At 42.0% G+C, this 227,805-nt stretch overlaps 4 protein-coding genes, 3 long non-coding RNA genes, 2 other non-coding genes and 4 pseudogenes across 29 annotated transcripts, besides 13 other annotated features; 5 read left to right on the top strand and 8 right to left on the bottom strand.

Annotated features, from left to right (window-relative positions):
• On the bottom strand, window positions 16,688-18,603 carry LOC100130612 (TAF9 RNA polymerase II, TATA box binding protein (TBP)-associated factor, 32kDa pseudogene; annotated as a pseudogene).
• Window positions 18,994-19,043: an enhancer, noted in NCBI's record as "active region_27158". NCBI's record gives its function as "activates an Ori minimal core promoter by ATAC-STARR-seq in GM12878 lymphoblastoid cells {active_cell/tissue: GM12878}" and the evidence as "EXISTENCE:reporter gene assay evidence [ECO:0000049][PMID:35858748]".
• Window positions 19,114-19,173: an enhancer, noted in NCBI's record as "active region_27157". NCBI's record gives its function as "activates an Ori minimal core promoter by ATAC-STARR-seq in GM12878 lymphoblastoid cells {active_cell/tissue: GM12878}" and the evidence as "EXISTENCE:reporter gene assay evidence [ECO:0000049][PMID:35858748]".
• Window positions 19,283-47,476, top strand: PBK (PDZ binding kinase). 3 transcript variants are annotated; one of them, NM_001363040.2, is made up of 8 exons: window positions 19,283-19,390; window positions 23,967-24,044; window positions 28,902-28,995; window positions 33,895-34,037; window positions 34,612-34,781; window positions 36,406-36,535; window positions 45,966-46,142; window positions 46,599-47,476. In NM_001363040.2, the coding sequence occupies exons 2-8, from the start codon at window positions 23,987-23,989 to the stop codon at window positions 46,793-46,795; spliced, it is 969 nt and encodes a 322-aa protein (NP_001349969.1). In that variant the 5' UTR covers window positions 19,283-19,390; window positions 23,967-23,986; the 3' UTR covers window positions 46,796-47,476. The 3 variants fall into 3 exon arrangements, with proteins under 3 accessions (NP_001349969.1, NP_001265874.1, NP_060962.2); NM_001278945.2 differs by having other exon boundaries at window positions 45,933-46,142; NM_018492.4 differs by having other exon boundaries at window positions 19,283-19,448.
• Window positions 28,962-29,162: a silencer, noted in NCBI's record as "peak6971 fragment used in MPRA reporter construct". NCBI's record gives its function as "represses an SCP1 promoter by STARR-seq MPRAs in K562 erythroleukemia cells {active_cell/tissue: K562}" and the evidence as "EXISTENCE:reporter gene assay evidence [ECO:0000049][PMID:32103011]".
• Window positions 37,440-85,126, bottom strand: ESCO2 (establishment of sister chromatid cohesion N-acetyltransferase 2). Of its 5 annotated transcripts, none has more exons than XR_949378.4 (13): window positions 82,493-82,546; window positions 81,533-81,601; window positions 79,931-80,738; window positions 76,833-76,926; window positions 73,043-73,100; window positions 69,098-69,215; window positions 68,122-68,253; window positions 65,048-65,137; window positions 64,289-64,432; window positions 57,384-57,559; window positions 53,727-53,794; window positions 48,762-48,906; window positions 37,440-45,795 (listed from the first exon to the last, which is right to left on the bottom strand). XR_949378.4 is itself a non-coding variant. In XM_011544422.3 (12 exons), the coding sequence occupies exons 2-12, from the start codon at window positions 81,583-81,585 to the stop codon at window positions 48,872-48,874; spliced, it is 1,776 nt and encodes a 591-aa protein (XP_011542724.1). In that variant the 5' UTR covers window positions 81,586-81,601; window positions 82,493-82,546; the 3' UTR covers window positions 37,440-48,871. The 5 variants fall into 5 exon arrangements, 3 of the variants coding, with proteins under 3 accessions (XP_011542724.1, XP_011542723.1, NP_001017420.1); XR_007060703.1 differs by having other exon boundaries at window positions 37,440-45,123; XM_011544422.3 differs by having other exon boundaries at window positions 37,440-48,906.
• Window positions 82,489-82,658: a silencer, noted in NCBI's record as "silent region_19051". NCBI's record gives its function as "represses an Ori minimal core promoter by ATAC-STARR-seq in GM12878 lymphoblastoid cells {active_cell/tissue: GM12878}" and the evidence as "EXISTENCE:reporter gene assay evidence [ECO:0000049][PMID:35858748]".
• Window positions 82,769-82,918: an enhancer, noted in NCBI's record as "active region_27156". NCBI's record gives its function as "activates an Ori minimal core promoter by ATAC-STARR-seq in GM12878 lymphoblastoid cells {active_cell/tissue: GM12878}" and the evidence as "EXISTENCE:reporter gene assay evidence [ECO:0000049][PMID:35858748]".
• On the bottom strand, window positions 83,352-83,455 carry RNU6-1276P (RNA, U6 small nuclear 1276, pseudogene; annotated as a pseudogene).
• On the top strand, window positions 84,460-123,784 carry CCDC25 (coiled-coil domain containing 25). Of its 9 annotated transcripts, NM_018246.3 has the most exons (9): window positions 84,460-84,587; window positions 91,849-91,896; window positions 94,642-94,681; window positions 100,330-100,381; window positions 104,513-104,588; window positions 108,502-108,605; window positions 108,821-109,023; window positions 116,583-116,628; window positions 120,855-123,784. In NM_018246.3, the coding sequence occupies exons 1-9, from the start codon at window positions 84,560-84,562 to the stop codon at window positions 120,882-120,884; spliced, it is 627 nt and encodes a 208-aa protein (NP_060716.2). In that variant the 5' UTR covers window positions 84,460-84,559; the 3' UTR covers window positions 120,885-123,784. The 9 variants fall into 9 exon arrangements, 6 of the variants coding, with proteins under 6 accessions (NP_060716.2, NP_001291461.1, NP_001291459.1 ...); NR_156432.2 differs by lacking the exon at window positions 108,502-108,605; NM_001304532.2 differs by lacking the exon at window positions 100,330-100,381.
• Window positions 84,467-84,776: an enhancer, noted in NCBI's record as "active region_27155". NCBI's record gives its function as "activates an Ori minimal core promoter by ATAC-STARR-seq in GM12878 lymphoblastoid cells {active_cell/tissue: GM12878}" and the evidence as "EXISTENCE:reporter gene assay evidence [ECO:0000049][PMID:35858748]".
• On the bottom strand, window positions 99,011-104,240 carry LOC107986934 (uncharacterized). Its single transcript, XR_001745854.3, has 3 exons — window positions 104,068-104,240; window positions 102,461-102,584; window positions 99,011-100,797 (listed from the first exon to the last, which is right to left on the bottom strand). It is a non-coding gene; the product is annotated as an uncharacterized LOC107986934 (long non-coding RNA).
• On the top strand, window positions 101,978-102,068 carry LOC124902093 (uncharacterized; annotated as a pseudogene).
• SCARA3 (scavenger receptor class A member 3) lies at window positions 122,959-223,637 on the bottom strand. 7 transcript variants are annotated; one of them, XM_017013536.3, is made up of 7 exons: window positions 222,893-223,198; window positions 207,300-207,398; window positions 205,473-205,592; window positions 200,220-200,318; window positions 197,561-198,604; window positions 158,861-158,908; window positions 122,959-123,744 (listed from the first exon to the last, which is right to left on the bottom strand). In XM_017013536.3, exons 1-7 carry the CDS (start codon window positions 222,897-222,899, stop codon window positions 123,689-123,691), a joined length of 1,473 nt encoding a protein of 490 aa, XP_016869025.1. In that variant the 5' UTR covers window positions 222,900-223,198; the 3' UTR covers window positions 122,959-123,688. The 7 variants fall into 7 exon arrangements, 6 of the variants coding, with proteins under 6 accessions (XP_016869025.1, XP_016869026.1, NP_878185.1 ...); XM_017013537.2 differs by lacking the exon at window positions 122,959-123,744 and adding an exon at window positions 137,568-138,168; XR_949419.3 differs by lacking the exon at window positions 122,959-123,744 and adding an exon at window positions 180,427-180,531 and having other exon boundaries at window positions 158,812-158,908.
• Window positions 126,907-127,447: an enhancer, noted in NCBI's record as "H3K27ac-H3K4me1 hESC enhancer chr8:27587170-27587710 (GRCh37/hg19 assembly coordinates)". NCBI's record gives its function as "activates a minimal SCP1, AML or CMV promoter by ChIP-STARR-seq in naive H9 embryonic stem cells {active_cell/tissue: H9 hESC(naive)}" and the evidence as "EXISTENCE:reporter gene assay evidence [ECO:0000049][PMID:30033119]".
• Window positions 129,674-129,913: an enhancer, noted in NCBI's record as "active region_27154". NCBI's record gives its function as "activates an Ori minimal core promoter by ATAC-STARR-seq in GM12878 lymphoblastoid cells {active_cell/tissue: GM12878}" and the evidence as "EXISTENCE:reporter gene assay evidence [ECO:0000049][PMID:35858748]".
• Window positions 144,355-156,130, bottom strand: LOC124901920 (uncharacterized). The gene is made up of 2 exons (XR_007060869.1): window positions 150,419-156,130; window positions 144,355-144,473 (listed from the first exon to the last, which is right to left on the bottom strand). It is a non-coding gene; the product is annotated as an uncharacterized LOC124901920 (long non-coding RNA).
• Window positions 151,823-152,323: an enhancer, noted in NCBI's record as "H3K27ac hESC enhancer chr8:27562294-27562794 (GRCh37/hg19 assembly coordinates)". NCBI's record gives its function as "activates a minimal SCP1, AML or CMV promoter by ChIP-STARR-seq in primed H9 embryonic stem cells {active_cell/tissue: H9 hESC(primed)}" and the evidence as "EXISTENCE:reporter gene assay evidence [ECO:0000049][PMID:30033119]".
• Window positions 153,821-153,966: a silencer, noted in NCBI's record as "fragment chr8:27560651-27560796 (GRCh37/hg19 assembly coordinates)". NCBI's record gives its function as "represses an EF-1alpha promoter that drives an FKBP-Casp9 reporter gene in an ReSE screen in HepG2 liver carcinoma cells {active_cell/tissue: HepG2}" and the evidence as "EXISTENCE:reporter gene assay evidence [ECO:0000049][PMID:32094911]".
• MIR3622B (microRNA 3622b) lies at window positions 155,333-155,427 on the top strand. Its single transcript, NR_037418.1, has one exon. It is a non-coding gene; the product is annotated as a microRNA 3622b (primary transcript).
• Window positions 155,341-155,423, bottom strand: MIR3622A (microRNA 3622a). Its single transcript, NR_037417.1, has one exon. It is a non-coding gene; the product is annotated as a microRNA 3622a (primary transcript).
• On the top strand, window positions 162,911-167,844 carry LOC124901921 (uncharacterized). The gene is made up of 3 exons (XR_007060870.1): window positions 162,911-162,967; window positions 166,635-166,942; window positions 167,778-167,844. It is a non-coding gene; the product is annotated as an uncharacterized LOC124901921 (long non-coding RNA).
• On the bottom strand, window positions 177,165-177,264 carry RNU6-1086P (RNA, U6 small nuclear 1086, pseudogene; annotated as a pseudogene).
• Window positions 205,537-206,037: an enhancer, noted in NCBI's record as "H3K4me1 hESC enhancer chr8:27508580-27509080 (GRCh37/hg19 assembly coordinates)". NCBI's record gives its function as "activates a minimal SCP1, AML or CMV promoter by ChIP-STARR-seq in primed H9 embryonic stem cells {active_cell/tissue: H9 hESC(primed)}" and the evidence as "EXISTENCE:reporter gene assay evidence [ECO:0000049][PMID:30033119]".
• Window positions 221,906-222,734: an enhancer, noted in NCBI's record as "H3K27ac-H3K4me1 hESC enhancer chr8:27491883-27492711 (GRCh37/hg19 assembly coordinates)". NCBI's record gives its function as "activates a minimal SCP1, AML or CMV promoter by ChIP-STARR-seq in naive H9 embryonic stem cells {active_cell/tissue: H9 hESC(naive)}" and the evidence as "EXISTENCE:reporter gene assay evidence [ECO:0000049][PMID:30033119]".
• Window positions 222,735-223,564: an enhancer, noted in NCBI's record as "H3K27ac-H3K4me1 hESC enhancer chr8:27491053-27491882 (GRCh37/hg19 assembly coordinates)". NCBI's record gives its function as "activates a minimal SCP1, AML or CMV promoter by ChIP-STARR-seq in primed H9 embryonic stem cells {active_cell/tissue: H9 hESC(primed)}" and the evidence as "EXISTENCE:reporter gene assay evidence [ECO:0000049][PMID:30033119]".

Raw genomic sequence — 227,805 nt, 5'->3', positions numbered from 1 at the left:
TGTAATGAAAAAAATGACCCACCGGAGGTTAGGTAAATTGTCTCAAGTCACACAGCTGGTAAATGACAAAATTAAGGTAAAAGATATCCAACCTCTAGTCTAGCACCCTATCTGTTGCACCAAGCTTTCAACATGTGTAAGCAATCATTACTGTAGAAGTCAGCTTCATGGATCTTATAGCAGTGTGCAATAAAAGTAATTTAGAACTGACCTCCTTTTAGCAGAAATGTAAAACCTTTTCACCTCCCACATTAACCCGTTTTGTTATCCCCCACTCCACACTTAGTGATAGTAAAGGATGGCATCATCCATCCCTCTGAGCGTGGAGCCTCCACCCTGCAAATAAGGATGAGCACAGCCTCTCTGTTCTCAGTGTGATGCGCCTGGTGAAGAACCTTCACCTGCCAGTGGGGGCTGGGTGGAAGAAGAGAACATCAGGCCTCTTGGCTGGACTCACCTGGAATTTAGCCCTGGAATTTACAACACACAGCTGATGAAAAATTCTGTGGCCTGCCCCTCCCAGGAACATACCATACCCGAAAGTGGGAGCCGACGGGAGAGGGAGCCTTGCGTTCTTGGCTTTACCTGCCTAGGCTGGAGTTTCTGCCACAGTCAACCCTGGGTAAGGAAGGAGTTACGGTTCAAATGCCATGGACTCTCAATGTTCTTACCAAATTTTACTCCATTTTCTTGAATAAATGTTTATTTATTTGCTATATACTCTTAGGACAATTTCCAGAGACTTTAAATACTGAGGTTTGAAATATATTTTTCACCAGTTATGCTGGCTTTGCTGGAGACTGTGGAGCACCTCGTGTGGCCATTCTGGAAGTGGAAATGTAAATGTTTGTTGTTTTTAAGCTGCTAAGATTGTGGTAATTTCTTATGCGGCATAGGAAAGTACTGTGTGGGGAACTAGTGCTCTACAAAATTTACTTTAAGAAACACTGATATAAGCTAATTAAGCATTGAAATAAGTTGAGAATTAAATTAATTTGAAATGATCATATTGAATGATTAATGGAAAATATACTGATTGTACTTATTTCAACAGTGAAGTATTTTTAGATATGATTTTGTTTTTGTTTTTTTTAGACGGAGTTTTCGCTCTTGTCGCCCAGGCTGGAGTTCAGTGGCACTATCTTGGCTCACTGCTACCTCCACCTCCCCGGGTTCAAGCAATTCTCCTGCCTCAGCCTCCCCAGTAGCTGGGATTACAGGCACGCACCCACCACACCCGGCTAATTTTGAATTTTTAATAGAGAGGGGGTTTCACCATGTTGGCCAGGCTGGTCTTGAACTCCTGACCTCAGGTGATCCACCCACCTCGGCCTCCCAAAGTGCTGGGATTACATGCATGGGCCGCCACACCAGGCCCTATGTATTATTTTGCAAGAGCATACTAATCTCATTCAGTGGCCAAAGCACCACCACCACCTAGTGGCAGCAGGTATTAATTACAAGCAAATATATTTTGGAAAGTTAAGCCAGGTTAAGTGAGCCAGACTGCACATTTTGGATGAAGCAGAGACTTAATTCCTATTAATATATAAAAATCAAAATAATCAAATACTCATTACCAAAATATTTAATAAACATTCCTTTAAATAGATAGCTATACTAGTATATTTACTCTTTTTATATTTAAGTACTTGTCAAAGAAACTTGGAGAAGTAGAATTGAAAGTAAAAGTACGTACATTGAGTCAGCCGGGTGTGGTGGCTCATGCCTGTAATCTCAACACTTTGGGAGGCTGACAAGGGCAGATAACTTGAGCCCAGGAGTTTAAGATCAGTCCGGGCAACATGGCAAAACCCTGTCTCTACAAAAAATATGCATATATAAATTAGCCAGGCATGGTGGTGTGTGCCTGTAGCCCCAGCTACTTTGGAGGCAGAGGAGGAAGAATTGTTTGAGCCTGGCTGGTCAAGGCTGCAGTGAGCCATAATCATGCCACTGCACTCCAGCCTAGGTAAGAGAGTGAGACCCTGTCTCAAAAAAAAAAAAAAAAAAGGTACATACATTGAGGTTGGGTGCAATGGCTCACACCTATAATCCCACCACTTTGGGAGGCCAAGTTGGGAGGATCACTTGAGCCTGGGAGTTTGAGACCAGCCTGGGCAACATAGTGAGACCCCGTCTCTACAAAAAAATTTTTAAAAATTAGCTGGGAAAGCTGGGCATGGTGGTGCACACTTGTGGTCCTAGCTACTTGAGAAGCTGAGGTGGGAGGATTGCTTGAGCCCAGGAGTTGAAGGCTGCAGTGAGCTACAGTCGTACCACTGCACTTCAGACTGGGTGACAGAGTGAGAACTTATCTCTGAAAAGAAAAAATTAAAAAACAAAAAAGTATATATATACATTGACATTTAGCCATAAATGAAGATTAAACACTTTCAAAATATATGAATGGGGAAGTAGGATTGGGTATTAGAAGCCAGATTAACACAACAGTTTTCAGGAATACAGCTACTTTGTAAAATAAAGAATACCTATGTTCAGTATTAACATAATTTAGGATTAAAATCCCAGGATACTTTTCTGTTAGCATAATATATCTCTTAGAAATTCTCTGGTACTTGAAGAGCAGTACAGCTGCTCTGGACTTCATCCAACTTAAGCTAATATCTCTATAATTCTTTATACAGCTAATAAAGTCTCTGGAGTTTTCTCACTGTGATTAAATGCTAGCAAAGACCTTGCCAGAGCCACTTAGCAAAGAACTGGCATGGTAGGCTTCTAGTAACTGAGTGGCCACAGGCAGTCATAGCAAAGATGAGAATCAAGTTCTGTGGAAAATATGTCACATCTGAAAAGAGTCGGTGCTGATTTCTGGCATTGCAGATTCTGCAGCCAAGGCGTCCCCTGTGCAGTGTTTGCTGAAGGTAAATGGAATGTATCACTGCTGCCTCGTTTTCCAGTTTTAATTTATGCTGCTCCTCTAGAGAACTATAAGAGTTTTTATTTTTCTCCCTTTACAAGAAAAATCAAGTAACTCACTCACCCCACAAATTATTTGGAATATGAAGAATCAGTGATGCAAAGCAAAACGTTTTCCATACAAATACTGTCAATGTCCCCTTTCCCTTTAGAATAGAACATGTTTTGATAAATTATAATTCTGGCAAAGTCTTCTCCTCTGGACTTTAGAGTGGGGAGTAGGAAGTCAGATTCCATCAAGCCAAAAGGAGATCTGGGTTGCTGCTATTCCATGTCTGATATTCACAGACGGTTGGGAATGGTCATTTCCTAAGGTTTTCTTCCGTTTGAGAAGGCCCGCTGGCCTCAGCAGTCAGCACGTTCAGGGCTGGATCAGCTGTGAGGGTTTCTGTTGCAGCTGACACCTGACTGTTAACTTCACCTGAGAACCAGAGCTCTGGGTGTCGTTTTGGCAACTAGTCAGTCCATAGCAAGGTTAATAACCAAGAACGGAGTCAGAAAGCCCAGATCAGCCAGACACCTGCTGAATCTACAGCTCTTCATGGGAGCATAGCCTTGGGATCTCAGACCTAAGTGACAAAGTGATTGCCAGGGAATATGCAAGGCGAAGTCAGAAGTGAAAAGAAACATGTCTTGGAACAGCTTATCCCAGCATCTCCTGGTCTGACCCATCTTGTCACAAGCAAGGTCAAGAGAGGGTAACCCTCTTGATACACTCTCTCTTTACATTTCAAAAATATTTACTATGGACTAACAAAACCTATAAGTATACCAGGAATACAAAGATAAATGAGAGACTTTCAAAGCTAAAAATTGTAGATTGGACATAAATACCTTCTTTCACTCCCTCCTAAGACCTTAGTAAAACAAGAATAAAACAATTTTGTCTCTTATGGACATAAACCTACAACAATGGGCTATCAGAAGCAGAGACAAAAGTAAACTTTTTTTTTTTTTCTTTTTAGAGACCAGGTCTAGTTCTGTTGCCCAGGCTGGAGTGCAGTGGTGCAATCATAGCTCACTGCCAACTCAACCTCCCAGACTCAAGCAATCCTCCCACCTCAGCCTCCTGAGTAGCTGGGACTACAGGCATGTACCACCAGTCCTGGCTAATTTTTAAATTTTTTGTAGAGAAGGAGTCTTGTTATGTTACCCAGGCTGGTTTCAAAATTCTGGGCTCAACCAAGTTTCTCACCTCAGCCTCCCAAAGGGCTGGGATCACAGGCGTGAGCCACCGTGCCCGGCCCAACAGCCTTTTTGAAACTGGAAAGCTGACGCACAGCAGTGAACGACTTAGCAGACAAGAGAAGGCTGAGTGTTAAGCAGGAAGCAGGAAGGCCACAGGATTCCCAAAAAGCTTAGAACTCAGTGACAGGAGCTACTTTTGGAAGTGGAGGTGAACGTGTGGTTAAAACTAGGCAATTGGTTAAAAATCAATTTAAAAAACAGGCCTAGAAACAGTGACCACACCTCAAGCAATGATTATCCCTAGCACTCAGATTATGTTCTTGAAATACCATTTTCTGCTTTCAAAAGAAAGACATGAGGGCTTCTTGAAGAAATGGCTGATACCAAGCCTGCAGTGAAAAATGCACATGATGAGCCTGGAACATGTTGTCATATGAGTTAAAAAGGAAGCTATGAAAAACTATGAAGGCCATGTGAACAAGATCAGGGGCCAGCTTGGAAAGGTTCCCATGGCCAAACACATTACAGCGAATGTCAGTGAGGATGAGAGTTGCAATGAATTAAAATCCATCAAATCTATTGAAATCCATGTATTCAAAATGATGCCATTTTTAAAACCTAAGTGATCTCCTTTGGAGGATGATTTGGAACTAATTCATTATTTTGAAAACTAGTAAATACATGGAAAAAAATTGAAGCATTAGCTAAGTGTGGTGGCACGTGCCTGTAGTTCCAGCTACTCCAGAGACTGAGGCACGAGAATTGCTTGAACCCAGGAGATGGAGGCTGCAGTGAGCCAGGATCATGCCACTGCACTCTAGCCTGAGCGACAGTGAGACCCTGTCTCAACAACAAAAACAAAAGCATATAAATGGCATAACTCTGTCACAAAATAGTAGTGGAAAGGAAATGAATCAAGAAAGAACTGACAGAATTAAAATATCATTTTGTAGCCTTCAATAAATTAATGGATCTAGTAAATTTAAGCATCAATAACTACTAATTTAAAAAGGCAGACAACCAGACATTCTGTACACCTTGATGATAAAAAGTGTACTATCATCTATTGTTTAATTCATGAATCCAGGTGGAATATATATATATATCTCTAAAGTGTTCACTGTATATTCTTTCAACTTTTCTAATTTTTTAATTTAAAAAATGTTTAATTTACTCTTTATATTATTATGTCAATACTATTCACAGGTGAACTATGTAGTGAATATAATTATTTTTCATTTCTTGTACATTTACTCACCATTGAGTTAATAGTCATCAATTTTTTGTTTTGTTTTCTGCACGCTTACTTAATTCAACCCAAAATGCTTTACCATTATCTAAATCTTCATTCAAGCATTCAGATACATCAAGTACCTTATCTATTTCATCTCCTATGGTTATATACTGATTTTTTAGTTTTAGGTATTATCTATTGAAACTTCCCACTAAGGAAGAGAAGGAGTTATTACTTTCCTCCATCACCCTAATATACATATGCACCCTTCCAGAACTCCATTTTCCAAATATTTTTAGTTAGGAAAATAGCAATGACCAAGAGTACAGGCAATGCTCAGAACCAAACAGGCCTGCCCTAACAAAGCATCACTCCAAGCCTAATAGTATGATCTCTGGCCAAATGAGATTAAATTATAAATCACTAATTCTAAGATACTGAAAAAATGCCCTCAAATATTTGGAAATTAAAAATTATATTTATGTTCTAGCAAACCTACTCTGAGTATGTATCCAAAGGAATTAAAGTCAATGAAGCGATATCTGCACTCTGATGTTGATTGCAGCATTATTCATAATAGCCAAGATATGGAATCAACCTAAGGGTCCACTGATGAATGAATGGATAAAGAAAAGGTGGTAATATATACACAATTGAATACTATTCAGCCATAGAAAAGAAGGAAATCCTGTCATTTGCAACAAGATAGATGAACGTGGAAGATGTTATGCTGAGTGAAATGAGCCAGGTGAAAAAAGACAAATACTGCATGATGTCACTTATATGTTGAAGCTAAAAAAGTTGAACTCCTAGAAGTAGAGAGTAGAATGATGGTTATGAGAGGCTGAGAGGGTGGGGGTGGGAGAGAAGGAAAGCGAAGTAGTTGGCCAAAAGGTATAAAGTTTCAGTTAGACAAGAGAAATACATTTTGAGATCTATTGCACAGCAGGGTGACTGTAGTCAATATTAATGTATTGTATCCTCTAAAAGAGTAAACTTCAGATGTTTTGCCACAAAAAATGATAAGTAAATGAGGTGCTGCCTATGTTTATTAATTTATTCCATGTTGTATAATACATATATCAAAATATCACTTTGTATCCCATACATGTATACAATTATGACAATTAAACCTATTAATTTTAAAATTATATTTATAAGTAACTCTGCATCAAAAAATCACAAGAGAAATTAGAAAATAGTTTGAACTAAAATATAATGAAAATGCAATATGCCAAAATTTGTAAAGCCACTAAAGCAATACTTCAAAGGAATCTATAGCTTTAAATGCTCATATTATAAAAGAAAAGAGGTTTAAATCAATTATCCAAATCTCCACTGTAAGAAGCTGGTGACAGAGGGAAGGGAAGCAAATTAAATCCAAAACAAATAGAAGGAAGAAAATAACAAGGATAAAACTATCTTTCGTCACAGATGACATAGTTGTCTATGTAGAAAATCTGTAAAAATCTTAAAAAAAAAAAAAAAAAAAAGGCCAGGTGCAGTGGCTCACGCCTGTAATCCCAGCACTTTGGGAGGCCGAGGCGGGCGGATCACCTGAGGCCGGGAGTTCGAGACCAACCTGACCAACATGGAGAAACTGTCTCTACTAAAAATACAAAATTAGCTGGGCATGGTGGTGGGTGCCTGTAATCCCAGCTACTCAGGAGGCTGAGGCAGGAGAATTGCTTGAACCCAGAAGGTGGTGGTTGCGGTGAGCTGAGATAGTGCCACTGTACTCCAGCCTGGGCAAAAAGAGTGAAACTCCGTCTCAAAAAAAAAAAAAAAACAACCAAACTCCTGGAACCAAGAAGGAATTATAGCAAGATTTCAAGACACAAGGTTAATATACAAAAATCAATTGCTTTCCTATATACCAGCAATGAACAAGTGGAATTTGAAGTTAAAAACACAGTATCATTTACATTAGCACTCTCCCAAATGAAATAAATTCTGTATAAGTCTAAAAAATATATACAAGATCTATATAGGGAAAACTACAACACACATGAAATAAAGAACTAAATAAATGGAGAGATATTCCATGTTCATGGAAAGGAAGACTCAATATTGCCAAGATGTCAGTTCTTCCCAACTTTATAAATTCAATACAATCTCAATCACAATTTTAGCAAGTTATGTTGTAGATCTCAACAAACTTATTCTAAAATTTACATGGAGAGGCAAAAGACCAGAACAGTCAACATAATAGACTGAAAAGACAAAATTGGAAGACTGACAATACCTAACTTTTTTTTTTTTTTTTTTTTTTTTGAGACAGAGTCTCACTCTGTCACCCAGGCTGGAGTGCAGTGGTGCAATTTCGGCTCACTGCAACCACCACCTCCCAGGTTCAAGCAATTCTCCTGCCTCAGTCTCCTGAGTGGCTGGAACTACAGGCACGTGCCACCACACCCAGCTAATTTTTATATTTTTAGTAGAGACGGGGTTTCGCCATGTTGGCTAGGCTGGTCTCGAACTCCTGACTTCAGATGATCTGCCTGCCTTGGCCTCCCAAAATGCTGGGATTACAGGAGTGAGCCAGCATGCCTGGCCAACACCACCTAACTTCGATACTTACTATAAAGCTACAATAATCAAGACAGTGTGCTATTGGTGAAATAATAGACAAATTGATCAACAGAACAAAATAGAAAGCCCAGATGTAGAACCACACAGATATAGTCAACTGATTTTTTTCCAAAGGAGCAAAGGTGATACAATGGAGCAAGGACAGTCTTTTCAGTAAGTGGTGCTGGAATAACTGGACACTCATATGCAAAAAAATATGAATCTAGACACAGGCCTTACACCCTTCACAAAAATTATCTCAAAATGGATCACAAACCTAAATGTAAGATGTAAAACTAAAACTCGTAGAAGATAACACAGGAGAAAACTTAGATGACCTTGGGTATAACGTTAACCTTTTAGATCCTTGATACTTACCCGAAAGAGTTGAAAACTTATGACAACACACAAACCTACACATGAACGTTTATACCAGCTTCATTCATTCATAACTACCAAAACTTGAAAGCACTTAAGATGTCCTTCAGTAGGTGAATGTTACATCCAGACAATGGAATATTATCCAGTGCTAAAAAGAAATTAGTTATTGAGCCTTGAAAAGACATGGAAGAAACTTAAATGTATAGCACTAAGTGAAAAAGGCTAAAAAAGGGTACATAATATATGACTGCAACTATATGACACTCTGGAAAAGGGAAAACTATGGAGACCGTAAAAAGGTCAGTAGTTGCCAGGGGTTTCTGGGGAGAGAGAGATGAATAGGTAGAGCACAGAGGATTTTTAGGGCAGTGAAACTACTCTGTGTGATATCATAATGTTGAATACATGCTATTATACATTTATTTAAATGCACAGAATGTACAACACCAAGAGTGAACCCTAAGGTAAACTATAGACTTTGGGTAATACTAATATATCAGTGTAGGTTTATCAGTTGTAACAAATGCACCACTCTGGTGGGGGATGTTGATAATGGGGAAGGCTGTGCATGTGGAGGGCAGAAAGTATATAGAAATACCATCTTTTCTGCTCAATCTTGCTATAAAGTTAAAACTGCTCTAAGAAAATAAAGTGTTAGAAACTAACCATTAAAAATGTTAAATTGGATTTCATTAAAATTAAATCTTTTAGTGCAGTGGCCCAGCACTTTGGGAGGGCAAGGCAGGCAGATCAACTGAGGTCAGGAGTTCAAGACCAGCCTAGCCAACATGGCAAAACCCCATCTCTACTAAAAATATAAAAATTAGCCAGGGATGGTGGTGCATGCCTGTAATCTTGGCTACTCAGGAGGCTGAGGCAAAAGAATTGCATGAACCCTGGAGGCGGAGGATGGAGTGAGCTGAGATCATGCCATTGCACTCCAGACTCCAGCCTAGGTGACAGAGCAAGACTCTATCTCAAATTAAAAAAAAAAAAAAGTCTTCTGTTGGTCAAAAGATGTCAAGAAAATCAAAAGGCAAGCTACAGACTGGGAGAAAATATTTCCAATCACATACAAAGGAGTTGTGTACACAGTCATGTATTGTGTGTGTACTTATCAATTATACACATAAAATCTATGCGTTTCATTGCATGTGAATTTTGACTCAATACAAATTAAATATATTACATTTTTCAAAATAGATTTTTTTTTTTTTGACGGAGTCTTGCTCTTGTTACCCAGGCTGTAGTGCAGTGTCGTGATCTCGGCTCACTGCAACCTCCGCCTCCCAGTTCTAGCGATTCTCCTGCCTCAGCCTCCCGAGTAGCTGGGACTACAGTTGTGTGCCACTATGCACACACACTAATTTTTTGTATTTTTAATAGAGACAGGGTTTCACCATGTTAGCCAGGATGATCTCGATTTCTTGACCTCATGATCCGCCCGCCTCAGCCTCCCAAAGTGCTGGGATTACAGGTGTGAGCCACCGCACCTGGCCCCAGATAGGATTTTTTTTTAAAGGAACTTATAGCAGGTGCAAAATGATATGCCTTGAGTCTTGATCCAACCTGGAATTTTCAACTATATTCTATTATTCTCTTAGAGTTTTAGCCTAACCACAGTGTGAACTCAGAGGCATGGTATAGCTTGGTAGATACTCTTCCTAGCTTCCTTTCTTTTTGGTTCTCTGCCTGTTCCTGCCACAGAGGAGCAATATCTAGGAAAGCACTTTTGGCCTTTCTCTTTTGACCATATTGCAGTACCCTTCTTGAGGGACCAAACTTTTGTTTTGGCAAGAGGCTTCTAATGACTTCACAAACTCTGCTACTGATTCTACCCCATAAATGCTGGGGTAGAATTGGTTTTGTTCTTTACAGTCCACTTCGACTGGCCAGTGTCATCCTTCTTGATCTATCACCGGGATTACCACAATTTCCCATTACCTGCTCCCACCAATAATCACAGGGAGATTTCTCCATCTAACATGATTCTGATCATGTCACTGTCTTGCTTTAAATCCTTCTGTGACTCCCTAAGACCTACAAAATGAAGTTCAAATTTCTACACCAGAAAAGGCCATGGTCTGGCCTCTTCCTATTTCCCCAGTTACTTTTCCTTGCCTTATTATTGTCTTCCTTGAGACAGGAACTTTCTCTGCAACCCAGGCTGGAGTGCAGTGGCATGGTCACAGCTCACTGCAGCCTCAACCTCATCAGCCCAAGTGATCCTCCTACCTCAGCTTCCTGAGGAGTAGCTGAGACTAAAGGTGTGTGCTCCCATGCCCACCTAATTTCTTAAATATTTTTTATAGAGATGGGGTCTCCCCATGTTGCCCAGGCTGATCTTGAACTTCTGAGCTCAAGTGATCCTCCCATTTCAGCCTCTCAAAGGGCTGAGATTACAGCAGTGAGCCACCGCACCCAGCCTTCCTTGCTCTTTACTGTTCAAAGATTGTGCATCTTTTGTCATGCCTCTACCCATCCTATCCTCTTGCCTGGTGAGCCCTGCCCTGCCCTTGTGCCCATGAAACAGGATCATCATGCAAACTTGTCATACTTCAAGACCCAAGTCAATGAAATCTTGCAGGACACCCCCAGCACAGTCAGGCTCACTATCATCCATTATCTCTTTGACACATTGTATTGCATCCATTTGCTAAGTAGTCTGAATGCTCCCTGAAAGCAAGTTTTTTTTTTATCTTTTCATTTTTTTTAACATCCAGCACTTAGCTCAGGTTCATTTTTTCAAGAGATAAATAAGAGAATGAGGGAGGGAATTGAATGAGTTTTCCCACTTTTGGAGTTTTCTTGAGCAATCCATAAAATGCAAATGCAATCTCTCCTCCCACACACAGGGAACAGACTCATCAAAGTCTTCCTAGTTCAGGCTTACAATTTAAAAATACAAACATATGTCTCATTCACCATAGCAGCCATCTAATGAGCTCTATGCCTAGCTTGGGACTGTTCTTTGATTGAGGGCTGCTAAATTTATGCTGAGAATATTAATAGGTGCATGAAGGGGCATAGGTATTAGGGCCTTAGGAGGCCCTTCCCTTCTGATATCCACCTACCCCTTATGCCTGAGGAACAAGTTTCTTTTGGTTTGCTTTTTCGTTTTTCACAGGGTCTCGTTCTATTACCCAAGCTGGAGTGCAATGGTACAATCACAGCTCACGATAGCCTCAAACTCCCTGGCTCAAACAGTCCTCCCACCTCAGCCTCCCAAGCAGCCAGCGCTACAGGCATACGCCGTCATGCCTGGCTTTTTTTTTTTTTTTTTTTTTTGTAGAGATAGGGTCTCACCATGTTGCCCAGGCTGATCTTGAACTCCTGGCCTCAAGTGATCCTCCTGCCTTGGCCTCCCAAGGCTCTGGGACTGCAGGCATGAGTCACCATGCTCAGCTAATTTTTTTTCTAATTTTTTTTTTTTTTTTTTTGGAGAGACAGGGTCTAGCTATGTTGCCCAGGCTCATCTCTAATTTCTGGCCTCAAGCAATCCTCCCACCTCACCCTCCCAAACTGCTGGGATTACAGTCATGAGCCATTCTGCCTGGCCAATTATTTTTTTTAATTAAAAAACAAACAAACAAACTGAGTGTGTCACGTTGCTGAAAAAGCTCTGGGCTTGTTCTCATGCCTCAGCTTCATGGGTTCTAAAGTGACCAACTTCTCCATTTAACTATCTTCCCTAAGGAAAGGGTCTGAACCAATGATTTTCAGATGTCCTGAGAACATCCGGCTTATTTTTCTTCACCCAGTATGTTTATGCTGCTGTTGTCTTAGTGGCAGGATAATTTCAAACCGCATCCAGTGTGCAGGAGGATTTCCATTCCCTCTAAGTTCCTGACCACCCTATACATTCTAGATGGGTACTTAGTACTTAAAATATAAACCACCAAAAATTATTTCCTATTAATCACTGTATTGATTCACCCTAACATGTTGAGAATCAAGACAGTTTTTTTTTTTTTCTGATGGAGTTAAAAAGCAAAGAATATTGTGGAACAAAAACAATGACTGGGTGCTGAGATTGTGGCCAGATGTCAGGGCTGGCCCGGAAATCTTACACAATCACAGAGGATGGAAAACTCATCTTCCTTAGGCATTAAGTAGGCGTCTTCCCTTAGGGAGGGTTTGAGTTCCCTGCCACATCTTCCCAGTTCACTGGACCACAATGGAGGCAGGAACTCATCAATTACAGGCGACTCAGATCCCAGCACATTTTCCAAAGCACTTCTTGTTTTTCAAGCCCCGTATTCCCAGAACCAGCTAATTTCGCTTCTTATTGGGAGGTAGGAAAAGTCAGAAAACTGCAAATGGAAACCTTTAGCCATTGAGGATGAACAAAGCTGGTGGAGACCAGCCCTCCCTAGGTGGATGTGCAAAGGGTTCCTCCCCGCAAACCCCCACCCACCTTGCTCCACAGCTGCAGCTGCACCTCTCCCAGATGCCAGGGTCTGGACTCAGAGCTCCTCATCCCTTGGAATGACCTGGGTGATAGGAGCATCTGTTATACTGTCTGTAGGTGACTTTTGCTGGGCTGCTGAATGAGAGCTTGTCACCAGAACGACCAAGCCATGATCAGAAGCCTAGAACTTTCACCCCTACCCCTCATTCTCCAGGGAGGAGAGAGGGTCTAGCGATTGGGTTAATAATCAATCATGCCTTTGTGATGAAGCCTCCATTAACATCCCTAAAAGATGGAGTTCAGGGAGATTCCAGGTTGGTGAATGCATCCACGTGCCAGGAGGCTAGTGCACTCTAACTCTATGGGGACCTGTGCTGGGGACCCTTCTAGACCTTGCCCTATGCTGTACCTTTTCATCTGGCTGAAATATCCTCAGTAATAAATTGACAATAGTAAGTAAACTGTCTTCCTGGGTTCTGGGAGCTGCTCTAGCAAAATATTGAACCCAAAGAGGGGTTCATGGGAAGCTCCAATTTGTAGCCAAATCAGACAGAAGTTGTGGGTGTCCTGGGGACTTACTACTTGTGATTGGCATCTGAATTGGGGGCTGGTGTTGTGGGACTGAGCCCTTAACCTGTGAGGTCTGTGCTAACTCTGGTCTGTGTCAGAACTGAATTGAATTGTACGACACCCAGCTGGTGTGGGAAAAGTGGCTGGCATGGGAAAAAGTGTGCACATCTGGTCACAGAAGTGTTGAGTGTGAGTATAGAGAAAAACTGTTTTTCCACTATACACCTGCCCATTGCCAGGCAGGAGACTGGGACTGGGGGTGTTGGGTTCATGTTAGATTCAAGGACACCCATCATAGCTGTGATCCACGGATTGGGAGACCACCACTGCCACTGCAGGTGTCTTTCAAGACCCACAAAGTAAGTGACTAGACACAAGAATGTGGTTGCTGAAACCCTAAAAAAAAAACCCAAACCCCCAAACCCCCCCGCCCCCCCCCCGCCATCCCCCACCGAGCTGTGCTTGCCAGGGGAAACAGGCAAAGGGGCAGGAAAGGGATTCCATCTCATTTCTGCCTTCCAGGTTGCACCAAGTGCATCTCATTGAGAAGATCATAACGGAACCCTTTCGCTGTGTCCCTATGTGGGTGACAGACCTTCCCGGGCTCACTTTCCATCACATTTTTTTTTCTTCTCCCTTTGCTTTTTTTTAAATTTAAATTTTTAACTTTTTAGGGGTACACAGTAGGTGTATATATTTATGGAGTACATGTCCCTTTGCTTTTAAAAAGCTCTTCCCCTGTGGACTTAACACTACAGAAAAGTACCCAAAACAGAATGTCCAGCACAATGATTTATCAAAGCAAACCCTTGTGTAGCATCACTCAGGTGGGGAGCTAGAATGTTAGCACCCCAGGAGCCCCTCTCATTCTTCTCCTGATCCTTCCTACTTTCTTCCTCCAAAGTGATCATGAACCTGATTTTGATGGTAGTCACTTTGGTGGTGTTACCTTGTAATGTTTTTGTCAGTTAAGCATGAACTCCTAAATACTATGGCTTTGTTTTGCCTGTTTTGAGATTTATATGAATAGCATTATGCAATAGTGTATTCTTTTGCATGTAGCTTCTTTGCTGAACATTTTGAGGTTGATCCAAGTCTGTTGCTCGATGGCCTCATCTGAAGACCTAATGGCTTTGGGACACCTGAGAAGCACCCTAGGGATGTGTCAAGTTGATTGGTTGGATATACAGATGTAACAAGATAAAACCTTAACATTTTGATATTTTTCCTCTTCTTTCCTAAAAGTTCCCACCTAACCAATTGAAGTGGTGTCATTTTCTGGGGTAAATACCCGAGGCTCCTCATTTTACACAAGGAAATCGAATATGTGGACACACAAGAAGTGGCTTTAGGGGCAGAGATTTAATAGGCAAAAGAAAGAGAAAGGAGAACTGCTCTCTCTCCTGCAAGAGACAGGGGTGCCCTAGTGGGACTTCTGTCCCGTGGTGGAGTGCACAGGGTTTTATAGACAGGCTTGAGGAGGCAGTGTCTGATTTACATAGGGCCCAAGATTGGTTGGACCAGGTGGGACGTTTACATAGCTGGCCACCCACCCTAATCTTTTATAATGCAAATGGGGTTTCTACTTGGCCAATGCATGTTGCCTTCTCCTTACTGTGCACATGGTTGACAGGGAAAGGGATAGATGGAACCACCATGTTGGACATGCCTAGCCCCAGGCAGCCTTTTCCTACTGGCACAGCTGCCAGCATTCATCCAGGCAAGCTTCCAGTTTGCTTGTCTATGTCCGCAGCTCGATTTTACAGGCTGCTCTTTGTTAGAAAAGAAGATGATTTGGGGGCTGCTTTTCAAGAAAAGGAAAACCTTACTGAGGACTTCCTTACCCTCACTATCTGCCTAATTTCTTCTTAACTCCTATATCACAATTGGCAGCATTTACCTAGCTTCAAAGAGAATTAAAATGCAATAGCAGTAAAAAAGAGAGAAAAAAAGTTAATTTTCTTTTTCATTTTCAAACTAGGCCCTTGAAAATCAAAAGGTGAGGTCCTGCATGGACCAGAAGTTAGAGTTTATGCCGTAAAAAGATGACAGTGCCGATGTTTCTTTGGGCTCAGGCAGCCAAGAGTCAGAATTGTGGGCTCTTTTGCTAAACCAAGGAAACCAGGCCATTTATACACTGAAATAAATAATGATCTAGGTTGCAAGCTATTTTCCATGACAACTGACTAGTATGCAAGATTTTGAGTTCATGGTTGCATTTCACAAATGATAACACTGCACTTGTGAAGTTCAGATGTTTCTGTGGCTAATCTCTGGAGGCAGTTTTATGATTAGAAGATGGGGAACAGGATGGTTATGAGTAAGGCTTTACACCAGTGCCTTCTCTCTCATGCATGCTTTTGGCCTCATCTTATACCTGCATCGATAACCTCATCTCCCTGGAGTTTCTTTTCACTAGCAATGGTTAATTATGAAGCTTTCAGGCTCTGGCTTTAGGCAGGATTTTATTAGCCAGTAAGAGTAGAAAATAGGCTTGTAAAAATGTAGGACTTCATAAAAAGTATAGAACACTATAGATCTTTAAAGAAAAGGTGGTGAGGTCTATAATATAATGCCTGCAGAAGAAAATTAGAATGAGAGTTGAGAGAGAGAGAGGTGAGACACTGTGCTTCTATGCTTGAAAGAGGGTGACCAAAAATGGAAAGGCCCCAGAGGTGGAGGGGTGTGCGTGTGTGTGCACACATGTGTAATGTGGAAGAGATTTTAAGCACATTTGTTAAAGAGGAAGTCTAAGGGCAACATGGTTTCGAATTGCGGCTCTACCAATTGTTAAATCCTGTGACTTTAGGCAAATTACTTAACATTTCTGTGCCTCAGTTTCCTCATTTGAAAAATGGAGTTTATAATCATAGTAACCTACATCATAGAGTTATGAAGATTAAATGAGCTAATACATGAAACAAGACCTGACATACAATAAATACTAAATAAGTATTTGCTATTATTGTTATTGTTTGATTTGGAAGAAAAATGACTATTAAAGGGGGTGAAGGTAAAGACTTAGGAGAGGAGGAGTGATTTGGTTAAGTTTCCTTAGCCCCCATCCCCTGCCTCCTCCTGAGACGGGCTAAGGAAGCTTAGGGATGCTGAAAGATTGGACTTTGAAGGGTAGAAGTAGGTGCTCTATAAATGTGTTTTTTTTTAATTGATGAAGGACAACTTTATTATTTTACACTTAAAAGCTGATGAAAAACCATTACTTATCCTATTAAAGAAAATCTAATATTTCAATTGAAAATAGAGTATACTCATGAAATATTATTTAAGTTTTCTAAAACACAACTTGAAAGCATCCAGCATGCATGATTAATTTCAGTACAGTGAATTCAAGGTCAAGTATACATGTTACATACATCAAAGCTAGATTACAAATTATCGTCCTCATCATCATCATTATCATCTTCTTCATGTTTTTTTTTCCATTGGCAGTAGTTTGTGATGACACCATATTAGTGTAATAAGAATGCCTCTGGACCATTCGTGATGGATTAACCAGAACATTCTGAATTGCTGATGTTACAGGAATTCACGCTTCACAGGGCAATGTGAAGCAGACATCTACACTGTAAACCTTTGCCTTGTGAGGGACATTTGAGTCCTTACTTTAGTTGCCACAAACATGGTTTGGGGGGTGGTGTGCCTAGTGTGTGAACACCTGGTCGGCTAGTAACTGAACCAACATTTAATCTGGGTGAGACAGAAATAATGCAGGGTGTTCACAGGAGAATAAAAACTCCAGACAGCAGTTTCCCATGAGTAGGGGTTATGGGCTGATGAACCCCTGAAAAACAGGGTGTGCACCAAGCTGGCTAAGACCAACTAGACCCAAAGTGGTGCTGGATTTGACCTAGGTTTCACCTAGGACCTCATTATATGCTCATTAACACACTAAATCACACCCACCAGCGCAATGACAGTTCTGGGAACACCCATATTTGGTGTAAAAACGAGTGGCACCACAGTTCCAAGAAATCTCCATCTTTTTCCAAGAATTGTCATAAATATTCCACCCCTTGGTTGAAGAAACCCATACAGAGAGAAACCGCACACCCCACTGTGTGACTCTCTTGAGTACGCCCGCAATCCCCTTTCTTAAGTGTGTACTTTTTCCCTTTGCAACAAATCTCCATACTTTCACTATTTTCCAACTCATCCTTGAATCCATTCTCAAGACGGTGTCAAGAGTCTGGACACCTGCGGGGGTCCAGGACCCACCGGCATTTGAGGACCTCCCCTGGCCCACTGATATCATGGGGACTGTTATTCTTCCCTCAGACGTAGATGCCTTTTTCTGTAAAGACTTAAGCCTGTATGTATGAGACAGAAGTTTGGCAGGACTGATTTCACAAGATAGAGGTCACAAAGACCCCCACTGATAAAACAGATGCAGTAAAGAGGGTGGCCCAAACCCACCAAAACCAAGAGGGCACCCCATAGGGGGCCACTCAGCGTTCCCTTTCCTGGCACACCAGGGTTGGAAAAACCACTCCAGGCAAAGAACCCGGATCAAGATTGAGACTGAAATCCACTAGTGGATGACCTCTGGTCATCCTCACTGCTCATTACAGGCTAATTATAATGATTTAGCTGCCGAAAGACACTCCCCCTGAGTGCCATGACGGTTTACAAATGCTATGGCAACCCGGGGAACTTATTACCCTACATGGTCTAAAAGGAGGAGGAACCCTCAGTTCCAGAAAATCCCCAGGGCCTTCTTGTAAAACTCATGAATAATCCATCCTCTATCTAGCATATGATCAAGAAATAACGGTAAAAATAGCCCATCTGCAGCCCTCCAGGCTGCTCTGCCTGTGGAGTAGCCACTCTTATTCCTTTACTTTCTTAATAAACTTGCTCTCATTTTACTCTATGGGGCTGCTCTCGAATTCCTTCCTGCTCCAAGCCAGGTGGCCTCTGTGGCTGTACCCTAGTTTTGGGGTTTTCCCTGCAACATATAGTTTGGAGCTGTTAAGCAATATCTATTGGGTGGCATTCTAGGACTTGAATACGGCTTGATCAAAGGCGAAGGGGTTTGATTTCTTTGCCTTGCAATATCTAATAAAAATCTCTTGGGGCGGAGAGGTAAAAAAAAACTGGTCGGCGCACACTGGATTGCAATTGCACACCAGTAGCTTTCTTAGCATGGCTTGAGTAAATTTTTGCATCATCCAGAACTGTGGTCACATAGGGGAAGGCAAACTCCAACATGTGATTTATACGTCTTGGCTCATATTCTTTGATCCCCACGACCCTCAGGACCTGCGCCATCCTCGGGGGATGCCTCAGGGCACATCTTCCTGGGGAGAAGCCCTGATCAGAGTTGCGGGGCTTTGTCACCTACATTAATGGATTCCAGTCCCGATCTTGATGCAAGTTCTTTGCTTACTGTGGTTTTTCTAACCCTTGGTGTACCTCGAAACAGAAATGAGCGGCCCCACAAGCGGTACCCCCTGCCCTGAGCTCTGGGCCCCTGGTCTGCCCCACGGCCCATCCCCTCCTGGGGAGCAGATGTTCCTAAATAATCGTTGAATAAATTAAAGAATGTTGAATTGAATGTGGCAATTACATGAGTTAGCAACATTTCTAAATATCTTTTTTTTCCCTCGGCTAAAGATGATTGTTCCTTAAGCTACGCATTTGTCTTTACAGTGTTTCAAGGCCTCATAAACCTATAATAAAATTGACGTCATAATCACGACACATTCAACACAGATGTGAGCGTTTGGAGAGAGCTTCAGCCTTCAGCACAGGCAACTGTGTTCTATTCACCGGGCTGTGCTCCTCGGAAGGGCTGGTGGTTCCTGTAAAAGTTTGTGCTCCCCGCGCCTTTCCTTCCTTCCCTCGTCTTTGGCGCCTGCGGGCACCGGGAGTCCTGGGAGAGGGAGGAGGAACGGCGAATCGGCGGGGCGTGTCCTTCACGCCGCCCCGTAGCTCGGGGCCGAAGCTGGCGCAGCGCGCGACTTTTTGAAAGCCAGGAGGGTTCGAATTGCAACGGCAGCTGCCGGGCGTATGTGTTGGTGCTAGAGGCAGCTGCAGGGTCTCGCTGGGGGCCGCTCGGGACCAATTTTGAAGAGGTACTTGGCCACGACTTATTTTCACCTCCGACCTTTCCTTCCAGGCGGTGAGACTCTGGTAAGAGGAGCTTTTTTTTTGCGAGCCCTGGCGGGGGCCGAGCCCGGAGCCGAGGCCTCTGCGGGGGCTTTCGTGACAGGGGAGGATCTGGTTACAGCCAAAGAAGGATTTTGGCAGCCAGCCCCTTGTGAGCCCCTGGATTGGGGTAAACAGTCTGACCTCCACCCCCGAACCCTGCTGAGCGTGTGAGATGCAGAGGACCTGAGAGTCATGCGGCCCACACTTTCTCTTTGCTTCCCCTTGGAGTTTCTACATCTACTTTGTTTCTCTTTTCTCCTTTACTTTTTCTCTCATTCTTTTAATTTTCCGTTTTCTGCTGCCCGTCCGCGTCGTAGCTTTGTCAGTAGTGTCCAGGTATTTGTTGAGTCCCAGGGTCCCAGGCTTAGGGCCCAAAGGTCACTGACGTTTGACCCGGTAAATCTGTAGATTAGCTTGCTTGAGCGCTGCTCACTTTAATGCTGCCTCTTAAACAGTACTTGATTGTTAAAAATATCTTACGTATTCCACAGAGTATGAAATTCTGCTCACGGTCATCCTACTGCCATTTCTAATTTATCTTCATCTAAATATTCACTGTTTTTTTTGCTGTCATCTTCATGAGAACCTTGTGATTTAGAATTAGTATGGTTATTTAACAATTAATGTTAAGAATGCATATACAATACATAACATAATCTGAAGCAGAGTCTGGGCTACTGGCCAAAAGCTATCTGTCAGCAGTTAATGCCTAAACCTGAGTGTGCAGTCTGGAAAAAAGTGGCCCTCAGACAACTGTGAAATGGATAGGACATGGTACATTGAGGTGCAAATAGCTTAGAGTAGAAGGTGGGACTCAGTCGTAAGAGAACATAATGAAATGTTACGACTTCTGTTTAAACCTAGTTGTTTTTAGAGATAGGTTTTCTTTTTTAAAACGTGCTGCTTCTGAATATCAAATCCTCCGTAGAGTGAGCGGGAAAAGGCAGTGAGACTCATAAGGCTCATCATAAGATTTCCAGGACACTCTACGCGCCAGGGTTTTCTGCATCCTACTTTGTTGGCACCTCCTTGGTTGCTTTGTTTTTCATTTCTCATGCTTGGATGCCCTAGGGCTCACCCCTCTTCTCTCTACAGTTACTCCCTAGATGATCTTACCTAGTCTCTTGGCTTTAATAACGTCTGCGTGCTGCCATCCCACAAACTTAAATCTTCAGCTTGCATTCTAGATCCGTATCCACCCACCTATTTGACTCCTCCACAAAACTCTCCAACAGCTTTCTGTTTCTCAGTACAAGCTGAAATCTTGACTGTGACTACAGTTGAGTAGAAGTCACAGTCCTGTGGCTACAATGCTCTACTTGACTTGCCAGTCCCTACCCTCAGCCTCCCTGACTTTGTCTCATTCTCCCCCTTGCTAGCTCGCCTCTTCGTGAAGATTTCTGCCTCAGGTCTTTGTATTTCTTGTCCTCTCTCTGGAAGACTTTCACTAGATACTTGCTTGGGCCTGCTCCCTCACTTCCTTCAAATGAGTTTCTCAAGGAGACCTTTCTTGACCACTTTAAACTCAAATATTAAGCCCCTTCCCAAGGCCTTCTGCTCCCTTCACTGATATATATTTCCCCTGAAATAGTATATGTTTATCTTCATACTTGTTTGGGTCTTGTTTGCTGCTCTATTTCCAGAGTGTAGAACAGTGCACTGTTAGAGCACATGGTATGTGCTCGAACAGTGCACTGTTAGAGCACATTGTATGTGCTCAGTGTGTGCATATTGACTGAGTGAATGAAGAGTAGCTTCACATAGGTAGATAGAAATCTTAGAAGAAGCTGGATGTGGTGGCTCACGCCTGTAATCCCAGCACTCTGGGAGGCCAAGGCGGGTGGATCACCTAAGGTCACGTTTGAGGCCAGCCTGACCAATATGGTGAAACCCCATCTCTACTAAATACAAAAAATTAGCCGGGCATGGTGGCACATGCCTATAATCCCAGCTACTTGGGAGGCTGAGGCAGGAGAATTGCTTGAACCTGGGAGGCAGAGGTTGCAGTGAGCCGAGATTGCACCATTGCACCCCAGCCTGGGCAACAAGAGCAAAACTCTGTCTCAAAAAAAAAAAAAAATCTTAGAAGATCTCTGAGGTGCCACATCACAGCATCCCATGGGGAAAGATAACACAGATGGAAGAAGGGGAGTCAGAATGACATGGGGAAATTATTTCCGAAGTAGAAATACCTCCTGCAACCCACTCTGCTAAATAGTTTATCCTTTCCCAAAGTTCTGAAACTGGTTTCAGAAATTCTGCTGTTCCTACCGTCAAGTTAAATGGGTCACTTCATAAAATTATTATACTCTTGACAAACACATGTAAAGGGGCTCTTCGGTGTTCTCAGGACAGGTAAATCTGAAGACAATAGTGATTGTAGCTACATTTTAAACAAGATGAACAAGCTTGTCATTAATAGTTAAAGCTGGGCCTTTGAGATGATTTTCTTCCCCTTAGTACAGTTTTTAAAGATGCTATTATTAAGGGCTCTATAAAAAATTTAAGCAAATCTGTCTGCCTCCCAACTTTTTATAGACAAATGAGCTTATAGACATGTAGGAACAGTTTTGCTTTATAATAAATAAATCTAATAGGAAACCTAATTTTTTAAAAAGAAATATAATTTTTAAAATAAAAAAATTCTTAAATATGTTACGAAGAAGTAAACACATTGAGTTGCTTTGTTTATATATGTGGTATGTACATTTTCTTTTCTTCCGTTCTTTTTTTTTTTTGAGATGGAATCTTGCTCTTTTGCCCAGGCTGGAGTGCAGTGGCACGATCTCTGCTCACTGCAACCTCCGCCTCCCAGGTTCAAGCGATTCTTCTGCCTCAGCCTCCTGAGTAGCTGGAATGACAGGTACACGCCACCACACCTGGCTAATTTTTTTGTATTTTTAGTAGAGACGAGGTTTCGCCATGTTGGCCAGGCTGGTCTTGAACTCCTGATGTCAACTGATCCGCCTGCCTTGGCCTCCCAAAGTGCTGAGATTACAGGCGTGAGCCACCATACCCGGCCTCATTTTATTTTCATAGACAATTTTTATAACCATTTATTGAGATAATTAATGTATCATAAAAATCCACCTTTTGAAAGTGTAAAATTCAATAGTTTCTAGTATACTCAGAGATGAATATATTAAACCATTATCTGGTTTTAGAACCTTTTCTTCACCCCAGAAAGAAATCCCATACCCACTGGCAGTCATTCTGCATTCTTTGTCTCCCAGTCCTTAGTAACTATTCAGCTATTTTTGTCTCCATGATTTGCCTATTCTGGACATTTCCTAAAAATGGGATCATTGGACGGGCACGGTGGCTTATGCCTGTAATCCCAGCACTTTGGGAGGCCCAGGCGGGCATTATCACAAGGTCGGGAGTTCGTGACCAGCCTGGCCAATATGGTGAAACACCGTCTCTACCAAAAATATAAAAATTAGCCAGGTGTGGTGGTGGGCGCTGGTAGTCCCAGCTACTCAGGAGGCTAAGGCAGGAGAATTGCTTGAACCTGGGAGGCAGAGGTTGCAGTGAGTCGAGATCATGCCACTGCACTCCAGCCTGGGCGACAGAGTGAGACTCCATCTAAAAAAAAAAAAAAAAAAGGATCATCATATATGTAGCCTTTATGTGTCTGGCTTCTTTCATTTAGTATAATGTTTTCAAGGTTCATTCTTGTATATATCAGCACTTTATTCCTTTTTATGACTGAATAATATTCCATTGTATAGATATGCCACATTTTGTTTATCCATTCATCATCTGATGCAGAGTTCTGTTGTTTCTGCCTTTTGGCTGTTATGAATAATGCTGCTTGAACAGTTTCCTTAAAGGATATAAGAGAGCTGTTAACAACTGCTCCTGGGAAGTATAACAGGGAGACATACTGTTTACTTTTTTGTACTAGGTGATTTTTTTTTTAGCTAAGTGCATATATTACTTTATAATGAAAACAAAAATACCCAATCACTAATATTATGATGGGGGTAAGTAATTGTACTTTTTGGTTTTAGTTTCCTCATTTTAAGTAAAATTGGGCTAAATGTTTGTTGAGGTCCTTTTTAGCTCTCAAATTTTGTTTGTGATAACGTGAACGATAATGTTATAGGCTTTTTTTTTTTTTTGAGACGGAGTTTTGCTCTTGTTGCCCAGGCTGGAGTGCAATGGCACGATCTCGGCTCACCGCAACCTCTGCCTCCCAGGTTCAAGCGATTCTCCTGCCTCAGCCTCCCAAGCAGCTGGGATTACACGCATGCGCCACCACGCCTGGCTGATTTTGTATTTTTAGTAGAGACGGGGTTTCTCCATATTGGTCGGGCTGGTCTCGAACTCCCGACCTCAGGTGATCCACCGACCTCAGGTGATCCACCCACCTCAGCCTCCCAAAGTGCTGGGATTACAGGCATGATCCACTGCGCCTGGCTATTGGCATTTTTCTTCATGAATGAGAGTTGTATTCTTTATATCTGCTGTGTAACTTGCAATTTGTTTTCATCGTAGGACTGAGAGTGGCTTTCACAATGGAAGGGATCAGTAATTTCAAGACACCAAGCAAATTATCAGAAAAAAAGAAATCTGGTAAGATAGCAGATGTAAGATTTTTTTTTTTACTATTGTTGTTTCTCTTAGAAATGTCCTAGTATTATTTAGTTTGATCCTTTATTATCGGTCACTTAGAAACTTTAATGTAACTCCCCTTTATGATGTTAATCTTAACAAATAAGACTTATTTTATAGGCCACGGTTTGATCATCTCTGGACTAATTTTATTGACAATCTAACAGGTTTGGAGGCTCTCCCTGCCCAAGAATCAACTTAGCTTGACCCATTAAGGAACTGCTTTACCTTTCTCCCTCTCATCCATACATTGCTCTTGTGAGGGAAAGATATTTTCCAAGGCAACTCAATGGACAAAGGAAAATCTTTTCAACAAACACCTAGATATCCACGTGCAAAAAATAAGCCTTGACCCTTAACTCCTATTATATAAAAAATAGCTACAATTAAATTTCTAGAAAATAACATGAGAAAATATTCTGTTGTCCATTTCTAGTGACAGATTTTTCATATTGACCTTGTATCCTGCAACCGTCCTAAACTCACTTATTCTATTAGCTTTTTAATAGATTGCTTGGGATGTTGTATATGGTTGGTCATTTGTGGATGAAGAAAGACAGTTTTACTTTGTTCCCCAGTCTGTATGGCTTTGTTTCTTTTACTTTTTTTAATTGCACTGGCTCCAGTATGTTTTTGAATAGAAATGTTAGTGGATATACTTGCCTTGTTCCCAATGTATTATGTTAGATGTAGGTTTTTCACAAATACCCTTTATTAGTTTGAGGAATTTTTCTTCTATTTCTAGTTATTATCGTGAGTGGGTATTGAACTTTGTAGAGAGCTTTTTCTGAATCTATTAAATTTTCTTTTAAAATCTCTCAATGTGGTAAATTATGTTAATTTTCAAGTGTTAAACTGAACTTCCTTGTGTAAAGCCAGTTTGGTCATGATATATTTTATATATTGCTTGATTTGCTGATATTGTCTATATTCATGAGGGATATTGGACTGCAGTTGTCTTTTTGGGATATCTGTCTAGTTTTAATATTAGGTTATTCTGTATTCATAAAGATGAGAAATGTTTCTCTTTTTTTAATAGAAATATCTTTTTCTTTAACTTTGTGTAGAATTGGTATTATTCCTCCTTAAATTGGTGGAATTCACTAGTAAAGCTATCTGGGCCTGGAGTTTTCTTAGTAGGAAGAGTTTAACTGTGATTTCACAGTTAATAGATATAGGGCTATTCAAGTGATCTCTTATTTTCTTTGTGAATTTTGTTAGTGTTTTTTAAGGAATTTGTCCATCACTTCTAAATTTTCAAATGTACTGGTGTGAAGTTATTCTTGATACACCCTTATTAACCTTCTAGTGTCCTTTTTCATATCTGGTACTAGTATTGTATATTTTCTTAATTTTTTTCCTTAATCAGTCTGACTTGAGGTTTATGTATGTTGGTGAATGTTGCATGCACTTGAAAAGGGCATTTTTTTCTACTCTTACTGGGTACGGTGTTCTACAAATGTCAATGTTCTACAAATGTCAATGATATTCTGTATACTTTTTATATTAATTATGAGAGAAGAGAGTTGAAGTTTCCAACTACAATGTGGATTTGTCTGCTTCCCCCCACCCCCAATTTCTATCAGTTGTTGCTTCATGTATTTTGAAGCTTTGTTATTAGGTACATACACATTTAGGATGGTTATTTCTTTTCTTTTTCTTGTTTTTTTGAGTTTCCTTTTGTCACCCGTAATGGAGTACAACAGTGTGATCTCGGCTCACTGCAACCTCTACCTCCTGGGCTCAAGTGATTCTGGTGCCTTGGCCTCTGGAGTAGCTGGGATTACAGGCGTGCACCACCATGGCCGGCTAATTTTTGTATTTTCAGTAGAGACAGGTTTTCGCCATGTTGGGCAGGCTGGTCTCAAACTCCTGGCCTCAAGTGATCCACTCTCCTTGGCCTCCCTTTCAAGTGCATGCAACATTCACCAAGACACATAAACCACAAGTCAGATCCCAAAGTGTTGGGATTACCATGCCTGGCCTAGGATGGTTATTTCTTTTGATGAATTTATACCTTAACTGTTACGAAATACCCTTCTTAATCCTCAGTGGTACTCTTTGTTCTGGAGTCCACTTTATGTGATAGTAATGGAGCCACTCCAGATTTATTTTGATTTGTGTTTTAATGATGTTTTTCAACCCTTTACTCTTGCCCTATTTGCGTCTTTATATTTAAATTGAGTTTATTATAAATGGCATGTCTCGTCTTGTTTTTATCCGTTCTGACAACTTTAATTTCCTTTAACTGGACTGTTTTGCCATTAGCTACATGTGGCTATTTAAATTTGGTTATTTAAATTTGGATTATTAAATGTGGTTATTTAAATTTGGATACAAATTAATTAGAATTAAATAAAATTACAAATTGAGTTCCTCAGTTGTATTAGTCACATTTTAAGTGCTCAGCGCTCAGACAGCACAGATATAGACATTTCCACATGGCAGCATGATGTATTGGACAGCTCTGTTTAGACCATTTATACTCAATGTAATTGTCTATTGTTGGATGTAAATCGGCTGTTTTGCTATTGTCCCATAGCTCATTGATGATTTTTTTCTAACCTTTTTCTCTCTTTGCTTCATTTTTGATAGTTTTTGTTGCTCTGTCTTAAGATTTAGTTATTCTTCTGCTCTAAGATGATGTTATTCTTATCCATTGTATTTTTCATTCCTAAGCTTCTATTTTGTCTTTTTTTTTCCGTTATGCTCAGATTTTCCTTTGTATCATTGAGCACATTTTTAAGATTTGTCTTAAGGTTCTTATCTGCTAATTTTGCCATTCCTGTCATTTTTTTTTTTTTTTTTTTTCTTGAGACAGAATCTTGCTCTGTCACCCAGGCCGGAGTGCAATGGTGCGATCTCAGCTCACTGCAACCTCCACCTCCTGGGTTCAAGCAATTATCCTGCCTCAGCCTCCCGAGTAGTCGGGATTACAGGCACGTGCTACCACGCCCAGCTAATTTTTGTATTTTTAGTAGAGACAGGGTTTCGCCATGTTGGCCAGGCTGGTCTTGAACTCCTGGCCTCAAGTGATCCACCTGCCTCAGCCTCCCAAAGTGCTGGGATTACAGGCGTGAGCCACCACTCTTGGCCTCCTGTCATCTTATGGTATGTTTCTATTGATTGATTGATTTTTTAATTTTTTGAGATGGAGTCTTGTGCCCTGTCGCCCAGGCTGGAGTGCAATGGCGCTATCTCAGCTCACTGTAACCTCCGCCTCCTGGGTTCACGCCATTCTCCTGCCTCAGCCTCCCGAGTAGCTGGGATTACAGGCACGTGCCACCACACCTGGCTAATTTTTTGCCTCTTTAGTAGAGACGGGGTTTCACCATGTTGGCCAGGCTGGTCTCGAACTCCTGACCTAGTGATCTGCCTGCCTCGGCCTCCCAAAGTGCTGGGATTACAGGCGTGAGCCACCGCGCTAGGCCTCTATTGATTTATTTTTCTCCTATATTGGTCATATTTTCTTGCTGCTTTCATGCCTGGTACTTTTTGATTGGGCAGTAGATATTTTGCATTGTCTAGTACTGGATTTTGTTATTCCTTTAAAGAGTGTTTGATTTAGTTATGGTCTGAGGTTAAGTTACCTGCACATTAGCCTGTTCCTTTTGAGACTGGCTTTTAAGCTTTGTTTTGAATGTTTATCTGGGGCTAAACTTTAGCTGTACTATCTAGTTGTGACCCTTTAGAGGACTTTACTATGTGTTACAGGGTTACCATCCTCTAGCTCATGGTGATATGAAGTGTTCCTAGACTTGTATGATCTCTGGTAATTGTTGAGCCAATTGCTTTCCTCTGGTGCTTTCCCAGCTTTGGGGCATCTACACATTGTTATGTGCGGATAAGTACTTGGCCAAACACTCAAAGAGAAACTGTTCAGATCTTTGGAGTGCTCTCTTTGGAGCTCTCTAGTTCTCTGCTCCACAAATTCTAGCCGCCTAGTCCTTCTTGACCTCTGATCTCTGTCTCTTCAATGTGACAGGACTTCTGGATTATGTGACCTCTGTCCTGCAGTCTGGAAACTGCCTTCAAGCAGTAAGTTAGGGCAGTGATAGGGCCCACCTCATTTGTTTCTCTTCTCTCAGGCATCACAACACTGCTCTGCCTGTTGTCAAGTGTCTGAAAACAATTATATTTTGTCTAGTTTTCTAGTTAATGGCGAGATGGTAACTCTAGGAGCAGTTAATTGTCCAGGAGTAGTTAATTATTTTTCATGAGCAGAAGCAGAACTCCATCTTTTCATCTTTTTTTTTTTTTTTTTTTTTTTTTGAGACTGTGTCTTGCTCTGTCACCCAGGCTGAACACAGCTCACTGCACCTGCACCCTTAACCTCCTGGGCTCAAGTGTTTCTCCCAAGTAGCTGAGACCACAGGTGTGTGCCATCATTCCTGGCTAATTAAAAAAATTTTTTCGTGTGTAGAGATGGAGTCTCTTTATGTTGCCCAAGCTGGTCTCTACTGGGCTCAAGTGACCCTCCTGCCCCGGACTCCAAAAGCGTTGAGATTATAGGCATGAGCCACCACATCCAACCCCTTTATCTTTTAACAATGTTTTAAAAATGTGAAAACAGTTCTTAGCTTGTAGGCCATACAAAAACAGGCCATTTCCCAATCTCTGCTTCAGAGTTACTGTAGGATAAAACTCCAAAAGTAGGCTTGGTCAAAAGATACCCATTTAAAATTAGGATATATGTTGTCAAATTGCTCTCCAAAAAGACTGTGCCAATTAATACTCTTGGCAGTAGTATATTGAGAATGTTAAGATGCTTTATTTTTATTTTTTATTAATTTTATTTTTTATTTCTCTGACATTTAGTATTATGTTCAACTCCAACTATAAATATCCCGGCCTCTCCGTTTATGCAGAAGCTTGGCTTTGGTACTGGGGTAAATGTGTACCTAATGAAAAGGTAAGTATAAGATTTCAGATTAACCTTTTTTCATGCAACTATAATTCTACTGTACTTGGAGACAAAGAAGTAGTCTGAAAATTCCAGTATTTAGATTCGGTTGTCTGCTCCTGATCCTGGCTGATGGCTGTATTCCGGTCCCTAGACCCTTTTGTAACTTTGCCTGTAGCTCTGCCTCTGCTTTTCTCCTAGCTTCCTCCTGATGGGTTATTAAAGGGGAAGTCATTTACTTTTTAATTTTTCCTTGGCTTCCATAAGAAGGGGAAGTGGCAGGGGAAAGGGTTCCTTTGTGGTAATTAAACCAGATTCTTCATGAGAAAACCTCAAAGAGGAAGCCAGTATTGGGTGATGTCAGTGACTGCTGTCTTTTCTGCAGCGTTGCCCTCCTAAGATATGCTCTTCTAAAAGAAGTAAAAGATTTTCATTTCTTATGGCATTGTTATTAAGAAGGGTAAATACATGATTTTAAAGTAGGAATATTGTGTTAAGAAAAATGAAATAATCGAACAAGTATGGTGCCAATATAGCTGTCAACAAAGTGTTTTTTTAAATTACTTTTTTATTATTCATATATTTTTTTGAAACAGAGTCTCACTCTGTTGACCAGGCTGGAGTGCAGTGGCACGACCTCCCAGGTTCAAGCGCTTCTCCTGCCTCAGCCTCCTGAATAGCTGGGATTACAGGCGTGTACCATCACACCCAGCTAATTTTTGTATTTTTAGTAGAGACAGGGTTTTGCCATGTTGGCCAGGCTGGTCTCGAACTCTGGCCTCAAGCGATCTGCCCGCCTTCGCCTCCCAAAATGCTGGGATTACAGGTGTAAGCCACCATGCCCAGCCCAAAATTACTTCTTTTAATCATTACTCTGTACCTAGTTTCATGTTTATTAAGTGGCAAACAACTACATCAATATATATTCCTTAATGCATTCTTGGAATCAGTCTAACTAGTCCAACCCTCCGTATCTTAGCTTCATCTAGGTTTACATTGTTTCCAGATAGAAATGCTTTCTTTAATAAGAGGCTAATTAAGAATAATTTAGTAATTATATACAATGGGTATTCCTGAAGCATTTTTGCAGTTTAAACATTTTTTTTGTATGTTTGTATGGTATTGTTTTCTAATTTGTTTTTTAGTGTTAACTCCTATTTTGAAAGAAAAAAATTCTCACAGGTTTATGGCTAGTTTCATTTTTTTCCCCCTTTTTAAAAAAAGTTTTTAAATGTAAAGTGTTTTTAACAAAGTTACACTGTATGTGGTTTAGTCAAAAAGCTTCAAATAGCTGATCTTTTTTTTTTTTTTTTTTTTTGAGACGGAGTCTCGCTCTGTCGCCCAGGCTGGAGTGCAGTGGCGCGATCTCGGCTCACTGCAAGCTCCGCCTCCCTGGTTCACGCCATTCTCCTGCCTCAGCCTCCCGAGTAGCTGGGACTACAGGCGCCCGCCACCACGCCCGGCTAATTTTTTGTATTTTTAGTAGAGACGGGGTTTCACCGTGTTAGCCAGGATGGTCTCGATCTCCTGACCTCGTGATCCGCCCGCCTCGGCCTCCCAAAGTGCTGGGCAAATAGCTGATCTTGAAGAACAGCAGTGCCTGCCTGACCCTACACTCCTCCTGATTCAGCCCTGTCAACCTGGGATTTCTTTTATCCATAACCTGCAAATTTCCTATGCTTCTCTGCTGAATTATATCCTGTGTTTTTAGGTATCTTGTGTCTTATTATTTCTTGATTTACATCCCGTTTTCATTTAGGACATCTGGTAGCTCCCCATGAATCGGTGCACAGAAGATATATTTTTTTGAGAATTTGCATTTCCAAAAATGTTTTCATTTTACTCATACTTGAATGGCCCTTTTTGGTTTTCTGGGTTACAATTCTCATTTGGAAACAATTTCCCTCCAGAATTTTGAGAATATCAGTCACTGACATTGTTTTTTTTCTAGCTTACACTGTTGCTGTTGAGAATTATGAAGCCTTTTTGACTGCTAATTCTTCATATGTAATCCGTTTTATGTTATCTGTCCCCCCCACTGTCCTGGATCCTGGTATGATCTTCTGTATGTCGGTAGCATTCTGAAATTTCACAATGACATGAGTGGATGTGGGGATCTTGGAATCTGAATAGTTCCTGTTCTTAAATTTCTGAGACATTATTTTAAAAATTACTTTGTTGATGATTTTCACCTCTTTTTCTCTGTTCTCCATCTGGAATCCAATTATTTGAATGTTGAACTTACTGATTTCTCATCTACCTCTTTTTTGCTTGGTTTTCTTATTCGCTATCTTTTTTCTGAGATTTCCCCAGCTTTATCTTTCAACAATTCTATTGAGTTTTTATCTTGTTTTTAATTAATTATCTTTTTAAAAATAGCATCTTTAGTCTCTTGGAGTGCTAGAAATGTTCGGTATCTAGGTGTTGATAACACAGGTATATGCACATGTAAAAACTCATTGAGCATTTAGTATGCATATGGTGATTAATTATTAACCTGCTTCTGTATTACAGGTTCTCAACTGACAGTAAACCTCAGGCTAAAGACTTGTTTTATACCTTCCAAAGCTAGTCTACCATCTTTAGAAGCTGGGGAAGGGGGGTGGGCAGCTGCCAGTTGGTACAGAATTAAGGAGGGTATCTACGAGTCCACCTGTTTTTTACCATTATTATTTAGAGACAGGGTCTCATTTTGTTGCCCAGGCTGGAGTGCAATGGTGCCATCATAACTCACTGCAGCCTCAAACTCCTTGGTTTGAGCAATCCTCCTGCCTCAGCCTCCCAAGTAGCTGGGACTACAGGCGTGGGCCACCACATGTGACTTTTAAAAGTTTTTTGTAGAGAAGGGGTCTCACTATATTGCCCAGGCTGGTCTCAAACTCCTGGTCTCAAGTCATCCTCCTGACTTGGCCTCCCAAAGTGTTGTGATTATAGTTGTGTGCTAACCCTTCCAGGCCTACGTGCTTTTTAAATAACTTGCAAGCAGTTCATTGGGGCTAAGTCAGTTACTTTCTTCTGCTTTCCAGCTTCTGAAATTTTGTTGCTGTTGTCTCTTCTGCTGTTATTTCCATTCTTGCTGGCTTGTATGTCTAAAAAATATCCATTTGCTATTATGTTAGTGGGCTTGGAAAGGATAAAAACAATGTGTATGTTTAAGCTACAATTTTAACCCAGAAGTCTATATTTTTTTTGTTAAATCAAGTTTGCATTTCTTGGTTAAATCCAACATAGTTTTGATGTAGTATTTTTAAATAAACTGATGGATTCAGTTTGCTAATATTAAAGTTTATTTCAATTTTTGCATCTGATATAAGTGAAGTTGGCTTGTGGTTTTCCTTTTTCTACTGTCCCTTTTGATTTTTTAAAATTAAAGTTATATGAGACTCATAGTACCTTTTCTGTTCCCTGGGGAAACAGTTTGTATAAGATTGAATGGTAAATTCTTTGAAAGCTTAGTAAACTCACCTGTAAAATCATCTGCACTTTGTATTTCTAGTAGGAACATTTTAAACTGGTGATTAAATTTCTTCATTCATCAGTTTTCTTAGATTTTTCTAAGTCTTTGACCATTTTGTCTTAAATGATTGCATAAAGATTTTATTTACTTACATATTTTTTCTCTTGTATCTGTAGTTTTGTTTCCATTTTTATTTGTGATATTGTCTTTATTTTTTCTTGTGTAATCTCATCAGAAATTTGCCTTTTTTCTATTAGTCTTTTTAATGAACCAGCTTTTTGCATGGTTGAGTATTCAGATTTCATAAATCTATTCTTATTCGATAGATTAGAATATGTTATGGAAAAGGTGAAGATTGACTTGTTTACTAAATTCTAAACTTTCAAGAGCTAAACTTTCAACCCTTGAAATTTGAAAAATATATTTTTCATAATAAAATGATATGCAGGTGCTCATCATTATCCTCAAATGCTGCTGTTATTTAAAACTGGAGGTTTAAGAATAGTTTAGATCAACTTACGGATGATAGATGTACATGAATTAAGAAATCTTGTGATCCTTTTAGTATAGGCTTTTTGATTAAACAAAAAAGGTTCTGCAGTCTTAGAGCTATACCTGTGAGGGAGTCCAAAGCTAAACAGATCTTTGATTCAATCTCTTGTTTTGTGTTCTTACCATTAAACTTTCTGTCTTAAACTTCTGAGGCTCTTTCACTAGGTTTTGTGCTGTTATGCTGCATATACTTAAGTATTTTGTGATTTGCTCTACTCATAAATATCTACCACCTCAGGTAAACCTTTCCCTGACTTTATTTTACCTATTTAGGCCTTAAAACATTTATACCTTAAATATTTGTAAAATGGCTGAATCTTCCTAGAAAATAGAAAGTTTAAAATTTTCTCATTTGTATGTTCATCATTATCTCCTTAAGCACATATCTTTGAGCATGTGGTAAAAGGTATAAGGTGAATTGGTCAGTGTAGGGGAGCAATAAGAACAGCATGCTGTTCTTTGGATGATGATATATGGGTAAAATGTTCTTGATTATCTCTTCTTTAAATTTCCTAATGTTTTTTTCTTCAGGATCCTATAACTCATCTCTGATACATATAATTAAATATTTAATAAGTTGTAGTCCAACATGCTCAAATGGAAAAATTGGAAAGTTACAATTTTCAGGTTTAAAGTTTGTAACATTCCATCTTTACCCTTCAAATTCTTTTCATCCTCTCCCTTCCACAGTATAGATAGTAAGACTTGTTTTAGTATATTAGATCTTACCTCCCAATTGAAATGGAAATGTAGCAGAGGTGTTCATAGTCCAAACTATTTTAAATTCTGTTTTTAAAAGCAAATTTCTTTCAAGCTTTTTCCCAAAAATTTGGAAGTCATTTTAAAAAGTATTGTGGTTTTATTGTTTTCTATCCTTTTTAAATGAATTTTTTTCTTAGATCTCCAAGAGGTTTGTCTCATTCTCCTTGGGCTGTAAAAAAGATTAATCCTATATGTAATGATCATTATCGAAGTGTGTATCAAAAGAGACTAATGGATGAAGCTAAGATTTTGAAAAGCCTTCATCATCCAAACATTGTTGGTACGTTTAAATTTGGTAGCAGTATCTGGTATATTATTTTGTTTATTCAGAAACAGCTTATATGCTCTCTTAACTGGTTTCACTAATAGAAATGAAGAGGATGGGGCTGGATATTTAATGGGTATCAAATTAATGTGATTGGTCTAAAATAAAAATTTGCATATAGTATTTTTTGATGCCTAAGTATATAAACTTCATGAGAACAGATATAATAATTATGTTGCTAGTTCTATGAAGATTTTAAGAATATAAAATGATCTTCATTTAGATAATTTAAATCCATTTAGGTAATTTCCTGGATTTCATTTTTCATTTTTAATACAAGTAGGGCTGGTGAAACTATTATATTTAGGGAAGCAAAGGAAAATAAAAGTATTTTAATTTGTGGTACTACTGGCAAACACTGAAGGCATTTTAAATGAGATCTACTGAATTAGTCTTGTAAATAGTAGCTGTTTCATTGTATATTTGTCAGCGTTAGTCCAGATCCATATTTTCAATCACGTTACTATAAAGGACTTAAATATTATTGTTCTTCTCTATATTAGTGAAGAAATGTCATGTTTTCTTTAAGGTTATCGTGCTTTTACTGAAGCCAATGATGGCAGTCTGTGTCTTGCTATGGAATATGGAGGTGAAAAGTCTCTAAATGACTTAATAGAAGAACGATATAAAGCCAGCCAAGATCCTTTTCCAGCAGCCATAATTTTAAAAGTTGCTTTGAATATGGCAAGAGGGTTAAAGGTAACTATGTCATTATATTTTAAATGACTTCTGTTTTTGTTCATATTTTAAATGAACAAATAATCACTTTGCAGGACATCTTTGAATGTGGATGGATATTGTTACTTGTCAGTTCCAAAAAGGGGTTAGCGGAAAACAAAATAGAGGCTTACATTTCTGCTTCCAAATTACATTCATGTGTAGCTTAATATGTTCTGAGAAATGTGTCATTTGGCAGTTTCATCACTGTGCGTGCGGACATCATAGAGTGTACTTACACACACCTAGATGGTAGAGCCAACTACACACCTGGGCTATGTGGTATATATAGCCCAGTTCTCCTAGGCCACAAACCTGTATAGAATGTTACTGTACTGAATACTATAGGCAGTTGTAACACAGTGGTAAGTACTGTGTGACTAAACATATCAAAACATAGAAAAGGTAAAATCAAAATATGATATTATAATCTTATGGGACCACCGTCGTATATGTTGTCCATCATTGACCAAAACATCCTTATACGTACATGTGGCCCTAGTCATTCATTGTCCCACATGGTCTCAACAATTTATGTATGCTTCACTGAAGATTCCAAAATTATTTCTAAAAATTACTAGACTAGCCTCAAAATTGTGGTATCTTTTGAAATCTGCAGTTGTATCTTCTGATATAAAGTATGTAGGATTAGTTAACTTACCAAGTTAACCAATTTATAAGTATAGTTAACTTATAAGCTGTCGGTATATATACATACTTATATATAAAAATAGTTAACTTGGCTGGGTGTGGTGGCTCACGCCTGTAATCCCAGCACTTTGGGAGGCCAAGGCAGGCAGATCACGAGGGCAGGAATTTGAGATCAGCCTGGCCAACATAGTGAAACCCCATCTCTACTAAAAATACAAAAATGAGCCGGGCATGGTGGCGGCACCTGTAATCCCAGCTACTCGGGAGGCTGAGGCAGGAGAATCGCTTGAACTTGGAAGGCAGATGTTGCAGTGAGCCAAGATCGCGCCACTGCACTCCAGCCTGGGCAACAAGAGCAAGACTCTGTCTTGGAAAAAAATAGTTAACTTATAATTATTTATTTTATAAGTATAAAAGGTTAGCAGAAGTATCTATTTCTAAATAAACTTTTAGACTTCTGGTCAGTATGGCAGACTGAGATAACATGGGATGTTCCCTTCTCTTGTTTCAAATACTTTGAAATGCTGGGCACAGTGGCTCATACCTGTAATCCCAGCACTTTGGGAGACTGAGGCAGGCGGATCACTTGAAGCCAGGAGTTCGAGACAGACCAGCCTGGTCAACATGGTGAAACCTCGTCTTTACTAAAAATACAAAAATTAGCCAGGTGTGGTGGTGCCCGCCTGTAGTCCCAGCTACTTGGGAGGCTGAGGCAGGAAAATCACTTGAACCCAGGAGGCGGAGGTTGCAGTGAGCCGAGATCGTGCCACTGCATGCCAGCCTGGGCAACAGAGTGAGACTCCGTTTTAAAAAAAAAAAAAAAAATTTTGAAACGCTGGACAAATGTAAACCTAGAGTTTAGGAAGGGAGTTCAAGTTGTTATATTTGGAGGTTATCACATTTTTTTATTAGTTTGTGTTTCTGCACATATGTGTTAAATTTTTTACTATTTTAGTATCTGCACCAAGAAAAGAAACTGCTTCATGGAGACATAAAGTCTTCAAATGTTGTAATTAAAGGCGATTTTGAAACAATTAAAATCTGTGATGTAGGAGTCTCTCTACCACTGGATGAAAATATGACTGGTAAGTTGTACTCTTAAGTTTTAAAATTTTGTTTTTAATACAGTGTTTACATTTTTAAATACGTAAGTCCACATGGATCAAAAATCAAAAACTATTTTTAAAAAGTATATGGTAAAAAGTCCCCTTTTTTTCTCTCTCTCCCAGTCAGCCTGCAGTCTTCTCCCTTGCCACATGTACAGTATAAATTACTGTATTATTATTAGTAGTAGTATTAGTATATATTTTAACTGGAGTTATCTTTGGGAAATATTTCTAACTGGATTGGGATCTTTAAGCAGTAAAGCATCTGGGAATAGAAAGTAAAATTTAGTAAGGTTGTGTAAAGCGGTTTATTTAGCATGAGTAAAGTGACAAGATTTAGGAAACTGGTAGAAGAAACTGGAATGAAGCAGAAAAGAGGGGTGCTAATGAAGGCTGGTCTTTGGCTCTTTGCCCTTTCTTCTCTATTGCATAGCTTCTCAGGGAATTTAAGATATGTTCTTGGTGAGAAACAAGAGCCAGCCTCAAGAGAAAGCCTCTGCTTGCAACATATTATTTAGTAAATAATACTTAAATTTGTCTCTTTATATCAACAGAAGTTAAACAAATGGTTAATAAATGCTGTTTAGAACATATAAATGCCTGAATTTCTAGCTGAAGTAAAAGTTTACAAGTTGAGTTGAAGGCAAGAGTCAGAATGAATGGACAGACTTTATAAATAAATGATGTCTGTAATCATTAATAAAAATAGAACTGTTGTGAAACCTTATGCTAAATAACTTACAAAATGGGAACTTTAGAAAGTAAAAGGATAAATTGTCAAACATAATAAAAATGAGGGTTTTTAAAGTATTTTTCTCAATGCTTAATAGAGCAAACAGACAAATGTAAGGATGTTAAAGATCTGAGTAAATAGTAAGGCAAGTACCTCTGCACCATAATATTTATTAAAATTGACCATATTCTTAGATCACACAAAAAAACTTCGAATTATAAAAAGTATGAATAGTCTAATAGGTGATATTCCTTAACATCAATGCTGTAAATCTAGAAATTTGTAATAAAATAGGAAACAAAAACTCCAAACTTTTTAGGAATTTAAAACACTTCCGAATAATTTTTGGCTAAAAAGAGAAATCAAATTCCATTTATAAAATATTTAGAAAATATAAGAATATAACAAGTCAAACCCTATTTGATATGTTCAAAACTACTCAAAGGAAACATTTTCATTATTTAACTTTTATGAAGTTAAGTTGAATATTCAACTGAAATTGAAAAAAATGACGCCCTAAGAACAGAAAGCAGAAATGAATGAATTTGATAGCCTATAAATTCTACATAATCTTAATGTGATCTATTCTAGAACATGTCAGAATTAATCTGAAGTTCCTCTTTGAGGATACATGTTCAATCAAACATGGCTGGGAAAACTCGATGAAAGGAGGAGGAATCTTCCTGAGCAGATAAAAAGTTTTATAAAGCTACAGTAATTAAAGCGATGATACTCATGCCAAAATAGGCAGAAAAATAGAACATGAGAGTCAGGAAATAGTTCCCAAATAGAGGAATTTGTTGTGTGATAAAGGTGACATTTTTGTATTAGTGAGAAAAGAGGTAGTTTAGTCAGTAAATGATGTTATCTGGACATTTTAGAAAAAAACACAGCTGTTTTCTATCCTTACACTTGAATCCCCATATATTGAAGATTGGGGGAAAAAGTAACAGTAGAAAAAATTGTAGATAAATAGTTCTTTAATGTTGGCTGTGGAGAGGACTTTAAAGAAGACACCAAAGCTAGAAACCATCATTAAAAAGCCATGGGTACCTCCATTTAAAAAAAAAGAATTCTATATCACAGTGGGTTGGAGAGGGGCAGGGAGCTTAAGACATTAGAAACTGAGATAAATGTATAAGATATTTAATATTTCTAATGCATTAAGAGTTATTAGTAATCAATGAGAAACAGATAAAAGCTCTATTATGAAGAGACTGTTGAGAAATGAAAAAAATGGCAATTAGGAAAATATATATGTAATGTTCTTACTAATGTTTTAAAAGCTAAATAACAATGAGATAATCTGCTATCAACACTCATCACACTGTGTAAATTATCTGTTAAACGTTTCTCCATTCCTCCATTAGGCTTGTAAGCTCTAAGAAGGGAACCTTGTATATCTTGTCCACTGAAATATCCTCAACTCTAGAATAGTGCCTGACTTGTAAATATATTATTGAAGGAGTAACAAGATTGCTAGTAAATAAAAAGATTGCTAGTATGAGCAACAATGTAGGTTAACATGTCCTCTCATACACTAAGTAGAACTTGTAACTGCTGTTTTACTGAGGTTAGAATAGGTTTTGCTGTGGTAACACAGACCTCAAAAACTTCAGTGACTTACAACAACCAAGGCTTATTACTCAAGCTGCATGGCCATTAGCACCTTGTTCTGTGTCATTCTCCCTTTAGGACTTATACTGATGGAACAGCCACTATATGGAACATGGCCACCATTATGGGGAGGGTGAAAAAGCATTGGAGTGGTACTGTCCAATACAGTAGTTATGAGCTGCATGTTGCTATTTACATTAATATTAAAACATTGAAATTATTTTCTCAGCCACCCTAGCCACAATTCAAGTGCTCAGAAGCTACATGTGGTTAATGGTTACCACATTGGACAATGCAGATTTAGGAGATTTAATCATCATAGAAAGTTTCATTGAACAATACTGCTCTAGAAAGTCTTGCAGTGATAGTTAAATGCTCAAGCTCAGAAATGACACAAGTCATTTCTTGTGGTAGAACCTTTCAGGTGACAGTTTGGAAAGCTGTATTTAAAATAAGAAAAACCTTTAAAAATGTTTATGCCCTTTGACCCTATAGTTTCATTCTTAAGAACACAGTCCAAAGAAGTAATTGAGTAATTAGGCAGTACAGGCATTTTTTTTATAATAACCTGATATATTATTTCCTGCAAAACTTCATTGCGCAAAAGTTTCAAGATATAACTAGGTTTATAGAAAAAAAAAACAGGGTTAAAACCTATGCAACTTTGAAAACTAAAGCAGTAACAAAAACAGTTAATAATCCTAATAAAAGATACTAACACATTAAATCTGCAAGGGCATAAACATTTTAAAATATTTTTCTTATTTTAAATGCAGATTTCCAAACTGTCGTCTGAAAGGTTCTACCAGAAGAAATGACTTGTGTCATTTCTGAGCCGGAGCAAGACTTTCTAGAGCAGTGCTGTTCAGTGAAACTTTCTATGATGATAAAATGTTCCTTTGTAGCCATAAACCCTGGGTTTATGCTGAAGGTTACATATGAGAGTATTTTCAATAGATACTTTTCATCAAGATGAAAAATTTGATCTGGCTTTCTCACTAAAAATATATATATATTTTTAAGCGTGTGGGAAATGTGTTGGCAGCTCCTTTACCTGGACTCACTCACAGCTTTTGTAGTTAGCAATAGCAATTCTTAAAGCTACTACACCAGGCATATGCTCAGGGAAGGCATTTCTGTAGGCAAAGGCTTTCTATTTGTGAGATTTGCCTCTGATCACTTCAAAAATAACATTTATGTACTGGGAAAAATATCAATCTTTTTACTGTTTCAAAAATACACATTGTAGCAGAACAGACTATGCAACAATGTGTGAGAATGTCCACCAATAAGGGGTGGTTTAATTTATACTACCACACAATAGAATACCATATATCCATAAATTATACGGGTTTATATTTATAGGCATAAATATATCCAGTGAGATAAACAGAGTATAAAATAGCACTTATATGTATTTACATATATGAAGAAAAGTTTGAAAAAAAATACCCAAATCTTAAAATTTTTTTTAAACAGGTAATATATTAACATTTCACAACTAAAATATAGTATTCTGGCTGGGCGCAGTGGCTGACACCTGTAATCCCAGCACTTTGGGAGGCCGAGGCGGGCAAATCATGAGGTCAGGAGATTGAGACCATCCTGGCTAACACAGTGAAACCCCGTCTCTACTAAAAATACAAAAAATTAACCAGGCGTGGTGGCGGGCAGCTGTAGTCCCAGCTACTCAGGAGGCTGAGGCAGGGGAATGGCGTGAACCCAGGAGGCAGAGCTTGCAGTGAGCTGAGATCAAGCCACTGTACTCCAGTCTGGGCGACAGCGAGATTCCATCTCAAAAAAAAATAAATTAAAATAAATAAATAAATAAATAAATATATATATATATAGTATTCGATGAAAAGCCAAAATCTTAAGTGTTTATCTCAAGATAAATTTGCAAATATTAATACTATATACATGTCAGGCACCATGAATATAGAGTACATGAGACAGACACAGTCTTACCCTGTTGCAGCTCCTAATCTAGGATGGAAAGCAGCTTTTGAATACTAATGAGACAAGATGACAGTTATGATACAAGGAATTATAAACACAGCAGTGGCCCTTAACCTAGTCTAGATGTTGAGGAAGGCCTCGCTAAATGATGTTTAATAAGCTGAGAATTGAAGGATAAGTAGGAGCTCCAGTTTCATCATTTTTCAGTTTGGGATAGTAACTAAAGCATGTCTGCTTAAACTCTTTGAATGTAGTAAAGGGAAATAAAGTATAAACTGTTTCTGTATCAACCAAAAGAAATGACTGAACCATTAGTTTATGATCTCATCAAACTTTTGTTGTCAGAACAATCCATCTTCACAGGGAGCAAACCCAATCACTAACATAGGTGGCAGGGGGCCCAATCCATTATGTTTAAATACTATGTTAAATTCACTATGTCACATGCTATTATGTTTACAGACTTGGAGAACTGTAAACATACATACAGGAAATGCACTTGTGGTTCGAGTCTCAAATTGGAGCCGTTATTTTAGACCCAGAGTTCTAGAAAACTACTTTTTAGCCTGATGGATCCTTGTAGGAATCTGACCTACTTAGAATGTATGTGTACACACACATATACGTGTATATACTGAACGGTGTAAGTATCCTTCCTTATTGCCACAGAGTCACTGCCCATGTGGGCCATGTCTATAGGCTTTTCTCTTGTCATGAATTCCATGAAGTACCTCTAATATATAAGGTACAGTATAGGGGAAAACCTTTAAGGAGCTTATAATGTCCATGGCTACCTTCTAAACTGTAATGCCCAAAGCAGAACTAAGTACAAAGGCTACCATAGAGACACCACTCATCTTTCCTTCTTGCCTGCTGGTACTGGGTACCCTCCTAGTCTGGTATTTTTGTTCTCACTTAACAGAGCCTGCTCATTTATCAGGCATACCTCTCAAAATGTTAACGGAATAAATGAGTGCTTGTTAACTGGAATCTTCAATTTCCTGGCTTATGGATTCTCACTTTTCCTTCTTTTACCCCTCCCTTTTGTTCTTTAAATGTTAGTTTCATCCTCTTTTCCTTGTAAAGTTCTTGAGACTCTCAGGGCAGAACTTTCCTTCAGTTCTGGAGAAATTTCTTTCAGTAAACAGCCCCACTGTGTCTTCTTTCTATTGTTTCAAAATGAATTATATTGTTTTCACTCTAACCTTATTTGTGAGGAAATGCAGATTATAGTAATCAAATACTGAAAATTTTCATTTTTTAGTATAATACACTCTAACACTGCCTAGTGAATATTCTGTCTGTAAGAGTTTGAGTTTATCCTAGTTATAGCAGAAGTAAAGGTTTGTATGACACTATGGGAGGAATCATAGAGTATATTTGTTGGCCACAATGGAATTAAGTTAGAAATCACTAACAAGATATCTAAGGAAACCCCAAGTATTTGGAAATTCAGTAACACAAATTTAAATAACCTATGGGTCAAATAAAATGACAAGGGAAATTGGAAAATGTTTTGAATAATTAAGGAAAATACAGCATATCAAAATGTGCAAGCAATAGCTAAAGCAGGGCTCAGAGGGAAATCTATAGTTGTAAATTATATTGGAAAAAAGGAAAGTTCTAAATCAATGACCTATGTTCATTGATTTAATCTAGAAAAAGAAAAGCAGAGCAAATCCAAAGGAAGGGAATAAAGCTATGAGCAGAAATCAATGAAATAAAAAACAAATACTATAAAATATTAACAAAGCCAAAAGCTGGTTATTTGAAAAGATAATGAAATATATAAAGCTTTATCTAGACTGATCAAGAAAAAAGAGAACACAAGTCACCAACAACAGGAATGAGAAAAGGGTTATTGTAAATTCTACACACATTTAAAGAATAATTAGGCTATTATAAACGGCTTTATGGCAATGAATTTGACAACTTAGATGAAAAGGACAATTTCTTTGAAAAATACAATTTACCAAAATTAATATAGGAAGAAAAGGAAATCCACATAGCCCTATGTCTACTAAGAAACATTCCCACAAAGAAAACTCAAGACCCAGATGTTTTACTGTTGATTTCTACCAAATATCCAAGGAAGAAATGATATGGATTTTACACAAACTTTTTCAGAAAATAGAGGAATAAGGACCTCTGCCCAGTCTGTTTTTGTGGTCAGCATAACTCTAATATGAAAACCTGACACATTGTAGGACATCCTATCGGTCCTGATGTGATTATTATACACTGCATGCCTGCATCAAAATATCACATTAACACATAAACATGTACACCTGCTATGTACACAGAAAAATAAACTGATAAGAAAAAAAAATCATAGTCCAATATCCTTCACAAACACAGGTATCAAAATCCTTAACAAAATATTAGCCAATTCAGTCTAATACTACATGAGAACACTACATCTTGACCAACTAGGACTTATTCCAGGAAGGAAAAGTTGTAACATTCAAGAATCAATGTCCTCACTATGCTGTACGTTAGGTCACCAGAACTTACTCATCCTGCATAATGGAAGCTTCGTGCCCTTTGTTAATACTGTACACTTGAGATTTGCTGAGAGTAGATCTTGAGTATTCTCACACACACAAAAAAATGGTAACTATATGAGGTGATAGATATGTTAATTAGCTTGACTGTGGCTATGAGGTCAGTGTTTACATATATCAAACATCAAGTTGTATACCTTAAACATATATAATTTGTTAATTATACCTCAAAGCTTGGGGGAGGAGTCAATAAAATTCACCATATTAACAAAATTGTTTAAGTTCTAGGGTACATGTGCACAATGTGCAGGTTTGTTACATAGGTATACATGTGCCATGTTGGTTTGCTGCACCCATTAACTAGTCATTTACATTAGGTATTTCTCCTAATGCTATCCCTCCCCCCTACCCCATGACAGGCCCCAGGGTGTGATGTTCCCCACCCTGTGTCCAAGTGTTCTTATTGTTCAGTTCCCACCTATGAGTCAGGACATGTGGTGTTTGGTTTTCTGTCCTTGTGATAGTTTGCTGAGAATGATGGTTTCCAGCTGCATCCATGTCCCTGCAAAGGATATGAACTCATCCTTTTTTATGGCTGCATAGTATTCCATGGTGTATATGTGCCACATTTTCTTAATCCAGTCATTGACGGACATTTGGGTTGGTTCCAAGTCTTTGCTATTGTGAATAGTGCCACAATAAACATAAACGTGTACATGTGTCTTTATAGTAGCATGATTTCTAATCCTTTGGGTGTATACCCAGTAATGGGATTGCTGGGTCAAATGGTATTTCTAGTTCTAGATCCTTGAGGGATTGCCACACTGTCTTCCACAATGGTTGAACTAGTTTACAGTCCCACCAACAGTGTAAAAGCATTCCTATTTCTCCACATCCTCTCCAGCATCTGTTGTTTCCTGACTTTTTAATGATTGCCATTCTAACTGGCATGAGATGGTATCTCATTGTGGTTTTGATTTGCATTTCTTTGATGACCAGTGATGATGAGCATTTTTTCATGTCTGTTGGCTGCATAAATGTCTTCTTTTGAGAAGTTGTCTGTTCATATCCTTTGCCCACTTTTTGATGTTTTTTTTTTTTTTTTTCTTGTAAATTTGTTTGAGTTCTTTGTAGATTCTGGATATTAGCCCTTTGTCAGATAGGTCGATTGCAAAAATGTTCTCCCATTCTGTAGGTTGCCTGTTCACTTTGATGGTACTTTCTTTTGCTGTGCAGAAGCTCTTTAATTAGATCCCATTTGTCTGTTTTGGCTTTTGCTGCCATTGCTTTTGGTGTTTTAATCATGAAGTCGTTGCCCATGCCTATGTCCTGAATGGTATTGCCTAGGTTTTCTTCTAGGGTTTTTATGGTTTTAGGTCCAACATTTAAGTCTTTAATCAAATTTGAAAACTACATATCTCAATAGATACCGAAAAAGTGTTTGACAAAATCCAACATCCATTCTTGATTTAAAAGTTAGTTTAAAATCTAGTTAACCTCTCAGCTAACTAGAAATAGAAGGGATCTTAGCTTGAAAAAGGCTGTCTACAAGAAAAACCTGCAGGTATCATACTGAAGTAGGGAACAAGACCAGGATGCCTGCTCTTGCCAGTTTTATTTAGCAGTCCTATAGCCCTAGCCACTAAAATAAGGCAAGAAAATGGAGAAGGCAAAATTGGAAAGGAGACGAAACTGTCCCCGTTTGCAGTTGATATGTTGTTTAGGTAGAAAATCCCAAGGAATCTATAAAACAGCTATAGTGAAGTTAGTGATTACATTTCTGTGTATTAGCAGTATATAATTGAAAATGGAATTGTTTAAAATCTATTTACAAGTACCAAAACCCAAAATATTTCGGAATAAATAACCAAAAAAGTCTAAAACCTCTGTAATGAATACTATAAAGCATCACTGAGAAAATTCAGTAAGATATAACTAAGTGGAGAAATATATGACTGCGGTTTGGAAGACTCAATACTATTAAGATGTTAATGCTTACTAAATTGATCCAGAGATTTAGTCCAATCCTAATGAGAATTTTAGCTGGCTTTTTCATTGAAATTGACAAGTTGACTCAAGTTTAAATGGAAATGTGAGTGGACCTATTTCTTTCTTGGGCTTTAAAAAAGAGCCTATGTGTGATTGGTCCCTTTCCCTTTTCCTTGACATAGCAATCATGGAAGCATAGAAATGGTACTTCTCTCAGCCTAATATTGTTCACAAAATGAAGAAATTCAGGTCTAGAAGTGATCTGCTCAAGGTCACGCAGCTTGCACACACATGTCTTTGAACCAACCCAAGCAAGGCAGTCTGGCTCCAGAGTCTGTAATCTCAACATCCACATTCTATATTCCTACTAATTTGTAAGAGAATTGCTGTTTCTCTACATACCTGCCAACTGACCAGCTTCTTGAATATTTACCAACCTGAAAGGTAGAAAGTAATCCTTATTGAGGTTGAGTGTATTTTTACATTTTCTGGCTACACTGATTAACCTGTGAACTACTTGTTCAAATCGTTCGCCTGTTTCCCTTTGGGTTGCTTGCCTTTTCGTGATTTGTAGCTCCTGCCTTCATAACCATCTTGCTTGTTTCAGTGACTGACCCTGAGGCTTGTTACATTGGCACAGAGCCATGGAAACCCAAAGAAGCTGTGGAGGAGAATGGTGTTATTACTGACAAGGCAGACATATTTGCCTTTGGCCTTACTTTGTGGGAAATGATGACTTTATCGATTCCACACATTAATCTTTCAAATGATGATGATGATGAAGGTATGAATACAATTTCTAACATAAATCCCAATCTCTTCATTTCACACTAAAGATTATATAATTTTATCTTTCTAAGATATGTATTAGTACTGATGACTGATTTGGTACCACCAAGGTTTAATCTCACACAAATGAGACATAGATTGAGAATAGGGAGAAAAATTGAGGCTATCCAGAGAAGCAAAACATTATCTTAAAAACTCCCCTTTCCTGAGAAAATGATTGATTGGAAAACTATCACAGGAAGGGTAAAAGTAGGGGTCGATAACCTATAAATCCAAGACTAAAGCAAATCTACTTGATGGCAGGACAATTGAAGACATTTCCATTCTGTCTGTGGCAGAATGGAAAGCATACTGGACCATAAATTCTTGTTTCAGGAGAAGGGTGAGCTATTAAACTTTTCCATGACATAAAGTGATTTTGTTTATTGTTTCAATCTCTAACTCCTTCAAGATAAAACTTTTGATGAAAGTGATTTTGATGATGAAGCATACTATGCAGCGTTGGGAACTAGGCCACCTATTAATATGGAAGAACTGGATGAATCATACCAGAAAGTAATTGAACTCTTCTCTGTATGCACTAATGAAGACCCTAAAGATCGTCCTTCTGCTGCACACATTGTTGAAGCTCTGGAAACAGATGTCTAGTGATCATCTCAGCTGAAGTGTGGCTTGCGTAAATAACTGTTTATTCCAAAATATTTACATAGTTACTATCAGTAGTTATTAGACTCTAAAATTGGCATATTTGAGGACCATAGTTTCTTGTTAACATATGGATAACTATTTCTAATATGAAATATGCTTATATTGGCTATAAGCACTTGGAATTGTACTGGGTTTTCTGTAAAGTTTTAGAAACTAGCTACATAAGTACTTTGATACTGCTCATGCTGACTTAAAACACTAGCAGTAAAACGCTGTAAACTGTAACATTAAATTGAATGACCATTACTTTTATTAATGATCTTTCTTAAATATTCTATATTTTAATGGATCTACTGACATTAGCACTTTGTACAGTACAAAATAAAGTCTACATTTGTTTAAAACACTGAACCTTTTGCTGATGTGTTTATCAAATGATAACTGGAAGCTGAGGAGAATATGCCTCAAAAAGAGTAGCTCCTTGGATACTTCAGACTCTGGTTACAGATTGTCTTGATCTCTTGGATCTCCTCAGATCTTTGGTTTTTGCTTTAATTTATTAAATGTATTTTCCATACTGAGTTTAAAATTTATTAATTTGTACCTTAAGCATTTCCCAGCTGTGTAAAAACAATAAAACTCAAATAGGATGATAAAGAATAAAGGACACTTTGGGTACCAGAAGGTGTCTCAGCATTATTTTATACTTCATTGATTTGAGTGTTGTCATTAAACTTGAGTAAATGTGAGGTTTCTTTCCCTCTCTTGGCCTTATTTTGCTAATCTATAAAGTGTTTTGGATCAGTAGTTTCTGTAAGCCACAGTCCCCTGGGAATTTTCCAAATTACTGAATTGCCAATGTAGGTGGTATACCTACATTTGGGTGTAGACAGAATTTTAAAAATTACCGACACAGGGCGTTCTCAGAAACATTAGGAACAACTGCACTCTGAACTTTAAAAATGCCTAGAAATCACTGAAGGCCTTTTGGTATAAGATTGTACCAAGCAATAGGACACAACATTAATTTGCATATATTCCATCAAAATAATGTGACAAGTAAATTGGAAGTTGTCTTAATTTGTAGAAAAACGTATGTATAATTTTGCATCCTGATACTCAATAGGGTCTCTTATCCTCACTCTGACATGTGTCACTCTTCTTTGCCAAGCCAACAGAGCAGCTTCTCCAGGGCATTCTTTTCCTAGCAGGAATAGCAGTTCCTGCTTTAAGACTTAAAGCAGGAACTGGATCTTTCTTGAATTGGCTCTTTAATACATAAGCCATTGCTTTTCATTGAGAAATTTATTTCCACTTCCTACAGTTGAGATATCTAATAGGAATAAACTAATACCAAGGACAAGACCAGCAAATTCACAGCCCTTGTCTATGGTAGACATTACAAAATAATCCCAGCATGCACTGCCCCTTGAGTCTGGTGAGGTCCTAGAAATCCTCAACACAAGATTGCAGACAATCTGCTACCAACTGGAAGAAAATTTTTTTTATTCTTGTTCTAGAACTTGCTCTAAGTCTCAGATGTTATCTTTTTGGACATTTGCCTCATTCTCAAAAGAGCAACATGTGACTTGGCTGAGGGCTTTTTTTTTTTTTTTTTTTGAGACAGGGTCTTGCTCTGTCACTCAGGCTGGAGTACAGTGGGGCAATCATGGCTCACTGCAGTCTCAACCTCCCAGGCACAAGTGATCCTTGCACCTCTGCCTCCCACTCCGAGTAGCTGGGACCACAGGTGTGTGCCACCACACCTGGCTAATTTTTTTTTTTTTATTTTTTGTAGAGACAGGGTTTTACCAAGTTGCTCAGGCTGCTCTGGAACTCCTGAGCAACCTCTGTCTAGGCCTCTCAAACTGCTGGGATTATAGGCGTGAGCCACCGTGCCCAGGACTACCTTTACACTGAATTAATTAGTAAATCAAAATAGCCTTCTCTCAAGTGGCTTTCTCACCTCCCAGGAAATCTTTCCCTTTAGAATCTGTAGAAGCCTCCAGGAGCTTGTTATGCCTCCATAAAAGGAGATAATCAGCAGCTACTTGAGAAATGTTGAAGATGATTCTTTCATGTCTCCTGGTACCTATTTAATCTTCTACAATCTGTTGATTAGAATAAAAATTAGAAAGGATTTTAAACTAGACAAATGCTACATATAAAAACTATATATAAAAAAATGCTATATATATCAGCTAAGAATTTGGGAAAAACAAAACAAGTCTCCCGTCTTAGACTACTATAACAAAAATACCATAAACGAGGTGCCTCAAACCACAGAAATTTCTCATAGTTCCAGAGACTAGGAAGTCCAAGATCAAGATGGTATCTGGTGAGGGCATCCTCATAGAAGGCACCTTCTGGCTGTGTCTTTACATGGTGGACAGAGCAAGGGAGCTCCCCGACCCTCTATTTTTATAAGGGCATTAATCCCTAAGGGTTCCTTCCACCATCATGACCCATTCACCTTCCTAAAGACACTACTTACGATGGTATTACATCATCTTGGGGGACAGGGTTTCAACATACAATTTTTGGTAGAACACATTCAGACCATAGTACCTCCCTTCCAATGGGGGGAAAAAATTAAAACTTACAGGAAATAGAAAACAAACCTATGATAGGATTAACAATGCCAATCTTCAAAAATACTAACAAAATTGATAAACCCCTAGGCAAAACTCATCTGTGGAGAAAAAAGACATGTCATGAATGAAAAAACCTTTACTACAGATCCTACAGATACCCAATCTTATTCAAGAACACATGAAAAGTCCAAAAGAAAACTAGTTCACTGAAGCCAATAACATTAAAAAGAAAAACATCAAGACCAAATTGGGTTTGGTTTATTTAGTTCAGGGAGGCTAGATTGCTTTAACATTCAAAGAACAATGTAACCGCCATATTAACAATAAAGAAAAATCAAAATCATCTCCAAAGATAGAAGAAAGACTTTTTATAAAATCTGAGTATCTGTTCAAGATGTTTGAGAGCTTCCTAGAAACCTAGGAATAGACAGAGGAACTTCCTTAATATTAGAAATTTATCTACAAAGAAACTATAAACCTTATATTTAATAGTAAAATGTTGAAAACTTTACCTATTATCAGCAATGAAACAAATATGCCCCCTACCATTGCTTTTATTCAACACTGTACTAGACTGGCAATCTTAGAAATGCAATATTGTAAGAACAAAAAAGCTGTAAGATTCTAAAAGAAAACTCATTCACAGATATTATGTAGATAGAAATAGATAAATTAGAATTAATTAAGTTTAGAAAGATTGTGAATACAAAGTCAAAACAGAAAACTTGTAGTTTATATATCAGCAAACAAGATGTAACTTAAAACACTTTTCCCAATGGCTTAAAAAAAAGTAACAGCTGGGCATACTGGCTCATGCCTATAATCCCAGGACTTTGGGAGGCTGAAGTGGGTGGATTATTGGAGGTCAAGAGTTAAAGACCAGCCTGGCCAACATGGTAAAACCCCGTCTCTACTAAAAATACAAAATTAGCTGGGCGTGGTGGCATGCACCTGGAATCCCAGCTACTGGAGGCTGAGGCAGACAATAGCTTGAACCCGGGAGGTGGAGGTTGCAGTGAGCCAAGATAGTGCCAATGCACTCCAGCCTGGGCAACAAGAGCAAAACTCCGTCTAAAAAAAAAAAAAAAAAGAAAGTATCCAATACTTGAGCAAGTCTAAAAATCAGTCCTCCCAAATTGATCTATAGATCTGACACAATTCCAATAAAATCCCAACAGGCTTTTTTGTTGTTGGTAGCTTTTTGTGGAATAAATTGATTCTAAAATGTATATGGAAATGCAAAGTCCAATAATAGACCGAAGAAAAAAAGTGGGACCATGTACTAATACTATAGCAAACATTGATACTATAATTAACACAGTCTGGTATTAGCATAAATAGAACCTATATAAAATTAGTAAGAATACACAGGCAGAAATAGACATACACATATATTGGCACAATTTATGACAAAGACCCCCAGTAGAATGCCTGAAACCATGGACAGTACTCAACCTGATTGCCCTCAATAGGAATATGTTTCTGTGCATGTCTTCTGCCCACAAATTTAATGCCTTTTCCATCTTAACTGAGCACTTATCACCCCACTGTGGCTACTCTGAATGGTGGGCAATTTAAAACTTATGAATTCCTTACTTCTAGAAATTTCCATGCAATATTTTTGGTAACAAACTGTGGGAAGCGAAATTGCAGATAAGGGGGGATGTACAAGGTGATCTAGGCTCATCTTGTACATTCATTGCCCTATCCCTAGAATGAGCCATTTCTCCAAAGAGCCCCAGGTCCTTTTGTGGAAGAAGGTATTAGTAAGCAAGATCTGGCTGGGTGCCGTGGCTCACACCTATAATCCAGCACTTTGGGAGGCTGAAGTGGGAGGATCACTTCAGCTCAGGAGCTCAAGGGCCTCAGGAGCTTAAGGACTGGCTGGGCACCATGGTGACACTCTGTCTCTACTAAAAAAAGAATACAAAAATTAAGCAGACGTGGTGACACACACCTGTAGTCCCAGCTACTTAGGGAGCTCAGGCGGGAAGATCACTTGAACCTGGGAGGTCGAGGCTGCAGTGAGCCGTGTTTGTACCACTGCACTTCAGCCCAGGGCGGGGGAAAAAAAGAAAGAAACCAACCAAGATCTGGGTGGTAGGTGTGCTCATTGCCATTAGGGTATCATTGCTTTGAGACCATCTCAGTGCACTTGCTTCTTGTATGTGTTATACTTAAAAACAAAACAAACAAACAAACAAAAAACACCCAACCAAGACAACAGTATCAATAGCAAATCATGCTAAATATTTAAAATAGAAATAGTTCTTGAAATACAACATATCTAAGACATACTGAAGTGAGGCAAGATGCAAAATAACTGCATATGTATTTAGTTATTCTAAAGTAATAAGCACTAAACTCAAAGCAGGATTAAGGGAAGCCTCTTCTTTTTTTTTTTTTTTTTTTTTTTTTTTTTTGAGACGGAGTCTCGCTCTGTCGCCCAGGCCGGACTGCGGACTGCAGTGGCGCAATCTCGGCTCACTGCAAGCTCGCCTCCCGGGTTCACGCCATTCTCCTGCCTCAGCCTCCCGAGTAGCTGGGACTACAGGCGCCCGCCACCGCGCCCGGCTAATTTTTTGTATTTTTAGTAGAGACGGGGTTTCACCTTGTTAGCCAGGATGGTCTCGATCTCCTGACCTCATGATCCACCCGCCTCGGCCTCCCAAAGTGCTGGGATTACAGGCGTGAGCCACCGCGCCCGGCCGGGAAGCCTCTTCTTTTGGCAATCTCTATTTCTGTATTATCTGAATTTTATTTAACATATACTATTTTCATAATAAAATAATTAAAATCAGATTTAGTTGTATAAAATAAAGAATTTTAATTGATTCATAACAAAAGCATTAAGCAAACAAAATGTTAATTAAAAATTTTAAATAAAATATTTAAAAGAAATAAGTGCAGAAAATAGCATTAAAATGTTTGCATAATTACATACATTTTAATACTTCCACATTCTTTTGGGGACCCAGGCTTTTAAATTTTGGAAACATGTTAACTTACAGGCAAATAAAATGAATGCAGATGAATAGTTTCTACATATAATTACAATCTGGAAAACGACTTGCCTAGAGTCTTATTGCCAGTTAGCAGTTGAATGATTTTTCAGAATCAAAACAATTTGAACAATGTTTTGCTTTTTAAAGTATCCAAGAATTACACTAGAAAAATGTGTGAACATTTAAGTGTATTTACACAGTTCCATGGTCTCTCATCCACCAGCCTATGTATATTTACTAACCTTGGTTCTATTACCATACATTTTGTAAAGACTTTTGCCAGGTATCTCAGAACAAGTAAGGTGCATTTTAAACAAGCAAAAAATTAGAAAATGAAAACATCTAATCCAACTAGGCATTTTGTTAATGACATCAATTGTCAGTAACAGGTTCCCAAAGTAGTACTACCAATATTTCCATACAACAAAAATTAACTAAGTAATAGTGCAATTACTAAGTATAATTTTAATTAAATCTGATGACAGGTAAACATTTATTTTCAAAAAGATTGAACACTAAGCTATCAAATTCTGCTCTACAGAAATGCATATGGGATAATCTTATTCCTTACCATCTTGTTACAAATAAATTCTAAACATTTTCTAAAGATATTCAAACTGAGTTACTACAGACGAGTGCCTATCAAGTGAAGACTCTGTATAGAGAAGTCAGGAATTAGGCTGGGCACGGTGGCTCATGACTGTAATCCCAGCGTTTTGGGAGGATCGCTTGAGCCCAAAAGTTTCAGACCAGCCTGGGCAACACAGTGAGACCCATGCCTCTATTAAAAAAAAAAAAAAATTCAGGAATTCCCTTTACAAATTGGGCACAGAAATTACTTGCCCAAGTTTAAATTTGCCTGTTTGCTTCTGATGTGGCATTAGATAATCCTGGTCTAAGAGTGGGCTTTATAAAAGACCAGGTCACATTTCTAGAGAAAAATCACTTTGTATTTAATACTCTTACAAAGAGTCAGGTAATTTTCCAGTTATAGCTACAAAGTTTCATAATTAAACATTCAGAGTGCTAATCAGGGAATCACCCAAAGATTTTTCCTTTGAATCCCCAGATAATTTTCAACAAATTTATTCCTGACTTTTCAACTCATAAGGAACAAAACTGTGATATGTGTGTGTGCGTGTGTGTGTGTGTGTGTATGAGTGTGAGTCTCGGTATTTTTTATTTTGATATTAAATAGTTTGTATTTTATAATAAGGAGCTCTTTGAACTTATCCAGATAGTAACTCCTTTATAACTGAAATCAGCTTTAACTATTAAAATTATATACGAGGAAATTAGGGGTGTTGCAGTACTTGGTTGCAAATAACTTGCCATCTGGTGTTGGGTCAGAAAATGCTATTTCATCAGTGCTGAGAAAACAGCCAAACATGAAGCAATTCCTAAAAGAGAAGAAAAGATGATTTAATGATGGAAGCAACTTAACATTCTAATTAACATGAGCACAATTTAAGTAAATACTCTTGACTTAAATCAACCTTATTTTTAGTAAGTGAAAAAATGCCTTATATTTTAGAGACAGAAGTCTAATGATATCATTTCACAGATGGGAAAACTAAGGTCCAGAAAAAATTCTGATGAGAGGCAAAGGGAACCATCCACCTAACTCTAGGATATCCATGGTAAAGAGCAACTAATATAAGATCATATTGCTAGGCCAGGCGCAGTGGCACACGCCTGTAATCCCAGCACTTTGGGAGGCCAAGGCGGACGGATCACGAGGTCGAGACTATCCTAACACGGTGAAACCCTGTCTCTACTAAAAATACAAAAATTAGCCGGGCATGGTGGTGCATGCCTGTAGTCCCAGCTACTTGGGAAGCTGAGGCAGGAGAATCACTTAAACCCAGGAGGCGGAGGTTGCAGTGAGCCGATATCTCGCCACTGCACTCCAGCCTGGGTAACAGAGTGAGACTCCAACTCAATCAAAAAATAAAAATAAAAAAAAGATCATATTGTTAATTAAAAGCCAAAGATAATTAGAACCAAAAAAAATCAATCTTAAGCAGTAACTATATATATATATATATAATATATATATATATATATATATATATTTTTTTTTTTTTTTTTTTTTTTTGAGACAGAGTCTCACTTTGTCGCCCAGGCTGGAGTGCAGTGGCACGATCTCTGCTCACTACAAACCTCCGCCTCCCGGGTTCAAGCGATTCTCCTGCCTCAGCCTCCCGAGTAGCTGGGATTACAGGCATGCACCACCACACCCGGCTAATTTGGTATTTATTTATTTTTTTTTAGTAGAGACAGGGTTTCTCCATGTTGGCCAGGATTGTCTTGAACTTCCAACCTTAGGTAATCCACCCGCCTCGGCCTCCCAAAGTACAGGGATTACAGGCAAGAGCGACCGTCCAGCCTATATATATTTTTTCAATGTAAACATCCACTGAGAGCTTTAAGAAGGGAAAAACTAATCTGCATTTTGACTACAACTCTCCTTGATCTTGCTTACCTTAGGATTAAAAGTAATAAGGAAATGGTTAAAAGAATTCAACATCTCCTACAGCTTGTTTGTGAAAGAAAAAAAAAAAGAATTAATCAAAATTGAGGGATATTCTATAAAATAACTGACTTGCACTCTTCAAATTTTTCCATGTCAAAAGACTGAGAAATTGTTCCAGATTAGGGAAGATGAAGATTAAAGAGACGTGAAAACTAAATGCTGAATGTGATACTGGGCAAAAAAAAAAAAAAAAAAAAAAATGCCATGAAGGACATTTGAGACAACAGACAAAAGTGAAATATGGACTGTCAAATAAAAGCATTACATCAATATTAAATTTCCCAAATTTGATAACTGTATCATGGTTATATAAGAGAATATTCTTGTTTTTAAGAAAAACACACCAATGCATGAAGGGGTAAAGGGGCATAATATATGTAACAAAATAATTCAGGAAGGTTATCTAAACATAGAATGGTAAAGCAAATGAGGTAAATGTTGAACTTAATAGATCTTGACAAAGGCTTCCTACTACTCTTGTTCTTTCGTAAGTTTGAAATTATTTCGGAATAAAAATTTAGAATTTGATTCAATTAGAAGATATAAGCTTCTAATATATTAACTATAATTAAATACATAATATGGTAGAACTAGGTTAGATACTGGTATTCCTCATACCAAATTTATATATCTAATATAAAACATAGAAAAGTATTTCATAACTAATCAAACAAAAATCTTTAAGATACCAATTTTTCCTACTGATACCCTTTGTAAGTATGTGTGATTGACTAGGATTTATGGCCCAAGATCCGGTCCCCATAATGGTGTTGGCATTTATTTTTTAAAAGTGGCATAGAATGCAAGAGGCTTGAATAACACTATTCCAAAGTGTGGTCTTTGGTTTGGTTAAAGTGTGCTTACTGGTTTGTAACCTATTATCTACACGATGAAATATGTGTAGAAATTGAGAGAGCAAGTGTTGTGAAACTCATCCATATAACCTAGATTAGGTAAATTAGCAAACAGGCTTGTTTGTGACATTGGAAACTTTAAACATCAATACATAGTGTCAGTTCAAAGTGTGTACATGGGAATTAAAACTGGACACTCATTTTTTTGGTTGAGATATAACTCATATACTGTAAGACTCACCCTTTAAAAGTGTACAACAGAGTGGTTTTGTGTATATTAACAAATATTGTCCAGTCACCACCACTATCTAATTCTAGAACATTTTTATCATCCCAAACCCCGTACTCATTATTAGTTGCTCTCCATTCATCTTTCCTCAGTCCCTGGAAACTACACATCTACTTTCTGCCTCTGGATTTGCCTGCCTCTTATGGACATTTTATGTAAATATAATCATACAATGTGCGATCTTCTGCAACTGATTTATTTCAATTAGCATAATGTTTTCAAGGTTCCTCCATGTTGCAGTGTGTGCCAGAATTTCCTTTATGGCTGAATAACATCCCATTGTTATTATTGTATCGATATATCACATTTATCCATTAATCACAGATTGGATTATTTACACTTTTTTGGCTTTTATAAATAATCCTGCTATGAACCTTCATGTGCAAGGTTTTGTGTGGACATGTTTTCTTGAGTATATACCTAGGAGTGAAACTGCTAGGTCACATAACAGTTTAACTTTGAGAAACCATCAGATTGTATTCCACACCAACTGCACCAGTTTACATTCCTACCAGCAATGTACAAGGGTTTCAGTTTCCTCTACATCCTCACCAACACTTGTCTGTTTGATTACAGTCATCCTACTGGGTATAAAGTGGGATCTCACTATGGTTTTGTTTTGTGATTTCCCTGATAAAGATGTTGAGCATCTTTTTATGTTGAATTAACCATTTGCAATTTATCTTTGGAGAAATGTCTACTGAAATTCTTTGTCCATTTTTAAATTAGGTTGTCTTTTTATTGTGTTATAAGAATTATTTTATGGGTATTAGACCCTTAGACAAATGATTTGCAACTATTTTCTCTCGTTCTATGGATTGTCTCACAAATCCACTTTTTTAGTTATGCTTATGAGTTATACCAAGTCTTCATTATCTAGTCACTATCAATGACCATGTACAGCTTCTGTAATTTTTCAAACCTTTACTTTGTATAGATTATATTTATTGAAGCGTAATTTCACATCTGTTAAGTCTAAAACAATTTGAGATTGTAGTTTTGTTTTTTCTATTTTTTTCTAGCAATCCATTTTTATTTTATTAGTGTTGGTCTGTGACAAATTAAACTAGTCCTTTAGCACAGGTAGTTTGAAAAGCAGTGGGCTAGTATGTTTCAGACCTGGAATGTTGCACCCTAGACTGAGTACATCTAGTATGGTTTTTCTAGTACCAATACCTTCCTTAGCCTGACTTTAATAGTATTTATACTGAAGTATCTTACCAATATCCTTCCCTTTAGCTCAGAAGCCGAGAGGTTCTGGGAAAGCTATGAATCTAAGGTTCTGGATCTAGATCCATTTTATTTCTTACCTGAGGGTATCAACCAGTCGTCTTGCAATGCGCTTTCTTCTCTTCAGTCTGAAAACCCAGATTCTACTTATCCCACAGACTGCAGGTTCTGGTACATCTGAACATTGCCAAGCCCTAGGACATTCCGTAGAGCTTGGGGATTCTGGACCAATTGGTTCAGACAGGACACGAAATGCCTGCAATGATATACAGAAGCATCTATAGCTAACACCACAGATGAGTTCACACTGCTTTAAAAAAAAATTCCTTAAATAAGTATCAAAAATTTAACTTATATCTCCAAGTATGTTAAAAAATATTTTCTATTTCTTAAATTCTTATCCCTTTAGTCACACAATGCTTTAAAAAAACTAGTGGTGTTGAGACATTCACAAATTCTAGTGTGTCCCATAGCATTACGAGACTTTCCTCTTAAACAATTGTAAACATTAGACTCTTCCTTTTAATAAAGTATATAAAACTCTCTCATTCTCTCCATCCTAAAATGTATATATGACCACCTAAAGAAACCAGTAACACTAAAGAAGATTTATATCTATTAACTATGAAATTTGGTTGGCATTTCGTTTCTTAAACATTTTTATTTTGAAATAGATTCATAAGAAGTTGAAAAAAACCACTACAGAGGAGCATGTATCCTTCCCTGAGTTTTCCCCAATGATTACATCTTCCATAACTGGTATAATACCAAAACCATGAAATTACCATTGGTATAATGGTGTGTATAGTTTCATGACACTTAATCACACCTGTATATACATTTAACTACCATCACAATCAAAATGCAGAACTATTGAGTCACCACAAAGATCTTCTTCCTCATTATAGTCACATCCACACTACCCCCTCTCCCATCCTCAGTCCCTGACAACCACCAATTTATTCCCCATGGCTATGAGAATGTTATATATTATATAAATGAAATCATATACCATATGACCTTTTGAGATTGGCTTTTTCCCACTCAGCATAATGCCCCTGAGACTCATCCAAGTTGTTAAGTGTATCAATTCTTTGTTACTTTTTATAGCTAAGTAATATTCCATCATATGGCTGTATCATAGCTTATCATTCACCTAAAGCATTTAAGGACACTTTGGTTGTTACCAGGTTTTGGCTATTACTAATAAAGCTGCTATTAACATTCTTGTACAGGTTTTTGTGTGTACATCAGTTTTCCTTTGTTTTACTTAAATGCCCAGGAGAACAATGGCTGGATCATATAGTAAATACATGTTTAGTTTTTTTTTTTTTTAAAGAGACGGAGTCTCACTCTGTGGCCCAGGCTGGATTGCAGTGGCACGATCTCGCTCACTGCAACCTCCACCTCCTGGGTTCAAGTGATTCTCCTGCCTCAACCTCCCAAGTAGCTGGGATTACAGGCATGCACCACCACGCCCAGCTAATTTTTGTATTTTTAGTAGAGGCGGGGGGTTTCAGCATGTTGGTCAGGCTGATCTCGAACCTGACCTCAGGTGATCCACCTGCCTTGGCCTCCCAAAGTGCTAGGATTACAGGTGTGAGCCACTGCGCCTGGCCTATGTTTAGTTTTTAAAGAAACTTCAAAACTTTTTCCAGAGTGGCTGTAATATTTTACATTCCTACTAACAAGGTGTGAGAGATCTGGTTTCCCCATATCCTCACTAGCATTTGGTATTGTCTCAATTCTTTACCTACTGTTACCCTTCTGACAGGTGTGTATTTAGTTTTTAATTACGAACAACACAACATTGTTTCTGACCTGAGAGTAGAAGAGAACAGTTAGTTAGCTACATCTTGCCTATTATCAGGACATAACAGTCTACTTCTTTGAGATCGAAGAAGGAAAAGGCCTCTTAAATAAATACACAACATAAAAAGATGTAAACTGTAAAATTAGTAATGTTGAAGGGAAAAAAAGTGCAGAGCTTTTGTAGGTGATATAAATTGTTATCAGCTTAAAATAGGCTGTTATATTATAGGATATTTTATGTAAGCCTCATGACCATAAAGCGAAAACCTATAGTAGATACATAAAAGATAAAGAAATCAAAGCACACCACTACAGAAAATCATCAAATCCCAAGGAAGACAGCAAGAGAGGAAGAAGGGAATATATATAAAACAACCAGAAAACAAAACAAAATGGCAATAGTAAATCCTTATTTATCAATAATTACTTTAAGTGTAAATAGAATATGTTTGCCAATCAAGACACACAGAGTGGCTAAATGGATAAAAACACAAGACTCAACTAAATATTGCCTACAAAAGACTCACATAGACTGAAAGTGAAGGGTCAGAAAAACGACTCCATGCAAATGGAAACCGAAAGAGAACAGGAAGTACCTACACTTACATCATACAAAATAGATTTTAAGTCAAAAACCATCAAGAGACAAAGAAGGTAATTATATAATAAAAGGGTCAATTCATTAAGATAAAACAGTTGTAAATACATATGCATCTAACATTGGAGCACCTAAATATATAAATATTTAGGATTCTGAAAGGAGAAATAGATAGGAATACAAAATTGTAGGGGACTTCAAGATCCTACTTTCAACAATGGATACATCGTCCAGACAGAAAATCAATAAGGAAATGAACTTTTTTTTTCTTTCTTAAGAGATAGGGTCTCACTATTGCCCTGAGCGGAGTGCACTGGTGCGATCATAGCACACTGCAGCTTCGAACTCCTGGGCTCAAGTAATCTTCCTGCCTCAGCCTCCTAGGTACCTGTGACTATAGGCATGCACTACCATGCCTGGCTAATTTTTGTAAAGACAGGGTCTCACTATGTTGCCCAGGCTGTTCTTGAACTCTTAGCCTCAAGCTATCCTCCTGCCTCAGCCTCCCAAAGTGTTGGGATTACAGGTGTGAGCCACTGAGTTCAGCCAGTAAACACTGAACTTACACTTCAGACCTAATGGACCTAACAGAAACACATATAGTATTCCATCCAATAGCAGCGGAATGAATGCACACTCTTTTCAAGTGCACACAGAACATTCATAGCAGTATAAAATTAGAGATCAATGACGGGAGGAAAAGTAGAAAACTGACAAATATGTGAAAATTAAACCACATGCTCCTGAACAACCAATGGATCAAAGAAATTAAAAGGGAAATTGACAAATTTCTTGAGACAAATGAAAATGGAAACACAACACACCAAAACCTATGGAATGCAGCAAAAGCAGTTCTACATAAAAAAAGAAGAAAGATCTCAAGTAGCCTAACGTTACACCTCAAATAATTAGAAAAAGAAGAATAAAGCCCAAAGTTAGTAGAAGGAAGAAAATAAAGATCAGTGGAGATAAATTAAACAGGGACTCAAAAAATAGAAAAGATTCGCAAAATGAAGAGTTGGTTTTTTGAAAGATAATTGACAAACCTTTAGCTAGACTAAGAAAAAAGAAGACTCAACTAAACAAAATCACAAATGAAAGAGGAGACATTACAACTGATTATCACAGAAGTACAAAGGATCGTAAGAGACTATGAATAATCATATATCAACAAATTAGGTAACCTATAAGAAATAAATTCCTAGAAGCATACAACCTACCTATACCAAATCATGAAGAAACAGAAAATCTAAACTAACCAATAAAAAGGAGATTCAATCAGTTTAAGAAAAAAAAAAAAACTTGCATCATAGGAAAGCCCATCTGTAATGACATCACTGCTAAATTCTACCAGATATTTAAAGAACTAATACTAATCCTCAAACTCTTCCAAAAAACTGAAGAATACCTCCAAAGTCATTTTGCAAGGCCAGATTAATCTGATACCAAAGCCAGAAAAGGACACTACAAGAGAAGTTACCAGCCAATATCCCTGATAAACAGATGCAAACTAGCACATTAAAAGCATAGTACACCATGATCCAGTGGACTTTATCCCTGGATGCAAGGATGGCTCAATACATGCACATCAATGTGTTACACCATATTAACAGAATGAAGAACAAAACTATATGATCATCTCAATACAGAAAAGGCATCCAACATCCTTTCATGATAAGAACTCTCAACAAATTAGGTACAGAAGGAATGTACCTCAATATACTAAAGGCCATATATCACAAGCCCACAACTAACATCATACTTAGCAATGAAAAGTGGAAATCTTTTCCTCTTAATCAGGAACAAGACAAGGATGCTAACTCTCATCATTTCTATTCTACATAGTTCTGGAATTCCTCGCCAGAGCAATTAGGAAGAAAAAAGAAAGGCATTCAAATTTAAAGGAAGAAGTTAAATCATCTGTTTGCAAATGACATGAACTTATGTACAGAAAACCCTAAAGCCTCCACCAAAAAAACTATTAGAATAAACAAATGCAGAAAAGGTGCAGGATACAAAATCAACATACAAAAGTCAGTAGTGTTTCTATACAGGAAAAACAAACTATGATCTATCTTAAAAAGAAGTCAAGAAGACAATCCACTTATAATAGCATAAAAAACCCCACTTATGAATACATTTAACCAAGGAGGTGAAAATCCATACACTGAAGACCAGAAAACACTGATGAAAGAAGATGAAGAATATCTACATAAATGGAAGGATATCCAGTGTTCATGGCTTGAAAGAATTAATATCGTTAAAATGTCCATACTACCCAAAGCAATCTACAAATGCAATGCAATCCCTATCAAAATTCTAATGGCATTTCCACAAAAATACAAAAAACAGTCCTAAAATCTTGTGGAACCATAAGAGATTCCAAACGGCCAAAGCAATCTAGACCAAAGAGTAAAGCTGAGGGGCACTGCACTCCTACTGGCATTAAAAAACACAGCAGCCAATGGAACAAAACAGATAAAATAAATCCAGGCATTTAGAGTCAACTGGTGTCTGACAAACATGCCAAGAACAAACAATGGGGCAAGGACACAGTCTCTTCAATAAATGGTGTCGGGAAAAATGAATATCCACAAACAGAAGAATAACATTGGAGACTTATCTCAAACCACATACAAAAATCAACTCAAAATGGATGAAAGACTTAAAATGAGGGACCTGAAACTGTAAAACTATAAGGAAAAAAATGAGAAAAAAGCTTGACATCGGTCTGGGCAATAATTTTTTGGCTATGACCCCAAAAATGTGGGCAATAAAAGAAGAAATAAATGTAACATCAAACTGAAAAGTTTCTGCATAGTACAGAGTGGATAAACACAAACTAACCAACCTACTGATTGGAAAAAAAATTTGTGTATACAATAGGGGATAATATCCAAAATATATAAATAACCCAATACCAAGAAAACAAATACTCTGATTAAAAAATGGGCAAAGAACCAGAATAGATATTTTTCAAAAGAAGACATACAAATCAGGAACAGACATATGAAAAAATGCTCATTCAACATTACTAATTCATCAAGGAAATGCAAATTAAAACAAGATCACCTCACGCCTGTTAGAATGATTACTATAAAAATGCAACTACCATATGCAGCAATCCCACTTCTGAGTGTATATCCAAAGGAACTGAAATCAGTATGTTGAAGAGAAATCTGTACTCTCATGTTCATGGCAGCATTATTCATAGCCAAGATATGTAATCAACGTTAAGTGTCCATCAATGGATGAATGAATAAAGAAAATGTGGTACATATACAGGTGGAATACTATTCAGCCTTTAAAAAGGAAATCCTGACATTTGCAACAACATGAATGAACCTGGAGGACATCATGCTAAGTGAAATCAGTCAAGCAAAAAAGAAAAATAGTGCAACATCTCACTTACATACTGAATCTAAAGAAGTTGACTTCATAGAAGCAGAGTAGAATGGTGGTTGCCAGAGGCTGGGGGAGTGAGAGATGGGAGAAATGGGGAAACGTTGGTAAAGGGTACAAAGTTTAAGTTCGCATGAGTAAGTTCTGCAGATCTATTGTATGGCATGACTGCAGCTAATGTATACTTGAAAATTGCTAAAGGCCGGGTGCGGTGGCTCATGCCTGTAATCCCAGCAATTTGGGAGGCTGAGGCAGGTGGATCAGGAGGTCAGGAGTTCAAGATCAGCCTGGACAACATAGTGAAACCCCGTCTCTACTAAAAATACAAAAATTAGCCAGGCATGGTGGCACGCGGCTGTAGTCCCAGCTACTTGGGAGGCTGAGGCAGGAGAATTGCCTGAACCCAGGAGGTGGAGGTTGTGGTGAGGCGAGATCGTGCCACTGCACTCCAGCCTGGGCAAAAGAGTGAGACTTGGTCTCAAAAAAAGAAAAAAAAAAAAAAAAACAAAGAAAAAGAAAATTGCAAGGAGAGTAGATTTAATGTTCTCATCACAATAAGTTGGTAAGTATGTGAGGTATAGCTATATTAGCTTGATTTAGTCATTTTACAATGTATACCTATATCAAAATATCACATGTACACTGTAAATATTTGCAATTTTTGTCAGTTATACCTTAATAAAGCTGAGGGGGAAGGAAAAGGCCAAACTGATCACTTATACTGGCAAAAATACAAAAAAGCTGCTTTTCTCTCCAACTTCTAATAACACAAGGAGAAACTACATGTCTTCTAGAACATTGCTAATTAGTACCTAAATTAGATTCTAATTAAGGGATAAGTAATGACTATTTTGCCAAAAATATTAACCTTCACTAAGCCACATGTTTAAAAATTTCAGTTTATAGATTTGTTTACTTAAAATCACTAGACTTTATAATCCAGCTGTGTTAATGACTACATGAACATAAAAGACTGGCTTACCTATCCTGTTTATACAAAGCAAAATTCCAAATATTAATGGAAATAAATAACTTCAATTATCCACTAGGTCAAGGATATTTCAGTAGGAAGAGTGTCATTAATGGTAGCAATCTTAAATGCTGAGACTTCTCCCAACTTTTCTTTATTTTGCCTGCAAATTATGCCAATAATTTAAAACAAATATACCATACCTGTTTGATGGGTTCTGCAATTAAACACCCAACTACTCTCTTTTCATCAGATATAAAAAGAAAAGTTTTTATTTTGTTTGGACATTTAGGAACAACTTGCTGGAAGCCCAATTCATTATCAACAAGTTCTTGGACATCTTCTACCTAATGATTTTAAAAACCAAGACAGGTGAATGTTTTAAAAAGTACAATAGAAACTATACATATTTATATACACAGAATGTATGATTACTGTTACTTTAGCCTCTTTAATTTCTATTTCTTAAATTTATACACCTCCAAAATTATTTCACTATTGATGCATGTAGCTGCTACTGTGGAAACAAGGTTTTAAGAACCTATTTTAAAGATCACTTTCAGCAGAAATTGAGACACCTGGGAGGGATAAGGAATAGGAAGCATTAAAACAGATTTGTTTTAGCTTTATTCATTATTCACGGTGGCTAAACATTCAACCTCAGAAACACAAGCAACACCAATATAAGAAATAGACCCTGGGGGCCATTAATTTCTCAACATTGAAAGCTTAGTTTATCTTTCACAAGGGAAAGATGAATATAAAAGATAAGCTGTGGAGCCTTATCTGCCTTCTTTACTCCTTTGTCCTACAATTCTTAGTTTTGTATAAATTGCTATGAAAGTAATCATTAAGCAGGTACCCAAGTGAATTATCTGTCAGCAAAGGCAGTTTGCACTTCAACATAGGTTGATTTCTTGGGGGTGGGGAAAGGCAAGAGATAAAAAGATAATGTTCCATACCTTTTTGATAGCAAAGCTTGGATCATGTGGCAGAACCAACACGATTTTCCCATCCCAAAACTCTGCTACTACACGTTCTTTCTTCCAACCCTGCCAAAGGAAAACAAAAGGGTCACAGTTTAATTTGTGAAGAGGAAAAAAAACCAACATTAAATAATTTGATGTGGAGAAGACAAAAGGCTAAACAATAATAGATATAAAAAGAAGAAGATGAAATCCAACTAAAAGTAATGTGGGAAGAGAAATAAAAGATGCCTAAAACAGGTATCTGGCCTCAACAAGCTGATATCCTATCTGAAGACATGTATATGACTATAAAACAAGGTAAAGAGGTAAAGGTGCGGTGGCTCACACCTGTAATCCTAGCACTTTGGGAGGCCCGGGTGGGTGGATCACTTGAGGTCAGGAGTTCAAGACCAGTGGGCAGGTAGGGGAGGGGTAGAAGAATAAGCCAAATTCCAAGAAAAGGCTAAGTAAAAGTCCTTATACGTTTGTCCCTTATGCTTGACAAGACCACAGATGGGTGCAGTCTTACAACTATTTTAATCTCAACCCCCAGCATAGTGCTTTGGCATGTGGCCCTAGTCTTTGAATGATACTGAAATATTATGGTACTGAAAAGGGTTTAAAAACCTTGGTAAGATGTCAGTGAGCATAATGGGGAAGGTGGTTAACTTGCCTTCAGGCTAAGGCAACTAACTGAATAAGCAAAGGTGCAGAGAATGGCAAAAAAATCTGGTATAACTGACTGATTGGAAAAAATGAGGTTGAAATATTAGAAATAAATTTAATAAGATCCATGACAAAACTATAAAATGTTCCTGAAAGACATCAAAGATATGAATCAATCAGAGGTATACTAAGTTTCTAAGTATACACTAGGTTTATACTACAGTATATACTAAGTTTATATAATAGTATGTGCTATACTAAGTTCCTAAGTTATACTAAGATTTTTTTTCTCTAGAGAAAATGGCATTAGTTTGACTAGTTTGAATAAAAATTCGAATAGGTTTTTCATTTGGGGGGAATGTGATAGGCTTTTTAATTGAAAGAGTAAATGTGCAGAAAAAGTCAAGACATTTTTTACAGAGAAGGATGAAAGGGAACTTACCTAACTATACAGTATGAAGCTACATTTATAAAAGTATGGCACTAGCACAGGAACAAATGGATGGTGCAGAAGTGTCCAATAACAAACCCATTTATATGTGGGAATTTGGTATGCATTAAACGTGGCATTGCTAATCAGTGTGGAAGATAAACTAGTCAAACAGTAATGTTGGCACACTTTGCAGTCCTTTAGGAAAAATATAAGGATCCATCTCTAACACTATGTCTTGAAAAAATTCCAGTGGATTAAATGTCTAAATATAAAATTTATAGCTATAAATTTTTTTAAATATAGGAAAAACTTACTAATTTTGGGACTGAGATGATGTTCCTGACTTAAGAAACCAAAGGTCACAAACTAGCTAAATAAAAATGTTTTCTTTGTAGCAATATACACCACAAAAAGGTTAAAAAAATCCAAGTAATGGTATTTGCTTGTATATGCAGAAAATATCTCTGAAAGATATATAGATGAATCTGTTAATGCTGGATGCCTATAGATAGGGGAACGAGGTTTCTGGAAGGGGTATGGAGAAACACTTTTCACTGGATATACTTTTGCATTCTGTGAAATTTGAATCATGTGAAAGTATTACTATATCAAAAATATAAATTCAAACCTTAAAAAAAGGGACAGGGAGAATGTATTTGTAACCCAGGAATGATATTCAAAATATATAAAGGATAACATGCCCAGTATGTTTCCACAAATTAAAGAAAGAAATCCCGTATGGTATAGTCTGGCTTCATCAGAGAATGTGGCTTATTCCAGCGGCAGGAGCTTAGAGCTGGAGAGGGAATGTGTCATGTGACAAGGTGGGCAGGGGCCAAATATGAAGAGATCTGTCAGCCAAGGTAAGGAGTCTGGGTTTTATTCCTAGTGCAACAGAAAGCTGTCAAATTTGAAGCAGACAATGTCAGAACCTATGTTTTAGAAAGAACTTTCTGGCTGATGTAGAGATCAGATCAGAGAGGGCAAGAATTTAAACTACACACATACACACTTTCTCTTTTGTATGTATTTTATATGCACATATATAGGAAAGGTTGAGGCCAGATTAAAGAGCACCAAACTTCTGGTGGGAACTTTTTCTTTCCAGAAGTATGTAGAATCATACTAGACTTATGTTTCATCTATGGCTTTTTTTTTTTTTTTTTGAGATGGAGTTTTGCTCTTGTCACCCAGGCTAGAGTGCAGTGGCACAATCTTGGCTCACTGCAACCTCCACCTCCTGGGTTCAGGCGATTCTCCTGCCTCAGCCTCCCGAGTAGCTGGGATTACAGGCACCCGCCACCACGCCTGGCTAATTTTTTGTATTTTTAGTAGAGACAGGTTTTCGCCATGTTGGGCAGGCTGGTCTCAAACTCCTGACCTCAGGTGATCCACCCACCTCGGCCTCCCAAAATGCTGGGATTACAGGAGTGAGTCACTGCACCCGGCCTAGACTTATGTTTTAAAACGTTATTTCTGGTAGCACTATGGGAACCCAGAAAGCAAGCCATTTCAATAAACAGGCTAAAAATATTGTGAAGGCATTAACCGTGGCAATAAAAATAGGGAAAAAGGAATGTATCTGAGTAGCAGGTACAATCATAAAGATAGGGCCAATGATAGGATGTGTTTGGACTTGAAAGGTGTTTAATAAATGGGTGGGACCTCTCCTCTCAGAAAAAACCTGGAGAAGTCATGGGAAGGCTATTTTTTTCCTAAGGCTACCTATAAAGACAACACTATAGTGGGAAGAGAGTATCTCTGCAGTCTCTGAATTTTGTATATCTGGACTGTTCAGCTCTGCTCAGAATGCAGTGTTTACAAAATATTTATCTTAAATTGAGATAGTAAGCTTGAAACATCATCATTAAAAGTTAACTTTTCCGGCTGGGTGGTAGAGGTGGTGGAAAAGAAATGTCTCTTTTAGTTTTACTTCTAGAACAAACTGAAAGACTATGTTTTGGCTCACCACATATTTGATTCCTTCCAGAAACCTGTGGTGATGCTGTACATGCTGCATTTCATCTTCAGGGTTGGAAGCAGTATATATCATACCACAAGACTTGCACACAGTAGCCCCAAAATGTTTCTGACCAGCGTCCTATAATTGGGGGGTAAAAAAAGAAACCCATTTAAATATAGCACAAATAGCTCTAAATTAAGTTCCTATAACCATTCATTCAAATTTCACCTAATTTTTTTTTTCCTGCTGACACAAGTGAAAAACTAAATGAAAATCTGGTTACCATATCCTCCTTCCCTCCCCCAAGACAAAATGAAATGAGATCAGGCCAGGCACAGTGGCTCACGCCTGTAATCTCGGCACTTTGGGAGGCTGAGGTGGGTGGATCACTTGAGCCAAGGAGTTAGAGACCAGTCTGGGCGACATGGTGAGACTCCATCTCTTTGGGGGGGGAAAAAAAAGAGACAAGAGACCTAAAAATGCAATAAATTGATGAAAGGGAATTATTTGAATGGACAGTGTAAAAACCAAAGATTTTTTTATTTTTACAAGATTATTTACTAGACTCATGGTTCTAAGAAAGAATAAGATTAAATTGTGGAAATTACAGCTAAAATGAACAACGGAACTTTTTAATGAAACCCTTAAAGACCTGAAAAAGCCTTATTTCAAACAGGGAGGGCAAAAATTTTAGGACTTCTATATTAATTATACAATATTTTTCCTTAAGCAGCTAAGAATATTAAATTATTTTAAACAATATTAAAATTATTTGACCCAAGAGTTGACAAAAAATAGAGTGCAGGAAAAGCACAGATAAATTCAAGAATATTCAATGTCACCACCTACAACTCCCATTCTGTCACATAAAACATTGCTTAATGACATTGAAAATACCAAGTTCTGAACTGTCTAATACAGGGGTTGGCAAGCTTTTCTGCAAAGGGCTAGATAGGAGAAGCTTTGTTTGGAATTTACTCACGATGATGAGCTGGTCTTTTGTTTTTTTACTTGTATCTCTGGTATTAGTATTTTTCTGGATATTGGTCTGTTTCATGAAGTTGACAGATCCCACAGAAAACTGTTCTTCACCTAAAGATCTTGACACAGAAAGTTGATATATATAAATTTACAATTTTGGAGGAATTACAAGGGAAAGAAAGCAGCCATTTATCAGAGTACCTTGCAATTTTTAGTGCTTTCTATCTGACATTAACTTGATGAAGTAATAAGGACAGGAACAAAGAGAAACCTGAGGCCTACTCAGAGAGGGTCAGTAATTTACTCAAGGTAAAGTAACTAGTAAATGGCAGTGTTAACACTCAAATCCTGGTCCTCTGACTCCAAGTCCTAGGGACTTTCTTCCACAATATCAGATGCACATAGATGCACACTTTGGAAATTGACTTTGCCCTTTAAAAAAAGATTTTTTTGCTTTATCAAATCTTAGGACAATATTTACCCCATACAGCTATGAAGAAATTCCTGGGGTACTGGAGAAAATAAGTATAATACTGAACTTCACAGATCCACAGGAAATCAGAGTCACCATCATATTATGACCCAGCACCTGGGCAATGAAGCTTCTAAATTTGCTTTTCCTCATACCAAAAGCAGCATCTCACTACTGTGAAATTCTTAAGGAAAAAAAAAAAACAAAAACATATTTAGGCTGGATAGCTGTAGTTGAGACAACCTTTACCTATTATGAAAGAATGTTGAGATTCACTTATAGAGGTTGCAAACTGGAGCCCCTCAGGCCAAATCTAGCTAGCAGATATGTTTTGGTTGGCCCATATGGTATTTAAAAACTTTGGATTAGCTACCAATATTTTAAAATCTAGAGATTTCACTTAAAAATGTGTATTTCCAATATTAAGAGACATTGTAAGATCACTAAACCTCTACTCCATCAAAGAATCTATGAGTTCGAACTTGGAATAGCACATGCCCTTTTAAGTGGGCAATTCTTCAGCTGGCCCTAGTCTCCACCCAGCCTGCTGGTTCTGTAGGTACTGAGTTTGTAACCCTTGCCTTGTAATGAAAGGACCTTGGTTTTCCAGGGACCAAAGGAGTAGAAATCCCTAAAGAGTAGAAGTAAATAAGAAAGAAAAAAAAAAAAAACCCTAGTACCAAAAGTAAGAAGTTCAAACAACAGGAAAAAAAAAAACCTGACAAAGTAGAAAAAAAAAAAAAAAAAGGTGGAGCATTAGCTCCACTGCATTAAGCTAAGTCAAGCTATCTTCTTACCATTTGTCTGAAAAGTAGTTTTCAAACTGACTTGACAAATCTATGCTAAGAAATACATTTCACATGACTAGTACAGACATAAAACCAAAGTTTCACTAAATATACTTGCTGTGTGAGAGATACACTATTCCACTAAAAATAAATGCTATTGTTGGAGGCCAAAAGAATGAGGGTTGTGACTAACTCAGTATACCACTGGAGGCTATATGAGCAAACAGCAAACTGTTATCATGAATGCAGGTTGTTGGCAAACTGACAAACTGCATCTGCCACCCAGAAGGAATGCTGAGGGCAGTCATGCCCAGGCACAGTGTTTCTTGCGATTATCTATAGGCACATTTGAAGCCTGTTAGCAATCACGTGAACCTGTGATAAATCAAGCAGCTGACCTTTACCTCCTCCTCCCTGCTCTTTCTACCCAATAAATATAAAAGGCTGTAAAAGCTCAGGGCCCTTGCTCACTAGCAGGAGCTCCCGACCCCTTCTTTAAAAAGATCCTTTTGTCTTTGTCTTCATTTCTGCGTTCGTCCACCTTCGTTCAGTCCCATAGTAACTGTCACAAGATATGACACCCTAAACTGGTCTGATGAACTACTAATGGGCTACTTCCTACAGTATGAAAAAACACTTGTTCAAGTCACTGACCCTTTTCACCTTATGCAGCCTTTGCTAGGCTCTCCCTGACTCTGCATGCGTGACAGCCATCTCTTTGCTTCCATTTTAGCAACTCTAACACTATATTTGTTTAAATGTCTACCCTCCTCTAACCATAACCTCCTTGATAGCAAGACCACATTAATTATCTTCACATCTCTAGAACTCAGTATAGTTCAATAGCATGTGATACTCTCTAAATGTTCATTGAATTTTAAAAACCAAAAAACAAATGTGCGACTAAGCACTTTGAGAATCTGTAATCATCTGAAGTAATAGATTAAATCTCAAATTGCTGATAACTGACGTTTTGGAGTCTACAAAAAGAGCAATATCATATTATTTAACAAATAGTATCCCACTGTCTTTTTTTTTTTTTTTGAGATGGAATCTTGCTCTGTTGCCCAGGCTGGAGTGCAGTGGCACCATCTTGGCTCACTGCAACCTCTGCCTCTTGGGTTCAAGCTAGTCTCCTGTCTCAGCTTCCTGAGTAGCTGGGATTACAGGCATGCCCCATCATGCCCAACTAATTTCTGTATTTTTTGGAAAGACGGTTTCCCCATGTTGGCCAGGCTAGTCTCAAACTCCAGACCTCAGGTGATCCACCCACCTCGGCCTCCCAAAGTGCTGGGATTACAGGCATGAGCCACTGCGCCTGGCCTGTCTCTTTATGCTAGACTAAATTAGTATACACTTTTATCAGTTAATTGTGGTAGGCTTCTGCTATGGTTTGAACACGTCCCCCAAAGTTCATGTGTGAAAACTTAATCTCTAGTGCAACAGTTTTGGGAGGTGGGGCCTAATAAGAGGTGTTTAGCTCATGATGGCTCCACCTTCATGAATGGATTAATGTTGATTATTGAAGGATGTGAGGCTGCAAGCCAAGCTCTCTTGTTCTCTCATGCACACTCTCTTGTTCTGCCTTCCGCCATGGGATCATGCAGCAAGAAGGCACCCACCAGATGTGGCTGCTTGATCTCGAACTTCTCAGCCTCTATAACTGTGAGCCAAATAAATTTCTGTCCATTATAAATTACCTAGTCCATGGTATTTTGTGATAGCAACACAAAATGAACTAAGACAGCTCCCATCTTCAATAAAAGGTCATGAAAGATGACAACACAGGTGAAAAATGGGAAAGGTGAGAAAAACTAGAAACAAACCTTTGAAGAGGGAAAGCTGTGCACCCATCCTAATCACTGAGGCAATTTAAGGTGAGGTGCTCTGAGAGTAAGGAAAATGTAGCCGGGAAGTTCCTTGCTTAATATCTGGAGTTATTTATAATCAAATGGGGAGAGAAGAATCAAAGCTGCTTAGGAAGAGGATGTTTAGACCATAAGAAACTACTTTTTCAGAGCTCTGCCGCCTATCATGCTCTCTACCCATCCATGCCTCCTCCATTGCAGTCTTTAGCTTGGGTACTGGTAGCTTCAGCTATACTTTATGATAACATTAAGCTGCTGCAAGTTACTTACTCCTCCAGCCAGCTTTCTCATCTACAACATGGGGTAATAATGGTACCTACATCATGAAGTTGTAAATGCTTATTAAATTGTAGCTACTATACTATCACCCAGGGAAGGCAATATAACCTAATGGGCATTTGGTTCAGATATGGATTCTAGTCCTGGTCCTAGCACCTAATAGCTGTGGCAACTGTGGCTAAATTACTAACAGTTTCTTAGGCTGAAAACAGAATAATAGTATCTAACTTCTAAGTTGTTGTGAAAATTAAGATAATAGATATAAAACTACTTATTATGGGTAAGGTATTATATAATAATGTTAGCAATTATTATTACTCAAGTATATAAAGATCTTTTCCATCTCTCAACTCTTAAGTTCTTATGATGTTTCTATGAGGGACTGATTTCATCACCCTATTCTCAATATTATTCTCCTATTCCCCTTAGTGAGGAAGAAAAAAAAACTCCCCAAATTAAGTAGCATGAGACTGAAAAAGAGACCCAGAGGAACTGTATAATTTACAAGGCTTGGACTTTAAAACAATAACAATTCTCACCTTTTTGAATTGACTGAAGATGCACTGAAGATTGGATAGACAGTGGACTTAGGAGAAACTGGTAGGGGAAAAATCATGATAATGTGTATTACCAAATAAAATCAAAGCTTTAATTCATAAGATTTCAAAGGTTAATAAGACAAAATAATACTCAAGATCAAGATTTAACAAAGAGGCAAAGGTAATTCCATGGAGGAAAAACAGTCCTCAACAGATGGTGCTGGACCAATTAAATGTCCACATGCAAAAAAATTACACCTATTCAAACCTTATGTAAAATTAACTCAAATGGATCACAGATCTAAATGTAAAACTATGACCAGGCGTGGTGGCTCATGCTTGTAATCCCAACACTTTAGGAGACCAAAAGTGGGAGGATCGCCTAAGGCCAGGAGTTCAAGACCAGTCTGGGCAACTTAGTGAGACTGTGTCTCTGTAAAAAAATTAATAATAAAGGAAAAACATAAAACTATAAAATGTCTAGAAAAAATATTAGGGAAAAATCTTCATGAACTTGGATTTGGTAATAAGTTTTTACATACAACAGCGAAAGCATAATATATTTATAAAAAATTAATTTGGACTTTATCAAATTAAAAAATTTTGCTCTACAAAAAATAAAGAGAATGAAAAGGTAAGCCACAGATTGAGGGGAGAAAATATTTGCAATCATATATCTGATCAAAAACTTGTATCCAGAATATATAAAGAATGCTTATGGTATGTCAATAGTTCAGCAATAAATGAGAATTACTACTGATACACCCAACAACATGGATGAACCTTAAATGTATTACTAAGTGAAATAAGCCAGACCCCAAAGGATATATATGTGTAATGTTTTTCCTGGAAAAGGTAAAACTATAGAAATAAAAAGCAGATTAATTGTTGCCAGGGGGCTGAGGGGAAGGAGAGTAACAATAAAATGTAGGCATAGGGAAATTTTAGGGTGAAGGAACTGTTCTGTATGGTACTGTAATGGCTAATACGTAATTCTATACATTTGATAAAACCCACAGAACTGTAAAAATCACAAAGAATGAACTCCAATGTACATCAAATGAGAAAAAAAAATACATATAAATATCAACCAGGCTACTGAGGTAGCCTAAGATGGAATGCAGACTGTGAGAAATGAATCTAACTATATTAGAACTGTATAGCATAACGACACTGAAGGAGGTAGGGGGAAAAAGAGAAGCTGTCCTAAGTAACTTTAGCAAATGGTGTTTTGACTAGAAGTTATAAGGATAAAGACAAAAAGATTGCACTTAAAATTGCACTCTAGGCCGAGTGCAGTGGCTCACGCCTGTCATCCTAAAAAATATATTATTTAATATATATATATTATTTAACTATATATGGAATTCTACAAAGGGAAAAAATTGAAAATATATCACATTTAGAGAAGAATGGCATGAGCTGATATAGGATTCCACAAAAGCTTACTTCAGCAATAATTACATATAGAAAAAGAGACTGAATTAGATAAGATTCATCTCAACCTCAACATGAACTATGAGATGAAAGGTAAGGGAGGCCAAGGCGGGTGGATCATCTGAGGTCAGGAGTTTGAGACCACCCTGCCCAACGTGGCGAAACCCCGTCTCTACTAAAAATACAAAAAAATTAGCCGGGCATGGTGGCAGACACCTGTAATGCCAGCTACTTGGGAGGCTGAGGTAAGAGAATCGCTAGAACCCTGGGGGCAGAGGTTGCAGTGAGCTGAGATTACGCCATTGCACTCCAGCCTGGGTGAGAGTGAGCCTCTGTCTCAAAGAGAAAAAAATTGCACTCTAATTGGTTATTTCTCACAGGGGTATGAATTAACAATTATGAAACTGTTTTACATGTTTACTGGGACAGAACAAATAAGTAGATGGATAGTGAATAGTAGGAACTAAGTGTCTCACTGTCCGAGAAGGAAGTTACAGATGAAAAAAGGATAGAATAAATCCTGGAGTACTGGATTAGAGTTGGAAATATCAACGTCCAGCTGGCAATATGCAAACAAAGAAATAAGACAGAAAATGTCACAGATAAGACTAAAGACACATGACAATTAAACGTAATATAGTACCTTGGAATGGATACTGGGACAGAAAGAAAACATTAATAGAAGATTCCAAATAAAGTTTAGAGTTTAGTTAACAGTAATATACCACTACCAATATTTGGTGAACTCCAAATAAAGTCTAGTGCTTAGGGCCAGGCACAAGGGCTTATGCCTGTAATCCCAGCACTCTGGGAGGCTGAAGTGGGGGGATCACTTGAGGTCAGGAGTTTGAGACCAGCATGGCCAACATGGTGAAACCCCATCTTAACAAAAATTAGCCGGGCATGGTGGTGGATGCCTGTAATCCCAGCTACTTGGGAGGCTGAGGCGGGAGAAATGCTTGAACCCTGGAGGTGGAGGCTGCAGTGAGCCAAGATGGTGCCACTGCACTCCAGCCTGAGCAACACAGTGAAACTCCATCTCAAAAAAAAAAAAAAAAAGTCTATACCAATACAAGTTTCTTAGTTTTGACAAAAGTATTATAACATAAGATGTTAAGAATGGAGGAAACAGGGTAAGAGATACACTGCTACTCTCTGTACTTTAACTTTTCTGTAAATCTAAAATTATGGCAAAATAAAGTCTATTAAAAGAAAAGAGCAAAGTTAAAACAGCAATTGATTTGAGGAAAATAGTAAGCTGAGAGTGGGCTAAAAAAACAAACTTTAACTTTGCATTGAAAAATAATTAGAGCTCATCCTCTAGAAACAAGGCCAAGGCAGGTGAAAGTCTGAGCTGCTATTGGTAAGTTACTTAACCCAAGTCCATTTCCTCATCTATAAATGGGCATATCAGGACCTAGAGTAGTAGGGAGAATTAAATGATAAACTGTAGTTATTAAGTAATAAAGTTTTGGTCTTTTTATATTACTTTTATGATTTCTCCCATATCCTTATACCATTTGTATTATTTTTATTCACTATTTTTCTTTAAATTGACTTAGACAATGTACTAAAATATATTTTAAAAGAAAAATTTATAACTATTTTAAGTAGATGCCTTTTTGTTATATTTTCTATTGTATCAGTGCTTTGAGCACAATCTATGAAAAACATAACGTATACTAAATATTTAGCACTGCCTTATATTCAGCACTCAGTAAATACTAGTTATTAACATCATATCTCAGAATCATAAAAAAAAGCTTTATGTATTCATAGTTTAGTAAGCTATTTAATTGAACACTGACAGCATAAATTAGGAATAGGATTTCAGAATTGACAGGAATTTAAAAATTAACTTTAACTCTTTAGAGATATCTTCCTAGATCATACAGCTAATTATTAGTAAACCTAGACAAAAATCCATGGTTCTTGATGCTTAATTTCAGTGTCACTTATAAAACTTAGTAAGTTCTGCTCACAATTGGGCTTTGATCACAAATATACATAATAGTTTTAACTTCTATTATTTTGGGTGAAAGATAGAGTAGGTATGATTTTATAATGAGAACACTCAACTCTAGAGAGCTTAAGTAACTTGGCCACAGCCATAGACCAATTAAGCCTAATATTTTGTCTAAAATTTTAACCTAGGATCTCCTTGTTTCTTGTTTTTCAAAACGCAATGCACTGCTTTACTACAGAAAACAGTGTCACAGAGATAAACAAAGATACTAACCACAGGCACGCTACTGAAAAAAGAAAGACCCAGAAATTACAAGAATTATTATTGTATAATGTATGTAATAAAGCATTATTTTAAGCAGCTAAATTCATGCGAGTTTTCTCTTACTTGTCTTATTCTCACCAAGAGAATCCTCTGAAGAAAAAGCCTCATTTTTATCAACTTTATGTTCCTTTGAAGAAACTCTGTCATCTGATGAATCCTGAAAATAGGTTTAAAAAAAAAACCAAACATCTGTAATTTTTAACTATTTTCTAGTGAATGAATCCCAGCAGATCTATTTCTAAAACAAAAGATTTGGTTTATTATGAATTACATTTCATAATGTGATTTTCAATCAATTTTCAAACTATTTTTAGGAAAACTTCCCCTGTATTCACTAAGCGTACATTACCTTTAAAGCCAGAGTACAGCAGGGCCCGGTGGCTCATGCCTGTAATGCCAGCACTTTGGGAGGCCGAGGTGGGTAGATTGCGAGGTCAAGGGATTGAGACCATCCTGGCTAACATGGTGAAACCCTATCTCTACTAAAAATACAAAAATTAGCTGGGCGTGGTGGCACCTGCAGTCCCAGCTACTCGGGAGGCTGAGGCAGGAGAATTGCTTGAACCCAGGAGGCGGAGGTTGCAGTGAGCCAAGATCGTGCCACTGCACTCCAGCCTGGCAACAGAGCAAGACTGTCTCAAAAGAAAAAAAAGCCAGAGTACACGTGTTGTAATCTGTCATCCTCTCAAAAATGTGTTATACTTCCTGACAGAGATGGCAGAATGATTACAGACCATCACTTCCATAATGAAATGAACAAAAAAGCCAGTAAAAATGGCAAAAGTTTCCCCAGCAGCCACCAAACTGGAAAGGGACAACTTTTTGCCATAAACTTTAAAAATCAGCAGCTAAGGAAAGAACATTCTAGAGTCACTGGAGAGTAGCAGGAATGTGGGAAAAGCAAAGTAGAAAAAAATCCTGACAGATTTCCCTCATACTAATTTGGGAATTACTAGGGAATATATAGCTTGGGGAAAAAGGAAAAAAACTCTTGGTTAAAGTAGAACTTCTACTCAAAACCATAATATCCCAGCAGAGGTGGGATAACCCATCAGTTTAACACTTTTCAGGGCTCCATGAGTTGGGGAAAGGGTATCCTCACAAAAATCAGATTCACCGGCCAGGCGCGGTGGCTCACACTTGTAATACCAGCACTTTGGGTGGCCAAGGCAGGTGGATCACAAAGTCAGGAGTTCAAGACCAGCCTGGCTGAGAGGGTGAAACCCCGTTCCTACTAAAAATACAAAAATTAGCCAGGTGTGGTGGCCGGTGCCTACAATACCAGCTACTTGGGAGGCTGAGGCAGAGAATTGCTTGAACCTGGGAGGCGGAGGTTGCAGTGAGTTGAGATCATGCCACTGCACTCCAGCCTGGGCAACGGAGTGAGACTCCATCTCAAAATAAAAAAACAGAAAATCAGATTCGCCCTTAGCTAGCAGAGACGAATCCCAGACATGGGTATTTAGCAAAATCTTGAAAGAGCATAGCCCCGTTCCACAAATTTAAAATGCACAAAAGCCCAGCTTCCCAAACTACTGAAAACTAACTCAATACCAAACCCGTAAAGTGAAGCTAAGAAAAAGAAAATAAGACAGAAAAGAGAATTACAGAATTCTCTGTTACACTGGTTACAGAGAATTCATCAGGTCACCATTCATTTGGTACACCACCAGGCTGTACCAAACAGATAAGAATAATCATCAGGAGATGCATGGGGAAACTGCAGACTCTTCCTTTGTTTTACTGGATTGAGACAATTTTAGCTTGAGTTACGCCCCAAACTTTCAAAAAACTTAATTTTCATACAAATGTATAAGTATAAAGCACAGTTTAATACATTTTGATAAAGCTTACTCTTGTAATCAAAATCCCTATCAAGACACAGAAGTGTTTTGTTGATATAAACAGAAAATGAATTAGTAAAATTAGACTGTCATGGCTTAGCTAGCAAGAACGTATCTCATTTAACAATCTACTTGGCCATACTCGATAAACAGGAAAAAAAACAAACATTTACAGTGAGGACTAAAAACTTAAATGCCTTACAAGGGCAGCAGTAAGTAAAATGATCAAAACTAAACTGATCTAAATAGATAGATATACACTGACTTAGAGAAATGAAGAACCCATATTTGTCAAATGGTATGATACTCAGCCTGATATTCAGCTCTGATTATTGCCATGTAGAAATGAAGGCTCAGCTTTCAATATTTCATGAGACACCAGAAATGTTTTTCTTGTATTTAAAAATAATTTTGGCTCCAACTTTTAAATTATGTAGGCCAAGCAAAACATTTATGGGTGAGATTTGGTTTACTGGCCACCAATTTATTATCTTTGCCACTGAGGTTTGAAATTTAGGTGATTACGAGAGATATGGACTGGGGTTGAATTTGAGAGAAACTAGTGAGGAAGGCAATGATGAGAGGTGGGTTAGGAAAGACATGACTATAAGCCTGAGTGTACTGGGTATCATATAAGCCTATCATTTCTCCAGCTACAAGGGTTGTGATGAATATAAACAAGCCACCATACATGGAAGCCCTGATCTGGAGACAACCTCTCTTAAGGTTGCTTCAATGGCTTTCTGCCCCTAGCTGCCCCACAAAACTCAACTTTTTTTCTGATGAAGGATATAAACAGGAGGTCAGCAACAGAAGTTCTAGACCAGCATGGTCTAATATGGTAGCCACCAGCTACATGTAACTATTGAGAACTTAAAATGTGGCTGGGCCAGGTGCAGTGGTTCACACCCATAATCCCAGCAATTTGGGAGGGTGAGGCAGGTGGATCACTATAGCCCAGCAGTGCGAGACCAGCCTGGGCAACATGGTGAAACCCCAGCCTCTACAAAAAATGCAAGAATTAGCCGGGTGAGGTGGTGTGCATCTATAGTACCAGCTACTTGGGAGGCTGAGGTGGGATTGCTTGAGCCTAGGAGGTTGAGGCTGTAGTGAGCAGTGTGCCACTGCACTACAGCCTGGGTCATAAAGAAAGACCCTGTCTTAAAATAAATAAATAAATAAACTCCTTACAGTAACTAAACACTATGCTATCTGGCTTTATAAAAGCAGTCCAGAAAATAAAATTTTATTCAACTATGTCATTTATACTGAAGTTTTGTTATACAGCCATTTTTAAAGTGATATATTTAGCTTTACCTTTATTAATTTCTCTTTATTTTTACTGCTTGCACTCAGTAGTCCAATTTTCAATTTCTCTTCTAGGACCAAGCACTTTGGCACTTGCCTTGTCGCAAAAGTTTTTTTTTCACTGACAGTCTCTACATCAGAATCTTCAATGACTTCTGATTTACTCTTTTGGGTGCGTCCCAGTGACGGCTCATTTTCCAGGGACGATTTTCTAAGAGAAGATTTTTTTCTAACAAAAAATGCTGCTCCACCCTGGAGTGTAACTTGTGGTTTTATTTTTTGGCTCAGAACCCGAGGAGCATTGGAATTATTTTCAGCTGAATGACAATTATTTTCCTTCTCCACAATTGGCTTATAGATCACTCGATTTTGCTTGGAATTTCTAGAATTCCTTGATACAGGCTTGATGTGTCTATACTTTGGTTGATACTTAGCAGTTAAACTCTTCTGTGGTTTTTTGTTGTTCTTCTTGGAGCAGACTGGTTTTCCTTGCATTTTTTCTGTCACAATGGGAAAAGATTTATCTTCATCATTAGTTTTTAGACAAGTAGATCTACTCTCTTTTATCAGCTTTCTCTCCAGTGGATTGAGGTACCACTTATTTTGGTTGTAAAAAGATACAGTGGAGAGCGCAGATTTAAATGGTGAGCCTTGATTTGCTGATGGCAGTCTATTTATTTCAGTTGTTTTGAGCGCACTTAAAACAAAATGCTCTTGTTGAGAGCAATGCAGGTTTTCTTCATTTTTATCACTGTTTTGATAAAAACAGTGCTTTTTATTAGGTGATGGAAACAGATTTTCAGTGAAGTGTAAAAGGCTATAAAAAGAAACAAAGTCCATTGATAAGATTATTTTGCGTCAAAATTTACATAAATCTACTGCTAAGTAAGCTCTACTTGTAGGTCATATTAAAAACAATACATGTACCCCCCATACACACAATTTTCTATTAGTTTAACAGTAGGATTCTCAAATTCTGTCTTTATCAAATAAAACATTCAAATATCTTCCCAAAGAGTTCATGAAAACAAATACTATATACAAAGAAGCTATGATAGACATATATGCATGTATGTTTTAAAATCGATTTCTATGTGTTGGCCATATATAAATTATAGCTCATATATTTTGCTCTATTGTTTACAAGCCCCCTATAATAACTGTCTGTAATGAACTGACCCCCTGGGGCTTTTCCTGGGTAGAGTAATTAATATCTGAGTACACAGTCTTTCTAGAATTGTTTCCAGACAAGCATCTACTGTATGCAAAACACTGTAAAATATTATAGGGGAACAGAAAGGAAAAAGGTAATAGCTGATTTGGTATATTTCCTAGCTATAGAAAACAGCTTTCTTCAATGTGCTGCTTCTATGTCAAAAGAAAAAAACAAAAACTAAAAAACAGCTTTGATTCCCTTGAAAAGGACTAAATAATTCATTATGAAAACTTAATGTATTTCCAAGCTAGAATTAGAATATAGGTTATCAGGTTATCACTGTAGCCACAAGGAGTAGGCTAGTGGAAGAACGAAAATTTTAGAAAATAGGAGAGAACAAGAGAGACAAGAAGGTGGATTTTTCTAAGAGTTTCTATTCACAGGCTGAGATTCACCTGTCACACTTCAAAGAATCCTGCTTCCTCTTCCTTGGAGTAAGAGCTGCCATTTTCTTTATTGAATTCCTAAAAGAAATGACAATAACCACATTCATCAAAATATTAAAAATCGCTTTATCAAAATTATACCCCCTTTAATTAGTCTATTTCACACCAAGTTAAAACCCTATTTTCTGGGAGGTCTTCCTCGACATTGCTCTCCTTCCACCCCTCCAAGGGTTACACGCGCTTGTTCTGCTTCCATGGCACCCTGTATTTCCCTAATAGTCCATTTAAGACATTTTCTTGTTTCCCCATCTCAACAGCCTTCAATGAAGGCAGAGACCGTCTGTAACTTTTCATCAGAGCCCAGCAAGAAAACGGGTGAAGCACAGTCCTCTGCCATTTTCCTAGCTGATGAGCCCGGAGCAAGCCGTTTGCTTCCCTTTTTATAAAAATCTCTTGAAGTCGTAAGGCTGCTGAAAACAAATGCTAGAATGCACGAGCAGGCGGCTACGTGGCTCGTCAGAATTCATTTCCTTCCCCTTCCCTGGGATCAGGGAAATTCCCCCCAAAGCAGCACACAAGCGTTATTTCAAAGCTATTAATGAATGAACAAACTGAAAGGCCAGGGTCTCTGGGAATTCAGGTCGAGCTGCGGCTTAAGGGGGGACCCCTCTGGGGCTAAGCGAGGAAAGGTAGGAGAGGAAAGCGTCCCGACCCTGAACCCGGTCAGGGAAACAAACAAACAAACAAACCCTAAACCCAAAACAAGGAAACGCCGGCGTCGGGAAGAGGGAAACCCGGCGCCTGTGAGCGCGGAGAACGAGTCAGTGGCTTCTTCGGTCTCGGGCCTGCGGACCTGCCGAGCGCCGAGCAAAAGCTCTTTCCCCGTGACATTCGCCCCCACGTTCCACAGGGTCTCCCGCTCGCCTCAGCCTTCCACAGCCCCCCGCCTCGGCCTACTCCAGAGGTTACCTGCGCCTCAGAGCCCGGCGAGCTCTCCTCAGCCTAGCCAGCCGCTCCGTGAGCGTCTTCAAATAATCGCGCGCCAGGCTAGGAGGAAGCCGCTGCGTTCCGATTGGCCACGGCTCAGCGCTTCCAGGGGCTGGCTCGGTGATTGGTGGAGCACCAGCCCTTGCCCCGCCCACCCTGGTGGCTGTTTCCAAGATTCTCGCGCCCTGGTGAGGTGAAAAATCTCTGAGGGAAACCACGCCACCCACAATCCCCTGCAGCAACGCCGGACTCCGTTCCCGGGGCCTTGTTTAGGTGCATTCTGGGAATTGTAGTTCTCGGTCCAGTTGAAGTTGAGATACATTCTGGGGTCACGGGGTAAGAAATTTTTGTAAAATGGCCTCTCCAGCCTGGCGACAGAGCAAGACTCCGTCTCAAAAATAAATAAATAAATAAATAAATAAAGGCCTCTCCAAGATTCTCGATGCACTTATTTTTCACATTTGAAGCTTCATTGTCAGTTTCACTTTTTTTATTAGTAACTTTAGGTTTCTATTTATTTTTCAAATTAAAATATAAAACTTAACACCTGCTATGTGCCAGGCATTCTTAGATGCTTTACATGTTTTGTTTCATTTACTTCTTACCACAATCTGTAAGGCATTAATATCTATTGCCATTCCCATTTTACAAATAATACAACGGAGAACCCAAAACAATTGCTATTTACAGAACAGAGCTAAATTCTTACTTTGGAAAACCAGAAAGTTCCTAAAACGGTTATTGTTAGCTATTGTTACTATCTTTGTGTCACCAGCTCCTGGTACAGTGTTTCTGGCACATTTTTAGTTTCAAATAAGTTTAGAGTTTTATGTTTATTTTTTCAAATTTAATTTTCACAAATTTGTATGTCATCCTTGAGCAGGGGCCATGTTAAAGTTCTCTGTATCATTCCAATTTTAGTATACATGCTGTCAAAGCAAGCATGTAAATAAATTTCGTTAAGTGACGCCCTCAATTTCATAGAATGAAGTCAGTGACAGTGATGTAAGAGTGTCAGTTTAAAAGGAAAAGGCTGAGGCAAAAAAAAAAAGAATGTAGAGTTTGCTTGAGTTAAAGCGGGGACAGCTGCCCAGAAGATTCCAACCCCCCTCCCCCCACCGCCCTCCACCAGCAGGCTTGGATATGAGCTCTGTCTGGCCTTTGCTACAAGCAGGTTTTTAAAGACGAAGAAGGGGGGCAGGAAGTGGGCTGATACACAACTGTCAAGCATTCTCATTGATGTATAGAAACTACAAGCATCAGTGATTGGCTAGACATTGTTAAACTATAGGGTGTGGGTCATGTCATAGTGTCTTGTGTGGCAGTGTTAGGTTAGTAGGTAGCTACCTGTGGCAGAAGCAGGTAGTTTCAGTAGATGAATACATAGCTCAAGGGGGTGGTAGAACATGATGGGGTCTTATCTTAATGCCTCTCCAGACCTAGTAATTTAAAGGGACTCACATTCCTCAGATAAAAGTGCTTTCTCAAGAGAAATAATCAGGGCAAAGCCAAGTGCTGTAGGAGCTTTACATGAATATGATTATTCCTACTTTATAGCAGGAGGACCTCTGAGGTTCAGAGGTTTGGGATGGCAGGCCTTCGATTTAAGCCAGAACAAAGTCCAATCCCCAAGAGGCATATTGTCCTGGTGAGTATCAGAAACAACTCGTTTGTGTGCTATGTTCTAAACCCTTGGCGCCCATTAACTTATTTAACCCTAAAAAATATCCTGTGAGTTAGCTGCTCTAGTATCATCTTCATTTCGCTGCTGAGGAAAGTGAAGCACAGACAGGTTAACTAACGTGCCCAAGATGCCCAGCCTCTTTCCCTTAACCCACAAATCACTGAACCAAACTCCTTGCCACTACACTTCGCCTCGCCAGGATTAAAAATGGCGCCCACGGCCGGCGTTATGACGCGCCCCGACGTCCGCCGGAAGTGCACGGAGGAGTTCCGGGGGCCAGGCGGCCGCCGCGAGTCTGGTATCCTGAGCTTCGTGAGTTGAGCGCTGCTGCTCCGCGGTGGAGTCACCGCACCGCTCCCGGGATCATGGTGTTCTACTTCACCAGCAGCAGCGGTGAGTGGGCGCCACGTCCTCCTGGACCCTGCTGGACAGCGGGCTCCGAAGCCGGGACCCGCAGTCCGCCGCTGCGCCTGACCCTCGCTCTAAAATGCCTTCTGGATGCGAGTGCCTCTTCCCGCGGCCTCTCGGTCCCCCAGCACATCCGTCCCTCCCACGGCTGCAGGATTTCCCCCGGCGTCCCCTCGTCATGGCGTGGGGGGCGCGGAGGGGCGATGCCACTGCTATGTTTGTATCGGGGAGTTCTCGTCCCCTAATCGGAAAGACGTCCCGTCACTCCCTGGGATTGGGCAGAGCCTGTGGGCTCCTCCACACACCTTATCCCAAGTCTTCTTCCCACCTTCCATCTGCGGCCTTTGTTCTGGCTGAACCCTTGTAATTATCCCCTGTGAGAAAGGAGACACCTGCTAACAACTTTTTCTTAAGGGAAGCGCGACTTACCCTTTCAGGAAGGGGTTGTAGGGTCTGGGATGCAACAGAAAACAATAAAAAGACCCTGGGATGTCCACCCAGCCACTCTCCGGGCAGTTGATGTCCCAGATCTCAGAAGTGACCTATGGTAATGCTTCTGACTTATCTTTGACAGATAAGGAAAGGGTGCCCTTCGTTCCCAGGAAATGCAGTGTCCCGACTTGGTTTCGTTCTGTTCCTGTTATTCCCCTTTCCTAAAATCAACCCCCAGCTAATTCCCTTAAGACAGTTTTGGCCCATCTTTTCCAAGATGCCTTTCCTGATGCTAGCTCCTACCCCAAGATTGCTTAGCTATTCCTTTCCTGGGACCCACTTAACGTTCCAAGTATGCCTTTGGCATTGCACTTATCACGTGGTATTAAATGGTGTCTGCTTGAGCTAGAGTGTAAGTCCCTTGAGGGCGTGGACAGGATCTCTTTACAGTAGTCCCTACTTGTCCTGTATTTCGCTTTCCGTGGTCACATCATCACAAGAAGAAAAGGAGTGAGTACAGTACAATAAGGTTTTGAGAGAGAGAGAGAGCAGAGTCACCTAACTTTTATTACAGTACGTTGTTATAATCGTTCTATTTTATTATTAGTTATTGTCAATAATCTCTTACTCCACCGAACTGATACATTAACTTTATCATAGGTATACATATATAGGGAATACCAGTAGCCATGCGTCCCTTAATGACAAGAATACATTCTGAGAAATGCTCCATTAGGCGGTTTCATTGTTGTAGCAACACGGTAGAGTATACTTAAACCTGTGGTATAGCCTACCACAAATGTAGGCTGTACAGTATACCGTTGCTCCTAGGGTACAAACTTGTACAGCACGTTGCTGTACTGAATGGCTGTAGGCAATGGTAACGCAATGGTGTTTGTGTATTTAAACGGGTCTCAACGTAGAAAAAGTGAGTTGCACCACGCTGTTATGATGGCTACCAGGTCATCAGGCAATAGTGATCAGAATTTTTCAGCTTCGTTATAATGTTATGGGACCACCATAGTATGTGTGGTTTGTTGCTGACCAAAGCATCATTATGTGGCAAGTCCCTTTATATATGGAATTCAGTGTTGTCCTCGGTTTCAGGCATCTGCTGGAGATCTTGGAAGACATCCCCCACAGATAAGGGGGGACTACTGTACTTGTTTCCCTAACGTAGTGACTGGTTAGTAGTTCTCAATAAATGCTTGTTGAATAAATGAATGCCATTTTTTTACTTACTTATAGCACTTTCTATTCTATTGCTACTCTATATGCTTGTTAAAGGTGAGTTTTTTGTTTTTGTTTTTGTTTTTTTTTTTTTTGGAGACGGAGTTTTGCTCTTGTTGCCCAGGCTGGAGTGCAATGGCACGATCTCGGCTCACTGCAACCTCTGCCTCCCGGGTTCAAGCGATTCTGCTGCCTCAGCCTCCTGTGTAGCTGGGATTACAGGAATGCGCCACCAAGCCTGGCTAATTTTGTATTTTTTTAGTAGAGACGGGGTTTCTCCATGTTGGTCAGGCTGGTCTTGAACTCCCGACCTCAGGTGATCTGCCTGCCTCAGCCTCCCAAAGTGCTGGGATTACCAGCATGAGCCACTGCGCCCGGTCTAAAGGTGAGATTTATTTTATTTATTTTTGAGACGGAGTCTTGCTTTGTCACCCAGGCTAGAGTGCAGTGGCACGATCTCAGCTTACTGCAACCTCCATCTCCTGGGTTCAAGCGATTCTGGTACAGCTAGGATTACAGGGACCAGCCAACATGCCTGGCTGATTTTTGTATTTTTAGTAAAGATGGGGTTTCATCATGTTGCTCAGGCTGGTCTTGAACTCCTGAGCTCAAGTGATCTACCCACCTTAACCTCCCAAAGTGCTGGAATTACAAAAGGTGAGTTTTTGTTTTGTTTTGTTTTTTGTTTTTTTGAGATGGAGTCTCCCTCTGTCACTCGGGCTAGAGTACGGTGGTGTGATCTCAGTTCACTGCAACCTCTACCTCCTGGGTTCAAGCAATTCTACTGCCTCAGTCTCCCAAGTAGCTGGGATTACAGGCACACGCCACCATGCGTGGCTAATTTTTGTATTTTGTTAGTAGAAACGGGGTTTCACCATATTGGCCAGGCTAGTCTCGAACTCCTTACCTCAAGTGATCCACCCGCCTCGGCCTTCCAAAGTGCTAGGATTAAAGGCGTGAATCACCACGCTCAGCCAAAAGGTAAGATTTAAGTGAAACTAGTTCCACATTGTTTGTGTGGGTTTGAATAAGGCAATACTTTCTCTTTAGAAGTAAGATTGAGGCTCAGGGAAGTTGTAACTCACAGACCCTACTCTTCCACCTTCATCACACTGACATCTCCTTATTTTTCTCAGTAGTTTAGCCTTCCACAGTGTGTGCCATGAGCTATTTCTCTGTCTCTGTACATGTGGTTTGTTTTACCCATATTATTAAAATTACTAGAAACAAAATTCAAAACCAGCCTGAAAAATCATATACCCTTATAGGCCTCTAAGCATTTTCGTCCTTGGCAACTCAGGCATCTCTTTATAACTTCTCCAGTTGTGAATCTTCAACAACATAGATATCCATATAAACCCAACAATGGAAAAACAAATATACAGGCAGGGTGTATAGGTACTGAATGTATTTTGTGCTGTTCTATTCCCCTTAAAGTTACTCTGAATTCTTTAAGTGTTAGTCACACATACACATCTGCCCTTAATAGAGCAAAATGCTTCACTAGATTTGTGGGTCCTGTTTTTTTTTCATTGACTTCCATTATAATGTCAGAACTGTTTCCTGTTAGAAAAATATTTGGCCTCTAAGCCTAATAAAAGTGCACTTGTGCAGCTGATCTTTTAAAACTGCAAAGTTAATGGAAAAATCATAACTTTCTCAGTAAAATAGTAATGAGACTTTACATATTGGCAGTATAGAAACAACAAATATATAGAATCTTCAGGAAATGAATTTGTATGGCTTGCCAAGTTTTTAACTAACTGATGGTTTTTACTGCATAAAAACTTTTTTAAAATGGGAAGAAAATCTTCATAGGAAGTTGTTCTTTTACATTTTAAGATTAATATCTGACTAAAATGTGTTCCATTTTCATTCTTTCATGCTGTCTCATAAGGGAATAATTGAACATTAGTCTAATAAGTCCAGTGTCACATTTAAGACCATCTGATTATAGATACTTGGCTCAAAGTCCACTTGTACTTTTAATACCTGTTAATATCATCTGCCTAAAAGTAGATTGTTCTATAAATTGTGAAATAATCAGATCACCTCTGAAGTTGGGTTGGTTGCTACCCGTAAGTCAAGTGTCTTCCAAATAACCGGTTCCAGTACTAATCAACCATATTATTTAGATGAGAATAACAAATGAACTAGAATAATTCAGTTTACTTTTCCTTCTTAACATGGAAAGGAACTTAATTCAGACTTGTTGTGCAGCAATGATGTTCCTTTTTATTTTTCATTTTCTTTTCTTTTTTTTTTTTTTTTGAGATGGAGTCTTGCTCTGTCTCCCAGGCTGGAGTGCAGTGGCATGATCTCGACTCACTGCGACTTCTGCCTCCTAGGTTCAAGCGATTCTCTTGCCTCAGCCTCCTTAGTAGCTGGGATTACAGGCATGTGCTACTACGGCTGACTAATTTTTGAATTTTTAGTGGAGACAGGGTTTCGCCATATTGGCCAGGCTGGTCTTGAACTCCTGGCCTCAAGTGATCCTCCCGCTTCAGCCTCCCAAAGTGTTGGGATTACATGCATGAGCCACTGCGCCCAGACTAATTTTCTATTATGACATAATTTCAGTCTTTCAGAGAAGTTGCAAGTATAGTAAAAGATTTCCTGTATATTCTCCCAGAGTCCCCCAATTTTTTTTGAGACAGTCTTGCTCTGTCACCCAGGCCGAAGTGTAGTGGCAAGTGTAGTGGTGCAGTCACAGATCATTGCAGCCTCAACTTCTTGGGCTCAAGTGATCCTCCCACTTTAGCCACCACACCCAGCTAATTAAAAAAATTTTTTTTTTATAGAGACAGGGTTTCCTCATATTGCCCAGGATGGTCCCGAGCTCCTGGGCCCAAGTAATCCACCTGCCTCAGCCTCCCAAAGTGGTGGGATTACAGACGTGAGCCACTGTGACTACAAATTCTGACATTTTACTACATGCCTTGTCTTTCTTTTTCCGTTTCTCTTTTTCTCTATTTTTTTCTCTTGCACACACCTTTTTCCTGAAACGTTTGTAAGTTGCAGTTAACCCCTGAATGCTTCAGATTTATTTTCTAAAATCAAGGGCATTCTCTTCTCAAAAGACGTTTTTCATCATCAAAATTAGGAAATTAACATTGCAGCAATGCGATTATCTAATCAACAGGCTTTATTCCGTACCCATTAGTGTCCTAATGATGTATTTGTAACAAAAAATACCTTACAAATCATTGTTGCATTCTTCAGGTGTCATTATTCTGTAGCCTCCTCTAATCGCGAGCAATTGCTCAGTCTTTGTCTTTCATGGCATTGTTAGTTGAATTATTTTGTAGAATGCCCCTCACTTTAGGTTTGTTATGGCCATTTTCTTAATCACCTCATTTAATAAGTCAACCATCAAAACATTCCTCTATTATTATTTTGGCTGTAGCTTAGACAGCTTGGCCTGCAGAGACAACTTTATTAATATTTTATATCAGTTATTATTTTTTCTTTTTTGAGACAGTCTTGCTGTCACTCAGGCTGGAGTGCAGTGGCATGATCTTGGCTCGCTGCAACCTCTGCCTCCCAGGTTCAAGCAATCCTCATGCCTGAGCCTCTCCAGTAGCTGGAACCACTGGCGTGTGCCACCACACCTGGCTAATTTTTGTATTTTTAGTAGAGATGGGGTTTCAACATGTTGGCCGGGCTGGTCTCAAACTTCTGGCCTCAAGTGATCTGCCCACCGCGGCCTCCTGAAGTGCTGGGATTACAGGTGTGAGCCACTGCACCTGGCCTATATTGTTATTTTGAAAATTCTGTTCTAATTACAAAAGCCATCTGTATGTTTTATAGCAGGCTAACCAAGGTAACTGTTGTTAAAAAATGTTTATGCTTCCATACATATGAAGTATGTGCTTATATAAAAATAAAACATGTATGTGTATGTATATACACACACATACCATTATAATCATTTATTTTTTATAAATTGAATCATATAGATACACAAAAATACTGTTCGGATATTTAATTTCTTCACCTGCCGTTTCTTTTTAATGGGTACATGGTATTTTGTTTATGGATGTTCAAATCTGTAATATATTTAAAGAGTCTCTATTAAGGGATGTTTAGGTTGTAAAAAGATTATTGCTTGGTGGAGTATTTTGGTACTCTATTATGGTAACATTATAGGTAGTGACGTTATAGGATTGAAAGGGTATACACTTGAACTATTGCCAGGCCATGCAGAGAAAATCTGAAATGCTTTTTAGTTTTATTCCCACCCTTTTGGCATTTGTTACACGCTACACTAAGGCCTGATCAAGGTACTACAATGCTCAATAATAGACAAGCATTTCTATAAACTTGGCGATGCACACATTCTTTCAAGGTACTTTTCTCAACTACTTCTGGACTTCAGTTATTATAAATGTTAAACAAAGGAATTAGTTTTCTCTCCCCCGAGAAAGGCAACTAGGATTGATCATTTAAGAAGCTTCTCATTACTGAAAGTACAGGGCATCTCTCTGATATAAGGCTTTTTAATTTAGGAGAGCGTATTGCCCTTTGTCCTTCAGGGCTCCAGGTACATGTGTGTGTTCTGTGCTGTGGAGTGATAGCCAGCAGGCTGTTCAGCCCAACCCTGCACTTATCAGTACTTTGCTTCAGTGTGTATTTATTTTTCAGTACTTCTCCATCACAGGCTTTGTAGCCTGAGGGCCCAGTGTCTATGAATTCAGGAGTTTAGTCCAATTGGATCAAACAAGTTTTGGTAAACTAGCTTTGAAACCTGGCACTCAGTTATCCTTTCAGTAGGAATCCAAGGTAGGGACGTCTGCAATAAAACACCACCTTGGTAAAGCAAATATCATTTCTAGGATAAACCATACCCAGAAGATTCCATTTGAGTTAGGATAGTTGTTTCTAACCCTGACCTTATATTAGAATCACTTGGAAGGCTTTTAGAAAACACAGATGCTCACTCTTGCCCACCAGAGATTTGGATTGAGTTGATCTGAGGTGGAGCTGGGGCATAATTAGATGATTCTAATGTAGATCAGGGGTCAGAGTCACTGGTTTAGAAGTTGGAGAGTCATGGTCTCCCTGAATGTGATAGAGAGCCTGTTAGAATATGCAGCACACCTGGAATATGGGTAATATTGGCTAAAAACAATTATGCACAATAAAACTTTGGTAAACATGGGAACTTAGTTGTGGTGTTTAGTTTTCTTTTCTTTTCTTTTTTTTTTAACTCTTAAAGAAGGCAAAAGTATAGGACTGGACTGGCGATACCATTGAACTGTAACCCTGAGAAAGTAGGAAAGTAGCTATTAGTAAGGATGGTAAACTTTCTCTTTTGGGGCCAGATAGTAAATATTTTAGGCTTTGTGAGTCACCTACAATCTCCGTGGCTTATTCTTCTTTGTTTTGCTTTTTTTCCAACCCTTTAAAAACGTAAAAACCATTCTTAGCTCAAGGGCTGTCCAAAAACAGGTGGTAGGCTGGATTTGGATCATGGGCCATGGTTTGCCAGCCCCTAGTCTAAGAATTGTCACTTGTTTTTCACATGAAACAATTTTGTTGGTGATGAAGTTACTAATTGTTTTTTATTTTTGTTTTATCTTAGTTAATTCATCTGCCTACACTATTTACATGGGAAAAGATAAATATGAAAGTAAGTTTTCAAAAGCATTTGATTTTGAAATTTTCAGCAGGTAAGTGTTATCTCTCACTCACCACCTTCCATGCCCCCCACCCAGTTTGTTGGTTCTGAGTTTTCACCTACTTTGATAAACTAGCTTTTGAGAAACAGAACAAGCTCACATAGGGAGACAGCAGCACCTCCTAAGCTACATAAGAAAAATGCTTTAACTATCAATGTTACTTGTGATGATTTATGGGTTAGTAGGAGAAATGTAAAACTCAAGTGTTAATATGCTGCAGACTGCTTCACCATTAAATCACACCCAAAGTTAATGTCACAACTTTATTATCATGAAAAAGTACTAAGGTCTATTTTTTAAAAAGTATAGACAAAATGAAGTAACATGAATAGTAAATGCTGTCGAAGTAGACAGATCAGAGATAGTAAATGTGATTGAAAGCTGAGAAGGCTTTGTGGAGGAGTGGGTTAGGATGGACTAGATTGTGGAATCCTTTGAATGTCTATTGTAGGAATATATAGATACAAATCTAGATACATAATTTATGTCACAGATATAAATTTAGATGATATTTTTAGAGCCCTCTGGAGTGGCATTTTGCTGTCATTAAAAACCTTTGTAGAAAAAAACGTAAGAGGCCAGGCATGGTGGTTCACGCCTGTAATCCCAACACTTTGACAGGCTGAGGCGAGAGGATCACTTGAGCCCAGGAGTTCGAGACCTGCCTGAGCAACATAGGGAGACCCTGTCTCTACAAAAAACAACAATAAAAGAAAATATTAGCTGGGCATAGTGACACACACCTGTTGTCCTTGCTACTCTGGAGGCTGAGGCAGGAAGATCGCTTGAGCCTGGGAGGTAGGCTGCAGTGAGCTGTGATCATGCCACTGCATTCCAGCTTAAGAGACAGCGAGAATCTGTTGTCTGAAGTAAGTGAATGTATGTATGTATGGAACACTTTTTCCCTGGGAACTCTTAGAGTCATTTGGAGGTATCAACTTTTCCTAGGTTGCCTTGTAAGAACGGACATTACTTCTCTAAATCACCCCATTGTCTGGCATTCCTAGCCCATTACATTTATTTCTAATAGTGTTTATGACTTCAGACCAAGAACTCGATAGAAACATCAATTTAAGTGGAATGATTTACTTTCACTGAAAAGCTTTCAGGTCTGTTCTTTTTATCAGCCAGCAGGTGTCATCAGGGAGCCAAACTTTGCCTGACTGAGGGAAAGAGATTTTTTAAATTTCTCTTTCCTTTTTTTGCTTACCTTTTGGCTATTTGCTCAGTCCTACTTAAAGCATTAGAAAGCCTTTCAGAAAACTCATAGTGTCTACGACTGTTATGAGTGCCTTTACCCAAGATGTGTCTTCCTTTTGCTTTTCCTTTTCTGGATGGTAAATACCCCATTCAAATTATATAGACCATACTTTCTTGGGTACATTTTAAATCATCACATATGAATCATTCACAATTTATTTATTTATTTATTTATTTGAGACAGTTTCCCACTCTGTCACCCAGGCTGGAGTGCAGTGGCGTGATTTCAGCTCACTGCAACCTTCACCTCCTGGATTCAAGCAATTCTCCCACCTCAGCCTCCCGAGTGGCTGGGGCTACAGGCACGTGCTACCATGCCTGGCTAATTTCTGTAATTTTAGTGGAGATGGGGTTTCACCATGTTGGCCAAGCTGGTCTCAAACTCCTGACCTCAGGTGATCTGCTCGCCTCAGCCTCCCAAAGTGCTGGGATTACAGGCGTAAGCCACTGTGCCCAGTATTGTTTATGATTTTTAAATTGGCATTTAATACTTAAATAATTCTGTATTAAACAGAATTATTACTAATTATTAATATGGCTGTAGAAATATTTATTGATATAACCTTTATGTAGTGATATATATTAGCCTTAAAAAATGTGCATTCACTTTGAGCGAATACTTTAGCTTTTAGAAATATACCTTAAGGAAATAATCAGAAATATGGACAACTTTACTTAAAAAATTTATTGAACCATTTATAATTAGAAACAAACCAAGGGCCAACAATAGAAAAGTTTATTCATATAAGAGAATTAGGTAGTCATTGTTCCCAAAGAACTTTATTTTTATTTGTATCTAACAAATACATAGTTTAAAAAGTCAAGTAGTAATAGAATGCTTAGAATTAAAAAAAGAATCCTTCTTAATACCCATGTTCCACCCCACCTGCTACCTCCCCAGACAATTACTTTTCACTCTGTTAGCTATTTCTTCTGGTGTTTTATTTCCATGTGTGATAGAATTTAAGGTGATTTTTATTTTCTTTTTATACTTCTAATGTTTGTTTTGTTTTAAATTTTCTGTAATTTTATAATCAAGTTAATTTTTCTTAAAGAAGTAAAATATTTCTTTAAAGTTTCAGCCAGTTCTTTTTAATGTTTAAGTATTATTAGGTGAATTGATTATCTGAAACATCTGAACTATTGGTTGCTTTGTTTTGTCAGTGTTAGTTTTATTATCTTCATATAGAAATAATATCTGAGCTTTAGATTAGAAGTATTATATAAATTTATAAAAATTATAAAGTTCATATTGTTCAATTATGAAAATTATTATTTTTTCTGTATTTTCAAGCATCAAGGCCTCCGAATTACTCTTCTTCATTGAGGGAGAGAGAAATTTGTGGGAGGAGCTGACATTTCTCCCATTCTTATAAACCCTGGCATATCTTCATTTGACAGTTTTTGTTTCTTTCGTTTCTCATATCTCATTGCAGATGAAGATCTGATCAAGCATGGCTGGCCTGAAGATATCTGGTAAGTAACAATTTTGGTTCTGCCCTCTGTAGATCATCATTTCCTTTCTTAGACTTGGCCAAGCATTCAAACTAGAATCATGCTTTGTACTGTGGTTTATGGGTCTTCAGGGTTAAACAGCTGACTGCCAGTTCCTTCATTTCTAATTACCTTGCAAGTTGGAAATGATGTTTTTGGGTTTGATCTCAGGCTTGAGAGCAAAGGCCTCTAGGACACAGGCCTTCTTTTTCCTCCTTTTTGTCTCCACGCCATAGTAAGTTACTGAGACCACACCTCACTTAAATATTCAGACCACTGTTCTTGAGTGGAAAAATGAAGACTTCACATGAAGCAATGAAGAAAATAGATACAAGCATCCATGCGGATGGAATAGACGGAGGTTCTTACTGGTCCAGCTTTAAAGGAAGCACACTTGTTCCCCTTTGTCTTCTAAACTCCCTGATGAGTTTAGCTCTGTCTTGATCCAACCCCGACGCCTTCTTTCTAAAACAATTTATGTGAACTGTTTTAAATAATAACATATACTTTCTTAGTCTCCTTTTGAGATCATTTATTTTGCTCACAAAACCCAGTCCAAAAAAAAAGAATACCAAACAAACAAAAAGACTTCATTTAAGCTGAATTCTTTTCTCTGTCTTAGAACACCATATAGACTTCTACCATTCAGACCTGGGGCCTTTTATGAATACATGGGCTTCTGTCCTATAACACTGTCACACCCAGTCTACTTTCGTTTTCTTCATCTTCAGCTTCCACCACTGACTCTGACCCTAGTATTGCCTCTCTTCTAGAGCACAGTCCTGCCTATGGAGTGGGATATCATCTTCCTGACTCCTCATACCTCCTACCAAATGCTATCCCTGAAGATAAAGGCACCTGGGTCCCGTTTGCTTTATTATGATAGTGAATATCTGTCAAGCACTTAACTATATGCCAAATACTACTAAGTGTTTACCTCCATTAATACATTTAACTTCACAACAACCCTGTGAAATAGATATTAATATTTATGCCCATTTTTTCAGATGAGGAAATTAAGGTTAAGAGAAACTGACTGGGTCTGCTCTGTCTGCTACTGGCTCTGGCTCTGGTTCTAAGTCACTGCTTCTGTCTTCTCCAGGCTGCTGCTCTTTTGGCTTCAGCTCCTTTCTTCTCCCAGGCTGTTGCTGCAGCTCTCTCTGGACCTCTTTTCTCCAAATGTGGACACAGACCCTTCACTTATTTCCCTCTAGTGATAGAGTTGGGCTACTGCTTTTTAGAAGAGTTGATTTAATTTTCTTTTTTTTTTTGAGACGGAGTTTCGCCCTTGTTGCCGAGGCTGGAGTGCAATGGTGCGATCTCGGCTCACTGTAACCTCTGCCTCCCTAGTTCAAGAGATTCTCCTGCCTCAGCCTCCCGAGTAGCTGGGACTACAGGCACCCATCATCATGCCTGGCTAATTTTTTGTATTTTTAGTAGAGACTGGGGCTATCACCACATTGGCCAGGCTGGTCTCGAACTCCTAACCTCAGGTGATCTACCCGCGTTGGACTCCCAAAGTGCTGGGATTAGAGGCGTGAGCCACCGCGCCCAGCCAGAACAAAGGAATTTTAAAGGCTTATTTAAATCTGGTCCCTATTCCAGCACAAAAACCTGTCTTCTAAATCCAAATATGTCATCAAGTTAAACCCTGCTTGGTGCTCTTTTGCCTCAAGTGGGCAGTGTGCAATGCTGAAAACATCCAGACTGGGGCTGCCCGCCTTCCTAGGGCCTGAGACAGTAAGCTGTATGAGGACAATGATCACCTATTTCATTAACTACTATGTCCCCAGTACCTAGCATAGGTCCTGGCACATAGTAGGTATTCAGTAAATATTGGTTGATTTCCTAATTGACTCCCTGCCAGCGTAGAAGCAGTCTCCATGGACATTTCCCTACAATGGCCACATCATGGTTATCTCCATTTTGAGCTCCTGCCAACCCCAGCTGGATGATTTTCAGTTGTTTTTAAAGATCTCCAGACTCTCATGGGAATAAGAATGGCTGCACCTGTTAGGCAGTTAGCTGATGGAAATTTTTAACCTATCAGGTTTGAGGCATAAAAACCTGCATAGAGAAGGTTACATAATCAGATGCAGCCTGAAAATCAGTGTACCACAGCCTTCTACCTGACTTTCATTTGTTTAAATAAATGGAAGAGAAATTTCCAGTTTACAACCCACATCCAATAAATTATGACCTCAGTTTTTCATTTCATTAAGGTTAGTACTTCCCAAATTGGTCTACAGATACCAAGAGGCCTATTTCGACCCCCTTTAGTAGTCTTGAGATGAATGACTGTTGTTGGATGTGATTGGCTTTTACCTTCAGAAGCTACATTTGAGGTGTGATGTGAGTAGGTGTAGACCTCAAAACCCATTCCAGCTGTCAATTTTGGACATATTCCAGGGAGTGCTAAGAATGATCCTGAGTTGATCACCATTCCAGGGTGGGGTGTTCACCTGCTTCACTTTGTGGAGCTGTTGAATCATTCATTACCTCTGTGAATGTCAGCATCTGGATTTATCCCGGAAAACCTCCTGAGGCTCCTTTAAGCAAAGGGTTTTCCTAGGAATCAGTGAGAATGGAACTAAATTCATCTTTTTTTTTTTTTTTTTTTTGAGACAGAGTCTTGCTCTGTCACCCAGGCTGGAGTGCAGTGGTGCAATCTTGACTCACTGTAACCTCTACCTCCCGGGTTCAAGCTATTCTCCTGCCTCAGCCTCCCAAGTAGCTGGGATTACAGGCATGTACCACCACACCAGGCTAATTTTTTTTTTTTTTTTTTTTTTGAGACAGAGTCTCGCTCTGTCTCCCAGGTTGGAGTGCAGTAGTACCATCTTAGCCCAATGTAACCTCCACCTCCCGGGTTCAAGTGGTTCTGCTGCTTCAGCCTCCCAAGTAGCTGGGACTACAGGCTCCCGCCACTGTGCCTGGCTAATTTTTTTGTATTTTTAGTGGTGATGGGATTTCATCATATTGGCCAGGCTGGTCTCCAACCCCTGACCTGAAGTGATCCACCCACCTCGGCCTCCCAAAGTGCTGGCACGACAGGCATGAGCCACTGTGCCCAGCCCTAAATTCATCTTTAAATGTAGGAAAATAGAAATAGTGTGTATTTACTGTGTCCAGACCTCCTAATGATTAGTATTTCCACAGACTCTGCTTTAAGTCGTTGGACAGCCCAGCTCCAGGGCCCTGAATCTGTATCCTCAGACAGTTGATGCTTATTTAGTGAAGCTTCTGGTCTCTGCATTCAGGAAAGGGTAACAGGGAGAGGAAGATAACAAGGATAAGAGGGAACTATGGCTGTAATTTAAACTTTGAATAAATGTTTAGAAAGATTGGAGAAGTCGTTTGCTTCTTTTTTAAGGAAACTCGCTCAAGATAGTTTGTTTATAGAGCTGGATTTTTTTTTTCTCTTATACTTTCATCCATTCTCCCCTGCTCTTTGTAGAGGTGTATCTATCATATACAAACCTGAAATTGGTGTATATTGATAAAGTTGCTGTATTTTGGCAGTGATATTCCTGTGTGTGTTTTGGTTCTTTCTCTACTTATGTATGAATATCATTAAATATATATTGAATTATTTGGGTATTTCTTTTGACAAAATTCTACATCAGAGACCTTTAAGAAAAATCAGAATTCAATCTATTATAGGTACATAGGGAAGAAGATGTTGTAAATAGAGAACTGGCTTAAGGCAAATAAAAGTTGGAATGGGTAAAGTTACTTTTCAGTTATCTTGGTTACTAGTGTGATATTTTCCTAAGATTCTGAAAGAGGATAATGAGATATGTAATTTTTAGATTTGCAAAAAGCACAGGTTTTTCTGGCTGGAAAATGTCCAGCTGAAGGTGATAATTAGTATGAATCTCTCACATGGGAATGCAAATGAGTAAGTGAACCACTTGGAGAAATGTAAGTCAAATAAGATGTTATGTCCATTTCTGGCTATCACTAATGATTAAGAGTAAAACCTCGAGTCATCATAAACTGTGTGCCAAAAGTGCCTAATATTTTTCTGTATGCATAGTGAATAGCAAGATGACTAACCTCTTTAAAGAGGGCACTTTTATATAGAATCATACAGTCTACATCTTGTACTAGGTGTGAAGGTGACCATTTTCACCTCTAAAACATTTATTAGTGCTTAAGAAAATGGCTAGAGAAACATAATGGGATGTAATGATGCCTCTTTAGGATTTTCTGAACATTCTTCAGTCTGGAAAGGTAAGGACCAAGGAAGCAGTATGACTAATGTATTAGTCCATCTTGCATTGCTATAGAGAAATACCTGAGACTGGGTAATTTGTAAAGAAAAGAGGTTTAATTGGCTCATGGTTTGGCAGGCTATACAGGAAGCATGGCAGTGTCTGTTTCTGGGAGGCCTCATTCATAGAACTTTTAATCATGGCAGAAGGCAAAGGGGAAGCGAGGCGGCTTACATGGCAGGAGCAGGGTGCCGGGGCTGTGCACTTTTAAACAGATCTCATGAGAACTCTATCATAAGAATAGCACCAAAGGGATGGTGCTAACCCATTCATGAAGAATCCACCCCCATGATCCAGTCACCTCCCACCAGGCCCCACTTCTAACGCTGGGGATTACAATTCGACATGAGACTTGGTGGGGACGCAAATCCAAATCATATCAACTAAAGTTAACAGAATCACGAAGTGGCGATAGTGTTACCTTGTTTGTTGTGTGATGCTGGGATGCGGAGGGGGCATTTCTGGGTATTGGAAAGAGAAAGTCAAGTTCATTGGGTGAATTGAAAACATGAAAATCTCATATCCTGAATGTTGCATAGATTTTAAAAGGTTTAATTAAATTGATAGATGATAGATCCATCATGAAAGGTAAATTTAAGGGGTGGGGGACATTCTGAATGTTTTTAGGACAATGTCAGTAAAGGGCAGTGCTCACCCAAGAGACATATATTGGTATCACTGTCAGAATATAGGGCCGGATGAACTGTTGTGCTTGTGAATTATTGGGTTACATTATTGAATTGTGACCCATTTAATGACGTGTTCTGCTTAGCGTCTTTAGGCCCCACCTAACTCTTCCAGCTCTCTATTCGACATTCTCTTTGGATTGTTTTGCTATAACTTGAAATTTGGGATGTCACAAACGAAACTGTCATCTGTTTCCGCCAAACTGTGGTTCTGCTAATCTCCCAGGCTGGCAGCATTGGAGACTTGCTGACTTCTTTCATCCCCCACTCTTTTCACCTGAAATTCCTTTCCTTGGTTTTGCTCTAAGTCCTATGCTTCAGTCAGGGGCCAACCAAATCTCACTGCCTCCTTTTTATCATGAAGCCTTTGATCACTGATAGTTCTTTTTATATCTTGAAAAATCACCCTTCCCAGTACAGTTAATATTTAGTATCTCTACTCATCTTGGCACTTACTCACAGCTCCATAATTCAGTGTTTCTCGTACCTCTTCATGGTGATGGGGAGCCCTTTGGAGGTGGTGACTGTGCTTTATACTCCTCATGATGCTTCACATGTGGCAGGCATGGAGTGAAGACTTTTTAGAACAGAATGCTTTAAATGGCATGTGGCCTGAGGAGATGATTGTCTTGTACCTCTTGCTAAAAGTGGTTTTCATTCTTTGTAGGTTTCATGTGGACAAACTCTCTTCGGCTCATGTATACCTTCGATTACATAAGGTAACTGAATTTAAACATGGATTCTTGACTTTTCTCCTGATGATGCATCATATCTTGTTCTTTATCCTTTGCAATTAAATTGCTTACAGTAATAAGTTGGTACGCAAATCTAAAAGTTAACAAATGAAGACGTGTCTTCCCTCTGACCCAGAAAATCACTCTAACATTCTAGATGATTTTTGAGATATAGAAGGAGGCAGTGTACATATTTCCCAGCTAGATGCACTGCTTATCCTGTCACTTCCGGTGTGCTGTCTGTCATCTCTGCTTTCCTTTTCTTTCAATTCAGTTGACACTCCCAGACTTTCTGTCTCCTCCAGTGGATATCATGTGTGGCTCATGTGATTCTCCTGCCTCAGTGAAGGGCCCGTGTTCCCAGTTATCATGGGCTTCTTTAGGAAGTTTAAAAGAACATGCTAGTAATAAAGGAAAAAAATTTTTAGTGGCCCCTAGTAATACAATACCACTATTTTTCCAATCTATCTCTATTCATATATTTTATATAGTTGAATCATAGGGTATATATGCTTGCGAGTGTACTGCTTTCTTTTTGATAAACTTTCAACTTTGGAAAAATGTTAGATTTCCAGAAAAGTGGCAGAAGTGATACAGAGTTCCCATCTACCCTTCACCTAGTTTCCCCCATCATCAACATCTTATATTACTATGGTAGATTTGTCAAGACAAAGAAACTAACCTTGGCACATCGCTGTCACCTAAACTCTGGACTTTATTTGGATTTCACCAACTTTCTATTAATGCCCTCTTTTTGTTCTAGTAGCCAGTCTAGAGTACCATATTACATTTAGTTGTGTCTGCCTAGTCTCCTCTAGTCTATCACAATTTCTCATTCTTTCTCTGTTTTTTATGACCTTGACAGTTTGAGAAGTACTGATCAGGTGTTTTGTAGACTATTGCTCAGTTTGCATTTATCTGATATTTTTTCTCGTGACTAGACGGGTTATGGGTTTAGGGGGAGAATATCACAGAGGTGAAGTGCCTGTCTCGTCACAGCATATCGGGTGCGTGTATTACCGTGACTTATCATTGATGACGTGAGCCTTGATGGCCTGGCCAGTGTAGTGTTTGGAGGTTGCTCTACTATAAGGTTGCTTTTCTCCCCATTTCTGTATTCTTATTTGGAAGCAAGTCACTAAGTCCAGCCCACACTCAAGGAAGTGGAGGATGGAATTAAGCACTACTTCCTGGAGAGGGGAGTGTCTATATACATTATTTGGAATTCTGGAAGGAACATTTGTCTCTTTTCCCCTATTTATTTATTCAGTCATTTATTTGCATCAGCCTAGACTCCTGCGTTTATTTTATCCTTTGAGATATGTTCTGTAACCAGGTTATTTTACTCTGATATTGTTGCAGCTTCAGCTGGAGCTCTTTCAGCGGGCTCCCGTGTGCTCCCATGTCCTCTGACATGCTCCCATCCTTTTGTTCTTTGAGCACATCCTTGCTTTCCGGCACTACAGAGAGCTCCAGGCTCGTCTTGTATTTTCCCTGTCCCAGCTCTAGAATGGGGCATTTCTCCAAGGAACCCTGGTTCTTTTCAGTGGTAATGGTGTTTCGAAATCAAGATCTAGACCGATCCTTCTGTAGTTTATGAGTGTGATGATTGGCTGTTCATGTGCATGTATGAGATGTGCCACCCTTGAACCTTGTCATGTCTGATGTGAAAAAATTTAAAAAGATCTGGGCTCTGGGTGCGCCTGTTACTACTGGAGTGTCATCACTTTTCGGCCCTCTGAGCTGACAGAGAAGGAGATACATGTATGTGTACTAACCCATGTATATGCACATATCTGTAATCATTTCTGTATCTTTCCATCTGTATTTATATTAAGCTAAACATGAGCTCATGGGGATGGCTCTGATTGTCATCCTTTGCTACAGGTTGTCTTTTTGCCTTAAACCATTTCCAATCAAAACATTGTTTTCCATGCTAGCATCTGGGGAGGCTGAGCAAGGAGGATCACTTGAGCCCAGGAGTTCAAGACCAGCCTGGGCATCATAGGGAGACCCTGTCACTACAGAAAATAAAGAAAATGTAGCTGGTTGTGGGATACCCACCTGTGGTCCCAGTTACTCGGGAGGCTGAGGTAGGAGGCTCACTTGAGCCCAGGAGGCGGAGGCTGAGGCTTCAGTGAGCCATGATCACATTACTGCACTCTAGCCTGGGCAACAGAGCAAGACCCTGTGTCAAGAACAACAACAACAAAAACACATCATTTTCCACAGTTAGCTGTAAGCTACTTTTTTTCCCCACCCCTTTCAGTGACGTGATGTCCTATGTTTGTAATACAGTTAAATTATCTTGTCCACATTCCATCTTGACATCCCCTGGTTGATTAGATTACCTTTTAACATGACATTTTATGAACTCTTTTATGTTGCTATATAATTTTCATATTTGTTATTTTGACTGGCTGCATTGAGTTAATAATATGCTGCAATTAATATGAAACTCTTTTGTCAGAATATAGGTTGTTTCCAATTTTTCAGCATTATGAATCACCAAGAAATAACTTTTCATGAACTACCTTCTGGTTTTATTTTTTGTTTTTTGTTTTTCATTATTTTCTTAGAATAATTCTTAGGAATGGATTTCCTGGGTCAAAAGATGTACATAGTTTGCTAACTGCTTTTTTGCCAGATTGCCCTCTGAAAGTATTGTTTAAAATGCTCTCTACTATTTATAGGTTTTCCAAAACCCTTTTGGGTTTTATAACTTAAAAAATAAAAATAAAACCTTTTGACCATTTTGATGAATATAAGATGCTACTTCATTATGGCAATAATATTCACTTTTTAGTTTACTAGCAAGGTTAAACAGTGTGCCCCATCTCATACTATTTATGTTTTTGAGGACTATATGGTGAAGGAAAAGAGGATTATGAAGTCTGTGCTGGAGCAAAATTCTGAATTCTTTTAGGCAACTTCTTGCCATTTTGGAACTATTAGATTTAGAGAAAATAAATTATGGTGTTACCAAGTTTCATTTTGGGTCAGATTAATGTCTTCTTTGGGGGATCTGCTGTGTCAGAAGATGGAAAATACTGGTGGTAGTCCCAAGTTCTCATTACCACCAATTATTTGTTTGAATACAAGTTCAATTTCACTTTCTTTTGGAAACACATAATGAGCTCAGTTTAATTTTTTTTGGTAGATATGGGATCTCACTGTGTTGCCCATGCTGGTCTTGAACGCCTGGGCTCAAGCTGTCCTCCTGCCTTGGCTTCCCAAAGTGCTGAGATTATAGGCACGAGCCCCTAAACCCAGCCTAATGTGCCCAGTTTGAAAGTGTATGCTCCTTGAGGAACTTTTACCTGATTAATTTCCTGCAGTAAATGACATAGCCATTGTAATTAGTAGGTACCAAGGAAGTTGGAAATGCAGTAAGACTAAGGGATTCATTCAGACCCTGGGGCCAGACTGCTGGCTTTGAATTCTGGTTCTGCTGCTTACTCACCACGTGACTCTGAGCAAGTTACTTAACTGGCCTGTTTCTGCATCTGTAAAAGGGGCATCACCTCACTTATTCACCTTTGATTTTGATACAAATTTCTATAGAGAAAAAGGATCAGTGTCATTTCTGTTATTTCTTCTTTACAGTGAATGGTTGAGATCTACACAACAATAACTTTTTTCCTGATTAAAGCTGAGGATAGATGACCTACCAGATGTCTGAGAACTAAAACTACACGTATTCTTTTGAGAGGAAGGTCATAGGGACCTCGGCCACGAAGACATCCAGTTGTCAAAAATAGGCACCATTTTCCCACAAGGTTTCTAGAAGTCAGAATGAGAAGAAAGAGAATAAAAATTACTCAGACATAATTATAATTAATATTCTGGGAGTTTTTTTCATTTCCTGTTTTTTTTTGCTTTTTTTTTTTTTACTTATTAAGTGTCAATATTTTCATATTACAGCCTTCTCTTATTTTAAACAAACATTCCCGTAATGCACACAGTAAATTTACTTTTCAGTGTTCTGTAACAGTTGAAGAACCTCTGCTTTTAGTAAAATCATGCCTAGTAGGTAAGGCAGCAAATGCCCTTTGAGTGCTCCAGTGTCAATGGATAATGAGGTAGTGGACCAATTGGTTTATTTTTGTGTTTCAGGGAGAGAATATAGAAGACATCCCAAAGGAAGTGCTGATGGACTGTGCCCACCTTGTGAAGGCCAATAGCATTCAAGGTCAGTTTTCCTAGAGGTGTTTTTAGAATTAGCACGGACTTTCTCTGTGTCTGAAATGGATTACATTTTAGTGAGCATGCTGTTGACTTTGGCCTCCATCAAAGAATAACATGTGCTGTGCCTTTGCCATGTTTTGTTCTTTAAGATGGATGGCAATTTTGGTACCTGTCAAAGAACTAAAAACTGATCTCCCCACCCTTGTCATTTTGACCGTCCTGTCTAAGTCTCGGCTCTTTTTACTGTTTCCTTACCTTGAATAGAAGGTTGTCTAGATCTGTCTGTACTTAGTGTTATTATAAAAAGACTTTGGGAAATTTGGCAATGTTGATAGCTAAGCAAGAACAATGTGTTTTATGGCTTTATTTTTAATGTTGTTTGATATCTTTATTTCTATTATTTGTCATTAGATTCTAGAATTAAAGTCCCCAAATCATGCTTCTCTACTTTTTCTTTCCCTCCTCCTCTTACATACTTTTTCCCTCTTAAATTGCGAAGTTGTCAAGTCAGTTGATCTTGTTACTTCCCCTCCCCACCAAAGAGAATCTTATTTAGTTTGTCTGGGGTGATTCCCAAATATTACTGCTTTTAAAAGCTCTCTGGGTGATTCTCCTGTGCAGCATGGGTTGAGAACAATTAGCCTAAGTATTTTAGATGGGGCCTGGCATACCGTGCTTGGTCATTACCTGGTATTTATTTCTGCTATGCAAGATTTCATCTCATAGTCATGAAGGGTCAAGAAGGATGATTATTAGGGTAGGGGCGGGGTTTAAGAAGGGAAACCAGGAGGTGGTGCTCTGCTAATAATGAGCCAGTAGATCCGATTTTAGGGTGTAGAACACAGGTCTAGATCGGGTAGAGGTTATTGTGGCTTGAGATGGAGTGAAGGGATGCTCCAGAGGGTTGGAAAGCAATCATGGTTTGGGAAGAAGATAAACATGGGGCGGACCCACAGCTGATAACAGGTACCAGGAGTTGGCAATTACAGGACAAGAGCAGCGCAGCATTCCCCTTTCCCCGACTGCGCTTCCCACACCTTCACTTAGGCTGCCTGAATGATGCGTCAGCACCTAGCCAAAGAAGGTAGAACTGTTGCTTTACAGAGCCACTGATTTTCAACTCTATAAGTTAACAAATTGTAATACATTTTGGGACATTCCATTGTATGAGGAGAACAGAATTTTCTAAGATTTTCAGCTAAGATCTTCAGTTACTGAAATAACAAGAAGAATTGAAACAATCATTATATTCTTTCCTTCTGTGTTCCAACTTCCTTCACATGTCCTTATCCCTTCCATTGCTGCTGGCTAGCAGACATGTCTTTGTTAAAAGAGCTTTGGAGGCCTTATTCTTGGCCCAGCTGCTTTCTTCTTAATCTCTTCATAGTTTACTAATTCTAGAGAAAACAAAGAGGAGCAAAGAGTCATGACACTGAATTACTGTTTCTCTCCTCTTCAGCCTTCTGCAACGATAGCTCAGCTAGCAAATAAGGACCTATGCCCAAGGGTCTTGCTCTTGTGAGTCAGTAGAAGATTATGTGCCGAGGAGTGGAGAAAATGGTCGTTGCTATGAGATTTCCAGAGGACACTCCACTTGTGGCACTTTGTAGGGACAAAGTTTTCCCCCGGTTTACCATCTGCAGTGCTCAGAACCAAGGGCTTTGGGGCTAAATTTGTTTGTCGCTATAGAATCAGCCTGTTCTGGGTCATAGGTCTAGAATCTTAGGTCAGCCTGTTCTGTGTTCACCCAGTGAATCTTTCCAGATTAAACTTTTAGAAGTTTAGAAACTGTCTTGACTCTCCTCGGCCTAAACTGTTCAGTCCGGACTTCTGAAACCAGCATTTAAGCGTCTCTCATTTGACTGCAGACTTCTTTCCCTTCACGTATTTCACACTACAGCCAAAGCCAATATTTGCTGTTTTCTGACCTTGCACCTGGCTTGTATTGTTCCCTCTGCCCTCAGGTTTGTCTTTGTCAGTCATCAGAGTCCAGATTCAAGCTAAGGTTCAAGGTCCACATAGTAGGTGTAGTGGTGGTAGTAATTGCTAACACTGATGGAGTGTTAATTACATGCCTGGCCCTGTGCTAAGTACTTCATAAATTATCCACCCCGTTGAGTTAGATATTATTTTCATTTTATAGAGGAGGAAACTGATCTTAAAGAGAATTAAGGAACTTGTTCAAGGTCTTAGAGGTCTAAAGTGCAGTAGAGACTGGATTTGATGTCAACCCATTTGGCTCAAGTGTTCTGCCGTAACCCCTGAGCTCTGTGAGCCTCCTCGATGAAGCCTTTTCCTTCTTCAGCTTTGAGTGGCCCCACTTTCTCTGTGCTGTCTTAGCAGTTTCCTGTAGCTTTCCAACAGCATTTGATCAGTTCTCCTTTTGATCCAAGTTATTGATGTGCTTACCCTGCTCCGTTAGAGTCGTGGAGAGCAAGATTCATTGTCTGGTCATGTTTGTGTCCCCCACAGTGCCTTGCACATGGAGATTTTCTAAAGAAATTTTATTTTGAAAAAACTTTCAGGTATACAGAAAAGTTGCAAGAATAGTACAGCTACCATATACCATTCACTTAGATTCATCAATTTTTAAATTTTTCCATATTTATTTGCTTTATATATTGCATACTCATTAACCTTTTTAGCTGAACCATCCAAAGCGAAATTGTAGATATCATGACCCTTGAACATGTCCTTCTGAAGAACATGGACGTTGTCTTAAATAACTGTATTACAGTGGTAAAATTCAGGAAGTTTAACATGGATAGAATACTGTGTTCTGATATACAGTCCATATTTAAGTTTTGCCACTTGTCCCGCTACTGTTTCTTTATAGCTTTTTTTTTTGGATCCAGGGCCATGTGCTGTATTTACTTGCGCTGTATTTACTTCTCTTTAGTCTCCTTTAATCCAGAGATACTGCTTTGTCTTTCAAAAAGTACAGACCAGTTGTAGTAATGGGATTACTAACCCACAGTTGGGGTTTGTCTGATGCTTCCTCTGGATTAGAATCCCATCATGCACTTTGGAGCAGGAATATTACATAAGTGAAGTTTTGCACATTATAGTCAGGCAGCACATGATGTCATTTTGTGCCATTTTTGGTGGTGTTAACCTTGACCCCTTGGGTAAAGTGGTCTTCCAGCTTTTTCCAGTGTACATGGGGATTTAATAAGCATTGAAATCCCTTGCCATCTAATTTGGAAGGACCAGAGAGAGTGTCAGACCAGTGATTAAACTGCGATTTCCAGAGCTGCCAGGGAGGGTATGAGTGGTGGAGGAGGCGGTGAAGGGGCAGGAGGAGGAGTGAACAGGGTACCTGGCACTCCTTCCATCCAGAGCGCCTCTGCTTTGATGACTTCTGTGTTTTCTTTGGTAAAAGGGTTCCACTGCTGAAGAAACTATAAGCAAAAACTCTATTAAACTAGTCCAATTTCCTCACATTTCATATGAAATTCAGAGGGCCAGGGGACTTCTCCAGAGAGGCTCGGCTAGCTCGTGGTAGTCCCGGATAGAGTCCAGGGCTTGTGAGTTCCAGGCCATGGCTTTCCGTTGCTGCTTAACCTTCAGAGTCAAGGACTTCTTTGAGAATCTGAGGAAACATATTCAGTCCTTTTCTCTTGAAAAAAAAACTCAATGATAAATTTTGCATCCAATTTTAGAGAGTCCTCAGAAGTCCCTGAAGCTAATCCATGGACTCCTACTTGCCATAGTAATACTTCCGTTTGAATTTTGTCAGCTTTACCATTTGCCTTTTGTGGGTGGCTTTTGAAAAAGTATTGGTGGTTTAAAACAAGGGGTGGCCTGTTCGTTCTAAGCCGTTTCCCTTGTTGGCTTATGGCAGTTTGCCAGTGGGTAAGGGAACACATTGCTCAGTCTCATCCTGCCTGCATGTTGAAGACAGTCTCTCTTGGCAGGCTGCAAGATGAACAACGTTAATGTGGTATATACGCCGTGGTCTAACCTGAAGAAAACAGCTGACATGGATGTGGGGCAGATAGGCTTTCACAGGCAGAAGGATGTAAGTGTTTTGTGCCACTGAAGGAGGCGGAGCCCTGATACTGAATGGAGTATCCTATCTTTTCTGTCTGACACCATTGTTGTTGAGGGCTGAGCATGATATATGTTTTCTAAAGGGAATTAAACTGGGTTGCTAAACCCCTGGAAAGCCTCATCCCTCTTCTGGGAGAAAAAAAACAAAAAGATGCAATATCTTTTCTCCTATCTCCCTTAAAGGTAAAAATTGTGACAGTGGAGAAGAAAGTAAATGAGATCCTGAACCGATTAGAAAAGACCAAAGTCGAGCGGTTCCCAGACCTAGCAGCAGAGAAAGAATGCAGAGATCGTGAAGAGAGGAATGAGAAAAAAGCCCAAATTCAGGAAATGAAAAAGAGAGAAAAAGAAGAAATGAAGAAGAAGAGGGAAATGGATGAACTTAGGTATGTCGGAGCTGTGGCATTGAGACTGACCTCAAAGATTATTCCCTGATGATTTTAATCATGTATTAGCCATTAAGAACGATATATTGGTGGAAGGAGGGACATGTAACAAGCTCAGCTTAAGCTCAACCTTAAATCAGTTTTTTAAAAAAAGGCATTTATATTAATGTGTTGGTTAAAAGAATTGCTTGTTTATGGCAGCAGGATATGAAAGTGGATGAAATAAAATAACTAATTTTATTCATAGAGAAACCTTCATAGGTTATCCCTAGTTTGGTTTGGTTTGTAAAGTTCTTCTGGAAAGGAAAAGGTGCTGTGGGAGGTATTTACTATTGACTAGCTGTGCTATTTAAGTAAAGTTGTGTTGGCTCTAAAAACCAATGCTAGTAACTCTCAAAGCTGTTTTTAAAACTCTTTTTTACATTTTGAAAGTTTAAAGTAATGTAGTGAGGTCTGCTTCAAAGCACTACATTTTTAAACAGCTAAATAGTTCAAATACAATTTGGCTCCTGAAATTCTAGTGAAGAAGGCCATGAGAATAATGATTATGTTAGTTTTCTATTGCCATTGAAACAAATTGCCACAAATGTAGTAGCTTAAAACAACACACATTTATTGTCTGTAGATTAGAAGTCCAGCAAGATTCTCACTGGGCTAAAATCAAAGTGTCTGGAGGCACTAGGGGAGAATCTTCCCTTTCAGCTTTGAGAGGCACCCCCATTTCTTGGCTTGTGGCTCCTTCTCCAAGCTTTCCATGGTCACAGCCCCCTGTCTGACCACTGCCTTTTCTGCTTTTAAGGAACAGTGTGATTAGATTGAGTTAATCCAGATAATTCACAATAATCTCTCCATTTTAAGGTCCTAACTAATGACATCTGCAAAGTCTACTTTGCCATAGAAGATAACATATTTATAGGTTCTACAGACTAGAATGTGGATGTTCTGCCATACAGTGCTGTACCCGCAGAGCCCCTAGTTGTTCTAATTAAAGGAAATTAATCCTGCGAATTCTCATCACAGAACTCCTAGATTTTTCCATGTTTGTTTATTTGCAATACATATGCCAAAAAGAAAAAAGAGTTACTTATAACATATATTGCCTTTGGAAATGGTGTAGAATCAGAAACATGTTGCTTAGGCATGTCCTAACCCAGTTTCCTTGGAATGCCCTGGATTCTTAGAAAGATTGTTGGGTCAGAATGTAGGTATAATGAACACGTACTGTTATTTATTATTCGCATGCACGTGTTTCTGGTTGGGGTTCTGCTAAAACAGGCTTCACTTAAAATACAGTGTTCAAATGGAGAGCTTCAGAAATGTTACCCTGAGTTACAATCTGCTAATATGAGGCCAACTAACATATATGTTTAAGTATTTGGTATGGCCTAGAATTCTGAGTCTGCTTTGTGTTTGAAGTGAAAGAAACGGTATTAACTCCATCAGTGAGGTAAAATTTGTGAAATTCTGAGTGATGCAGGATTTAGAGCAGTTAATTCTTTTTTGTTTTGAGTTTGGAGTGGGGGGAAACTGAAAATATGCCTTTTAGTGCCCTTTACGGATCGAACATAATTTTGTTTAGGAACATGATGGAACATATATTAGGAACATAAGATCACCTAATTTACTTACAACATTGAATAAGGAAGACTAGCTAACCCTTCTGAACATTTTCCATCTGCCAAACACTGCATTGCAAAGTGCTTTACTGCATTCTGTCATTTAATTCCAACAATAGCCATAGTAGATTTTTATCTGCATCTTATAGAAGAGGAAACTGAGCCTGAGAAGCAATCAAGAAACTTGTTATAAGCTCATTTGGCTAGTTAGTCTCAGTCTGATTCTCAAACCTACACATATTACTTACTATACTCTTCTTCCCTTTGTTCAATTTATTCCATTTTAAAGTAATTTTTATTCAATATAAATCAATCAAGTAATTTATAGATGTCATAATTCAAATTAAGCTGCATGCTACTAAAATTAAGGACATTAGTATGATTTTTATGAGTTTCAAAAATTACAAGCATTTAAACAAAATTTGTCCACCAAAACACAGTTTCGTATCTTCTGGGCTTTTTTCCATAGTGTCATCAACATATAAAATACTCCTATTAACTGAAGGGAAAACTCAATCTTATTGAATAAGATTTTTCCTTCAAAAGTTTAATCAGTCCCACTTTCTAAGTTGTCACTGGTCATTTGTATTTTTTAATAATCTCCATGGATCTCAGAAAACCAAAAACAATTGCTATGTTTATTTCCGTTAACCGTGTGCCACACAGACAACTTTCTGTCACATGCTGCAGAAGACAGAAGAACGTGGCACAGGGCTGCAGTGCCGGGAATGGAACGCGGTGACATTGCAAGTCTTTGCTTGGCACATCCAGAGCTGCCGTTTGCTGTGTTCTGCAGCATCTGTGAAATTCCAGCAATAGGCTCTAAGCTTCTGACTTGTTTTGTAATGTGTTTTTATACATTTTGCAGTGCTAGCATTCACTTTAATTTCTGTCTTTGAATCTTCCACCCAAGATATAGAAATCTGTGTCTATTACCTGTTTTAATTTTGCATTCTTTTATTTGGCTTTTTGTGTTACTGTACCAAACATTTATTACATCAAAATTAAGTCAACCCATGTAGATGTCGAAACCAGAAGAAATAAGCAATAGTCAGGGAAACGTCATAAAGAGGATGGGTGAATAACAGATGAGAGGTTGAGGCAGTCAAAACAAAGGGTAAGGACTATGACTACCTGAGAGAGGGATATTTAAAAGTTGAGATGCGGCCAGGCAAAGTGATTCATGCCTGTAATCCCAGCACTTTGGGAGGCTGAGGCAGAAGGATTGCTTGAGCCCAGGAGTTTGAGATCAGCCTGGGCAACAAAATTAGGACTGTCTCTACAAAAAATCAAATAACTAGCCAGGCGTGGGTGGTACAAGCCTATAGTCGCAGCTACTCTGGAGGCTGAGGTGGGAGGATTGCTTGAGCCCTGTTGGCTGAGGCTGCAGTGAGCTCACTGCATTCCATCCTGTGTGACAGAGCTAGATTCTGCCTCAAAAAATAAAAATAAAAAGCTGTGATAGAGACTGGGAGATCAGAATTGGAACCCAAAGCTCAGGTAATTGGAATGAGAGAAGTACAAGACCCAGGTGAAATGGTAAGTCAGTAAATATATCATCAATTTGAACATTGACATGAACTTGATTTTCATGCAAAGATTACTTCAGCATGGAGGATAATGTGGAAAGATTGTAGCCTGTAACTGACAAAGCAGGAATCCAAACTCAAGTCTAATCCTGAAGCCAATAGTCTATCGTGCTTCCTTTGAGGCAAGGAATGAACAAACTGGCAAGGCCAGAGTCAAGGTCACACATAGGCAAGTGAAAGAATGAAAAATTAGGTACATTGTAGAGTGACTTAAAAGGTTTAGTCCAGAATTTCATGTTGTAAGTGATAAAGAGCCTTTATAGGTTTTGTGGAATATTGGGGAATAGACTTACAGGATGAATGAAGTAACATGTAGGAGAGGAAATGGTGAGACCAGTAACTAATTAAATGGATGACAGTCTCATGAAGAACCAACTTCTTTGTACCTTTTTTTGTTTATCTTATACACACTGCCACTGCCTTCTACTGTAAATAATGCTGTGTGTGCTGTGCCTCTTCGTGTTACCTGTGAGGTCCTTCAGGGAAGCAATCGTGCATCCTTGCCTCCCCTTAGAGGTGACAGAGTGCTTTGTCTGTGCAGTGAGTGACTAGTCATACGTCATGAATATACTGAGATTAGCTTCCCTGGTATGGTGATTCCTTTTTTGTTTCAATTTTAAAGTAATTTTTATTCAATATAAACCAAGTAACTTATATATGTCATAATTCATATTAAGCTGCATGCTACTAAAATTTAGGGTGTTAGTATCATTTTATGAGTTTCAGAAATTACAAGCATTTAAACAAAACTTAAAAACTAAAACACAGTTTTTATATCTTCTGGGCTTTCTTCCTTAGGGTCCTCAACATATAAAATATTTGTATTAACTGAGGGGAAATAATTCCCAGTCTCATTGACTACAATTTTTGCTTCAAAAGTTTAATTAGTCCCCCTTTCTAAGCTGTCGCTAATCACTTGTATTTTTTAATAATCTCCATGGATTCAGAAAACTAAAAACAATTGGTATGTCTCTTTCTGCTAAACACATGCCAGACATATCCCAGGCTGAATTGCTGGGGTGCCATCATAGCCCACTGCAGCCTCCAATTCCTGGGCTCAAGCGATCCTCCCACCTCAGCCTCCTTAGTAGCTGGGACTACAGACTCACTCCACCATGCCCAGCTAATATCTTTATTTTTTGTAGAGATGGAGTCTTCCTATGTTGCCCAGGCTAATCTCAAACCCCTGAGCTCAAGTGATCCTCCTGCCTTGGCCTCCCAAAGTGCTGGGATTAAAGGCATAAGCCACCACACTTGTCCCCTGATATGGTGGTCTTGAAGCCAAGATCAAAACTCTGATAGCTAAAGAGTTGGAAGGAGTGCTGTAAGCAGAGGGAACTATGTATGCAAAGACCTTGTATGGGAGCAGCAAGGCAAAATGCAGGACTAAAGTCCCAAATGTCTGAAGCAGCAGAGGTCAATGGGCACTTGGATCAAGGGGCCAGTCCATGCAGGCCCTTGCTGGCCGTGTTTGTCTTCATCCTAAGAGCACTGTGAAGCCATCAAAAGGCTTTAAGCAAGGGTTGATACAATGAAGCTTGTGTGTTGAGAAGGTCACTTTGCTGACCTGATTGTAAAGGGAACCAGAGTGGGTGTGACTAGGTTAAGAGCATTCCACATCACAGATGGTAGCTTAGAATATGGTGGTGACTTGGGGTGGAGAGAAGTGGATTATTGTTTTTCTAGGTAAAACATTAGGATTTGGTGATAGTTTGGATTGAGGCAAAGGGCAGGGAAAAGGGGGCTAAGAATGACTCCTAGGTTGCTAGTTGGAAATGGAATGGATAGTGATGACATTCTTTGAGCTGGAGAACACTGGGAAAGAACTAAACTGGTTTGGTAGGGGGAAGACCATGAGTTGGATAGGGACTTAAGAATCTGAAAATACCCTTGAGATCTCCAAAAAGATGTCAGGGAGGTAGTTGGACTAATGGAAATTGAGCTCAGAGGAAACTAAAGAAAGGTAAATTTGTTTTTGTTTGTTTTTTTGTTTTGTTTTGTTTTTGAGACTGAGTCTCACTCTGTTGCCCAGGCTGGAGTGCAGTGGCACGATCTCGGCTCACTGCAACCTCCACCTCCCGGGTTCAAGCTATTCTCCTGCCTCAGTTTCCCAGGTAGCTGAAATTACAGGCATGCACAACCACGCCTGGCTAATTTTTGTATATTTTCAGTAAAGACAGGGTTTCACCATGTTGGCCAGGCTGGCCTCGAACTCCTGACCTCAAGTGATCCGCCTGCCTTGGCCTCCCAAAGTGCTGGGATTACAGGTGTGAGCTACCGTGCCCAGCCCAAGAAAGGTAAATTTGTGCATCATTGTCACATAGATGGGAATTTTGACCCAGTGATTCTTCAGCCTGGGTAGATCCCCACAACTGGGCATATGGATCCAGTTAAATCTTCACAAGTGATTTTCAGATGCAGTCAGGACTGACATTCTCTGTTCTCACCACTTTTGTTTCATCAACATGTCTTTCTCCTCCTGCTCATGCAACCTGTTGATCTTGTCTGTTTTTTGTTTGTTTGTTTTTGTTTTGTTTTAATTCCTTGTGGATACCACTTAACTCTTACAAGCTTACAAGTCTCTCCAGAGGGAAAGACTTACTGGTCTCTCCCTCTGGGTGTCTCCCAACTCATTATCTTTGACTGTGACATTTCTCCTTCCCACTGGTCTTCAGTTTTCAGTTTCTACAGTTCATATTTACTTGGGTATCTCACTATGACTTCAAATGCGGCATGTCTCAAACCAGGCACATCTTCTTTGCAACATTTTCCCATTTCTCCTATTTTTTTCAAATTGCCCAAGCTACAAACCTTGATGTCATTGTTGTTTCTTCTCTGTATTCCTTCTTACCATTACAGCTGTTAACTCCAGGGATTCATGCCCTCAAATTGGAGTATCGCAATAAGCTGTGGCCTGATAAGAGTATAAGCTTAGGAGTCTGACCTGGGTTCAAAACCTGGCATATCTTCTTATCTCTAAGACCTTGAACAACTTACTTAACCATCCTGACTCTGCTTTCTTATTTTGTACAATGGGCTTAAAATACTCTGGTAAATACTGTTATTGTGAATGGACCTTCTTGTCTTAACCACCTCTCTAATCTTGTTTGCTACAGATTATTCTTTTCAAAACATTGGTATTATGTAGTCTCACTTTCCTTTGTCTCTTGGTGTATTTGTTGTTGTTGTCGTTTGAGATGGAGTCTTGCTCTGTCGCCCATGTTGGAGTGCAGTGGTGCAATCTCAGCTCACTGCAACCTCCACCTCCTAGGTTCAAGTGATTCTCCTGCCTCAGCCTCCTGAGTAGCTGGGATTACAGGTGCACGCCACCACGCTTGCTAATTTTTGTATTTTTAGTAGAGATGGGGTTTCACCACATTGGTCAGGCTGCTCTCGAACCCCTGACTTTGTGATCTGCCCGCGTTGGCCTCCCACAGTGCTGGGATTACAGGCGTGAGCCACTGCCCCCAGCCGTGTATTTTTTAATAGTGCTTTTCACCATAGTTATTGATGAATAAGTCTTATTTCCCCTCCCAGTAAGTTCTGTGGGTCCAGGCTTTGTGTTAGTCATCATTTTCTGTTTTCTTCTCATCCGATCCTCTACCCAGGCTTAGCACAGGGTCTTATGCACATGGATATTTAATGAATGCCCATTGAACCTCATTATGGCTTTACTCAGTTGTGTATTATGGCTTCTTGCGGAACACATTGTGTTCAGTCGTGCAATCAAGACAACATAATTGGGCACCACATCCAGCCTGATTTCCCACTACTTTATTTGAGAACCTACCTGAGTTAGCTGGATATTCAGCAAGTCATTAAAGATACCATCTCTGTCTCTTTGCTCATCCCACTCTCTGGATCTGAAATGCCCCCTCACTCATCCTGCCCACTTGATTGGCTTGGTTTGGGTTCCGCCTTGTCTGTGAAGGGTGCCCTGACAGCTCCTGCCCACACTGATGTGTTTCCTCCTTTGAATTCCTGTAGCGTTTACAATCTGAGCTGTATACCTCAGCTGTGAATCTTATCAGATCTTGGCTGTAGGTGAATTTCCCCATCTGAAAAGTAGGAATAATGCCACCTGTCTCGCCAAGTTATTGTGGAGGTGGTGACATGAAACAAGTAGGAGAAAGCACTTTGTAAATTATAAAGTGCTGTGCACATCTTTTTTATTGTTTATAAATATTCATCCTTTGAATGTTGCAATCTCCTTGAGTGCAGAGATTATATCTAATAGCTCTTGTGTTTCTTCTAAAGCCCCTGAGCAGTGCTGGATACACAGGAAATGTTCATCAAATATTTGTTGACTGGATCACCATATTTTAAATGTGTGTGTGTGTTTTTTTCCTTCTAGGAGCTATTCATCACTAATGAAAGTTGAAAATATGTCTTCAAATCAGGTATGTTCAAGTGGTTTGCATGAATGTTTGCCTTGAAATAATTCACTAAGGGTTTTTAATAATTGTGTTACTGGCCATTATTGCCTTACATGTTGCAAATAGCTAACCATGATTTGGCAACCAGGACACCACTCAGGCTGGATTCTTTTAGGCACTGCACCTCCTTCCCTGTGGACTTTCTCATTTGTGTTGTTAAGTAGGTCATCTCAGGGAAAGAGATTGTCAGAGCTTGTCTACTGTGGCGTACAGGTCTATTCATTTTATATTTACAGGACTTTATTCTTTATTTCCCCTCTTTTCTGGTTGCAGGCATGCAAAAGTGCCTTTATTTATTAGTGTTCTTTATCACTGTGACTGTAGAGTCCATATTATAATTGAATGAGAACAAAATTATCACCTTCAATTAAAATAACTTACCCTAAGATCTTATGTGACTCAGTGAAGCCTAAGTGACAAAATTGTTTGTTTTCATGTTCCTTAGGACCTGGGATAGAAACAGATGGTGACCTATGACATAGTACTGAAAGGATCTTCTTAACATTGCGTCTAATTATTTGATTGGAACTATGTCAGAGAATTATTGTCCTTGAGGGCTGTCTTTCCCAAAATTTATCTTGAAGTGTCTAGAGATAGCACAATTTAGCTGCTATTGAGCAGTCTGCAGAAAATGGAAACTGGGTGGATGTATTTGGGATTTTGCATGTTTTATAGTATAGTTTAAAAATATAGTCATCCTTCAGTATTCATGGGGGATTGGTTCCAGGACTCCCCGAAGCTACCAAAATCCTAGGATGCTTGAGTCCCTTGTGTAAAATGGAGTAGTATTTGCATATAACATATGCACATCCTTCCATATACTTTATCTCTAGATTACTTATAATACCTAATTAGTGTAAATGCTATGTAAATAGTTGTTATACTGTATTTTTTTAATTTATATTATTTTTATTGTATTTTTTTAATTGTTTTTTTCCTCTAAATATTTTTGAGCTGAGGTTGGTTGAATTCACAGATAAAGAAATCAAGGGCCAACTGTAACAGAATTTAAGATCCCTTACAAGTCATCTAGTCAAACCTCAGATTTAGTGCATGAATTAGAAGTAATAGGATTTTACATCTTGTTTATATCTACATATTCTTCTAAAAATTTGTAAGAACAACATTCTTATTCCCATCTCTATGAAGAACTAAATGTACGAGGCTCCTTTATGAATCAGAGATGTTTCTTTATAATTTATTCCTGAAAAATTCCAGAATAGCATTATTAAATTAAATAGAGCTTTGAATTTGAAGTTTAGAGACTTAACTGTCATGTGCTAATTGAGGTGGGGGGGATTAAACATCCCTTGGGCAAGGGAACGTTGTCACAGTGGTTGGGTTAGATCCTAATAAAGTCATTTAACCTCTCTGAGGGAGTATTCATCATCAGTAAAATGGACACATATTATTTCACAGGGCTGCTTAGAATTGAAGCAAAGACACATCGATGTGAAAGTCTTCCTTGACCTACTTTGTAAATAGTCATACCTTATCCAGATAGTCTTTGGTTGCTGTTTTTCCAGAATATCATTATGAAAAGATGAGATGTGTTTAATCCTTTCTGGAAGCTAATTTTAGATTTCTTGAAACTATTGGAACAGTTTAACACTAAACAGTAGTCTTCAACATACCACAACTCAGATGCCATTGTTGTGGTTATTTTGCTTATTGAAGTTTTCTGTGTTTTAGAGGCACTTTCCACCAGAAATCTAGCCCCCATATTATTTCATGACCTTAGTCATTTTATTCTCATCATTTTGGATTTTTAAAGCTTGTATATAATTCTAGAGTTGAGAAATAAACAAATACACACACACACACACACACACACCTACCTACCGACCTACATACATACATATACAAACACCATCTGATCAGTGACAGATGTTAAAAGTCCCGAGACTAGGAAATTGAATTTGTAGCCCAAAAGATTGCTAATCTTTCTACCCTAACTCTCCCTCTGTTGCTTGCAACCCCTGTTCCTGAGCTCCAAGTATGAATCAAGTTCAAGATTCCAAGGAAGTTTTGCACTGGGTGTTTTTATTCTCTCTTTCAGTGAAAATGTTTTCCTAGTTTTTCTCCATACTTTAAAAGAATAGACTAATTCTCCTTGTAACCGTCTTCTGTTAAGGGATACAGATGTTTGTGTTTTGTTTTGTTTTGTTTTGTTTCCATAAGTTATTGGGGTACAGATGGTATTTGGCTACATGAGTAAGTTCTTTAGAGGTAATTTGTGAGATTTTGGTGCATCCGTCACCCAAGCAGTAAACACTGCACCATATTTGTAGTCTTTTATCCCTCACCCCCCTCCCACTCTTCCCCCTAAGTCCCCAAAGTCCATCGTATCATTCTTACGCCTTTGCATCCTCATAGCTTAGCTCCCACATATCAGTGATAACATACAATGTTTGGTTTTCCATTCCTGAGTTACTTCACTTAGAATAATAGTCTCCAGTCTCATCCAGGTCACTGCAAATGCTGTTAATATATTCCTTTTTATAGCTGCATAGTATTCCTTTGTGTGTGTGTGTGTGTGTGTGTGTGTGTGAGTGTGTGTATACACACACCACAGTTTCTTTATCCACTCGTTGATTGATGGGCATTTGGGTTTGTTCCACAATTTTGCAATTGTGAATTGTGCCACTGTAAACATGTGTGTGCAAGTATCTTTTTTGAATAATGACTTCTTTTCCTCTGGGTAGATACCCAGTAGTGGGATTGCTGGATCAAATGGTAGTTCTACTTCAGTTCTTTAAGAAATCTCCTTGCTGTTTTCCATAGTGGCTGTACTAGTTTACATTCCCACCAGCAGTGAAGAAGTGTAAGTGATACAGATGTTTTATGATCCAATTTAGAACGTGATCAGTTGATTTTTAAGTTAAAGGCAAGTGTTTATGTAATATAGGACTTAAGTTTTAATTTAGCATATACAGGTTCATCAAGAAGAATAATTACTGTAATTCCAAAACATAGCCCCAGACAAGTGGGGACTCTGCACATCTAACTCACAGCCTTTATAGGGAATGGCTTACTTTCGTTGATGACAACCCAGACTGTCTTACTGAGTTGTTCATCCTCAGTGTTTGGGATCTAAAGCTGGCATTTGAAGATACTAAATGACTCTTTCAAACATTGCTACTGCTTTTATTTCAGATTAAGACTCTGGGGCAATCATAGTCTTTGCGCCTGGATATAACACAATCATTAGTCTGTTCTTTGTACAATTATCGAAGGCATTTTTACCTTGGCTTCAGTTCATCGTGCTAATGGAAGAGAACCACAGAGAAAACCACTAAGTGAAGTTGGAGCTAAAACCAGACTTCACAGGAACCAATGTTTTCTACCCATATCGTATTTCTCTACCATCTTTAATAAGGGCCATTTAGATAAGCCTTAGTCTGATCCCTTTCTCTAACAATGCTGGTGTTAAGCAATGGGAAAGAGAAAAAAGATAAAACAACTGTAGTGTTCAGATTGTGACATTGGCAAGCAAATCAGAATGCACACTCTTAGTGAATGTTGTCCAAAAAGGAGTCAGGGCTCTACCTTTGTGTGTGGCCTTCAGGACTTGCTTGTAAGCCACACAATAAAATCAGTCCCTTTGTGCTGTATACCATTATGCAGGTTTTTTAAATTAAAAAATGTGGCAAACCAACTAAGTTGGTAAACTAGCCTATGTTTGACTTCCTGATGGCCTTTCCTATTAAAAAAGAAGAAGAGATCAAAGCCATGTTGTGAAGTCACAAATCTGTGACAATGTTGAGGCTCAAATTACTGGAACTTAGGCCAGAATCAGTTTGCATATTGGCAGAATTGTTGGCATGAGGACATTGAGGCAGTGTTTGCTTGGTACATTTGTTGAAGGATCTGTCATGTTTTCTTACAGTCACATTTGTTTTGCACTATACTAGGTCAGGTGGGACTTACTGCATTATTTAGAGATCAGTGGTCACTTACTGCTGTGTAATCAGGCCATGTAATGACACCTCACAAAATATAGCTGTTAATTCAGCTATGTCAGGAAACTGACAACTTAAGGCGGAGAAGTGATGAGTCAATTTAGTTATTTTACTTTCTGAACTCAGTGACTGAGATGAGAAGGCAGCTCGCTAATTAAGATAATTGTAAATTTTAAATATTGAATTATTTTCAAGGCTTTTATGTTCTCATTTTTGTGTTTCCTACAGGATGGCAATGATTCAGATGAATTCATGTAAAAGGAGAAAAGGAGAAAAGGACCTTTGAAAGATGTGAATGTAGAGACAATTGCAGACCTTTTGGTTTCATCTGTGTTCTGAAATATAAAATACAACCAAAATTCTACCTTCATCCTACCCAGAAATTATTGATTTTCAAGTTTTAAAAAAATTGTACCTTTTTTGCTGACAGAAAAGGATCAGATATGTATAAAATAGTTGAACTTGACAGCATATAACTTAAAGTGAAAATGTTTTTGCCAGAACATGTCTTGGTACCTTGTGAAAGCAGGCTGCCCTTGTTCTTGAGATAGACTTTAAAATGAACCAGCTCTGAAAAGTACTTCTGCTGCTCTGGTCTATCCCTGAAAACAGATGTCTTGAAACACTTTTCATATTCTTAAAATAATCTTCACTTCTGTTAAGAAGAACATGTTGGTGGGTAATTATGCGAATGTTTCCCTGTCCCTGATTTCTCGATTAGGCGTATGGGTTTTGAAAAAGAGATTTTTCAGAAGATTGTCAGCTTCAGTATTCATGTTCCATCGTGTCATCTGGGTCTGTTAGTGTAGTGACCCTCAGTGCAGTCTGTCCCAGCGTTTACGTCCTTGCTTCCTCTGAGCAGAGGCCTCCATCTTAGTATCAACATATTTAAAGAAATTGATGGTGTTCATCAAGCTGGGGCCTGTGGCAGTTGTTGCCTGAGCACCAAGTAACCCAAGCCACCTATGTGACAACTTCTGGGCCCAGGAGTAATTTCTCAGCATTGAGGGTAAAATAGGATGGAGTGCTCTGTTGATCATTTGGGAGATGTAGGTTACCTGATTTGTGCCTTAGGATGCAGCGTGAAGCAGAAGTCCATATTGCAATTATGATTTTAGAAGGAACTAAGCATTTTACTCACACCCACAGCAGCAAGAATGACCTCCTGCAGCAGATATTCCACCTGTAATAGCACTTTGGAACTGTGGGCAAAACCAAAAGGCTAGTGTTTCCATTTATTCCATGTTGGTGTATGGGGTTGAACTGGAAAATTCCCTGAGGCAAAACTCACTGGCCAAATTTTGAGAGGGTATAGAAAATGACTTTAGAGATGAGTGGTTTTGTGTATGTGTCTGATGATATTCAGTCTGATGTTCCGCAATTTTAAAAGTTATAATAAAATACCATTTTTTTAATCTGGAAGGACATTGATATATGAATTCTTAGAATTTGCTATTAAAAAGGGTAGCCCCCATTCCACAAGCTGGTTTTGAGGGTGATCTTGCTCTAAAAAACCTCATTCATCATAGGCTCAGTCTGACAGGTTCTGTACGGGGCTATCATCTTTCTCCTCCTCTGCTAAATGCCTCTTTCTTCCAGCTGCTCACTGGGTCAAAGGGATGTCCTTTCTCAGATGTATTCTTGATACATCTCAGATGTATTCGTAGCTGTGCTCCTTCCATACTTCCAAGGAGTCCGGCTTCTACAGAATTCCTCTGTACCTCACACTGCAACACATGTAGATAGCGCTTTTGAAAAATACATATATTTTTACTATAGTATGAGAGGTCCTGGGGCTCAAACTTTAAACATTTCCTAACTCAGCTTACACTGGTTTAAAATGTCCAGGTCTCTGCTGAATTCTCTTGTTGAATTCATAGCTCTGTGTTGATTCCTATGCCCCTAACCCTGCAGCCTCTTTGTTTTATTTTTTTCCCCATCTCTGTTGGTCCCAGGGAAAGCAAGGAAATTTTCTTTTGAGGACTTATAGGTTGATTGCCCACAGGTCAAACTGTTGGCATTGAACTCCTCTCATTTCTTGCCATTGGATTGTTTCCTAAACGTTGGATAGGAGAATTCGAAATTGTTGCTATTTTTATGAGCTGTGCCCTTGATCAAATCTGTGCTGTGGGTCTGAGTCACTTTGCCAATGTCGTCTTCAGTTTCAACACTCTGATCAGCATGCAGGCGAGGGGCATGTTTAATTTACTTCACTAACTGCTATATTCTATAGCTTTAGACTTCATATTTCTTATCCACCTTTGTCTAGGCTCACGATCTTTGGGCAAGGGAGCTTTGTCACCGTGGTTGGGCTAGAACAAATATTGAGAAGTTTACCAACACAGATGTTGAGAAGTTTATTGAAAGGCACTGACATTAGCAGAATAAGTGATGGACATTAGTTGAACCCCTTCAGTGTCTATGTGTTTTATTGTATTGTCTTTAACTCGTTCTTGAAGCACAGATTTCAGCGAGCCTTTCAGCTATTCAGTGCCAGCGGTTTTCCCCACTCAGGAAAGATGGTGTGAGCCATACACACAGCAGGATTAGACGGGGAGAGTTTCAGCTGCAGCTTCTAGTTTAAGACCAAAGCCCTTCCTCCCGCTGCTGCATCTGTCTGAGAGGGGAAGCTCTTGTTTTCCAAGCTGGAACCGTTTATGAGGAAAACTGAGCAGGGTGGCAAAATGGAAAAGGAACAATTTTCTAGTTTTTCCTACGCGTGATATTGACGCGTGCTTTTTCTTTGATTTGAGGTACAGCATGTAAATAACAAATTTCCATATTCAAAATGATCATATTAGAGTGACTGAGTGACCTTTTGATTTTGAAGCAGACTAAAATCTGACCAGACCACAATGAAAAGTATAAAATTAGAAACTTAAATTCCAAGCTAAATTTCAGCTTTGACCCACCTAACTCCAGTGAATAGGTGGCAGCTCAGAAACAAGGACAGCACTGCTGCTGCCAGAGCAAGCTCACATCCAGCTGGCACTTCGTGAGAGCTCCTTCCTGCCGGGCACGTGTGAGTTCAGCGTGGGCAAGAGACTTTTATGCACATTCTGTCATTCAAAAGGGAAATGATGCCAACCCCAGATGCAGCATGTCCTGAATGAATGATCTGTAAAATACAATAATAAAAGCTTATAGTTTGAGTAGAACTGTGTGTGTGAGAGAGATTTCACTTCTTATTTTCTCCTGCAAGTTCCAGTCTCACTGATGGGATGTGCCTGCTTGTTTTAGGCAAGTGGGGAGACGGAGGTACTTGGCTCCCCATGTGATGATGCCTGCCCTTCACACAGTCACAGCAGGAGGAGAGGAGCAAATCCTAGTAAAGGGAAGGTCGCCCAAGAATTCCAGGAGGAGGATTGAAGAACCCAGAGCTGAAAGGCCACAATATTTGAACACTAGTACTTGGAGTTTACAGCTTGACCCTCTGCTCTCCCAAAATTCCTGGGGGTCTGCCTGAAATTTTGGCCAAGGCAAGCCTGCAAATGTGAAGACTTCCTGGGCGGTTTCATGGATGACTGTAGGGCTATGGGTTGTGTTCTGTTGATAGATTTTCACCTCTTTTATGATAGAGTTTACACTATTGTGAGAATGCTTGCAGGGAGGTTTTAGGCTCAGAGGAGCCACACAAACATACAAGTTTTTCTCCCAGCTGTAAAAGCATATTTGAATTCTTAAATGTTTACCAGAGCACATTTGGTTTGCATTTCTAGTCAGGGCAATACCTGCATCCATTGGTTTTAACTCCCTTAGCTGCTAGTGTTCTGGGGTTTAAATGTTTAAGTAAATTAGTCTATATAGGGAATGTAGTTTGAATCCAGAATTTTTATACAGAAAAATTTAGAGATGTGTGTATATACTAGGTGACTTAGCAGTGCAGTGAAAATACAAATACCTACCCAATGCCATCTTTTAACCTGGGTTTATCATTAGATTATACATACCTCTTTTTCTGTCTTAAATTGATTGCTTAGTTTTGTCTTTCTGATTTCATTATTGTGTCAATTTTTGGAGGGGCTGTGAGCTTTCTACCTTAGCGGTATGACTGTAGGTCTACACCATAGCCAGATGAAACAAGAAACTGGTCTCTGCCCTTGGCATGTGCTGAGTGGCACCGACCTGGCAAGGAATGGCGGCCAGAGGAAATCATTGCTCACTCTAGAAATCCATGTAGCTTTTCTAGTTCTCAAGCCTGGTGAGTGGGTGTCAATATTTAACGCTGAAAAAAAAACACAAGGAATTCTCCAAAGTCAGTGTTGTGTTTTGTTCCAACATCAATCCCATCTTGTAACCACTGCAGTGAAAATATAAGACAAATGGCCTGACATTTCACATCCTGCCTGGATGAGGCCTTAGCTGCCTGGGCTCCTGCTGGTGTTTTGGTTTCTGCATCAGCAGTTTGCTATCCATAGACAAGGCTAACATTTGCTTATGATTTCAGAAGAGAACCGGGATCTTTCAGGTGGTAAAGGCTGATCTGTCAGACTTGAAGCTTTTTGACCCTTGGTGAAGACACAATGCAGGGTCAGCAGATGAAAACCACAGACTGAAAAAGAGAAAATATTCGGGGTACCGTGCAGTGCCCTGGAACCAGCCTAGCCTTGCCAGAATCGTCTTCCACTGTGAAGCCCTGGTCTTCATGTAATGTCCCTTCCAAACTCTGAAGTTCATATTTTATTTTATGTACTCTGCATCAGTGAGGCTTACATAACATTTCAAAACTGGAATTGCTTTTAGGAGAGTCTTTGGAATCAGCTGGAAGGTCTGAAATAGACAAAGCTTAAATCTGGTTACCAAACAGCATTTTTTTTTTTTTTTTTTTTTTTGAGACAGAGTCTCGCTCTGTTGCCCAGGCTGGAGTGCAATGGCAAGATCTTGGCTCACTGCAACCTCCGTCTCCGAGGCAATTATCCTGCCTCAGCCTCTCAAGTAGCTGGGAATACAGGCGCGCACCATCACTCCTGGCTAATTTTTTTATTTTTAGTAGAGACGGGGTTTTGCCATGTTGGCCAGGCTGGTCTCGAACTCCTGACCTCAGGTGATCCACCTGCCTACATCAACAGCTGAGGCAGAAGAGTGCAGTGGCTCAATCCTATAATCCCAACACTGGGAGGCCGAGGCGGGAGGATTACTTGAACGCAGGAGTTCAAGACCAGCTTGGGCAAGATACTGAGACCCTCTCTCTACAAAATAATAATAATAATATAAAAATTAGCTAGGCATTCCTATAGTCCTAGCTACTCAGGAGGCCAAGGCAGGAGGATTGCTTGAGCCCAGGAGTTTGATTCTGCAGTGAGCTGTGATAGCACCACTGCACTCCAGCCTGGGGGACAGGGAGACCCTGTCTCTATTTAAAAAAAAAAAAAGAAAAAAAAGATAAAAGCGGGTAAACAAAACACACAAATCTCCCCTCATTTTAGCTGCTGCCTCCTCCCTGCAGGCCCTCTGTTAACGCCCCCAAAGCCCAGGAGGTCCTGGAGGAGTGGCCCCCCAGGATCTCCTGGGCTTTGGGATCAGGAAGAATTTTTCTTTTCCACAAAATAATTAATTTTTTAAAAATTTACAGGCATAGGTACTCATGGTGCAGAATCAAAAGGTATAAACGGGAATAGGGTGAAAGTGTTTCCAGTTCCCCTGCTTGGGGCCAATCAGCGTTACCTTTTTAAAAATCAAAGGCAGCCAGGGGCAGTGGACTCATGCCTGTAATCCCAGCACTTTGGGAGGCCAAGAGGGACAGATTGCTTAAGTCCAGGAATTCAAGACCAGCCTGGGCAACGTGGCAAAACCCCATCTCTACAAAAAATACAACAATAAAAAAAGTCCAGGTTGTTGGCAGTCGCCTTATAGTCCCACCTACGCAGGAGGCTGAGGTGGGAGGATTGCTTGAGCCTGGGAGGTCAAGGCTGCAGTGAGCCGTTATCTCACCACTGCACTCCAGCCTGAGCCTGAGTGAGACCCGATTAAAAAAAAAAAAAAAAATCAAAGGCAGAAGCTCTTGTTCTGGACTCAGCTGAGCTTGGGGATTCTGCCTGCTTCTAGGCCTGGCGGAAGCAGTGGCTCAGCTACAGGGAAGGGGGAGGGGCTTCTCTCTGCCTTTGCATCCTGGGGCTTGTAATCCAAGAGAAAATACCGCATTCCCACACCATGGGGCTGAGGGGAAGATAATGAGTTGAGAAATGAAGACCAACAAGAAGATTAGGAGCCACTTGGTGTCCCTACCCTTGAGCGGGCCTCTATTTGGACACAGAGTTACAGGATGAATGGTTTCTTAATAAGCTCCTCTGATCCAATTAAAATCTGAGCTCCATGTAGAATGACCCAAAGAAGAAAGCTGTTTGCTTTCATCCCTGTGCTTGAGGGTGGGGCAGAAGTGGGAGTGTCTGCAGGTGCGAGGGGGTGGGAACAGGACTGGCCCCAGGCACCTCCAGTGCCCCTTTGATCCTCTCCCCACGCCCAGCCTGCCAGAGCTTCCCAGGGCCCTGGCACCTCTTCTTACCCCATCAGAATGGATGGGAGAAGAGCTCTTGTGTGGGTGAGGATATTTAATGCACTGTCTACTGAAGGAAAGGGAGCACACACCATTTCCACTCCTAGACTCTACCTTCCGCGGTGTGCATTTAGGATACAGCTCTGCTCCTTTTATTGTTTATATTTTTAATTTTTTAATTTTTTTAAATTGGAGATGGAGTCTTGCTCTGTCATGGGCTGGAGAGCAGTGGCATGATCTCAGCTCACTGTAACTTTCGCCTCCCGGGTTCACGCGATTCTCCTGCCTCAGGCTCCCGAGTAGTTGGGACTACAGGCGCCCACCAACACGTCTGGCTAATTTTTGTGTTTTTAGTAGAGACGGGGTTTCACCATGTTGGCCAGGCTGGTCTCGAACTCCTGAGCTCAGGCAATCCGCCCGCCTCGGCCTCCCAAAGTGCTGGGATTACAGGGGTGAGCCACTGTGCCTGGCCTCTGCTCCTTTTCTATGTGACTTTAGATGCATGACTTGTCCTCCCTGGGCCTCCATTTGCCCACTGGGAGATGAGGAATAGAGCTAGAGCAGGACTGTACATTCTGGTGCTGCAGGGGCAGGTAACACCTGTGGGAGGGTGAGGAAAGTGGCTCACATCCTGTGAGCTGTGGGGGCTGGGATGAGCCAGAGAGCACATAGCTCTTCCTTTAGGGCAGCTGCTTCAGTTGTGGGGAAATGGAGTTTTATAAGGGAAGTCAATGAGTAAAGTGCATTGAAAGAGCTGAACTTGGTAGGACCGAAAAAAGGAAGTTGCTTGTTTCTCCCACTTTCTTCAACAATGCTCTGAATTCTCTTCCCCGCCCTTAGATGCCATCTTGGATGAACAGATCAGATTCCATGATTTCCTGATCACTTTCCAATACAGGAATTGTTATATATATTTGAGACAGGGTCTTGCTCTGTTGCCTAGGCTGGAGTGCAACGGTGCAATCACAGCTCACTGCAGCCTCAACCTTCTAGACTCAAAATCCTCCTGCTTCAAGCTCTCAAATACCTGGGACTAAAGGCACATGCCACCATGCCTTTACTAACCACCTTTACTAACCACTTAACTAAACAGCACACCCAGCTAAGTTTTTAATTTTGTGTACAGTGGGGCCCCCTCCATGTTGCCCCAGCTGGCCTCGAACTCCCGGGCTCAAGTAATTCTCCCACCTCGGCCTCCCAAAGTGTTGGGATTACAGGCATGAGCCATCCCGCCCAGCCAAGAACTGTTCTGTTTTACAATGACAATTTCCCTTTACATATGAAAAGTTCTTCTCATTTAAATCAGAACTTCAATCTCACATATAATTCAGAACTTCAGCTCACCTCCTGGTTCACATCTGATACTTCACCCTGCCTCTTCCAGAATGCCCCATGGTCCTCCTCTTCCCCAGCGACGGCCCCTCCAGAATGGGAGTGGAGGCTGGAGAAGGTGGGTTTAGGGAGGATTAGCCGCTGGATCCTCTAGGACAGGGGCAGAGGGCAGGAGTCAGAGAAAAAGAGGAGAGTCTTTCATGGCGGGCACTCTTACAACCTGGCTGTTGGCAGCCCCACTGCAGCAGAGGCCCCAGGGCTGGTTCTTTTCCACCCATTTGTGGGTTCTTCAGGCTCGCTGTAAGGATTGTCAGTGCCATAGTTGTCTGATCCTGGAATGCGCTTCCCAACTGGGTCTTTACAATCTCACACCCTTTCCCAGTCACAAAGGGCACACCTGCAGCCACCTCTGAGACTTGAGCCCACTTTGCCAGCAGCCCTCGTCGGTGAAGTCTCAACAATTTAGCTCTCACCTGGAACCCAGCTTTCTGCTATTGCTTCCCTGTGATCGAGGGAAACCACTTGCTAAATGAGGCAAGTCCAGTTTGGCCAGCTGCTACCACTGTCTCCCCAACTTGCTGTTGTGGGTAGCTCTAGCTTGTGTCCTGCCTTAAGAATTATCCAGGTGAGAAGCAGGATCTGTCCACCCCCGGCCCATCGCCAAGTTCCAGAAGGCTCCTCATTCAGCTTGGTGTAGTAGGATTGGAAGAGTGGAGCTCTCCCTTCCTGGGCCCGTGGATTCCCTTCAGTGCAGTCCTTTAAATTGTCACATCTTGTAGAGCTGTTGGGGTGATTGGTTTGGCTCTCTTTCTGTATATCATGCATTGTGTGTCTTACAACCAGAATCCCTTCTTGCTCTCTGCTTTGAGACTTCATGAATACCCGGTAACATAACATTACAAATCTAGATTTTTTAGGTAAAGTTTCCAAATTTTTATATATTGGCTCAAAATTATTTAATATTGTATAGGCCAAACAAGGTTTGTCTGTGGGCTGTCCATTGTCCAGGAGCTATCAGTTTTTAAGGGCTCTGGAGAGCTCTGGCTCGGAGCCCAGTTTAGAAAGAGCTCTGGGTCTTCTCCAGTCCTCATCATCTGTGAATTTCTGATTTTCCTGGATTTAGTATGAGCCACTGGAAGGAACTCTAGGTGACAGAGTATTATCCAGTGTGGATACCACCAGTGTCCTAGAGAAAGAAGAGATGCAGCGAAGGACCAGCAGGTGGCAGGAGAGAGTAAACCCTGGTCTCGGCGCGCATCACGCGGAGGTTCAGCGGTCCTTGAGAAGGCTGGACACAGGAAGTGCTGCACCTCACAAAAAGCTGTGCTTCAAGGGGGGTTTCAAAGCTCTTTGCCTTTGAAATCTTAAAAATGTGGGCGGAAGGTGCCTGAATCTTCTTCTAAACCAATACTACGTGTTGATCTCAGAGGCAAACTGAGCCAGGTGCTGTGGCTCACACCTATAATCCCAGCTACTTGGGAGGCTCAGGTAGGAGGATCATTTGAGCCCAGGAGTTCGAGACCAGCCTGGGCAACATAGGGAGGGCCCATTTCATTTTAAAATAAATGCTGTCGGCTGGGCGCGGTGGCTTACGCCTGTAATCCCAACACTTTGGGATGCCGAGGTGGGGGCAGATAACTGCAGGTCAGGAGTTCAAGACCAGCCTGACCAACATGGTGAGACCTCATCTCTACTAAAAATACAAAAATTAGCCAGGTGTGATGGCACACACCTGTAATCCCAGCTGAGGCAGGAGAATTGCTTGAACCTGGGAGGCAGAGGTTGCAGTGAGGCAAGATCGCACCACTGCACTCCAGCCTGGGTGACAGAGTGAGACCGCATCTCAAAAAATAAATAAATAAATAAATACTGTCAAAGCACAATGCTCATATTTAAAATCAAATCTCTTTGGTTTCAGAATAAACTGTTTTTATTTTTTATTTTTTTTGAGACGGAGTTTTGCTCTTATTGCCCAGGCTAGAGTGCAGTGGCACAATCTCAGCTCACTGCAACCTCCACCTTCCAGTTTCAAGCAATTCTCCTGCCTCAGTCTCCCAAGTCGCTGGGATTACAGGCGCCCGCCACCAAGCCCAGCTAATTTTTTAAATATTTTTAGTAGAGACGGGGTTTCACCGCATTGGTCAGGCTGGTCTCGAACTGCTGACCTTGTGATCCACCCGCCTCGGCTTCCCAAAGTGCTGGGATCACAGGCATGAGCCACTGCGCCTGGCTGTTGTTTTTAAGAGACAATGTCTTGCTCTGTTGCCCAGGCTGGAGAGCAGTGGCGCAATCATAGCTCACTGCAGCCTTGAACTCCTGGGCTCAAACAATCCTCCCACCTCAGCCTCCTGAGTAGCTGTGACCACAGATGCACACCACTACACCCAGCTAATTTTTAAAAATTGTGTAGATGCAGGTCTTGCTATGTCACCCAGGCTGGTCTTGAACTCCTGGGCTCAAGTAATCCTCCTGCCACGGGCTCCCAAAGTGCTTCTATGTTTCCTTTGTGCATGTCATGCACAGGTTTCATAGACTCATAGCCTGTGGAGGTTGGAAGAGACTTTAAGGGTCATCTTAGCTGACCTAACTGTGACCTCTGCGACTCCCTAAACAGAAGACCTAAGCCTGGGCATGAATGCATCCAGAGACGGGAGCTCATGACTCACAGTGACTTCTACCTGCTGCTCTGTCCTCTGGAGCCACACAGTACAAGTTGAATTCATCTTTTCATGTGACAGTTTAAAAAGTTTCAAGACAGCTGTCAGCTGCCACCTGTGACTGCCCCTAAACATCCCATTCTCTGTGATCCAACGAGACAGCAGGAAAAGCAGGCATCTGCGGACAGAGGATGGCTTCTGACATCCCATGGGGCAAGACCCCCCAACTCTTCCCTGTTTGGCTTACTCCCAGGGAAGGAGCAGCTCTTGAACTGTGCATGGTCTCCAGCCATGACTCCAGCCATGAACCCAACCATGATCCCAGCTGGCCTGCACAGGAATAGGGTAGAGACAATTCTCCAAATGTAGCCTAGACACCTGACTCTGACTTACACCACCCATTAAATCCCCTGTCTTTTCTGCACTTTGTATTGATTAGATTATTCTGGTTTTTTTTTTTTTGGAGGGGGCAGTGGTTTGGACCATGGTATAGAACTTTAGATTTATTCCTTAAAATTTCTTTTTACTATATAATGTAACAAACACACAAAAGAGTGTATGAAAAGATATGTTCATTTTCAAGGATAATATAAATATAAATATAAATATAATATAAATATTATATGTTATATTTCTGAGGTTAGGAAATAGAGCAGTACTCACCCATCCTTCCTCAAAGTCCCATTTGCACCCTTTCCTAATCACATGCCTGGCTTCCCCCCAGCTCTCCTGAATTTTGTGATAATCATCTGCTTCTTCTTCATATCTTTTATCTCTGATGTGTATTTCTATAAATAATACACTGTTTAGTTCAACCTGTTTTTGTTTGTTTGTTTGTTTTAGAGACAGGGTCTTTCTCTCTTGCCCAGGCTGGAGTGCAGTGGTGCAATCACAGCTCACTGCAGTCTCAAGCTTCTAGGCTCAAGTGATCCTCCTACCTTGGCCTCCCAGAGTGTTAGGATTACAGGTGTGAGCCACCACCGATTCTTCCTATTTTGAAACTCATTCATGGAATCTTATTGTAATGTTTTTTCTATGACTTGCTACTTTCAGTCAATATTATGTTTTGATGAATTTTCTCTGTCAAAGACATCTAGTTGGAATCTGCCTATTGAGTTATTTATGGTTCTCATTATTTCCTTGAACATAATTCCTTTTACAAATATATGTACATGTTTGTAAATATTCCTTCTATATTGTCACCCCCCAAAATTTGGAAGAATGGGATAGGTCTCAGAATAGTGCCTTCAGCAAACATCCCTTCTGACTGAGGTTAATCCATTACTTAGCACTCTTTGGGCACACTTAACCAGTTTTTTGTTTGGTTTTGTTTTGAGAAGGAGTCTTGCCCTGTCGCCAGGGCTGGAGTGCAATGGTGCGATCTTGGCTCACGGCAACCTCTGCCTCCCGGGTTCAAACGGTTCTCCTGCCTCAGCCTCTCAAGTAGCTGGGATTACAGGCACCTGCCACCACACCAAGCTAATTTTTGTATTTTTAGTAGCGACAGAATTCATGTTGGCCAGGCTGATCTCGAACTCCCGACCTTGTGATCTGCCCGCCTCGGCCTCCCAAAGGGCTGGGATTACAGGCTTGAGCCACTGTGCCCGGCCACACTTGACCAGTTTTAATCCTCCTGATTTTACTTTAATCTGGACTATATTCTCCTACTTGCTCACATGGTTGTCAAAAAACAACCTTGCTTTAGAGCCAGATAAAATATATTTATGGCGTCTTCCTGATCTACCAGTCTAGCAACCCTGCCAAAAATAAAAAATAAAAAAGGAATGAGGCTTTGAGAACTTGTATTGACTCCTAGTAATTGCTGTACTATTTTCTAAATAACATAAAGCAGCCCTTTGGTTTCTATAATTTTGCCTGTGATTGATGGCAAGTCATCAAGCCGAGAGTTGTGGGAATTCACTGTTGACCTCTGGAAAATAAGAACTACCCTTTCCAGGCCAGGTGCAGTGGCTTGCGCCTATAATCCCAGCACTTCGAGAGGCTGAGGCGGGTGGATCACTTGAGGCTATGTGTTCGAGACCAGCCTGGCCAACGTGGTGAAACCCTGTCTCTACTAAAAATACAAAAATTAGCTCGGCATGGTGGCACGTGCCTGTACTCCCAGCTACTCGGGAGGCTGAGGTCGGAGACTCGTTTGAACCTAGGAGGCAGAGGTTGCAGTGAGCTGAGATCGCACCGTTGCACTCCAGCCTGGGAGACAGAGCGAGACTCTGTCTCTGAAACAAACAACAAAAAGAACTGCACTTTTTGATACCTAGTCTTGCTTTCCATGGTTGCTCAAAGTTCACAAATAACACTTGAGAAATCTCCACTGACAAGTTTTCAGTACCTGGGGTGTCCGTCATCTGGGCCAGGAAGCTAGGAGTTGGAGAGGACAAGAGGTATTTTTAGTACAGAGAAGGGATCGACTGGGACAAAGCTCTTAATGATTGGCTTCCAGAACGTGGTAGATGAAGTAATTTGTAAGAAATCAGCAGTCGGAGTGAGATTAAGACTCTAAGGATGAAGGGGAAAGATTGAGACAGTCAGTGCGTGACGAAAAGCTCACTCTTACAAGAAATGAATCAGAAGGTTGCCAAAAGGAAGTGGTAGAGTTAGAACAATTTTGTAGTCGGTCCATTTAGCATGGAATGATAACTTTCTCCACCTGCCAATTCGGAGCCAAGGAACAGGAGAGAAGAAAGAAAACAAGATAGCCCAGGGCTGTGGATGCATCAGCTCAGGGGTGAACTTCAAGGAGTTCAGGTCATTTGTGGGGCAGCATCAGAGGGGCTGAGGGGCTCCAGGCCCCGCAAGAAGGAAATCAAATATATATTTTAAAAATGTATGGACAGGTGAAAATGGGACAAGTAACGTGATTGGGGATCTGTCCAAGAGATAAGTGGGTTATGGAAGGAAAGGGAAGCCACCACCAAGTATGAGACTAAGCAGCAGATGCACAGCGTGGTTGATGTTGGGATGTATTCTGGGGAAGCAATGCTGCCTGCTGCCGAAGAGGGAGCCCAGTGTGCTGGTGGGAGGGAGAGATGGGTTCAGGTGGGGCGGCCATATCACCTGAAGTCAGGGACAAGTGGACCTGGTGCCGGGGTCACTAGGAGAAAAGGGATACCCTGTTGGAGAAAGTAACAGGACCAGATGGTGTGACCTTCAGTGTCAATGGTGGGTAACAGTCTGGGGAAGCAGCAGAAAACAAGGCGTGGTTTCCTACTTGGCCATACAATGTTATGGTGAGGGGAGATGGATAGGAGAAAGCTGCTTTGGTTAAGGAGAAAGGCTAAGGAGAAAAAGGCTTGAAAATGAATGGAAATTTGCAGTGATAAGGCTGGGGATAGTAGGGCTTTCTGACAGCAGCTCAAGAGCCATTAGAGAATGGGTCTGAGGCCAATGGCCAGGGGCAGAGCACAGCAGAGAACTGTGGGTGGCTTTTGGAGAAGACATGTTGTGGATACTATGGATGGAGGCACGAGGGTTTGGAGGTCTGTGTGAGGGCCAGGGGTGATCTTGTTGAAGCCTCACAATCATTCTATGGGGTGAATCTGACCTCTTTTTTTATAGATGCAGAAGCCCAGAGTAGCTGTGAACATGAACCATGAGCTCTCTGTGGGCAAGGCTGCCTGTGTCTTCATGCATCTTCACATCTACAGGAGTACCTGTCCCAAGTGTGGGAGTCTGTGCAAAAGGACAGTTAGTCCATTTGCACAATACTTGCAAGCTTTTCAGGAGCATGCAAAAAATGTATGAGACCTTGGAAAAATGTACTGGCTTCTAGATTCAAATAGAAACCACAATCGAATACATATTTAATTAATGTCTACAAATGTCATGCTACCATATCATCCTTACATCTAGATTTAGCATTCATAAATATTTCATTTCATTTAGAGACAGGATCTCACTCTGTTGCCTAGGCTGGGGCACAGTGATGCTATCATTAACTTACTGCAGCCTTGACCTCCCAGGCTCAAGCAATCCTCCTACTTCAGCTTCTTGAGTAGCTGGGACCACAGGCGCATGCCTCCACTCCTGGCTAATTTTTGTATTTTTTCTTTTTTGTAGCGACGGCATCTCGCTACATTGCCCAGGCTGGTCTCAAACTCCTGTTTGAGAGTTTGGCCAAGTGATCCACCTGCCTTGGCTTCCCGAGGTGCTGGGATTACAGGCAAGAGCCACTGCACCTGGCCTTATTTCATTTTAGACTTGTAAATTGGAAGTGCACTTTGATTACTGAGGAATCATGGTCATTTGTAAACTGGGTTGCTCAAAGCCAAACATCAGCATTATCCCTAAGTTAAGGGTGAGTTCCAGGGTCCTGGGTGTTCCTGGCAAGACCCCCATTCCACCTCAGTCTCACCGACACCATCTAACTTGAGGCCATTGGGATGAATCTCAATTGTCTTTTATCACTCTAAAGGCCAGAACCAACCATTTAAAAACCCTTGTTCATGGACAATAAACCAATCTTGCCTCATTCTTTTGTTCTTTATATTTCTTGCTTTATTTTTATCCATGACATTTATCTACCATACTGTATATATTTTCTATCTATTTGTTGGACTCAACCCCAAATAAGTTCCATAAGACCTGAAATGTTTGTTACTTCTCTGTCCCCAATGCCTAGAACAGTGCCCGGTTCATAGTAGGTACTCAATAATATTGGTTGAGTAAATAAAATTTTTGAAAGCAAAGTCTCTAAAAACTTCAAAATTTTACAGCAAATACAGATATATATGTATATTTATTTAATGCATAATATGAGTAAATTTTATTGCATTTGATGTGAGGTGGAATAGAGCTTCTAAAAAAGTAAGAAGCTTGGATGTTCTTAAAATGGCCTTACTCATGAAATGAGGGAGGTGGGGAGGGAGGGAGGGAAGGAGGGATGGATGGAAGGATGGATAGATGAGTAGGTGAGTAGATGGATAATAGGTGCATGAATGGATGAATTGGCAGATTGGGTGAATAGGTGGGTGAATGGATGGGTGGGTGAATGAATGGATAGATGGATGGATGGATAAATAGGTGGATGGATGAATAGATGAATGAGTGGATAATCAGGTGGATGGATGAATGGTTGGATGACTGAGTGGGTGAATGGATGGGTGAGTGGATAAATAGGTGGATGGATGGATGACTGGATGGATAAATAGAAGGCTGGACGAATGGATAGATGAATGAATGGATGGATGAATAGAGGGGTGGGTGGATAAATACGTGGATGAATGGATGGACGAGTGGATAAATAGGTGAATGGATGGATGGATGCATGGATGGATGAATGGGTGGATGAATGGATGGATGGATGGATAGCTGGATGGATGGATGGATGGATGGATGGATGGATGGATGGATGGAGATAGAAAGGACCTTAGAGATCAGCTGGAACAGAAATATACCCTAATTTGATCAGGTGGTGATGGAGACTCGACTAGAACCAGGATCCTGATTCCTAAGCCAGTACTCTTTCTGAAGCCCCACATGCATAGTGGGTGAAAGATGGGGTAAGAGTCTTAGTTAGCAGAGATGAGTTTATTATGAAACTGATGAAGCTTAAGTGGTAGGGTCACCTGACTTACACAGCCCCTTCCCAGACCAATCTCTAATTTCGTGTTTGTAATGTTACATTACTTAAGAGTCTTCTTAAAGAAAGACTCCTGCCAGAGTATATCAGCTTCAAGCTTCCCAAAATCAGGATCCACCTGATCTTGGGCAGAGACAGAATGGCCTCCCCTCGCCACTCAGACTTGCTCAGCACCCTCCTGTTTCTTACTTGCCAGAGAGGGTGAGGTATCCTTCCTCACCTAGCTTTCGAGCACCCAGCCTTGAAGCACCCCACATCTCCTATAATCTCCATAACCTCTCCAACTGCAGTTATTTTATGGGGAAAAGCCCTCATCCCTCCCCATCCTCTGACCTGGCCGTTTCCTGTTTGTCCTTGAAGACTTAGCTCCAACATCTTCAGGAAGTTCTCCCTGATCAGCTGCAGGGTGAGTCATGGGCTTTTTCTCTGTGTTCCTTGGCTTTCTGTAATTCCTGTACATTAGCACTTCTCAGAGTAAATTATAATCAATGAGTCATTCCCAGGGCTCTAGAGCTGCATCTTTTCTATTTTAGACCCCAAGACATTTTGGTGACAGAGGTCTCAAAGAAGTGAGGAGGATTGGGTCTTTAAAGACAGTTGGGAAGGGAGACAATTAGTTTGCCAATTACTACATCTGCTTCTTCAATTGCAAAAAAATCAACAGCATAGGGGAATAAATAATAGGATGTTTACCAAGCACCTCTCCTGTGTCAGAGGCAGTGTTGTTTAGTCTTTTCGACTCCTTTGCTATTGTTAGAATTGAATGGATGAGAACTCCGATACCCTGAAAACTAAGATGGCTTGGTCAAGGTCACACAGCCTAGACCTTACCTTCATTCCTTTTTTTTTTTTTTTAACTTTTATTTTGAATTCAGGAGTACAAGTGTAGGTTTGTTACATAGGTAAACTTGTCATAGAAGTTTGTTGTACAGATTATTTTATCACCCAGGTATTAAGCCATTAACCCATTAGTTATTTTTCCTGATCCTCTCCCTCCTCCCACTCTTCACCCTCTGAAAGTCCCCAGTGTGTGTTGTTCCCTTCTATGCGTCCACGTGTTCTCATTATTTAGCTCCTACTTACATGTGAGAACATGCAGTATTTGGTTTTCTGCTCCTGTGTTAGTTTGCTAAGGATAATGGCCTCCAGCTCCATCCATGTCCCTGCAAAGGACATCATCTCATTCTTTTTTGTGTCTGTGTAATATTCCATTCTTACCTTCATTCTGACAAAGGATAATCTTCATTCTGCCACCTTCTCTCTCCTTGTGTGAATAGGACCAAGCTTGCTGCTATTTCTCTTTTGTCAAAACCTCCACGTTCTTAAAGTCTCCCAAAATAGAAGAGCCTGCATTTCTTCTTGCAGGCAGAGTAGCTTGTTTTTGCATTGGAATGCCTGCTAAAGTCTAAGATTCTAGACATATCCTCTATTTACGTCTTGAGACTGTTGGATTTCCCGGAGCTTAAGTGATTTAGAGGGAAAGAAAGTGATCATTGTTTTTTCACTTTCAAAAGAAGGACACAGGAATTACATTCTGTGTTTCTGAAATTAGTTATAAGAATACAGACACATACATTACCTTCAAGAAGGAGAGGGAGGATAAACGCATGCAAGTTTTGCTTTTATGCAGTCATCTGGGTATTTTGAAATTCTGATTAGTCCTAATGGAAATACATAGAGCATTCACCCCTGTTGTGTCTTCAGCTGGTAAAGCTACATCTCCATATCTGATATTGCATCTTTTGTGGCCTGAATGAATTATTCCACTGTTTTTAGATAGTTTTCCCAATAAATACTTCCCCATCCCCAAAAAGCCTGCAGTTTTTCCATTGGTCCAGCTTGCATTCTAAAAACCATGGAGCTGGAGTGCGAGGTCTTCACACTTCTGGGCACTGGGGGTCTGTGAAGTTTTGAGAGTCACAGGACTCCCAAATTCATTTGAAACCCATTCTTTGCCCAGGAAGGGTCTTCACTGCTGGCCTAATGTTTTGGGGACTGTTTTTTTCAATCCAAATAAATTAGGCAAATGTTCACGAGACACCTGATCATTTCAGGCTTTGCCTGAGCACCCAGTTAATAACTTTCCTCAAAGACATCCTCGGGTTGCTGGGGGCAGATACATCCACAGCAGTCCAGTCACCAGAGGACAGAGTGCTCTGCGAGCACAGAGGAGGGGGCAATTCTCTGGCCTGGGCCAGGGAGTTTTCCACAGAGAAGGTAGCTTTTGATCTGGATTTGAAGGATTGCTCAGAACTCACCAGGTTGTAGAGAAGCATTCTGGGCAGAGTCTGGCAGAGAACAGAGGCCACAGGATGGAAAAGCATGAAATGAGATAAGGCCATGCGTGTGCGGACTGCTCAGCACACCCTGGAGTACACAGTAAGCATCCCTAAATGTTTGGGGGTAATAATACCACCTGGGAGTCTGGGGAGGTAGGATTGAGAGGATGCGGTTGGAAATGAGAACAACAAGGAAGGTTTCAGACAGACAGTCAGACAGACTAACTGACTTAACGCCGTGCTAAGGCATTAGGAAGAGGAGGGGCATGGTAAGAGCCATGTTTTATACTTCTTAAAATTGGTTTCTTTCTTTTTCTTCTTCTTTTTTTGAGATGGAGTCTCGCTCTGTCTCCCAGGCTGGAGTGCAGTGGTGCGATCTTGTATCTCTGTAACCTCTGTCTCCCGGGTTCAAGCGATTATCCTGCCTCAGCCTCCCGAGTAGCTGGGACTACAGGCACGTGCCACCACACCTGACTAATTTTTGTATTTTTAGTAGAGACAGAGTTAAGCCATGTTGGCCAGTTTGGTCTTGAACCCGCGACCTCAAGTAATCTGCCCGCTGCAGCCTCCCAAAGTGCTGGGATTACAGGTGGGGGCCACTGAGCCTGGTCTATTTTTTGAATAGTTAATACAATCATATAGTTCAAAATAAAAATTACATGGAAAGACGTACATTGAGAAGTCTGGGCCCCATGCCTGACTCCTTCCATTCTCCCACTCTGCTGCTGTAGGTTACCACTTGTATTATGTTGTTCGTTGGTGTCGTTCTCATGTTTATTGATATCAGCATCAACATCTATAGCTATACCCACATCTATAGCTATACCCACATCTGTATCTGTATCTAGCTATGAAATTTTATTGTGGAGCTATTTTAATCTTCCAGGAAATTTGCAAAGAACTTCACCTAGAGACTGCATTTCTGTTTCACCAATTGTCCTAATGAGATTATAGCAAAGTACCCAGTCAGGTTCCATGTCACACCCAGCTGTCCCATTTCTCTAGTCTCTTTCACTCTGGAGCAGGTCCTTGGGGATTCCTTGAATTTCAGGCCCTTGGCATTTTTTTTTAGGATTACACCCCAGTCTTTGTAGAAGATCCTGAAATTTAGATTCTTGCACTATTTTCTGGCGATTAGACCCAGATTATGCATTTCTTTGGCAGGGAAATTACAAAGGTGATGCCGTGTTCTTCTTACCATGCCCTACGAGGTTTCACATGATGTGGATTTGTTCCATTCCTGGCGGTGTTCGTTTTAATCAATTAAGAAGATGTCTGCCAGATTTCTCCACTGTAAATTTCTCTATCCCATTTTGTACTGAAGTGCTATTTGGCATGGTGATACTTTGAGACTATGTTATTATTCTTATTTCTTATCCCACTTTCACGTACTAGTTTTAGCATCCATTGATTTTTCTGCCTGAATTAATTAATACTACGATGACTGTAAAGTGATGTCTTTTTAACTTTACCATTCTGTCTACATTTATTAGTTGGCATTTTATTATCAGAAATAACTTTTTCCATGTATTTGCTTGTTTCTTTACTTAGATTAGATTTCCTATTTCATCCAATGAATTTTTGATGCTCAAATTGTTCCAGATTTGAGTAGCAGGAGCCCCTTGAAGCTAACTTTTATGTCCTTTCAACATGTTCCCATCTTTCTTTGAGCATTTCCTTACTTTCTGGTTTAAAAGAAAAAGTTCCAGGCTCATCTTGTACTTCCCCTGCCCAGCTCTGGGACCAGTCATTTCTTCATAGATTCCTGGTTCTTTATATATATATATATAAAGAGATATTTATATAGAGAGATCTTGCTGTCACCCAGCCTGGAGTACAATGGCGAAATCACAGCTCACTGCAGCCTCGACTTCCTGGGCTCAAGTGATCCTCCCGCCTCAGCCTCCCAAGTAGCTGGGACTACTGGCATGCACCACCACACCCAGCTAATTAAAAACTTTTTTTTTTCTTGTAGACACTGGGTCTTGCTCTGTTACTCAGGCTGGTCTTGAACTCCTGGTCCCAAGTGATCCTCCTGCCTCAGCCTCTCAAAGTTTTGGGATTACAGGCATGAGCCACTGCACCCAGCCTAAGAGTGATGTCAAATGACCAAGATGTCAGGGCCAGGCATGCTTATTTCTACTGGAGTGTTGCTGCTCTCAGGCCCTCTCAGTAGAGATACACTCATATACCCCTTTGCATTTCTATTTTTCTATGTGTCTATGTTTCTTTCTATCTATCTATCTATGTATCTATCTATCTATCTATCTATCTATCTATCTATCTATCATCTATCTATCTATCTATATCTGTCATCTATCTATCCATCATCTATCTCTGCCTGTGTCTGTCTACTATCTGTCTGTCTGACTGTGTTTGTCTGTCTGTGTCTGTCTCTACCTTTCTGTCTGCCTGTGTCTATCAATCATCTATCTGTCAGTCTGTCTGTTCCTGTCTGTGTCTATCTGTCTGTGTGTGTCTATCTATCTATCTATCTATCTATCTATCTATCTATCTATCTATCATCTATCTAGGTGCGAAGTGGGAAGGCTGGGCTTCCCAGCATGGGTGTCAGAGCCTGAGTAAGGTAAGGAGAGTTCCTGTGTGGAGAAGTAGCTGCTGCGGAGTGCTGGACCATGGGTGGGGCGGGGAGGGTATCCATGTGGAGCATTGGTGGTGGCAGCCCAGTGCAAGGTATCAGAGCCCTGGTAGGGTGAGTAGTGGGAGCCTCATAGGATGGGAAGTGGCAGCAGCTATGGGAGATTGAGTGGGAGTTGGTCCAATGAGTATATATATTAAGGAAAATAAAAGCCAGATTAATGTAAAGATGAAATTAATGAGGTGGGCATTCTAGGCTTTTGGACTTAGAGCCTTCAATAAAAAACCTGAGCTGGGCAGGGTGGCTGATGCCTGTAATCCCAACACTTTGGGAGGCCAAGATGGGAGGATTGTTTCAGGCCGGGAGTTTGACATCAGCCTGAACACCATAGAGAGATCTCATCTGTACAAAAAATAAAAACAAAAAATTTAGCCAGGCATGGTGGCTTGTGTCTATAGTCCCAGCTACTCAGGAGGCTCAGGTGTGAGGATCGCTTGAGCCCAGGAGTTTGAGGCTGCAGTGAGCCATGATCATGCCACTGCACTCCAGACTGGGCAACAGAGCAAGATCCTGTCTCAAAGAAAGAAGGAAAGAAAGGAAGAAAAAGAAACTTAAAGAGTGGTTGTGAGGGTCAAATATCTGAGGTAACATATACAAAAGAGCCTGTATGTATACATGATATGTAAATGTAAAGCAATACTGTTTTTTATTTTCAATTCCTTCTCCTGAAGAGGATTTTTCTTGGCTCCAAGCATTGGAGAAAAGTATTACAAATACAGAAAGGGAGAAAACAGAATGGGTCCTGTGGTATTGGACAGGAAGTGAACTCATGGTTTCTTATAAATAGATATAGATATGGAAATCAAAATAAATATAAATATAGATGGGTGTATGTGTGTATTTTTATCTCCCCTAGCTGTGTCCTTTGAGAAATCCTGAGAACACAGACACTTTATAAAGCCATAAGCCCAGCTAGCATCCTGTGTTAGGCCACTCTTGTGTGGCTATAAAGAAATACCTGAGGCCCGGCGTGGTGGCTCACAACTGTAATCCCAGCACTTTGGGAGGCCGAGGCGGGTGGATCACAAGGTCAGGAGTTCAAGACTAGCCTGCCCAAGATGGTGAAATCCCATCTCTACTAAAAATACAAAAGTTAGCAGGGCGTGGTGGCGGGCACCTGTAATCCCAGCTACTTGGGAGGCTGAGGCAGAGAATTGCTTGAACCAGGGAGGCGGAGGTTGCAGTGAGCTAAGATTGCGCCACTGCACCCCAGCCTAGGAGACAGAGCAAGACTCCATCTCAAAAAAAAAAAAAAAAAAAAGGAATACCTGAGACTGGGTAATTTCTAAAGGAAAGAGGTTTAATTGGCTCATTGTCCTGCAGGTTGTACAGGAAGCATGGCACTGGCATCTCCTTCTGGGGAGGAGGCCTCAGGAAGCTTCTAATCATGGCAGAAGGTGAAAGGGAAGCAGGTACATCACGTGGTAAAAGCGGGAGCAAGAGAGAGTGAAGAGGGGAAGTGCCACACACTTTTAAATGACTGGATCTCACAAGAGCTCGCAATGGCAAAGACAGCACCAAGCCATGAGGGAGCTGCCCCCATGACCCCAACAGCTCCCACCAGGCCCTACCTCCAGCAATGGGGCTTAAAATTCAATGCAAGATTTGGGCAGGGACAAATATCCAAACTCTGTCACATCCTGATTGTGGTTTCTAAATCCCATTCTTCACAAAAAGGAACTGGTTTCCTTGGAGAAATGGCTGATTTCACAGCTGGGGCAGGCAAAGTACAAGATGAGCCTGGAATATCTTTTTGTAGCAGCAGAAAGTAAGGAAGTGTCCAGGAACAATGGGGACAACTCAGAGAGACACAGAACCTGGTCTGAAGGGGCCTCTGATGACCACATCTGAGATAATCTGAGCATCAAAGCAAATAAGGATCCCAATGGATTATAATCCATTTGATAAAATAGGGAACCATGAGTACATACCGATGAAAATATGTAAATGAACAGCTTGAAAGTTTGACAAAGAATAGGGTATTTACACAATTTCAAAGTACATCTCCGTGAAACGCTTATTGATTACAAGAGGAAAGAGTTACTCTACAAAGGAAACACCTGGCAGTCACCACCTTAATCATTTGTAATCTAACAAATGAACTTGTGTGTCACCTAATAAGATGCAGTGAGAACACATCACTTACGTGATATTCTTGCCCTAGATGTAAAACTTGAATCTAATAATGAGAAGACATCAAACACAAACTGTGGGACATTCCACAAAGTGGCTGCCCTATGATCTTCAATAATGTCAAGGATGTAAAGTTTAATAAAGGAAACAAAATGGTCAAATACAACCCATGGTTCTGAATTGGATCTTTTGCTATAAAAGCTGTTATTGAGATCACAACAAAACCTAAATGGAGTATGATTACTAGAAGTTAGTAAAAGTGTCAATGCTAATTTCTTGATTTTGATGGTTGTATTGTGCCTATGAAGGAAAATATCCTTGTTTGGTGAAAATACAACTAAATTATTTGGGAATCATAGGACATTGTATTAACAACTTATGCTCAAATGTTTAGGGGAAACAGTACTTTGTACTTTACTTGGAACTTTTTCATGAGTTTGAGGTTTTTTTTTCAAAACTAAAAAATAGCATTTTAAAATGTATATTTTTATATTTTTACCATAAGTCCCAACAATCATACTCCTTGGTATTTACCCAAAGGAGTTAAAAACTTACGTCTACACAGAAGCCTGCACATGGATGTTTATAGCAGCTTTATTCATCAGTGCCAAAACTTGGAAGCCATCAAGATGTTCTTCAGAGGGGAATGGATAAATAAACTGTGGTACATCCGGACAGAAGAATACCATTCAGTGCTAAAAAGGAAGAGGTATCAAGCCATGAAAAAACATGGAAGAATCTTTTTTTTTTTTTTTTTTTGAGACGGAGTCTCGCTCTGTCACCCAGGCTGGAGTGCAGTGGCGGGATCTCGGCTCACTGCAAGCTCCGCCTCCCGGGTTCACGCCATTCTCCTGCCTCAGCCTCCCAAGTAGCTGAGACTACAGGCGCCCGCCACTACGCCCGGCTAATTTTTTGTATTTTTAGTAGAGACGGGGTTTCACCGTTTTAGCCGGGATGGTCTCGATCTCCTGACCTCGTGATCCGCCCGCCTCGGCCTCCCAAAGTGCTGGGATTACAGGCATGAGCCACCGCGCCCGGCCACATGGAAGAATCTTAAATGCATATTACTAACAGAAAGAAGCCAGCCTGAAAAGCATACATACTGTATGATTCCAACTATGTGACATTCTGAAAAAGGCAAAACTATGAAGACAGTTAAAAGATCACTGGTTTCCAGGGATTAGGATGGAGGGAGGGCTGAAGAAGTGGAACACAGGATTTTTAGGAAAGTGAAAGAGAATTCCAGAAATAAATTATCTTTCTGGAATTTCTGCTAATAAGTTATTGAACTTCTTGTTTTATTCTCCTACTGTAATGGTGGATACCCGTCATTATACGTTTGCCCAAACTTACAGACTGTACAACACCAAGAGTGAACCCTAATGTAAACTATGGACTTTGGGTAATAATGTGTGTCAGTATTGGTTTATCAATTATAACAAACACACCACTGTGGTGGGGGAGGTTAATAATAGGGGAAGCTGTGCATATGTCGGGGCAGGGAGTATATGGGAACTCTGTACTTTCCTCTAAATTTTGCTGTGAATTTAAAACTGCTCTAAAAAAGGTCTATTTTAAATATATATAATAATTTAAATTATGATAAGTTTTTGTTATTTTAAACACATTAATAAATACAAAAATATATATTTCCTAGCTCTGTCCATCAAAGAGGCTTAGAAGCAATGACCAACCAGTAGCAATGAGTACTTCCTATACCTAGATTATAAATTCTAAATACCATTTTCCACCAAAAGGAATTAGGGTTCTTAAAAGAATTTTGGATTCCAGATGTAAGACAGAAGATATACAAGATAAGCCAAGAAGATGTTATCATTCCAGAAAGCCAGGGAACTATGGAAGACTACTGAGGTTGGTTCAGAGGAATTCAGGAACTAACTTGAGGAGGACAAAGATGGGACTATTTGAGTACAATAAGAAAAATAAGTGCAATGGATTGAAATGCTTCTCTCTGGAAGAGTTCCAGCTAGTAAGTGAAGATGCAATACCAGAATCACCATTTTGCAAACCCCTTATGAGCTAATGGAGCACTAGACAATGATCACCAATGTCTACTAACATCATGAAAAGAGAGCCCAGGGCCTGGTGTGGTGGCTCACGCCTGTAATCCCAGCACCTTGGGAGGCTGCGGTGGGCAGATCACCTGAGGTCAGGAATTTGAGACCAGCCTGACCAACATGGAGAAACCCCATCTCTACTAAAAATACAGAATTAGTCGGGCGTGGTGGCAGATGCCTGTAATCCCAGCTACTTGGGAGGCTGAGGCAGGAGAATCGCTTGAACCCGGGAGGCAGAGGTTGCAGTGAGCTGAGATTGTGCCACTGCACTCCAGCCTGGGCAACAAGAGGGGAACTCCCTCTCAAAAAAAAAAAAAAAAAAAAAAAATCACCTATGAGAGATTCTTGCTCGAAATCATATCTCACATCTATAGATCTAACTTTCAGTTTACAGGAAAGATCTGGAACAGCAGAACATGTTTTAGAAATACCATCCGCACAACCCAGAATGTGAGAAACTATAGGAAAAATGGCCTGGTTTCTTCAACAAATAATCTTTGCAAGGAAAAAGAAAAAAGAGGGAGTGGAAACCTACAAATTTAAAGAGACTTGAGAGACATCAAGTAAAGGTGATATGTAGATTTCGGAAATTTGAACACTCACTGGAAATTTGATGATATTATGGATTTCTTCAAAACAATCCGTTTGTTTTGGAAAGTGGAGTGGCAATGAGGCAGTTGAAAGACGTGCGGCCATGGGGTGATAGTTTTCGTTCATCCGGGTACTTAATCGGTACTTAATTGTTCATTGATCTTTACTTTCGTTATGCTTTGAATTTTTTCAATAACAAGCTTAAGGAGTGGTTGTGAGGGTTACATGTCTGAGGTAATGTATGCAAAAGAGGCTGTATGTATAAAATAATATGCGAATGTATGGCAATATTGTTGTTATTTTCAATTCCTTCTCCTGAAGAGGATTTTTCTTGGCCCCACACTATAAAGATATTGCGAAAAGGAGCATGGGGGAATTATTCAAGCATAAGAGAAATCTCTCCTTTTTTTTTTTTTTTTTTTTGAGACGGAGTCTCGCTCTGTCGCCCAGGCTGGAGTGCAGTGGCACCATCTCAGCTAACTGCAGCCTCTGCCTCCCAGGTTCAAGCAGTTCTCCTGCCTCAGCCTCCCGAGCAGCTGGGACTACAGGCATGCACCACCACACCCTACTAATTTTTTGTATTTGTAGTAGAGACGCGGTTTCAGCATGTTGGCCAGGATGGTCTTGATCTCCTGACCTCATGATCCGCCCCCCTTAGCCTCCCAAAGTGCTGAGATTACAGGCGTCAGCGTCTCTCTTTGATTTTCTGTAATCAAATACCACTGAATCTGCTGACCTGGGGATCCTGACAGCTGGGTCCTAAGGCAGAACTGCCTGGGTCACTCCTTCAACCACCTGCAGGGAGGGTGATCTGGAGGGAGGGAAAGGAAGTGGGGATAGTGGGTGGCATCTGGCTAAGTGATGAAGTAGGTGAATCACAGTTGGCTGGAACCAGGCATCAGCACTGGGTGGGGCCTGGCAAATGACACAGCTGGATTTCCTGGCTCCAGCCCTGGCCAGCATCCCATGTCTCTGGGCATCTTGGGAAGCCAGCAGCTGCCTGCAGGACAAAGGAGCACCACTGCCCCTCCAGATTTAGGGGAATTTGAGGGTGAGCAGTTGAATCTGAGCTGGCTTCTATTAGGACTTGCACACAAACAGCCCCCAAGCGCCTCCCCCTGCCTCAGTGCTGGGTCTCAACACTACTACCCAAACACATGCATGGTTGGAGCCTCCAGAACCCAATGGTATCTGTTAAAGAGAAAATCAGGGTGGTATGGAAACCCAGGTGAGTGTGTGGAGTCTACAGTGCTGTGGGCAGAAGGCCAGGGCCTTCATTCTGGTCCTGCCTCTTCCTGGCCCGGTCAAGGACTTCTCCTCCCTGGGCCCAAGTTACCCCAAAACTTGGGTAAGGCCCAGAAATCTTTTCTTGTAAAAATCCCTCAGGTAATTCTCATGATCACTCACAGGTTAGAAACCTGCACCCAACAAGACTGTCACTAAATCTTCTTTTAACTTGGGCTTCTGGAGAATGCGCCTGCCTGATTCCTTGCCTTTCTCTGAAGACTATGTTCATTTAATTAAATAAATAAATATGAGAAATGCTCCTTCAGGTGGAGAGAAAAGGAAAGTCAACATTTCTCGAGGACATATTCTGTGCTGGGTACTTTACCAACTTTATCTCTGTGCTTCCTACCCAGAAGACAGTCATAGACGTAGATGTGTTTCAGCAACTTGCCTTTCCCCGTTTTCCTGACTTTGAAACCAAAAAAGCTACTCTGTTAGAGACTTCCACACACTGTAAGGGAGGGAAAGTGGGAATAGAAACTCACATTTCTTTTTTGCTATTTTATTTACATTTAATTTTTTTAACTAAAAAAGTTGTATAAAAGAAACATCCAGATGTGGTTTTTAAAGTCTATAATGAACAAGTTATTATCCCCCAAACCTCAGCATCACACAATATACCCATGTAACAAACCTCCACATGTACCCCCTGAATGTAAAATAAAAATTGAAAAATTTTTTAAAGAAGTTATTATCTGTCTCATATCTCTCCACATTCTGAAACTGTCCGCTAACCCACCACCAAGACGATTTTTTTCACCCTTTCTTTTGGTAGTTATCTCTATAATATTATGCTTATTCTTTTTTCTTGATATGTCATTTTAGACATTTATAGGCATATTTAGACAAATTTTTTGTTATGATAGAGTTACGAGATTGTGTAGCTCTTACTATGTCCCCCACCCCATCCTCTCAATATAGTTGAATCACTATTTTTTATTTTAAGTTAGCAGTCAGGGTTTACATCATTAAGACTTTTTAAACATTGTTTGTAGCAGAGTCAAGTAGTATGCTATGATTACATTCTCTTTCCTTTGTAGCTTTTTGTTTTTCCTTGAGTTATTAATTGCCCATATTTTCACCTGCATAATGTTCTATACTTCTTTTCAAAGGATCCATTGTATAACCTATCATATCATTTATGTTATCAACCTATGTTTTTCCTAAAGATCTCCCTTTCAGAGCCCTCTATTCTTCTCCAGTTTGGACGGCTATTCCTTAGGTCTGCTGCAAAGGGTCCTCTAAGACTTTTCTTTATTGTGCCTCTGAGTTGCAACCCCATTTCCTGGAATATATGACTTTTTCCATCTGGGTTGATGCTTTTGCTTTGCTGGCCTATTCTCTTATAGTTTTCCAAGACAGTGTGGATGGGAAGTAAATTTTCTGAATCTTTGCATGTCTGGCAAACATTTCTCCTGCTCTCACAATTAGCTGATAGATTAACTGGGTACAGAAATGCAGATTGAAGATAATTTTCTCCCATCATTTTTAGATGCATTTGCTCTGGAGACATTCAGTACCATTCTTCTTATTTTTTTTTTTTTGGAAGTTTTTCAGTTCTTTTCTTTATGCTTGATGTTCTCAAATTTTAAGATCAAACTCCTACATTTTAGGCCTTTTAAAATTTTTTGTGGCAGGCTCTTGGCAGGTTCTTTTAATTCAGTGACATGCACTCTTTAGTTCTGGAAAATTTTCTTATTTATTTGATAATTTCTTTCCATTTTCTCTCTCTCTTTCTGGAATTTCTGCTAGTAAGTTATTGAACTTCTGGTTTTATTCCCTAATGTTCTTACCTTTTCTCTGTTAGTCCTCATTTTTTTTCTTCTACTTTTTGGGAGATGTCCTCAAGAACATATTCTGGCCTTTCTGTTGAATGTTTTTTTTTGACTTATTAATTTTCAAAATCTATTATTAAATGATTGTTCCTTTTTTCATAGCAGCTAGTTCTTGTTTTATGGCCTTATATTTCTCTGACCATATCAGACTGGTTGTCTGTTCATACTTAAGAATGAGAAACTACAAAAGTTGATTGGAAGGTCTGTGTAGCTTATCACTTTGGGGTAACAGGGAAGAGACTTTGCCATTCCTTTGGGGGACTTCAACCCCACTCAAAACAATTAGTACCTGGAGGTTTTATTCCTTGTAGACTCTTCAGTTTCTCTAAAGAATCATATTTTCCAACCTGAGGGAAAGATGCCCATCAGCAGGTAGGACAAAAGGAAGGGGCTGGAGAACTGACTACCCCATGGTTAGGCTTTCAATTGATACCTCCTTTTCAGCCCTAAATCTCACCCTCACTATTTGGTGCTTGGAGCCCCAAGTCCATGACCTCTTCTGTTCTTTTTCTCCTAAGAATAACCCCTGTCTCTTGCCTAAGGAGTAGGTATTTGACTGCTAGCATTCTGAAGATAGGTGGCTTTCCATCCTATGCCCTCATTTTCCTCCTATACCTCACCTTGCCCTCCTCCCTACCTGGTGCCTTCACGTTCTGAGCTACTTCAGAGCTCTGTGGGGGTGATTGATTCTTTTCTCATAGGTATCACTCCTAACTAGAACATTCCTCCTCCTCAGTCCAAAAATAGTCCCGACTCCTCCCACCTCCAAGCCTCCTCTTCTTCCACTGCAACATCCACTCAGTCCCCAAGTTTCATCCATTCTCCCTCTCCAACACCTCTCACATTTACCTGCTTTTGTCTTCTCTGCCTTCTCTTCACCTCCACAGCTCAGACCTCTGCTGCCTCTTGCCTGGATCCCTCCAACAGCTTCCCTCTAACAGTCTTTTCCCCATCTCGTGTCCTTCTCTCCTCCAATCAGTTCTGCACCCTCTAGCCACAGAAATCTGATCATCTCATTCCCCTACTGGAAACCTTCATTCAAGTGTAGACTCAGGATGAAATCTAAACTCAAGCATGAGGACGGGCATGGTGGCTCATGCCTGTAATCCCAGCATTTTGGGAGGCCGAGGCGGGCAGATCACTCGAGGTCAGGAGTTCAAAACCAGCCTGGCCAACACGGCGAAAACCCATCTCTACCAAAAATACAAAATTAGCTGGGCATGGTGGTGCACATCTGTAATCCCAGCTACTCGGGAGGCTGAGGCAGGAGAATGTTGAATCCAGGAGGCAGAGTTTGCAGTGAGTGAGCCAAGATCATGCCACCGCACTCCAGCTTTGGTGACAGAGCAAGACTCTGTCTCAAAACAAAAACAAAAACAAACAAATAAACTCAAGCATGCTATACAAGGCCTCCATAGTCAGACCTTCACTCCCTTCTTCAGCCTCACCCTCCCTGAGCTCCTTTTTACCAAACATGTTCCATCTCCAGCCATGCTGAACTATTTCTGTTCCTCCATGATGCCATGCTCTCTCTCACCACCAGCTCTGTGCACACATTGTTTTTTTCTTTTTCATGAAGCCGTGCTCTCTCTCACCACCAGCTCTGTGCACACATTGCTTTTTCTTTCTTTTTGCAAGAACTCCTACTTATCTTGCAAGTCTCAACTTAGATGTTCCTTCTTACAGAAAGATTTTTTGGTCTCAAGACTAGTTTATACTCCTATCCTTCCCAGTGTATATCGCTAGGGTAGAAATTCTCATTCTGTTTTAGAAGAACCTTTTTGCTTGTCCTCACTAAGCTACAACTTCCTTTGGAGCAGGGACAATAGGGACAATAGTTTGATTGCTGTTGTATGCACGGTGCGTGGCACATGGTACACACTAAGTAAATACTTATTGAACAAATGAATACATGAAGAAATGACTGGAGCCCCATGTCAGGTGCAAAAGGTGAGGTTTGGAAGGGCCAAGTAAATTACTCAAGGTCACCCAGCCGGAATCTGAACTAAGATCCCTCTGGCTTCACAGCCAAGGAGCCCCTGTCGGGTGATGGGGCACCTCATCTTTTGAGCTGCATTTGCTTTGCTAGTCCCTGGCCTCTGGCTCAGAGATGTTGACATTGGCTCCCCTAGCTCAGTGGGCATTAAATTCCTATGACGTTCAGGGGTAGTTTCTCTCTCCAGCTGGCCCCACTTGGGTCTGCCAAGGTCCCGCAGCTGCTTTCCATCAGCCCAGTGCCTGTCACAAGAGACCCCAGCCCTGGAGGGAGCCAGGTGGGGTCACCCCCTTTCTCTACCAGGCTCCTTCGACCTGCCCCTCTTTCTCCTCTCCCTTCCTCAATACCCCATTGGAACATGCATTTTCTCTCCCTCTGGCACCCAGAGAGACACAGGCTATGAGAGTTTTGATGGGGGATGCAGGGTGGAAAGTGTGAGGGAGGCAGCATTTTGGTACCCTCGCTGATTGCTCCCTTAATGAGCTGTGGTGTGAGTTCCGTTTTGGCCAAATTCACAGGATGCTGCCCTCCTGGGGAGAAGTTGGGGCTGAAAGTTGAGATTATTTTGCAGCTTCTGAAGCAAACATCCACTCAGAAAACATGATGTCACCAAGGATGGTTGGATTACCCTGCAGGGCGCTGGCAGCAAAGACTCCCTCCCATCTCCAGCTCAGCCTCCCTCCAGAGAGGACACGTAGAACACTCATTTCCAAACAGTAGGCATGACGCTTCTGAAATGAGGTGCCCAGTGTCTTCTGTGTGTGCGTGTGTGTGTGTGTGTGATGGAATCCTAGAAACTAGTCATATGAAACAACCCCCATTGCAGACGCTCTGTGAATGCTGTTAGTAACCAACTAACTGTCTACACAGCTGGAACCACAGCTAGTTCAGGAAACTTCCCTCTAGTCCAGCCCAACCCAGGGTCTTTCACACGGACCTGAAGGAAGGTGAGGAGTGTGCTAACTTGATGACTGATACTTTGATATTTATTTTGTCTTTGCGAGGCAGCACTGAGATCCAGGAATCCGTGAAGATATTCACTATTTTAAAAAATTAAATTTATTCTTTAAAATTATTATTATACATTTTGAGGTGGGGTATTGCTCTGTCACCCAGGCTGGAGTGCAGTGGCATAATCATAGCTCATTGCAGCCTTGACTTCCTGGGCTCAAGCAATCCTTCCTCCTAAGTCTCCTGAGTAGCTGAGACTACAGATGCGTGCCACTAAGCCTGGTTAATTTTTTCAATTTTTGTAGAGACAAGGTCTTGCTGTGTTGCTCAGGCTGGTCTCAAACTCCTGGGCTCAAGTGATCCTCCTGCCTCTGCCTCTCAAAGCACTGGAATTATAGGCATGAGCTGCTGTACCTGGCCAATATTCACTCTTCTTGTTAATATTCTTTCTCCTTTCCCTCTTTCACTCCTTTCCTTTAGCTTTGACTTCTTCCTTACTTTGGATGTTCCTCTTTCCCCTTTCTCCCTTCCTTCTGCTTCCTCTTCCTTGCCCTCTCTCCCCTTAAGCTAATTACTTTTAACCTTTATTTATCCATTATTAAATGCCAGCCCCTCATCCTGCTTAACACCTTATGTGTAGTGTATCATTTCATCAAAACTCTTATTTTCCATTATGTTTTTTTCCCCACAGGTATTTTTTTCTCACTGTAAAAAAAAAAAAAAAAAAAAAAAAAAAAAAGTAGAAAGCACAGGTAAGCAAAAAACAAAAAACCACACACAAAACCACAAACTTTAAGTTACCCACAATCACATTGTTGCCATTTTGCTGTAGGTTCTCCCAGATTTCTGTCCAAGAATGAACCCTCCAGAACCTCCTAGGAGATTCTTTCCAGGTCCGGAGTCCTGGGTTTGTAGTTCAAGCCCCATCTTGAAGGTGCTGTGCAACCTTGAACAGATCCCCCCCAACCCTAGTCTCAGTTTATCCAGACTGCACCTGCATCCTGGGAACAGGCATGGCTGTGCGTTTGATAACCACACCCATTGCCGGTTGGGAGACCAGGTTTTTCTCTCAAGGGAGCCGCAGTCTGTTGCCTTTTGCCACCATTTTGCAAATCAGATCTCAATTCTGGGCCCACCCAGCCACCCCATCCTGTCCCCTCCAGCCTCACCCTGACTTCTCAGCTTTCACTTTTTTCTGCTGATGGGTTGGAAATTGCTACTCTCCTGTTTTCTCTCCACCTGCACTAACAAACCCCAAGTGCTGCCCCCAGCACGAATCCCTGGTTCCCGGGTCCTCTGCCAGGTGCAGGTGCTGCGGCTTCATGTTCAAAGGATTCTGGGCACTGCGCTTTCTCCCTTGATGTGCCCAGCCAGGCTGCGGGGATGGGAGGCTCCTCTCCTGTGCGGCTCAGGCTGTTTTTCTCCCCAGAGCCTTGTGGCCAAGTTTCCGTGGCCCTGTGCTCTGGACCCTGGGCCAGGGCTGTGGTGTGGGCAGCCTTGAGGCCCTGGGTTCCATGCCAGTTCTCGACAGGAAGGCCTTTCATGTGGGTGCCAGCTGGCCTCTGGGCCCAGCTTCGGGCCTGGCAGGGCCTGAGGAGGGAGAGCTGCGAGTGTGAAAAACACTTTCTGTTTGGGAGCTGGTTGGTGGGAAGGAAAGACAAGAGGGAGGGGGACAGGCAGGTCAAAGAGCTTACCCAGGTTTAGAGGAGCGAGGCCAAGGTGCCCCTGTAGAAATGAGGCGATTCGGCCTTTCCTCCCCAAAAAGAGGTCTTGGCAGAGATACAAGGAAGCAAAGTCTGTTGGGTGGGGATGGAAAACACTTTCCCAAGCCTGCCTTCACTCCCTCCCTCCCCCGGGCTCACTGAGCCTAATCAGGTCAAGCACGCAGCTCCCTGCCAGACACTGTGGCATTGTTTAAAGCCGCTGCCTCCCCAGTACCCTCTCCCCACAGAACTGAGTTCTGACAAAGGAGGCCCTGAGGGACAGGGCTGAGAGGACAGAGACCCAAGGTCCAGGGACGCGTCACTCCCCTATGGCTCGCTCTCCTTCCCACTGGTTATTGTTTTTCTACCCTGGACCCCAGGGAGAAAAGGAGCCAGGCCCTGGCAAACCTGAAGGCTGTTTGTGTTGACATAAAGGCACTTTCTGAGCAAACAGCACTGAAAGGTCAGCAGTAACCCCAGGCAGTGCCAGGACTGGGCAGCGGGTTTGGGAGGTGTGGAGAGAAAGGAAACTGTGGGCCACTTGGGGTCGGATGACTTCACCAGAAGAAGAAGAAAAGCCAGCCAGGCTGCAGGGAGGGGGCTTCCTGGAGATGGAGCCCTGGAAGACCTTGGCTACCCCATAAAACTTAAATAGGACTTGAAGTCAGTTGTTTATCTGCTTTCCAGAACACCAATGACATGGGAGAGAGGCTGGCGCCCTAGGCAGGACCCAAGCGAGCCTGGTGTCTGGGGCAGGATCTGCCACTACGCTTGGCTTTCTCACTGTAGGACTCAGTTTGCATGGGAAACCAAAGGAGAATTTCAAGTGTCCTACTCACACATATTCTAGCCTTTCAGGAAACATTTACTGAGCATACATCACCCACCTGATAGGGGGCTAAGCCTGGGAATGCTTTCAGAGATGAGTAGCACAAGGTCTCAGATAAGGTGACCCATTTTCCCCGTTTGCCTGGGCCTCCCAGTTTTAGCACTGAACATCCCTTAGCTCAGGAAGCCCAGGAAACCCTTTGGTTTGGGGCATACTTGGTTGGTTGGTCACCCTAGCATCAGTCATCAAGCAGCTCACGATCTGCAAACAATGGTAGACATACGAGTGATATAATAGAGGGTGCACAGGCATGGGAGGTCAGGTGAGCTCAGCTCCCTGCCTCACCTGAGCTCCCGTGCCTGTGCACCCTCTATTGGCTATGATCACACCACTGCACTCCAGCCTGGGTGACAAAACAAGACCTTGCCACTAAAAAAAAGAGAAAGAAAGAAAAGAAAGAAAGAGAGAAAGAGAAAGAAAGAGAGGAAGGAAGGAAGGAAAGAAAAAGCTACTTTTTGAATGAAAGAATGAAAAAGCATCTCTCAGCTAGGAAATGTCTTGCCATGATGACACCTGTGTTCAATGGGGAGCTACGAGAACATTTTAAAAAAATCTACTGTACTGAGGCATAATTTACATATAATACAATGCATACACTTCAATGTAGACTTTGATGAATTTTAACAAATATATACACTCAGTAACTGTTAAATCAATCAAAATATTTATAGCACCCCAGAAACTTCCCTATTTCTCTTTTGTAGTTAATCCCATCCTAACCATCCCATCCCAGGTAACCACTTACCTGATTTCTGTAACTATAGATTCATTTTAGTTTTTCTAGAACATCATCTCAATGGAATAATACAGTCTGTACTCTTTTGAGTGACTTCCTCTACTCAATGTGCTTTTGAGATTTATCCAAGTTGGTTTGCATATCACTAGTTTTTTTGTTTTTTTTTTACTGGTGAGTATGGATTTATCATAATTTTTCCATGCATTTGCCTATTGATGAACATTTGACTTGTTTCCAGTTTTTTGCTATTCTGGACAATGCTGTTGTGAATAGTATGTACAAATTTTGGTATAGAAAAACATTTTCATTTCTCTTGGGTAAAAACCCAGAAGTGAAATTGCTGGATCATAGGTTAAGTATGTGTTCAGATTTATAGGAAATCACCTAACTTTTCCAAAAGGGTTGTACCACTTCACAGTTTCACCATTAATGCATGAGAGTTCTCGTTGCTCCACATCCTCACAACATTTTGTATTGTTGGTTTTTGAAATTTTAGCCATTCTAGTGGTATCTCAGAGTGGTTTCATTTGCATTTCCCTGATGATTAATGAAGCTGGAACACTTTTTCATGTGCTTACATGGTCATTCATATACTTTTCTTGCAAAATGTCTGTTCATGTCTTTCATCTTTTTTTTTTTTTTTATTTTTGAGGTAGAGTTTTGCTCTGTTGCTTAGGCTGGAGTGCAGTGGTGTGATCTCAGCTCACTGCAACTTCCACCTCCTGGGTTCAAGTGATTTTCCTGCCTCACCCTTCCAAGTAGCTGGGACTACAGGAGCCCACCACCATGCCCAGCTAATTTTTGTATTTTTAGTAGAGACAGGGTTTCACCATGTTGGCCAGGCTGTTCTTGAACTCCTGGCCTCCAGTGATTTGCCCATCTCGGCCTCCCAAAGTGCTGGGACTTTCATCCATTTTTAATTTGAGCTGCATGTCTTTTTCTTATTGAGATGTATGAGTTCTTTATGTATCCTGAAAGCAAGTCCTTTGTCTCATATATGTATTGCAAATATTTTCTCTTATTCTGGGATTTTTTTTCTTTTCATGTTCTTAAAGGGATATTTTAAAGAATAGAGGGTTTTAATTTTGATATAATCCAATTTATCAAAATTTTTCTCTTATGGTTTGTGACTTTCATGACCATATTTCTTAAAGTCACAAAAATTATCTTATGTATTTTTTAAGAAGTTTTATAGATTTAGTTTTTACATTTAGGTTTGTGGTCCATATCAGATGAATTTTTGTGTATTATATGAGGTAATATCAAAGTTTGTTTTTTGCATATAAAAATCATTTGTTGAAAAGACTTTGAAATCATTGGTGTCTTTGGGGAAAATCAATTGATATATATGTGTAAATCTATTTCTGGATCTCAATGTGGTTCAATTGATCTATATGTCTGTCCTTACACCATTATCTCATTGTCTTAATTACTGCTGCTTTAGAGTAAGTCTTTTTTTTTCTTTCTGAAATTTTAAATTTTTATTTTTTGTAGAGTTGGGGTCTCACTATATTGTCTAGGCTGGTCTGGAACTTTTGGGATCAAGTGATCCTCCTGCCTGAGCCTCCCAAAGTGCTGGGATTGCAGGTGTGAGCCTCCATGACAGACCTAGAGAACGTCTGGATATTATGTAGTATAGGCCCTCCAACTGAACTCTTCTTCAAAATTCTGTGGATTTTCTAGATCCTTTGCACTTTTATATACATTTTTAGAATCAGTTTTGTCAGTGTCTTTAAAAACAAGGCTGCCGAGGCCTGGCACAGTGGCTTACGCCTGTAATCCCAACAACTCATGAAGCTGAGGTGGGAGGGTCACTTGAGCCCAGGAGGTCAAGGCTGCAGTGGACTATGATCATGCCACTGCACTCCAGCCTGGGTGACAGAGCAAGACTCTGTCATTTACAAAAAAGAAAGAAAGAAAAATAAGGCTGCTGGGATTTTGATTGGAAGTGTGTAGGATATGTAAAAGAATATAGGAAAATGAACGTCTTTTTTTTTTTTTAATTTTTATTTGAGACGGAGTCTTGCTCTGTCACCCAGGCTGGAGTGCAGTGGCGCAATCTCGGCTCACTGCAAGCTCCGCCTCCTGGGTTCCCACTATTCTTCTGCCTCAGCCTCCCAAGTAGCTGGGACTACAGGCGCCCGCCACCATGCCCGGCTAATTTTTTGTATTTTTAGTAGAGACAGGGTTTCACCATGTTAGCCAGGATGGTCTCGATCTCCTGACCTCATGATCCACCTGCCTCGGCCTCCCAGAGTGCTGAGATTACAGGCGTGAGCCACTGTGCCCAGCCATGAACGTCTTATTAATGTGAGTTTTCTTATACATGAACATGAGATATATATATAGATAGACAGATAGATAGATACCACTATATATATATATCTCCATTTATAAAGATATTTAAAAATTTCAGCAATATTCTGTACTTTTTACTATAAAGATCATGCCCATCCTTTACTAAATTCATTCCTATATATTTTATATTTTTATGCTGTTGCTAAATGATTACTTAATTTTAATTTTCTTATTTTTTGCTCCTAGTATATAGAGATGCAATGGGTTTTTGTATATTGGCCTTCTATATTATGATATTGGTAAATCACTTTTTAATAATTGCCATTTTCTTGTAAATTCCCTAGGATTTTCTATACAAACAACTATGCTGTCTGTGAATAAATACAGCTTTATATTTTTCCTTCCAATATGTATTTCTTTGTTTGTCTTATTTCGTTGGGGAGGACCTCTAGTCAAATAGAATAAAAGTGTTGGGAGATGAGATCCTTGCCTTATTTCTGGTTTATAAGGGAAAACATTTAGACTTCCACCATTAAATTTGCAATTAGCTATCCCTGGTGCTCTTGTTGTCATATCAACTTGACACATTATAAATCCAATCTCCAGTCTTATCTTAAAATAGTCTTAAAATAATCTTCCCTTACAATAGTCAGTTGTCTCTCAAGAGAATTCAGAGAGAAAAAAATCCATGCATTTTAATATTTACGTTCTAATTTACCACTTCTGCTGCTCTCCACTCCTTCTTGCAGATCCAAGTTTCTGTTTCCTGTTAATATAAAGAATACCCTTTAGCAATTTTTATAGTACAGATATACTGGCTATGAATTCTGTGAGCTTTCATTGATCTGAAAATGTCTTTGTTTTCCTCTCATTTCTGAAGGCTATTTCCACTGGATATAAAATTTTGTTGTTAACAGTATTTTCTTTTTAAAATATCAAATATTTCAGATTTCTGGTTCTGAGGATATAGCAGAGGTGACGTGGGATTGAAAGTGTATTAGTCTGTTCTCACACTGCTAATAGAGACATACCCAAGACGGGTAATTTACAAAGGAAAGAGGTTTAATGGACTCATAGGTCTGTATGGCTGGGGAGGCCTCACAATCATGGTGGAAGGCAAACGAGTAGCAAAGGCACGTCTTACATGGATGATGGCAGGCAAAGAGAGAGTGAGAACCAAGTGAAAGGGGTTTCCCCTTATAAAACCATCAGATCTTGTGAGACTTATTCACTACCAGGAGAACAGTATGAGGAAACCACACCCATGATTCAAGTATCTCCCACCGGGTCCCTCCCACAACACATAGGAATTACGGGATCTATATTTCAAGATGAGATTTGGGTGGGGACACAGCCAAACCATATCGGGAGGGTTCTTTCTGGAAGCACTGCCCAAGGCAGGTCTGGTGGGGCTCTGAGTAGGGCACAGTGGGATATGATATTTACTTTCACGACAAGAAAGTCCTGTTGCTAGAATTGGGTCCAAATGAAGTACTAGAGAAGCAAAAACAACAATTGTTCAGCTCCATTTCCCCTAAGTCTGCAGGCTTCTCAGTAGTTGATGCCTCAGGCCACATCTGCAACATGAGTTACAGGGCATTTCGGGAAATGCAGGCGTGGGACGCCTGCTCAGAGGCCTCAGTGATGCTTGATAAGGAGAATTTAGATGACATGGGCTATAAATTGGAGAACGATGTCATCATGCATGCTCTCACTAAGCAGCTGCAGGCTGCGTCTGCTGAGGCCCCATCCACCATCTTCCCTTTGCTCTGGGAAGTGAACTGCCTTAGGACACACTGGAAGAAAGGATGCCTTTTACAGACACTGAGTGTCTACTATGAATAAATCCTCTGATGGCTATCTCAGGGTTGTTCTTTCTTTTTTCTTTTTTTAAATCAGGTTTTTCAGGATACAACTTACATACCATAAAATTCACCCATTTTAAGTGTATAATTCCATGATTTTTAGTTCATTTATACAACTGTGCAACCATTACCATGATATCATTTTAGAACATTTTCATCACCTCAAAAAGAAACCTCATGCCCAATGATAGTCATTCTCCATTCCCATCACTGCCCCTGGCAATGACTAATCTACTTTCTGTCTTTCTAGATTTGCCTCTTCTGGACAATTCATATAAATAGAATCATAAAATATGTAAAACAAAAACAAACTGGTCAGGCTCAGTGGTTCACCTGTAATCTAAAAGGGCCTATAATCTCAGCACCTTGGGAGGCTGAGGCAGGAGGATCACTTGAGGACAATAGTTTGAGACCAGCAGTTTGAGACCAGCCTGGGCAAGAGTGAGACTCTGTCTCTACAAAAAAAAAAAAAAAAATTAGCCAGGTGTGTTGGTAGGCACCTGTAGTCCTAGCTACTTAGGAGGCAGAGGCAAGAGGATTGCCTGAGCTCAGAAGTTTGAGGCTGCAGTGAGCCTTGTCACTGCACTCCAGCCTGGGTGACAGAGTGAGACTCTGTCTCCAAAAAAATTTAAAAGCAAAACAAAACAAAACAAAAAATACTGATTCAAAGATTTCATTTCATTGTTTCTGATCTCTACTATTTCTGATGAGATTCAGTGGTTTTTAATAACAGTGTTCCTCTGTATGTGCTTTTATTTCTAGCTGTTTTAAATATTTTCTCTTGGCCAGGCATGATGGCTCATGCTTGTAATCCCAGCATTTTGGAAGGCCAAGGTGGGAGGATTGCTTGAGGCCAGGAGCTCGAGACCAGCCTCAGAAACACAGTAAAACCTTGTCTCTACAAAAATATTTAAAATTAGCCAGGCATGGTGGCATGTGCCTTTAGTCCCAGCTACTTGGGAGGCTGGGGCAGGAGGATTGCTTGAGCCCAGGAGTTCAAGGCCACAGTGAGCTATGATCATGCCACTACACTCCAGCCTGGGCAAAATCTTGTCTCAAAAAAAAAAAATTAAAATAAAAAAAATCTTTATTCCTAGTTTTGAGCAGTTTGAGTAGTAGGTGCATAAGTGCAATTTTTGTTTGTATTTATCCTCAAAGTTTTTTTTTGAGTGTCCAATTTCATGTGTGTTAGAACATTCGATATTTTCCCATATGCCCATGAAGTTCTGTTTATTTTTCTACTGTATTTTTTCTTTATTCTTTAGTGTGGATATATTCTCTTGATTTGTCTTTAAGTTTATGACTTTTTTCATTTCCAATGTGCCATTAAATTCATTCAATAAACGTTTTAATTTATTTATTGTAATTTTCAATTTCAGAATTTCCATTTGTTCTTTTTTATAACTCCCAATTCTCTGCGGAGATTCCCTATTTTGTCACTCATTATGACGATATTTTCCTTTAGTTCTTTGAACATATTATCATATTTTAGTGTTTGTCTGCTAATATTTAGGTTACCTCTGGATTAGTTTCTATTGCCTAAATTTTTCTTGACAATGGGTCACATTTTTCTGGTTTATTTTTCCTATAGTTAGTAATTTTTTATTTGCTATTGTGTGTCAGTTCTCTAAGTGTGTCAATGACATGCTTTAGAAACTATGGAGTCTGTTATTTACCCGTGAAGAACATTAATTTTTGGTCCAGCATACACTTCAGTCACTAGCTGATCCCCTTGAACTTGTCTTGACTGTATTTTATGCTTTGTTATGGCAAATCTGTGAAAAACCCAGACCCTCTAACTTCATAGCACTCAATCTCCAAACTCAGATTTATTTCAGGGCTTGGTTTTAGTTAGTTAGTTTCTTTTTAGGGTGGATCTATAATAGGCTATACTCCAGGGTGTAGTCCTTACTCCTAAAGCACAGCTTCTGTGATGTCTCAGTCTGATGCCTGAGATATTAACAAGGTGTTAATGGCATCTCTCCATTCTGGCTGGTCTGGATCTCCAATATCCCCAGGGCTTCTTTATCTCTTATATTTGGTTCAATTCATAACTCCTTATCAGCCTCTCTGGTAATCCTACACGATCTTACCTTGTGCATGTGCATCGAAACCCTCATCTAAGACCCCATGCGTGACCCAAACCTACAACTGTAGGGCCCCTTCCCTGCACATCTCTCTCTTCTTCACAATGCCTTGCCCTTCAGATTCCAGTTGCTTCAGCTGCCCCAAACTCTGAATTCTTGACTCCCCAGCTCAGCAAGGGGTCATCTCCTAGTAGGCCACCTATAGGCACAAATCTCTGTCTTTCTGTGGTCAACTTTCATTCCTCCTCCCTGTCCTCTGCTATCCTGGATGGGCCAAGTTCACAAATTAGGTCATAAACCACCTGTACATACCAAATTATCATGGAGGTAAGCTCCTTGCTGATCAGAGTACTTCTTACTCCCATACACTCCCCTAATTCTGCTTCTCAACCGTCCATTTCCTCAACTCCCTGCTCATTCCTTTCTTCTTCAACACATGGTTTTCCTCACCTTACTTTCTTTCCTAGGATATTAAAATAGGATAAAATATGTCATTACTGTATTTTAAAAATTATTATTTTTAAAATTTCTTGTTTCTTGGGCCACATGAATATGTATCTCTATATCTCTGTGTAGATCAGTTTGTATATACATGAGCACATGGCGGGTGTTCCTGCATATGCTGGTAAGAGTGTATGTGGCATATTTTCCGTAGAATGAAGTTGGAAGAATAAGGCTGGAGGATATTCAGTGGGAGAGAACTACCTTTGCTAAGCAGTGACTCTGAGTCCAGGCATAAAATATACTCTTTATGTAGAAATCTGATTTAATCCTCATTATTCCCCTATGAAGTAAGGATTCTTACTTTCATTTTTCAGAAAGAAAACAGAGGCTTAATGAGGCAAAGGCAACATGTCCAAGACCACACAGCTGGTAAGCAACAGAGCAAGGATTCAAATTGTGAACCCAAAATATCTGAGACAGGTCTCAGTTAATTTAGAAAGTTTATTTTGTCAAGGTTAAGAATGCACCTGTGACATAGCCTCAGGAGGTCCTGATGACTTGTGCCCAAAGTGGTTGGATACAGCTGGCTTTTACACATTTTATGGAGACATAATTCATCAAACGATACCTGTAAGACGTACATTGGTTCTATCTGGAAGGGTAGAACAACTTGAAGGAGGGGCTTCCAGGTCATAGGTAGATTTAAACACTTTCTGATTGGCAATTGGTTGAAAGAGTTATTATCAGTAGAAAGGAATGTCTGGATTACAAGAAGGGGTTGTGGAGACCTAGTTTTTATCATGCAGATCAAGCCTCCAGGTAGCAGGCTTTAGACAGAATGGACCGTAAGTGTTTCTTATTAGACTTAAGATCTGTGTTGATGTTAATGCTGAGGGGTATAATGAGGCATGTCCAACCCCCACTTCCATCATGGCCTGACCAAGATTTTTATGTAATTCTGGAATGCCCTTGGCTGAGAGGAGTGATCCTTTCAGATAGTTGGGGGAGCTTTAGAATTTTATATATATTTTTTACAAAACCAACATCTCTCCAGCTCAAATCAGAACTCTTTCCACTCTATAATAGTCTCTCCCCAGAAAGAGTCAGTTAAGAAATGTGATCAAAAGGTATGTAGTTCCCTGACTTATGAAGTTGGAATTTTAAACCCTGTAAAATATTTGAAGATATTTATTCTGAGCCAAATATGAGTGACTATGGCCGGAGGCACAGTCTCAAGAGGTCCTAAGAACATGTGCCCAATGTTGTCAGGCTACAGTTTGGTTTCATACATTTTAGGAGGACTTAAGACATTAATCAATACATATAAGGTGTACATTGGTTTGATCCAGAAAGGCAGGACAACCTAAAGTTGGGGAGGGGTTTCAGGTCATAGGTGGATAAAGATTTTCTTTTCTTTTTCTTTTTTTTTTTTTTTTTGAGACAGAGTCTCTCTCTGTTCCCCAGGCTGGAGTGCAGTGGCATGATGTTGGCTCACTACAGCCTCTGCCTCCTGGGTTCAAGTGGTTCTCTGCCTCAGCCTCCCAACTTGCTGGGACTACAAGTGCACAGCACCATACCTGGCTAATTTTTGTATTTTTTTGTAGAGACAGGGTTTTGCCATGTTGCCTGAGCTGGTCTCGATCTCCTGGCCTCAAGTGATGCACGTGCCTTGGCCTCTCAAGGTGCTGGGATTACAGGCATGAGCCACCATACCCGGCCTAGATTAAGATTTTCTGATTGAAAGAGTTAAGTTATTATCTAAAGACCTGGAATCAATAGAAAGGAGTGTCTGGGTTAAGATAAGGGGTTGTGCAGGCCAACATTCTTATTATGTAGGTGAAGCTTCCAGGCAGCAGGCTTCAGAGAGAATAGATTGTAATTTTTTTTAATCAGGCTTAAAAAGATACCAGACACTTAGTTAATTCTCTCCTGGATCAGGGAAAGATCTGGAAAGGAAAGAAGATTCTCTACAGAATGTAGATTTTCCCCACCAGAGACAGCTTTGCAGGACCATTTCAAAATTCATAACAGATATATATTTGGGGTAAAATACATTGATTTCTTTCAGGACCTGCTGTCACATGATGTATCTTATTGCTACAAATAGTCTGTTCTATCAGTTTTGTTTTTTTTTTTTTTTTTGAGATAGGGTTCACTCCTGTTGCCCAGGCTGGAGGGCAATGACGTGATCTCAGCTCACCACAACCTTCACCTCCCAGGTTCAAGTGATTCTCCTGCCACAGCCTCCCGAGTATCTGGGATTACAGGCATGTGCCACCACACCCGGCTAATTTTGTATTTTTAGTAGAGACGGGGGTTTCTCCATGTTGGTCAGGCTGGTCTCGAACTCCCGACCTCAGGTGATCCACCCAAAGTGCTGGGATTACAGGTGTGAGACACCTTACATGGCCTGTTCTATCAGTTTTAAGATCTCTGTTTTAATGTTAATGCTGGTGGTTGTGCTTGAATTCCAAAGGGAGGAGGGTATAATGAGGTATGTCCAACTCCCCCTTCCCATCATGGCTGAACTGGTTTTTCAGGTTAATTTTGGAATGCCCTTGGCTGAGAGGAGGGGTCCATTCCTTTGTTTGGGGGGTTTGGAACTTTATTTTTGGTTTACAGAATGGACAGGAGATACATAGGGAAGTAGACTCATGATCTGGCGTTGTCTTATTGGAATTGCTGGATCTTAGGGGTCTTTTATGATAACCTCCTACCTGAAACCTGAGTGATCTGGGAGGCTTTGTGATCAGGCACTGGTGAATGATAAGGGTGGGAGAACTTTGTTGAGAGGATCAGAGATTTGAGTAATGAAGAAGTGCAGAGAGGGAATCATAGGACACACAAGGAAATGGGCCCAAGGTCTAGGAGAAAAAGGGATTGAGGATGAAGTCAGGAGGAAGAACAGAACCCTCACATGACAAAAGGGCTATTTGTGCACTGAAATTTACAGGAATTGCCAGAGGTAGGATTAATGCAGCAGACGGAGGGACTTCCCAAAAGAGACAGCGGTTCACTGGGTGCAAGCAGCCTGCCCTTGGCTCCACAGGGGCTGCCAACGTGAACTATAATCAGGATGAAACAAGCAGTCAGGCTGGAAACGTTAGCATGTTAGGAAAGTATATTGAAATGAACATGATGTCATGACAAGCACAAAAAGAAGGGAATCAGTTTGAAAAAGAGAAGAAAGTAAAAGGAAGTAAGAATCTCTCTGAGATTCTGTCACTCTGGCCAAGGAAGTAAGACTGGGGTTGGGGTGGGGTCCAGACGCATGATCCTTAGAAAGCTGTGCTTTCTAATGAGGACTGATGAATTCCTAGGCTTTCCCCAAACTGGATTAAATGTAAATACTCCTTGCTTTGGAAAGGCAGCCTGCCTTCTTTACTGTTTTATATTTTAAAATATAAATGATTGCTTAAATTTCACAAAATTCAAAAGGGGCAGAAGAGTATACAGGGAAAAGTTGCTCTCCCTTCTATATCTGATCTTCAGTTCCCTTTTCCAAAGGCAGATGCTATTACCAGGCTTTTACGGATCTTTTCAAAGGTAGTCTCAGCATTTAAAAACATCTATGCATATGGCCTGGCGTGGTGGCTTATGCCTGTAATCCCAGCACATTGGGTGTCTAAGGAGGGAGGATCACTTCATGCTGGAAGGTTGAGACTAGCCTGAGCAATATACAGAGACCTCCTCTCCAAAAAAAATTAAAAAATTAGCCAGGCATGGTGGTGTGTGCCTATAGCCAGGCAGAGGTGGGAGGATCCCTTGAGCCCAGGAATTTGAGGCTACAGTGAGCTATGATCTTGCCACTGCACTACAGCCTGGGTGACAGAACGAGACCCTGTCTTATAAAAAAAAAATTTAAAAACTGTATATATTTATACTTTCACACAAATGATAGCTCTTTTGCACATTGCTTTTTAAAACTTTTTAACTTTTTAAATGTATTTTTGAAATTATTCCTTATCAGTACATAAAGAGCTGTCTTATTACTTTTTAACAGTCACATAATTTTCCATCTTAGAAATGTATCATAATTTAGGTAGCCTCCTGTTAATGGAAATTTAGGTTAATTTACAATCTTTTGCTATTACAGACTGCTTCAATAAATATCCTTGAACATACATCACGTCATGTGTGTGAGAGAAAGAGGGAGACAGAGAGGCAGAGAGATACAGAAGGAGAGAATGAGAGAGAGAAGACGTGAAGATGCAGAGTCAAGGGCACGAGCGTTTTGAGATGTGGAGAATATTTGCCCCCTTCTTTAAATGTGCGCTGGCTGCTCATGTGCTGACTAGGTGGGGCTGGCCTGTGGACTCCCTGACTGATGGGAGGAAACTGTCAGAGATACCAAGATATACGCTGTTTGTCTCAGTTCTTGCGACAACACGGTGAGGCATGGAGGTGAGTAATTCCTGTATTTTATCCCAGAGTGTTAAGATCAGAAGGGGCTAGAAATTCCAAAGTAACACAGTGACTTCTGATCAGTCTCTTGGGTACTCTAATACTGGAAAAGGTAGCCTCTCTGAATAACAGATACAGATATTTGGTCTCTAGAAGTAAGTCGTTTAAAAAAATCTTTATTGTATTTATTTATTTTGGTAGAGATGAGGTCTTGCTATGTTGTCCAGGCTGGTCTTGAATTCCTGGCCTCAAGAAATCCTCCTGGGTCAACTTCCCAAAGTGCTAAGATTACCAGCTTGAGCCACCGTGCCCAGCCTAGAAGGAAGTTGTGCTCATGATAAATACATAAACCGCCTTTCTGGCCCACACTGGTCTTTAGGATGGGCCCAGGATCCTCTGCTAGGTCCGGCCCAGCCTAAGCATAGCTGAGAGAGCACCGGGCCTCCCATCCCACTAGGTTCTGTGAGGACCTGGGGCCCTGCAAGGACCCAGCTGGGCCATCCCCAAACACACGGTTCCCAGCTTCTAGAAAAATTAGGTGTTTTCTCGATGCTCACACACCCACATCCAAACACAACAGCACTTGTGTCTTCGAAGAGAGGGCCTTGGTAATCCTGTCCTCCCACCCAGATCTGCTCTCTGTGCTGTGGGGAGGTTATGAGATATGAGTGGGTCACCGCTCAGTGCATTCCCAGCATCGCGTTGGGTCAGTGGCTTAGCTTGGAACCGGCTCAGGATAATCATGCTTTTCATCAGCCGCTCCCGTTTCCCTTCCTCGTTCCTCTTCCTTGTGAACTTCCACCCCCAGCCTGGCATAAAGCCCATTCACTCTCAGCATTCTAGGTTCTGGGGAAACAAAAGTAATTCCCACTGTCTCCACAAGCCCGCCCTTCCGTCGGAACTGGGGGTCCTTAGACCCTGGACCCAGAGAGTGGCTCCATTTCCTGTGGACACTTCCGGAACTGGTTTATCAAATCTCACTTCTTCGGATGCTTTTGGGCTGCCTGGACACACACACTCCTCCCAGACTCCGCTTTGGATTTTTGGGCCTGTTCTGATTGACTTGCTGTGGTCACTAACATTTTCAGGATGTTTCCCATGGAATTCCAGGTTCTAAGGAGGTGCCTTGGGGGCTGCTGCAGAGAGCCTCTTTAAACACAGAGCTCCCCAGCCCCTTCTTATAAAACACTGTGAAATATATCATACTTTTAAAAAAGAACAAAAACATACGCATGTATGTACAGTTGAAAAATAATTATAAAGCCAATACCTGTGTAACCTTCACCCAGGTCAAGAAATAAAATATTGTCAGAACCCTAAAAGCCCCGTGTGGCCCTCCCTAACCTACTTTAGATGTTTAAAGTTGCAGCTAAGAGCTCCCTTCCTAAGCAAGTCTGAAAAATGCTGGGTTAAGGGATTCCTTCCTGAATGCCCCTATAGCCATATTCACTATTGAATCTTGTACATTCCTGTTTTCTCTCCAGGTCTCAGAAGCTCTGAAACTTTGCTCTCTCCCTACCCCTGACTTCTACCTCCCAGGCTCAAGCAATCCTCTCACCTCAGCCTCCCGAGTAGCTGGGACTATAGGCACGTGCCACCATGCCTAGCTAACTTTTTTATTGTTTGTAGAGACAGAATCTCACTGTGTTGCCCAGGCTGGTCTTGAACTCCTGCACTCAAGCGATCCTCCTACCTCAGCCTCCCAAAGTACTGGGATTACAGGTGTGAATCACTGCACCTGGCTGGTTTTTTTTTTTTGCCAATATCAAGGACTTCCAGTTTTTTTCTTTATATTTATCTGTTGCTTTGTATTCACTTTCCCCCTCCTTCCCCATCATAAGTCATCACTGACCATCTATCATGAATACAACAAATCATTCCCTCCTGAAGATGGAAATAATTGTAGAGTACAAACCATACACAGGCCACTAATTACAGGGACAGACTGGTTACAGAATCCTGTTCTGTTTATCATTTTTCATTAGAATACTCAAAATGCAGGAGACATTTAATAAATATTTTTGAATAGTTGAAAGTTTCTTGGAACAGCTCCTACTATTCCGGTCCAGAATGTTCTTCCTCTTGGTGACTAAAGAAGCCATCAGATTCCTAGTTCTTCCTTGCTTTTCATTTTCTTTTTTGAGGTGGAGTTTCACTCTTGTCGCCCAGGCTAGAGTGCAGTGGTGCGATCTCAGCTCACTGCAACCTCCGCCTCCCGGGTTCAAGCAATTCTCCCACCTCAGCCTCCTGAGCAGCTGGGATTACAGGTGCCTGCCACCACACCCAGCTAATTTTTGTATTTTTAGTAGAAACGGGTTTCGCCATGTTAGCCAGGCTGGTCTCGAACTCCTGACCTCAGGAGATCCACCTGCCTTGGCCTCCCAAAGTGCTGGGATTACAGGCATTGGCCACCGTGCCTGGCCTGCTTTTTTTTTTTCTAAGTTAAGCATCCTCTGCCCCTCTTGGGCCAGACACCAGAGAGTTAGTCCCTCTGTACCTTTTACTATTTAGGTTTCTTTATTGAAATTTATAAGACCTCCAGTTCAGTGTTGAATAAGTGATAAATGCAGGCAGACTTTTGTCTTGTTCTTGATTCTAAAGACAATGCATTCTCTTCCTGCCTTCTGTCCTCCCTTTTTCTCTCTGCCTTTCTCTGTCTTTCTCACTCTCATTCTCTCTGTCTCTCTCCTAGCTCTCTTTCTTATTCTCTATTTTTATCATTCCCTCTACCCAGGGTCTTTTATTAATGAATATCCTGCAAGATTGAGGAAGGAGACTGGTTAGAGCAGGGGAAGTGTGGCTGTATTCAGAAACTCTAATATTGGCATCAGGCTCTGTGTCTCTACTTTCTTATGGTGGCTTCTTTCTGAGGTAGGGTCTTCTCTCCTATTCAGACAAATGGCCACAACAACTCCAGGCTTTCAGTCTTCTAAATTAGCAACCCAGAGAAGAGAAAGTGCCTCTTTTCTAATACTTCCAGCAAAATTCTGGGAGTGGACACTCTTTGGCTAATTGGTTCAACCTGGGTAAAAAGCCTGTTCCTGCAATCAAGGTGGTATTATCATTGGACAGACCTGAGTCACCTGCCCACCCCTGGGGGAAAGTGGTTGCTGAGATCAGCCCCATTTGAACCATATGAAGTTATTAAAGGTGTTTATCCAAAATAAAATAGGATTGTTGTTCACAATGGGGCCTGTCGAGGGGTGGGTGGGGAGCGGGAGAGCCTCAGGAAGAACAGCTGATGAACGCTGGGCTTAATACTTAGTGATGGGTTGATCTGTTCAGCAAACCACCATGGCACACGTTTACCTACGTAACAAACCTGCACATCCTGCACATGTACCCTGAACTTAAAATAAAAGTTGAAGATAAACAGAAAATAGGGGTGTTGTTACCTAAGAAGAGGGTGTGGATACTCGTAAACTAACACAACAGCTACCTGCTATAGGCAGCATCTGAGCTGGGTTTGCAGGATGGACAGGATTTAAGCCCAGAGCAATAAAGAACAAGGGAGAAATAAATGGTACATGCAGAAGCCAGGGAGGTGCGGTGTAGATGGTTGAACCAGCAGCCTGGCCCCCCAGGAGGCCCCATGATAGTGAACAGGGAAGCCTTGTGTCCTCCTTGTTTCTTACTAAAATACTTCTTTGTAGTATTATTATTTTTTGTCTTTAAAGTTTACATATATATGTATGTATGTATTTTTTTTTTTAAGAGACAGAGTCTCACTCTGTTGCTGAGGCTGGAGTGCAGTGGCACAATTATAGCTCACTGCAGCCTCGACCTCCCAGGCTCAAACGGTCCTCCCACTTCAGCCTCCTAAGTAGCTGGGACAACTACAGCTGTGCGCCACCACACCTGGCTAATTTTTTCCTTTTTTGTAGAGAAGGGGCCTCCCTATGTTGCCCTGGCTAGTCTCTAACTCCTGGGGTCAAGGAATCCTCCCACCTCAGCCTCTCAAAGCACTGGGGTTACAGGCATGAGCCACCACGCCCAGCAACAATAATTTCTTAACATAATCTAATAATAAAACCTGCATTCAAATTTCTATGATTTTCTTAAAAAAGCTTTTATTTATAATTTGCTTTGTTTAATTAAGATTCAAACACAGTCCGCACATTGCATTTGGTTGATGTATCTCTTCAGTCCTCTTTTTTCAACAAACTTTTATTTGAGGATTAACTTTAAGTGTCTTTTAATCTTTAACATCCTCTGTACACATTTCCCCCCCACCTCATGTGTTTATTTGTTGGAGAAACTGGATTTTACTGGGTTTGACTGGGCAGCACCTCCCCAGTCATAAAAATGGTGTTGTTTAACATGTTTCTTTCTTTGGAGCTCTTGCCTCTAAACTGAAGATAGGTCTAGAGGCTTGATTACACGTAGGGTGATTTTCTTTTGTTTTCTTTCTTTTTTTGACAAATCAACTTCATAGGTGGTGTTGTGTACTTTCCACTGCATCATAACGGGGGCAGGTCATGTCTGGTTCTCTTAAATAGAATACTTCCACTGCTTCAGCTTTCTGAAAGATGTGGGCATTTTGGGTACATACTATTTATTAGATCTAAAAGTTCCCTTTTATTCCTAGTTTGATAAGACTTTTCAAAAACTGTAAATGCATGCTCAATTTACTAAATGCCCTTTCTGCATCTATTTAGGTATTTTCTTTTCTGCTTTGGGTAACAGGATTTTCTGTTCTTATAAATTAAGTTAGAGGATGAGTTCTATTTTTTCAGTTCTCAGGAAGAGTTTGTGTTGGATTGGAGTTTTGACTTCTTTGAGTGTTTTGGTAGGATTTGCTTGTAGGTCTTTCTATGTGGACCTGTTGCTTTCCTTGTGGGAATATTTAAACCACTGATTCAATTTCTTGAATGGTTTCAGACCTATTCAGGTTTTCTACTTATTAAGTCAGTTTTGGTGAGTTATGTTTTCCTATGAATTTGTTTGTTTCATCTAAGTTTTCAAAATTATTGGTGTCAAATTTTCATAATATTTCCTTTTAATGTCACCTTTTCCATTGCTAATATTCTGTACTTATGACTTTTTTCATTTTCTTGATCAATATTGCATAGGGTTTGTTGTTGTTACCTGAAGAAGAGGGTGTGGAACTTTTGGCTTTCCAGGTCCTCTCCATTCTAAACTTTCTTTTTTCCATTTCACTGATTTCTACCCTTTATTATTTCCTTTCTACTTTCTTTGTGTGTGTTCTGGTACACTTCTTTAAACTTTTTTTTTACATTAATTAAAATTTTTTTTAGAGAAGTGTCTCACTATGTTGCCCAGGCTGGAGTGTAGTGACTATTCACAGATGCAATCAGAACTCCCTGCAGCCTCAAATTCCTGAGCTTAAGCAGATCCTCCTGCTTCAGCCTCTTGAGTAGCTGGGACTATAAGTGATATTGCATCCGGCCAAACTTCTTAAGTTGAACACTGAATTCATTTAATTCATTTATTTTAGCTTTTCTTCTTTTCCTTTTCCTTTTTTTTTTTTTTGACACAGCCTTGCTCTGTTGCCCAGGCTGGAGGGCAGTGGCACAATCATAGCTCACTGTAACCTTGAACTCCTCCCTCAGCCTCCCAAGTAGCTGGGACTATAGGTATGTACCACAATGCCTAGCAAATTATTATTATTTTTTGTAGAGATGGGATCTCCCTATGTTACCCAGGCTGGTCTAGAACTCTGGCCTCAAGTGATCCTCCTGCCTTAGCCTTCCAGAGTGCTGGGATTACAGGCGTGGGCCACAGCACCCAGACTTCTGTTTCTAATATGGATGTTCAAGGCTATTAATTTTCTCTCCAGTTGCTGCCTCAGCCACATTCCTCTACTTATTTTCATTATAAAATAGTTTGAAAATGTTTTCTATATTTATTTAAACTAATTTTTATTGCTTCTTTTTTGGCTCATGAGCATTTGGAAGTGAATTTCTATTTTTATGACTTTTTTTAAAGTTGAGTTTTACTTTATATTTAATGAAATGCACAGATCATGTGTGTTGTTTGATATGTTTTACCAAATGTAGATACCTGTCTAAATCACCCACCTGTTAACATAGAGACCATTTTCATGACAGCAAAAACATATGTTTTTTTCTATCAGCTCTTGCTCTTCCCTGCACAACGTGAGGCAAGGACTATTTTTATTTTTAGCATCACAGAGTAGCTTTGCCTTTTATAAAATTTAACATAAATGGAATCATACTATACGATTCTCTTTGTGTCTAGCTTCTTTTCTTCATTACATAGTTTTTGAGTTTTTTTCATGTCATTCCTTATATTTTATTGTCGTTCTCCTCTTTCCTGTTTTTCTTCTTCTTCCTTCTCTTCCCTGTTCTCCTCCTCCTCTTTCTTCATAGTGTCACATTTCATGAAAATACCACAATTTACTTACCCATTCTCCTGTTGATGGATATATGGGCTGTTTCCAGTTTGGGGCAAATATGAGTAAAGTTGGTATGAGTGTTTTTGTACAAGTGTTTTTGTAGACTATGTTTTTCTTTCTCTTGGGCAAATACCTAGGAGTGGAAATGCTGAGTCATCTGGTAGATGGGTGTTTACCTTCATAAGAAGCCAAACAGTTTTCCAAAGAGGTTCTACCATTTCATACTCCTACCAGGAAAATCCTAATATTTGACTTTTTATGTCTGTTTAAGTTTATTCTACTGAGTAAAATATTATATTCTAGTTGTTTTTAAATTAGTTTTATGATTCTATAATGTATAGTTTATATACAAAAAAGGCACACATATTATTGGGCATAATTTGGCAAGTCTTGACAAATGCACACACCTGTGTGTGTAACCACCACCCCTAATCAAGATATAGAACATTTCTCTCACCTCAGAAGATTTCCTTATGCTTCTTTACAGTCAATTACACCACTTCTGCCCTAGGTTACAATCTCATTTCTACCACGCTATATTGGTTTTGCCTCTTCTAGAATTTTACATAAATGGAATTACACATGATGTACCCTTTTTTTGTATGGCTTCTCTCAGTCAGCACATTTTGTTTTTTGAGATTCATCCATATTTTTGTGTCTAATGTTACTTATTCCTTTTGACTGTGGGTATGCCGCAACTTGTTTATCCATTCTCCTGATGATCGACATTTGTTTTTTGTGTGTTTTTTTTGTTTTTTGTTTTTTTAGTTTCTGGCTAATTATAAACAAATCTATGAATATTCTTGTACAATAATTTTTTGGATCTATGTTTTTATTTCTCTTGGGTAAATTCCTAGGAGTAGAATGGCTAGACTATTTGAGAGGTGTTTGTTTAACTTTTTAAGAAATGACCAAACTGTTTTTCAAAGTAGTTATCTATCAATACCTGTGAAAAGAAGGGAACAGGAAAACTAAAGAAAAAAACAAAGTGGTTACATAATTTTACATTCCCTATAACAATGTATGAGAGTTTCAGTTGCTTTACATCCTTGCCAACACTTGGTATGGTTTTCTTAATTTTAACTATTCTATTATGAGTGTAGTGGTTTTAATTTGCATTTCCTTGGTCACCTGATAGTTGTAAATGCTGACCATCTTTACACATGTTACATATTCTTCTGTGAAGTATCTGTTTAAACATTTCACCTTTTTTTGTGGACTATCTTCTTATTACTGAGATGCAAGAGATATTTACATATTCTATTTATAAATTATTTGTCAAATATTTTCTCCGAATGTGTAACATACCTTATCATTTACTTAAATAGACCTATTAATAAGCAGATTTTAATTTGGATAAAATCCAGCTTATCAATTTTTTATGGTTAATGTTTTTCTTGTTTTAGCTAAGAAAACTTTGTCATTCCAAGTTCATGATAGTATTTTCCTTTATCTAGAGGCTCTGTAATTTTTACTTTTATATTTAGGTCTTGATCCATCTCAAATTAATTTTTGTGTATATGATGAGGTAAACATCAAGATATATTTTTTTCCCATATGGATATCCAATTGTTCCAGCACCATTTTTTAAGAATTTCTTCCCCATTCATTTCTTCTGGTGCCTTTGTAAAAATGCAATTGACTATTATTAAATTCATCTCTGACTCTGTTCTATTCCATTTGACTATCTGCCTGTCTTTACATCAATACCACACTGTCTTGATTATAATATCTTTATAGTAACAAGCAATGTAAGTCCTCCAAATTGGTTCTTTTTTTTTCAAGATATTCTTGTTTTATTTTGCATTACTATTTTATGTCCTTTGCATTTTCATGTACATTTTATCGTCAGCTTCTCAATTTCTACCAAAAAACCAAAAATCAAAACAATACATGCTGGAATTTTGTTTGGGATTACATTGACTATAGATCAATTTGGGTACAGAGATATATCATCCATGAACATGGTATATATCGCCATTTAGTCTGGCTTTTAAAAATTTCTTTCAGCAATGCTTTTTAACTTTATATGTAGAGATTTGTTTACTTTATTTTTTAAGACAGAATCTCAGCCTGTTGCCCAGGCTGGAGTGAAGTGGCATGATTTTGGCTTACTGGAGCCTTGACATTTTGGGCTCAAGCAATCCTCTTGTCTCAGCCTCCAGAGTAGCTGGGGCTACAGGTGCATGCCACCACACCTGGCTATTATTTTTTTTTTAAGAGATGAAGTCTCGCTTCTGTTGCCCAGGCAGGTTGTAAACTCTTGGCCTCAAGTGAGCCTCCTGCCTCAGCTTTCCAAAATGTTGGGATTATGCGAGTAAGCCACTGCACCCAGTCCATATGTAGAGATATTAAACAAATTTTGTCAAATTTGTTACCAAGTATTTTATGTTCTTTGCTGATCATGTAAGTGATAGTTCTTGAATTTCGTTTTTTAAATTTTTTTGTAGCTAGTATATAGAGATACAATTGACTTTTGTATATTGACCTTGTAGGCTTTGATCAAAGTTTATATTTTATTAAAAGCGAGTTTTTATGTAACTTCCTTAGGAATTTATTTATTTGTAAGTAGAGATTATTTTACTTCTTCTTTTCCATTTTTTATAAGTTATCTTTACTTTACTTGTCTTATTTCACAGGATAGGGCCTCCAGTACAATGTTGGCTGTAAGTTGTAAGAGTCAATACTCTTGCCTTGTTCTTGATTTTGGAGAGAAAGCATTTGGTCTTTCACCTTTAAGTGTGATGTTAGTTAAAGGATTTTCTTAAAAGGGTTTTGTCTAAGTTTAAAGTTTCCTTTGATTCCTAGTCTGCTGAGAATTTTAATTATAAAATGTTAAATTTTAACAATTATTTTTTCTGCAGTTATTGAGATGATCAAATTATTTTTCTCCTTAACTCTGTACATATGACAAACTATATTGATTGATTTTCAAAATATTAAACTAGCCTAGCATTCTTGTGGTAAGCCCCACTTAGCCATGGTACATTATCTTCTTTATGATGACTAAATTTGATTTGCTGGCTGCTAATTCAATTTGTTAAGAATTTTTGCATTTATATTCCTGAGGATTATTTGTCTACGATTTTATTTTCTTGTACCTTACTGGTTTCCTACTCTTTTGAAAGAGTTTGTCTAATGTTGGCATTATGTATTTCTTAAATGTTTGAAATAAATCAGTAATAAAACCAACTGGACTTGGAGTTTTCTTTAGGAAAAAATTTTAAACTATGAATTCAATTTTTAAAATATTAGTGGAGATTTTCTTTTTGTATTAGTTTCTGTGATTTTTATCTTTCAAAGAATTTGCCCATCTCATCTAGGTTATTGAGTTTGGTGGTATAACCTTGTTCAAAATGTTTCTTTGTTACCCTTCACTGTCTGTTGATTCTATAGTGATGTTCCCTTTTTCATTACTATTGTTGTTTCTTCCCTTTTTGTCTTGATCACTTTATCTAGGGGTTTCTTATTTTATTTATCTTTTCAAAGAAGTAACTTTTGGTCATGTTGGTTTTCCTTTATTTTCTTTTTTCTATTTTATTGATTCTGGCTTTAATATTGTTTTCTACCTTCAATTTATTTTGGGTTTAAATTTCTTTTCTTTTTCTATCTTATTAAAGTGAAAACATATATCAGTAAGTTTTAAATCTTTATTTTCTTATATACTCATTTAAAGCTCTAAATTTCCTAAGCATTGCTTTATCTGCATCCAACATATTTTGGTATGTTATGTTTGCAATACTATCCAGTTCAAAATATTTTCTAATTTTCTCTGATTTTTTTTCTTTCTGATCTATGGTTATTTAGAGGTTTTTATCTTTAATTGCTAAGAATGTGTGGATTAAAAAAAAGGAAGACTTCCTGAATTTGCATGTCAACCTTGTACAAGGGTCAGGCTAATCTCTGTATCGTTCCAATATTAGTCTACGTGCTGCTGTAACAGGTACTTGTGGATTTGACGTGTATCTCTCATTTACTGATTTCTAATTTACTTCCATGTAGAGAGAGTACTGTCTGTGTAATTTAAGTCTTTTTCAAATGCATTGAGACTTACCTTATGGCTCAGCACATGGTCTATTTTGGTTAATATCTGATGTGCCCTTGAAAATAATGTATGTTCTGGAGTTGTTGGTTATTGTGTTCTGTAAATGCCAATAATGTTAAGTTAGTTGACCTAATTCATATCTTCTCAAATCTAATAGATTTTTTTAGCCTACTTGACCTATCACTTCCTGAGAGAGTAAATTTTTTTGTTGCTGTTGTTGATACAGGTTGCTCTAAAAACTATAATATACATTCTTAATTTATCATAGCCTACCTTGCATTAATATTTTTGACTTATGAGAAGTGAATATGATACAAGAATATTCCACTGATCCACTTCCCTTCCATTGTGCTACTGTTACTGCTCATTTTACTTTTGTATGTCGTAAACCCCACAGTGATGATTTCCCCTTTAACAAAACATGTTTTAGAGAAATTAAGAAATAAAAAAGTGTCTTTATTCTCACCACTACATGCCTGGCTAATTTTTTGTATTTTAGTAGAGACTTACTTACTTAGTAAGTAAGTAAGTATATTGTGGTATTTTCATTAAATGTGACACTATGAAGAAAGAGGAGGAGGAGAACAAGGAAGAGGAGGAAGAAGAAGAAAAACAGGAAGGAGGAGAACGACAATAAAATATAAGCAACAACATGAAGAAAACTCAAAAACAATGTAATTAAGAAAAGAAGCTAGACACAAAGAGAATCATACAGTATGATTCCATTTATATTGCCCAAGGTGGTCTCGAACTCCTGAGCTCAGGTGATCTGCCCGCCTCAGCCTCCCAAAGTGCTGGGATTACAGGCGTGAGCCACCACACCTGGCCTACATTGATTTTTGAGTATTAAAACAACTACAAGGTTTATACTGAGATAAACCCCACTTATATTATCCATCTTAAATATTGCTGCATTTGATTGGCTAAAATTTTGTTTAAAGCTTTTACTTCTATATTTATGAAGGATACCAGTTTATAATTTCCTTTTCTTGTAATGGCTTTATTTTCTTGCAGTTTGTATCAGGTTTTGCTATTAGGGCAATGCTAGACTCAGAAGAAGTTTGGAAGTGTTTCCTCCTCTTCTATTTTCTGGAAGACTTTGTGTAGAATTTGTATTATTTGTTCCTTAAATGTTTGGCAGAATTCATCAGTGAGCCTATTTGGGTGTGGAGTTGTTTTGTGGGAAGGCTTTTAACTATAAAGTTCATTGCTTTCATAGTTATATTAATAGCAATGGAGCTATACTCATTATTTCTTCTTGAGTGAGCTGTGGTTGTTTGTATTCTTTAAGAACTTTGTCCACTTTCATGTAAGTTGTCAACTTTATTGACATAAAGTTGTTCATAATATTCTGTTACTATCCTTTTAATGTCTGTAGGATTTGTGGTGATGGTCTCACTCTTGGTAATCTCTGTCTTCCCTCTTTTATTTCTGATTAGTCTGACTAAAGACTTACTCATTTGTTGATCCCAGTGAATCAGTATTTGATTTCATGAATTTTTCTCTATATTTTTCTATTTGCATTTTCTTTAAATTCTTATCTTTATTGTATCTTTTCTTCTGTTTATTTTGGGTTTAATTTGCCCTTCTTGTATTAAACTTTAAGGTTAAAGTTTAGGTCATTGATTTGAGAACTTTCTTGTTTTCTAATACAAATGTTTAATGTTATAATTTTCCCTCCATACACTGCTTTAGCGGTATCACACAAATTTCATATGTTATGTTTTCATTTTCATGAAGTTCAAAATATTTTCTAATTTCACTTGTGATTTTTTTATTTGACTCATGAGCAACTAGAAGTGTGTTATTTCATTTCCAGTTATTTGAAGACAGTAGATATCTTTCTGTGCTTATTTCTAATTAAATGCCATGGGGTCACAGAACATATTTCCTGTGATTTGAATTCTTTTACATTTGTTGAGGCTTGTTTCATGGCTCACATCATGTTCTACCTTGATAAATATTTTATCTGCCCTTGAAAAGAATGATCTTCACCCACAGCTGGTGCAGTGTTTTTCTCATATTATTAGGTCAAATTGGCCCACAGTAATGTTCAAGTCTTCTATATCCTTACTGATTTTCTGTTTACTTATTCTATCAATTATTGAGAGAGAGATGCTGCTTTTTTAGCTTTGTTACTGTAGTCTAGAATAGCTGCTACTCTAGAACTACAGTGGTTTTACTTTTAAGCTATCGATTTTCTGGTATCTCAACTGAATGCATGGTGTTGTTTAGTAAGGCTGGTCAGACCTCCAAAATTCCCCACCACTGTATACCCTTCAGCATCTCTAGTCAGCTCACAGATTCCCCATAGATTCGAGCTGATCAGTCACTCAAGGGGAAGTATGTGCAGATATCTGAGCTCCTTCTGTGCACAGCTCCCTCCTGCTCAGTACCCCATCCAATTCCAGCTGCCTTGGCAGCCGCAAACTCCAGTCACCGTTTCTTCTTCCCATAAGACTATGGCTCTGTTTGGGCTCCACTTCTCTGTGTGGTAGTTTGGAAAGTGGCCCCGGACAGGAAGCTAAGGTGAATCTGGAAGTTGCCTTTTCTGTAGGTAGTGCAGTATGGGGAAGCTAGTTGCAACTCAAGAACTATTTGTTGAATGAGTGAAGGAATTCAGTGGGATCCGCAAACTGCCTATTAAGGTTTTAAATGTGTCTACATCTCGAAGAAGGGAAGCCTGTGAAGCTGAAATGATGACAATATTGGATGATGGGGAACAAGCAAGTCCCAAGTTGTAAACTTGGGGAACATCCTCGTCTGGGAGTTCAGAAGGAGAAGAAACCATCATATTACAAATCTGGGTAAAATCACGTGGATATTCCCTTTCTCCCTTTCCCTATAGGGAGCTGTGTTTTATCAGAAGGCAGAGTGTTGGACGCAACAGAGTTGGGTTTGAGCAGTGGTGTCCAAATATTTTAATCACATCCCCCTTAGTAAAATAAACATTTAAATCATCTTCCTAATATAGGTAAATTTATTTATTTATAAATTATTTTCATGTACCACAATTGGCTAGTGTCTCAAGGCATAATATGTGCTTAAGGTGATGCTTACCATTAAGGATAGTAAACAAATTCATTTTCAAATTATATTCTTGGTCATCCTGGGCTTTATGGCTGGCTTCATATCATATCCGATTATGTGAAAACAAAGTGTGACCTAGAATAGATGAAACACATTGAGATGTTCTAATATTTAATAGTTTGTTCCTCACTTCAGGGGATTTCGTTGGACACCTATGTTGGAGACTTTGGGCTTAGGGAAAAGGCCTCAGGGAAGTCGGGGGCCTGGCTGAGGTCAGCACCTGGCTTCCTTTGAGAAGTTGCCAACTCTCCCAGCCAGAAGCACACTCCTGCTGCCATCTCCTGCACTGCTCTCACTGGTGGTGTTAGTAACGAGGCAGCTGGAACCGGGAAACCCAGCAGCCCTCAGTGTGAAGCCTTGTCACAGCTTTGTCACTAGCTGGCTCTGGGAACTTGAGCAAGTTGATTCTGTGGAACTCAGCAATCTCAGATGCAAACACAGGTCTTATCTAATTTCCAATGCCACCTTTCTGTAAGAAGCAGCTCAGTATAGCAGCTTCTAAAAATCCTGGGTTTGAAACCACTTAACATCTATGTGGCCTTGAGCGAGTTAGCTTTTCTGAGCCTTGTTTTCTGATCTATAAAATGCAAACACACTTTGCTTGTGAAGATTAATTGAAATTATATACATAAATCAAAAAACAATATTTTTCTATATCTCCTACACCTGTGGCTCTCAAGTTTTATCTGGGGCGTCAGAATCCCTGGGAAACTGGGGGAAGTACACGTTCCTCCCCCACCTCCCCACACCCCGTCCCGCCCCATTCCTCCCATCCCACCGCGTCCCTGATTCTGAATCAGAGTTTCTGGGGGGGAGGCCCACAATCTGCATTTATTTATTTATTCATTTATTTAGAGATGGAGTCTCACTGTGTCACCCAGGGAGGAGTGCAGTGGTACAATCTCAGCTCACTGCAACCTCCACTTCCCAGGTTCAAGCAACACTCCTGCCTCAGCTTCCCAAGTAGCTGGGATTACAGGTGCACACCACCCTGCCCAGTTAATTTTTGTATTTTCAGTAGAGACGGGGTTTCACCATATTGGCCAGGCTGGTCTTGAACTCCTGACCTCAAGTGATCCACCTGCCTTGGCCTCCCAAAGTCCTGGCACTACACCAGCCTGTGTATACCGCCTGCCACACCAAGCACAGAGTCTTGCACTTGGAAGTGTTCAAAAGAAAACAAAAGGGCAAGACAGAAGAAGGCAAGCAAAACAAAGGGCCTGTGCTCCTGCAGGTCAAACAATCCCCAGCCAGGCTGCTCAGCACACCACCCACAGGTCAAGGCTTGCCAGCCCAGCCTAGCCCAGCCCCACTGGAAAGTTCACTGTGGTCAGACCATGTTTTTCAGCTCTCTGCTCTCCTCTCCCGCGGCTCTGTTTTGACAGGTGTATCCAGGGCTGGCGCAACAGAAGTTGTCAGCTCAGCCCTGGCTAGAGACGAGTTGGAGGGACGGCAGAAGGCTTGCCCAGCCCCCTGTCCTGCCTGGGTTGGAGAGGTGGTGAGGTCGCCAGGGTGAAAGGAGTGGGCTGGCCTGGGGTTTTTAGAGGCACTCAGAGGACATGAGCCAGGTCTGTGGCTTCCAGCAAGCCCCTGCTCTTCTTAGAAGGAGGCCCAGGCAGCCTGGCACGGTGGCTCACGCCTGTAATCCCAGCACTTTGGAAGGCTGAGGTGGATGGATCATGAGGTCAAGAGATCGAGACCATCCTGGCCAACATGGTGAAACCCCATCTCTACTAAAAATACAAAAATTAGCTGGGCATGGTGGTGCACGCCTGTAGTCCCAGCTACTCGGGAGGCTGAGGCAGGAGAATCACTTGAACCCAGGAGGCGGAGGTTGCAGTGAGCCAAGATCACGCCACTGCACTCCAGCCTGGTGACAGAGCAAGACTCCATCTCAAAAAAAAAAAAAAAAAAAAAAGAGAGAGAAAAGAAAGAGGCCCAGGAGTGACTTCAGGGCTTTGCAAGTCTGGTGGGGATTAAAATCACCCCAGTGGTGAAGGCTGGGCTTCTAATCTGGAGACTGAAATTCCAATGGCTGTTACCACTCAATGTGGGTTCAGACTTCATCGCCTTGGCCCTGGAAAGTTCCAGAAAATAACCGAGCAGGGCAGGAGAAGGAGCACTTGGTTAGAATTGCAGGACAGAGGAACACAGCATGTCAGACTCAATGGAGGCAAGACCAGTCCACTCCCTCTGTTTTCTGATGACGAAACTGAAGGTCAGAGAGGGCCAGTGCTAGGCCTAAGGTCCCACAGTGATGAAGGGCCAGCAGGGCAGAAGCACAACCTGCCCCGTTTCCATGGCCACCGAGGCACCTCCATCATGGAACTCACTCAATCACCCACTCTGAGGTGGGTTTCATCCATTCACAAAATTTATGAATATAGGGATTCTCAGCATTTGCTTCAAGCTTTGCAGTTCTAACTGTCTGTCCCCTTAAACCCCAGGTTCCGCTGTTTGGATTTCAGTAGTACCTAGAGCTGTCCAGATACTCCAAAGGGCCACATTAATACTAAGAGCAGTTTGATGACTTACGACAGGGAACAGGATTGGGGCGGGAACACTTCCCAAGAAATATGTGGTAGGAGGCTTCCTGAGGACCCTCACCAATAGGAAAGTAGCCTGAGAACTGGATCTACCACTAGCCAGAGACACCAGACTGGAGTTCCAGCCCCAGATGTGCAGCAAACCCCTCAACTGCTCTCAGTCCTTGGTTTGTCCCATGAGAAGTAAGAGACTTGAGCCTCAGACTCCCCCAGGTCCCTCCCAGCTCTCACAGTTCAGGGAGCGTGAAATGAGACATGCAGGGGCTGGTGTGCTGGCTACTCACCTGCAGAGGAGCACAGAGCACACCCACTGTGGCCCAGGAGGCTCTTCACCCATATAATAAGTCCCACCGTGACAATGGCTGATGTTTATGGTGTGTTGAACATTGTCAGGTGCTGTGGACATCTCAGATGTCAGTGGGGAGGAGGGACCTCATGCTACTCACTATAGAGGAAGCGGTGAGGTCCATGTGAGGCAGCCATGTTTGGCCCCATCCTCACCCCCTGCCCTTTTGCTCACTTCCTCAACTAAGCACCAACCCACCAAAAAAACTCCAAAAAAACCCAAAAAACAGGGCTCCAGGCTTGCACTAGGTCACATTTTGCCAGTGAGTGAGGCTGCTGTGCCGACTCACAGAGGATCCGGCTGTCCTCTTCCGTAATCCGCAGACCCTGCCAAGCCAGGCCCCTTGGGGCAGGTCTGGCCTGGTCTCTGCCTCCTTTCCTGTTCTATCTCCTTGTCTTGGAGACAAAAGCCAGAAGCAGGAGGTATCACTCACATGTCCAGGCCTGCCCTGTTTTCCAATCTTGTTTTAGCCAAAGAGCTCCAGGGCCAGGCTGCAAGATGCATTGGGCTTAGCATTTCCCCCTCTGTTCCTGCTCTCTCTGAGTAATTCCCTCAGACGCTCTTGGTCCCTGGCCGAACTCAGTGTTTCTAAAATGAGGTTAGACCCAACTCCAGTGAGATTGAATTTTTGGGGGACCCTCGTCACTGGTTCTCCTTCAGAGGCCCACCTGGAGTGCAGCCCTGAAGGCATCATGCCCCCAAGTCAGGCAGAAAGGACTCAAAGACACCTCACTCCTGGAAATAGCTCTTTACTGAGTCAGTAATACTATGCAGAATGGTATTATCATATGTGGACAGGAGAGTTACATGGCCGTGGGGTGTGCAGTGCAAACCAGTTGCACATCCAGGACAGTCAGGAGGGTGCGGAAAGGCTTTGAGCAGGGAAGGGCTGCTCTCTGGGTCCGTGTTGGGAAGGAGACAACTCTATGCCCTAACCTTGCGGGCGGTGGAGGGGGTGGTGCCTGAATCTGTTTGAACATGAAGGCAAAGCAGCTTTAGAGTGTAGCCAACAGGAGACCTCCACCCTGTGGGGTGATTTCCCAGCGCCCCTCTCTGCCAGTGTGTGCAGGAAGTTGGTGGGTGCCAAGGAGTGATGACAGAGGGGGCCTCTGTGAGTGTCCAGGCCCTTCCCACTCCTAGTCCAGCTGGCTGCCCATGCAAAGAGGGCTCGGGCCATTGTGGGTCCCGGTGGGACAAGGTCGGCATGCAGCTGTGATCAGGAGAGCCGTGTGCGGGAGGCGAGAGCTGCCCTGTTGCAAGGGGTTGGCCCTTCTGCAGCCTAATCCTCCCCACCACTCCAGAGGAGCCCCCTTGGGGAATGGGGCAGGCCAGCCTCAGGGAGAGCAAGGGAGGCAGCTGTGCAGAGAGAACCTTCTGGCCTGCCTCTGTCTCCCATCTCCACTCAGGCCCAATGTTCCAGGGCCTGCAGAGTGCCCCCATGCAGATGAAACTCCTGCTTGGATTCCTTCCAGGCTGCTCCTGAAGGGCAGAGGCAAGGATGAATTGAGGAATTTTCTGGACACGTGAAGAAATAAATGTTGAACTTCTCAGGGGGCACTGTGTGCAAGGCCAGAGAATGTCAGCCTCGTGGCCCCACTGTGCTGTGACAGACAGGGACAGCTCCCGGGTATGCTGGTCCCCTGCTTATGGGGAGGGTCTTGTGGTTGCCAGGTCCACTTTGCCTCTGGAGTTTTGGCAGTAACGCCCCACCCGCAAAGGTTTCCTTGGGGCTTTTCAACCCCAGGGAGCCCTGGGAAACTGCTGGCCAGCATGGGTGCCCAGAGACAGATGTGAGACCTTCCTCCCGAGGTAGCTGCCTCCCTGGCAGGCTCAGTCACAGGAGAGGGGGTCTTCCTCTGCCCTCTCCTCCTGCCCAGCCAGGGAAACCCAGTTGGCCCACCTGGCCAGCAGAAAAATCTGTGTATGTGCATGTGTATATATGTGTTTGTGTGCATGGATATGTGTGCAGTGCATGTGTGTGTGCGTACATGTGTGTGCCTGTGCATATATGTGTGCATGTGTGTGTGCATGTGTATGTGTGCATGCATGTGTGCCTGTGTATGTGTGCACGTGTATGTGTGCATGTGTGTGTGCGTGCATGTGTGTGTGCATGCATGTATGCCTGTGTATGTGTGCATGCATGTGTATGTGTGCATGTGCGTGTATGTGTGCATGTGTGTGCATGCATGTGTGTGCATGTGCACATGTATGTGTGAGGAGGGGCTGCTTTCCTATGGCACAGTCACTATGGGGGAGCCCAAAGCTGCAGGGTCAGCCCTGGGGAGCCCCCTCATTGGAATCAGAGGACCACAGCTGTCTGTAGGTGAGGCTTTCTGGGGCCTGGATCTGCTCTGCGCCCCTCCGGCATTCTGTGTGACAGTGGCTCTGCCACAGCCCTCCTCAGTAGAAGCTCTGGCTTCCTGGTGGACCTGGAGGCCCCGGGAGACCAGGGGGACCCTGGATCCCTGGTTCACCCTTAGGCCCCATGGCCCCCCGCTGGCCTGGTGACCCTGTCTTCCCTGCAATTCCCGGTTTTCCCTGAGGCCCTGAGGGCCCTGGAGACCCCGGGGGCCCTTCTGGCCCTGGGGGCCCTATGTCCCCTTTTGGGCCTGGCTGTCCTCTCGGCCCTCCAGTTCCAAAGCTGCCCTTTGAGCCTTTGAGGCCTGGGAACCCTCGAGGGCCAACAGGGCCCCTTTCTCCCACAGGCCCGGCCTCTCCAGGTTGCCCCTGAGGACCCTGGGGTCCCAGGGGGCCCAAGCTGCCGGGGTCTCCTTTCGGGCCTCTGCCGCCAACAGGCCCTTTCACGCCCATATCTCCTTTGAATCCTCTTGGTCCTGGAGGGCCGGGGGCACCTGAGGTTGGAGAGAAGATGGGAGAGGTCAGTCTGTCAGGGGCTCCCCACCCGAGGCTCGCCCATGAGCAGAGCGGGCACGGCGACAGCCCGAGGGTTGAACAAGTCCAGCGGACACTCATTTCTCACTGCAAGGCTTGCCGATAGCTCCACACACACACTGAGGTTAGGGAACAAGGGGCTGGCCAGCTTCGAGAAGCTCCGCACACACACTGAGATTAGGGAACAAGGGGCTGGCCAGCTTCGAGAAGGGGCCAAGGTTGTCCAGGATTGCCTGTCCTGCTCTGAGGCCAGTCTGACCTCCTGTACCTTCTCATGCATGGTCTTTGACCACTGTATTCACCCCCACCCCACCCCCATGACTTCTCAGTCATTTGGGAACAGGGTTCAAGTCAGGTGACATGGAGGAGAAAACTAAGAAAGTGGGGCATGAGAAATAGGTGTGTCCCAGTATGAGTAAGTGGGCACAGTGACAGCCCAGAGAAAGGTCAGTACCTCCAGGAAGCCCACCCTGATCACCCAGCCTCTTCACTGAGCTCTTAAGGCTACTACGTTGTGAGTCTTTTCATTGACACATACAAAGAGAAGTCACCTCACAGTGAAAGCAAACACTGGGTACTCTCTGGTGGGCCCTGCTAGACTGTGCAGCCCTAGGAAGATGGCAGGAGCCACGGCTCACATCCCAGCCCTGGACACAGAGCCTGGAATGCAGTTAGGAAAACTCAGTATGTGCTTGAAGGGGGTGATTCACCAAGCAGCCATGGACCCTCCTGTGAGTCTGGCTCTGCATGAGGGCCTGCGGGAGTTGCCAAGATGAAGATACGGCCCTTCCTTAAGGAGCCCTGTCTAGTGCCGAGGACAGGGGACTGATGACCTCATGTCCTTCTGGCTATGTGGGTCTGAGAGTCTCCACCCCTCATAGCTGTGCCAACCCTGAGGACACAAGGCAGAAAGTGGGCCTCTCGGGGGAAGGGATTCTGCATGCTGGGAGCTGGGAGCCCTCCACTGCCGTACCCAGTTCTGCGGCACAGGCCCCTTCATCCTGGCTGATGCTATCTGAGCCCTCTGCTGTGCCCCTCTTTGTTTTCTTCCCAGAGTGTTTCTAAGTGGAGCAGAGTCAGTGAATACATCCTTTATTATGACCTAAACTGGAAACCAGAGCCCAGACAGAGCCAGCCCCACCAGAGCCAATAAAAACCTTCCAGTCGGTTCCCTGCCACCACCTGCCCTTGCCCACCTCCCGCCACGGGGATGTGGCCCTGCATGGCTCACGTGGCCTGCCAGCAGCAAGGCTGAGATTCCATTGTTGAGTTAGCCAGGGATGAAAGGTGGCCAGCAGCAGTGGCAGCAGCCTGGCCTCAGAGAAGCCGGGAGGCAGGAGATGCCCTTGGCCTGCAGGAGCCCCTGGCAGCTCAGCAGCCAGAGTGCCAGGGGCCCAGGCTGATGCCTGTGCAGGAGCCACCTCCCCACCCTGGCAGGACCTGCAGGGAACCAGCACAGCCATAGCGTCTGTCTTCACCCTACCTCTGCTCCTGGCGCCTGGGCCAGCTGCGGTTTGGAAAAGCAGAGAGCCATACAGAGGCGGAGACGCCCCACGAAGCTGTTGGCGGTGCGGCAATGCTGGCAACCCTGTTCCAAAACTCATATTTCATCCACAAAATTGCGTGCTCACTCAGCTTCCAAGGGCCCTGCAGCTCCATGACCCCTTCTCCTGCCACTCCCTCCTCCCTGTCTGGGTGGGCATTCGCCTCCTCCTTCTGTCCCGACTCCTCCTGGGCTCACTTCTCCCCCAGGGCTTGTCCCCAGCTCCCTGGTACTCCACTCTCTCCACTCTCGCCTTCTGGGTGGACAAGTTCACAATCCCCATCTCCAGCCTTGACTCAGGAAAAGCCTGAGAAGACTCGCTGGGACAAGGATGCCCTGCCCTGCTCCTACACACAGCTGGGGCCCTCTCACCTTCTTCTGGAACTCCATTCCTTTCTATGCCACCATCTTTGGTGGACAACCTCTCCTCCCTGGTCTCTAAGAACACAGCAGCCAGCTGTGAGGATTTCTTTCTTTTTCCGAGACAGGGTCTTCCTCTGTTGTGGCTGGAATGCAGTGGCACAATCATAGCTCACTGCAGCCTTGAACTCCTGGGCCCAAATGATCCTCCAACAGGCGCATGCCACCATGCCAGCTGATTTTTTTATTTTTATTTTTTGGCAGAGATGGGGTTTCACTATGTTGCCCAGGCTGGTCTCAAACTCCTGGGCTCAAGTGATTCTTCTGCCTTGGCCTCCCAAAGTTTTGGGATTGCAGGCATGAGCCATCCCACCTGGCCTATATCTGTGATTTCTTTTTTTTTTTTTTTTGAGACGGAGTCTCGCTCTGTCGCCCAGGCCGGACTGCGGACTGCAGTGGCGCAATCTCGGCTCACTGCAAGCTCCGCTTCCCGGGTTCACGCCATTCTCCTGCCTCAGCCTCCCGAGTAGCTGGGACTACAGGCGCCCGCCACCGCGCCCGGCTAATTTTTTGTATTTTTAGTAGAGACGGGGTTTCACCTTGTTAGCCAGGATGGTCTCGATCTCCTGACCTCATGATCCACCCGCCTCGGCCTCCCAAAGTGCTGGGATTACAGGCGTGAGCCACCGCGCCCGGCTATCTGTGATTTCTAAGGGATTCTGTGCCAGCAGCAAAGGAGAAAAAACTCTCCCTCCTCCCGACCAGCCCCTTCCAGCTCCTCTTTCCCGGAAAGCTCTGGGGAGTCTTTCCCTAGGTGTGGAGGCCCAAGCGCCCACATGCTCCTGGTGGATGTTTATGCAGAAGCCTCAGTCATATCATTCCCTTCATTGCCCAGGAGCTGCAGCCTAGCGTGAGTGGAGGGAGGATGCAGGGAGAAGGGTTCCCTCCCTCTCTATATCCACCCCTAAGCCACAGCTGCCGCTTCTCACCCCATCTCTGAGAACCCAGATGGGAGTGGGAGGTGTCCCAGGCAGCGGCCGGGAGAAGATAGAGTGGACGATGTTATCGGGGGCCTGTCTACATCTTGTGGGTCTCCGCGTGGGCTACTGACAGGTGCCTGTGGTGCCGACAGAAGCCTCCCTCGCTGCCCGTGTCACGGCTGGCGGATGGAGCTGCTCGGTGCTGGCGTGCCATAGTCAGCCCTGCTCACTCTCTGCCTGCTCCATGCCTTCTTGAATCTCCCACAGGGTGGAGAAGGGAGGGACATGAGAGCAGTGACATTTGCCAACTTCGTCGAGTGTCTGCTATGTCCCAGGCAGGAGGCTGTTGCTCCATTTTACAGATGACAATGCAGGTGCAGCGGGTGGCCACGTGCTCAAGATAACAGTGCTGGCGTCAGGATTCCAATCCAGACCCGAGAGGCTCTAAGACCCAATCTCCTTCCCCCATGCCGCTACCTTGGCTCCTGTGCCACTCCCAGCACTGCCTGGAGGAGGGAGAGGCTGCAATCCTAGGCACTGCCTGGAGGAAGGAGAGGCTGCAATCCTAGGTGCTGCCTGGAGGAGGAAGACCCCAGAGCCTTTTTCTAAAGAGTGCTTTGGGGTCCCCACTGAGTGAGAAGGGGACTCAGAAGGCTGCCTTCCTTAGGTGAGCAGGGCACCACCTGCCCTCCAGGCCAGGCATGAGTCATGCGGGCAGAGGACTGACAGCAGGCGTGACCTGGTCTGGCTAGGGAGGAAGTCAACAACTGTAGTTTAGTAGTTAGTGTGGGGGCAAGGAATGTGGACAAAGGCTGACCAAGGCCCCTCCAGGCCGGGGTGCCACTGACCCTGCCAATAACAAGGCAGGGGTGAGGGGCAGAGGAGAGAAGGGCTAGAGAAGGGCTAGTGGCTGCTCTGAGCTGAGGGAAGGCACTTCAGGCCACCAAGGAAGATGGGCAACAGTGGCCGAGGTGCGTGGGAAGGAGAGGGACCGGCACACCCTGGAGTCCGGTGGAGGGGGGCGGCCATGATTACTCAGGAAGCCACAGGCTGTAATCAGGCTTTCCAGGCTCATTAGGGTCCAGCCACAGCTGACCTCACGTCTGGGACCATGGAGTGGCTGGCTCTGTGGTCTGAGCTTGGATAGGGAGGAGGGGGTGGGGTGAGCAGAGTGCCCAGTGTCTCGGGCATCAGCACTGCCCACCCATGGGAGGGGCAGTGCATGGCCCAGGAGGAGCCCATGGTACATCTTATGGTCAAAGGCAACTGGCCAGCTTACAAGGACAGAAGAAAATAAAACAAAGGGGTGCCTCTGGAGGGACTGGCCTGGTGCCGTGGGAGGCACATTGGCGTGGACATCAGGCACCCAGTGTTTGAGACCCAGCTGTCATATTAGCAAAGCGCGTGGCTGGGGCTCAGGCTCCCCTCTGCTCCATGAGAATATTGGCCTGGCTCAGGGACTCTCAAACTTGCTTGTTGCCAACTGAGGGCTGTTAAAAACATGCCCATGGGCTTCGACTTCTGCTTACGATGGACTAGTTTATGACAGATTCAACCTCCCACGGAGAACAAACAGAGCTGTTAGAGAAAGACCAAAACATCTTTCTGGAGGCTTTGGAGGGATACCAAGGGCCAAGATCCCAGAGAAGAGAAGACTCATTGAAGTCAGCCTGACATCTTTTCCCCTCCAGGCATTTGTGGATTTGTTATTGGTTTGTGCAAAGAGGCTTAGAAACCAACAAAGGGCTGCAGCTATTAGGCTGAGAAGCTGAGTGGAGTTTTCAGCAGCATCACAGGGCTGAGAGAACAAAAACTGGGTCAGGGCCACCAAACCCTCTTCACTGCCACCTCCGCAGGTAACTCGTTGGGCCTGAACAGCAGAATGACATGACAGTCTCTGCTTTTTCGTCCTTCACAGGTAAACTCCTGAACACTTCAGTGTGGAAGTAGGATGGAGGGTGGTGCTTATAGAACAACACATTTGCAGATTGAATCCCTTTGTATCTTGCCCATCTTGGGCTTCTACCTTTTGTTCACACTTTCATTTATTTATTCACCGAGCAAACATTTCTTGTACTTTCCAAGAGCCAAGCACTCTGCCGGGTCCTCGATGAGTAACACAAGGAGCCTAGGTCTCCAAGCAATTTAGCATAATAATAATCCCTTATGCAGAGCACCCTTTCATATTTTACAAGAACTTGTTCACACCCATTGTGAACACTGATCCTCACAATTACCCTATGGGATACAGGCAGGAAAGGCATTAATATTTCTATTCGCAGATGAAGAAACTGAGTTCAAAGCTTGGCTGGGTGTGATGGCTCTTGCCTGTAATCCCAGCACTTTGGGAGGCCGAAGGTGGGTGGATTGCTTGAGCCCGAGTTTGAGACCAGTCTGGGCAACAAAGTGAGACCCTGTCTCTACAAAAAAGAAAGAAAGAAAGTAGCCAAAAGCCCCGCCCCAGGTCATTTAGCTAATACGTTATGATGGTTTTAGTCTACAATTCCCAAATGATAGTCCTAGCATGGACACAGTCTAGCACAGACACAGTCTAGCACAGACACTGAAATTACCCTGCAGAGTAGGAAGAGATAAATATTTTATGAGAGACACAAACACTATGAAAGTACCACAGTCTTTCTGTTGAGTAAATGGGGGCTTAGAATTAATTAGAGCTGGAATAGTTCTCAGAGATCAGCTGGTCTTACCACTTCATTTACAGCTGAATGAAGCAGAGCCCTGGAGGGATGAAGTGATTCTGCCTAAAGATCCAGAGCACATCAGAAGCCAGGCTTCTTGCCTGTGCAGTCTCAGTTCCAACCCTTCCATCAGGACTTGGCACCTTCCACATGGCTCCAGCCGCTGCAATCCCTCCCTTTATTCCAGATAGCCGCTCAGTTCCGGCCACGTGGAGACCGCATTGCCAGCTCCTGTGTCACAGCCTGTCTGTGCCTGTCTCTGGATGAATGAATGAGTGACCAGGTCCCCAGAGAAAGGGATGTGCACTGTGTCCCTGAAATTTGCTTTCAATTGTGAGAGATTTTACATGTGGTGACTTTAACAACCAGGAGAGAGGCTGGCCAGTAGACACAATTTAAACAAATGTGCAGACGTTGAACCAAGACTCAGGTGTAGCTCAAACAGATGCCCCGTTTTGCTCTCCACGCATGACTAGGACTCCTAGTCATGGAACTCCACACATGAAAACTCCACGCATGACTAGGACTCCTAGTCATGGAACTCCACACATGAAAACTCCACGCATGACTAGGACAGCAGCAAGTGTAAATTTCAAGAGTACTATTGGTTATATTAGAACGGTTCCCCTGTCAACACTTTTGGCGCCATCTCCCTCTTCCCCACTCCCTGCCCCACACCCTATAGCTTAGCAGGACCTGAGCAGAAATGTCTTGTTGGCATCTACAAACTCATTCTCTGGGCATCTCCTTTCCTGGGTGGGCACTGAATTGTGTGCATTTCAGAGCATTGGAGAGGGGTCAGGATTTTAAATCAGAGTGACCCTGTGCTTATTCCTTTAAACTCCCTCCCCCATCCTCAGATTACTTTTCTATAAATAGAGTCACCAACATCTGCCTTGTTTACCATGCAAGGGTTGTCGTGAGGCTGAAATAAAACAAAATGTGTAAATGGGCATTGTAATCAGGAAAGCTTTAAATTGCCTTTGTTCTTAGCTTGAACTCAATGAAACCACACACTTGCCAGGGGCTGAACCATAAGAACTATTTACTAATGCCCTTCCCTGGAACATTGTGCCCTAGAGGTCGTGCACATACGTATTTTAGGTGAAATACTGTGGGAAGATTTCCGTTACCATGTCAGGGGACAGGAAATAAATTCGATGAAAATTCGAGAGCCTTCCACCTCAGTGAAATTTCCAGAGGTCAAGTGGAATGGTTATGTGGAGACAGATATCCCTTCTAAGGTGAAGGATTAGTTGTTTCATCAGGCCCCTCCTAAAACCCAAAAGAAGGCACAATGCCTTGTGGGCTGATTTGGACTTTGGAGGTAACATATTCATCATTAGAGTGCGTATTTCTAGTCATTTGCCAAGTGACCTGAAAAGCTTCTTGTTTGAGTGGGGCCCAGAACAGGGGAAGGCTCTGCCACAGGTCCAGGCTGCCATGCAAGCTGCTTTGCTGCCTGGGCCATAGGACCCAGCAGATCCAGTGGTGCTTGAGGTGTCAGTGGCGGGTAGGGATGTTGTGTGGAGCCCTTGGCAGGCCCCTGTAGGTGAATCAGTACAATCCCTTAGGATTTTGAAGCAGCCCTCCCATTCTCCATAGATAACCACTCTCCTTTTGGGAAACAGCTTTTGACCTTCTACTGGGCCTTGGTGGAGACTAAACACTTAACCATGGGCAACCAAGTGACCAGTGTTCTGAGCCACCAATCATGAACTGGGTGGTAGCTGATCCACTAATCCATAAAGTTGCGTGTGCAGAGCAATACTCCATCATCAGATGGAAGTGGTGTACATGTGATCTGGCCTGAGCAGGCGCTGAAGGCACACATAAGTTACATAAAGAAGTGGCCCAGATGCCCAGGGGTCCCGCTCCTGCTACCCTATCTTCTCTCTCCCAGCCTGCACCTGTGGCCTCATGGGGAGTTCTAAATGATCAGTTGATGGAGGAAGAGAAGATTCAGTCCTGGTTTACAGATGGTTCTGCAGGACATGTAGGTACCACCTGAAAGTGGGCAACTGCAGTCCTGCAGCCCCTTCCTGAGACGTCCCTGAAGGACAGTGGGAAAGATAAAGGCTCCCAGTGGGTAGATCTTTGGGCTGTGCACCTGATCGTTCATTTTGCTTGGAAGGAGAAATGGTCAGATGTGTGACTATGTACTGATCCATGGGCTGTGGCCAATTGTTTGGCTGGATGGTCAGGGATGTGGAAGGAACATGACTGAAAAACTGGTGGCAATAAAATTTAGGGAAGAGGTCTGTGGACGGGCCTCTCCAAATAGGCAAAAATACTGAAGATATTTGCATCCTATGTGAATCCTCACCAAAGGGTGACCCCAGCAGGGGAGGATTTAATAATCAGGTGGATAGCATGACCTGTTCTGTAGATACTAGTCAGCCTCTTTCTCCAGCCACCACTGTCATTGCCCAATGGGCTCATGAACAAAGAGTGCATGGTGGCAGGTATGGAGGTTACCCATGGGCTTAACAACATGGACTTCCCATTCACCAAGGCTGACCCAGCTATAGCCACTGCTAATGCCCAATCTGCTGTGGCAGAAACCAACACTGAGTCTCTGACATGGCACCATCCCCCAGGGTAATCTGCCAGCTACCTGGTGGCAGGTTGATTACACTGGATCATTTCCATCATGGAAAGGGCAATATTTTTACCAGAATAGACGCTTGCCCTGGATATAGATTTGCCTTCCCTGTACACAATGCTTCTTTCAAAACTACCCTCCGTAGACTCACAGAATGCCTTATCCACAGTCATGCTATTCACACAGCATTGCTCCTGACTGAGGAACTCACTTCACAGCAGACGAAGTAGGGCAATGTGGCATGGAATTCACTGGTCTTACCATGTTCCCATCATCCTGAGGCAGCTGGCTTGATAAAACAGTGGAATGGCCTTTTGAAGACTCAGTTACAGCACCAGCTAGGTGGCAGTACCTTGCGGGGCTTAGGAGTGGTTCTCCAGGAGGCTGTATATGCTCTGAATCAGCATTCAATACATAGTGGTGTTTCTCCCAAAGTCAGACTCACAGGTCCAGAAATGAAGGGGAGGTAATGGCAGTGGCACTTTTATTCTTATACTGGTGACCCACTAGAAAATTTTTACTTCCTGTTCCTATGACCTTATGTTCTGCTGGGATAGAGGTCTAGTTCCAAAGGGAGGAATGCTGCTACCAGGAGACACAACTGTGATTCCATTGAACAGGAAGTTAAGACTGCCACCTGGCCACTTTGAGCTCCTTATGCCTCTGAATCAACAAGCAAAATAGAGAGTTCCTATGCTTGTGTGGGTGACTGATCCTGACTGCCAAGGGGAAATTGGACTGCTACTCCACAATGGAAGTAAGGAAGAGGATGTCTGGAATATAGGAGATCCCACAGGGTGTCCCATAGTATTACATGTCCTGTGAGTAAGGTGAATGGAATATTCAACAACCCCACCCAGGTAGAAATACTATAGCCCAGACCCTTCAGGAGGGAAGGTTTAGATCACCCCAGCAGGTAAAGAGCCAGGACCAGATGAGGGGCCTGCTGAAGACAAAGGGAATACAGAATGGGGAGTGGAAGAAGGTGGTGATGAATACCAGCTACAACCACGTGACCAATGACAGCAACAAGGACTGTCATGGTTATGGTATGTCCTCCTTATATTTTACTGTATTTCTCCATTCAGACATTCTGAATGTAATCAATCCTCCTTATTTTTTTAATGAATATATCTGTGTGTGTGTATAGCCAACAATTTTGTTTTCTGTCTTCTCTTATTCCCTTATTGTGTAACATAACATGTATCTCCTCTATAGCACAAATATTGTTAACTTTACATCATAGTATTTAAGTTACAGGGTATAAGCAAAAGAATAAAATTCACTCAAGGACTTTAACTCCTCTTCAGGGGAAAGTGTGTGTGTGTTTTTGGTTGTACTCAGGAGAGTTGCATCACATTAGGTGGAATTATGACCTTACTGTTGTCTTTATTTGGAGATTAAGTATGGTTTAAGGAGATGTGTACAGGTGCCAAGTAGACAAGGGGTGGGCTTGTGATGGTTAATTTTATGTGTCACCTTGACTAGATCAGATATTGGTCAAATATAATTCTGGGGCCTTCTGTGAGGGTGCTTTAGGATAAGATTAACATTTAAATAGGTAGCCTGGGTCAAGCAGATTGCCCTCCCTGGCGTGAGCAGGCTCATCTAATCAGTTGAAGGCCTGAATGGAAAAAAGAGCTGAGCCTCCCCCAAGTAAGAGGGAATTCTTCCTGCCTGATGGTCTTCAAACTGGGATATCAGCTCTGCGGATTTTGGACTTGCCAGCCTTTCTAATTACAGGAGCCAATTCCTTATAATATCCATCTATCCATCTATCTCTATCATTATCTATCTATCTATCTATCTATCTATCTATCTATCTATCTAGCTAGCTAGCTATCTTCTATCTATATCTATTTTCTATCTATCTCATCCCTATCATCTCTGTTTCTATCACCTCTCTCTCTCTCCATTATTGATTCTGTTTCTCTGGATCTATCTATCTATCTATCTATCTATCTATCTATCTATCTATCATCTATCACTCTACACTATTGATTCTGTTTCTCTAGATCTATCTATCTATCTATCTATCTATCTATCTATCTATCATCTATCTCTATGCTATTGATTGCTTCTCTGGATCTATCTATCATCTATCTATCTATTATCTATCTATCTATCTATCTATCTATCTCATCTCTATCTCTTTATCTCTATCCTATCTATCTATCTATCCATTTCTATCATCCCTATCATCTATCTCTATACACTATTGATTCTGTTTCTCTGGATCAATCAATCAATCAATCATCTATATATCCATCTATCTATACACTATTTATTCTGTTTCTCTGGATCTATCTACCTATCTATCTATCATCTCTATACACTATTGATTCTGTTTCTCTGGGTCTATCTCTCTATATATATATACACTATTGATTCTATTTCTGTGGATCTCTCTCTGTCATACACTATTGATTCTGTTTCTGTGGATCTCTCTGTCTCTCTCTCTCTCTCATACACTATTGATTCTGTTTCTCTGGAGAACCCTGATAAATAAGGAAGACATGAGGGGGATGAGAGGAGAAGAGTTTTTCAGAGTGACAGCCTCCAGGGGCAGAGGGTTGGGTGGTTGGGAGCATTAATGAGGGGGTGGGAAGGGAGTAAAAAAGAGGAGACAGTTTTCAAAAGACAAGATCTGCTTATTTCTCTATTAGGACTTGGTTAAATAAATCTAAATACAAAAATCCAGATTTGTATAATAGGCAAAGTTAGAAGCCATAATACCTTTACAAAAGAGGTTTGCAAGGATGTTCTTTTCCTTTTTTCTTTTCTCTCTCTCTCTCTTTTTTTTTTTTTTTTTTTTTTTTTTTTTAGATAAGGACTTACTCTGTCTCCCAGGCTGCAGTGCAGTGGTGCAATCATAGCTCACTGTAGCCTCGAACTCCTGGGCTCAAGTGATCCTTCTGCCTCAGCTTCCCAAGCAGCTAGGAGTATAGGTACACACCACCATGCCTGGCTAATGCAAGGACATTTCTTAAAGCTGCCGACTGCTGTAGGCATTTGCTATAGGATTGTGTTAGCCCACTAGTACTTTGCCTAAAACCAGGTACTTCTGTGTCCAGCAAGATCACCAAGCCTCAGTGGAAGCTTTGTAGCAGCCCTACCTGGACCCAGCTCTTACCTCGTAGGATGGTGACATTGCGAAGGATTTCTCCATGCTGTGTGTCCACTGCCTTCATCTCCTCCACGATCATGGAGAGGTTCCGGACGTTGAGGTCCAGCCGGGCACTGAGCAGGCTGAAGCGCTCCCGGAGCAGGTCTGTGGTGCCCAGCATGATGGAGACAGACTTGTTCAGGTAGTAGAGCTCCTCGGCATGGGTGTGGAAGCCCAGCGTGCAGGAGAGCCGCACGTCATCCAGGTACTTGAGCATGCTGTGCACGTGGTTGTCGGTGGCATTGATGTTGGTGAAGATGGTGCCAATTTCAATCTCGTGAGAAGCCATGCGTCCTTCCAGAGACTCAAACCTCTCCACAGTGCGGTTCTGGGCGTAGTGGGTATGGTACTGAAGATCATGCATGTTCTCTTCGTGGTCATCCAGGAAGGACGAGATGTTATCCAGCTGCAGCTGCAAGCCCATGACCTGGAGTACCAGGTCGTGCATGCTCTCTGAGTTCTGGCTGATGCGCTGTGAGGAGGCCCCCAGGGTGGCCTGGATGTTCTTGACCGCCTCTCCAGTCTTGGTGGAGGTGGTGCGCAGGCCGCTGAAGAGCCGTGTGTAGTTCTGCCAGTCGGTGACAATCTTCTGGAGGGTCAGGGTCTCCTCGTCTGTCTTCCGCTGGATCCCGTGGATCCACTCGGAAGTCTGCCCCACGGTGAAGTTGATCTGGTGCACTGCAGCCTTGACATCGTAGCACTCCTGGGTGAGGTCCTTCAGAGAGAGGTCCAGGCCAGCTGTGGTGGCCTGCCAGCCTCTCACCTGGGCCAGGAAGAGCCCCAGAGACTGGTTAACCTGGTGGATGGAGAAGGAGCAACTGCCCATCTCCTGGGAGATTTGTCTGCTGGTGGTGGAGAGCACCTCCTGGGCCTGTAAGGTCTGGTCCAGCTGCACCTCCTGGGCCAGAAGCAGCTTCTGAATTCCCTCCAGCTCCTCCTGCAGTTTTCGGATCTCTGGCCCCAGCTGCCCAGCTTCATGGCAGAAAGAGCAGTTGTTCAGGGCTTTCGGATCTTTAGGGGAAAGGGATAACAGTTTGAGTTGCTGAAGGGCCAGGGTACGACGCTTCCTCTTTAAATTAAATATTTCAGAGCATAAGAAATTGGTTAGTAGCTTCCCAAACCAACTTCCTTCCAGAAGTCCTGTTATGAATTCCTTCTTGAAAAAGCCTTGCCACCTCTATGGAATCTCATTTTTACCGACTTTCTTGACTCTGATCTGAAATGTAGCATTTAGGATGTTTCCTCCTTCTCACCACCAAATTCTCAAGAATGTATCTTCATAATTTTTCTTAGGTGGCCAGGAACTTCCCATTTAAACTTTATTTAAAAATTTCTCCCAGTATTTTTATATCTGTTATCTTATTCAATCCTCTCAAAATAATACATTCAATACAATCAAGAGGAACGAGGTGCAGAGAAGTGGCTTGGTAAATAGCCACGTATATTGGTGCCAGACCAGAACCTTCTATTTGCGTCAGATAAGACCACTCTAAACCCTTCTATCATTGCTCCTTCTGTCTCATTCTCTCTTAGATTGTTCCAGGTTAAAGCAGGGGATAAAGAACATCAAGAATTGTGGCATGACCTAAGCAAATTAACAGAAGAACAGAAAACCAAAGACCACATGCTCTCACTTATAAGTGGGAGCAAGACTGAATACATGTAGATGCTGGGTGCAGTGGCTCACGCCTGTAATCCCAGCACTTTGGGAGGCAGAGGCGGGCGGATCACGAGGTCAGGAGATCGAGACCATCCTGGCTAACACAGTGAAACCCCATCTCTACTAAAAATACAAAAAATTAGCCGGGCATGCTGGCTGCCGCCTGTAGTCCCAGATACTTGGGAGGCTGAGGCAGGAGAATGGCACGAACCCAGGAGGTGGAGCTTGCAGTGAGCCGAGATCACACCACTGCACTCCAGCCTGGGTGACAGAGTGAGACTCCGTCTCAAAAAAAAAAAAAAAAAAGGTTGAATACATGTAGACATAAAGATGGCAACAATAGACTTCAGTGCATACTAGATGGGAGAGGAGGGAGGGGGTTATGGGCTGAAAAACCACCTATTGGGTACCTGGGCTCACTACCTGGGTGACAGGATCATTTCTACCCCCCCAAACCTCAGTGTCACGCAATATAACCAAGTAACAAACCTGCACATGTGTCCCTTAATCTATAACAACAAAAGTTAAAATTATGGAAATAGATAAATAGATGGCACATATTAAAAAAAAAGAAAAAAGAAAAGAATCGTGGCACAGCTTAAGGCAATGATGAGGAAAGGGTTGACCTGGCAGGAGGTTTTGCAAGGTCTTGAAACTCTCATCATTTCAGATGCATGAGGCTATTTTGGGAATGGACTATCTTTGGCTTCCTTCTCTGCCTGTAGACTCTGGCTAGATCTGTGGTCCACCCAGAATCCCCTGCTCCAGTCCTGGGAGTATCCCAGGGTAGCAGCCCTCCTCTAATGGATGGAGATCCGGCTGGGGAGGGAGCAGGGAGCTGGGGATAGCCTCTGTGCCTAGAAGGCTGGTGAAGGTTGCTTGGTGCTGGGGCACTGTAGCGTGGGGAGGGCACCCCTGCCCCACCCTGAAGATCACTGCATCACAGTCATCAGCCCATCTACTTACCCAGGCCCTGGAGATTTTTCTGCATTAACACAAGCTTCTTGTCATAAATAGACTGGGTCAAGGAGATGTCTTCGGAGAGAGAGTCCACTTTTCTGAAAACTGTAGGGAAAACAGATGAGAAGCTGGGGCAGGGTCTAAGCTCAGAGAAACAGCAGTCATTCCTTGAGAAGGCATCTTTATCAGCTCCTCTGCAACCAAAACCTTTCACCCTTCTTCTCTCAGGCTTCTTCATGGCGGTTAGGGAAGATACTTCTTATGGCCAGAGTTTGCCACAAGGCCCTTTAGAAACAGAATAACTCACCCCACACCCCACATGTTAGAAATAGGACCTGATCACAGAATGGAACAGGGAAAATTCAGAAAAAAAATTAAAAAAAAATTATTCTTATTCCTACCACCCAAAGGTTGCTGCCATCAGTGTCTTCATGGATTTCTTCTAGTCTTGTCTACATTGATAACCATTCTTCAGCTACATAGATATATACAGTGTTCCCCTCTTACCTGCAGGGGATACATTCCAAGACCCCCAGTGGATGCCTGAAACCTCAGTGTATGGAACCCTAAATATGCTATGTGTTTTCCTATACATACGTACTTAAGATAAAGTTTAATGTATAAATTAGGCCTAGTAAGAGACTAACAACAGCTAATAATAAAATAGAACTATTAGAACAGTATGCTATAATAAAAGTTATGTAAATATGGTCTCTTTGTATCTGAGAATATCTTATTGTACCATACTCATCCTTCTTCTTGTGCTGACATGAGATGACACCATGCCTACGTGACGAGATGCAGTGGGGTGAATGACATAGGCATTGTGACTTAGTATTGGGCTACTACTGACCTTGACCATATGTCAGAAGGGGGATCATCAAGCCATGATGTTGCCGATTGACCTAGGGTAACTGAAACTGCGGATAAACGGGGACTACTGTACTTTCTTAGGCAACAAAAGCAAAACTGGGATGTTCTGAACATCTCATCTGTTTTCTTTGATGCTGCTTTATCAGTATCATGTCACGGACATTTTTCCATCCAGGGTTAAATCACTTTAAAATCACTACTTTTGGTATCTGCATGGCACTCTATATAAATAATACAGCAATTATGTAAGAATCTCCTACTGTTGAGGACACTTAAAGTACCTCTTCTTCTGAGCTCATAAATAAAACTTGATATATAAATATAAGTAATGCTTAATTCTAGAAATAATCCTTATATATGATGGTTATGTGTATATGATAATTCTCTTGGGATAAATTGCTTAAAATAGAATTATGGGACCTAGGGTATTAACATTTTTGAAGTCCTTGATACAAGCTGCCAAACTGCTGCCCAGAAAAGATTACACCACTTTATACCCCACGGGCAGCCTTGCACTCTACTAAGGGGGCCATGTTGGCCAGTGGTTAGAGCACGTCTTGGCAGCAGCAGGACGCCTGGCTTTTTCCAGCGGGTGCCTGAATGGGCCTGGTAGTGAGGGAGGGCATGGGTTGTTCTGAGGTTCAGCAAGATGCTTCCCACAGATCCTCTTAAGGTCAAGTACAAGGGGAAAGAATTAGCACCACCAAGAGCACTGAGTAACACAGCTTCTAGTCCTAGTTTACATCACATTTGTTGGGTGACTTTGGGCAAGTCAGTTACCCTTTCTTGAGCTCAGTTCAATCATATGTAAAATGAAAATGTGGAGCTCGATGACTCTAAGGCTCTCATCAGCACCAAAATTCTATGCTTTCAAATTATTTGGAATCTCCAGGCTCCAGTTAATATTGTACATCTCAGAGCTGTCAGTAGATTTACTTAATTAGTAACAGCAACATGTTGAGAGAGTTTGGGAATAAGCACATGCTGTTACATGAGACAAGCACTGTACAGTTTACAATAGTTATGATTCCATTTGAGCCTCCCTACAATTAAGATTTCATGCATAGATGAACAAAGACACAAAGAGACTGAGTGACTTTGATTCCTATTCCTATGCTTCATTAATTCTACTTCCAAGCCAACAGCCGAGGCTCACTCCACTCCATATAATTCATTCACCTGTTCATTTCTTTTTTCTTTTTTTCTTTTTCTTTTTTTTTTTTTGTGAGACAGTCTTGCTCTGTCACCCAGGCTGGAGTGCAGCAGTGTGATCATGGTTCACTGCAGCCTCAATCTTCTGGGCTCAAGTGATCATCCCACTTCAGCCTCGTAAGTAGCCAGGACTACTGGCATGTGCCGCCAGGACTACTGGCATGTGCCACCATGCCCAGTTAATTTTCAATTTTTTTTTTAATTGAAATGAGTTGGGGTCTCACTATGTTTCCCAGGCTGGCCTCAAACTCCTGAGCTCAAGTGATCCTTCCACCTTGGCCTCCCAAGGTGTTGGGGTTACAGACATGAGCCACTGCACCTGGCCTTGCTTATTTCTTCATTGTGCATCTCAGGCTTAATAATTATATATTTGCTTTTTAAGCCATTTTTCCTCACTTTTTAGACATGATTTTTCTTCATCCTTATAAAATTATGTTTTATGTAGACAATATGGCAAATAGTACATATACATCACTTATAAATAAATAGGTATATTTTGGGGCTGTGACGCTAACAATTTTTTCTTTTCTAACATTTAATTTAAAAATTTTTCAAACAAAAGAATAGAAGGACTTGTACAGTGAAGACCTATATGCCTATTGCCTAGATTCTACAAGTAGCATTTTTCTGTATTTATTTTATATTCATCCATCTCTTTCACCCATTCATCAATCCATGTAAATTTTTGAATGCATTTTAAATGAATTTTTTACTGATGGGATGCACGGTCAAAAAAGTTTAGGGATCACTGCTCTAGACCAGGGGTGTTGCAAATTATGGCCTGCAGGTGAAATCCAGCCTAATGCCTGATTTACAGGAGTTGCCACCCCCATTCATTTACAGACTGCTTGTGGCTGCTTTTGCTCTGTGACGAGTTTGGTTGTGACAAAGATTGTATGTAACCTGAAAAGCCTAAAATATTTACTATGTAGCCTTTTACAGAAAAAAATGGCCATAATCAGCTCTAGATTATAAGCTCCATGAAGGCAGGGTCTGTGTTTTACTAAGCAGTATACTGCCCAGTATAGAATATAGTTCTTGGTCCCCAGTATGCTCTTGATTTAGAAAAAAAAACTTGATTAAAATGAATAGAGTTGGTTTGTAATGTCTGCTGACTGATTTTCCCAACCCTCTGGACTTTGGTCACAGTTCTGGTTGTAAAGCATTGACCAGTCTATCCACAGACTCACACATACACCATACACACACACACACACACACACACACACACGCTTTACAAATCTATAATCATTCTTTCAACAAATATTATTGGGCACCTGCCATTTAGGCCAAGATGGTGCCAACACTGTTCTAGGGACTTGGGATACCCAAGCTGGAGGCAAAAACAAAAAAGGAAACCCAAAGGTCTCCCGTGGTTCACAAACACACACTCCTCACCCAGGTTGTTCTGATCCTCTGTCCATTCACTCTGGATCTTGGTGCAAATCCTGTCCCCTTCCCAGGTCTGTACCCTCCCGTGAGGAATGGGGCCAGCCTCCCGCTCCAGCCTGCCAGGCTGACTCATGGATGTTATGCACATGACAGCGTCTCACATTCTGTCATCCTCTCTGAAACTCTTCGGTGCCTGCGCTCTTCTCTGGGCCTGATCCTGTGGCTCTTGGAGCTTTGATAATGGCCCCAGGTGCCTTGAGTGCTGTGAGCAGAGGCCCTAAAAGGGGTGACCAGAAATCTTGACAAGTTCTCTGACAGCAAGTTTGTGGCCTCTGATAGGCAGACCGTGGCTCCTTTCCTCCTCTGGCCTGGGATTTTTGCCACTTTCTGAAATGCCAAACCTTGTGAATTGATTTAGCAGACACAGGTGGTGATGGGCTTGGGAAGTTCTGAAATCCTTGGTTCTTAAATCTAGCTGCGGACTGGAATCCCCTGAAGGGATTTACAAATGACTAAGGCCTGGGTCCTACCCAGAGATGATGATTTAATTCATCTGGAGTGAGTGGAGGGGGTACTCTGGCACTAGTATTTTTAAATGCTTTCCAAGGGATTCCAGTATCCCCTGACAAGAGGGAAGAACCATGCCCCTTGATGGTGAAATGTAATTGACACAACTCAGTGTTCCCAGTGCCTGGCACAGAGCAGGCTCCCGGCTTTTGTTGGATTAATTAATGCCTTCGGATTACTGGAAGACGACTTGTGTCTATTCAAATCATTAGTATGCTGGCCTCTTGCCTTCAAGCTAAGAAGGCTGGTTACCGAATATCTCCAGCCAGGGCCAGGACGAGGGGCCTCTCCTTAGGGATGTGCTCAGGCTCAGGGTCTGCATGAGAGCAGGGGGCCCCCCTCGGAGCCTCGACTGCCTCTCCCTACTCCTGGCCTTGTTTCTAAAATCCAGTAGATTGGAACAAACAAGCCTACCAGAGCCCGGATTTTCAAAGTTTGAAGCTAAGAGTGGAATGGGATTGCACTCTTAGCACTCTTAGTGGAATGGGATTACAAACATCAAATTTGTTGTAACAAGTTTACCACAATCTGTCAGCATCTGGAAGGCAGAAGTGACTTGCCTCTGGCTGTGTGCTGTGACCTAGGTCAACTACTACAAACCCTAATGTGTATGAGAAGAACCAAACCTCAGATCCCTGGGTCTCACCTGCAGGACCCCCCAGATTCCTTGGTCTCAGCAGGTCTGGCTGAGGGAGACCCAGGAATTTGCATTTTAACAAATACTGGAGGTGAAATTGCTGCAGGTAGGCATCCAGCCTCACTTTTAGAAACACACAGACCATAAAAGGGGGCTTAGAAGTCACTCAATCCAGTGATCTCAACCCTGGGTGAACAACAGAATCATCAGGAGAGTTGAAAGATACCGAATTAATTCCACGATCGGGGTGGGGCCTAGACATCGACATTCTTTAAAGCTCCAAGATGGCTGTAACATGGAGCTGAAACTGAGAAGCACTGACCTGGTCGTATCATCTCATTACACCAATGGGAAAGAAGGGGTCCCCAGAGGCAGGTGCCTTCCTTAAGGCCACAGATCTTGTCAGTTGCCAGTGTCTGCAGTTTGCATTAGGCATAGAGATCCCCTAGCCAGGAAGATGCTGGCTCTGGGCCCTGGGATACAGATGTCAAGTGTTTGTCTTTGCAGGGGAACTTTTGGTGCTGGATCCCTGATCAGACACCCCCCTGCAGCCCGGGGTGGGAAAGCCCCGGACTCACCCAGAGAGGCCAACACAGCCACGGCCACCAGGAGCAGGGCCAGGAAGAGGTAAAGAATCCGCACCGATGTGTGCAAAGATAGGTTCTTCTGGCAGCGGCTGCAGCGGGGCCCTGGCCGGCCTGTGGGGGACACAAGGAGGACAATGGCTTAGGCCAGGGGCCCAGGTTGGAGCTGAAGGGTCAGTTCCATGTTCCTGCTCTGGTCTGTCTCATCACATTCAAACCAGGCTCAGAAGGGGAGCTGTTCTCGACCCTCATTCTCTACCTGTCCTACCTCCTTTCTCTAGGTGCTGGTGCTTTCTGGAATGCAGGAGACCGAGTCAGGACTTCAAAGAACAGCCCCCAGCACTACCATCATCCTCTCTCCATGGTGTCTTCATTCGGCCCATGGGGAGGGGAAACACCTCTTCCCTCTCCATTGGTCCTACTGAGGACCCACAGGATGAGCAGCCAGCCTGAGGCCCCACTGAGTGACCAACTTGTCTGGGCTTGCCCAGGATCTTCTGGGTTTTAGCACTGAAAGTCTCCCATCACAGGAGCTCCTCAGCATGGTGCCAATCATCCTGGTTTGCTAAGATTGTCTGGGTTTTAAAACTGAAAGCCTGCCGGGTACAGTAGCTCATGCCTGTAATCCCAGCACTTGAGGAGGCTGAGGCAGGGGGATCACTTGAGCCCAGGAGTTTGAGGCCAGCCAAGGCAACATAGCAAGATCCCATCTCTATTTTAAAAAAGAAAAAAGAAAATGAAAAGCCCCACACCCTGGGAATCCCCTCAGTCCCTGGCAAACCAGAATGTTGGTTACCAGTCCCCAAACTTTTCAGGGAACCAGAAGTTCTCCTGGAAACCAAACAAATAGTCATGGTCCACCAGTTGAATTGTTGGCATGGAGGAAAGAGGGAACCAGATGGTCCTGAATACACAGACAGGTGGCCAACACCCAGTGGGAATGCAGTGATGGCCCAGCTGCGAATTCCTAAGGTGAACTCACCTTTAGCCACACATTCTGACTACTAGGACGTTTAAAAATCCTGATGCCCAGATCACACTCCAGGCCAAATAGGAATTTCCAAGGGTTGGTCTCATGCATCCATGGGTGATTGCAATGAAGAGCCAAGGTTGAGAACAACTGCTCTACTCTACACCAAAGTCACTGAGACCCCATTCCAAACAGCAGTTCAGGTGGCATGGGACACAATGAAGGGGACAGTTCCAGGCCAGCTAGAAGACAGGCCCCAGGGACAGGGTATGTAGCTCTGGGAGATGGCAGAAGTCCCTGATGGGTCTCGGGAGGACCCCAGGAGACAGGTGGCACTTGTGTCAAGCTTTGATTTCAGGCCAAGCACAGTGGCTCACACCTGTAACCCCAGCAATTTGGGAGGCTGAGGCGGGCAGATCACTTGAGGCCAGGAGTTTGAGACCAGCCTGGGCAACATAGCAAGACTCTTGTATCTACAAAAAATAAAAAAAATTATCCAGGCATGGTGGTGCGTGCCAACAGTCACAGCTACTTGGGAAGCTGAGGTGGAAGGATCACTCGAGCCCAGGAATTTGAGGCTGCAGTGATCTGTGGTTGCACCACTCATACTAGCCTGGACGACACAGCAAAACCATGTCTTTAAGAAAAAAAAACATTAAACTCCTTTGACTTCACTGGTACTGCACGCCCAGGGCCGTGAACTCTGCCCTTTCACCATCCAGGAAGCAGTGGGGAAAGGACACCCAGGCTTTTGAAACCACCTAAAGAGACAAATCTCTCACTGGCCTGGGGATGGAGACAGGGATCTCTCAGCCCAGAGCGGAGATCAGGGGCAGCCCCAGAGTCCTTACCCTTCTGGGTGCATGGGAAGGTCGGCATGTCCTCGTCGTCACCCGCCAGGTCCTCTTCTGTAACGCACAAGGCATCTCCATCGCCGCCGGCCGACCTCACTATAATGAAGCCAGTGCCGTCAGACCCAAAGCCATCCCAGGCCTCTCCAGCAGCCCCTTTTATTTACCTGTCCCCATATCCCATGCCCACCTCTACCCCTGAGCCAGCTCACTGAGCTCCAGGTGGCCTGATGTAAGCTGCAAAAAGGGAGCGGACATAAGAATCAAGTGGCTGAGGAGCTGGGATGTCCCACCCCTCTGGGTGAGGAGAGCTCCCCATTTTCCACACGCTGGGAAAGACACATGGGCCACCTCAGTGCCTGCTCTCTCTGGAGCTTGCTGAAACCCATGAAGGTGGAGTAAGGAGAAATAAGAGCTGGCTGCTTGCTCTGGCTTAGCGTCCTTCTATTCCCCAATACTTGGTCACCGAAGCAGAATTCCTCTTCTCCAGGGACAAGGCTGAATCTGGCCACAGCATAGTCCCCACCAAGACTCTGCCTCCAGCATAGCCAGGAGGAGGCCAGAGGGAGGAGGAGATGACAGGATGGGCGCAGATCCCTGCTTCACACAATCTCACCTAGGACCCATCAGGGTGTCAAAGGGCCTTGGGCGGAGCAGGTCTCCTTTCAGAGTTTGATTCGGTGCTTATTCTCTGGGACAATATGGTCCCTAACTAAAACCTAGATGATGTATCCCTCACTCAGAAGATTCCTCTAGTTCCCCAGACACCCTTCACCTCCCACTCCCTGTAAGTAAGACCTGGCCTTTTCTTCCCTTTCTCCTTCCTTCCATCCTTCCTTCCCTACTTTCCTCCCTCCTTTCCTTACCTCTTTCCTTCCCTTTCTCCTTTCCTTTCCTTTCCTTCATTCCTTCCTTCCTTTCCTTCCTTCCCTACTTTCCTCCCTCCTTTCCTTCTCTCTCCCTCCCTCCCTCCTTTCTCTCTTTCTCTCTCCTCCCTCTCCCTCTCTCTTTATCTCTTTCTTTGCCGTTTTGTTGGGTCCTTAAGGATTCCCTGCTTTCTTTCACCTTTAGCTATGCACTTAGCAGTATGTCTGTAGTTTATTTAATGTCTACATTTTATAGCCCGAGAATATTTTAAGCTGGTAATGCTAGAAGTAGAAGCTTCAAGTTTTCCTTTTTTCCTTTTTTTTTTCTTTTGAGACAAAGTCTCACTGTGTCGCCCAGGCTGGATTGCAGTGGTGCTATCTCGGCTCACTGCAAGCTCTGCCACCTGGGTTCACGCCATTCTCCTGCCTCAGCCTCCCGAGTAGCTGGGACTACAGGTGCCCGCCACCACGCCCGGCTAATTTTTTGTATTTTTAGTAGAAACGAGGTTTCACCATGTTAGCCAGGATGGTCTCCATCTCCTGACCGTGATCCACCCACCTTGGCCTCCCAAAGTGCTGGGATTACAGGCGTGAGCCACTGCGCCCTGCCTCCTTTTTGTTTTTAATGCAATAAAGTGCTGGGTTTTGCCTCAAGGCAATCTTCACAACATCTTATAAACTTTACAGTCCAGAGAGTCACATTTATAGACAAAAAGACTGAGGTTCAGGGAAGTGAAGAATGTTGCTTAGCAGCCCACAGAATAGAAGTGGTGAAGCCAAGATGTGAACTCAGAAATCTTTTCTACCATACCTACAACCACCTTGAGGTAATGAGCAAAGGTTCCACAAAGTGCTAAGAAACCTTGCTTCTGCAACTACAAGGTCAGCGGGTAGACAAGAAGAGGGTGGTACATGAATGAGCTGCGGAGCCTCGGGGGCTCCTGACCATGATTGATGGGCATCTTGAGCCGCATCCTAGACCTGTGAGTACCTGAGGCCCAAATGCCATGCCACGGCCATTGTGATCAACATAGGAGCTGAGATGCAGTTGGCAAGGCGCTGTTGGTAAGCAAAGGCAGCTCTGAATGGACTCAGTAGGGAGGGGACTGAGGGTGACCCCAAATTAAAAATGCCACCATCAAGACCACGAGTGCCCTCTGCTCGGCCTTCACGCATGGCTTAAACGTCACTTCCCCAGCAGTCTTTCTTGAGCTCTCAGACTAGCGTAAGGCCCTGTTGCCCACACCTCACATGCTCTGTGCTCTCCCTAGGAGAATGCTCCTCTCCTGTCCATGCGGCAGCTCTCTTCCCCAGCGCTTCAGTTCCAAGGGCAGGGACTATCTGTCATGTTCACTGCTTTATCCAACATCCCTAGCACAGTGGCCGGCACAGAGAGCCGGCACAGAGAAAGGCTCAACAAACACAATTTCAAATAAACCAATGAAGGATTTGGTATTAGGCTTCCCAGCAGTTCTATGCCTGCCTGTGGAGCTCTCTGGGGAGCTTTCAAGGGTCCACCCCCAGAGATTGAATTAATCTGGGGCGACAAAGGAGACCTGGGGTTTAGGACTTTGAAAGCGCTCTCACATCTGTTATCCCATTTGATCCCTACAACTAGTCTGAGAGACAGAGAGAGAACATTTTCTCCTGATTTGATAGGTGAGGAAACTAAACTTTGTGTATGTGTGCACATGTGTGTGAGGGTGTGTCCGATGCATGTGTGAGTATACATGCATGCCTGCGTGTGTGCCTGTGCTTGCACATGTGTGCACGTGCATTTTTGCCCATGAGTGTGCATGTGTGTGTACCTGTGTATGTGTGGTGTGAGGTTGTTAATGCCTGGCTCAAGTCATAGAGCTGGGCAGTGGCAAAGCTTCCGGAATCCTGGTTTTCCTCTCCACAATAGGAGATTCCAGGTAGGTTTGCTTTCCGGGGCAATAGTGTGTGTGTGCGGGGGGGGGGCGGGGGCGGTCAGGGGTGCGGGCAAGTGCTTTGGAGGGTAAAGCGGGAACAGCAAGGAAGCATGAGAAGTTTGTTTTCATGCATATCCTAAGAAGCACTTTCAGCTCTCCTTGGGCAGCTGTCCCATCGTCAATCTGCCAACAGTTTACAAGGAAGCCTGGCCTGGGCAGTCACCAGGATTATGATCTCTTTCCCATAAATGAATGGCTGGGGCAAGGCAGGGGAATTCCTTGGTACCTTCTGTTTCTGTCTGACCAAAACCTCACCCTAGTAGCCATGGCCTCTCACCTCCAGAGACCCCAGTCAGAACCACGTTGTGGGCTGTGGGCTGTATTCACCACTGCCCCGGGGCTACCGTGGGGAGGTATTCCTTCCAACCCTTAGAGCAGAGCTGCCTCCTTGGCCGGGTTCCTCGTTTCTCTCCATCCTTGATGAGCTCCTCTGCCCTCCCCCGTGACTGGGCCTCCTCCCTGTTCTGGCTCTAGGGCCCATTTCATCACTTCACTGTTTATAGCCTTTGCAGGGAATCTGGGATGACTTAAATCAAGCAAGGCTGACACCAGCCTTCAGCAAACACCCTCTCAAAAAACACAGAGCTTTGTTATAACCAGCTTTCCCAATGGACAGCCCCCCAGATTAGCAACTGTTAGCCAGTGGAAATTGCTAACGAGGCTTTCCAGTAACGCACCGAGTGACCCATGGGAAGGGAAGTGGCGGCTGCCAGCGAAGATCTTGGATCTCTCTAGACTAGGGGGACCACGGGTGTTTGGCCATCTTCCCTCCACTGACATCTCAGCTCCATAACTCACAGCCCTCCCCAATCCCCAAAGAGGTCTTCTCTCTCTAATCCCTTGGATTTCCTGTCTTCCAGCACTAAGCCCCGGACTGTGGGGACCCCTGACTCACCTATGTCTGGAATGCTGTAGTAACTCACCACTGTAGCCTCGTTCACTTAATGAGAACATAATCCAAAGCATTTGTGAGGCTCTTATAAGCCGAGCCCTTTGCAAGCACAAGCTCATTATGTTCATGTTATACCAAGATTGTTCTGATCAGAATATGTATGGATGAATAAACAGTCACCAAGAATGAAAAAGCCCTGGCTGAGGCCCCAGAGTAGTGATTGATCAGAGGATGACTGATTAGGCAGGCATCCGTAGTGCCTCCTTGAACTAGGCCAAGCAGGGTTAATAGAGATGGGAAAAGAATTTCCTTCCCCTCTCCGTCTTCTATGCCTATTCTCCTGCCATTAAGGGCAAACTGACTTAGAGTTAGGTGCACCAGCTCTCCAAAGGGGTTTCAGGGATAGAGAACCACAGCCTGAGAGGGTGGGAAGGGAATTTGCAAATTCACCTCCATCATGTCACAAAGGCTCAGAGAGGTTAAGTGGCCTGGAAGCTGGTTAGTGGCTCCTAAATATCCAAGAATCTGAGGCAGAATCCAAACACGCATTTGAGTGTCTGCAGAGTTGCACATGCCCATCTCAGAAACGCCTCAGAACTGGGACAAGACCTTTCCATATAAGCCTGATATCTGTTGACAGGTCACGCTCCTAGCAGTTTGCTACATCCCTGTGGTCAGGAAAGCTCCCCTCAACTGCTTTCAGCACAGGGTTGATCACATAGTGGATGTTCCATAAAGATGTGTTTTCTGGCCCTCGGCGAAGGCCTATGTCTTCAGTTAACTGTTATCCTCTGCTATTTTAATCAGGAGCTCATGTGTATTTAAAAAATGAAGATTGATGACTTAAAATAGGGTTGGAATCTGGTTTATTCTTAGGATTCTCCATGGCTAGGGAGTGTTGGGGACGATGGATGCATTTGGAGTGCAAAGGCTTAATTTATATACCTTTCGAAATTTATAAAATTTTGCAGCGAAGGCGAAATTTATATACCAAGGGCTGGTGTTTGAACTGCAAAGGAATGAGCTGGTGGAGGACTGGGTAGGAGCAAAATGTTGGCTCTACTTCCCCTCCCCTTCGCAGAACAGAACAAGGGACATCATATTCTTCTCCTGAAGCTCCAAGGGTTCTTGTTTGGGGGGGTCGTGTTTTTCCATTGTTGTCCCAGTTAATTGCTTTTCAATACCACCTGTATGTAATATGTCTATAGCTCTCTAAAGTAAGGCGCTGGTTCTTGTCTGTGTCATGTATAAAGAAATGTAGGACTCTTGACATGCTGAAAATCGAGGAGTGCCTGAGTGTGAAGCATGCTGGGTGTCTGGAAGGGGTAATGAAATCATCATGTTATGATAGGCTCTAGGTGTCTAGAGAGAGACTCCGTTTATAGGAAGGCAGAAATAGCACTGGTTGCCTTCTGTCTCTCTTCTCTCTCTCTCTCTCTCTCTCTCTCCCCTTCTTTTCTTCATTTTGTGGATTCCAGGAGCAAGGTTATTTTGGCAGGAGCGGATGGGCTTGGAAGAGGACACTGGAGAAGATAAGGTGATGCTGGGACCTAAAAACCTATGGGAAAACTCCTCTCTGGGAACAAACTTGGGACAGCATGGGAATCATGAAAGAACGAACATCTAAGACTCCATGAGCCAGTTTCTGCCTGCTCTGATCCCAAGGCCCCAAGGGACCACAGCTGCTATGAGGGAGGGCCATGGTCCCTGTCATAAAGAAGCCAGCCCCATGGATTTCCTAGTGAAAGGCACAGCCAGGCCCCAATCTTCTTGCAGTGATTACTACCCAAATCGCAGGCAAGGTGCTTAGAAAAAAAAGTTAAATAGCCTGGGAAGGCCAAGGCCAAGGCCAAGGCTGCAAACCCAGACCCATAAAATAGTGGTGACCACTAGAAATTTGAAAGGGCCTCTCTTCCTGTCATCCCTTAGGTCACAATATCCATCTCAAACTCCAGAAAGGACAGCCACAAGAGGAGAAATTCCTTTTTTTTTTTTAAGTCTGCTCTCACAGAGCCACGTAGCAAGTTTGATGGAGGGTGCATGCCTTGGCACATTGCTAAGCACGGCCACTGACTCCACTGGGGTTGAGCTTGGTTCAGCTCTCCCTTTGGGGGTAGAAAATAGCCCGGACCTGTTAACCAACTGCTAACTCAACTGTGGTCACCAATGCCGGCTTTCTTTTGGTTGACCAAAAATGTGTCCTTGGTTCCCTCTTTCGCCTTTCTGGGACTGCATTCTTCCATCTGAGTCAACAAGGGGGAGAGATTCGAGGAACTGAATAAAAGGTCTTTCTTTGGGCACTTCAAGGAACATATTTTGATAATTATCTTCTGCAGGGTTCACAGAGTGGGTTTTCAAAACAGCCAATTGGATCGGTAAAAATAAAGATTTCAGAGTCTTCTCTGGAGCCAATGCTATATTTAAAGTGCAGAATAGCTATTAGTTTAAGGTTGGAGAACGCTATAAGTAAGGTTGCAAAATTGTTTTCATTAGAGCCCTTCCGCCACTACCCCCTCTCCACAGGCTTCCTTTGTGGGTTTGTCTGTAATCGGTTGGGAATCCGCCTGCCCGCTCAGGTCTCAAGACACAGGTCCTTTCCCTTCAAATCTTCTTGCTCAACAAGTTGTCCTTTTCTGCTTCCGTGGCTCTGCCAGTTTCTCTCCTCCAGCACTCGCCCCTTTTTTGGTCCCCATCCTCAAGCTCCTGCATCCCTAAAGCCACATCTGCTGCTCTGAGACAGGCTTCCCTCCCGGTTCCTGCTACCTCCACCTGAATCCCTTTGGCTGCCTCCCACCCTGTTCTTGGTAACCACAGAGGTTGTGGGTAAATCCCTGCTTTATCCTAAATCCCCTTTATCCTAAACAACTTTCTTGCCCTCAACTTTTCTAACTTGGACCCTATTCCAGGTGGTGCAATTCTTCATTAGATGAGCACGGCCCACTCTGCACAGACATTCAGCATCCTGGCCTTGCCCGCTAAAGGCCAATAGCAATCCCTGGTCATTGTGACAACCCCGAATGCCCACCCATTTCTAAATACCTGCTCGCAGGCTGGTGCTGCCTCTAGTTGAGACAAGAACCTAGGCTACTCACTCAATGCAACAGACTCCCCCCATTACTTACACACTGATCTCCTCTCTGTCCACAGCACCAACCCCCCCGACTCCCCTGAACCCCATGAATTCAGAGGGATGGGAGGGGTGGGAATCACTGGCTTTCTTTTCTTTTCTTTTTTTGTTTCTTTTTATAGACAAGGTCTTGCTCTATTGGCCAGGCTGGAGTGCTGTGGTGCGATCATGGCTCAGTGCCGCCTAGACCTCCCGGGTTCAAACGATCCTCCCACCTCAGCCTCCTAAGTAGCTGAGGCTACAGGTGTGTGCCATCACACCCAGCTAATCTTGCTTATTTTTTGTAGAGACAAGATCTCACTATGTTGCCCAGGCTGGTCTCAAATTCCTGGCCTGAAGTGATCCTCCTCCCTGGGTCTCCCAAAGTGCTGGGATTACTGGCATGAGCCACCATGCCTGGCCAGGAATCACCAGTTCTCTTGATCCCCGTTGTCACCCCTGATCCTGCAAATCCTACCCTGTCTCGCATGGGCACCCCACTTCCCTCCTCTGAGTTTCATGTTCCTTATGCGTAAATGGTGGGGAGATCGTCCGCTTCAATGAGCTGCTGTGAAAATCCAATGAGACGTATATGAAAAGTACCTGGTACATCGTAAATGCTTAATAAATAGTAGTAGCAGCCACTTTTATTAGGATTATTTTTCTATCCTATTCCAATTAATGCTGCCATTTATTGCCATCTCCCAACCCCCATCACTCCCAGGACCAATTTCCAACTTACAAGAAATCAGTGTTTCAAAACATATCCTATGGGACACTAGTCCCAAATTATTCTTTGTGAAAAAGGATTATTTGATCAAGTAAGTGTGGAAAACATGGCATACTCTATCGCCATCTTAGAGATTCACATTCACATAGTAAGCATTTTGAAAAGTCCTGCCAAAAAAAATAATAAGCCCATTTAAATCTGTGTTTAACTCCACGTTTCTCAGACTTATTTGGTCATGGAACTTCCTGCAGATCTTGAAAAATAAATGTATCTTTTAATTCTGGGACCTATGTTCAGAGGCAGAGGGACTCTGACTTTAGGGAACACTGTTCTGGACAATGACATCACCTGGATTGGATGAATTCTTCATTCTGTCTCCTGCCATCAACTTGAATGGAAGCAGCTTTTCTGTTGAAACTCAGGGCTCTGGACATGGGATTTACTGTCTCATCTCTACACATCCTGCCTGCCCTCTGGAGCTTAAGGCTTATTGCTGTTCCATCTGCTTGATCTCAAGCCCCTTGCCTTCTTCATCCCCAATGCACTCAGCCTTTCCTCGCTCTCCTTCCTCCAAGTTCTCATTCGCCCTGACCTCCAAGCCCAGCCCAGTCCCCAAGGGTTGAGTTCTGCCCCATGGAGCCTGTAGTTCTCTCTCCTGGCCATGGTCCCTTCCATCCTCAGCCTGCTTTCTTCGAATTGCACTAGAGAAGCCTGGAGCTGCAGGAGAGTGTCAGAGGGGGGCATGCATTTGGCTTCAGCCAAGTCCTGCCATCTGGATCCTCACTTCCCATTCCTGGGTTCCTCCTCAGGTCAGCCCACCTCATTCCCCAAAGATGAGCTCACCCCCTCCTTTTCTGAAAGGATCAAGACCATGAGGTTCCAACTTCTTTCTTTATCATCCACTAACTCTGTCCAGATGCCTACACTTCAAACCCAGTCTGGGGGAGGGATGGGGAAAGAGGCCTTCTCGTGCATTCTGAGTAGCCTGGCACCCTCTGTCAATACTGCAAGGGCGAGTGCCCTTTGACTCAGTAATCCTCCTTCTAGGAACTTCATGTTAAGAGAATAATTACACAATTAGGCCAAGGTGTATGTGTAAAGGTGATCACTGCATGCTATGATAAATCTGAGGGAAAATGCAAATAGCTAAAATGCCCATCTCCAGGGGATTGGTTACATAAATGCTCGTAGAGTCTTACTATGGGATGTTATGAAACCATTTTTTAAAAATACTGCAAGCTGGGTGCAGTGGCTCACGCCTGTAATCCCAGCATTTTGGGAGGCTAAGGCAGGAGGATCACTTGAGCCCAAGAGTTTGAGATCAGCCTGGGGAACAGGGTGAAACCTCATCTCTACAAAAAATACAAAAATTAGCTGGGCATGGTGGCATGCATCTGTAGTCCCAGTTACTTGGGAGGCTGAGGTAGGACAATTGCTTGAGCCTAAGAGGTTGAGGCTGCAGTGAGCCATGATAGTGCCACTACCCTCCAGCTTGGGCAACAGAGCAAGACTCTGTCTCAAGCAAAGAAACAAACAAACAAAAACAAAAGCAACAACTAAAAACCAGCACTAAGAACAAAAACGCTAAGTAATCGGGAGGCTGAGGAGGGAGGATTGCTTGAGGTCGGGAGCTTGAGACCAGCCTGGGCAACATAGCGAGACTTCATCTCTACAAATAATACAAAAATTAGCTGGGCATGGTGGCACCTGCTTATAGTCCCAGCTACTTGGGAGGCTGGGAGGATCCTTGAGCCCAGGAGGTCAAGGCTGCAGTAACCTACAATGGTACCACTGCACTCCAGCCTGGGCACAGAGTGAGACTATGTCTCAAAGTAAAATAAAATAAAAATAAAAATAACATGGATAGTGTAATCTTATCTACATGAAAAAAATCTGTGCAAACATACACAGAATGATTTCTGAAGAATGTTCATCTACATTTTGTCATTTATTATCTCTACAGGGCAGGAGTTCACGTGAGTGAATGTTTTTCCTTTTTGGAATTTTTTGATTTTTAAAAAAATAATAAATGTGTTATAAAAAGGTTAAATGCAGCTGCTCGTAATGCAGAGTCTATGTCTGTAACCATCTTTTCTCCTTCCCTTGCCTCCCGATAAAGAGATTCTTTCTTCTCAAAGCAAGTCTCCCTCAATTCCACCGCTCTGTCCCCAAGTCCCCCCATGCCTCTTCTGTCCCTCCCCCTCCCAATGAGCACGGGCCATCCCTGCCTTGAAATCCTTTGAGCTGGGCCCTGCCTCCCACTCTAAGGACACAGCTCCTCCTGCGCCTTTGCTTCTGATCCACTCAGCCCCTCTGGCCCTTGCAACCTGGCCTTCTCTGATCCATGAATCCTGAGCTAACTCTGCTGATCAGCAGTCAACGCGGTGGGTCATTTCCTCCCCCTTGGAACTTTCTCCTCTCAATTTCCATGACATTACCATCATGGTTCTCTGCCTGTGTCCTGGACTGCTCCTCTTGGCTCCTTTACAAGCTCATTTTCTTCCTCCCACTCTCTAAAAGTAGAGGTTTCTCAACATGGGCTAAGGCCACGAGAGAATATCTCCAGGGGCAAGTGGCAAATAGGCCTTCTCCTGACAAACCCTCCCAGGTCTCTCCAATGTCAACCAGACACAACCGCGTGTCCTTTATGGAGCACTCAGGTCCTTTCTGGCTTAGGGCTCCCTCAACTGCAGGCCATCTCTCTCCCCCACCACCAAACACTCTTCCCCCAGGACCTGCTGTCCAACTTTTCCCAGCACTCCTTCCTGCCCTCTTCACTGACCCCATCCAACTCCTCCCCACCCTTCAGCTCCTCCCTGAAGCCTTTCTGAACTGCCCAACTTGAAATGCTCCCTTTCTCTCCCGGGATTCCCATCCAATCTCCCGTATATGCCGTGCATTTGTTCTTTTGTGGCATCTGCCTGGATGATTCGGTTCTCGTCTCAGGTGTGCACGTCTTATTTCTGCTGGGAGGGCAGAAAGCACCCAGGCTTGCCTTCCAACTAGCGTGCTTCCTCCCTAAAAACAGGAACTCCATACATGTTGGCTGACTGAAAAGTGTGGGCTGGGGCAACAACTCAGAATAACCCATTTTTTAGCTTGGGTTCAGGTGAAGGGGAAGGTGTCTCATCTGAACCATGAAGAAGGTGCCTGCAGGTCTCCACCTGGAGACACTGAGGACACCGATGGAAATACAGCTGTGAAGCCCAGAGAGGCAAATCTGGTGCCGTCAGATTTGCCAGCTCCCACATGTCACATCTTCGAGGCTGGGAGAGATTGTTCAGGGAACGGGTGCCAGCAAGAACCAGGAGCCTGTCTGTGGCTGAAACCGAGGACGCATTTCGAAGAACAGCAGCAAAGAAGGAAAGCCAGGAAAAGAGCCCAGCCCACCCCCAAACTCTCTCGCTGGGAACTCCCTTAAGACACTTATCACTGTTAGTCTTTTTTTGAGTGACTTGGGCACAAATCCTATGTGTCCTAGTAAAGAGTAAGCTCCCTGAGAGAAAGGGCAGCATCTGAGCTCTTTGTAGCTTCCTCAGTCCTTAGACATATATAGACATACAGAGCCGGGCACCTGGCAGTCGCCCCATCGCTGTTTGTTGAATACAGGCATCTTTCTGCATGTTTACGGAATGCCTGCGTGAGGTTCTGACGATACCATGGTACAGTACAGATGTGCACACTGAACAGACTTAGTGGACACCCCCTAAGTGCCAGAAACAGACAGAGACCCCACTGTCATGAAACTTACACTCTGATGCCATCCCATGGGATCATCTGGTCCACCTGGATGAGGGGACTGACCCCAGGGAGTACCAGGGACTTCATCCCAGTGATAAAGCTGGCCTATGACAGGGCTGGGCCTGACCTTGGGACTCAGTGCTCTACACACACACACACACACACACACACACACACAATCACTAAATTATACATGATCAAACATGGGCAGTGCATGTATGAGAGCCATGCCCAGCTATGCCACCCTGTACATCAATTCTAACACCCAGAACAGCTGCCTGTCCTTCACGGAAACTGCCAAGCTATCCATCAACCTAGCCTACTGAGAAACAGAAGGCTTTTTCCTCGCTCTCGATGAGCCTTGGGACCTGAGTCTTCAGTTATTAGGCTTACCCCCAGCTAGAGGGCAAAGTGACTGTTTTGGCTGGGGGTGGGAGTGGGGCCGATGTTTGAGGATTTGGAGCCGAACTCCAACATCTGAGCCGCTGGGCTCCCTGGACCCCTCAGTTAGGCTGTCTGGTGGCTCTTTTCACCTTCACCACATCAGCTCCTTTTCTTCTAGCCCTGGCTCCTTCCCGTGCCCCTGGGGAATGAGGTCAGGCTTTCTGGGGCCCCCAGCCTGGCCGCTCATGAGTGGAGATCCTCTCCTCTCGGCCAGAGGAGCGGTGCAGGGCGGATTCCTCCTGGGATTGCATCGCTGTGTTTTCACAGCCCCTCCTCTCCCCACTTCCACCCTTTGCCTAAATGAAGTGGGCACTGCTCTCTGATTCTGGAAGGAGGGGTTGTTTCTCCCACGCCTGAGGAACAGAGGGCTGCCCCCTGCCCTGGCCACCGCAGTCAAGCAGAAGTCTCTCGGGGCAAAGAGGCCACAAGGTGGGCCCGCTTCCAGCCACCTCACCACTGAGTCACTTCCGCTCCCCAAGTGGTGCTCAGGCGCAGAGCTCTTGGGCCTCAGGGACCACCCAGGAGGACAACGGGGCCGAAGAGGGCAGATGATGGGGCCGGGACTAAAGCCCATGTCTTCGACTCTCAAATCAGTCTTCACGGTGCACCAGCCTGTGTCTTGGGCATCTTGGGGGTGGGTCACTCTTACTGGAAGTGTGGAAACAACCCCACAGGTGGCTGCTAATGGCTTGGACAAGCCAGTGGGAAGCTCCAAGGTGGGCCTATCACCAAGGGGCTGGTGGCACCTGAGTGTCCCCTTAGGGCTGCGTGTGAGAGGGGCCAGGTGCCAGCTTGGATCAAAAGAGGCAGCGGCCTGGGAGGCCCTGTCAGCTGGCCGTGGGGCAGGAGGGGCCTCGGGTGGAAATGGCTTGGCTGGCAGAGTGGGCCCTGGCACTCGGCCACCGGTGGGCTGGGCAGCCCGACTAGCGTGTTTTCTTGATCACCTTCCCCACCATCACCGGTTCTCCATACAACATCACATCACATCACGTGTTTGTTTTGAGCAGGGCATGATCCTTTGCCAACAGATGTAATTCGAAGTTTGGTGTGGCCTCTGGAGGAGCACGGGAAGGGTTCTCTGGAAGGGGCTGCCTGCCCTACTCTGCCGGGCACTTTACTTTTTCCACTCGAGTGAGAAAAATCCTGGTTCTTTACACCCCACAGATCCCGGAAGCCAATTATTTGCTGTCTGCCCTGCCATTTCCATCTCTGGTAGAGGGGCGGCTCTTCCCGGCTGCCAGGGAGGGAAGTGCTGGAAGTCAGCCCCCAGCCCCGCAGCCCATGCAGCCCCTGTGATGTTATGGGAGATCACTGAGGGGTTTCCGGAGGCTGGAGGAAAAACACACCAGCGCCGCCCTCAGGGCCTCCGTAGACAGGAATCCCGCTCGGCACATGAAGAGGCTGTGGGATCCAAGGGAAAGGAGGAGAGAGGCAGGGCTTGGCTTCCTGTATAGGAACCCACAGCACAAGGAGAGCCTGGAACCCTGCAACGTGGTGTCAGCGGGTCCTCCTCAGGCACCTCTTTTTAAATATTCATTCACACCAGCTCTTTTCTTCTCTATTTCACAGGATTTTGGCCCTGCCTCTTTTTTTAAATAAATTCTATTTTTTTAGAGACAGGGTCTCACTCTGTTGCCCAGGCTGGAATGCAGTGGTGCAATCATGGCTCATTACACTTCAAACTCCCAGGCTCAAGCGATCCTCCCTCCTCGGGCTCCGGAGTAGCTAGAATTACAGGTATCTGCCACCACACCCTGCTGGTGCTTGTCTGGAATTGGGGTGGAGCCACTCTGAGAATGTGAAACATCTCACCACCATCATCAAGGTCCAGGGCAGTGTGGCCCCGTGTAAGATGTGGTCCAAGACCTTTCTGGAGGCTTCCAGTAATGGTCTGCCCTGGGCCAGCTGACTGCAGAGGGTTCAGCTGCAAAGGTGTCTCAGTGAGGAGCAGGACTTGGGGCGAGGCTCCCCTCACTGCCTGCCAGGTGCTCCCTAGGGCTGATTATAACTTGCTTGGCTCATCCCGCAGAGCCTAGGACTTGGGGAGGCCAACGGGAAGCACAGAAAGAAGGTGCCAGAGGCAGAGGGAAGGAAGCCACAAAGAGGCAAGGTGGATTCTAGACTAGAAGTCAGGAGTCCTGGGGTCTAGTCACCCTGACTAACTGTGATTTGTAACAACTCACTTCTGTCCACAGGACCAGCTACATAATTTGTGGGGCCCAGTGTAAAAGGAAAGTGTGTGTGTTTGTGTGTTGGTGGGAGGGGATGACTTGTTAAAAAATTATAAGAATTTCAGGCCTCATGGTGGATCAAGGCTGTAATCCCAGCACTTTAGGAGGCTGAGGTGGGAGGATCGTTTGAGGCCAGGAGTTATAGACCAACCTGGGCAATATAATAAGGCCCCATATCTATCAAAAAAAAAAAAAATCCATGCATGGTGGTGCACACCTGTAGTCCTAGTAGTACCAGCTACATGAGAGGCTGAAGTGGGAGGATCACTTGAGCCCAGAAGTTTGAGGCTGCAGTGAGCTATGATCATGCCATTGCACTCCAGCATGGGCAACAGATTGAGTCCCTATCTCTAAAATAAAACAAAATAAAATACATTTTTAAAAAGTTCAAGATAGCACCTGCAGAGCATTAAACCAAGTGTGGGACCTTGTAGGATGGCACTGGTTGCAGAAGCCATGAAGCCAGCCCTACCTGCTTGGGCCTCAGTTTCCCTAACTATGCAATGCGGAGGCTGCATCCAGTCAGAAGTTTGTCGGTGGAGCCCTTTCTTCCAATGAACCCTCAGGCCATTCTTTGTATGAGAGACAAACAGAGCTGCTCTGGTTGAAGTAGGCTGAGAGCTCTGGCCCCACCTCTTCCACCTCCATACCTGTCAGTGGCACCTGAGAGTGTGGTTGAGAGCCCTGTAGATGATCTCAAAGGCCCTTTTCAGTTTCTACTTTCCATAAGCAGATGAGGTGGTGAGGTTCTCACTGCTAGGAACACAAGCATCTGCTGGGGGTGTTACAGGAGGATTACTGAAAGACACCCGAAATGGCGTTCAAAACCTCGGAGGTTCCCTGCCTCATGAGATAACTCCAAAGCCTGCTTCTCCTGTAGCCTCAAAATGACCTTGAAGACCAAGTAGGGGCCTAAAGACACCCAGGCCCTGGAAATGGCCACTTGGGATCATGTCTGGTTCTTATTTCCATCCCAAGAACTGGCTGCAAGGGCCACCCTGCTGCTGGCTCACCACCCTGGGGAGAGGTCAGTCCTGGCCCATGGGGCTTCCCCGGCGGCTTCCTCCCAAGGAGGTCAGAGGGTGGGTCAGGCAGGGTTCAGGGGTTGGGAAGGGCAGGGCCTGGGCTGAGGGGCTCTGACACTGCAGGTCTCTTTTGGGGAAGGGCTGGAGGTCCTGGGGGAGAATCCTAGGCCTGGCCCCCGGTTGAAAGGCTCGGTGGGGGATGCAGGGGCCTCTCTGATGGGTCCCCAGGGTCGAAATTTACACTGCTGGAAAGTTGGGCTGGTGATGCCTTTCTGCGTCTACTGGTTAAAGGGATCAGAAACTTCTCTGGATTTTAAAATTATTTGTGAGGTTAGAGCAACGGCCGATGAGAACAGGACTGCAAGGGGGGGTGTGTGAGTGTCCCCATCCTCCCTCTCCTCTTTGCTTCCTCTGGTCTTCAGGGATCCGTCCTGTCTCGCAGGATGCCCAAAAAGGCAGGGGAAAAGCCAGAGGCGCCCTGCCCTCCTCTCAGCCTCGCCTGCAGAAAAGGCGCCCCCCAGGCCCTGGGTGGAGCGGGGGTGCAGGCGGCCCCCCTCGGAGCTGCCCCCGACAGGCCGCCCTTACCTTTCATGGTCTCTTCCTCTGGGGCCTCAGGAGGGCCCCGCTGCAGGCGGCTGGAGCTGTAGTGGAGCCGGGCGGCCGGCGGATCCTCCAGGGCGCGGATCGCCGTCCTAGGCGCCGCCCGCGGCCGTGGGGCTCCGGCCGGGACTCATGCTCCGGCGCGCGGGCTGCGGAGGCGGCGGGAGGAGTGGAGGGTCCCGCGGGGTCGCAGCCTGGGGAAGCCCCGCCGGGCGCCTAGCGCCGCGCCCCGCCGCCCAGAGCGCGCATCCCGCCGCCGCCCGCGCTTCCCGCTGGGGCCCCGCGAGGTCTGCCGCCGCCCCTCGCCCCGCGCACCCTTCCTCCCTCCCTCCTTCCCGCCTTCTCCTCTCCCTCTCCCTCCTTTCCTCCCTCGCTCGCAAGCCTCCCTCCCTCCTCGTCACTTCTTGGGCCCCGGCCCAGATCAACTTCCTTGGTATTTTCAAAACTGCCGCGGCCGGCCTCTTTGTGCCGCCGCGGGGGCCCCGCGCCCCGCCTACCTCGCCCGTGCGCCCCCGCAGCCCCACAGCCCAGCCTCGAACCCGGGCTCCCGCGGCGTCCTCCCTGCCCGCGCTGCGGCCGCAATGGGGGGGCTCACCGGGAGAGCTCCTTGATCTTAGTCCATTTCACTATCGGGACCGCCAAGTGGCTGGGGCAGGGGTGGGGACCCCAGATTTTAGCCCTGCACGTTTTTCTCGCCCATCTTATGATGTCGAGGGCCTGGGAGAAGGACGTCCGGGAGAAGGACGTCCGCACATTTTAGTACTGAAAGTCCCGTGTCCAGGGCAGACGTGGAAGGTTGGCCACCCTGTGAGCACCCTGGCTCTGCCCCTGGCGAGCTGAGTGACTTTGGGCATCCAGTTCTCATCTCCAAGCCTCTTCTTTCTACATGAGAGAATTGGGCCTGGAGTGCGCCACATTCTGTGATTTATTTTTCATTTTTATTTTTTTGAGGCTCTAGCCATCTAAGCTGGAGTGCAGTGGTGCAATCTCCGCTCACTGCAACCTCCGCCTCCTGGGTTCAAATGATTCTCCTGCCTCAGCCTCCCGAGTAGCTGGGATTACAGGTATGCACCATCCCGTCCGGTAATTTTTTTTTGTATTTTTAGTAGAGACTAAAAATGTTGGGGAGGCTGGTCTGGAACTCCCGACCTCAGGTGGTCCACCCACCTCAGCCTCCCAAAGTGCTGGGATTATAGGCCTGAGCCACTGCACCTGGCCATCAAATTCTGTGATTTTGTTGGTGGAGGGGTCTCTGGGGTAAACAGTGACAGCCAAGGAAAGTGAATGCAGGCAGGGAGTTGAGACTGGTCATAAGCGCCACTCAGGATTCTCACGTGTCATTTTTCATTGATTGAACAAACATTTACCGAGCTCCCAGCTGCCGGCCAGGTCTAGGTCCGCTGTCCAATCTGCCCACCCTGCAAGCTGCCCCTGCAGGTAATCAATCAGGTGACACGGGTTTTAGAAAAGAGAAAAAAGACTTATTGGCAAGGGCACCAAGAGAGGAGGTGGGAGAACAGCTCTCAAATCCACCTCCCAGAAGATCAGGCTTAAGGATATTTATGGGTTAGGGAAGTAGAGTGGTCTAAGCCATGGGGAAAGGCAATTGGCAGTGGGGACAAATGAAGAAACAGGTTCATTCCATGCCAATGTAGTCTGAGCTAATGGTATTTCATAGGACATATATGCAGAAAATGGCAGGGTTAGCATGATCCAAGGGTGGAGTTTTTTGGCTCTCCGACATTGAAAGCCCACCTCTTGGGGCACTTGCCCAGTTGAAGGGCCAATGGTCTCACCAGTTTGAGATGGACAGGAGCTAGCCCAAGTTCCTAAAAAACAACTGAAGAGATCATTACCATGGTGGCCTATGAATGTTACCTATAAAGTAGTGAATGAAGGTTAAGTTTCAGTGTTCAGTGGTGTAGCCTTCAGCTTCATGGAAAAAAGAAAACAAAAACAAAAACAAAAACAAAAAAAACTCACCAGAAAAACAAAAAGCAAGCAAGCAACCAAAAGCAAACAGGGCAGCCAGACTATACCAAAATGGTTTCGCTACAAGGGACCAGGCTCTGCCCCAAGCTCCAGAAGTGTGAGGAACATGTCACATGGCCAGTCTGGTTAGGAAAGCCAGTAATTAAACAAGCAGCAGTGCAGAAGTGGGATGAATGTTATGAGAAGAAAAGTGCAGGGAGAAACGGGACCACAAAGTGGCACAGGCCAGCCTGGTCTCTTCTGATGCCACAGTCAGCACCATCTCCCCATCCCCAAGCCCTATTTAATGCTGAAGTAAAGTAGGTGAGACCCGAGGGGAAGAGAAAGTGTCTCCTAAGCCTGGAGTAGAGAAGAGGACAAGGACAGCCACCCCTGTCTGTAGATCCCATCAGATCAGCAAGGGTGATGCTGTGTTCTCTCTAATCTCCATTTTGCCATGGCAAATTTACAGTTTGCGAAGTCCCTTCTCTCCATGATCTCAGCAGAACCTCACAACCACCTTGAGAGGGGGATCCCAGGGACTGTGCTGCCCATTTTACAGATGAGGAGACTGAGGTTTAGAGGGGGCATTGCCTGCCTGGTGACAGTCATGTGCTCCTGTCACCTGTATCTGGGTTCCGAGTTTGCCGCATGATCTGAGTCTCCCACAACTAGGGCATGGATCAGGAGAGCTGTTTTGTAAACCCCAGGGAGATAGTCACCTTGGAGGTTACCTGTATGCTAACTTATTTACCTTGGAGGTTACCTGTATGCTAACTTATTTACCTTGGAGGTTACCTGTATGCTAACTTATTTAATCTTCATGTCCGCTCTATGAAGTAAGCAGCATTATTGCCTTCATTTTTCAGATGAGGAAACTGAGGTATGGAGAGGGTAAATAATGTGCTTAGCACCACGGAGCTAGTAAGTGGAGACCTTGGAATATGAACCTAGGCAGGCTAAATCCAATGCCTGTGTGCTAAGACCTGGTCCGCCACACTGCCTCTCATAGAGGGTGCTCAAATATTTGTTGACAGAAAGTTCAAAAAATGTGGGAATGTAAAGTAGTATAGCCATTGTGGAAAACAGTATGGAGGTTCTTCAAAAAACTAAAAATAGACTACAGAATGATCCAGCAACCACTGCTGGGTACATATCCAAAGGAAGGGAAATCAGCATATCCAAGAGACGTCTGCACATTGCCATGTTTATTGCAGCACTATTCAGAATAGCAAAGATATGGAATCCACCTAAGTGTCCATCAGCAGATGAATGGATAAAGAAAATGTGGCGTGTATACACAATGGAAAACTATTTGGCCATAAAGAAGAATGTAACCCCGTCATTTGCAACAACATGGATGGAACTGGAGGTCATTATGTTAAGTGAAATTAGCCAGGTATAGAAAGACAAATACTGCATGATTTCACTCACATAAGGGAGCTACAAAAATGGACCTCATGGAGGTGGAGCATAAAATGGTGGTTACCAGAGGCTGGGAAGGAAGGTGGGTGGGGAGAGGAAGAGAATTTGGTTAATGGGTGCAGAAATACAGCTAAATAGAAGGAACAAGTATTCGATACCACAGTAGGGAAATTAGAGTTAATAACAATTAATTGTGTATTTAAAAAATAGCTGAAAGAGAAAAAATGGAGTGTTCCCAACACAAAGAAAAGACGATGGATGTCCCAGTTACCCTGGTTTGGCCATTACACATTGCATATATGCATCAAAATATCACATGTATCCCTAAAATATATACAATCATGACATATCAATAAGAAAAAAAGAAATAAAATTAGAGCTTACATCATTAAAAAAAAAAGAAATAACAAAAAATGACCCTCGTTTTTACCCATGCTTTCTTAGTTGGTGGGGAAAACGGCCTAACCCCTGCCCCTGTGGTGATAAAGGGTGTGGGCATCCTGGGCTGTTGCTATTATAACTCCAACGCATCAGCAAAGAGATGGTTGCAGATGGGCCCGGGGTGAGCAGAGGTGGTACCCAGCCCTGGAGAGGTACTGAAGATGAATCCCAGTTCCAAAATGACTCTGGGGAGAGAAGCCCCACCTTATGAGTGGCGGAAAAGAGCAGAAGAGTTGGACAGCAGAGGTCATAGTTCAGAGCCAAGAAAGGGGAAAGAGAAGGGTAAAGAAGGAGTCAGCCCCGTCTCAGATAAGAAAAGAGGAGATAGGATTTCCTAGAGGTGACCTCCGGCTTTGGGAGAAGATTTCAGCTGCAATTCAGGCAATTTCTACCAACAACCAGAGGGTTGAACCGGAGTCATCTGGAGTGACTTCCCCTGGGAGACTGGATTATGGGGCCATTGGGATGTGGTGCAAACTGGGACAGGTGGCACCAGATGGGGTGGGGTGGGGAAGGGGGACCTGCTTAATCTTGTTTTTAACTTGAGCTGAGTTAGGGTGGCTGATGGCTGCACAGAAGCCCTATCGACGTTGAAAGTCAAAGGAAATACCTAAAGAGGTGAGGCCATGTAGAAAAGAAGGAAGGGAATGACTGATGGCACAACTTTCCCTGTGTTAATGAAGGTAGAAAGTCCACGTCAGCGTTCTTGAGCAGTGTCTCATTTGCTCAGAATAATTGGCTCACCCCAGCCTCCTGCTCAAAAGCTGCAGTGGGTTTCCCTTTCTTTTTTCTAATTTAGGCAAAAGCCACCCCTCTTTCTCCTAAAGGTCAATTCCTCCGCCTGCAGCTCTGATCCTTGACTCCTCTCCAGCAAACAAGTTAAGCAGGATTTCCACTTTTCTTTCCACCTCATTCCTTGCTCTAATTAACTCTCCTGAGAACATAGTATCAGCCCTCAGTGCTCAGGGAAATTGATCTCTTCCTCATAATTGCCAAATATAATACCCTTCTCAAAAATCTGCAAATTCTTCAACCATTTTGTAGCATTTAACACCATTAGT

The sequence above is a fragment of the Homo sapiens genome, chromosome 8, assembly GCF_000001405.40.
Source record: "Homo sapiens chromosome 8, GRCh38.p14 Primary Assembly".
NCBI lineage: Eukaryota > Metazoa > Chordata > Mammalia > Primates > Hominidae > Homo > Homo sapiens.
Note: the sequence above shows the minus strand (reverse complement) of the source record. Positions and strands in the feature narration are given on the sequence as shown.

Bases quoted from the DNA above. Each gene is read 5' to 3' on its own strand.
- PBK (NM_001278945.2), top strand. From the start codon at position 23,987: ATGGAAGGGATCAGTAATTTCAAGACACCAAGCAAATTATCAGAAAAA. The intron at 34,782-36,405 runs GTAACTATGTCA...TTACTATTTTAG, and splicing joins ATATGGCAAGAGGGTTAAAG to TATCTGCACCAAGAAAAGAA. The intron at 46,143-46,598 runs GTATGAATACAA...AACTCCTTCAAG, and splicing joins AAATGATGATGATGATGAAG to ATAAAACTTTTGATGAAAGT.
- ESCO2 (XM_011544421.3), bottom strand. From the start codon at position 81,585: ATGGCAGCTCTTACTCCAAGGAAGAGGAAGCAGGATTCTTTGAAGTGT. The intron at 80,739-81,532 runs GTGAATCTCAGC...TTCTTTTTATAG, and splicing joins GATTCTTTGAAGTGTGACAG to CCTTTTACACTTCACTGAAA. The intron at 68,254-69,097 runs GTGAGTAAATTC...CCCCAATTATAG, and splicing joins CAAAAGACCAGCTCATCATC to GACGCTGGTCAGAAACATTT.
- CCDC25 (NM_018246.3), top strand. From the start codon at position 84,560: ATGGTGTTCTACTTCACCAGCAGCAGCG. The intron at 104,589-108,501 runs GTCAGTTTTCCT...CTCTCTTGGCAG, and splicing joins GAAGGCCAATAGCATTCAAG to GCTGCAAGATGAACAACGTT. The intron at 108,606-108,820 runs GTAAGTGTTTTG...TCTCCCTTAAAG, and splicing joins GCTTTCACAGGCAGAAGGAT to GTAAAAATTGTGACAGTGGA.
- SCARA3 (XM_047421850.1), bottom strand. The intron at 205,593-207,299 runs GTAAGGACTCTG...TGTCCCCCACAG, and splicing joins CTTCCCATGCACCCAGAAGG to GCCGGCCAGGGCCCCGCTGC. The intron at 186,201-197,560 runs GTAAGAGCTGGG...CTCCAACCTCAG, and splicing joins CAATGTCACCATCCTACGAG to GTGCCCCCGGCCCTCCAGGA.